Here is a 207367-nt window from a genome sequence, read left to right on the forward strand (position 1 = left end):
TTTTTCCAAGAAGGAAGAATGGCGTAATGCTGCCTGTGTGCTCCAGTTCTTTTTTTTTTTTTAAGTTTTGAATCCTTTCCAGTGAAAATACTTACACACACACACACATACACACACACACACACACACACACACACACACACATGCCTGCAGGTGCTCAGAAAAATCTTTTACAAACCTGAACTCAGGAATTGGAAACGGAATTCCAACCCAAACCAATTTAATTACTCTCTGATGTCATGCTGTCTAAACTCATTTAAGTGCGATATATTTATGTGAAAAAAATCACCGCTGCCCTCTGAGGCCATGGCTCACGGGGGCTCTTGGCACACAGCCCCGAGGGGGGCTTCTAGGCTTGGGGGGGTGCCTCTCAGTCCCACGGAGCAGACTCACGGGTCTTTACCTCCACGTCACGGGGCAGCCCACCCCACCTTCCTGAGGAGAGATGCTGAGGAATGACCTCAAGGATCTTAAGCCCCAGAAGCATGAGGAGTGTGGGTTTTCAGTTAAGTCCTTGGGGTGTTTTTAAAGCAACCTTTGCATCTAGTCTGGGACCTGATTTTTTGTTGGGGGGTGGGCAGTACAGATGGCAGCATTTACCCACAGTTTCTTTTATTTTATTAAACTTGTGGTGACCCAGAGACAGAAAAATATCAGTACCCACTACACCCCTCCCCACAAATGCCGTTGACTGAGCTCAGATTGTTACCTCAGGCTTTGGGGGCGCTGCCGCCCTGAGCCCACTCCTTAGATGGAGGCAGGTCCAGAGTGTACCTCACTGCCACCCCAGCAAAGACAAACTCAGTTTTGTTGGGAGGGACTGGCTGAGTCCAGAGGGGGCAGCCCCAGCCTGGGGCAGCAGCGGCCCCTGCAGGAGGCTGGAAAAATGATTTCCCACACAGTGCTTTTCTGGTAGTTCTGGAAGAAGTCTCAATTCCAGCTGGACTCATGGGGGAACACTGTTCTCTTTACCTGGAATACCCTCCTTTCACTTCCGCAACGGGAGGAAGTCCTCCTCATACTGAGAGCTTCAGCTGAAAATTTACCTCCTCCTTCCCTGGTTAAGAATCCGCCTGCCAATCCAGGGGGCACGGGTTAGAGCCCTGGTCCGGGAGGATCCCACATGCCGCGGAGCAACTAAGCCCGTGCGCCACAGCTACTGAGTCTGCGCTCTAGAGCCCGCGAGCCACAACTACTGAGCCCGCGAGCCACAACTACTGAAGCCCACGCGCCTAGAGCCCGTGCTCTGCAACAAGAGAAGCCACCGCAATGAGAAGCCCGCGCACCGCAACGAAGAGTAGCCCCGCTCGCCGCAACTTGAGAAAGCCCACGTGCAGCAACGAAGACCCAAAGCAGCCAAAAAAAAAAGTTTCACCTCCTCCAGGAAGCCTTCCCAGATCCCCAGACAGAGCCAATTACCCCTTCTTGAACGTTTTGCTACAACACTTGTCACACTGTGAGAGGTATAGCAACAGTAGAAGCACTCAGGTAGGCTTCCTTCTTAATCTGAGATTCTTTGAGCCTGCCCGATAGAGATCTGTTCGTACTCTAAGTTCACCAGATTGGTTTCCCAGCACAACCTGGCACAGAGTAGAAGCTCAGTAAGCATCTGATGAATGAAAGAAGATGAAACTCACAGCTGGGGTGTCCAGGTGCTCGACCAGCCTTTTCATGGTGATACGTCCAGATCCTTGCTGATCTTCAGAGCACAGCTGCATAACTTGGCCATTTCAAGCTTCATCTGGTGCTCCTAGGTCAGAAACCCCAGGAGAGCTCCACCTCCCCATCTCAAAGGATCAATACACCACCAGACACTCTTCAGGGGGAGCTTTAAGGAAGAGCCGAATTCCTTACTATCGCTCCGGTTGCCCAGATTCACAACACTTGGCTTCCCTTTTGACTTGTCCACTTAAGCAGTCATCTCTGGGGTTCCTTCATCCTCTCCATCCCCACCACCTCACTGTCTCAGTCCTCCTCACGGCCTGTCCTAATATAATTCCCTTATAACTGGCTTCTAGGCCTCCCGGATCTCTCTGTTCCAACCCTCCCTCTCTCTAAAAGCTGCCCATTGAAAAGTGCCAACTCATGTGCCCTCTCCTCCATGAAGCCTTCCCTCATTCACCAGAAAATACACACTCCTGATTTGCCATCACACATTTTCTGTGCCCCTTTCCATTTTGGCAGCTCCAAGATTATCCAGTTCTGCCTCTGCCCCCCTGTCTCAGACACAGTTCATTTCTTCTACTCTGTGGACTTTTTTCATATTTAAAAAATCATAACGTAATTCCTTATAGCAGTAATAATTTATTTACATACCTGTCTCCCCCATGAGATTATGACTAGACGGCACCATATTTATCTTTCAATTATTCCCAGGGCTGGGCACAGGGCCCAGCACATAGCGGGTTCTCAGTGTGTCGTATGGATGAATGAATCTCTAACCGGCCCTTATATACAAAAGCCATCATTTTCTACTTTAAGGTATAGTTACTTGCAGACATGTCGTGCCTTCACTGCTGGACTCTGAGTTCCTGAAAGGGAGGGATTCTCGCCTTGCCACGAATTAGGTACTTTGTAAGCCTGAGTGAGTGAATAAATGAAGGGATGAATAAATCAAAAAAATTGGGAATTCTCTGGCGGTCCAGTGGTTAGGACTCCACGCTCTCACTGCCAGGGGCCCAGGTTCAATCCCTGGTCAGGGGAACTAAAATCCTGCGAGCCACATGGCCAAAATAAACAAACAAACAAATGAACAAGAATAAATCAAATAATCAAGATGTCCTTGAGCATGGTTTAATAACGAGTAAGGACTCTTGGAGACAAACAGGCCTGGTTTTGAATTCTAGTTCTGCTATATGGTTTAGTATATTATATGATCTTTGGAAGCCTCTAAACCTCTTTGAAACTCTGAACAGGAATCATGACAGTACCTACCTCTCAGGGTGTTTGTGGGGATTCAATTAAATAAATTATAAAAAGTGATTAGCCTGGGCTTCCCTGGTGGCACAGTGGTTAAGAATCCGCCTGCCAATGCAGGGGACACGGGTTCGAGTCCCGGTCCGGGAAGATCCCACATGCCGCGGAGCAACTAAGCCCGTGCGCTGCAACTACTGAGCCCGCATGCTACAACTACTGAAGCCTGCACACCTAGAGCCCGTGCTCTGCAACAAGAGAAGCCACCGCAATGAGAAGCCCACACACCACAGCGAAGAGTAGCCCCCTCTCGCTGCAACTAGAGAAAGCCTGCACACAGCAACGAAGACCCAATGCAGCCAAAAATAAATAAATAAAATAAATAAATTCATTTAAAAAATAAGTGATTAGCCTGGTACCTGGCAAGTAATAATAGCTGCTATTTATTGAGCATATACTGGAGTAAACTAGACTCTGGCCTTTGTATCGCACTGCATTTTTATCTTATTTATCTTCACAAGAACCCTATGATGAAGGTACTCTCGGTACCCTGATTTTGCAGATGAAGAAACTGAAATTCAGAAAGGTTAAATTACTTTTTAAGCCTAATTCCCACTCTGACACATTTTATACCAAAGAATCCTAACCTAGCTTCTAGAAACACGAAAAGTGAAAGAGTGGTGGGGGCAATTATGGTATTCTTGGCTTTTAGTCAAGGTCTCATCCAGTGGGCTGGGACTTTGGGAACATGGAGGAGTCTACGTGGAGGGCTATTATTTGAGGACCAGAGAACTGCAGAAATGGGGTGGGAGTCGGGGAAGGGGACTCCGGGCTTGCTTAGAAGGCCCTCTCCAGGGAGGAGCCCAGGGGACTGGCCTGGCTCTCACTATAAAGGTGACTAATCACTTCGGTCCCCTCTGGTAATTGCAACCAGATGCTGCCGCTGGCAGCACTTCAGTCCCAACATGTTTAATTACTGGGACGGAGAGTCCCTTGCCCACCCCCCCCATGTCCCCCTACCTCCCCCTCTCCTGTCAGCAATATTAATGTCAAACTCTAGGTAGAAGATGGGAGTCTTGGGAAGCCACTGGCATGGAAACAACCTTTACAGTCCTTTCTACCGTGTAGAGCCTTTAACTTTTTTACATGTTTCCTTATCCATCTCACAGGCATTCCACAAAACATCCTCTTAAAGTCGGCAGGCCAGAGTATTTTTTATACCCATTTCACAGATGAGCACTTAACTGAATCATCAGCAGCAGCAGCAGCAGCAATATCATTTTTCAAGCACTTAGCAATTTTCAAAGTGGCTTCACATTCTTTATGCTATCTGAATCTCCTAATTCTCGGAGTCAGTTCAGCATGGGTTAGAGCTGGCTAAGAGTATGGGTTCCAGGATCAAACAACTTGGTTTGTGTCCTGGCTCTGCCACTAACCAATTGGGTGACCTTGGGTATTCAATCATTTACGTACTTAATTATCCATCAGCTCTACACTGGGTGTCTACCGTGTGTTATATCCTGGGCCTAAGCACTGTATCTAACAGTGGACTACCAAGTCTGTGCTCACATTCTGGTGAAAAAGACAGACAAACAAGCAAACAAATGTATAATTTCAGAGAATTCTAAGTGCCGTGAAGAAAAATTAAGCAGGGTCAAAGGGATGTCTATTTTAGATAGGAATGTCTCTTTGAGGGGGTGATGTTTGAGGAGAGATCTAGATGTAGTGAGGGAATGAGCCGTACAAAGGTCTGGGAGAAGATCATTCCTGGTGGAGGGAACAGCAAATGCAAAGGCCCTGTGGCATGAATGTGCTTGGCATATCTGAGGAACCTGGGAGAAGCTGGTGTGACTGAAGCAGAGTGAGCATGGGGGAGGTGATAGATGAGGTCAGATCATGCCAGGACCACATTGAGTATGGCCTTGGAAACCAGAGAAAGGAAGTTGGATTTTATGTTTAGTGCAGTGGGAATTTTAGTGCAGAGTTTTAAGCAGGAGATTTGTCTAACATAATGATTAAGAGCTGGACTACCTGCCTTCAAGTCCTGGCTCCCTAATTTACCAGCTGTGTAATCTCAGGCCAATTATTTAAACTTTCTGTGCCTCAGTTTCCTCATATACAAAGTGAGGCTAATAATAATATACCTGCCTCAAGGTTGTTACAAATTTTTGTTGTAAGTTCTTAGAACAGTGTTTTATGCAAAGTAAGCGCTACATAAATGTTACCTATTATTGATATCTTTTAAAAAATCACTTCTCTGAACCTGTTTCTTTACCTGTAAAATTAGAATAAAAATATCCTCTTCACAGACTGCTTATAAGAACTAAATGTATTTACATATGTAGAGCACCTTTCTTTCAGTAGCTATCATATAGTAGGTACTCCATAAATTATGGTTTAAAAAAAAAAGTCAATTGTTAATATTGTCCTTGTTCACAAATGAGGAAATTGAGTCTCAGAGGAGTTAAGTGATTGACACAAGGCCACGCAACCAGAAATGATCACGGTAGGACTCAACCCAAACTCATGACTCTGAATCCAGTGCTCTTCCCCACAGCAAGGAAGGATTGATCTTTCCTGGCATCACCTTATATGAAAGGGATTGCCTGGGAGGAGGGCCTGCAGCCCCTGGACCTCCATCTGTGCTTTTTATAATCTGTGGGGCATGGGCCATCCCCATCCAGGGAGCCCAGAGAGCCCCAGCAGGAGCAGAGCCGCCTAATCCTCCCCCCCATCCCCATCATCATTCCGGTTTATGTTGTTTTAAACTTCCCAGGAGCTGCCACTCCTCTGGGATCTTCTCCACCAAGCTCTCAATGGTTCCCCCAGCTGAGCTCCTCGGGAACTGCACCTTATCAGAGCATGTGGGTGCTCCAGCAAGGTCGGTCCATCCCACTCCCTGCAGATACTATAATCTGGAAACTGCATGTGGGTGTATGTGTGTTTCTGCCTGTTGCAGGTGTGGTGCACAAACAAAGCAACCACACATTTTCACTTTTATTCTTTACTTAAAGTATTTTTATTTTAAAACTTCTTAATATTTAAAAAATGTTTTTAAAATATTTAAAAAGTAATGCATATTAGAAAGAAAGGTAATATAAATTCATGATGAAAAAAAGTTCAGACAGTACAAGAGAATACACAGGAAGTCCCCCTCCCACCCCAGACCCCCAGTTTTCCAGACCTTCTCAGAAACAACCACTTCTATCAGTCTCCTGGATGCCTTTCTATGCAATATAAGCTTTGAAAAACACCTTTTTATTGAAGTATGATTTCTATACTGAATATATTTAAATTACAAACTTAAATAATTTTCATTGTAAAAAAAATAAAATTGAAACAATACAGAGGGTGTTAAATTAAAAGAAGCCGCTCCCCAATCTCTCCGCCTAGAGGTAACCACTGTTAATAGTTAGGGACCTGGAAACCTTATTGTCATTCTCGAGCTCAGAAACCTCAGATTCCTGCTGGACTCCTTCCACTCCTCCCTCCATTCATCTACTTTATCTCCCACTTTGCACGTAAAAACTCTAATAGGTAAGTATTATTATCCCCATTTGCAGCGGAGGAATTTGAGGCTCAGAGAGGGGAGGCGGGTTGCTCAAAACACAAGGCAGAGCCAGGAGTTCAAACTCAGGTGAGTGTGTCTGCCTCCAAGCCCGACGTCCTTCCTGCCATGTCCCTCCACCTGGTTCCTGTCCAGATTCTTAGAGTTTAGTTTCTGTGTCACCTGAGGCAGCAGATAGAGTCTCAGGTTAGAATATAATTAAGGGCTTATTTTCTTTTTAACTTTTTTTTTTTTTTTGGCCACACCGCATGGCATGCAGGATCTCAGTTCCCCTACCAGGGATTGAACCTGTGCCCCCTGTAGTGGAAGCCCGGAGTCTTAACCACTGGACCACCAGGGAAGTCTAAGGGCTCATTTTTTGAGGAAAGAGAGGACCCAGTCCTATGGGAGCTGTCCCTATACATCTTTTTACTGCCCAAGCCCTGAACGGTGGTGAGCAAATGGCACCCACCTCAAAGAAATGTCAAGCTTGGGTGAGTGGGTATTTAGAGCTTGACTTGGTCAGTGGGAAGGGGCCAGGACTGGAAAGAGACCTGCCCACTGAGACAGGGTCAGCGCCAGGGGGGGAATACCCAGCTGATGGAGGGGATTGTATTATTACCTAATTATAAATCCAAGGAGACTCATACGATACAACCAAGTGGCAGAATCAGCCAGAGGAGTGCCCAGAGGAAATCCCCGGCATTCCCCAAACATCCATGCTTTTGCACATCACTGTTCCATGAATACTGCTTGGAATGCCCTTCCTGCCTTTGTCTGCTCAGCAGATTAGTCCTTCATAATTAGGTTATATTGTCACCACATCTATGAAGCCAGCCACTGCCTCTTTATAGAATTTACCACCTTGTAAGTGTTTGAAATATACATTACCCACCTGCCTCTACTTGAGTCTGTGGACTGAGGCTCTAGGCAGGGTCCATGTGTTATTGTTCTTTGGGTCTCTCCCAGTGTCTAGCACAGGATTTGACACATAGTAGGTTCTTAATCAATATTTGTTTAATGATAAATAAATGGACTCTGATGGAAAGCAGCGAGTGGTTCACAATCTATTACAAGATGCTATATTGTTTTGGTGCCTCGAGCTCTGCTTCTGGCAGTTAGCTTGCAGTGAGAAAGAGGGGAATGATTGAGGGTTTTTTTTTTTTCCTCAATTTTTCCCCTGTCATCCTCAGCTCACCTTAGTCACTCAGAGTGTTGACATGGAGAGGAAGATGGAGAAAGGGGTGGGAAAAGTCTTCTTTGAATTCGTGTCGTAGCTGGCTTTGTGCTTTCTGGGTTTGGCAGATGTTTATAGCTGTTCCTGTCCATCAACAAAGCATCATGGAGGGCTTTTATGGGCTCTTCAGGGGTTCCCTGTTGGAGCCCTCTCCTGCACTCCTCTTAGCAAAGGCACCTCTATTGCCAATGGTCATTTGTCTTCTCACTTCTGGAGTCCCTTTACCCCTCTAGGAGGCCCTACCGAACAGGACCCAGGAGAGACCTATGCAGCTCTCCTTCTTTTACTTAGTCCCCACCCAGCCTACAGAAAACATTCCCTGACAAATTCTGGGAGAGCAGGACAACCCCAACACAGCAGCACTCTCCTGGGTCTGCCACCAAAGCAGTTAGCAGGCTTGTCTCTTGTTGATAGATTTCCTGAGCAGGAGGTAGATCTGGTCATTATGCTCCCCAGCTGCAGTGGGGTTGGATGTGGTACCTCAAACCCTCCTGGAACTCCCGTCTTCCGATCACTTGGCTGAAGCAGTTACATCTTCCCCAAGAAGGGTGGGGACTCACAGCCAGAAATATCTCCACACAAATTTTCTATCCTCCATTCTCTTGACACCATAGGTAAAGGATTTAAGAACGTTAAAACAGATTTTAGGCTATTAGAAAATATATATATATATATATCTATATATATATTGATATATATGGGTTTTTAGCCCATCACTTTGAAATTTCACATATGTAAGTTTAAAAAGAAAGAAAGTCAGTCAGTCCAGGCAGCCTCTTGGTATGGGGCAGGGGGAATATCTATAAATAATGAGCAAGCCTGGGGTGCGGGATCCACTTTACAGTCCTGGAAAAGGGTTGGGATAAAAAGCATGTTCCCGGAGATGGAATTTAGGGCATAAAGAAAGAGCTCCAGTTCACTTGGAGGGGACCAGGGTTGGTTTTCTTTCAAATGATTCGTTGTCTCTCCCTCCAATCCAGCCTCCTTTGAGGTCTTCTCCCCACTCTAGTTCATCAGACAGGTTTGAACATGGCCAGACTCTAACTGTGGCTGGATTAAGTCTTTCCCTACAGGGCTCTTGGGTCCCAAGCAATTCAAGTGTTGTGTATGAACACCTTTTATTTTTGTCCCGAACGTTCCTGGCGCTTCATAGGATGTTTGAAGGCTGATGTACTCTCAAAGCCTACAGAATCTCTAGGGGGGATGCTATCCACTGTCACACATCAGCTAACTCCACTTTCTCCTCTGGCCCAGATAAAATACCCAGTTGTACTACTTTATTATGTTTTAATACAATTTCCAACTTGCTGTTAATACATTGTATTATTATCCAATACTAGCACATAACAAATATTCCATAAACGTTTGTTGGATGAATGAGTAAATGAATAAGGGAATGAATTAACGAATTCCCTTTTACAAAAATCAAAGATTACTGTTTGTTTTAATCCTCTTTGTTTATTCTTCGTGGTCTTAAACTGTATTATGTAGTTTGTTGATGGATTTTATGTCATTAACCTTTGTAACACTGAGGCTGACTTCATTCATTCATTTCATGGATGCTTATTTAGCACCTACCCTGTGTCAGGCTCTGTGTTAAATGCTAAGAATAAGTCAGACATAGCCTCCTATTCTCATGAAGGTTAAATTTTCAAGGGGGAGAAAGATAATAGGTAAGCCAAAATAAGTAAGTAAAAAGTACTATGAAAAGAGTACTGCAATAGAAAATGATAGGGTATTACTTTACATAGCATGACCAGGGAAGACCTAGCTGAGGAAGTACCATTTAAGTTGAGATCTGAAGGAGGGGAAGTTGTCAGCTAATCCAAGAGTTTGGGGTAAACTGGTTTAGGAGATGGCAAAGTATGCCATCTCCCTGATGTTGCAAATGCCCTGAGGTTGGTGTAACATTGCAAATACTGTAGTGAACATTCTTGCACACAACCTGTTGGGAGAATATTTCCCTGGGGTGGACTCCCACACAACTGAGTCTTTGCATCCTTTTGTCTGTCCAATGTCTGGGATGTTTCTTCTCCCCTCTCAGCATAGTTTGCCTTTAAGAATCACTGTCCTCCCCCGCAACCCCCTCACTTACTTTCTCTTTTTCTCAAGGTAACTATTAAGAACTTGTTTTGTTCTTATAGGAGAAAAATACAAAGATACTCTTATCAAAGTGTTCTTTTCTCAGGTTCCCTTTGGCTGTGAATTGCCTGTTTCACTCCTGCTATCCATTCATCCATCCATCTATTCACTCAGCACTTACTTAGCTCCTATTTTGTACTAAGCCTTGTGCTGGGTGCTAGAGATACACAATCTTATACAGTGTTTCTCAAAATATGTTCCCAACGCATCGGGAATCACCCAAGGTATTTGCTTGAATGCAGATTCCCGGGCTCCACGCCTGGTTTACTGACTCTCTAGTAGGGGAATCCGAGAGACTGCATTTTAAGAAGTTCCCCAGTTTTGTTTTGTTTTTAATCCCAACTAAAACTTTAGAACCACTGAGTGGAGAAGAGAGGCAGGTGAATGAAAGTGCATTGATAATTTATGCACAAAACACTATGGAAAAAACGCCTCTAGAGTCCTCTAGAGAAAATCAGGTTTACGCATAAAATTGGACAAACTGCAGTGCTCCGGACGGATGCAGGACATTCAGGCAAAAAAAACACCCTGTTCAAAGCCATGTGTGTTCAAACGACACTGAGTAACTATTCTGTGAGTGTTGTGTTGCCTGAAGCTGTTTGGGGCTTCGGGGTCTGAAGATGATTGCATCCCGACGAAGCGCCCTTGTTAATTGTACTCGGGTTTGTGGGTGGAACAGCGCGCAGGCGCACCTGGTGACCATACACATGCGCAATGTGTAATCCCGAAGCCAAAAGGGGTATGATTGAGGGCAAGTTTTTTTCTGTTAGTAAAACTCCCCTTGCTCGAATCCAGCAAGCCTGGCTGTTCCCATTTCTGGTGAGGGAATCTTAATATCTCTTAATATTATCCCCTTTTTCCTTCTGGGCCACACTTTTAAGTCGGCTGCCAGTACTCAACATGGCGGAGGCCCCTAGGTGGCGCAGTCCGTCCTTAGGCGTGCTGCACGGAGGGGCGGGGCCCTCCGAAAGGGCGGGAGTTTGAGGGGCGGGGCCTGCGCCCCAGCCCCTTGGTGGGCCCCCGACCCCGGCCGGGCTTTAGCTGCTGCTTAAGCCGCTGCGGCGCTGAGGAGCACCCGACGAATTTGCGGGAGCCGAGCGTGGTGAGGTGGAGCCTCAAGGGCAGGCGGGTGGTGCCCGGGTTAACGGTCTGAGGCCCAGAGGCCGGCCCTCTTAGAGCGCCTTAGGGAATTCCGTTCGGGCAGCGGCCTCCAGTTCCCCGGGAGGAACCCGAGACCCAGAGAGGGGCTGGGACCTGTCCTAGGCGGGTGCGTCCGCGTGCTGCTACCGCCAACACTCTGCGCTCCAGTCCGCGTAAAAAGGGATCTTCCCGAGCCCGGGGTTGTCCGATAAGGCGCTGCGCTCTCCTAAGCGTCCCCGCTCCTGGCTCCCAGAATTTTGCGGCTCCCTCTGCCCTTGGGGCTTTGCATGTGATCTGTCCGAAAGTCCAGTCCTACTCGCCACCCTACTCTGGAACGCTCATTCTTCGGGACCCTCCTTAAATAGCACTTCCTCGGAAACCTTTTCCAACCGCTTTCTGAAGGCGCAGTTAGCTCGCTGCTGGGTTATTGCACTCATTGCACCGAGTTACCTTTCCTGCTTCTCTTTTACAGCCGTGCACTTGTTGGGGCCTTATGCCTTGCCTTTTTCATCTGTATCCCAGGGTCTAGCACGTGATGATCATAATAATAGCTAATATTTATTGAATAGTCACAAAGGTGCTACGAAATGCATTACCTGTAAAGGCCCATTTAATCCTCAGAGCAATTCCATAAGGTGGGTTCTATATCTTCACATTTTGTGCGTGAAGAAGCTAAGGCACTCTTAGATCAATTTACCTAGAGTCCCACAACTAATAAGTGAGTGGAGCTGGGATACGAATTCTAGGCTGTCCGTCCCCAGAGCATGTAATAAATCCTAGATTGCCTTTGGGTTTGGTAAATGTTGAATTGGTGTTTACATTAGGTCCATGCGTTATGGAGGCCAAGATTATGATGCACATGAGAAAGCTTAGAAAGGAGAATTGATGTTCCCAAATGTACAGAGTGAGTTCATGAGGAACTAGAACCTGGTGCTAGCCCTCTGTTCCTTCAGTCACACTCTACCTTTCTTTGGTCCTTTTCCATCAGAGAGCCGAAGACCTAGACCTCATCATTTCACACCCTTTAGAAAGTGTCCCTCCCAGAGCTGTGATTTCATATTTCATGATTTAGGGGGCAGCATTTTCTAATGGAAGGGCATAGAGTTTGGAAGCAGATTGGGGTTCAGTATTTGCTCTGCCGCCGACCAGTTATACCCCTTCCGTGTTTTGAGCCTTAGCTTTCTTGTCCATAAAATGAAGGCAATAATTTCTTCTCAAAGTGTTTTTTATGAAGGTTGCAAATAATTGTGAGAGAGTAAAGTGCTGTACAAACTACATGATCTGTTTCTTTTGGGGTTTTTTGTTTGTTTTTACCTTTTAGAAGGTTATAGAACTGTCAGCATTTTGCAAGACCTTTGATATGGATCATGTTGCCTAATGTTCTTATATCCATTCATTTAGTCAAATATCTAATGAGTACCTGCTATATACCAGGCACTGTTTTAGGAGCTGAGAATACAGCAGTCAACAAAACAATATTCTTGCACTTGGGAAATTTACATTGGGTTAGATATAGTACACATAATACTCAGATAGGGACAGATGAAGCATGGTAAGGTAAGTAGAAAAATACCAGGGACTTCTCTGGCAGCCCTGTAGTTAAGACTCCCCGCTTCCACTGCAGGGGGCACGGGTTCAATGCCTGGTTGGGGAACTAAGAGATCCTGCGTGCCGCATGGTGCGGCCAAAAAAAAAAAAGAAAGAAAAGAAAAGAAAAATACCAGTTTGTGTGGAAGGGTGGTGGTATTTTATATTGGGTGGTTAGGGAACAACTTACTGAGAAGGGGACATTTGAACAGAGAAGGTGGCAAGGGAGCCAATCATGAGAATAACTGGAAGAAGAGGCCCTGGATGAGTGTGTGGCTTGGTGTGTTCCAAGCATGTACAGCAAGGAGGGCTGTGTGGCTGGAGGGATCTGAGCAAAGGGGAGAGGAGTAAGAAATGGAATTAAAACAACTGGAGGCGGGCTTCCTTGGTGGCGCAGTGGTTGAGAGTCTGCCTGCCAATGCAGGGGACGCGGGTTCGAGCCCTGGTCTGGGAGGATCCCACATGCCGCGGAGCAACTCGGCCCGTGAGCCACAATTACTGAGCCTGCGCGTCTGGAGCCTGTGCTCGGCAATGAGAGGCCGAGATAGTGAGAGGCCCGCGCACCGCGATGAAGAGTGGCCCCCGCTTGCCACAACTGGAGAGAGCCCTCGCACAGAAACGAAGACCCAACAAAGCCATACATACATACATACATACATACATAAAAAGAATGTAAGCAGACAACAATAGCAGTAAAAAAAAAAAAAAAAAAAAAAATTTAAAACAACTGGAGGCTGGGATCAAATAATTAGGACCAGGTAAGCCAATACAGTGATTGTGGTTTTTACTCTTGATTGGCCACTGGAAGGTTCTGAGTGGCCAAATCTGTCACTGTTTTAATAGTTATTTATTTATTTATGCCACACCATGTGGGAGGTGGGATCTTAGTTCCCCAACCACGGATCGAACCCATGCCCCCTACAGTAGAAGCTCGGAGTCTTAACCACTGGACGACCCAGGAAGTCCCTGTCACTGTTTTAAAAGGATCACTGACTATTCTGCTGAATTTATTTAAAAAAGCAAATTTTGAAAGCAAGGGTAGAAGCATTGCTGCCACCTAGGAAGCTTTTGCAGTTATCCAGGTGTATTAGTTATCTATTGCTATGCAAGAAATTACCCCAAAATTTAGCAGCTTGAAACAACAGTCATTTATCATCTCATATAGTTGTGGGTCTGAAATCTGGGAGCAGCTCAGCTGGCTGCTTCTGGTTTAGGATCTCTCAGGAGATTGCAGTCAAACTGATGGCTGGTCTGCTCCCAAGATGTGGTTCCTTACCACTGGGCCTCTTCCCAGGGCTGCCTGGGTGTCCTCAGGACACAGCGGAGAGAGTGGGGAGAGAGCAAGAGCTAGAGAGAGGGGAGGCCTTTTATGACCTTGTCTTGGAAGTCATTTCTACTGTATTCAGCTTCATTAACTTTATTCCAGATCACGCTCAAGGGGAGAGAGTTTAGGCTCCACCTCTTGAAGGGAGGAATATCAAAGAATTTGTGGGCATACCTTAAAGCCACCACATCAGGCAAGAGTGGCTTGGGTCGGGATGATGGTGGGGGTGGGTCAGAAGCGATAGCAACTGGTAGAGCCAACAGGATTCGCTGATGGATTGGTTATAGGCTGTGGGAGAATGGAGTCAGTATAACTGTAAGGCTGTTGGGCTTGAGCAACCAGAAGGATGGAATTAGCATTTACCGAAATGGGGAAGGTTGGAGGAGCAGGAGTTCACTTTTGGATGAGTTAACTTTGAGATGCCTGTTAGACATCCATATGGAGAAGTTAAATAAATGTTTGGATTTAGTATAGAGGGTGATGTGCCAGATGGGCTGGCGACGTCACACTGGGAGTCGTGGGTGTATAGGTACAGTTTTAAGCCATGAAACTGGATGAGGTTATCTGGAAAATGAATGTAGGTGGAGAAGAGGTCTGAAGCCTGAGCCCTGGGGCCTCCAACCTTGAGATGGTGGGGCGGTGAGGAGGAGCCAGCAGAGGAGACTAAAGGGAGAGAGGCCTTAGAGGTAGGAGGAGGACGGAGAGAGAGGCCCCACATATGAGATTTATGTAAGGAGCTGTGTGCTAATTTCTTTTTTTCTGGAATAAGAAACAAATTGTCTCTGCAGACAAATATATATATATATATATATATATATATATATATATATATATATATATAGTTTCTTTGCTCAGGAAATAAAATGTCTGTGCCCTCAAGTGTTTTTCCTTTTTTGCTTTAAGTGACAAATTCTGTTTAATAATACCAGTTCTCCCCTTAGTCCTTGTAACATTTACACCTCTACTTCAAGTTTAGGTGGTGTTGCTGCTATTTTAAATTTATTTAAATACTCGTTTTGGAAGAATTTGGACGAGAAGAGACAAAATATATAATTTATGTCACTCTTCTGTCACTCTTCACCCTAGGCTCAGAGGTCACTGCCCTTCCCAGTCTGGTTCCTAGCAAAAGTAGGAAGTCAGTCTTATTCATTTCTGTATCACTGTGGCCAGTTACCTGATGCTAAGCTGAAATTAATGAGTGTTTACAGGATAAATTAACGTATAAAAGAAGTGAATCTTTTTCCTTTTCCTGTGGTAATGATAACATCTATTCAGTGGTTTACAGTTTACAGAGCACACTGACATCCATTATTCTCATTGAATGCAATTCAGTCTGTTACCATTTGCCAACTACTGACCTTTTCCTTTCCTGAGGGGCATTGAAACCTACCTTTCTTTTGGAGCTATGCTAGTTTATTTATTCTCTGGCTGATCCGACAGTGTGTTAATGAAAGGTGCTGAACTATGTCTTGAGGAAACTCAGAACTGAATCTCAATTTCAGAAAAATTCCTGATGTGATTTTTCTCTCTTCCCTCCATCTTTTTATTCCTGTTTTTTTTTTGTGGGGGGGGCGTTAATCATAAAACAATTCAAATCATTTTTAAAATAAACTTTATTTTTTAGAACAATTTTAGATTTACAGAACTTGCATAGTACAGCAAGTTCCTATATACCCTGCACCCAGTTTCCCCTGTTCGTAACATCTTACATTAGTATGGTACATTTGCTACAATTTCACATCATTTTTGAAGTAAATGGGGCGTACCAATAAAATATGAACAAAATGAAGTTACTTCATCTCTGTAAGGCTCAGTTTCCTTATCTGTAAAATGATAGGGTTGGACTAAATTTTTAAATAGCTCTAAAATTTTTAAATTATCTGCTAAAGTAAAATAATCATATAATTCTAATATAATTCCATTTCTTTACTGAAGTGTTATTATCATTTTCTAAAATAATGTCTACACATTAACAACAGCCTTATTCTAAAAGAGGATTTAGAGAATTCCCTGCTGGTCCAGTGGTTAGGACTCTTGAGCTTCCACCGCAGGCGGCGCGGATCAAACTAAGATGTTGCAAGCCATGAGGCGTGGCCAAAAATAAATAAATAAAAAGAATAAAAGAGGATTTAATAGGAGAATTCCAGGAACTATGGGAGGGCTGCTTATATATTAGGTTTGTATAATATATATAAATATATGATTATAAATATATATAATATTATTAGGTTGAATTACATGAAATTATCATTTTATTAGGTTAAAAAAAGGGCAAACATTGGCAATTTCATGGGGTTTAACCTAATGCTTTGGGGGGTAGGGTTCAAAGGAGGGTTAGGGAGCCTCTGGGGCCTCTGAGACTCTGCAAAAGCCTGGCCCATCCCTCACAGTGTTCGGAGAGAAAAGGCTCTTCAAGTCCCTTGAAGCATCTCAGAGCTACTCTCGTTGTTAGTCGTGTTGGCAGTAAGAGCTACTTCCCGGCAGGTTTGTGCCTCCAGCCAGAAGAGAGAGATTGAGCCAGCATTTCACAGCTGTGGTGGAAAGGAAGGGCAGAAAGGGAGGACACTGGAAGTACTAACCCAGTTGGTCAGCTAGGAAGAGGCAGCCTGGGGTGTTGGTGCCACTATGCCTTTATTGGTGCCACTCTACTCTTCCTACTTTATGCCCTTTCCTTACTGTCTAGTACAAGCTCAGCAAACCCGGGTATCTGCAGTTGCCCAGGAGGTGATTAGTAAGCTGAGTTTTCCTCTGTAACTCTGTTATAAGAAAAACAATAGCACAAGTGCAATGACATGACAACTAAAATCTGCTATCAGTGTGAGGGAGAGGCTAGGCCAGGGCGGGGGCCTGAGACTAAGGTGAACTGGAGAGCATATGCCTTATCTAAAGGGGGCAGACACTTTCACTGCAGCCTGTTGTCGCCTTGTGGGAATGTGGGTCAAGGGTCACTAGATATGCTGATTATCCAAAGGAGCCAGAAGTATGAATTTATGTGTATTTTGCCAATGGTAAATGTTGGCACCTAACTTAAATTCTTAAAAACCATTGTATAGGCCACACAGTGATTGAAAAGAACCCGCAGCCTACATTTGTAACCTCTGGCCAAGGGTTTAGATCTGCCAGGAGTGAGGCCCACATGCATTTCTTCATTATGCATTGTTGACAAGCTACTAATGACCGAAATGAATTAGCTCCTGCCTTTGAGGAACTCACAGATTAGTGGAGAAGATAGACAAATAGTAATGATAAGATGTAACACAGACATTCTCTCTATACGTTAAATATAAATTTATATATATTGTATATATGGCTATAAAACTGATAAATTATTCCTGGATACATCTGGGAGGACCTGATAGGAAGTGGCATTTGAGCCAGGATGTAGAAGATCAACAGTTTGGTGCATTAAAGGGACATGGGGCCCCTGAAACTCCCCCTGTATGTGCAAATGTTACGTTTGCATTTGCTGTATATGCCATTTTCTTCAGATTATGAGACTGATGCCAAGAAGGCAGCTCTAATAGACCATTTTCTTGATAGGTAGCTGGAAATACAGATACTCCTCACACCTGCCGATGGGTGTCTCAGGGCTGATAAGATGAGAGAACTCTACCCCCCTCCTCTGCCCCCAGGTTATCGTGTGTTTTAGAGGCCTAAGAAACTCAGAGGTCATGGAGCTGGGCACCCTCATTTTTGGATGAGCAGCCTGAGGAAGTGGCGTGCTGTGCTCGAGGTCCTAGAGCCCATTAGAGACAGAACTTGGACTAGCACCCCAAACTCTTGATCATCTTGCCTCCCCATCTCCTGGGTTTCTCTGAAGTCACTGGTTAGGCTGGCCTCCCTCACCTGCCCCCATTGCCCTGTTCTGGCCCGTCTCCTGGTGGATGAGGAGGGTTTGCCATCCTGCTGAAGCTGGTTCTTTCTTCCCTCTGTTTTTTGGTTCCCCTGCCTGAAATGCCTGCTACTCTCTGTCAGAGAGTCAGATTGCTTGTATTCAAATCCCTAGTCAACCAAATGCCAACTGTATGAACTAGGACAAATTGTTTAACCTTTCTGATTTCTCAACTAAGGCTTAGCCTTTGTAAGCCTCAGTTTCCTCATCCATATATAAAGAGTTAAAATAGTACCAATGCTGAAGTATGATAGGAAAGCACTGGAAGGTTTCAAGATTCTTGTGATGCCAAAATGACATGGTATGTGTAAAGCACTTCAAGTGACTGACCCATAGAAGCACTTAACAAGTATTAATTATGATGATGATGATTCGCACTGTTCACAGCCCCCCAGGTTGGGTTAAATGTCCTTCTGTTGTCTTCCCATACTATCCTGTGATGTCTCTGTTATTACTGCACAGGCCACATTGTATTGTAATTGTGTCCATCTCCCCTGCTAGCCTAAAATCACCTTCAGTGATTCATTCAGCAGATGTTTATTAGGCAGTGTGCCAGGTACTAGGGATGCAATGGTAAACTAGGAGCTCTTGGTCGAGTGCAGAGTTACAAAAGTCATGCCAGGAAACACTAGTCCTGTGAGCTTGTGTCATGGTCCAATAAATTTGGGAAATGATGCTCATCATGTCCCCCCGCCCCTTAGAGATTAGGTCCATCTTAGTATTTGAAAAGCTCTGAGGAGTACTGTACTTTGTCCAACCCAATTTTACCGGACTTAATGAGTATTTGCTGAATAAATTTGAGTCATCTAGGGAGTTCTTTCAACTCCGCTGTGTGCTTTAGTCCCCAGCTCAAGAGGAGGTCCAAGGGACACAGCAATGATTAGAGAGCCTGCTGGGAGCGAACAGCCTCTGGCTGCATAGGGACCTGTGGACTTACTGTCTGGTGCCCCCATGGAGACAGGGGGCCCTGGGTTGAACAATATGAAGCCCCGGTCACTGCAACTGGTGCTGGAGGAGCAAGTGCTGGCGCTACAGCAGCAGATGGCAGAGAACCAAGCAGCCTCCTGGCGGAAGCTGAAGAGCTCCCAGGAGGCTCAGCAGAGGCAAGCAACGCTCGTGAGGAAGCTGCAGGCCAAGGTGAGGCAGCTGCCCTTTCAGGAAGGGGAAAGAGGAGAACACTTGGGGCTGGGGACTGAAGCGGGATGAGGTTTGCAGAAGATGCAGCCACGTGGTGGGAATGTCCTAAACAGCTGTCCTTTGATGTCCACAACTTCTCCACCAGCCATCTACGATGTCCCTTTCAAAGGTGACCTTCATGAGGGTTAAGTTAGTTGTCTAGGTTTGCTCTCCTAGTCTAGAGCTAGGACCTCATCCTAGGTTTTCTGGTTCCAAAGCCCATGAACTTCCTTCTCCAATACAAGAGCTGTAGAGAACATATGATTAAATGACCAAATGGAAACTGTGAGATGTTATGGCCTCACTTCACCGTCATCACCCAGTCCCTCATTCACAGCGCGTTTGCCCACGACCCTCGGGGACCTTTGCTTTGGGCTGTTGGTACCAGCCGTGCCCATTGCCGCATCCTGCTCTGTTTGCTTCAGGTGTTGCAGTACCGGAGCTGGTGCCAAGAGCTGGAGAAGCGGCTGGAAGCCACTGGGGTGAGTGAGGCTGTTCTGTGCTCCTCCTGAGCCCTCAGGGAGTATAGTTAGGCCTCATTTGCTGACTGAGGGAGGCTGGGGTGTGATAAGGCGGTGTTTGGAAGAAGCCTCTCTTTCGTCAGCCCCTGAGAGCTTCATCAGATACCTTCACAGGACCTAGCTATTCCTGCCCCATCGGACTCCAACCCTTGGCTCTCTAAGGACAAAATGAGCTTTAGGAGACTTAATATTACCATATTGGAAGGGGTGTGGAATCCGAGAGAAGAGATGCATTTTTCCTCCAGAAGGTGTCAGTGTTTATCTGTCTTGGAGAGATGTGTGCCTTTGCAGGCCTGAAAAAACCGTGTTTGTGGCAGAGAGATTTCTTTGTGCTGTGGGCTGGGTAGAACTGGCTTTCAAAGACCTGTCTGCCTTTCTTCCAGCTCCCTCTCAGCATCTTCTCACATTACCCTTGGAAGAGTTCTCTCAGAGGAAGGAAAGGACGAAGACTTAACTATGTACCGTTCTGTGTAGGCCAGGCACCCTTAGGCATTGTCATAGAATTACGTCACTTAACCTGCAAAGCAACTTTTTCAGGGGAATGATATCACCTTCATTTTGGAGCTGAAGACTTTGTGGCTTAGAGAAGTTATAACTTCCCAAGGTCCAAAAATTAGTGTAGTAGAAGCCAAGACCATTAGTGAAAGCTGCATTTTATGCTTCATTAGGTCAAAACTTCTTTTCACTACCAAATGCCATCTTTCAGGAGAAGTCACTGGTTTACGTTTGGAGAGAGGGATGCAGTTGGTTTACTTGCAGAATGCAGTGATTGAGAAAAGAGACATATTGCTAACAAAGGGGAGAAAGAATAAAAAGAAAGCTGGGGAATTCCCTGGCAGTCCAGTGGTTAGGACTCTGTGCTTTCACTGCTGGGGGGTGGTGGTGGGGTTATCCCTGGTTGGGAGTGCTAAGATCCCACAAGCTGCTCGGCGTGGCCAAAAATAAAAATAAAAGAAACGGATGAACTTTAAAAAAAATAAGCAGGCTGCTGTAGAAGAGGGCATCAGGGAATTGATCTGCGGGATGTTCTCTTTGGAGGTAAATAAATAAAGCTTGCTTTTGTCTGGCTAAGGGACCGGTCCCTCAGAGGTGGGAAAGTGTGGAGGAGCCAAACCTGGAACAGCTGCTAACCCGATTGGAGGAGGAGCAACAGAGGTGATGGGCCCCAACTTTCTGGCCTGGGTGGTTGGCGGGCGGGTAGAGAAGGTTGATGGAAAACCTCTGTCTCGAGGGCTAACATGGATTAGAACCAAGGACTTCAGCCTTAGCCCTCCAGTTCCTGGCAATGGAAAGTTCCAGTGGTTGTCATCTTACTCCAAGAGGTCCAAGGGTTGGCTCAGACCTTTGTTTAGTACTTGCTCCTACCCCTCCCCAGTGCAGGTGTGAGAGTCTAGCGGAGGTGAACACCCAGCTTCGGCTGCACATGGAAAAAGCTGACGTGGTGAATAAAGCCCTTCGGGAAGATATGGAAAAATTGACAGTAGACTGGAGCCGGGCCCGCGATGAGCTAATGAGGAAGGAGAGCCAGTGGCAGATGGAGCAGGAGGTGAGAGAAACAGTGGGCGGGAATGGTGAGAGGAGGACTTGCAGTCTGGGCATTGCCTGGTCAGTGCTGGAAGGGGTTAACTTCAGGACTCGGATGGAAACTGAGCTGTTGTTAAAGTCTCTGGCCAGCCTTACCACTCATGCTGGCAGCTCTGCCCTGCTTGGGCTGTCACCTTAGTTCTGTCCTTACCTGCCCAGTCGAGGTTTTGCTGGCAGGTAGCATGACACTCAAAGCAACTCTGTTTCTGCATAGGTTTTAGATGGATCTTAAAGTTTACTGACTCCCGTCATCTGAAAGTCTGCAATCTAGATGCTAAGGAGGTAGCTATTGAAATTGAATGGGGAAGAAATTTTCAGATCCCAGTTAAAGGAGACTGATGTTTCCTGGGCCGTTGCTCTGTGTCAGGCATTATGTTAGGTGATTTACATATGTTATATCATTTAATCCTCATTATAAGTCTGTGGTGATGATGGTAATAGCCCCCATTTGTTGAGCAGCTACTGTTTATCCTTTTCTAATCTAGCTCAAAGAAGGCCATATACCATCCTAGGCCCTTTGACCTCTTGAATTCCACTGCTAACTTTATTAAACACTTCAGCATCGCCTGAACATAGACACCCATTCATAAGCTATCTCCTTTAAGTCCCTCCACTTCCCCCCAGTAGTCAGGAGGAATCCAAGACTCCCGTGTTGGCAAAAGATGTCCTCTGCCCTTTGATATGACCTGGGTTTCTGAACACACAGTTCTTCAAGGGCTACCTGAAAGGGGAGCACGGTCGCCTTCTCAGTCTGTGGCGGGAGGTGGTGACCTTCCGTCGCCACTTCCTGGAAATGAAGTCAGCCACTGACAGGTCAGTGTGGAGGTATGACGGGAGGAGGTTTGCCCCTACCGACTCTATTCGCGTGACAGTGGGCTGCTATAGAAGGGAATCAGGTTGTGGGGGAAAGGCAGGGGTGGAAGAGTTGGTGGGGAGGGATGGAATTGTTGGATTGTTGGATTGAGATGACTTTTCCCAGACCTGCTCCTCAGGCTTCCCTGGGCCTGACCTCCACGCTCCCTTTCCTGTTCCTGGTCCCTGTTGGAGTCTGCTCTTTCTTTGCTTGTACTCAGAGACCTGACGGAGCTCAAGGCTGAGCATGTGAGGCTTTCAGGTTCCCTGCTGACCTGTTGTCTGCGCCTGACTGTGGGAACACCACAGTCTCGGGAATCTGATGGATCTGGGAGACTGAATGGGAGCGAGCCATCCCAGTTGATGCTGCTACTAGCCAGGACCCAGGAGCTGGAGAAGGAAGCCCATGAAAGGAGTCAGGAGTTAACACAGCTGAAGAGTCAAGGGCATCTGGAGAAGGCTGAGCTTCAGGATCGGTGAGATGGCCTGGGTCCTAGGAGGGGTTCGCTAAGAGAAAGTTGACTCCTTTAGGGAGTCAAGATGGGCGGGGGAGATGTGAAGAGCATTCCTCCCACAGGAGGGGAAGGAGATGTGCCAGAGGGAGTCCAGTTTGAAACCCAGTGCCGCAGCTGGGGCCGTGTCACTGCCCTCTGCCCTCAGACTCGCTTGCAGCTCAGTTTCTCTCCTGTTGACTTACAGAGCTGGCTGTGACTCTCCTCTATCAACACCAAACTATTTGCCATTCCCAGAACAGCCAAGTTCTTCCATGTTCCCTGCCTTTGTAGATGCTGGCCTTAGCCTGGAATGCCTCTCTCCCTTCTCTCTCTGCCTTATCCTTTAAGGCATAGTTAAATGTCACCTCTTCTATGACCTTGATAGCCTGTTACATTACTGTGCCCCCATATGGTCTTTTTTTTGTTGTTATATACATTTATTTATTTATTTATTTATTTATTTATTTATTTATTTTTGGCTGCGTTGGGTCTTTGTTGCCACGTGCGGGCTTTCTCTAGTTGCGGCGAGTGGGGGCTACTCTTCGTTGCGGTGCACGAGCTTCTCATTGCGGTGGCTTCTCTTGCTGCAGAGCATGGGATCTAGGCGCGTGGGCTTCAGTAGTTGTAGCACGCAGGCTCAGTAGTTGTGGCACGCTGGCTCCAGAGTGCAGGCTCAGTAGCTGTGGTGCACGGGCTTAGTTGCTCTGCGACATGTGGGATCTTCCCAGACCAGGGATCGAACCCGTGTCCCCTGCATTGGCAGGCAGATTCTTAACCACTGCACCACCAGGGAAGTCCCTGAGCCACTTATTTGAAGCTTCACTATCTGTTATCACACAGAACAAGACTAAGGACTAATCTGGCTTTTATGACCCATGCCCAAATCTTCCCTCCACTCCTCTGGGGATGGCAGGGTTTGTTTTTAAATTTCACATTAATTCATTCAACAAACCATTAGTGAGCACTGTTAGTAAGGCACTGTGCTGGAAATGAGGAATCAGAAATCCAACTCAGTCGCAGCTCCAGTCCACCCAGGAAGACGAACACAAATCTGAGACGAGATGAAGGAGCTCTAACAAAGGGCAAGGTGAGGGACAATCACCGCAAAGTCTCAATTTAATTTGACAAATCTACTAAAGAGTAAAAAGGCGTTCAAGACAGAAGCAGGAATTAAAAAGATTACATAAGAAGTACGTTTTTACTTCTCGCATTTAGTTTGTTTTTGTTTTTGGCTTTATTTTATTTATTTATTTATTTTTGGCTGCGTTGGTTCTTCATTGCTGCACACAGGCTTTATCAGGTTGCGGCGAGCGGGGCTACTGTTCGTTGCAGAGCACAGGCTTCTCATTGTGGTGTCTTCTCGTGTTGCAGAGCATGGGCTCTAGGTGCGCGGGCTTCAGTAGTTGTGGCATGTGGGCTCAGTTGTTGTGGCTCACAGGCTCAGTAGTTGTGGCTCACGGGCTCAGTGGTTGTGGCTCACGGGCTCCAGAACGCAGGCTCAGTAGTTGCACACAGGCTTAGTTGCTCCGCGGCATGTGGGATCTTCCCGGACCAGGGCTCGAACCCGTGTCCCCTGCATTGGCAGGCAGATTCTTAACCACTGCACCACCAGGGAAGTCCCCCGTATGGTCTTTTGACGTTCTTACAGCATTGATCTTGTTGATTATTTAGTTTTGTTTTGGGTTTTTTTGGTTAGGCTCTTTTATTTTTTGAATTATAATAAAATAGATTTTTTAAAAATGATGATAAGGGCAGGGACATAAGCAAAGAGCTCCATTTGAATCTTGGGGCAAAGTTCAGTTTATACCCCATGGCTAGGGTTGTGTCACCACCTATTGGTGGAGTGTGTACATTACAGTTTGTTTTGTTTGGGTTGTGAAGGCACTGGGAAGCACAAGGACAGAGACCATGTCTTAGTAATTTTTGTGTTCTAGTGCTTTGCACTTCACCTGCGATATAGTAGACACTTAGTAAATGTTTGTTGAATCATACAATAACTAAATGAATGACAATACAGTGAGTTAAAGCTCTTAAAGATGATACAGAATAAAATTAGGAAGACTTTGAAATAAAAAATTGAGCTCCTTGATAACTTCATTCAAGAAATATGTATTTAGCTACCTATATAACACCAGGTACTGAGCTCCAGGATATGGTGTTAGGTGATAAAGATACCTGGTGATTTCCCTGAACTTTGAAGTTAGTATCAGGGAAGTTGACCATAATCTTTCCCAATTCGCCCCTCCTTTTTCTCTATCAGAGTTAGAACCTTGGGCTTGAGGGACCTTGGGACTATCCCATGTGGCAATTCTGATGTTCTTGTTGGCTTCAGGGTGCTTGACTTCAAGATCAAGCGGGGTCTGGAAGGGCCTGGTCCAGGGCTTTCCTTCAGCTCTCGGGCCCCCAAACACGTGTTCCAGTCTTGAGATGTGGTAAATCCCTGCATGCGTCTGAGTGGCTTTTGGCTCCCCCTCCCCGAGTTCAAGGCTATAGCATCATGTATTCAGGGAGTGCAGGGGCTGGGGGCACCCAAGGGACTCTGGGGGGGTGGCAGTGGGGGTGTCTGGCCTGGGTTGGGGTGTGCTGCATAGCTCTGTCCACATCAGTGGGTGCCCAGGTAACTGTGCTATGCTCTTCTCTTCAGGGTGACCGAGCTCTCTGCTCTACTGACCCAGTCTCAGAAGCAAAATGAAGATTATGAAAAGATGGTAAAGGCTCTGAGAGAGACGATGGAGATCCTGGTACGTGATCCTTTGTTCTGGGAGAGTTGGGAGTGGGCCTGTAGATTCCTGTCCTTTATGGACAGAGAGTGCAGGATACCAGTTAAATGTTCCTTGATGAAATCTCCTAAAGCTAAAAAATTAATTTTGGTTGAATCTGAAAATTAATTAACTCATTCATTTATCCATTTAATAAACATTAGCTGTCTACTATCCCTACTATATTCCTAGGGAAACTATAGCAGTGCATGCATGCAGTGTGTCCTCCTCCAAGAGAGTGGGACACACATGAAGAGGCACACTAGCCAAGTAGGAGGGGGGGATGTCTGGAGAGATTCAAAACCTAGTCACACGGGAAACGCCTGAGGAGTATGAATGTGGTTAGCCTGGAAAAGGAGGGCTTGTGGAAGACATGATGGCTGCCTTCACGTAACTGAAGGACTGACACCAGGGAAGACAGTTGGCTTGTTTAATGTTTGCCAGGGGGGCACAATCACTGCGAGTGACTGGAAGTTACAGGGTGGTAGAGCAGCTAGAGCTGCTCGGTAGTTGAACAGTGTGTCTTGTGAAGGAGTGAGGTTTGTGTCACTGGCTTAACATCTGCCAGGGATGTTATCAAAGGGATTCTCTAAGGTTGGACGTTAGAACCTCTGGCTTGATTGCACGTTTCCTTTCATCTCTAGGAATTTTCAGATCTCTGATTTTAGGCAAATCCTGCACCCCTATCCACATACGTATCCCTAGTCTTCTCATCCAAGCTAGGATCAGCTGGGAGCTAGACATGTTTATGCCTTTTTGGTTTCTTTTTGTTCAGGAATTTGCAAATTCATATGTCCGCAGGGCCCAAGTAATATAAATGAATGAAGTGTGTTCAGCTGTAAGGATTCTGATTTTCCAGTGCTGTCACATTTAGTTTTCAGTGTAACAGGGAACACTTGATCTCAATAGTAAGGAAACAATGAGGAGCAGTGAGGACTGCAGGACCCTGAAGAATATATGTCCCATCTGGAGGAGGCATCCACTATTCAACTTCAGTAAATTGTTGCCATGTAGGGATGGGGGCTGGTGTGGCCCATATGTTAACTTTTTGAGAGAAGCCAGAAATTCAGATTTTTATGAATTTTTATGAATTTCTCAGCTCAGACAAATCTCTCAATTTACAAATGTTGGTTCAAATTTTGTATAGGCCAAAAAAAAAAAAACATAGCTGTAAATCTGCGTCTTTAAGCCTTCACTAGCACAATAAGGTAGGAAGGAGGAGGGGACATTTTGAGAATTCAAATTTATTGCTGGCCTTGGGGCTAGAGGTTCCTCTGGCCTTAAGTCTCAAGTGCCAATTTGCTGTTCAGAGACAGCAGCCATCCTTCATCCAATGATAGCTCACATTTAATGAACATTTGCTTTGTGACAGACACTGTGTTGAGTAATTTACATGCAGTTTTTTCATTCAAGCCTCAAAACAAATCTATGAAGTAGTTGCTGTTAATTATTCCTATTTTATTTTATTTTTTAAGTTTTTCCTTTTTTAAAAAAAATTTTTGGCTGCGTTGGGTCTTCGTTGCTGTGCAAGGGCTTTCTCTAGTTGCAAAGAGTGGGGGCTACTCTTCGTTGTGGTGCACGGGCTTCTCATTGCGGTGGCTTCTCTTGTTGCGGAGCACAGGGTCTAGGTGCGTGGGCTTCAGTAGTTGTGGCGCATGGGCTTAGTTGCTCCACGGCATGTGGGATCTTTCCAGACCAGGGCTCGAACCCGTGTCCCCTGCATTGGCAGGCGGATTCTTAACCACTGCACCACCAGGGAAGTCCCTTATTCCTATTTTAAAGAGAAGGAAGCTCAAAGAAGGAGTTGCCTAAGGTTACCAAGCTAGTAAGTGATAGAGCAAGAACTCTTATCTAGGCAGTCTAATTTGGAGCTCTTAATCCCTTAATCTGAATTCTTAATCACCACATCACATTGTCTTCAGAATCCTGGGACAGTGTTAGCATACACATGTGGTCAGGGGAAACGTGGGGTTGACAGAATAGACAGAATGAGACTCTGGTTAATTTGGGGCCTGGAATGATAAATTCTCTTCTGAGAGTTTGGCTCATAGGCTCTATTTGGTTCCCTGTCCAGGAGGCAAATCACGCAGAATTAATGGAACACGAGGCATCTCTAAGTAGGAATGCCCAAGAGGAGAAACTGTCTTTACAGCAAATGATCAAGGACATAACCCAGGTACTGGTAAGCCTCCGGTTCACAGTAACCGGTCCAGCCTCACCCTCCCCAGACCTCCCCGTCCTCTCAGGTGCACCTAGAGGAGTCTGGACTTAGGGTCTTGTGGGGAGGAATTGTCTGAGTATATTTGAAGACTGGAACCCTAAGGAGTAGCTAAGCTTTTGTGTGTTGGCACTGCCTGCTGAAACGCCCTCTTTCTTACTGCTAGCTGCAGTTCTCAGGCAGCGGCTGGATTCTGGCCTTTGCTACCTCAGCAACCTCTTCTTCCTTCATTTATTCCTTGAGTGTTCAAGGGGTGCTAGTCTTGTTGCTCATTCTAGGTTTGGGTGACCGAAGGGGAAGAGTTGGTTTGAGGAGTTGAAGGAACCAACCTTTTTTGCTCTTAAGATACCCTCCTCCCAGCCCCCAGGGAGAGGACCTGAGAGAGGAAACATCAGGTTTGTCCAGGCTGGCATGGTAGTCCTCTCCATGGATTCTAGGCCTCGGTCAGTAGGATGGTGACCCTGCTGTGTTGGATTTCAGGCCATGGTAGAAGAAGAGGACAATGTGGCCCAAGGCTCTGGTCATGAGAGCTCCTTGGAGTTGGACCCTAGTGGCTTCTCCTCCCAGTTCGATTCGCAGCAGCCAGACAAGGCTCTTTCTCTGGTGCGTTCAGTGCTGACTCAGAGACGCCAGGCTGTGCAGGTGAGAACCCCAGCACTCCTCCTCAGCCACAGGGATGGGTGTCTAAACTGACTTGGGCCCCAGCTACCCTCCTAGCCCAGACTGCCCCTTTTGCTACGTTGACCAGTCACAAGGTGTTTTGTCAGCACCCCGAAGTGCCCATTAGAATCTGTGTGTCTGCCCGGTTGTGCTCGTGGGGAGCAGGCACACTCTCCGTGCCACTGGCACGCTCCACTTTGACGCAGTCTTTACACAGCACTGTGCAAAGTGGAGCCCCAGGGGAGTGTGGGTAAGCGTTCCCCAATTCTAAGGGTCCCAGCCACGCTTACCACCCCCACCATTTTACGTTTGAAAATGATGGACTCTGACACTCTGGGAGCCACAGAACCCAGTCATCTCTGATGCTCTGTCTCCTCGACTGGTCTCATCTCTTTTCTTAGCTTCCCTTTGTTGCACCAGCCCCCAACCCCCTCGCCCAGCCCTACCTTCAGGCTTGTGACATCCCTCCTCTGCCCTGCGCTCTTGTTCACCACCTCACCTCTGCTACTCTCCCTCCGCAGGACCTAAGGCAGCAGCTGTCAGGCTGCCAGGAAGCTGTGAGCTCCTTGCAGCACCAGCATCATCAGTGGGAGGAAGAGGGCGAGGCCCTGAGACAGCGGCTACAGCAGCTCACCGGGGAGCGGGACACCCTGGCAGGGCAGACTGTGGACCTGCAGGGGGAGGTGGACTCTCTCAGCAGGTGAGCGGGGGCTGTTCATCCCCCCCTTCCTCCCGGGCTCAGTCCCCGCCCAGCCCATGTGTTTGGTTGGCTGACCCTGTTCTTCCCTAGACCCAGAGCTGCTCAGGGCTGCCTTGCTTTGTGTTCTGCTGGTTCCTGCTCACTCAGTTTTGGGTCTTTGTGATGATAAGAAAACAGTTTCCTGCTCAAAAGGAAAGATGAGATATTTAAAGGAAACATAAACCTCTCTCCTTTGACCCTGTGCTGTCTGCTTCCAGGAGGGCTTTTAGGTTCCAGGGTTTCTGCTCATGTCTGGTCTCCTTCCAGGGAGCGAGAGCTCCTGCAGAAGACCAGGGGGGAGCTGCAGCAGCAGCTGGAGGTGCTGGAGCAGGAGGCGTGGCGACTGCGGAGGACAAACATGGAGCTGCAGCTGCAGGGCGACTCTGCTCAGGGCGAGAAGGAGGAGCAGCAGGAGGAGCTGCACCTGGCCGTCCGGGAACGGCAGCGCCTGTGCGTGCTTGTGACAGCCCCTCCCCCCCCCACGCCCTCCCCCCTCTTAGAAAGTGGAGTAAATCGAAACCTGGTGTTCGGGGTGGGGGGGGGGGGTTCAGATTAGCTTACTGCTCCGTCCTTTGCAGAAGGATGAAAACAGAAAGTTCATCCAAGCATTGCTGAACACCCAGAAGGGCCGATGCCCCGTGGGGGGTACAGAAATAAATAAGACACAGGCTCTGATCTCAAGCAGTTTGCAGTGTAATGGGGAAGTCAGACAAGTAAACCGTGGCCAGATGAAGTCTGAGCTAAAAAAGAGCTTCAAGCTAGGTCCTCTGGGAGAATAGGAGTAACAGTTAATTATTGAAAGCTTCATGGAGGAGAGGGTAGCCGTTGAGCTGGGCCTTGACATATTTTGATTGGTAGAGAGTGGGACAAGGGCTAAAGGAACAGATTAGCAAAGAAAAGGAGTCAGGAACGGTCATGGCATGTTCAGAGGAGGCCGGGCTGGCCAAAGGGTAGGACTGATCCTGGGAAGTAATGGGAAATGAGCTGGTCAAGGAAGGGAATTCCAGAGTAAAGGGACCCAGCTCATTTGTAAATTCCCCGATACGATGTCATAGGAAAAGCAAGGACTTTAGAGCTGGGCAGAAGCTTGCTTTAAATTATGGCTCTGCCACTTGGACAGATTATTTGTAAAATGGGGCTGATACTATTTCCCTTGAAGGGTCTTCGGGGAGATTAAAGCAGTGTTTTGCAAAATGCCAGCACAGAGCCTGGCATATGATAGGTCTTCAGTACCTGGTAGCAGGGGCTGTATCTTCTTTTTTTTTTTTTTTTTAATGAGCAGAGGTTTGTGGGGTTTTTTTTAATTAATTAATTTATTTTATTTTTGGCTGCATCATGTCTTAGTTGCGGCATGCGGGATCTTCATTGCAGCATGCGGGATCTTTTGTTGTGGCGCCCCGGCTTCTCTTTAGTTGTGGTGTGCAGGTTTTCTCCCTCCAGTTGTGGCACACAGGCTCCAGAGCACGTGGGCTCTATAGTTTGTGGCACACGGGCTCTCTAGTTGAGGCACGCAGGCTCAGTAGTTGTGGCGCACGGGCTTAGTTGACCCATGGCATGTGGGATCTTAGTTCCGTGACCAGGGACCGAACCCACGTCCCCTGCATTAGAAGGTGGATTCTTTACCACTGGACCACCAGGAAAGTCCCTGTGTCTTCTTCATCTTTGATGCATCCCCTCCTCACTGCTTCCCTAGCTCCTTCTGCCTAATAGGCACGAATAATGGAATCTTGAATGACTGCTCTAAGGATCGTGACTTGCACAAGGAGTGGTCTCCCCTCTACTAAGGAAAAGGAGAGACAATCCACAAAGATAGTTTTATGTTTTTAAATTTAATTTGTGTGACTCGATAATACACTTATTAATATTTACATGATTCAGAAGTCAAAACTATTTTAAAAGGTATGCAAAGAGAAAGTACTACTTCCCTCTGCTTCATTCATCCCATATTCCTTCCTCCTGTTTGTAACCATTTAAATTAATTTCTTATTAATATATCTAGTGCTGCTTTATGCAATATATGCATATATCCTTATTTCCCCCAATTTCTTGCATAAAAGATAGTGCACCACATATACTGTTCTGCGCCTTGCTTTTTTCATGTTATGTGTCTTGGAGACCTCTCCTTATCAGTTTTTAGAGACCGCCTTCATTCTTTTGCATCGCAAAAGCAATTACATTCCTGTTATCTTTTGGGGTGTGGCCACTCCCTGAGATTTCCTCTAGCCCCCTTCTGTTTCCCATCTTAGTCAGGAGACGCTGGCGGGCCTGGAAGCCAAACAGTCAGAGTCACTCAGTGAACTGATCACCCTTCGGGAAGCCCTGGAGTCCAGTCGCCTGGAAGGGGAGTTGCTGAGACAAGAGCAGACAGAAGTGACCGCTGCACTGGCGAGGGTGCGTGGGCCTCCCCCTCACTGGCTGGGTGGGGCGGGCGGCTTGGAAAGTTGTGTCTCCAGGAAAAAGGCGCGCAGCCTGCCTCCTCCTTCATCCTGCAAGTCATGGCCCTTCCTGTTTCTTGCCTCAATGCCTAGTTTCTGCTTTTGGGTTCTGTCCTTCCAAACAGACTCTCTGTACTGGAATTAGAATGGTTTTCTAAAGTGTAAATCTGGTCATGTCAGTCTCCTTCCTAAAACCATTCATTGGCTTCCCAGCTCCTTGGTACCACATTCAAAGCCCTCTGCCACCTGCCCCAAACTGTTCCTAGCCTCCTCTTCACTCCAGATCCCTGTCCTAACGCCTCATATACCTTCATTCCTGCCACATAGCACTAATTGCATTCTCAGTTTTACCCGTTCTTTTGTGATTTTAATACTTTGTATGTACTTTTCCCTTTGCCTGGACTGCTTCTTTCCTCCCCTTTTAACCACAAACTGTTCCTCATCTCTCAATACCCAACTTAACTGTCGACTCTTCTACCAAGCATTTTTGATTCTCTCAAATTGAATTAATGCTTTCTTTGAGTTCCCAGAGCACTTTGTGCTTACATTGGCTATGGTGTCATCACAGTTGTAGTTGTTTATACATCCTGATGTCTGTGCCTCTGTAATGTGAGTTCCTCTCTTACTCTTCAACGAATGAATGGGTAAGTGAATGAATAAATGAAGGGAAAAGTTGTTCAGGATGTAAGGGAAGGAATGAAGTGTTAACTGATCTCTGTACAAGGAAAGCAGCAGATGTTGGGGATGTGAGCTGTTCACTGTTGCAGGAAAACTGGAAAATGAAACTCTTTTAACTCTCTGCTTTTAGGCAGAACAGTCTATTGTGGAGCTGTCGAGTTCTGAGAACAGCCTGAAGACTGAGGTAGCTGATCTTCGGGCTGCAGCTGTCAAACTCAGTGCCTTAAATGAGGCTTTGGCCTTAGATAAAGTTGGGCTGAACCAGCAGCTTCTCCAGGTGAGCAAAGATTTCTCTGATCCACAGGGTAGGGCTGGGCCCTGACCGAGGGTAAGGGAGAGATAGACAAAGCTGATGCCTGTAACAAGGAATAGTTCTTAAATGGATCAGCCCAAGACAGATCAGCTCCCAAATGTAGTCCTGGAATGAGCAAAAGGAACATTTAGAGCGCAAAGGAGAGCAAAGATTACAAGGCCCGGGCTCAGCCATTAAAAATAGACCCCTCCCACATCTACAGCAGAACTACCTTTGGGCTTTAGGGTAAAATCATCAGGGCTAGGCCCATGTCCTCTGGAAGGAAGACTGGGTTTTAATCCTGTTGTATGAGATAACAGCAATCACAGAAAAGGATCTGTTGAAGAGCCCAAGTCTCAGAATTTTCTCTAGAGGTTACAGATTTAACACGTCTCTTCACTACCCCATTCCCTTGAGCCCCAGAAATGTTGTATGTTCCCTTATTCTGAACTCTTTAAGAGCAGGATTTTGCCTTTTTTCTCTCTGTCCCCAGCATCAACCCATCTAGTACCTGGAGTAAAGACCCCAGACCAAATGTGTGCATAGTCCTCCTCTCTCGTAAGCACTCCTGTGTTCATCTGTGGAGAACAGATTCATATCTCACTTGGATTTCTGTCTCAGCACTTCATCTCTAAACCGTAACCCTTTGTCTTTGATGTCCTTCCCTTTTTGGCCAGTAGTTAGAACAGGAGAACCAGTCTGTGTGCGGCAGGATGGAAGCAGCAGAGCAGGCAAGAAACACTTTGCAGGTGGGCCTGACAGAGGCCGAGAGGAACAGGGAAGCCCTGTGGGAAAAGAACACCCACCTGGAGACTCAGCTGCAGAAAGCGGAGGAGACCAGGGCTGAGCTGCAGGCAGATCTCAGGGAAATGCAAGACGAGAAGGAAGAAATTCAAGAGAAGCTAAGCGAGGTGAGAAGACAGAACTGCTACCGTCCCATTAAGGATGCTCGCTGTACATGCTCATTGTACATACATGCTCACTGTAAAAAATGAAAACACTACAGAAATGATTCAGGAAGGGAAAATCTCACTTCCTAGAAATGACCAGTGTTACTGGTTTAGGGTATGTCTTCCAGTTTTTTTAAAAGAATTCCTAGAGGAATCCTTCACTGATTCTCCATTGCTTCACATCCATCAGTTTGAATTAGATGCCTCTCCTGTGTTTTCTGATAATACATCGTGTTTATTCAACCACCACACCCTTCATACTATATTATAATTATCTGTTTTTATGTGTCTCCACCATTAGACCAAAAGCCCCTTGAAGGCCAGACTATGTCTTACTTGTTTTTATAACTCCAGCTTTTAGTCCAGTGTGTAACACATAGCAAGGGGCTCAGTGAGTTGTTTCTGAACCAGTGCCCCAACTCAAAGGTCATCTTTCTTCTCTACCAAGCTTCTCATTGCCCTAGTAATTATACATAATCTCCCTTCTCAGAGCCTTTTTCTCAGGGCACTGATCACTTTCTTCCTGGTATTATGTGTGTGTCTTACCTCTCCTTAAGACTAAAAGCTCCTTAGAGGTAGATCTCTTGCAGCCATAGCACAGGGTATTGCTCAAAGGAGAGCATGTTTCCTGGGCTGGGGACTCTGTGGGTTGATCAGGGGAATAGATAAATGGTACTTGGTGTGAGTGGGCAGTGCTCAAGGCTCACAGAGCTGGGTCCAGAATCTGAGGAGCCCATGGCCCTCATCTGGTGATAGCAGCCCTGGGGGGATCCTGCCTCGCTCTTTGTCCCATCAGTTCTTCCCCTCAGGCACATCACCAGCAGGAGGCAACCTTAGCTCAGGTGGAGCAGCTGCATCAGGAGGCAAAGCGACAGGAAGAGGCGCTTGCCCGGGAAGTCCAGGAGAAGGAGGCTCTAGCGCGGGAAAAGGCGGCTCTCGAGGTGCGGCTGCAGGCTGTGGAGCGGGACCGGCAGGACCTCTCTGAACAACTGCTGGGGCTCAGGTAGGGTCCAGACCCGGTTCTGCCAAGGGCAGAGAGAGCTTTGCAAGGCAAGGGGGAGCCAACCTAAGTTCCTTGCCCAAAGTATATGGGGCCTAAATGAGTTATGAATTTGTAATTGCCCCCCCGCCCCCAAATTCTCTCGGTGACCAGTAGTTAGAACCCAGTTCCTCTTAAGGAAGGGGCTTGATGGGTAAGAACTCTCCCGATTCCTGAACCTGACAGCTCATGCAAGGAGCTACTGGAGAGCAGTCTGTTTGAGGCCCAGCAACAAAATTCTCTGATAGAGGTCACCAAGGGGCAGCTGGAGGTCCAGATCCAAACCGTCACTCAAGCCAAGGAAGTAATCCAAGGTGAGAACCCAACTGGGATGGGCACACTTCATTCCACAGGGATGTTGAAAGCTAGGAAGACAGTGGGAAGCTATTAGAGCCAGGCCCAGGGCCTCTGAGATGGGAGTTCCTCATGAGGTCTGGGGAGAGGGGTGAAAGATGGAGGGCAGAGGCTCAGAGACAAGACCCTGTGCCTGGCACCTTAGGGGAAGTGAGGTGCCTGCAGCTGGAACTGGACGCTGAACGGAGCCGGGCAGAGCAGGCACGGGATGCGGCAGCCAGACAGCTGGCCCAGGCTGAGCAAGAGGAGCAGGCTGCCCTGCGGCAGCTGAAGTCAGCCCATGAGGAGGAGGTGAACCGGCTCCAGGAGAAATGGGTAGGTGGTAGTTGTGGCTGGGGGATGGGAGAGACAGACAGCAGCAGACATTCCTGCTTATAAAAGTGAAATCTGAACAGGACTAGCCTGGTTGGTCACCATGGTGCAAAGTCCAGCTTCTAGCTAGTAAATGAGTTAATATATGGAAAACACTAATAATAGTTCCTGGTATACAGTAAGCTCTGTATTTGTGTTAGGTGTTATTGTTGTTGTTGTTTCTGTATGTATAGAGACTTAAGAGTGGATCCTGGGATTTAGGATTGATAAACTGGCCCAGGGTGTAAAGGGAGCAGAGCCTTGGACCTATTCGTGCCCAATTCAGAACAGTGTTTCTTTTGTCTTTTAATTATTTAATTTAGTCCATTTGCTTTTATTGTGATTATAGGCATATTTGGATTTATTTCCACCATCTTATGCTATTTGTCTTACCTTTTTACACCTTTTGGGGAGGGGAATTCACCTTTCTTAACTTCTTTTAGAGGGTTATATCAGATTATTAAATTGTATTCTTTTCTCACCTCTTTTTTTCTCTCTACTACTTTGGATGATATGTACTCTATTTTTTATTCTTTTCATTGTTCTTTAATATTTTTAAATACATACTTAATAAAATCTCAAGTTAATCAGTATATTTACCCTTTTCCTGAATGACACAAGAACCAGAGAACATTTTACCTGCATTCACTCCTTCCAGCCTATCAACTGTATTAGTCATTGTGTTTAGTTATTACTAGTTGTTAACACCATATATTATGTATTTTGATTATTTTATACAGTCAATAATTGTTTAGATACACTGAAAATTTTACGAGGGTTTTTTTGCTCACCATTCCTCCTTGCGTGTCAGGCTTTCTATTTGGATTTGTTTTCCTTGAAGTAGAATTTCCTTTGGTGAGGGTATGTTGGTAGTTAATTGTCTGAAAATGTCTATTTTACTTTTATTCTTTTTTATAGCTTTTTCCTTTTTTTAATTTTATTTTTTATTGAAGTATAGTTGATTTACAATGTTGTGTTAGTTTCAGGTGTACAGCAAAGTGATTCAGTTATACATATATATTATGTCTATTTTTTTTGCAGATTCTTTTCCTGTATAGGTTATTACAAAGTATTGAGTATAGTTTCCTGTGCTATATAATAGGTCTTTGTTATCTCTTTTATATATAGTAGGTATATATGTTAATCCCAAACTCCTAATTTATCCCTCTCACTTTTATTCTTGAAAGACAGTTTCACTGGGTATAAAATTCAGGTACAAATTCTAAGGTAACCATTATTTTCTGTCAGCACACTGATTATTCCGCTGTTGGTATTGAGAAGCCTCTAATTAATTGTATGTTAGAACTTGGTGTAACCTTCAGGTATCTTAACTTTCTCTCTTACATTTTCCATGTGTACTTTTTCTACACTGTATTCTGGGTGGTGTTTTTTCAGATCCCTCTTCTATTCACTAATTTCCCTTTTCAACTGTGTCTAATCTGCTTTATAGTCTATTCACCAAGTTTTAAATTTTATGTATTAAATATTTTATTTCTCAACATTCTGTTTGGTTATTTTTTCAAATCTTCTTGGTCATTTTTTAGTGTCTTCTCCCTAATTTATATTTGCAGTCCCCTCTTTTATTCTTTAAACACGTGAAACATACTTTTATGCTGTCTAATAATTCCAACACCTAAAATCTTTTTGGATCTCTGTTATATGTTGTTTCCCTTGGCTCTCACTGATGACCTTGGCCCCTATGTGTTTTTTGATTCCTGACTCTGAACTCATGTTCTCTGGAAATTTTTCTGTGGGAATCCTTTTAGGCCTGAGGCAAAGGAGATTTTCCTCAGAGATTTGCTTTTGCTTCTCTGAGGAAGCTGAAGGACTAGCATCCCAGGACCACCTTAAAGTACAATTTCTGTTTAAAGTTTTTGGGCCACATTCAGGCCCTGAACCCACATGAAGACCAGCTTATGGTTATGAATTCTCAAGTGATATATATATATATATATATATATATATATATATATATATAAAACCCTTTGTGAAGGTTAAAACAAATTTTCTTGCTATTCCCTTCTATACAGTGTTTTGTTTTCTCTCTCCCCCACTTTTTCTCTCTCCCTTTTTCTTCCCCTTTTCTCCCTCTCTCAGGTTTATCCATTTACTGAGGACTGTAGCCGAGGGATGGGTGGGTGTTTTTCTGAAGAGCCACACTGGGCCTTGCAGACCATACAGTCTCTGTCACACTCACTCTTCTCTGCCCCTCTAGTGCAAAAGCAGCTGTAAATGACATGTATGTAAATGAGCATGGCTGTGTTCCAATAAAACTTTATGTATGGACACTGAAACTGAATTTCATATAATTTTCACATGTTACAAAGTCTTATTCTTCTTTTGACTTCTTATCAACCATTAAAAACATAAAAACCACTCTTAGCTCACGGGGCCAGGTTTGGCCCACATGCCATAGTTTCCTGACCCCAGATAGCCCTTTGTGGGAATCTCCTGTCAGGCTCCCCACCCTTTGTTTTCTGTTTTCTTTGCCCACATAGCCAGAAAATGAATTTCAAGGTTATTACGTATAGTAAATACCTCCAGTGGAAAGCCTGTTCTGTGCTCATTTACCTCTTTAAATCACAAGTCTTGCTTTGATTTTGGCTCCAATGAAATTTTCATTATTTTCCTGCTGGCTCAGTGATACATTAAAATATATACTTAATAGTTAAATTGGCATTTTTTTGTTTGTTTGTTAGTTTGTTTTGCCCTTTTACAGGTGGAGGGTTCAGAGAGCTTGTTTGTCAGATTTCTGGAAATGAAAGTTGACTTGTGCCTTGTGTGTATTTGTGGTTTGATAGTTATTACAAGGCAGACTTGTTGGCAAGATGGTAGCCAGAAGTTTGCCTCTTTTTAGAATTATGTGCCTAGATTATAGTAGGTACTTCAAAATATTTATTGAATGACCAGTGTCCAGAGGCAGTTCAGTTTCCCAGCAAGAATCAGGCATACCACCCACCAAAAACCCTACAAGTAAAAGAAGCTATAAAACTTCTGAATGATGTGTTACCACCTGATGTAGACTTGGTATCCGTGAAGGACTAACCATCTCATGGCCACACCTGAATCATGGGAAAGTCTCTCCATCTTTTCTTTTCTTCTCAGTCAGATAATCCTTCTGACTTCTGATTGTCTGACTTTATGATCTCCCTACTGATTGAAAGGGTTGAAAGCCCTCATAACTCTTGAGAGTCTGTTAGTTTTTTGTTTTTTGGCCACACCACACAGCATGCAGGATCCTAGTTCCCTGACCAGGGATTGAACCCAGGCCCTTGGCGGAGTCCTAACCACTGGACCGCCAGGGAATTCCCAGACAGTCTGTTAGTTTTAACAGTGCCTGCCTTGTCCTGGAATCCTACCAATTAGAAAAACTCTTAGGGGTTATATTCTCCATTCTTCCATCTAGTGTCTGAATCCCCTTTAATAGCAGTGATAGTGGATACTTACTTACTGAGCACTTTCCCATGCCAGGTACCATGCTGAATGCTAGTCACGTTATTTCAGATAGCCTACACAACCACCTAGTGAGGAAACTGAGACTTAGAGAAGTCACTCAGGGTTACCTGGCTGAGAAGTGGTAGAGCAGGGATTAACCATTTCTTAGCATTTATGCTATGTCCACTTCTACAATATCCCTTCCAAGGGTTGCTTAGCTTCTGTTGTATTCCGTCCATTGGAATGCCCATTTATTTTTAGATAGATCTAGTTATTAGAAAATTATTCCTTAAGTTGAGCCAAAATCTATTACCTGAAACAAATCAGCCTTAGACTTGCTTGAAACACCTCACCAGCATGGTTGCTTTCCTCTAGACATGATACACGTCACTCATGAACCAGTGTGCAGAGTATTCTGATCCACAAACTAGGCAGCAACGCTTGACTGCTACTTCCTGGACATCACAGAATTAGCTCTTCTGGTAGCCATAACTCACTTCTAACTCATATTGAGCAAATGGGTCAGTTTTGTTTTGTTTTTTTTAACACTTAACTACTATTAAATTCATCTTTCCCATATTCTTACAGTTGGCTTTTTGAACCAGAGTGTATGATTTGATATTCATAGCTGTTCTGTAACTGTGGTATTATAGATGACTGTTCTTAAGCATCTTAATAGTCCAGTAGCTGAAATGTGATTCATTCAAGCAATGCTGAGTTCTTACTGTCTGCCAGGCACGATGCTGGGCGTTGAGGATACAGCAGAGAGCAAAGTAGACATGGTTCTCCTGATGGAGCTTCAAGTCTTGGGGGAAGATAGGTATTAAATAAATTAATACATAAATGAGTAACTGATGATGGAAGTTCTATGAAGAAAAAGAACTGGGTGATAGAAGAAGAAGAACAAAGGGGGACCATTTTGAGCGTATGGTCTGGGAAGGCATCTATGAGGAAGTGTCATTTAAGCCATGAGTGACGGTGGGGTGGGAAGAGCAGTCCAAGTAGAAGGAAAGCATGAGTCAAGGCCTTAAGGAATGGAGGTGTGTGGTGTCCTCCAGGACCTGAAAGGAGGCCAGTGCAGCCAGAGTGTAGCGAGTGAGGGGAGAGTGCACAAGACGATGTTGGAAAGGGGTGAAACACTAGAGGCCTTCCCGCTAAATGTGGATAACTACAGACTTACAAACATTTTAAAGGAAAGGTGATGAAGATGATGATAGCTATTGTCTACTGAATGCTTTCTGGGTGCTCAGCACCACTTAAAGCTCTTTACACGACTTCACTCGTGAGAACAACCCTATGAGGAACCTGTTGTTATCCTCATTTGTTAAAAGAATTTTTTAAATTTTATTATTATTTTTTACACAATATTTATTTATTTATTTAGACCACACCGTGCAGCTTGCGGGATCTTAGTTCCCGGACCAGGGACCAAACCTGCGCCCTCAGCAGTGAAAAACGCAGAGTTCTAACCACTGGACCGCCAGGGAATTCCCTGTCCCCGTTTTTATAGATGAGGAAACTGAGGCACAGAGATGCGATAGAAATGAACTGAGGTCACACTAGTAGTACTGGGGTAAAGACTGTAACCTAGGCAGCCTGGCTCCAGTGCCCTTCACCACCACCCTGAGATCCTAGTAGAGGGGCTGGATTCGTCTAGGAGATCAGGGAAGGTGTCGGTCACTGATGGACCTCTGGGAGGACCGGGATGCCCCATCCTAGCGCTCTTGTATCGTACAGGAGACAGGCTCGGCCTGGCTTTCTGGGAGGCTAACCCTGTCACCCTGAGCAGGGGAGGGTGGACAGCAGAGAGCAAGTCCGCCACCTCAGTTCGCTGTTACAACCACCAACCATGATGTGCTTGCTTTAAAATAGCAGATATTTGTAGCTTATATGAGGGACAGTTGTGCTTTAGAAAACACTTTTCCATGTATTATATCATTTGATTTTTTTTTTTAATAAATCTCATTTGATCCTCATAAAATTTGGCAAGATGGGCAAGGCAGGATGATTAGCCTCACCTCGCAGATGAGGAAGCAGGCTTGTCACGTGAGGCACCGAGGTCACACAGCTGGTGGGCAGTAGGCTTCTTGCCCTAACCCGGTTCTCCTTCTGCCTCCTCTCCTCACCCCCTCACCTCTAACGGTGCTTCCTTCGTGCGACCAGGAGAGAGAGCGCTCCTGGCACCAGCAGGAACTGGACAAGGCTCTGGAGAGCCTGGAGAGGGAGAAAATGGAGCTGGAAACGAGGCTGAGGGAACAGCAGGCAGAAACGGAGGCCATGCGGACACAGAGGGCAGAAGAACAGGCCGAGGCCGAGAGCGCCCTGTGCCAGGTGGGCAGCTGGGAGGCTGGGCTGCACGTCCACCCTGTGATCCCCCTACCTTGGACCACTTCCTTTCCCACTCCCGAGGGTGGTGCTGCAGGGGCTTCCAGAAGAGGATGTAGCTTCCCGCTCTGCTCCCCATGAGCAGGTGATCGGTACCGTTAGCTGCACGGCCTGGCGGTATGTCCTACTTCCTGGGGGAGGGCTGTTGTTTACCACATCCTGTCAGCTTGCAAACCAGCAGCAATCTTCGTACTTCCTGGCTCTCAGTCAGTGGGTCCAGACCTTCCTTCGCCCTCAGCCCCCACCCCATTTGCTAGAAGAGCCCTAGAGCAGCTGGCGTGTGCTTGTGGCCTAGTGGATGAGCATGGTGACCCCTAACCCAACAAGCCCTCGCCCTCCTGCCCCTCCACAGATGCAGCTTGAAACAGAGAAGGAGAGGGTGTCCCTCCTGGAGACATTGCTGCAGACCCAGAAGGAGCTGGCAGATGCCAGCCAACAACTGGAGCGGCTGAGGCAGGACATGAAGGTTCAGAAGTTAAAGGAGCAGGTATGGAGGGTGGTTCTGGGCAAGGAAGAAGAGGCAGCATTGATTTATTCATTCACATTGACCTGCTCTTTGGCACTTCTTTGCACCGGGTCCTGGCTAGGTGCTGACATTTGACCCACAGAAAGGTGTGGCACAACGGTGAACATGACAGTCATGGAGTTCTAGTGGCAAAGCAGACACAGAATAAGTGAGATAATTACAGGTTGTGACAAGGGCTGTAAAGGAAATAAATAAGATGATGTAATTGAGAGTGATTCAAAGGAGGCCTCTTTGGACAAGGTGGTCATGGAGGGCCTCACTGAGAAAATGACATTTGAGCTGAGCCATTAAGGTAGAAGAGCCAGACCCACAGAACAATAAGGATGAACCTTGAAGGCATTATGCTAAGTGAAAGAAGCCAGTTACAAGAAGCCACACAGTGTATGATTCCACTTGTAGGAAATATCCAAAACAGGCAAATCTACACAGACAGAAAGTAGATGAGTAGTTGGGAGTGAGGATGGGGGATGGGGAGGGTACAGGATTTCTTTCTGGAGGTGATGAAAATGGTAAAAAATGATCATGGTGACAGTTGCACAACTCTGTGAATATACTAAAACCATTGAATTGTATGCTTTAAATGAGTAAATTGTAGGGTCTGTGAACTGAGTCTCAATAAAATCATTAAAAGGAAAAGAAAAGAAGCCAGCCACTTGAAGAACAGTTTAGGCAGAGGAAATAGCTATCATAAGGGCCTAGGACAGGCAGAAAGGGCCTGGGACAGTTCAGGACAGACAGGAGGCAGCATGATAAGCTTGGGGGCAGGAGCCCTTTGTCAGCCGTGGTAGAACCTTGGACTTTGTTCTAAGGGCAGTGGGAACATGTTGGATGGTATTTAAAAAGCAGAGTGGGACATGACTTATTACATATATATTTAAAAAATACTTTAGCTGCTGAGGGGAGAATTTTGTGTGTGTTTGTGTTTGCCTGCTTGCATGTGGGCATGGTGGCATGAAGTGGAAGTAGGGACACCCAGCAGGAGGCTGCTGCAGTGGTCTGGGTAAGGGACCGTGGCCGAGAAAGCCTGGGTGAGCAGTGCACTTGGGGAAGGAGGAGAGGGAATAGGAGGTGAGGACTTGAGGTGACAGGGTATCATGGAAAAAACATGGATAGCTGGGCCCTGCCTCAGCTTTTGGCAACACAAGCAAAAAACCAGTATTTATACAACACGGATTTCTGTAACATGGATTTCAAGACCCAGGAAGCTTCCTTCTACTCCCTGCTGTCTTCTCCCTTTGCAGGAGACCACTGGGATGCTGCAGACCCAGCTCCAGGAGGCGCAGCGGGAGCTGGAGCAGGCAGCCCAGCAGCACAGAGACAGCCTTGCTGCCCTCCAGGAAGAGGGCGGCACCCTGCTGCAGGATAAGATAGACCTGCAGAAGCAGGTCCCTGCCCCTCTCTCCCAGCCCAGCACCCTTCCCCAGCACAGCCAGGCTCTCCCACTCCCCGTGGCAGGACGGGGAAACCTTGGCTGCCTGCGCCTGGGAGGGGGAGGGGAAGCCCCAGTACTGAGTGGAAAAGGGAAGGGTGCTCAGAGCTGCGCATGTGCCTCCCAGATCCCTGGGGTAGTTAGTAACCTCTCTCAGTGGGGACCACAGACCTCATATTTTCTTGGCAGCCCCACAGACCCAGCCTCCCCATAGATCCAGTATTTTTATACCAGATTGCTTTTCCTTCTCAAAATCCTATATCAGATGATGTTCAGATTGTTTATTTAAAAAAAAGTACAGTCACTTGCTCATCACTTGGCCTTTGGACAGAGTTACATTCAGCCAAGGTTTTTGTTTGTGCCTGCCTCTATACAGCATATGTGAGGCTGGGGAGACAGGGGACTAGGCTGAATGGTACTGGCAGAGGGAGGTAGTTAAGAACAGCATGTAAGGGTTGGCAGAACCTCCAGAGCTTTGAAAATGGGCTGGTGACTCTGGTAAACCTTGAAGGACCCTAAAGCCCTAGGTGAGAAGCATCCTCCCACCAACCTTCCTGCCCTTGGTCCTCATGCCCTTGACTTTGCAGGTGGAGGACTTGAAGTCTCAGCTGGTTTCCAAGGAAGACTCCCAGAGGCTGGTGGACCAGGAGGTTCAGGAGAAGCTGAGAGAGGCCCAGGAGTGTAGCCGAATTCAGGAGGAGCTGGAGAGAGAGAAAGCCAGGTAGGCTAGACAGGCCATGGAGTTGGCTTTTGCCTGTCTGGATCCAGGGGTCACTGTGAGGTTGACAGTTTGCTCAGGTCACCTAACCTCTCAGTCTCCAGCTCTGGGTTGTACAGGTAGCTGTGTGGAGAGGGCATGGTCCTTGTCTCCAAAGCTCATGCTTCATTCATTTAGCAGATGTTTAGAGAACACGTAGCACGCACCAGACACTATGCCAGGGGTTGGGGATATATTAAGACAATAGAGTCTCTGCCACAGTAGAATTTATAGTTTTGTGGGGAAGACGTTAATCAAATAACCCCCAAAGGAAAGTATTGCAGATTATGTTACCTGGAGTCTGAGGAGGGAGAAATCCTTTTGTTGATGAAACTAGAGGCAGGAAGACAAGGTAGGAGACTGGTACAGTTGTCCAGATTAAGAGAACCAAAGCTGAACCGAGGTAGGGTCGGAGGGAAGGGGAGGAGGGAAGGGGTTTAAGGGGTGTTAGGGGAGTTGGAATCAGTTATTTGTAGTCTTAGAGTGGACTCAGGTGGGATGAGGGGAGGATGCTGTGATGTGGTCAAGACTTCTCAGGGTGAATGGAGGTACCATTCAGCGCGCTGGGGAACATAGTAGGGGTGGCTGGTGTGAGGGGAGGTGCAGAGGGGCTGGGAGGAATTGGACATGTTGAATTTGAGGTATTGTATAGATATTTCTGGAATTTGCCAGAGAAGAAGAAACTGTGAAGTTGAAATGAAATATTATATGCATGAAGGACCTAGGAGCACTCAGTAGGTGCTCAGTATATGGAGGCTTTTATTGTTATACTGGAATCATTATCATCACTGTTGCTATTAATTATTAATGCTGTGTTAGAACAGTCAGATGAGAAGCTGGTTCTTCATTCCCTGAGAGAATGGCCCAGCCCTCTGAACCCTCTCTTTTTAGCCTGACTCTGTCGCTGGCAGAAAAGGAACAGAGACTCCTTGTTTTACAAGAGGCTGACTCTGTTCGACAGCAAGAGCTGAGCTCCTTGCGCCAGGACATGCAGGAGGCCCAGGCAGGGCAGAAAGAGCTCAGCGCCCAGGTATTTCCCACCCCACTAAGAGCCCTCTTCCTTGGTGGAAACCTGCTTCTGGAGTCGGCAGGTGATTGCTCAGTCACGCTGGGACCTCAGCAGCCCCGGCAGGAGGGGGAAGCCAGGACCGGGCTGGGTGGGGCTTGGGAACCTGACCCAGAGTTGAGAACGGACCCTGTGGGGAACCTGATGGCCCAGAACACAGTGCCCAGAGGGGCAGAGCTCACGCAGGCCTGGTTCAAGCCCAGCCACTGCCAAGTGTGCCTGGTCTGCCTGGCAAGACACAGCAGGGGGAACAAGTATTACTCCAGATTGGGTCAGTGGCAGCCTCTTGCTTCCAGGGACTCGGTCTGCTCACAGCAGGACCCCAGACCTTGTGCACAGAGGAAAGATGGAACCGGGAGGAGAATAATGAGGGAGTAAGAGCTAGACGTAGACTGCGGCAGATGAGGACCCAGGTCTGCTTGTTAGACGGTCCTGGGTGTGACTCCCAGCTCTACAGCTTCCTGGTTGTGCAAACATCACTTTATTCAACCATAAAACAAGGATGATAATTCTTAATCATTATAGGAATATATAAAGTGTCAGGAACACACTAAGCATTCAATAAATGGTAGCCATTATTATCGTGACTGGTCTTTTTAGGCTCAGTGTCAGCGTTTCAGGCAGATTTCTAATCATAGCAGGGAGCTGGCATAGTTGCCAGGGGGACCAGGGCCAAAGCCCATTTGCATAGGCCAGGCCCATGTGTCAGGAGTCTGTAGGTGGGCATGTAGGTCAGACCTAGGGTTACACTCATTCCAGAGCCCTCCCTTCCTGCTGGAGAGCTGAGCCTACTGAAATCCTCCCAGCCCCAGTCAAGGTTTGCACAGGGATTGAGTGGGGTCAGGCCCGGGAGGGTCTGGGGAGAGGCTATCAATTCCCTGCTCAGAGTGACCATACTTCCTCTCTGGCAGGTGGAATTACTGAAGCAGGAGGTGAAGGAAAAGGAGGCTGACTTTCTGGCCCAGGAAGCACAGCTGCTGGAGGAGCTAGAGGCAGCTCGAGTAACAGAACAGCAGCTACGAGCTTCCTTGTGGACCCAGGAAACCAAGGCAGCCCAACTACAGCTGCGACTGCGCAACACGGAGAGCCAGCTGGAGGCCCTGTCAGTGGGACAGCAGCCTGGGCACCAGGCCCAGGTCCAGCTGGCCAGCCTCTGTTCTGTCTTGCAGCAGGCCCTGGGGTCTCCTTATGAGAGTGGGCTTGAGCTGAGTGGTGGGGGAGACTCGGCTTCCTCCCTCTGGGGCCCTGAGCCAGGTGAGGCAGCCACCCAGGAACTCAGTCCTTTGGTCAAAGCCAGGCCTAGCTCCCAGGGGAGAAGGAAAGGGAATGCAGTTCCTTAGGCAATACTCATCAAGGCCAAGGCCACAGACTCTGGGATTAATTCAATCGGAGTTTGAACCCCAGCTCGGCCATTTGCTAGATGTGTGTCCTTGGGCAAGTCACCTCTCCTCTTTGAATTTGATTTTCTCAACTATAAAATGAGGGTGTTAAAAGTACTTACTGGGACTTCCCTGGTGGCGCAGTGGTTAAGAATCCACCTGCCAATGCAGGGGACACGGGTTCGATCCCTGGTCCAGGAAGATCCCACATGCCGCGGAGCAACTAAGCCCGTGCGCCACAACTACTGAGCCTGTGCTCTGGAGCCTGCGAGCCACAACTACTGAGCCCGTGTGCCACAACTACTGAAGCCCACGCGCCTAGAGCCCGTGCTCCGCAACAAGAGAAGCCACCACAATGAGAAGCCCGCACACTGCAACGAAGAGCAGCCCCTTCCATCCGCAACTAGAGAAAGCCCGAGCACAGCAACGAAGACCCAACGCAGCCAAAAATGAATAAATTAATTTTTTTTAGAAAAAGTACTTACCTCTTGGGATATTTTTAAGGAGTTAATGAGATGACAAATAAAATCGTTCACACAGTTCCTGGCACTTATTAAATGCCTAACAAATGATAGCTAGCATTTTCTAGTGCACATCACAGTGCCTGGCACGTAGGTATGCAGACAGGGCATGATGAACAAACTGCTGAGAAGGGGTTCTTTGAGGAGAAGAGGGATGGGTGGGAAGGCCAAGGCCAGGTCTGGGAGGTATGGCTGTTTCTTTTCATAGTGCAGCCAGGTCAGGAGGTGTTTACTCATTTTTTCAGACCAGAATGGAGCTAGGATCCTCTTTAAGAGATGGCCCCTCCAGACGGCTCTCTCAGCCGAGGCAGTGGCATCTGCCCTCCAGGAGCTTCACCAAGACCTGTGGAAGACGCAGCGGGCCCGGGTATGTGTCTCTGTTCTCCTTCCTCAGGCTCTTCACCTACGCCGAAAAAGACTTGTGAAGCACTTTGACCTGTTTTATTTCTGACGTAAAGTTGGGATGAGTTCCACCTCTATCACTTACTACCCGGCAACTGTGAATGAAGCATTTGGCTTCCTGGGCCTTGGTTTCACTAGTAAAGTAGGGCAAATCGTGCCTGCCTCACAGGGCTGTGAGGAATAAATGAGTGAGGGACTCGAGTGAGCCCTGTAAACCGTTGATACTCTGTATAGATCTGTGATACTGTTTTGCATCATTTTCCTCTCAGCCATGAATTGTTCTTGGTGCCAAGACCTCCAAGAAAAACCTGACAAATTGGGGATCACTGAGATTTGAGGTTGCCGTTTATAGAAACATTCTAGGCCTAAGACTGAACTAAATGTCCCCCAAATTCCACCTCACAGTGAACCCCTCAGTCAGTAAAAATTGAGTGTCACCTATATGCCAGCCACTCTGAGCTGGGGATACAAAAAGGAGAAAGACCTGGTCTCTACCCTCAAGAAGGCTTGTGACAGGGCTGAGCAACCAGACTGCATCCTAAGATAAAGCAGAACTGATAGAAATAATTGGATCAATAACAGATGTACATGATAATAATAGGAGGAAGGGACAATTGGGAGGGTCAGAAGGAGGGAAGCAGTGACCTTTGAGCTAAGCTTTGAAGTACGAGTTTGGGGAGAGGAGAGGTGACCCTGGGCTAAGACTTCAGCAGGAGTTCTGTTTCAAAGACAGACGAGTCAGAAGGGGAACCTAGGCTCCATCCAGTTGGAGCAGACAGAGCCTGTCATCCCTTCCAGGAGCCAAATGCACATGAGTTCAGAGGTAAATAACCCAGCAATCTGAGAGTAGGTCCATGATGGCAGACCCTGACAGAGGCTGAGGGAAGAGAGGGCTCGGGCCCTGGACTGGGGCGGCTTTGTGGAAGATGAGGAACTTGAGTTCCACACCCTTTCTTTCCCAGGATGATCTGAGGGATCAGGCCCGGAAGCTGGAACAGCGTCTCACTGATACAGAGGCTGAGAAGAACCAGATCCACACAGAGTTGCAGGCTCTGCAGAGACAGCTCTCCCAGAACCAGGAAGGTGAGAAGCTTAAGGCAGGGGTGGGTTTGGGGGAGAAGAAAGAGGAAAGGCAGGAAGCCCAGAGGGGTGGGATCAGGCCTGGGAGCCACTCCTTACTGCTTACCCACAACTGTGAGATTTACCTAGAGACGTCTCCAAAGGGGCGATGACCCCCGTGAAGTATTTTTTGTACTTTGCTTGGCCTTTGAGAGCCATCCTGGAAGAAGGGATTAGGAGGAACAGATTTCGTGAACTGAGGGAAGTTGCTAGCTAGGCTTCTGTTTTTTCTGTGAAGATTTAAAAACTGGCAACCTAAGGTCAGGTCTATAAGAACACTGTAAAATTCTATGTCTTTCATCATTTATCAGTGTTACTTATTTTATCTCCAACTGTGTTCTCAAATGATTAACCTTTGACAGCAGAAGGATTATGGGCTTGTTTGGGAGATAGGAAGAGGGGGGATTCTGGGGAGAAACTATCTGTGCCACAGCCAAGGGCTAGGAAGGGTGGTGACTACTAGGAAAGGAAAGGAGAGGGGAGGGTCTTGCAACTCAAGGCTCAACTGTAGAAGGGAAGAAGACAACGTGGGGAGTGGGTCTGGGTCTTAAAAGTATCCCGAACAGCTCCCTGAGAGCCACACACATACAGTTGGGTTCCGGTGCATTTTGCAGAAATGGAGGGCACCCAGCAGAGCAACCCTGGTCTCTAGGAACCTCTGCAAAATCATAGAATTAGGGACTGGAAAGGACCTCCAACATCATCTAGCTCAACCCTGTCTGTCTGAATCCAAGGTTGAGAATCTGTGTGATCGGGATGGGAAGTGTTGGGATGATTGTCAGGCACTGCTGGAGCTGGGCAGCAGATGCAGACACGAGTCTGGAAGCAGCAGGGAGCCTAGACAGACAGGAGCAGCTGGCAGATGGGTGATGCCTCTATGAAACGGGATGTAATTCTCTCCTTCTTGGCCTTTTCCTCCTTTGATTCTATTCCCCATCGTCCATCTGCCTCTACATCCCTCTTTTCCTCCAATCATGGTTCTTCCTCCACTACCTCTCTTCCCAAAGAGAAATCCAAGTGGGAAGGAAAACAGAACTCCCTAGAGTCTGAGCTGACGGAGCTACGTGAAACTGTGACATCCTTCCAGAGTCGCCTACGGCAAGCAGAGCTCCAGGGAATAGAAGCCCAGGTAAGGTGTTTCTGGTTTGAGGGAGGGGTTGCTTCAGGAGTAGTCCCTCAGGGCCCAGGATCGAGCCCATCCTGGCCCACGGTCGTACCCCATCCATATGTAGTGCCCGGCTTCCTTCAGCAGTGTCTCTGTTTCTCTGGCTCTCCCCACATCCCTGAGGGCCATTGTTAAGACCCTAGTGAATCCTCCTTTAATTACTTTTTCTGAATTGAGGTTGAGATTTTCATCCCTTGCCCTGAAGGACTAGCGTCTGGGATGACTCATTTGCACCAGGTTTTCCCCGCTGAGCATAGCAGAGCCCGGGGGTGTGGTAGGGATGTTCTTGTACAGGATCAGCCTAAGTGGAACACCCAGTTCCTTTTGCCCAAATCCTTGGCAATGCTGGTGCCACAGAGGAAGGAAAGGAAGGGCCGGTGTTGGAGTGACAGTTTCAGGGAAGTATAGTTTAAGGTGGTTTTGCATCTTGTTTTCCAGAATGAGCGAGAGTTACTGCAGGCAGCCAAGGAGAACCTGACTGCCCAGGTGGAACATCTCCAAGCATCTGTGGCAGAAGCCAGGGCTCAGGCAAGCGCTGCCGGGGTCCTGGAGGAAGACCTGAGAACTGCGCGCTCAGCACTGAAACTGAAAAACAAGGAGGTGGAGAGTGAGCGCGAGCGAGCCCAGGCCCTGCAGGAGCAGGGCAAGCTGAAGGTGGCCCAGGGGAAGGCTTTGCAGGAGAATCTGGCTCGCCTGGCCCAGACCCTGTCTGAAAGAGAAGAGGAGGTGGAGACTCTGCAGGGAAAAATCCAGGCGCTGGAGAAGCAACGGGAAATGCAAAAGGCTGCTTTGGAAGTGCTGTCTCTGGACCTGAAGAAGAGGACCCAAGAGGTGGATGTGCAGCGAGAACAGCTTCGGGAGCTGGAGGAGGGTAGGTCTGTTCTAGAGCATCTGCCCACGGCCGTCCAGGAGCAAGAGCAGAAGCTGACTCTGCAGAGGGAGCAGATCAAGGAGCTTGAGAAGGACCAGGAGGCACAGAGGAACGTCTTGGAGCATCAGCTTCTGGAACTTGAGAAGAAGGCCCAAGTGATTGAGTCCCAGAAAGGACAGATTCAGGACCTGAAGAAGCAGCTGGTTACAATGGAACGCCTGGCCCTGGAGCTAGAGGAAAACCATCACAAAGTGGAATGCCAGCAAAAGGCGATCGAGGAGCTGGAGGGCCAGAGGGAAATGCAGAGGGTGGCTCTGGCCCACCTTACACTGGACCTGGAGGAAAGGAGCCAGGAGCTGCAGGTGCAGGGCAGCCAGATCCAGGAGCTGGAGAACCAGAGCACCCTCCTGGCAAGAGAGCTCCAGGAGAAGGACCAGGAGGTGACGTCCCAGCAAGACCAGGTCAAGGAGCTGCAGAGACAGAAAGAGCATCTGACCCAGGACCTGGAGAGGAGGGAGCAGGAGATGGTGCTGCTGAAGGAAAGGATTCAGGTCCTGGAAGATCAGAGGACCCTGCAGACCAAGATCCTGGAGGAGGACCTGGAGCAAATCAAGCTGTCCCTGAGAGAACGAGGCCGGGAGCTGGCCTCTCAGAGGCAGCTGATGCAGGAGCGGGCAGAGGAAGGGAAGGGCCAGAGTAAAGCTCAGCGAGGGAGCCTGGAGCACATGAAGCTGATTCTGCGTGATAAGGAGAAGGAGTTGGAATGCCAGCAGGAGCGTGTCCAGGAACTTCAGGAGCGCAAGGACCAGCTGGAGCAGCAGCTGCAGGGCCTACACAGGAAGGTGGGTGAGACCAGCCTACTCCTGACCCAGCGGGAGCAGGAGGTAGTGGTCCTGCAGCGGCACCTGCAGGAAGCCAGGGAGCAGGGGCAGCTGAAAGAGCAGGCACTTCAGGGCCAGCTGGACGAGGCCCAGAGGGCGCTGGCCCGGAGTGCCCGGGAGCTCGAGGCCCTGCAGCAGCAGCAGCAGGCCCAGGGCCAGGAGGGGAACGCGAAGGAACAGGCAGGCTCACTGCAGCGAGCTCTGGAGCAGACCCGCGCCACACTGAAGGAGTGCCAGGCTGAGCTTGAGGACCACAAGGAACACGCGCGGAGGCTCCAGCAAGAGCTGGCGGTGGAGGGACAGCGGGTCCAGGCCCTGGAGGAGGTGCTGGGTGACCTAAGGGCTGAGTCTCGGGAGCAGGAGAAGGCTCTGCTGGCCCTCCAGCAGCAGTGCGCCGAGCGGGCCCAGGAGCATGCGGCGGAGGCCAGGACCCTGCGGGACAGCTGGCTGCAGGCAGAGGTGATGCTCCAGGAACGGGACCGGGAGCTGGAGGCCCTACGGGCAGATGGCCAGTCCTCCCAGTGTCGGGAGGAGGCTGCCTGGGGCCAGGCTGAGGCTCTGCAGGAGGCCCTCAGCAAGGCTCAGGCCGCCCTGCAGGAGAAAGAGCAGCATCTCCTTGGGCAGGCGGAGCTGAGCCGCAGCCTGGAGGCCAGCACGGCCACCTTGCAGGCTGCCCTGGACTCCTGCCAGGCACGAGCCCGGCAGCTGGAGGAGGCCCTGAGGAAGCGGGAAGGTGAGATCGAGGACCAGGACCTCCGACACCAGGAGGCCGTGCGGCAGCTCCAGGAGGCACTTGCCCAAAGGGATGAAGAGCTGAGACACCGGAGGAGGCAGGGACAGCTGCTGGAGAAGCCTCTGGCCCAGCAGGGCCGAGAGGATGCGACCCAAGAGAAGCAGGAGCCGAGGCACGAGAGAGAAGAGGAAGAGACGAGGGGCCTTCGTGAGAGCCTGAGGGAGCTACGGTGGGCTCTAGCCCAAAAGGAAGAGGAGATCCTGGAGCTGAGGGAGGCCCAGCCAAGGAAGGGTCTGGAGGACTCGCCCCCCAGCCACACGGCCTCCCCAAGGGAGGAGCCGTCTTCCACACTTGATTCCTCAGGGCCCAGGCTGCAGCGGGAGCTGGAGCGACTACAGGTGGCCCTGAGGCAGACGGAGGCCAGGGAGATCGAGTGGAGGGAGAAGGCCCAGGACCTGGCGCTGTCCCTGGCCCAGAGCAAGGCCAGCGTCAGCAGTCTGCAGGAGGTAGCCCTGTTCCTGCAAGCCTCTGTCCTGGAGCGGGACTCGGAACAGCAGAGGCTGCAGGTGAGTCACCCCGTGGGTGGTAAGGGCTGGGGCAGAGCCGGGTCCGCCTGGGCTCCGGGGCTGTCTGCACCTCAGGGTGTGAGAAAGCTGAGGTCACAAGCACCTCAACACAGTGGAATCCAGGTTACTGTACTAGTGCGGTGGGGGAAGATGTGGCATCCCCAGTCCCTGCCCTCCTAGAGCTGATGATCTAGTGGAAAAGCAATTATAATGCAGTGCCTAATTAGGATTGGTGCCTGACACGTGAAGTTTTGTGTGCTCTGAGCACACCGGAGGGACCACCCCACCTTTCCTGGTAGAAGTGGTGTTTAAGGTTAGATCTAAGGGACCAGTAAGGAAATAGCCAAGCACAGGTTGGGGGAGGGAGAGGAAGAAGGAGGGGAGAGAGCGTGGAGTATCTGTGAGGGAGTTCAGGCTGCCTGGGACAGAGAAGAGGCTCTGGCAAGAGAAGAGAGGAAAGCAGGGGGCCATCATTTAGGGCTTGTCAGCATGTTAAGGACCTGGGTGACCAGTGGGAAGTGGATGAAGGGTTTGGGGCAGGGGAGTGACATGATCAGATATATAGTTCAGAAAGATGGCTCAGGCTGCCGGGGGAGCAACTGTAGACCTGGGGAGACTGACCAGGAGGCTGTAATGGGAGTCGGTGGACAGGTGGTGACCTGAGATAGGAAGTGTGGATGGAGACACGTGGGTGGGCCTAGAGGTTCACAGGATTTCCAGCAGGTGATTGCCCAAGAGATGAAGGGAGTAAAGAAAAGACAGAAAGAAATCAAAGGCAGGGCCCAGGTTTCTGCTCACTGGGATGAAGGCAGGTTTGGGGAAGCAGGGTGGAATAGTGAGTTCAGTTTGGAAACAGAGCGAGGTACCTATGGGGCCAAGCAAGCGGACACGTCAGTGGGCAGATCTGCTAACATAATCCGAAGTTAAAGCGTGAGGTTGAGGCTAGGGGCAGAGCCTCTGGAGTTGTCAGCAGTCAGGAGAAGTGGGCTCCTCTAGGTGGGATGTTGAGTGACAGAGGAAGTGACCTTAGGGTCTAACCTTTAGCCTCAGGTCACGGCCACATCTCAGTCATCTTTGCACCCTGCACTGAGCGCAAGGTCTGCAGAGTGGGCAATCAGGAAAGCTGGGCTGACTACTGGACATAGTATTATCTCTTTTGCCAAGAGGAACCCAGCCCATTTTTCCTGGGAAGTTGACTCTATATCCTGGTCCCTTGACCTGAGGTGAGCCCTAGAGAACCCCCTCCCTCAATTCAGACACACGACCCTGCAGGGACTTGCCTTCTGGGAGCCCCAAAAGCTCTGCTCTGATTAAAAGGCAATATGCAGACAAGGGGTTACATTTATGAGCTTTGGAGTCAAGTTCTTGGATTTGAAATACAGTTCTGCAGGTTATTAGCTGTGTGACCTGAAGTAAGTGCTTTTACTTCTCTGACTCTTGGTTTTCTCATTGATAAAATACAGAATGATAGTACCAGCCCCATAGAGCCATTTTGAGTCCAAAAAGCGATAATGTGAATAAAGTGCACAGGAAAAAGGCATTCAGTAAGTGGGACTCCTTTCCTGTTTCCAGGCCTGTTCTTACGGGCACAGAAAAAGTCAGATACGTAGGTGCGTGGGAAGGTACTTCCTGTCCATACTTGTGAGTTACTGAGCAGTATTTACTCAGTAACGAAGCTCAGGTCAGGGTCCTCCCGTTCCCAGAACACTCAAGGGCACCTTTCAGAAACAGCCCTTCATCACACTAGCATCATTTTGTAAAATCGAAGTATAGTTGATTCAGTTATATATATATAAGGAGATATATTCTTTTTCAGATTCTTTTCCCTTATAGGTTATTACAAAATGTTGAATATAGTTTCCTGTGCTATAAAGTAGGTCCTTGTTGTTTGTCTACTTTATATATAGTAGTGTGTGTATGTTAATCCCAAATTCCTAATTTATCCCTCCTCCCCCTTTTCCCTTTGGTAACTGTAAGTTTGTTTTCTACGTCCATGAGTCTATTTCTGTTTTGTAAATAAATTCGTTGGTATCATTTTTTTTTTTAGATTCCACATATAACTGATATCATATGATATTTGTCTTTGTCTGGCTTACTTCACTTAGTATGATAATCTCTAGGTCCATCCATGTTGCTGCAAATGGCATTATTTCATTCTTTTTTATGGCTGAGTAGCATTCCATTGTTATTTACTGCCTCTTTATCCATTCATCTGTCAATGGACATTTATATAGTAGCATCATTTTTTACTTTAAGCAATTTACATGCCAGGAACTGTTACTCTCACTTTCTTCTACAACAACCCTGAGAAGTAGGAATGGTTATTATCTTCATTTTATAGTTGAGGAACGGCAGTTAAGAGAGGTTAAGTAACCTGTCCAAGGTCATCCAGCTAGTAAAGGGCAGAACTAGGGTTAGACCTAAGCAGGCTGGCCTCGTACAACTAAGGCTCCTTCTCTCTCCCAGACAGCCTCCACCCACACGTGTACCTTCCGTTCCTCTTCTCTGTCTGTCCTCTTGACCTTTACCACTTATGAACCCTAGGGTGCCTAGAAAATATCTAGCACTAGTCTACCCATTTATCTAAAGGGGTTTAATCCCAGAGGCTTAATCTACGCTTCACGTGGTCTTTTTGTGTGTGTGTGTGTGTGTGTGTGTGTGTGTGGCCGCGCCTCCCGGCATGTGCGATCTTAGTTCCCTGACCAGGGATCAAACCCACGCCCCCTGCATTGGGAGTGCGGAGTCTTAACCACTGGACCACCAGGGAAGTCCTCATTGTGGTCATTTTACAAACGAGGTAATTGGGGTTTGGAGAGAGCTCATGTCTTGACCCAAATCATATAGCCAATACGTGGTGACACAATACCCGGCTCTACGTGATTCCTGAGTCCATGCTCTTTCCACAACACCTAGTGCTCCCAATTGTCGCTTAGCTTAGGGGAGATCTAAAACGGGAGTTCCCCGGTGGCCTAGTGGTTAGGGTCTCACTGCTGTGGCCCTGGTTCAACCCTTGGTCGGGGAACTAAGATGCCACAAGCCATGCGGCGCGGCCAAAAAAATAAAAATAAAAATAAAATAAATAAATAAAATGAGACAGGTTTTAGCCCTAGTCCACCATGTATCCTTGGGAAGATCCCTCTCTGCTCCTTTGTTTTATCCACCTGTAAAATGAAAGTTATCCACTAGAATAGCTCAGAGGTGCCAGGAAAAGTAAGACTATAACCTGATGAGAAAATTGTTGAGGACGGAGGGCGGAGTGGGTCTTGATATGAGGTTGTCATGGTGTGACTCACCCCAGGATGAGTTGGAGCTCAGCAGACAAGCTCTGGAGAAGGAGCGACTCCACAACCCAGGCCTGACCAGCCGAGCAGAACGGGGGCCCAGAGGAGACCCCGGCGCCCAACTGGGAGAGGTGAGCTGGGGGCCTGGTGGGAACAGATGGCCCAGGAGGGAGCGCCTGTCCAGGGGCTTGTCCCCTTCCCCTGGGAATTGGGTCCCTGAAGCCCAGACCTGCCAGGTTAGTCCTTTGCCCTCTATCTGTTCCCCACCTGTCTGAGGGGCTGCCCGGGTGAGACTGACAGGTCTCTCCTTCAGGTCTCGGAGGCGAAGACTGAGCCGAGTGCTGAGGTGGAGGAGAAGCAGCTCTGGGAGCAGAGGCTTGAACACCTGCAGCGAGCGGTGGCGCGGCTGGAGGTTGACCGAAGCCGACTGCAGCACCACAATGCCCAGCTGCGGACCACCCTGGAGCAGGTGGGTGACTCCTGTCCTCAGCTCCCTCCCCGGTCCGCTGGGCATGCACCTCCACTTCTCATGCAGCCCCCAGAGGAGGGGTTAGTAAACTATAGCCCAGGGGCCAAATTCGGCCTACTGCCCGTTTCTGAAAATAAAGCTGTTTGGAGACACTGCAGTAGTTGTGACAGAGATCGAATGGCCCACAGCGCCTAATATTATACGGAAAAGGTTTGCTGGCCCTGCTTCAAAGGCTCGGGAGGCCAGCCCCACCTCCTCTGCCACAGCAGCACTTTGCACTCAGGGCTGCCCCAGCAAGTGCTCTCCTCAGCCCAGTTCAGCTTCCCATGGCTGCTGGCCCCTTACACTTGCCCCACCCTCACACCGGCCTCCTCTCTAAAAAGGCGGCTCTGCTCCAGACCCAGAGCCAAGCCCAGCCCTGACTTCTCACTCGCATCTTGGCAGGTGGAGCGAGAGCGGAGGAAACTGAAGAGGGATTCCCTGCGAGCATCGCGGGCGGGCGTCCTGGAGAGCGGTGAAGCCACGGCACCATCACCCACCCAGCAGGTTTGTCTGTTTCATTGACTGCAGCCTCAGGAGAGCCCAAGCCCAGCCACTAGAAACAGCCCTCTGCCGTGCATGTCCCAGGCTCCCCTTGCAAGGGGAGGAGCCACTCCAGCCAGTCCGTAGGGCCCCTCCTGACCGGGCTCTGCCCCACCCAGCACTGTCCCTGACCCAGGAGGGAGGCCCAACATCAGTGGGCGGGGCTGGAGTCAGCCCTGCATTCTGAGGAACCCAGCCTTCACTGATACGCAGTCCACCTGCCCCCCAAACCAGTGCTTCAGGCTCCCAGGAGCAGGCCTCATGGGGCTTCTGGTCTCTCCCTGCATGTAGGTGTTGGGTGGTGCTTGCCAGACCTGGATGTTCCTAGGAGCTTGATAGCAGCTTCATGGACCTCTTAGACTTCCTTGCCCTTTGCAATACTGAATTTACAAGATATGGGTCCAGGGTATTTCCTGGGGCCAGAAGGATCTGGGGGAAGACACCACAAACCAGTACTCTTTTAGCTGAGTTACGCCCGTCAGTAGACAGCCCTGGGGCCTGGCAGGTAGGGACTGTTTCTGGTGGCTGAGCACCTCCTAACCCTCCATCCCCCTTCCTTTAAGGAAAGCTTCCCAAGGGACAGGCCCCTTGTCTTACTTCCCCTCTGCATCCTTAGCTCACGGACCAGGGCTAGCACGAAGCAGGTGTGTGCTGAACTTTAAATGAAGAGGTACCTCAAAGAAGCCAGTCCCATACAAGCCTTTGGGACATTTGGCCTCAGGTCTCCATTGGGTTGGTTTGGGCCCTCTGGGGCTTCTCCTTGCCCCAGAGCCATGGTGCCCCAGAGAGTTCAATCTGAGTTCAGGCACTTCTGGCCCATAGCCCTTGCCCTGGTCCCCAGGATTGTGAGGAGGCCTGCACAAACCCTGGTGGAAGGCCTGTTCCAACAGGAATGGCATTTGTCTTCCACAGGATGGAAGAGGAGGACAGAAGGGCTCCTCAGATGCCAGGCACGTGGCTGAACTGCAGAAAGAGGTACGTTCTGGAAGGATCCGTTTTCTAAGCCCCTTTTCCCTCCCTTGCACTCAGGCAGCAAGGCTTTGGTGTCTGCTATGTGCTTGGCCCTTTGTGCACCTCCAGCAGGGAGAGGGGAAATAGTTCCTGCCTACAGAACTTCAGTCCCCGTGGGAGGCAAGCAGAGCCCCATCTCAACTCCACCTCCCACACTGAGTGGACTTAACCTCCCACGTGCTTAGGGTGGGACTGGGGAAGAAAGTACACTCCAGGCCCCAGACCTCCTACTTAGGAAAGAAAAGGAAAAGGCAGAGGAGCAGATGAAGATTCTAAGACGACAGACTAAAGCAAGCAGAAGCATCCTGGCCTCCTCTGCCCTCACGTGCACCCAGCACACCAGGCAGAGTTGCCTGGCACCAGCGCCAGGATCCATACCCTAGAGCTCAGGTCAAGCTCAGGGAAACTGTATAAAGTGCCTTCTTGCCTCTTAGGCCTCCACTAAAGGTTCACCCTGTCTTTCAAGGCCCAGGAGTAATTAGAACTGTGGAATTTTGATTTCTGAGCCTGTTTCAGAAATCAGTAGTCACTACTGGCAGGGCCTGACTATACAGCTAGACCTAAGCTATTACTTTGAATTCTCTTAAACTCATACAAAGCAATCGCTGAGACAGGGCCCGGACTAGGGGGAGGCAAGACAGGCCTCACTGTTGACCTGGAGCTCCTCCTTAAATCTTGCACCCTAGTCCTAGGAGCATCTGTTGCCCCACCCTAGTCCTGGATGTGCCCTGACCTCCCAATAACTTCACCTCCTGGGGGCCTCAGTATACTCATCTTGAGAAATGGATCAATCAATGATTCTCAACCCTGGCTGCACGTTAGAACCACCTGGGGAGCTTTGAAAAAAATACTGATGCTCAGGCCTCACATCTGTCTAATTAAGTCAGAAAATTTCTTAAAACCTTCCAAAAGGGGCACGATGGAGCTTTCTGCAGGGATTAAAGCATTCTGTATCTTGATTGAGATAGTGGTTATATATGGGTATGTATGTTATGAAATTGGTCAAAATGTACTTAAAATCTGGGCATTTTATTACATGTAAACGTGTGAATAGTCTGGGTTTTGGGGTTTTTTTAAAATTTATTTATTTATTTACTTTTGGCTTCATTGGGTCTTCGTTGGGTTGCGCAGACTTCTCATTGCAGTGGCTTCTCTTGTTGCGGAGCACGGGCTCTAGGCTCGAGGGCTTTAGTAGTTGTGGCTCTCGGGCTCTAGAGCACAGGCTCAGTTGTAGCACACGGGCTTAGTTGCTCCCCAGCATGTGGGATCTTCCCCGACCAGGGCTCGAACCCGTGTCCCCCGCATTGGCAGGTGGATTCTTAACCACTGCGCCACCCGGGAAGCCCTGGTTGGTTTTTTTTAAGCTCTCTCTCTGAGTCTCCTGTGCAGCCAGGGTTGACAATCACTGGATTCTCTGATTCCCAGCAGCCCTTCCCCCAAACGCTGTAAAGCCTGATCCTGAGATTCGTGGGTGAGGTGTTCATTCAAACGCTGGTCTGACAGGAGCCACAGGAGCCAAGCAGGAAGGGTTGGGGCAGCTTCGAGGCCCTCCACTGCTCTCACCCTCTTGGTTTTCCTCTTGGTTTTCCTGCCCCCCAGGTGGCCCTGCTGCGAGCCCAGCTGGCCCTGGAGAGGAAGCAGAAGCAGGACTACATCGCCCGCTCAGTGCAGACGAGCCGCGAGCTGGCGGGCCTGCACCACAGCCTCTCTCACTCCCTCCTCGCCGTGGCCCAGGCCCCCGAGGCCACTGTCCTGGAGGCCGAGACCCGAAAGCTGGATGAGTCCCTGACTCAAAGCCTGACATCCCCTGGGCCGGTCCGGCTGTGCCCCAGCCCCAGCGCTGCTCAAGGCGCCTCCAGGTAGCAGCTGCAGCGAGGGCAGGACACGGGCCAGCCTGGGAGCACACAGACAGACAGATGGCCGTAGAGCAGGTCGTGGCCCCTCCACACAGCTGCTGTTTGCCAAAGAAAATTCTGACTCCGTTACCCAGCCTGGGAGCCCCAGGTCAGCTGGCATTCCCAGGAAGAGGGAGGGAAAGCTGCAAGGCTGGGGGAAGGCCCTGACTCACATGGGAATGAGGCACGTCACACTTGCTGCCGGCCCGCAGTCACCCAGAGAGCGCCTTGCCCTGGCCAAGGGGCGTCTGCTGCCTCTCGCCTAGAACTCATTATCCAGCACTTCACCCTCTCGGACACCTCCCCCTTCAGCAATAAACCCTGGGTCTTTGCATTTGTTCTCTGCTGCTATCTCTACTGGGCAACAACCGTACATCAAGGGCATCTATTAAGGAAGAATTCACTGAAGATTCCTGTCAGGTGGCATGCATTTGTCATCTGCCTGCATTCTGATAGAGAAGGGCTACAGAAGATACACAAGACAAAGCCCCTGCCCACAGGAAGCTTGAGCCCAATTGACAATAACAAGCAGATGAGTCAGAGACAGTTGTGTGTGCTGCCTGGAAGTGCTGTAGAAATTCCAGGGGCTGAGGCAGGAAGGCATGAACTGGCCCTTGGTGGCTGGAGAGGAGTTGGGAGGGTTACTAAGCATACTGCTGAGAAGACTGGTCTGCCTTAGCAGGGTGTGTTTGTGCTGAGGGATGAGTCAGGAGGGAGAGGAGGGAGGGCCTTGGGATCTAGATTTGAACTCATGGATAATGAGGAACCATCATATGTTCTTGACTTAAAACATGTTCTGGGGACTTCAAAAACACTGAGTTGGCTTTTGGCTAAAGTCAGCCTCTTGAGTTCAGAAGTTCTATCTGGCTTCGTTCCCCTTCTGCACTGGGTGAAAGGCCTCGGGGTGTCCCTTTCTGGGCATATCAGCTGCAACCGATTGTGGCCCCCTGTAGTCCAGCCATAGGTCAAGCCAGGAAGGAGGATGGAGTGTGGCAGGACTTGTCACTTATGGCCTGGCCCTGGTTTAGGCAGTGTACAGGCTTAAGACCTATTGTTGGCAACTTCCTCGAAGCCTAAGAGAGAACAGTTTTCTTTAAAGAAGCAGGCATGGGACTTCCCTGGATGTCCAGTGGGTAAGACTCTGCAGTCCCAATGCTGGGGGCCCAGGTTCGATCCCTGGTCAGGGAACTAGATCCCGCATGCATGCCACACCTAAGAAGTCTGCTGCAACTATGAGCCCACATGCTGCAACTATGAGCCCACATGCCGCAACTAAAAAAAAAAAAAATCCCGCATGCCGCAACTAAGACCTGGGGCAGCCTAAATTAATTAATTAATTTAAAAATAGGGACTTCCCTGGTGGTGCAGTGGTTAAGAATCCGCCTGCCAATGCAGGGGACACGGGTTCAAGCCCTGGTCCGGGAGGGTCCCACATGCCACGTAGCAACTAAGCCTGTGCGCCACAACTACTGAGCCCACGTGCCACGACTACTGAAGCCCGCGTGCCTAGAGCCCGTGCTCCAGAACAGGAGAGGCCACCACAATGAGAGGCCCGCGCACCACAACGAAGAGTAGCTCCTGCTCCCGCAACTAGAGAAAAGCCCACGTGCAGCAACGAAGACCCAACACAGCCATAAATAAGTAAATAAATAAATAAATTTAAAAAAAAAATATATATATATATAGGGCTTCCCTGGTGGTGCAGTGGATAAGAATCTGCCTGCCAATGCGGGGGACACGGGTTCAATCCCTGGTCCGGGAAGATCCCACATGCCACGGAGCAGCTAAGCCCGTGTGCCACAACTACTGAGCCTGTGCCCTAGAGCCCGTGAGCCACAACTACCGAAGCCCGCGAGCCACAACTACTGAAGCCTGCGTGCCTAGAGCCCGTGCTCTGCAACAAGAGAAGCCACCGCAATGAGAAGCCCACGCACCACAACTAGACAAAGCCCACGTGCAACAACGAAGACCCAACACAGCCAAAAAATAAATAAAAAATGATAATAAAAATTTAAAAAATAAAATAAAGAAGCAGGCATGACCTTCTTCCAGCCCTCCAACCGTAATCTGTAATTCCTCTTACCTAGGCATGGGGATGGAGCTAAGGCTGGCTAAGAATGTGGGATTTTAGGAGCAGCACCACGGTCCCCCAGACCTACTTACCCGGGGCTCAGGACCCATTATATCCCGTCACACCACACAGAGTGGGAAAGGGGCTGTTCACAACTGCTGGAGCTTGGTTCCAAAGCCCATGCATGGGACTCCACACAGATGTTTAGTAAAAAACAGTTTAAAACCCCCGAGAGCTAAATCGGGCCCCCAAGATGCCAGCTGGTCCCTGCCTCTAGTCACATCCCTGTGGCTCAGAATCCTCACCTGGCCTTTTTGATGCTAGGAGTTCTCAGGGACAAACGAGATTTCTCTGGGTTCCTTACCGTTTTTGGTCCCCCAACTCTGGTTCTGTAGCTTAGAGCCTGACAGAGGGACCCTGTTGTTTACCTTGGAGTTTCTTCTGAGTTCCATTATCTGTAGGTTGTAAGCCAAGGCCTTAAGCCCCACACACCTTCTGGGAGCCGGGAGAGAGCTTTCAGCAGATGAAAGGCGTTTTAGAGGCAGCCGAGCAAGGTTTTCATTCAGTAATAAACTAATCTATATCTGCTCCTCACTCCCCATCCAACCCTCAGTAGCCCCTCACCCCCACTCTAGACCTCAGGCTAGGGCCTCCCCTCCCCACCAGATATTTGGTCAGGGTTAGTCTTCAAGCGTAGACTACGATCTTGCTCTCACATTCTTAGCTTGTGGATGATTTTCTGCTCCAACTTCCTAAAATACACTTTCTTTGACCAATAGTAGGATCATCTGTTTGGAGGGTCCCACCAGTAACGGAGCCAACTGCTCTTCTTATCAGCTCCAAACCCAAAGAGAGAGACCTGACTTGGAGAAGCATGAAGGAAAGAATATGGGTCTTCCAGGCAGGACCCAGCCTTGCCCCAAGGCATCAGGCCAGAGCTCCCTTTCCTTCTCTTTGTCACATGCAACAGGGCATAACCAGAGCAGTGAATCCAGTAGATGGGCACTGTCTCTGACCATCCAGCCAGTTCTCACGGATACAGTAGAGGGTGGTGTGATTGATCTCCAGAACCTGGGGGAAAGGAGGTCAGAGCTGAGCACGCAGGTCTTCTCCATCCACAAATCCTCCCCCTCCCTCCAGCCTTCTCCTTTCCTGCTTTGACAGAGGCTGCTACAGGCCCCAAAGTCCTGAGAACAGAAGGGGGCAAGAGCTGAGTCAGAGTCTGGGCAATGTTCTTGTTCCCAGGGAGCTCTGGGTCTGGTGGGTATGACACCCTGTTCTCTCAACAAGCCTCCATGCTTTGCATGTTAGAGCGACAATCACCACATTGCAACCTAATTACCTTTTCTCATCTGCTTCCTGCATGGGGACTAGCAGGGTGGTCTCTAACTCCATCAGGAGCTGCAGGGCCCATCGGGAGTGCTAGGCAAACCAGGTAGACACCCTGCTGGTGCAGGCAGGCTATGTAGATGCTCTGGGGCCAGCAGCAGAACTTCCAGAAGTACCTGTGGAGGTGGGGAGACCCCACCCACAAAAGCAGCAAGGCATCCTCCAGCCCGAGACTTCACATGCAGGCCTCATCTCAGCCCGTGGGACAGGTCCCTTGGGCAGTGAGTTGGTTCAGTTGTTCGATCTTAGGACAGATGATGCCTTTAGCTGTTACCCCTGCAGTACTTCACCTCCTGCCTCCTGTCCCACGAATCACCTACTCGCACTTGCTCCCGGGGCTGAGGAAGGGACCAGCTGAGCAATATGAAAACGCTGAGCCCTGAAGAACCGGGGGAGTGGTGAGCAGTGGCAGGGAGGAGCAAGGAGCAGGGGCCACCGGTGTGCCCCGAGCCATGAGATCCCTCTCCGCAGTCCTGGCATACAGGCTTCGCTCCACTCACCACACCGAGAAAGGAGGCAAGGGAGAAGGAAGGACAAGAACAAGGGGTCTCGAGGTTCTGGGGCCCTGCAGTTTATTCCCCTGCTCTCCTGAGACCAGGGTTTGCCTAGACCCTGACAGAGGCGAAGGCAAGGAGTGAGGCTTCTCCAGAGAAGAAAGGACTGTGCTCCCGGCCCCGCTGTTCTCACCTGACTCACATCAGTAGCCTGTCACGGAGTGGACATTATGACCTCTTTCTTCTTAGTCCTCTGTCATTAATGCCCCCAGCTCTTTAAATGCCTTCATAGGGCCTGAAGCTTGGCACAGGTGGAAGGGCTTGGAGGCAAGAAGCTGAATGGGTCAGGGGTCAGAGGAGAGCCGTGAGCAAAGGCTGTGAGGCGGCCATCTGAGAGTGGGTGCTTGCTGTTCTCAGCTCACGGTCATTTGTGTGGAGGCAGAAAGGGGTAAGAATGAGTGTTCAAGTTTAGTTCTTCCTTAATTACTACTACTTGTTGGGTGAGGGAATCAGGGAAGGCTTTTTTTCAGTGCCTGATAACCCATACATTGCTTCTGCACCTCCTGTCTTGGTTTCCTGTCATTGCCTCTCCTGTATCTGCATATTCCAACCCTACCAAGAGTCTAAGGCTTGTTGCTGGCCGAGAGTAGGCTCACATCCGAGCTGGCTAACTCCCTTGCCTTCTGCTGTTGCGTGATGCTCGGCAAGTCATGCTGGAGCCTTTAGCTATAACTCTCTTCCCTGCATAGGGGTCATCTCTTCAGCTTGTCCACCTGACCGCAAATAGAGAAACCCTGTGGATGAGATCAGATGGACTCGTTTCTGCCCCCTGCTCCTAATCCAGCTTTTCGTTCATCTGGCAAATACTCGTCAAATCTATGTGTCACAAAGCTCCACGACACGCACTGAAAGGAGGAGCTCGTTTCCAGGGGAGACAGACCCCGGACGTAGAGAAACACTCACAGCATGACCTGGGTGCTGGGAAGAGACTCACTGGCCACTTGTAATGAGGCCAGGGAAAGTGTCACAGAACATCTTGGAGGAAGAGAGGGCTTGAGGGCCCTTTCAAAGTGTTTGTCGAGCCGATTGGTTTCACTGGGTGCATGGCGTCAAGGGCTGCGCCTGTGGGTCCCGGGAGCAGTGGCAGCTCTTGGAGGTGTACCAGCTAGCCCAGTCGGGTGAGACCACTCTGACCAAAGAACAGAAGCATCGGCCACAGGTGAGCATCAAGGCAGCCCACCAGCCTCAAACCCACCATTAAGGCTTCATTCCTGTCCTGTGGGACAACCCACAGGGCAAGTGGCAGGCTGACTCGGACAGCAGGCTCCGGAAAAAAATAGGAAGCTGTGGTCACAGCCTCCACCAGCATCCCACTGCCCTGGTGGCCTCCATCACTTCCTCAACCCTCCTCACCACACCTCCTTATAACACTTCACCTCTCACCTCCCCAGCCACCTGCTAAGCCCTACAGTGTGCTGTGCTGGAGGATGAGGGGAGGGAGGGGAGAAGTGCCTTTTGGTGTGTCCTTTGGCCTCCCTGGAGGAGAAGGGGTTGATGCCCAATGGGGTCCTTCCTGCCAGCCCATTTGTATCAGGGACCCCACCACACAAGTCACATTGTGAGTTCCTGAATGTAGGCTTTGTAGGTAAGATCGCCTTCACCTTGGCATTCAACCCAGGGTCCAGCTGGCGAGGGAGGGCTTGGAAACCAAGGTATGATGGGGACAGGAATGAAAAGGGCAAGACTACGTGCCAAGGCTAGTGTGGTGCATCTCTGAGAGGGATGCCAGCTATTCCCGATGCAGGCTTGTTAAGCATGAGGCAGACAGGCGAAAGGAAGAGCCTTTTGGCCCCTCTTGAGAAAAGAGCCTATGAGAAAACTTTGTGATGTGCTTAAAAGCAAATTTCTATCCAACCAAACTGGGGGGGGGGTAGTTTTTTTTTGTTTTGCTTTGTTTTTAGGCCACATGGCTTGCAGGGATCTTAGTTCCCCGACCAGGGATTGAACCCAGGGCTCGCAGTGAAAGCGCTGCGTCCCAAGCCACTAGACCGCCAGGGAATTCCCTAGATTTTCATTTATTTAAAATGAAACAATTGCATGCACATGGTTAAAAATTAAATAGAATAGAAGGCAGCAGTTTCCCACCCCATTCTTTTATTTATTTATTTTTTGGCCACTCCACGCAGCATGAGGGGTCTTAGTTCCCCAACCAGGGATCTAGCCCACGCCCCCTGCAGTGGAAGCGCAGAGTCTTAACCACTAGAAAGCCAAAAAAGTCCCACCACCCCATTCTTTTTTAACCCCTTTCCAATTTTTTAAACTCTATTTTCGTAGAGGGTAACTTTGTTCCTCTAAATAATGTTTATATAATGCCATATGGGCCCAGCATCTGGAACAAGATGGTGATAGGTAGCTGCACTGCCCACACCTTTGGGGATTCTTGGACTCTGGTTCTGAGCCAGACATCCGGCATCTCAGTGCCCTTAGGGAGGCGGGTAAATGTGCTCTCAGCTGTACCAGGGATATTTACATTTTGTTAGGTTGTGTGTTTGTCAGGCAGCCAAAGTAAAAATGTAGTGGATTTGTTTTGGATACCCAGCAACTGAAAACCCTCATTAACTAAGGCTCTTTGCTTACCTTGAACTACTCTTTCTACCAAGAAGGCAAGAAAAATGCTTTCCCCCTGCCCTCATTTGATGTAATAGTCTTCTCCAACGATTGTTTTTATTTCTCTTTAAGTATCATTATGGACCCAAGGATTTTTATATATTCACTGTGATTCATTCGTGACAGTTGCTATTTTTGATGCTCAAATTCTCCCAAATTTGATGTCCAGTTTTTCCTTGTACTTTTCTTTTTCAGACCTGGAATCTTTTAGTGGGAAAAAATATTTAGAAAATGAAATCTGCATTCCAGAATTGATCATTGCCTCTGGGATGTTACGGTTTTTAGACTAGCAGAAAATGTGTTTTGAAAATTGTGAGTTCAAGATGGTGATGGTTGCACAACAATGTGAGTATACTTAATGCCACTGAAATGTACACCTTCAAATGGCAAATTTTATGTATAACTTACCACAATAAAAATAACATAAAAATTGAGTTCATAATGATATTTGCAGTTTGAATTTAATGTCACAGGGTTTTTACTATACCTGTCTGATTCTGTATTTGGTTCCTAATAATATTAATATAATTACTTACTTACTTTATTCTGATATTTATTATATAGTTTATAATATTATAATAAATTACAATATTATAATATTATAATAAATCTACTGAGTGAAGTTTAAAATTTCTTTGTGGTTCTTTTTGTCCACAGAATCTATCCTACAGAGAATATACAGTATATTGAATTCTAAAGGAACTTGAACTACTTCTTTCCCTGGTGGTTATGTTATCAATCTGATATACAGTTAGGTCCATTTGATGTGTTTTCAACTTTAGGGTTTGCTTTTTCCTCTTTTTCATTTAACTTTATTTTTTGGTCAGGTAAACATATATATGAGTAACAATGAAATGTTCGCTGTTGAGAATCTGGAAGAGGATGTAGCCGTTTAATGCCACAGTGTAGGGTTTTATTCAGTAGCAGAGTGACCTTCATCCAGGGTGTGTTTGAAGCCCCGATTCCTCTCTGACACTCCAAGGTCCCCTTGACTACCTGTCAGCCTCCTGGGGCCTCCAGTGGGCTGAATAGGCTGGGGACCATCTCAGTTGTAAATAACAACCTTCCCCTCACACTGCAGCTTAAGGATGGATGACCTGTTGCTCTTCTTTAAAACTGTGCATGTTGCTCTTGAACCAATATTCTTCATCCCAGTAATGGGACCACCTCCTGAGCCAGTCTGTCCCAAAACCAAACAAGGACACCTGGAAGATGGGGTAAGACAGGAGAGGGCTGTGGGGCAGGAGGCTGGATCCTGCCCTGCTTCCATGCCCCCCGACCATTCCTTCAGCAAACACTCACTTAACATCAAGGGTGACAGGCTGCCTCCTGGAGCTGGGAGGAGAACGGAGCTCACCCTCCCCAGGAGAGACAGACTCTGAACACACAGAGGGACCCCGGAGCCCAGAAAAGACAGCACCAACTAGCTGATTCTCATCATATTGGAGGAAGAGAGAGGATTCCCTAGGGAGACAAGAAGAGGGCATTCCAGGCAGAGGGAACAGCATCTGAAAAGGCATGAAGCAGATGGTGTGTTTGGGGAACGCTGAGAAGCCCATGGTGTGAGCCTGGGAGAGAGGAGGGGTGGGGGGAGGGGTCAGACCATGCCAGGTCTTGGAAGCCAGACAGGAGCTTTTAAACTCTATGCTGAAGGCATAGCAGGGAAAAGTTTTAAGTGAGGAAAGGACAAGAATCTTTAACTGGGTCACAGGTGTGCAAGGCACAGAACAGAGCCACGAGCCCCTGGGATGGATACTGACCCTTTTATCCAGCCTGTTGCCCTGGGTGTACCTGAGGAAGGTGGGGCTGATCACCAGGACCTGGGGAAGAAGGGGGAGAGGGCCAACCTGGGGCCCTTCCCACAGCAGCCCGAAGCTACGTCTTCCTACCTCTCGTCCCCTTACCTGGTCTTTTCTATCTTCCATTCGACTAGGGAACTGGACCATCTTCCGAAATCTAAGGAAGAAGTAGGAGGTGGGGGAGTTTCAGCAGCCCCTGAGACTTGCGAAGGTCCTGCAGGTGCTCCCAGTAAGCCAGCAGAGGGTCTCCCTGGAGCCCCCTCTGTCATCCCCTGCAGTGACCTCTCCTTACCCCCCATACTAAGAATGTCTGGGTTCCCAGACCATCACCTCTTCACTCAGAGCATCTGAAGTCCAAGCCAGAACAAAGAGCTTCAGGAGCAGCAGCACCAACTGGCTCCAGGAGCCCTGGTCCCTATCATTCCTGCGGGAGATGGAGTGTCCCGTGGTTTGGTTCCCCAGCATCTCAAAGCTCTGAACAGAGATCTGGTTCATCCTGGGAAGGAGAGCAGAAACTGACAAAACTCTGGGGGCAGGCCTGGACGTCCAGTCCCCTGCCCCCTCCTCAGTGCCCACCTGGAGACCGCGGTGTGATTGGCGCTCTTGCCGAGGCTGGCGGCCCACAGGATCTTCGAGTTCCCCACCGATGCACAAGTTCCACAGAAGAGATCTAAATGGCTCACCGAGGGCCTGGGAATCCCCTTGAACAGCTTCTCCCACACTCTGCCCAGTTCGCTTGCTGAGTTCATGCCCTAAAAACAGCAGGAGGGAGGAGATTGGGGGTTGAGATCCAGGTATTGGCTCCCGGGGGAAGGAAAGCAGAGCTGGGTGGGTGAGACCTCCATCCGGAGGTCAGGGGTTGAGGCTGTGAAGATAGGAGGCACACGAAGCCAGGGCCGAGGGCAGGAGTTTGGGCCAGGAAGTGGGAGGTGGGCTGGGCCTGGGAAGGACGGGATGGGCTGGCCCAGTGTTGACCACTGACCGACCACGAGAGCACAGCGTCAGGGCTGGTGGGCTCTGCTGCTCCCATGAGGTACCCCATCGTCTCCTCGTAACCTACATCAAACCAGTTCCCTCCGGCCGTGTGGTGGAAGACAGAGTCGTTGAGGGTCCCGGATGGGCAGCCACATTTCCTGAATTTGAACGGAGAGCAGCTGCAACGCCGTGGTACCACCTTCATCCGTTTTTCCTGGGGTGCCGATTCCGCCTTCAGATCCAGGCAGGGGGCCATCAGCCACAAGATGAGCATCAGGAAGATGCACAGGACAAAAATCTGCCAGCAGCGCTTCATGTCTGGCCCAGGCAAAGGCTCCAGTGGTAGGCAGCTGACTGGCTCCTCTACCTGGGACTGGGAGGGGTGAGGAACTGAGGCCACAGATAGTCCCCCAGCCCTCTGTCTTGTTGGCTTCCACGGCTCCCCAGCCCTCCACACCACACCTCCTCCCAACCCCTCATCTCCCACTTCCCTATCCATTTGCTCACCTCCAAAGGGGACTCTGGCTGGGCCTAGGATGGAAGGTGTGAGGGCAGAGAGATAACATATGGTGGGTGCCCTATCCTCCCTGCAGGAGGAAGGCTGAGCTCTCAGTGGGGTCCTCAGTGCCACTGGGTATATCATGGCTCTCATCACAAAGTAACATTGTGACCTCCCTCCTTTAGGCACAAAGCCACCACCCTAGCCTGTCTGTTACACACAAGCTGCCTGCACTGAGTGCAAGATCCACACGGATAGAGACTGACCTTGACTGTCTTCTTTACCTCCGAATCCCTAAGACTGAGAATCATGTAATAAATATTTACAGGAAACAGGAGCAGAGTGGAGAGGGAACCGTAGATACTATTTATGTGTGAAGCCCCCTCTCCAATAGTGTATCTTCGGCTCAGGCCTCTCTTCTCTTCTCTAGACCCCATACCCAGCAGCCTGTCGCACCTCAACTTAGATGTCTCAGAGACCTGTCACCCTGAGCAAGCCTGAGACAGAACTCATGATGCTCCCTTTAAACCAACCCCTTCCCAAGACTTCTCTATCTCAACAGATGTTCCTCCATTTAGCCTGTTGCGGAAGCCAGAAACCCATGCGCTATCCTTGACTCCTCCCTCTCCTATGATTTCCAAATCATTTTTAAAATTTATTTTATTTATTTATTTATTTTTGGCTGCATTGGGTCTTCGTTGCTGCGCGCGGGCTTTCTCTAGTTGTGGTGAGTGGAGGCTTCTCTTTGTTGCGGTGCACGGCCTTCTCATTGCGGTGGCTTCTCTTGTTGTGGAGCACAGGCTCTAGGCGTGCAGGCTTCAGTAGTTGTGGCTCATGGGCTCTAGAGTGCAGGCTCAGTAGTTGTGGCGCACGGGCTTAGTTGCTCCGCGGCATGTGGGATCTTCCCAGACCAGGGCTCAAACCCGTGTCCCCTGCATTCAGAGGGAGATTCTTAACCACTGCAGCACCAGGGAAGCCCTCCAAATCATTTTTAATCTATTTGTTTCTATCTCCAAACCACCTTCTTCATCTCCAGTGTCACTCCCTTAATTCAATCATGGCCTGTGGAAGATGTTAAAAAACAAAATGAAAAACTTAGAGTTGTTTTTAAGGTTTCAGAAGACAAGGAGGGTCAGAAATCATGTAATTTTATTTTTAAATCAAAATGTTTTCTTCCATAGGAGGAGAACAGTAAAACAGTTATCATAACTAGTGAAAATCTGCACTGGGTATTTTATAGATTAAAAAAAATTCACCAAAAATCTGAGTAAGGGACTTCCTTGGTGGCACAGTGGTTAAGAATCTGCCTGCCAATGCAGGGGACACGGGTTCGATCCCTGGTCTGGGAAGATCCCACATGCCGCAGAGCAACTAAGCCCATGCGCCACAACTACTGAAGTCCGGGCGCCCTAGAGCCCGAGCGCAGCACCTACTGAGCCCACGTGCCGCAACTACTGAGCCCGCGCACCGCAACTACTGAAGTCCACGTGCTCTAGGGCCCTCGTGCTGCAACTGCTGAAGCCCAGGCGCCTAGAGCCCGTGCTCTGCAACAAGAGAAGCCACCGTAATGAGAAGCCAGCGGACTGCAACAAAGAGTAGCCCCCGCTCACTGCAACTAGAGAAAGCCTGCACACAGCAACGAAGAACCACCGTAGCCAAAAAAAGAAAAAAGAAAAAAGAAAAAACAATCTGAATAATATCTGTAGACTAATTGTATTGTCTCAATATCAATTTCCTGGTTTGGATAATGTACTGTAAGTACTATAGGGTAAGATGAAACTTGGTGACGGGTACATGGGACCTCTCTTTACTATTTTTGCAATTTCTTATGTGCCTATTCCTATTTCAAAATAAAAACTTTTTAAAAAAATCATCCAGAAAAAGAAGCCTAGTAAGCTCTATTGGTGTTTAATTTATATCAACAAATGTAATATTTTTTTATTGTTGTAAAACACTCAAAAATTTACCATTTTAACCATTTTAAAGTGTACAATAATTCAGTGACATTTAGGACATTCACAGTGTAATGCAACCATCACTACTATCTAATTCCAGAGCATACTCATCAGCCCAAAAGGAAACCCCACACCCATTAATGAATTGTTCCCCATTCCTCTCTTCTCCAGCCCATGGCAAGATACAATCTTTTAAAAACATCTCGAAATATTAGTTTTGCTATTGCTTTTTAGCAACTGTCTTGAGGTACAATCTACATACCATAAGATTCACACATTTTAAATGTATGATTCAATAATTGCCAATAAATATATACAGTTGTGTATCACCACAATCCAGTTTTAGAACATTTCCATCAGAGATCCCCATTCGCATTTGCAGTCAATTCCACTCCTCATTCCAGGCAACCACTAACCCACTTTCACTATAGATTTGCCTTGTTTAGTCATTTCATATAAATGGAATGATGCAGTATGTAGTTTCTCATATCTGACTTCTCTTCCTCAGCATAGTATTTTGGAGTTTTACGTTGTAGCGCGCACCAGTCGTTAACTCATTTTTTGTTGCTGAGTAGTATTCCATTGTGTGGATAGACCATGTTTTGTTTATTCACTCACCAGTTGATGGACATTTGGATTATTTCCACTTTTTGGCTATTATGAATAATGCTGCTATGAACATTTGTTTACAAGTCTTTGTGGGAACATGCTTTTTCATTTCTCTTGGATAGACAGCTGGGAATTGCTGGTTTATATGTACATTTATTTTATTTTAATTTATTTATGTTTGGCTGCATTGGGTCTTCGTTGCTGCGCCCAAGCTGTCTCTAGTTGCGGTGAGCGGGGGTTACTCTTTGTTGCGGTGTGCGGGCTTCTCATTGTGATGGCTTCTCTTGTTGCAGAGCACAGGCTCTAGGCACGCAGGCTTCAGTAGTTGTGGCACACGGGCTCAGTTGTTGTGGCTCGCGAGCTCTAGAGCGCAGGCTCAGTAGTTGTGGCGCACGGGCTTAGTCGCTCCATGGCACGTGGGATCTTCCCAGACCAGGGCTCTAACCCGTGTCCCCTGCATTGGCAGGTGGATTCTTAACCACTGTGCCACCAGGGAAGTCCTGTACATTTATATTTAACTTTAAAAAAAAATATTTCAAAGTATTTTCCAAAGTGGCAGCACCATTTTACAGTCACCAGCAATGCATGAAGGTTGCAATTTTTCCACATTCTCACTAACATTTATTTTTGTCTGTCTTTTTTATTACAGCCATTCTAGTGAGTATAAAGTGGCATCTCACTGTGGTTTTAATTTGCATTTCCCTAATAACTGATGATTCTAAGCATCCTTTCATGTGCTTATTAGCTAGCCATTCATATATCTTCTTTAGTGATATATCTATTCAAATCTTTTGCCCATTTTTAAATTGAGTTGTTCATCATCTTATTATTTTTAAGAGTTCTTTATATATTCTGGATATGTCTGTTATCATATATGATTTGCAAATTTTTCCCCAGTCTGTGGCTTGTATTTTCATATTTTTTTATTTTTTAATTGAATATAGTTAAATTACAATGTTGTGTTAATTACTGCTGTACAGCAAAGTGATACATATATATATATTCTTTTTCATATTCTTTTCCATTGTGGTTTTTCACAGGATATTGAAGATAGTTCCCTGTTCCTAATTAGGCCCTGAGACCCCCTAACACAGCTGTGTCATGATTCTTCCTTCTCAGGGGAAGCAGTGGGGTTTCTACACTGCAACTATTGTTTTCAACCCAGATACACTGAGATCTCTATTCAAGAGAAGGAGAACATGTAACACCTACAAATATACCTATTTCTTTAATGATTCAGGAAAAGTTCATTTATCAGTGTCCCAAACAAGGTGAATGAAGGCTGTGACTGGCAGTATGAACTAATGAAAGGGCCAGAAACCTTCCCCTTCTCTGGTCAGGCTTGGAGGCTACAGCTACAGGTGACCAGTGACCCCCCCTCTTCCTGCAGCCGTGTGTGCAGAGTGAGGCACTCCTGTGCAGCCCCCAGCTGCTCCCAAGGCCAAAGGATCCCACCTTGAGGGAGAGAGCTGAAGCGTTAGGGGGAAGCCTGACATTGTGAGGAGCAAAGTTTCCAACTGGTCAGTACCTTGGTCTCCTGTGACTTCTGTGTCATGGCCAACTAAAAGAACTCCATAAAGGGAAGGACTACCTAATTCTAGAATTCCTAAAGCAGAAAGTGTGCCACCCTTGTTGCCCCTATTACAGTTCTCTGCTTTTTCCTTCACAGTACAAGGCACGTTCTTCTTTATTTAGGTAGTTTATTAATTAATTACTTTATTATTTTTTTCAAAATATTTTTGTTGTGGTAAAATACACATAAAATTTGCCATTTTAACCATTTTTAAGTGTACAGTTCAGTGGTATATATATATTTTTGTTTGTTTTGTTTCGTTTACCTCTCCCTACCCCCACTGAAAGCTCCTCGAGAGTAGGTATAAACCATATCTGTTTCATTCACCATGGTATTCCATAACACAGGGGAGACCTGGGAAATAGGAAGAGCTTGATAAATATGTGTTGAAGGAGTGAGTCACTTAGCATGGCGCCCCACTGAGGAAGGAGGGCTTGGAAGTTAAACATGAATAGGCACAGAATCGACATAGACATATGGCAGAGTGGAGAGGACAATTTCTGTCAACATTGTCCTTGGGCATCCAACTGAGAATAGACTTCTCCTGCACTTGGTGGTGGTAGCTAATGCATGGAAAAGACCCAGGCTCTGGAGTCAGAAAAACCAGGCCTTGAACCCCACCTTTGCCCCATTAACTACCCCTGCAACCTTGGGCAAAGTCAATCCAGCTCTTGGCTTCCTCATCTATAAAATGGGATTTGAAATAGCACCGACTTCCCAGGGTTGTTCTCATGTAGAATGGATGACAGCAGTTGGTATGTTGTCAGTTTTCAGTTAACATGTATTAGTCCTTTCCTTCTCCCCTTCCTAGCAAACTACAGCCTGCGGGCAGAAGCAGGGACTCAGCTTCTCCTGAGTCGGATTGCCAGAATGCACCCAGCTTGTGTCCCATCTCCTTTTCCTGGAAGCCTTCCCTGACCCAACGTGTCAGTCATTTTCTTCTGTGGACTCTGTCCACAGTCCCCTGTACCACCTCTTATCAAAGTTCTGGTCTAATGCCACTGAAATGATTTGAGCCGCGCACCTCCACTAGCCGTGCTCAGGCTGTTTCAGTAAAACCAACCCCAGAGGCCCTGGCTCCCAGAGTACTTTGAGGTCCAGAAGAAATGTGTTGGAATCAGGCCCTGCCATTAATTCCTGTGATCTAGGGCAAGTTACTTAGCTTCTCCAGGCCACAATTTCTCCTTTAGAAAATGGATATAAAAGTCACACCTACTTTACAGAGGTGATTCTCAAGCTGTAACTGCAGGGAATCACCTGGGAGCCATTCCTAGAGTTTCTGATTCATCAGGTTTGTGTCGGGGCACGATAACTTGCATTTCTAACCAATTCCAGGTGATAATGGGGCTGCCACTTGGGGTGACTGAAAACCACTGTTCTAGGAGCTTCCAAGTTGTTCCAAGAGTCTGATGTGAAACCCGAGGCGCAGTTCCTGGCGCAAGGCAAGCGAATGCTGCTATTACTGTGTCTACCTGGCGGAGTCCTCCTCCGGGTACCCTGTTCCGCAGAAGAGCTACCCCCCCACCCCGCCTTCCCCCGCTCCCTTACCGCTGGAGCCCTCCTTAACCGCTGGACAAAAGTGCGAACAGCACGGGTGGGCGGGGCGGCCTGAATGAGAACGCGGGCGAAGGGTGGGGCCAAACGTACGCATTGCTGCGCCTGCGTGCAGGAGGGGGCGTGGCTCAAGCTCTTGGCCGGAAGCGGGAGGCTGCAGGGGCGGGCAGGCTGGCGTCTTCTTTCCGGCTGGTCCCCATGGAGGCGCTGGGGAAGCTGAAGCAGTTCGATGCCTACCCCAAGACTCTGGAGGACTTCCGGGTCAAGACCTGCGGGGGCGCCACGGGTAGGCCGTGGCGGGGTCGGGGTGGCGCGGGGAGTGGGGTGTCCTAGAGGTTGGCTGGGGCGCCTGGAACCTGCCCGGCCTGCCAGGGGCTGAGGGAGAGGAACAGAGGCCATCCTGACCCTCCCTCCCTGCCCTGCAGTGACCATTGTCAGTGGCCTTCTCATGCTGCTACTGTTCCTGTCCGAGCTGCAGTATTACCTCACCACTGAGGTAAGGGACGGGGCCTAGTACGTGGGCGGGTCTTGGCGTTCTAGAGGTAGGCGCTTTAGGGATGGGAATGGGGAAAAAGAGGCTTGGGGCCAAATCTTACTGAGGTCGTCCTGCCCCAGGTGCATCCTGAACTCTACGTGGACAAGTCACGGGGAGATAAACTGAAGATCAACATCAATGTGCTTTTTCCACACATGCCGTGTGCCTGTGAGTACCTCACCATGGGTGTGAGTTGCAAGTCCCAGGGTTCTCAGGTCGGCTTCCAGGTTCACACCTCCTTAGGTTCTGGACAGGACTCCAGGACAACCTCCTTCCCCTAATCCACTGCTGCCCCACGGCAAGCCCAGCATCCCATTACCCTCCAAAACCCAGATTCCCTTGCCCTTAGGTTCCCAGTACCTTACCCTGATTTCCTGCTTCCAGATCTGAGCATCGATGCCATGGATGTGGCTGGGGAGCAGCAGCTGGATGTGGAGCACAACCTGTTCAAAAAACGGCTAGATAAGGATGGCTTTCCCGTGAGCTCAGAGGCGGAGCGTCATGGTAACTGGGGGGAAGAGACAGATCTCAAATCCCAGAGCTGGACAAGCCCAAGCACTACCTTCTGGCAAGTGGGCTGTGACTGGCCCAGTGACAAATGAAACATCTAGGACCCAGAGAAGTCAAGTGGCTTTCCTAGGGTCCCCCAGCTATTAAGAATCAGAGTGGGCTGAAATCTAGTTTTCTAGCCTCTAAATATTGAGAAGAGTACTCTTCACGTCTGTAATTCTCAGAGGTCCCCAATCCCTGCCTGTTGTGGTCTGAGTAACAGAAGTTTGGGGATGGGTCCTATATGCTGTTGCCTTGGCAGAACTCCTCTAGGTGGACCCATGCTTCTCTGGGTGTTGCTTCCCTGTCCCATAGACTGACTTCAGCCCTGAATGCTCTTCTCTCTTGGAATGAAGGATGGCTTAAGGTTGAGCTTGTTCTTGAGTTAGATTGCCTGCGTTCAGATGTAGCTTCGTCTCTTGCCGTCTGTGACCTCAGCTATTAAGTGGTGATAAACAGTTGTACCCACCACGTGGAATTGTAGGATCAAATGAAGTAATATGTGTACAATGCCTAGTACAGAGCATCTGTTCACTTTTAGCTTCCTTTCTTCTCTCTAGGTGTCCTCCCAATGCCTCCATTAAGTCAGTTTCCCTCCATAACAAAACCTTCCTGAAAGCTATGATTTTTCACACCTTAGGGATTGCTCTGTTGGTGAGCTTTATCATTTATTTGTTCAACAAATATATGTTGAACACCAGTAAAACCAATAGAATTGGCTGTAGGATTGGATGTGGGGTCAAGGTTGATTCCAAGGCTTTGGTCTGAGGAAATGAATGACTTGATGACCAGAAAGGAGGAAGAGGATTTGTGTGTGTAGGTGGGAGAGGTGGGGGAATATATATCCACTACTGTGTAACAAGTAACCCCCAAAGTTAGTGACTTAACACAACAAACATTTTTTTTTCAGTTTCTGTGGGTCAGGAATTCAGGAGTGACTTGGTTGGGTTGTTCTGACCATTGCAGTTGGCAACACGGAGGTCACTGGAGACTGAAAGGAATAGTTTTGATACTGTTGGGGATGAAAATCTAACCAAAGAGCAGAAAAGGAAGTGGAGACATCAAGTATAGATGACCCTTCCAGGAGTCTTGCTGTGAGACAGAGCGGAGAAGTGGGGTGGAGGCTGGAAGAGAGTGCGTGCGGGTTAGTAGGTTTGGTGTTGAGATTAAGTGAGGTTCTGTTGCTTCTCTTTTTTTAGTGGAAATTGAAAGCAAGGTCATTAGCTAAGAGTGGAGAAAGGGGAAGGGATTTTGGAAGCCCAAGGAAAGGGGAAAAGATATAAATTAGTCATCGTGGGGAATGGGATAGTGAACTGATTATTGAAAGGAAGTAGGATTGCCAGGCAGTCTTAAGGCAGGCACAGGCAAGAAGTAGGCACAAGGAGTTGAACTCAACTAGGATTTGAGTTTTGCTAGACTTGTACGACAAAGGGAGAGATGAACAAATGACTTGTGATTATGTGCAAGAGAATAATTGCAGCAGTGGACCAGAGAATTTATTTTCCAGCCTTGTAGAGATATAATTGAATTATACCATCTTGTAAATTTAAGGTATACGACATGATGATTTAACATACATATTTGTTGTAAGATGATTAACACAATAGGGTTCGCTAACACATCCATTACCTCACAGTTACCTTTTCTGTGTTTGTGGTGAGAACATTTAAGATGTACTCTCAGCAACTTTCAAGTATACAGTACAATATTGTTAACTGTAGTCACCATGCTGTACATTAGATCCCTAGAACTTATTCATCTTATAAGTGAAAGTCTGTACCCTTTGACCAACATTTCCCCATTTCCCCTACCCCCCCCAGCCCCTGGCAGCCACCTGTCTACTCTCTGTTTCTATGAATTTGTTTTTTTTAGATTCTACATATAAATGAGATCATACAGTATTTGTCTTTCTCTATCTAACTTATTTCCCTTAATATAATGGCCACAAGGTTTATCCATGTTGTTGCAAATGGTAGGATTTCCTTCTTTTTAATGGCTGAATAATATTCCAATATATGTATATGATATATATAAAATATTCTAATATATATGATATATATAATCGTTATATATATACACACCATATACACATACACACACACACACACAAACCACATTTTCCTTATCCATTCATCTGCTGAGGGACACTTAGATTGTTTTCATGTCTTGGTTGTTTTGAATAATGCTGTAATAAACATGGGACTACAGATATCTCTTCAAGATACTGATTTCTTTTCTTTTTTTTTTTTTTTTTTGTGTATATACCCAGAAATGGGAGTGCTGGAACAAATGGTAGTTCTATTTTTAATTTTTTGAGGAACCTCCATATTGTTTTCCATAATGGCTGTACCAATTTACACTCCCACCAACAGTGCACAAGGCTTCCCTTTTCTCCACTTACTCATCAATACTTAACTTCATTTTTGTTTTTGTTTTTTCTAATAATAGATATTCTAACAGGTGTGAGGTGATATCTTGTGATTTTCATTTGCATTTCTCTGATGATTAGTGTTGTTAAGCACCTTTTCATGTTCCTGTTGACCACCTGTATGTCTTCTTTTGAAAAATGTCTATTCAAGTCCTTTGCCCATTTTTAATTGAATAAATTGATTTTTTTGCTGTTGAGTTATATGAGTTCCTTACATGTTTTAGATATTAACCCCTTATCAGATATATCATTTGCAAATATTTCTCCCATTCCATAGGTTGTCTTTTCATTTTGTTAATTGTTTCTTTGCTGTGCAGAAGCTATTTATTTTGATGTAGTTGCACTTATTTCTACTTTTGTTGCCTGTGCTTTTGGTGTCATATCCAAAAAAACATTGCCAAGACCAATATCAAGGAGTTCTTTCCCTATGTTTTCTTCTAGGAGTTTTATGGTATCAAGTCTTACATTTAATTCTTTAATCCATTTTGAGTTAATTTTTGTGAGTGGTGTAAAATAGGGGTATAATTTCAATCTTTTGCATGTGAATATCCTGTTTTCCCGGCACCATTTATTGAAGAGACTGTTCATTCCTCATTCGGACCATAGAATTTAAACACGGAGGGAAGTGAGGATGTGAAGGGGTGATAGTGTCAGTGGTGTCAAAGAATTGGTGGATTCTGGGTACCAGAGAGAGTGATGTGGGAAAATGAGGATAAGATTGAAGATTGGGATACTTGAAGTTGAATTTTGGAAGGTTTGTGGTAACTGGTAATAACTGAGTATGGAAATGGGTGGCTGAGGTTGGATGACAAAAATAGAAAGATTATTGGAGGACAGGAGGTCAGGGTATTGAATATTGGAATCACCAGTTATGTTGAGGTAGTTAAAGGCAGGGAGCCAGGTGCAGATAGAGCAGTCTGAGGACAAGCACCATGGTTAAGGGCTTACACTTTGGATTTAGAGCTGAAATCTGCCACTTACTGTGTTGCATTGGGCGAAATCACTTTTCATCTCTGAGCCTCAGCACCTTCTCAAGTACTATGGGGATAATAACTTCCACCTTCACAGTCATTGTGGGGTTGAAAAGAGACAATATATGTAAAGTACAGTGACCTGTACTCAGCTAATATTTAGTATTCACTGTTATTGTTTTATTACTATTACCATTATTAAAAGAAATAATATATGTGTAGAAATGCTTAGTGCCTGACACATAGTATACATGATGTAAATATTAGCTGTTATAATGTTTATTAACCCAAAGGGCCCATGCAAGGGTTAGGGGTATAGATTTCACTGTGCCTGCCCCCAGCCCGTGCCCCTGCTTCTGCCCTCCCCTTAGAGCTCGGGAAAGTTGAGATGAAGGTGTTTGACCCTGATTCCCTGGACCCTAATCGCTGTGAGAGCTGCTATGGTGCCGAGACGGAAGACATCAAGTGAGCCAGGGTCAGGGGGTCGGGGTGGGGGGGTGGGGAGCAGGGCTCCCATCAGGTGCTTTTTGTCAGTCATCCTCAGCCTTTGTTGGACTCTGTGGGTTAGACCAAGAGTATAGACGGGACGGGACAGGCTGCACGCCTTGGTCCCTGATCCTGGTGCAGGTGACTGAGGCTCTGTGGCCAGGCCCTACCTGGGGGCTGCAGAGCTGGGGACGAGGTTGAAGTGGTCCTTGCTCTGGTTCAGAGGTAGTGTCTGGAGTCCAGCTGCCTGGGTTCTACCCATGGGTCCTTGGGCCAAGCTACATAACCCTCTCTTGTGAAGGGGGACCATAATGGCACCTTTCTCATAAGAGTCACATAAGGAATATGTATGTAAAGCAGTGAGATGGAGGGCCCAGCCCAGGTTATTAATTAAGCCTTCCATATATGGTAACTGCTGGTTTGTTTCTCAGGCCTTGACCCGTGAGAGGCTGATTCACCAGGTCTAGGGCAGGGCCTGGGAATATATATTTTTTTAAAAAAATTTTAGGTAAAATATATATGACATAAAATTTACCATTTGAACCATATTCATATGTGCAAACCAGTGGTATTAACTACATTCATAGCATTGTGCAGCCATCACCACAATCTGGTCTAAAACTTTTCATCACCCCAGAGAAAATGGGAATATGTATTTTTAACAGTCCTGCTGCCGCTGAGGAAACATACTTTGAGAACACTGGATGGTCAGGGATGAGGCTGGCAGAGGCTTCATTAGTGGGCAGAACTGCTTTATTTCCCAAGGTGCCGGCACTGTTTCTGTGCCTCTTTGACATTCTCCCCCTGCATCTCCTCTCCTACAGGTGCTGTAACTCCTGTGAGGATGTGCGGGAGGCATATCGCCGTCGAGGCTGGGCCTTCAAGAACCCAGACACTATTGAGCAGTGCCGGCGAGAGGGCTTCAGCCAGAAGATGCAGGAGCAGAAGAATGAAGGCTGCCAGGTGTACGGCTTCTTGGAAGTCAACAAGGTACAGGAGGAGCTGAGGCAGGACAGGGCCAGCTGGGCTGTGGGTTGGCCCCACTCCACTGTGAATCGAGGGGACAAAGGGAAAGGAGGAAACAGCTGGAGAATGAGAGGGCGTCTCCCCTACAGGTGGCGGGAAACTTCCACTTTGCCCCCGGGAAGAGCTTCCAGCAGTCCCACGTGCACGGTAAGTGACCCGACATCAGCTGGGAGCTTTAGCCTCTGGACACCTGGTGAGTTTGAGTGCCCCTTCGGCTGCCTGCTGCTCTTTTGTCTTTGGCCCAGAGCAGACCCTCAACCCAGGGCAGCAGTTTGGTAAACAGTTAAGAGCACAGTCTGAGGAGCCAGACTGCCTGGCTTCAGATTTCAGTTTTAGACCTTACAGGCTGTCTGAAACTTTGAGAAATTTCCTTAACTTTTTGAGCTTCAGTTTCCTCCTTTTTAAAGTGGGGATGATAGTACTCATCTCCTATGCTGTTTGGGCAGGTTAAAGATGATAGCACAGAGCCTGGCTTGTGGTAGGTACTTGTTTAAATGGTAGCCCCCAGTATCAGATGACCTGTGTATGAGGCTTTGGGGGAAGCAGAGCTGGTCTGGAACCCAGGTTCTGCCTCTCCCAAGCTGTGTCGTATTTAGGACGTATTGAGCTCTACTCAATTTCTTCTTCTATAAAATGGGCCTGAAATAGTGCCTACCTTACAGGGTTGTTCACAAGGATGAATAAATGAGATTTATTCTCATTCATTTATTCATTCATACATTCACTAGATATTTAGTAATCACCTGTTGTGCGCCATGTGCTAGTCTAGGTGCTAAGGATACAGCAGTGATCAAAACAAAGTCCCTGGGACTTCCCTGGTGGCACAGTGGTTAAGAATCCACCTGCCAATGCAGGAGACACGGGTTCGATCCCTGGTCCAGGGAGATCCCACATGCCGCAGAGCAACTAAGCCCACGTGCCACAAATACTGAGCCTGCGCTCTAGAGCCCGTGAGCCACAACTACTGAAGCCCATGCGCCTAGAGCCTGTGCTGCGCAACAAGAGAAGCCACCTCAATGAGAAGCCCATGCACCGCAATGAAGAGTAGCCCCCGCTCACCACAACTAGAGAAAGCCCACACGCAGCAACGAAGACCCAACGCAGCCAAAAAAAATTTTTTTTAATTAAAAAAAAACAAAGTCCCTGCCCTCAGAACATTCTAGTAAAGAAACAGACAATAAACAAGTATGTAAAATATATGGTATATCAGATGCTGTTAAGTAACTCAAACACAAAAAAGACAGGCTAAGGATGATGGGGCCGAGAGGTTGGGTGAGATGGTGTTTGAGTACCATTCCATATCGGGTGATCAGGGGAAGACTCTGATGGATGACATCTGAGTAAAGACCTGAAGAAAGTGAAGGGACCGGCCATGTGGATGACTGGGGCGAGGTGTTTCAAGCAGAGAGAATAGCAAATGCAAATCCCTAAGGCAGGAATGTGCTTGGTGAACTCAGGGTACAGTGAGGAAGTGAGGGTGGCCGGACACAGTGAGCCGAGCTGCTTGATTAGCAGTAAGGTGCGGGAGGTAATGGGGCCCAGGGGGGCACCGCAGGGACTTGGGCTGCTGCTTTGCGTGAGATGGAAGGCTGTCGTGGGGCTCTGAAGACGTGGCGCGTAATCTGACTTAACTTTGAAAAGGCAGGCAGCCCTCTGCTCTGTGGAGAAGACGGTGGGGGCCCCGGGTTGGGGGGTGGCGGAGGAGGACAGAGGCAGAGAGGCCGATCAGGAGGCTGTTAGGGCGATCGGTTCAGGCACCAGGTGGTGGGGGCGGGGCCAGAGTGGTGGTAGATGTGGTGAGAAGTGACTGCGGGTATTTTGAAGGTGGAGTTGCTGATGGATGCGAAGGTGAGGGAAAGAGGAGTCAAGATGACTCCGAAGTTTTCTACTTGAGTAGCGAGAAGGATGAAGTTACCATTTAGTGATGGGGGATGACTCAGAGGAGCAGGTTTAGGTGGTTGGAGTCGGGGGCATAAAGCCGCTTTCAACATGTTCGGACCAATGGGATGTGGGTGTCCTTTTAGACACCTCAGATGTCAAGTAAGAAGTTGGCCATTCAAGTCTGGAGTTTAGGGGAGAGGTCTGGCCTAGAGATACAAATGTTGGCGTCATCAGTGTATTAAAACCATGGGACTGAATGAATCACCTTCTGGGTGGAGGTGAGGGTAGATGGAGAAGAGGAGAGCTCAGGAGCCTAAGCGCCGGGCCCAGCATTAGAGGACAGGGCATCAGGAGGGCGCAGCAGAGGAGACTGCTAAGAAACCCCGAGGAGATGAGAGTGTGAACCAGGCATCCTGAAAGCTAAGGGACGAAAGTGTTTCCAAAACCGTATCAGATGCTTCTGGACATCAAGGAGAACGACCATTGGGTGTATAACGTGGCAGTGGTCATTGTGACCGTAACAGAGCGGTTTGGGTGGAGTGCCAGGGAGCACCACTGAGCGGTTCAGGAGGGAATGGGAGAGGAGTTGGAGCCAGTGAGCAGAGGCAGCTCTTGTGGGGTTTGTTCTAAAGGGAAGGGAGAGAGTGGGCTGTGGCTGGAGGGAAATGTGGAGCCAAGGGGGGTTCTGTAAGATGTGTGATGTAGCAGTGTGTTAATATGCTGTCGGAAGTTACCTGCTGAAGAGAGCAGAAGCGGTGCTCCGGAGATGAGAGAGACGTTTACTGGAGTGAAGTCCTTGAGAAGGAAAAGCAAGACAGAATGTAGTGCCTTAGAGCTGTAGGAAGCCCCAACTTGGCAACAGGAGGAAGGGCAGATCTACACGGGTATGGGTAGGTTGGCAGCTGAGTGATGTGGAAATCACCAGGAATTGTGACAGGACCATCGTATGGGAGAGCGTGACAGTGGCTAAAACTCTTGAGAACCGGCATGGGAGGACTGACCGGCAGTTCTGTGTGGATCTCCAGCAAACAGATGGGGATGGGAGGTGGTATAGTGTGCCAGGAGCTGCGGACCTGGAGACTTTTAGGGAAGATCAAGGGACAGTGATCTGGAAATGGCATTAAGGAGCAAGGAGAACCTCTCTTAAGGCCAAGGAGGAGGACGGGTGTGGGAGAGAAATAGTCACTGCTTGGGGTCTGCAAGGGAAATAGTGCCCTCAAGGGAGAGCTGGGCTGTCGCCAGAGGACAAAGTGGAGGGAAGGTTTGGAGGTTGAAGATGTCGAGGTTTTGCTGATGAGTAACAGGGCACGTGGAAGGGTCTGGGAGGGATGGGAGTCAGGATTATACTAAGGGGATGTACAGAGCTACATGGTGACAAGAGTCCAGGGGATGAGAGATGACCTGGCAGTCCTGAGCTGCCCGGTGACGAAGGACAGCAGGAGTAACAGGCCTGATGGAGATGGCCCTGCTGGTCTTTAAGGCAGTTGGGGATGAGGCTGAGTGTTGGAGAGGAGCAGGCAGGTGGATCTGGAGGGGGCCGGGGAAGGGTGGTCTTACTGGGATTAGGAAGACGATTAGCGTGGAGCTGTGGGCGCAGGGCCTGCGGGCACTCAGTAAGAGGTGGTGCGTCTCTGCTTCTCTGTCTGGGCTGTTGTCATAGTCAGGGAGCCCAGGGCAAAAGGCACTCCATATCCTAGAAGGATGTTCGAAACACAGAACTACAGTTGCCCGAGGCCAGAGGCTGAATTGAGGCCTGGGAGCTAGTTTCTGACATTATGTTGATTGGGGGAGAAAAGGAGAAGACTGTAAAGTTTACCAAGTACTTTCCCATCTTAGATCCTGCCTGGTCCTCAGGACAACCCTGTGCAAAGGGGAACACCAAGGCTCAGAGAGGACAAGTGATTTGCCCAAGGTCACACAGCTAGGAAAGTGACTCTGGGCCCTAGGTCTTTTGTTCTTCCTAGGCCACCATACTTCTGCCCCCAAGCCCCCTTGCCCTCTTCTCTGGCCAGGGAAGGGCTCCTTTGGGGAGGGGACCAGGAGGAGGCTTGTTAGCTGAGTCCAGACCGTGCTGCTGAGGCAGGAATATCCAGTCTTCCCTTCTACCGCATATCTTGGTCCGTAATTCTCGTAGTTCTTGTTGTGAAGCTCTGAATCTTTTTTCTCTTCCTCCCTTCTCTCTTCTTCCCTTCCCCATGCTGCAGTACATGCTGTGGAGAGTAAGTGGCCCTGCCCTCCCAGGGAGGCCAAGCCCCCATTTCTGGGGCAGCCTGCCCTCCCAGGATGGGCGGAGGTGTGGATGGGTGGGATGGCTGCCGGGTGACTATAAAAAGCAGTGGGATGTATCTTTTAGGTGGGGTTCCTTGTAGCAGGAGGGATCAGGGTTAGAGGGCAGGAAGAGCTTGTTCTGGAACAGAGGGTGCAGGTTGCCTGTGAGATTTCCTTTGGTGGGTTGAGGGTGAGGGCAGAGGAGGCAGGGAAAGGGCTTGGACCACATTCTCAGGTCCCACCTCACTCTGGGGTTCAGTGATTGGCCATCGGCTCTCGTTAAACCTGAGTCAGTGGGTTTTCTTTCCTGAGCTGCAGGCAGGGCCTTGGTGGGAGCAAAGGCCTGGAGTGATGCCCGTGAAGGGCTCCCTGTGTATGTGAGGGAGGAAGTGGGGCCTGTGGAGGGCACGGCCTCTCACGCAGGCCTGCGGCGGGCCCTCTGGCTGCCCTCAAGCAGGGCCAGACTGGTGAGTGAGTGAGGGGTAGAGGACGAGCCAGGCGGGCACAGTCCAGAGGGAGGAGTGAGGAGGCCCAAGCGAGGGTGTGGGGAGCCTGCTCCACCTGCTGACATCTTCTCCCTTCTCTCCTAGTCCATGACCTGCAGAGCTTCGGCCTCGACAATGTACGTACCAGGTAGCAACCATGGAGGGCGGGTGGCGGTGGAAGCATGCTGTTGCCTTCATTCTCTGTAGAGACATCCTGGGGTGGGGAGCAGATACAGAAAAATAAACCATGTTCTGACAGGGGGTGCGGTCTGAGGGTACTGGTGGTGACTTTTGAACTGAGATCTGCGTGGGCTGGAGACAAGGGATGGGCTTGGACAAGAGCATCCGGGAAGAGGGAGCCTTGGGGTGAGGTCAGGAGGGTTGGGGCACTTCTAAGGAACAACAGGGCCATGTGGTTGGATGAGGATGAGGCTGGAGGGTTGGCAGGCCAGCCAGGGGGTCTGGACTTTCTCCCAAGCAGTTGGGAAGCTGTTGGCTTACTTTAAGCAGGATTATGACGTAATCAGATTTGCACTTTTTTAAAAGATCCCTCTAGTGGCTAAGTTTGATCTTGACAGGAGCAGGACAGGAGCCGGAGCTGGGAGATCTGGGGCGCCTCCAGGCAAAGCCAGCACCTGCCACCCAGGGCCCATGTCCAGTCTGTGCTTGGCTAATGGGTGGGTGCAGTCCCAGAGCCTCAAACTCTGGAGCCCCAGGAGCCCCCAGACCCTGAGGAAGGAGTTCCTAGGTGGGGGTCGGGGGTACCTGTCTCAAGCAGGTTCTCCTAGGCAGGGCCCAGCCCTTGGCCCATCTCCACACACCCACTCCCCAGACCCAGGTGCCCCTGTCTGCTCCTGTCTGAAGAGCCTTTGAGAGGGAGGGGCCTGTCGGGGCCTCGAGTCCTCCGAGACCCAGGAGCTGGTGTTGCTTGCAGATCAACATGACACACTACATCCAGCACCTGTCATTCGGGGAGGACTACCCGGGCATTGTGAACCCCCTGGACCACACCAACGTCACTGCACCCCAAGGTACCAGCCTGGGAGGTAGCCCCCAGCCACCCAAGCCCTGCCTGCACCCACGCCCAGTGCCCTCTTCTCCCTGCAGCCTCCATGATGTTCCAGTACTTTGTGAAGGTGGTGCCCACGGTGTACATGAAGGTAGATGGGGAGGTGAGTCTGAGGGAGCTCAGACATCCGGGCACCCTCTTGGTGCCAAGCACTTGAGTTCCTTCAAGCTGGGAAGCAAAGTCCTGCTCTTATCCCCATATGATGCGTGACAAGCTGAGGCTCAGAGAGGGTAGGTGATTTGCCCTCACAGCCAGAGCTCAGGCCCCAGGCTGTCAGATTTCAAAGCGCTTTTCCTACTTGCCCAAAGTGCCTCCATCCACTCCTCCCGTGTCCACTCTCTGTCTGCCTCACTGTCCCCCATTATCTGCCCTGAGCCTGGAGCTAGCAAGGTCAACCCTCCCGTGCCCCTTCCTCCCATCTCTGCTGTGGCCTGTGGAGCAGCATCTCCACAGACTGGTAGACTGCATGGGCCTGAGCAGGGAGGAAGTCAGGCCCAGCCTCGCCAGGAGCTTGTGGTGCAGCCTTGGAGAGTTGCTTGTCACCCCTGGACCCCCATTGAGAGGGTCCACCAAACGTAGCTGGGATTGAGAAACTGTAAAGAGCTGGTGACTGGAGGGGAAGCTGGGATGGTCAGGCTGGGAGAGGGCATCTAGGTGGTCCCTAGGCCTTGCAGTGTTTGTTTCCAATGTGGGCCTCGTTTTCTCCTCCATACAGTCAAGGCACTGCAACACCAGGGGTAGGAGCAGGGGTGGGGCGGCAGGGTTGGGAGCCAGGTCATAGACCCGGCCCTGGCCCAGGCTCCCCTCCCGTCCCAGGTGCTAAGGACAAATCAGTTCTCTGTGACCAGACATGAGAAGGTCGCCAATGGGCTGATGGGCGATCAGGGGCTTCCTGGAGTCTTCGTGCTGTACGAGCTCTCGCCCATGATGGTGAAGCTGACAGAGAAGCACAGGTGAGGGCGGGAAAAGGGAGGGGCCTGGGCCGGCAGGGAGCGGGGTGCCTGCTGACCCTCCCCCACCCCTCTTCCAGGTCCTTCACACACTTCCTGACAGGCGTGTGCGCTATCATCGGGGGCATGTTCACAGGTTAGAAGCTCGAGGGTGTCTGTCTGGGGTTCAGGGCGTGGTGGGGAGTGTAAAGCTTGACTCCCCCCACTAGGTTTTGGTCGAGGGAGGAGGGGTACTTCAAGGGCCAAGGGGGGATGCTGGCCTGGCCAGTCAGGTGACAAGGCCCGGAGGTCAAGCCAAGAGCCCACCTGGGCCAGTGCCAGCCCTCGTCTCTCTCCCCAGTGGCCGGACTCATCGACTCTCTCATCTACCACTCGGCTCGAGCCATCCAGAAGAAAATTGATCTAGGGAAGACAACATAGTTGTCTGTCCCTTCCCCCCCAATAAGTCCTTGTTTTTCTTTGGTCTTGTGGTCATTTTCCCAGCCTCTTACCCCACCCACCCCGCACACCCCCTCTGCAAAGAGTCAGTCGCAGCCCCAGGTTGGTAAATCTATTGATTGTGATAGTATTCGCTGGTGTCTGTGTGGTTCTTGGGTCTGGCTGGAGCGTGGGAACAACCCTCATCACAGCCACTTATCGAAGGCAGTCAGGACTGACTGATCAGAGCCAGGTGCCTCTGGGAGCCCCACGTGGACATCCCCTACTTAATAGGACTTGATTCAAACCAGACTGATGTTCACTCCACAGCCCCATCATCAGTCCCTCGGACTGTGGCCTTCAGGCCTTTTGGGTTCAGCCCCAGGGCTAAGATGGACCTGTCCAGGATGAGCTTCCTGGAGTCATCCTGGCCCCCAGCCTTGTGAGTTTTCGACCCCACTGGTAATAGGCCCTGGCTGCAGGCTGGGGATTGCCACCTCAGTGGTGGCTAAAGCTGGGGCCCCTCCCTGCCACCCTGGGCTCAGTCACCTGATCCCCTCCTGCTCACTGACCCTGCGACGTGCCAAGCACCTGCTGGCTCCTGGTGCCCAGAGGGGTACAGCCAGGTCCTTTGCAATTTCCTGGGTGGACACAGAACTGAAAAACGGGGAGGGAAGGTAGCAGTGGCCATTCTGGAGCAGAGCTCACATCAGACTCTGGCTCTGGAGCTAGTCAGGCCTTCCCATTACAGCCCTTAAGATGTGTGGGGGGCTTCCCTGGTGGCGCAGTGGCTGAGAGTCTGCCTGCCGATGCAGGGGACACAGGTTTGAGCCCTGGTCTGGGAGGATCCCACATGCCGCGGAGCAGCTAGGCCCGTGAGCCACAACTGCTGAGCCTGCACGTCTGGAGCCTGTGCTCCGCAACGAGAGGCTGCGATAGTGAGAGGCCCACGCACCGCGATGAAGAGTGGCCCCCGCTTGCCGCAACTGGAGAGAGCCCTCGCACAGAAACGAAGACCCCACACAGCCAAAAATAAATAAATAAATTAATTAAAAAAAAAAAAAAAAAGATGTGTGGGTAACCGGCCCTGAGACCTCACCACTGCACAGCCCAGGGAACCAGGGACATTAGTAGCTGGTCAGTTCAGCCAGTCATTTCTCAGGGAGTTTCAGTGTAAGACAGTAGTGGGGGGAGAAGCGGAGGACAGAAAGCAGAGTGGGGCAATGACAGCAAAACTTCTGGAGGCAGCCGGACATGAGACCCAGCTCTGACACGGCCACTTACGAGCTGTGACCTTGGACGTGTTATTGGTGGGCCCTTGTCTCATTTGTGAATTGCGGGTGATACTGTCAGCTGTAGTGAGCCTTGTTTTTTTGGTCACCCGGGAACCATTCCCCCTTGTTAACGGTATCCTGGGTTTCCTCTGGGAACCTCCCTGCCCACTGTCAGCTTGTGTGATTTGGGAAGAGGGCTGATCTTCCACCCTAAGCTCCAGGGGAGGGCCCCAATCAGCATATCCTATCCCACACCCCAACCCCAGTGACCCAGAGCGAGCTAGGATCCATCAGGCCTAGGAAAGCTTTCTTTCCTTCTGGATGTGAGTATGGGGAGACGCGGGGTTGCTGCAGCCATCCCGCACTTCTGAGGAGAGAACCTGTCTGCAAATGAGCTTCCCCTGAGGACTGCAGCGCCAAGCTCAGGCAGAGAACCAGTCCTGGTGACTTTGTTTGAACCCTGAGACAAACAGCACCTGAAGCCAACCAACTCCTGGGAATTACAGCTGTGTAAGCCAATAAATTCCCTTTTTGCTTAAGCCAGCTTGGGTTGGGATTTCTACCACTTGCAGTCAAGTGTCCTAAGCGATCCGCCTGTTCTCAGGGTTGGTACAAGTTCACGGAGCACGTAAAGGCTTTAGCTGTCATGGAACAGCAGAAGCCACAGCAGATCGGGTGAGAGGGACCCAGCCGCTGGCAGGAGCAGGGGCAGCAGGTGGGCTGCTCGAGGGCCTGACACCTCAGTGGCCAGGGCTCCTCGGCTGTGACCCCCCGCGGGGCCCTATTCTTCCTGGCAGCAGGGCCACGTGGGCAGCCTCCCATCCTGTGTATTCATTAGTGCAGAGAATCTCAGCACCCGAGGGCACCCAAGAACACATCTGTTCTCTGCGCCTAGTGTCATCTATTACCTGCAGCATGGGTTCAGGGGACAGAGTGGATACCCCGTAAGGTTTACACAGAGAAAGCAGGGAATGCCAGGATGGTTCCTGTTGGTGGGAAGGACACCAGGGGCAGGAGTTGAGGAGCTGGCATTATGGGATGAGTGTCCAAGGTCAGTTAGGGGCAGTGGAGGGGGCGGATGGTGACCTGGCTGATCAGGCCAGGCCTGGTGTAGAAGACGAGGAGCAAGACAGGGATCAGCACCGCCAGCAGCTGCAGGATGCACCAGTACCGGCGCCAGATGAAGAAGACGGAGGTCCTCAGCGGGTTCACAAACCAGTTGAAGGAGGTTTTGGGGCGGCTGCGGGGAAGCAGGTGGTGTCGGAATGATGAGGAAGCCCCCCTCCCCCCTCCCCCAGGCTCTAGCCCCGCCTCCTGCACCGCACCGCCCGCACCCTTGGGCTTCTGCCCGCACCCTTGGGCTTCTCCGAGGCCTCCGGCTCCTTGCGCCTTTTTCCCACTGGACGTTTCTCAGCCTCCTCCACCGTCAGCAGCTCAAACTCTGCCTCCACCTTCCCCTGGAAAAGGGGCGACGGAAACCAAGTTCTCAGGCCGGCTCAGGCCTGGCCCCTGCCTGGCCCGGTTCCTGGTCTGGCCGCACCCACCGTGAGGGTGTAGACGTTGCCTCCTGAGCCCGAGAACTCGTAAGTCTTCTGGCCGGCCCTTCCTCCTCTTCCTCCTCTTCTTCTTGCCAGCCTGAGCCTCCCGCTGCTCCCGCTCCTCGTCCTCCAGCGCCCGCAGCTTCACTACAGGCCACCAGCCCCGCAAGCGGCGGCAGCAAAACAGATTACACCTTGGCCCGGCCCCGTCCTGGACCAGCCACATGGAGCAGAGCTCGGGGCCCCGGGCCCCTCACACCATGTCCAGTACCTGCAGCTCCAGGGATCCTGCAGGTCCAGAGCTCTCTGGGTTAGGCAGGAGCTCAAGGTCTATCTGAGCCAACCTCCCGTCCCTGAGAGTGACACCAAGGAAAGCCGAGCCCGGAGGTAGAAAGTGATAAGATGGCTGAGAGCATCTTGGGGGAGGGGCAGCACAGCAGGATTGTAAATCGGGGCATCCAAAGTTAGAATGTGGCGGTCAGGCCACAGCTATGGACCACACACCACAGCCCAAATGTCAGCAGGTTGTCAGACCCTGATGATACAGGGCCCAGGATGGGACCAGACTGCCAAAGCAGGGACTAAAGGCCATGGAGTCAGACTCCAGTGTAACCCGAGCTCAGGTCAAATTAGAGGACTGAGTGGGAGATTTGGGTGGAAATGGAGGTTATGGTGCTCAGAGCTGAATAAGTTCAGTAATTAGGCCAGAAAGCAGACCTAGAGTCTGAAATCCAGGATTGAGGATTGGGTTAGAGTAGGGAGCCCAGGGCAGAGGGGACAGGGCAATGAGGGCAGAAATCGGGGCTAGGGGTTGAGGTAGGAGGGCAGCTAAGCGGTACCAAGGAAGTCGTTGGCGGAGATGCAGTCATAGTCCCAGACCTGCAGGACCAGCACAGACGGCTGCCGGAACTCAGCTTCCTCCAGGGCGAAGGGTCCAGGCCGGCAACGGACGCTCACCTCTCGCTCGGTGGGCAGGTAGTCAAAGCGGAACACGAAGCGCCCGTTGAAGTTCCCCTCCCCTGTCAGAGAGTTGAAGTGAACGTCTGTCTCCTGCCTGTCGTGCTCCAGCCCCTTCACCCAGCTGGAGCCAGGGGAAAGGTGCAGGCGGAGGGGATGGGCATCCGTGCTGGACGGAGCCCAGAAACCGGCTCCTCACCCAGCCTGCCCCTCCACTCACCACCAGATTGGTCCCTCCACCCCGCTCCGGGCGCCATCGAGGGCCTAGGGGACAGGGCTCTGGCTCAGCCCAGGGCCCAAGCCCCTGTTCGAAATCTCACCTCAGTACACAGCCATGTGCCCGCTTGGTCTGTAGGCCTACCTTTTCACATAGATGTCACTCGACATCTCTCCAGTGAGTGGGTTTGCATCATCCAGAACTACATCCTCCGTGTTCCAGATGATGACTCTGAGCTCATAGCTGAGGGATGTATTGGGGGAGGGTTTTCAGACTCTCGAGAGGGGTCCTGGGAGGGGCTGCAGGAAGGACCTGGGCCAGGGCCACTGACACGCATTGAGCACCTGATGTGTGCCCAGCGGGTGATCAGGATGTCTGTGGTCCCTTGAAGGGACAGCCCCAGGTATCACCGACCGCCCCCACCCCCCCAGATGGCACCAGGAATGGTCTGCTGACCCAAGCTGGGCCAATGGGCTTCTCCCTCCCATAAATTTGGAATCAAGACCCTGAAAGGTTGACTCAAAAAGCATCAGATGCAGAGCTGGAGCCACCACAAGCCAAAGTGCTGTGCAAGCAGAGAGGGACAGTCTGCAGAGAGACACCAAGTGGGGATGACAGCACACAGCCCCCGGGGGACAGAAGGAAGGGCTGCAACATTCTTGATCCTACCCCAAATAGCCCTGTCCTTGTCTGTCATGAGGTTTCCTGGATATCTATTGTTTTCTTTTGCCCCGTATCAATTTCCCCTCACTTGTTGACAGCACTCTGATTTTCTTTTGGTGACTCCCACTCCACCCCCACTACTGTCAGTCTGTGTGATCCTGGCGGGGCAGACCAACCCCTCTCTGGCTCCAGAGGTGAGTATATCACCTACGACGTCGCCCAGGACTGGCCAGTCAATGCATTACAGCTCCCTGATCACAAAGATTGGTTCAGGAATCAGCACTTGACCCAAGCTGGTCCAATGAGAGTCAGCTTGAGACTTTTGCTCTAACTGGGAAAGACGTGTTTTTTTTTTCTGCTCTAGTAGTCCAGTTGGTAAGATGTAAGCCTCCACTGTTAAAAGCCACTTTGACCCCAGACTGCGTAAGTCTCCATGAGAATGACACCAAGGAAAGCAGAGCCCAGATGTAGAAAGTGACAGATTGCTGACATCTGAAGTGCACACACCCTCCACTCAGAGTAGCTCAGGTCAAAAGGGGGTTAACTGGTATTTGGACTCTTTCAGTTGCAAGTGACAGACACCCAACTCACAACGGCTTATGAAAAAAATAAAGGGAATTTAATGGCTCACCTACCTGAAGCCTGGATCAGCTCTGCCTGCTTCATGGGGGCCCTTGCACAGGTTTTCAGAGCGCCCTTGTCCAAGATGTGGGCTGTCCAAGATGTGCCCACCCCATGGGAGGAGGGACCAGGACTCTCTCTTACCTGACTGGCTGCCGAGGCTTGATGTCAACTGGAGGTGGGGGAGGCACATCTCGGGGGAAGATGTCAATCCACACATGAAGGGATCCCTGGGGGCACAGGAAGAGGCTAAAGGGTCTTGCTGGGTCCCACCTCCCCTAACGGCCCTGTGGCCAGAGGCTGTGCCTTGCCCCAGTGGAGAGAAGAGCTGGGGTCAAGGGGGCAGATCCTGGGGTATGAGGATGAAGGTGGAGTCTGAACTGGGAATTCCAGGGTTGAGGTTAGCCTGAGGGTTCAGAGATGAGGCCCCAGAAGTGGAAGGTTGAGATCAAAAGTAAGATCTAGTGTTCCCAGGTCCAGATCCTAGGAATCAGGTTGGGAGTGCCAGATCTGAGTCTTGGTGGCCCAGGGGTGGGGATCCTTCAGAACCAGAGTCCAGGGTGTGGGTATGGGGTCCAGGATGGAAGTCCAAGACTGGAGTGGGGATTTTGGGGACCAGGATCAGGAGCCAAAGTCAGAAGTGGCAGTGCCCAGGTGGAGGTCTTGGAGAAAGGGCATCCTGGGGGCCCAGGTCCAGGACCAGGTGGGAGTCCTGGGGTTCCGGGGTTGGGTGCTGAACCCTCCTTCAACTGTAGCAGCCCTGGGCTGCGGCGATGGTAGAGGGGCTGTGTTTCTACATGCTCAGGTACCAGCTGGATCCCAAGCCCAGGCGTCTCCTGCCAGTGCCGCAGCACCAGCAATGCCTGGGCCTCCTCAGGGACCTCACTTGCCACCTTGGAGTCCCCACTACCTGCAACAAGAGGTGTGTGAGCTTGGGTTCCACACAGTTCCCAACTCTCCTCCCTTCCTCCCACTGCCCTCAATAGACGCTCTAGGCTGAGGCAGCTGCTGCATTGGACAAACCCATGGGCTGGGAGGGCAAGTCCATAATGCACAGAAAGCTCTAACAACTTTTGCCAGTGAAAAGCCAGCAGTCATGGGGACAGTGGGACTGGAGGGTTTGTGGCCTTTGTGCAGACCTTGTTTAGAGAACAGACCACTGGCCATTTATGAAGCATGAGCTAAATTCTGCATCCATATTTTATGTTGTATGGGACCCCTGTGTCCCCAATTAGCTATGGCTCTGAGGGGTTCACTAGGGCTCCCTGGAGATCTCACACTCACCAACAAAGACCATTTTCTCTCCACTATCATCCTTACTCAGCCAAAACTCACCTCCTCTGCTTGCAGAGGAAGGCGGGCTCTTTGTGGGGCACACTAGGCTGGGCACCAGGGTCCCCCTGTACCTTGTTCTTCCATCTTGCTCCCTCTGGACTGTGCAGCGGAGAGGGGCTGGTACCTGGGGGCAGGGTCTCTGGCGGTGTCAGAAAGAGTTTGCTGCCCACCTTGACAGCCCCGGCTCAGTATTCAGGTGGGGGGAGGCCACAGGGTAGGCACAGCACCGCCAGGATCTGCGAAGGCCGAAATGTGTCACGCCAGGCACTGTAGCCGTCCCTGCGGCAGAAAAGGAATGTGCCTCAGTTGGATCCAGCATATGAACGTACTTGGGCACAGGGTCAGGGATGGGTGCCCTTGAGGACTTGGGATCCAGGTTTGTAACTCCTCTGGGGGACAGGTTAGTTCTCGCTTACGGTAACGGTGAAAATCAAATATGCATGCCAGGTGCTCCTATGAAGGAGATACTGATATTACCCTTGTCTTTCAGATGAGGAAACTGAAGCTCAGGAAAACCAAGTGACTTATTAGTTACAGGATCCCAACTCCCAAGCCCATTTCTTGACCACTAAGCTATAATGTCTTGGTCGCAGGGGAGTCCCCTTCTATGAAATAAAAGGATCTGGACAGACAGGTGGGATGCGAACTTGAATGTCTTTGGTCAGACTTAGAATGACTCCTGAGGGCCCTGTTGGACTCACACGTCATACTGGGACGCCAGCCCACAGTTCGCCCTGTGGTGGCTATAGAATCGGTTTTCCAGATCAGTGTGGGTCTCTCCAGTGAGGTCATCAGAACCCACAAGGTCATGATCAAACACAGCCACAGTCAGCTCTGGCTCAGCAGGGAGAGAGATGCTGAGCTCTAGGACCCTGGCCAGGAGAGAGCATGATGAGAACACCTCCACACCCTAGGAGGTGGTCTTGTGAGGGGTAGGGGTGTGAGGGGACTCAACAGCTTCTGTCCATTCCCCCACACCACACCAGCTGCCTGAGTGAGAGCCACAGGGCGGGATGGCAAAGTTGCTCCCCATTCCCAAGCCCAGGGCCCAGCCTCACTCTCCAAAGATGGGGTTCAGCTGCTTGGGGATGTAGCGTTCCTTGGTGTCCAGCTGCTCCTGGCCAGCGCTCACCACCACATAGGGGTCTGCTTTGCTGTTGGCGTCCGCAGGAGCCAGGTTGGTAGCCTAGGGAGACAGTATGGGGTGGAAATGAAAGAAATGTCATTGTCATTGTCATAACCCAAGGTGGCTCTTGCTGGACCTAATCTCCGATTGAGTGTAAACAGGAAGTTACCAGGGAGAGATCTTCCACCTCAAGGAGTTAGCTGAGAGGTTGGACAAGATGACTTTTATTTACTTTTAAATTAATTATTGAAATACTTAAGACATACAAATAAGTATAACAAAAGATATAATGAAACAGAAAATATGTGGAAAGATGTATACCCTTATACATCTTACTAGTCAATTTGTAACTTTCCATATTGCTTGACCTTCATTTTTTTACAATGAGCATATTTTACTTTTTAATCCTTTTTTTTTACTTTTTAAATTAAGAATATTTTAACTAAATAAAAAAATAATACAATGAGCATGTGTGTGCCCAGCTTCATAAATTAAACACTACCGACAGGGCTTCCCTGGTGGCGCAGTGGTTGAGAGTCTGCCTGCCAATGCAGGGGACACGGGTTCGAGCCCTGGTCTGCGAAGATCCCACATGCCGCGGAGCAACTGGCCCCGTGAGCCACAATTACTGAGCCTGCGCGTCTGGAGCCTGTGCTCCGCAACAAGAGAGGCTGCGATAGTGAGAGGCCCGCGCACCGCGATGAAGAGTGGCCCCCGCTTGCCACAACTGGAGAAAGCCCTCACACAGAAACGAAGACCCAACACAGCCATAAATAAATAAATAAACAGAAATTTAAAAAAAAAAAACACTACCGACAAATGTCCCCTGAGTCCCCTGAGTCCCCTGACCTGACTTAATTCCCTTTTCATCCCTGAAGTAGCCAGAACCCTTTATTTGGGGTTTCTCACTCACAGGAAAAAAAAAGGAAAAATACTTTTACTACATATACATACGTCCCTAAGCAATATATAGCACTATATTGCACAGTTTAAACTATATGTAGTAAACTTACTTTTTCTGTTTTTGATAACTGTGTAATTAAGTAAATTCATAACTTATGCATAAATTACTGAAGTATAATTTATACACAGCAATATATTTTTAGTCTTTTTACACTCCTACCTGCCATGTATGAGAGTTCCAGTTGCTCCACATCTTTCACAACACTTGATATCGTCAAGTCTTTTTATTTTCGTCAATCTAGCGCTCGTGAAATTGTAGCTCATTGTGGTTTTAATTTGCATTTCCCTGCTGATGAAGCATGTTGAGCATCTTTGCATGCACTTATTGGCCTTATATATATATTTGCTTTTGTGAAGTGACTGTTCAAATTTTTTGCTCCATTATTGAGTTTTAAATTTAAAAATATTACACTTTTAATTTCTCAACATTCTAACTGGGCCTTTAAACTTGCTGTTTATTTTTAATAGTCTCTTGTTCCTTGCTCATTTTAAATTCATTCTTTTATTTCTTTAAACATTTCATATATACTTATTTTACATTCTCTATCTAGTCATTCCAATATCAACAACCTTGGGGGTCTGAATGTGTTGTTATTTTTGCTAATTCTTACTCACGATGGCTTTTTTTTTAAACATCTTTATTGGTGTATAATTGCTTTACAGTGGTGTGTTCGTTTCTGCTTTATAACAAAGTGAATCAGCTATACACATACATATATCCCCATATCTCCTCCCTCTTGCATCTCCCTCCCACCCTCCCATGGTGGCTTTTTTCTTTGTATTTCAGTACTTTTTAATCATGATTCATATTTGGTTTAACTCATGCTGAGGGGCTGTTATGGGTGTTCTCTGCCGGAGAGAGCTTGTTTTCACTCCTGCCAGTTTCCTGGGCAAACTACCAACCTGCAGCCACTTTAAATTAAATCCTCACTTGAGGTTTTGGAGATCACACAGATGGTGGGAACTCAGGCCCTGAACTGTATTAGAGCCACCTTGTGGTCATAGATGCTAGGGGAGACTTTTTCCCCTCTAACCAAAGCCAAGTTTAAGACAGGCAAGTTTCCTTGGTGTCTCCTTCTGCCTTGCAAGTTCCTATTTTTGTTCATCCTTATGCAGAGGGTGTAATTTTGGGGGCTCCATTTTATATAAGGCCGCTCAGTCAAACTCCTCCCCTAGGTAGCCCCAGGACTTCATCTTCTGTCCTCACTGCCTGTCAGCCATCCACGAGGAAGATGAGGTTTCCCAGGTCAGCAGTAAGTGTGGGGTGAAAGCCAGCTTTACCTAGGTCCCTGTTATTAACTATATTTTCTTACTTTCTGTAATCTTGATGCTCTGGTATCTGGAGCCATACTGACCTGGGAGAAACTGCACCTGCCAGGGCTACTAATTCCTAGAGTTAGCAAACAACACACCTCCCAGAGCACCTTTCATATACAAACCAACCAATCCAGAGCCCATACAACGTCCAAACACCTCCACTATCTGGCTCTTATACTGCAGGAAGTAATATTCCTCTGCCCTAATCATCCTCAGGGCCAGGTTCCAGACAACTAGAGATAGTGAGACAGCCCCTGTACCCCAGAGCTCGCAGGAATTATTCAAACTAGCCAATCCAAAGCCTGCTTACACTGCCTTGCCCTGCCTTTTCTGCAGAAACCACAATAAAGGCTCTGGCCCTCACACTTCCCTTCCTCCTTCTGCCTCCGGACTGGCCCTCATGCTTCCCCGTGTGGCCCTGCAGGGTACAGCATGCACCACCACCCACCCCTGCCCCACAGAAAATTGAAACAAACAACAGACTATCTTTTCAATGGCAACCATCTCCTGATCTGTTGGCTTCACCAAACATGGATAAGAACAAAATCCTGGGTACATTTTAAAGCAGTTCCTGCTTTTACTTTGGGTGGTTTTTTTTTTCCACTCTAAAATCTCTTACTTTCTTGGAAGCTCAGCATTGTATTTAAAAGATTTTTTAAAATAAATTTATTTACTTATTTATATTTTATTTTTGGCTGCATTGGGTCTTCGTTGCTGTGCACGGACTTTCTCTAGTTGCGGCGAGCAGGGGCTACTCTTCGTTGTGGTGCATGGGCTTCTCATTGTGGTGGCTTCTCTTGTTGCAGAGCACAGGCTCTAGGCACGTGGGCTTCAGTAGTTGTGGCGCACAGGCTTAGCTGCTCTGCAGCATGTGGGATCTTCCCGGACCAGGGTTCAAACCTGTGTCCCCTGCATTGGCAGGTGGATTCTTAACCACTGAGCCACCTCGGAAGTCCTAAAAGGTGTTTTTAACAGTACGAAGATTCCTCAAAAAACTAAAACTAGAGTTGCCATATGATCCAGCAATCCCACTCCTGGGCATATATCCTGAAAAAACTATAATTCAGAAAGATACAGGGAGGGCTTCCCTGGTGGCACAGTGGTTAAGAATCCGCCTGCCAATGCAGGGGACATGGGTTCAAGCCCTGGTCCGGGATGATCCCACATGCTGTGAAGCAACTAAGCCCGTGTGCCACAACTACTGAGCCTGTGCACCTAGAGCCCATGCTCCACAACAAGAGAAGCCACCGCAATGAGAATCCTGTGCACTACAACGAAGAGTAGCTCCCACTCGCCACAACTAGAGAAAGCCCACGCGCAGCAACGAAGACCCAACGCAGCCAAAAATAAAATAAATAAAATTAATTAATTAAAAAAAAAAGATACAGGGAATTCCCTGGTGGTCCAGTGGTTAGGACTCTGCGCTTCCACTGTAGGGGGTACAGGTTCGATCCCTGGTCAGGGAAATAAGATACTGCACGCCACACAGCGCAGCCAAAAAAATAATAATAACAAGTAAATAAATAAATAAAATATAACCAAAAAAAGATACATGCACCCCTATGTTGATAGCAGCACTACTCATGATAGCCAAGACATGGAAGCAACCTAAATGTCCATCGACAGATGAATGGATAAAGAAGATGTGGTACATATATACAATGGAATAATACTCAGCCATAAAAAAGAATGAAATAATGCTATTTGCAGCAACATGGATGGACCTAGAGATTATCATACTAAGTGAAATAAGTCAGAAAGAGAAAGACAAATACCATATGATATCACTTATATGTGGCATCTAAAATATGACACAGATGAACTTATTTACAAAACAGACCCACAGACATAGAGAACAGACTTGTGGTTGCCAAGGGGGAGGGGGGTTGGGGGAGGGATGGATTGGGAGTTGGGGATTAGCAGATGCAAACTATTATATATAGAATGGATACACAACAAGGTCCTACTTTATAGCACAGGGAACTATATTCAATATCCTGTGATAAACTATAATGGAAAAGAATATGAAAAAGAATATATATATGTATAACTGAGTCACTTTGATATACAGCAGAAATTAACACAACATTGTAAATCAACTACACTTCAGTAAATTAAAAAAAAATTTTTTTTAAAGATGTTTTTAAAATTTTATCCAGCATTTTTAGTTTTTGGTGAGTGATGCAAGCTTTAATCGTCGGGGTGTGCCCTTCCCCCTTGAGACACAGATTCTGCTGAGCCTGAACTCCGCTGAGTGCTGTCCTCTCCCCTTTCCCTCATGCATATGACTCCACCTGCACAGCTCTTGTAAGATCTTCCAGCCTTCCTGGTGGTTTGCAGTTTTTTTTTTTTTTTTTTTTTTTTTTTTAAGTGATAGCAACTTCTTTTTTTTTTTTTTTTTTTAATTTATTTATTTATTTATTTTTGGCTGTGTTGGGTCTTCGTTTCTGTGTGAGGGCTTTCTCCAGTTCTGGCAAGCGGGGACCACTCTTCATCGCGGTGCGCGGGCCTCTCACTGCTGCGGCCCCTCCCATTGCGGAGCACAGGCTCCAGACGCGCAGGCTCAGTAGTTGTGGCTCACAGGCCCAGCCGCTCTGCGGCATGTGGGATCTTCCCAGACCAGGGCTCGAACCCATGTGCCCGGCATTGGCAGGCAGATTCTCAACCACTGCGCCACCAGGGAAGCCCCTGGTTTGCAGTTTTAATGCTCTGATTTCACCATAATTGGAAGCTGGATTTTTTGTTAGTTGTTCTCTTTGTTTTGGGGTGATTTTCAGGAAGAGGAAGGGGAAGCGCCCCACTGGTGCCACTTTCCACAAACTGGGAATCATTGAACTTGCTTACTTCATCCAAATTTCTGTTGGGAGATGTATCCTTGTGGATACATGTTACTGTAGTTTGTTCAATTTAACTGTAGTATCTGTTATATGACCGATACACACACACTCTCTCTTACTTCAGAACACTTTAGGTTATTTCTAAATTTTTTATTATTACAAATAACACTAGAATGAGCTATTCTTATCTGTTTCCTTATACACACATATGAGAATTTCTCTAAGATTATATCTAGAAGTATAATTACTGGTTATTGGTTATGAGAATCTTCCATTTAACTAAATATTGCCAAATTGTTATCTAAAGTTGTTACAGCAATTTATATTCTGTGGCAGGCAGAATAATCCACCCCCACAAGATGTCTAAGTACCCCTGAACCTATGAATATGTTACTTTACATGGTAAAAGGGACTTTCCAGATGTGATTAAATTAAGGATCACAAGGGACTTCCCTTGTGGCACAGTGGTTGAGAATCCACCTGCTGATGCAGGGGACATGGGTTTGATCCCTACTCTGGGAAGATCCCACATGCCATGGAGCAACTAAGCCCATGCACCACAACTACTGAGCCTGTGCTCTAGAGCCCGCGAGCCACAACTACTGAGCCCATGTGCCACAACTACTGAAGCCTGCGCGCCTAGAGCCTGTGCTCCGCAGCAAGAGAAGCCACCGCAATGAGAAGCCCGCGCACCGCAACAAAGAGTAGCCCCCGCTCGCGGCAACTAGAGAAAGCCCGTGCACAGCAACGAAGACCCAATGCAGCCCAAAATTAATTAATTAATTAATTAATTTAAAAAAATTAAGGATCACAAGATGAAGGAAGTAGCCTAGATTATCCAGGTGAGTCCAATATAATCACAAATGTTTTTATAAGTGAAAGAGGCAGACAGGAGAGTCAGAGAGAGTGATTTGAAGGTGCTGCTGCCTTTGAAGATGGAGGAAGAGGCCGTGAGCCAAGATACACAGGCCACCTCTAGAAGGTCAAAAAGACAAAGAAATGATAACTCTTCACAAGAGCCTGTGGAAGGAATGCAGCCCTGCCAACACCTTGACTTCAGTCCAGTAAGACCTATTTTGGACTTCTGCCCTTTAGAACTGTAAGAGAATAGATTTATGTTCTTTAGGTCACCAAGTTTGTGGTAACTGGTCACAGCAGCAATAGAGAACATCTTCCCACCAGCACCGCTGCCCCAGGCCCTGTCTAATCTTGCCAATCAAAGGGAGGGAAATTGGTTTCTCATGGTTTCAATTATTTGCCTGACAGATTACAATTAAGGTGCAGGGTTTTTTTATATGTTTATTGGCCACTGGAGTTTCTTCTTCAGTCAACTGCCTTGTCATATTTTTTCTCAATTTTTCTTTTCTTTTTGTTTTGTCTGCTTCTTACAGATTTGTGGGAGTTACTTATACATACTGCAGACACTAGCCCTTTACTGATTATGCAGAGAGTAAACACCTGAGCCCAGTCTGTGTCCAGTCCATCATTTAATTTAAAGTGTTTATGGATGCTCAGAAGTTTAGTCTGAAGGTAGTTACATGTATCATTTTGTTCCTAATTTAGGAAAACTTACCCCCACACAAGATCATAAAGATATTTTAATATTTCCTTGCGGTTTTCCTTTTCATAATCAAATATTTGATTTAGCTGGATTTCTTGGTGGATGCTGTAAGTTAGAGTTTCATTTTATTTTTTTTTCCACATAGATAATCCATTTTCATGGGACCACTTATAGAACAGTCCCATTTCTCCCCAAAATGATCTGCAGTGCGAACTCTGGTATAAGTTTCTATCTATGTCTGTTTTTTTTTTTCTTTTGGCCGTGCCAGGTGGCTCGCGGGATCTTAGTTCCCCGACCAGGAATCGAACCTGGGCCCCCAGCAGTGGAAGCACGGAATCCAAACCACTGGACCACCAGGGAATTTCCATCTGTGTCTGTTTTTTTAATTTCTACCCTGTTCCACTGGCCTAATCATCTATTCCCATGCCAAAACCACACTGTCTTAATTACCATAGCTATAATAATTCTTGTCTTCCTACATTGTTCTTCAAAATTGTCTTGACTATTCTTGGTGCTTCGTTCTTCCATAGAAATTTTTGAATTAGCTTGTTAATTACAGGGTAGCAACCCTTAGCCTTGTGCCTGGCTTACAGTGGACACTATACTGCTTGAATCCCATTCTCCCTTTCTTTCCACCCCTTAACTGTCCACACTTTTTAGGTAAACCATTCCCTTTAGTTTCTAGTTTATCCTTCCTGTATTTCTGGGGCACAAAGGAACAAATGTGTATTTTCTTGGATCTTCTTCCTTCTTACATGGAGAGTAGCACACTGTAGGTATTCTTTTGTACTCTGATTTTTTTCAGTTTATACCGTGTCCTGGAAATCACTTCGTACCAGTTGACAGAGATCTTCTTCATTTTATTTTACAGCTGCATAGTACTCTGTTGTACGGACATAGCATAGTTTATTCAACCCTTCTGCTATGTATGGGCATTTAATAAGATTTGATTTTTAATGGTCTTCCATCTTTAGAAATTTTATTTTATTATTTTCAAAACTGCCTAATTTTTATAGCCTTTTGTTCTCTGTGTGTGAAATCATTTTAAACTGTTTTAAACTGTGAAGTAATTTTAAGCTGTTTTATATTTCTAATATTTGAAAATTATAACATCCAAAGCCCTTAGAGATCTAATTGTCTTTTGTGTTGTGTCTTTCTGACAAATTTTCCTGAGATTGTTTTCTTATATATCTTATATATTTTATAATATATATTTTATATATATATATTTTTTATATATATTTCTTATATATATAATATATTTTATAATTTGGGATTGTGAACCCAGATTTGGTTATCTAAATCTAGGGAAGTCTGTGAAGCCTGATTTGGCCAATCTCTCAACTTTGAGTTTTGTGGACTAAGCAGATAATAAAAATTCAAGTCTTAAATCAATGTGAGGGCAAAACTCTAATAGTAAATCCTCAGGGAAGACATTTTTTCTATTTCCCCCAATTGGAACAGAGGCTGAGATAGACCATTTACCTTACAGGCTTCTTTCCCAGTGGGTGGGCTTCCTCTTGCCCACATTTCACTGAGAGTAGAGCCCTTCCTGGGTGCTGCTTCGTGCAAGGGTCTTGGTTGTGTCTCCCACCTTGTATAGGCTATTAAATATTAGAACCTAAGGCTTGGGGTCCAGGTACGGACAATTCCTCTCAAGAGAATCTGACTTCAGGGCTTGTTCAGGGATTCCTGCTGTTTCCTCATTTTGGCCCATTGGGAATTCCCTGTCTTATGAGCTTAGCATTTGTTTAAAAGATTGTTTATCTAGCATTTCTAGATCTATTATATCAAGAATTTATTTCAGACCATCTGGTCTGCAATGTTGCTAGAAGTAGAAGGTCCAGATGATGTCTACTATCTAATGTATGCACTAGGATGCTTACATTATGGTAGAAGAGTGCCACAGAATGTTTCTTTAAATTACATCTTAGTCAGAGTGCCTATATTTAAACTAGATAAAAGTACAGCATCTGCTCTGTGCCGGGAGTGAAGGGGTAGCAACCCACTCATTCCCCTCACTCTCTGAGATGCCTTTAAGGAAACTTCAGGGCCCTGTTGAGTGCTGTATGAAAACTGCAGCAATGGGAGGACCGGTACAAAGGTATTTGATGACAGGCCATCACAAAGCTTTACAGAGTTGTGCTCTTCCTGGAATTATACTCCCCATTCTACGAGACTAGAACTACGAATAAGGAATTAGGGGATCTAAGCTCTAAATTCAGGTTCTGCCGTGAGCAAGATGTGTAACCCTGTGAAGTCTCTTAAGTTTGTGCCTAAGATTTCCCATCTGCAAAATGAAAAAGCTGGACTCTGATCCCTTCAGTCTGTAGGTTTTGTGTACATTACCTTTGCCAGAGTTAGAGGCATGCCAGGCCAATGGATGCTCACCTTTACAACATATACTCTGACTAGGAGCTTGATGGGCTGATTCTGTGGGATCCCCCTGGAGATCTGGGGCTCAGAGAAGGACACTGCCTCTGATTCAGGGTAAATGAGGTAGGAGCCCTGGGTGGGACGGGGTTATGGAGCAGAAAAAACACTGGTAAGACAGTCTTCTTCCTGCATCCCCACTTGTGCTCCCTGGTCCCCCATTCCTTCCCCAAACATACCTTGAACTTGCCCACAAGGTTTCCAGACCCTTCTTCCTCTCCATCTCCATCCTGACCCCCTTGCCCTCAATACAGGGGAAACACATTCAGCCAGTCTTCAAAGTGGTTAAACTCTTCTTCCAGGGAGCTGTTGTAAACCTGAAAGGCGAGGGCCTCCGTGACAGCTCAGTGTCCAGAATCCGAGCAGAATCCCCTCTTCCAGCACCCAGTTACCTTCAGAGTGGCAATGGCTTTTTTCTGGGACACAGAGCCTTTGACTTCAGCCTCACCCTGGTCTTGGGCTTCCCCATCCACAGAAAGGAGGTTGCCCCCATCTGGCAACAGCAGAAATGCCCCGTTAGAAATACTGGTGTTGGGGGGAGGGAGGGAGACAGAAAGAGGAAAAACAAGAAAGCCAATCTCTTACCTGCATCCTCAGCATCATCCATTTCATCCTCATCAAAGTTGGTCTGAAATCAAAGCACAGGTCAAAGATTCTTCCCTACCCTTTACCTCCTTCATCTACCTCTTTTCCAGGAAAGGGAGTTGGAAAACTTTAGCTCAAGTTCCAGCTGGGTAAGCCACTTGCATTTTCAAAGCCTTAGTTTATCACATAGCCCTGATATGTAACCACCAGGTACATGTGGCTATTGAGCACTTGAAATGCATCTGGTCCAAACTGAGATGTGCTGGAAATATAAACTACACACCAGATTTTAAAGACTAGTATAAAATAAGACTATAAAATATCTCATTATTGAGCTTCCCTGGTGGCACAGTGGTTAAGAATCCACCTGCCAATGCAGGGAACACTGGTTCGATTACTGGTCTGGGAAGACCCCACGTGCCGTGGAGCAACTAAGCCGTGTGCCACAACTACTGAGCCTGCGAACCTAGAGCCTGTGCTGCGCGACAAGAGAGGCCACCGCAATGAGAAGCCCTCATACCGCAACAAAGAGTAGCCCCCGCTCACCGCAACTAGAGAAAGCCCGCGCGCAGCAACGAAGACCCAACACAGCCATAAATAAATAAATAAATAAATAAATAAATAAATCTATTAATTAAAAAAAAATCTCACTATTAACTGTTTATGATGGTTACTTCTTGAAATGATACTGTAGATATACTAGGTTAAATAAAATATATTATTAAAATCATTTTCATCTGTTTCCTTTTACTTTTTTTTAATGTGGCTACTACAAAAGTTAAAATTACATATGTGGCTCACACGATATTTCTGTTGGACAACACAGCTCTAGATAATGGAGTTAATAATCCCCAGCTTCTCAAATTGTTGTGAAGATGAGAAAAGATGGCTGTAACAAAGAGTTCTGAAAAACTGTAGAGCTCCATGTTTGATGAGATCCTTCTTCTTACCATTTATCCTCCTCTGTCTCCAGCCCCTCCACCCCCAGAACCCTGCTCTGCTCCCACCTGCCCCTGGAGCTCCTGCAGCAGTGCATAGTACTTGGACCACCAGTCGAGCTCTTCAGGATCTGGGATGTCCTCCTCCAGCTCTGGGCCTTGATTCAGGAGGCCTCCCAGAGGGAGCTTCTCCAGAGGAGCCTGAGGGAGCAAGAACTCAGCGCCTCTAACCTAGCACCACCCCAAGCCCCACCAGTCCCTTCTCCACCCATCCCCCATACTCCATCACCTTTAGGAGCCGCCTGGGTATCCCCACTTCAGCCAAGAAGGGATCCCGGGACCTCTGTTCTGAGAGGGGATAAAAGACACCAGGAGAAGGTCAGGTAAGTAGAAGTCAGACTCAAGGCTCCACTGGAGGGTCCCCTGGAGCCATCTCAGCCAGGAACCAGATGGACTTCTGTCTGGTGGCCCCTAAGGGGAAAGCCCCTTACCTTGAGGTGCCTTGGGCACCAGGTCCCCTGTCTCCTCCTCTCCTTCCTCCTCAGGGGGATCCTCCTGACCCCGGAGTGTGAATCTCAGCATATGGGGGACAATGTGGGAACCCACGAGCGCTGTGCGGCCAAAGGCCCGGCGCTCAATCACCAGGATGCTGAGGGGGGCTGCAGATAAGGCTGCTCTGGCAAGTCCTGGGGGTAGGGAGAGAGGACCTGTGTCTCTGCAGACTTCGGGGGGAGGAGAGGCAGCAGCAGAGACAGATGAGAAAACAGTGTAGCTAAATATGCATTCAAAGCCCACAGCCTCACTGAGTCATCTCTGGTGAGTCATTGCCTTCTGAAGCCATTTCCCAGCTAAAAAGGGGACACAATCCTGGACTGGAAAGACTATTGTATCAAATGACATAACAGTACAAAAGTACTTTGGAGCCTACAAAGCACCATCAGAAATATGAGGTTGTTGTTGTTATTATCATTATGTAAAGGACCAATGCTCAGTTTGCTAATGTAGATTTAGCACCATAAAACTATGTATGCCCTTTAATCCAGAAATTCTGTATCTATCAATGGATCCTAAGCGGGAGGTGGGGACAACAGTTATAATACTGTATTGTTGGCTTTATTTTACATATATGTGACAGTTACAGCACAAAAGGGGGGAGGAATGAATGGAGTTATAATGGAGAAAAGTACTTCTATTTTACTGGAACTAAATTAGTATTAATCTGAAATAGATTGTGAAAAATCAGTATGCATACTGTAATCCTTAGAGCAACTACTAAGTAAATATCAACTAAGGAACTAAAGCAGTATACTAACAAATATCTATGTAATACAAAAGAAGGCAGTAAAGGAAGAACGAAAAATATGAGACTTATAGAAAACAAATAGCAAAGTGGCAAATGTAAATCCAACCATATCAATAATAACATCAAATGTGACTGTATTAAACAGTTCAAAGACAGAGATTGTCAACTGGATTAAAAAAAAAGATGCAACTACATGCTGTTTAAGAGATGCTCTTTCGTGAGATACATATAGGTTGAAAGTAAAAGGATGGGGAAACATATGCCATGCAAATACTAACCGTAGAGAACTGGAGTAGCTATATTATCAGACAAATTATCAGACAAATTTAAGACAAAAAAGAGAGACAAACTAGAGACAAACAAGGACATTTTATAATGATAAACAGATCGATTCATAGGAAGCTATAACAATTATAAATATATATGCACCTAACAACAAAAACTGAAAATACAAGTAAAAAAAGACAAAAAAATAAAGGGAGAAACAAACAATTCAACAAAAGTTGGAAACTTCAATACCATATTCTCAATAATGGATAGAACAAATAGACATAAAATTCCCAAGGAGGTTTTTTTTAGGAAGGCTTGAATAATACTATCAAACCAACTTGACCTGATTGGTATCTGATATAGAACACTCCACCCAACAACAGAAGCATTCACATTCTTTTCAGGTGCACAGTGGAGAGAGAGGTGTTTTCCTCAACTTGCACTATGAAATGGGAAATGAGAGGAACACCCACTAGAAGTTCAGTGAGCAAAGTGCTTTCAGTTTCATCATCTTAGAGCACAATGAAGTTTTCAAACTGAAAACTGCTGCATGTGAAAGAGTCATGAAATAGTGTTGGGTTTTTGTTATTGCTGTTGCTGTGCTCCCCCTTGCAGTCGGGAACCTCTGTGCTTTGTCCCAGTCACCCCCTTGCCCCGGCACAGCACTCTTCAGTTTACAAAGCCCTTTCACCAAGATCCTTTCTCTCATTGGCTCCTTATAGCACCTTTTCGTCCCTTTTTCAAACAAACAAACAAACAAACAGAAAAACTAAAGCTCAAATCAGACAAGTGATTTGACAAGCTCCTGAGTGACATTGCCAGAATTTGACTCCAAAGCCCATACTAGAGTACAGTAATTAAAAATTAAACAAAGAATGTATTTGTCTTCATAGCCCCTGGTGTCTCAGATTCCTTTGGACTCACACTTCATGACTTTTGGCTAATCCACTCAATCAATACAGCCAATAGAGCACCACCAGTTCATGAATTAATCCAGGGATCAGCCAATTATTGCCTGTAAACCAAATCTGGCCTGCTGCCAGTTTTTGTAAATAAAGTTTTATTGGAACTGCCATACTTATTAATTTCCTTGTCGCCTATGGATGTTTACATGCTACGATGGCAGAGTTGAGTAATTGCAACTGAGACTGTATGGCCCACAAAGCCTAAAATATTTACTATTTGGCCCTTTATAGAAAGTTTGGTGACCCCTGGGTTAATGTAATATAACCAGCCGGGAATTCACCATCCCACTGCCCTCTTTCATTTCTCAGCCCAGCACTTCTGGCCCCCAGCCCGTGTCCTCACCACTGTCAGATGCCTGACAAGCTCAGTGAAATTGGGTTTCTCACAGTAACTGGTCAGGACCTCGGACTCCACTCGCTGACCGGCTACCTCCAGCACAACCTGGGGCTGCTCCACCTCAAACAGATGCACACGGCCAAGGCCCCTCAGACCCCAGAACAGTACCTGGGGTTGGGAAGTGGGAGATTCAGGGCCCTGTACCTGATTGAAGGACACCCAGGTGTGGGGAAGGAAGGAGGATGAGAATGCCTGGTGCTACCTCAACATGAAACTCCCTAAGCACCGGGCACACGTGCGGTGGCAGGCATAGGTATCTGGAGAGGGGCTCAACCAGGGCGGTCAGGTCCTGGGGCTCCACATCACTGGGCACTGAGGGCTGCAGGGAGCAAGAGATCAGAGGTCAAAGAGGAATCAGGCCAAAGGAGGGAAAGCCTGGGTTTGTGGAAAAGAAATGGAGGACTGCTGGTGAAATATAAATCCAGAGGAACCTGGCAAGGCTGGATTGATGGGAGGGGGGTGTCTCAGAAAACAGCCATGTGCAGGAAGGAGGATGGGTGTCTGAGGCATGAGGATCACCCCGGGCTTGGGTTCTCTGGGGTTGGAGGCCTGGCAAGGTGAACCTAGGGTAGGTCTACTTCAAGTGTTACCTGGAGTCAGGAGGTCCAGTGAGGTGGCCCCAGGACAGACCTGCAGCCTGCATTCTCTGGGGGTAAGGGAATTGGAGGGGTAACCCTGGGACATGCCCACATCCCTGGAGCTGGATGACCTAAACAAATAGCAGAAGCGATCCACGGTGTGTGCCAGCTAGACCACAGCACTCTGACCTCAAGTTGGCTACTGTAGTCCAGTTCAATGAGTTCAAAGGTGGTGATGAGCTCCCCGGCTGCCCGGGGCCCCTTCCTCAGGGGGAAGAACTGCAACTCAGGACGCTGGTAAGGGTCCTCCATCAGCTTTACCCTTGGGGCGGCCAGCGTCCTGCCGGGAACACAGAGGGGCCCTTCGGGGAGCAGGGCAGTGAAGACAAAAGTAGAAGAGGCTCAGGAACCAGGGGAGGGCACATCAAGACAAGAAGAGGGGGTCCTTGGGGGTGGGAACCCAGGTGGAGCCCAGGCCACACTCACAAACTTATTGTGGTCAAAGACATTGACAATCACTAGTGGGGGCTCCTCCTGCAGGTGCTCCCTCTTCCCGTCCACGATTAACTGATCAAACACCACGAGTTCATCCTACAGGGGGCTCAGCGTCTGCTCCAGGACCTTGAGGGCCATGCAGGGAAGGAGGCAACAGCAGTTGTCAGAAGAACTCCTCACCCCTAAGACCCTCTGGTTCTACGCCACCCCCTAAATCAGGGCAGTCTGATCCAATATCCCGTCCTGAAAATCCAAGGCAGGAAGAGAGACTTAGGGCCTTGGAGAAAGCTCAGCCTCCACCCCGCCTTGTCTCCCAGTGCCCCTCCACTAACATCCCAGCCCAGACCTCGCCCGTGTGGTCTGGCACTGGGTAGAGATGAGGACTCGAGCAGAGGTCCGAGAGCCCACTGTCACCTGCTGTCAGCACACCTTGGGCCTGGTACAAGTGAGCCCGGAGCTGGAAGTAGCTGAAGTCTGGGGTGGAGAGAAGGAAGGGGCCATATTAGCTCAGGGACCACTGGAGTCCCTGACCCCAGACCCCTCCGATCCGAACCCCCAGCTGAGCATCTAGCCCCACACCTCGGGCAGATGGAGAACTGGGCCCGCCTGCCCCACGCCCCGCACTCACCGTCCCGGTCCAGGCTGAGGGGCAGCCCAGCCGAGGGCTCAGGCAGCAGGTCCGGGGGGAGCTCTGAGGTGCAGGCCTTCGCTTGCTTGCCCAGCTCCAGCCCCAGGAAGAGCTCCAGCTTGGCTGCCCCAGGTGCCTGCTGCGGGGAGGAAGCATGTTAGGGCCCACCTCTTATTACCCCAGCTAGGCCAACCATCTTGCTCCTCCAAGGCAGGCCCCTACTCTCTGCATCACCAGATCCCTAATCCAAAGAATACTCCTTGTACCCCACTCTCTTCATGCCCTCCATCTGATGCCCCATCACCCTTAAACTCCCTCCCATTCCCTATCCCTCCTGCCCCAACACTGCCAGGTACTATAGCCCAGACCCCAGACCCCAAAACTATGCTCTGAGCTTGCTCTCCGCTACCCCACCCTCACCCATCTGTCCCCTCATCCCCAACACATTTAGATTCCCTGTCCCTTACCCCTGTGGTCACAGCTTCTCACCACTAGGGTCCCCTGCTGGTGTCTCTCCCAGGGACACCTCATTTACAAATCTTTTGCCTCCAGATCAGCTGCACTTACAAGGAACTAATTAGTCACACTCCCATTTTCATAACCCTGCTCATCTGTCAGAGCCTAGTCAGCAAAAGGGCCAGTTCAGGCCCAGAGGTGACAATATTTGGGGTTTTTCTCACGTCAAAGCTCACCTGGGTAAAGGCACAATCTCCTTTTGGCACTTTGGATAATTAAAAAGAGTTTGGTACACTTTAAAAAATAATAATTTTAAAACAGTTTTAAAAGTTAAAAAATTTTTTAATTAAAACATTTTTTTAATTGAAAAAAATTAAAATTTAAAAACTTTTTGACCAGAAACTTAATTTAAGAAAATAGTTTGGAGGGAATTCTCTGGCAGTCCAGTGGTTAGGACTCCGCACTTTCACTGCTGAGGGCACGAGTTCAATGCCTGGTCAGGGGACTAAGATCCCGCATGCAGCATGGCGTGGCCAAAAATTATAAACAAATAAATAAATAGTCTGGGGACCCCTGTTGTGCACCACATGGCTCCACCCCAATGTCTGTGCTGCCCTATGAGCCTCAGCCCATTCTAGTCCCAGCACCCTCGCCCCCGGGACCCCTCACTGTGAGCAGCAGACTCTGGATCTTCCCACAGTCCCGGCCCCGTTCCTCCTCCACCACAGAGAACAGCACATCCTGGGCGGGGATCCGGGCCCAGGCCACATGGCGCCGCCCACTGAGCATCCAGACCAGCACATCCAGGAGGGATTGCTGGGGCTGCAGGCAGAGAACTGGGTTACGGAGGTGAATCTGGAGTTGAGATCACCTGCTCCCACAGCTGCCACTGGATGGACGGACCAAACATCCATCTCCAGCCCTGACCTCCCCCTCAACCCCAGATCCATCTGGCCACCTGCCTCCTGGACATCTCTCCCCTGTGGATGCCCCACAGGCCACATCAGACTCAAAGTCCAACCTGACTTTTATTTTCTGGTCTCTCTCTTTTTTTTAAATTGTGTTAAAATACACATAACGTAAAATTTACCATCTCAACCACTGTTAAGTGTACAGTTCAGTATGACATTCACATTGTTGTGCAACCATCACTACCGCCCACTCCAGAACTTTCTTCACAGCAAAACTGACACTCTGTATCCGTTAAACACAAAGAGACCAAAAAGCCCAGCTGCCACTTTTGAAGAGCCTGGAGCAAAAGCAGGGGGGTCAGGAGCAAAAGCAGGGTACTGCGCATGCCCCCTGCACACCACACCATCTAAGGGGTGGGCAAAACACCTAAGCCACCCCTCCGGCCCGAACCCCTGGACACACCCCTACCCTCACCCCATATAAGGAACAAGCTCGCCCCCATTCGGGGAGTGAGCCAGCAAGGGAAACTGTTATTTGTTCTCACTGCCCCCTGCTGCAGCAGGGGCCCCAATAAAGCCTTGCCTGAAAAAAAAAAAAAAATGAAAAAAAACCCCACTAACTTTCCATTTCCCTCTCCCAGCCCTGACAATCACCACCCTACTTTCTCTCTGTGAATTTGACTACTCTGGGTACCTCATATGAGTGGAATCATTTGTCCTTTTGTGACTGGCTTTTTTTCACTTAGCATAAGGTCTTCAGGGTTCACCATGTTGGAGCCTGTGTCAGCCTGATTTCCTTACTTTTCCCTCCTTCTCAACCTGATCTCTCCCCAGTGATCCCCACTGTGTGCCCATTCACATCAGCTAAGTACCTGAGCTGGTGTCAGCCTTCTCCTCCAACATCTAATCACCAAGTCCTGCCAATGTCCCCCTTCCTCACTCTATTAGATCAAGACAGTCCACTCTTGTCCAGACAACTGAGACAGTCTTCTTGTCTTCAGTCTTCCCTTCCAACTCATTCTCTCATGAATGGCTGGCTTGCTCCCATCCTCTGGGTCTCAGTTTAAATGCTGTCTCTGCAGAGAATTCTTCTCTGACCACCTTATGTAAGCTGGTTCTCCCCTGACCCCTTAGCTTCTATAACATCTTCTTTAGCAATACCTACAGATCATCATTATTTTTCTCATGCATTTGAGATGCATAGTGTATCTCCCTTGCCAGAACATAAGCCCCCAAAGGGCAAGAAACATGACAGGTTATTTATCTCTTGTAAAAATAAAATACAGTGTGTGTGTGTCAAAAAAAAAAAGAAACATGACAGGGGTGGATCCCCAGGGTCTCATACAGAGCCTGGCATAAAATAGGACTTCAAATATCATTGAGTAAGCAAACAAACAGTAGCTAGAACTGATCACTCCAAAGCTGACCCTCTCCTTCCCCTACTTAAAATCATCATGCCAGACCTCCCTGGTGGCCCAGTGGTTGAGAATCCGCCTGCCAATGCAGGGGACAAGGGTTCAAGCCCTGGTCCGGAAAGATCCCACATGCCGTGGAGTAACAAAGCCCGTGCACCACAACTACTGAGCCTGCGCACCTAGAACCTGTGCTCCGCAACAAGAGAAGCCACTGCAGTGAGAAGCCAACTCAATGAGAAGCCAATGCACCGCAATGAAGAGTAGCCCCCGCTTGCCACAACTAGAGAAAGCCCACGTGCAGCAATGAAGACCCAATGAAGCAAAAAATAAATAAATAAAATAAATAAATGTATTAAAAAATAATAATAATAAATAAAATAAAATAAAATAAAATCATCATGCCTTGTAAATCAATGAAGTTACACCACACACAAAAATAAACTCAAAATGGCTTAAAGACTTAAATATAAGACAGGACACCATAAAACTCCTAGAAGAGAACATAGGCAAAACATTCTCTGACATAAATTGTACCAATGTTTTCTTAGGTCAGTCTCCCAAGGAAATAGAAATAAAAGCAAAAATAAACAAATGGTAACTAATCAAACTTACTTACAAGCTTTTGTACAGCAAAGGAAACCATAAACAAAATGAAAAGACAACCAACAGACTGGGAGAAAATATTTGCAAATGATGCGACCAACAAGGGCTTACTTTCCAAAATATATAAACAGACCATACAACTCAACAACAAAAAACAACAAACAACCCAATGGGCAGAAGACCTAAATAGACATTTCTCCAAAAAAGACATACAGATGGCCAACAGGCACATGAAAAAATGCTCAAACATCGCTATTATTAGAGAAATGCAAATCAAAATTACAATGAGGTACCACCTCACACCAGTCAGAATGGCCATCATTAAAAAAATCTACAAATAACAGATGCTGGAGAGGGTGTGGAGAAAAGAGAACCCTCCTATGCTGTTGGTGGGAATGTAAATTGGTGAAGCCACTATGGAGAACAGTATGGAGGTTCCTCAAAAACTAAAAATAGAGTTGCCATATGATCCAGTAATTCCACTCCTGGGCATATATCCTGACAAAACTCTAATTCAAAAGGATACATGTACCCCAATGTTCACAGCAGCACTATTCACAATAGCCAAGACATGGAAGCAACCTAAATGTCCATCAACAGATGAATGGATAAAGAAGATGTTATATACATATACAATGGAATACTACTCAGCCATAAAAAAGAATGAAATAATGCCATTTGCAGCAACACGGATGGACTTAGAGATTACCATACTAAGTGAAGTAAGTCAGAAAGAGAAAGACAAATACCATATGATATCACCTTTACGTGGAATCTAAAATACTGCACAAATAAACTTATTTATGAAACATAAACAGACTCACAGACATAGAGAACAGACTTGTGGTTGCCAAGGGGATTGGGGGGGGGGGTAGGGGAGAGATGGATTGGGAGTTGGGGATTAGCAGATACAAACTATTATATATAGAATGGATACACAACAAGGTCCTACTGTATAGCATGGGGAACTATATTCAGTATCCTGTGATAAACCATAATGGAAAAGAATATGAAAAAGAATATATATATGCACACATCTGAATATATGTATATATATATCTTAATCTCTTTGCTGTACAGCAGAAATTAACACAACATTGTAAATCAATTATACTTCAATAAAATAAATATTTTTTAAAATTATCAAAAAAAAATCATCATGCCTGACTTCCATCTCCAGTAATATCATGAGCTAGGAATTAAGACCTACCTCTCACTAAAACCAACTAAAATGACTTGATAAAATATTTTTAAATATTTATTAAAGGCAGTGGTGAGATAATAAGAATGAAGAATTATCATACCAAGCCCTGAATGAAGATAGGAATCCAGAGAAGTTAACAGAGCATTTCAGCAACTTTTGCCACAAGGGCATTTGCCAAACCTGGCAACCCTGAGCTTTTCATGACCTGGCAGTGAGTAAAATCAATATAAAGAGCTCAGATACCATTCAGAACAGGAGTCTCATAGGAGATATCTCCCCTCCCTAAAAACTAGAACCCCAGAGAATCACGCCTTCAGGATAAAGATAAACCATAACTGAACCTGCCCCACTCTCTCACATCCAGTGATCAACAAAGAGAGTTGTCTGGCTGAGTGTAGTGGAAGTTGGAAATTGTCCCTGAAAAGAATAACCACAAGCCAATTTTTTTCACTGTGCCTGGGTGTTGCTAAACATCAAATTTCAGTTTAAGGTGATCAAGGGCAGAAGCAAAGTCATATGTCTTCTGGAAGAATGTACCTTTATTCCAGGACTCAAAGAAGTCCCACAAATAATTTTTTGAGGAAACTACAATGAATAGCTCACAGTTTAAAGCAACTAAGCACAGAAGGAAACAACCATGAGGAAGTATCAGCAGAAACAGAGAGTGAAAACAAACCCCCCCAAACTGACTATTGTAATCATCTGACATTATAAAAACAGCTCCGCTTACTATTCTTAAATGAAACAAAAGACAAACCTGATAAATACTTACTGGGAATAATAAACGGTGAAAAATAACACAGTGGATTTGAAAAAAATAGAATGTACAGAAATAAAAAGTGCAGGGATATATATATGTAGAACTGAATCACTTTGCTGTGTAGCAGAAGTTAACGCAACGTTGCAAATCAACAATACTTCAATTAAAAATATATTAATTAAAAAAAAATGTGCAGGGACTTCCGTGGTGGTGCAGTGGTTAAGAATCCGCCTGCCAATGCAGGGAACAGGGGTTCGAGCCCTGGTCCAGGAAGATCCCACATGCTGCAGAGCAACTAAGCCCGTGCACCACAGCTACTGAGCCTGCGCTCTAGATCCCGTGAGCCACAACTACTGAGCCTGAGTGCCACAACTACTGAAGCCCGCATGCCTAGAATCCATGCTCATCAATAAGAGAAGCCGCCACAATGAGAAGTCCGCACACCGCAATGAAGTGTAGCACCTGCTCACCACAACTGGAGAAAGCCCATGTGCAGCAACGAAGACCCAACGCAGTCAAAAATAATTAATTAATTAATTTTAAAAAAAGAAAAACAAAACAAAGCAAAAAAAAAGTGCAATGATTGAAATGAAAAATTCAACAGAGGAACTTATACAGCCTCCTGATTTTCAATTAAAAAGCCAAAGCAACTCAACAGGAAAAAGAAATCTTTTCAACATATGGTGCTAGACTATCTCAATGTCCATATTTTAAAAATAGAATTTTGACCCATATGTTACACCACATGCAAAGACTAACTTGAGAACAGTCAGAGACCCAAATGTAAAATCTAAAACCATAAAACTTTTAGGGGACTATCTTTATCTCCTAAAAGCATAGGAGAATATCTTTGTGGCTTGGAGGTAGTAAAATTCTCTTACACAGGTAACAGAAAACAATAAACGTAAAAGAAAAATTAGTTAAAGTAGACTTCATCAAAACTCTCTGGAGATATTTTTTATTTTAGCCTCTACTGTTCTTTTATACAAAACTCCAGACACATAATGAAAAATTATAAGAATAGGAAAAGCAAAAAATGTGACCCATGGTCAAGACAGGAATAATCAATAGAAGTAGACCCACAGATAACCGAAATGTTGGAATTATTAGACAGCAATATTAAAATAACTGTGATAAAAATTCTAAAGGATCTAGTGGGAAAAGTACAGAGTTTAAAATGGATAATTTCAACAAACATAAGAAAACTGGAGCCAGATGGAAATAATTGAATTAAAAAATGTGATTGGAGGCTGCAATATACCACTTTCAATAGTGGATAGAACACCTGTACAGAAGATCATTAAGGAACCAGAGGACTTGAACAACATTATAAACCAACTAGACCTAACAGAGATATATAAACACTGCATCCAACAACAGCAGAATACACATTCTTCTCAAATGCACATAGAACATTCTCCAGGATAGACCATATAGGTCACAGAACAAGTATAATACATAAGATTGAAATCATACAAAGTATCTTTTTTTGACCAAAGTGGAATGAAACTACAGATCAATAATAGAAAGAAAACTAGGAAGTTCACAAATGTGTGGAAATTAAACAACACACTCTTAAACACTGCATCAAAGAAGAAATCACAAAGGAAATTAGAAAATACTTATAGATGAATGAAAATGAAAACGTAACATAGCAAAACTTATGATATGCAGCAAAGATAGGGCTCAGAGGAAAATTTATAGCTATAAATGCCTACATAAGAAGAAGAAAGAGGATCTTCCCTGGTAGCACACTGGTTAAGAATCCGCCTGCCAATGCAGGGGACAGGGGTTCGATCCCTAGCCCAGGAAGATCCCACATGTCGCAGAGCAACTAAGCCCATGCGCCACAACTACTGAGCCTGCGCTCTAGAGCCCATGCCCTGCAACAAGAGAAGCCACGACAAAGAGAAGCCCGCCTACTGCAACAAAGAGTAGCCCCCGCTTGCCTCAACTAGAGAAAGCCCATGCGCAGCAACAAAGACCCAACACAGCCAAAAATAAAAACAAATAAATAAATAAATTTATTAAAAAAAAGATCTCAAGTCAATAACCAAACTATATACCCTGAGGAATTAGAAAAAGAAGAGAAAACTAAACCCAAAGCTAGCAGAAGGAAGTAAATAAAGATTAGAGTGGAGAAAAATAAACTAGAGAATAGAAAAACAAAAGAATCAATGAAACCAGAAGTTGGTTCTTTGGAAAAATCAACAAAATTGATGAGCCTTTAGCTAGACTGACAAAGAATAAAAAAGACAAGATATAAGTACCTAAAATCAGAAATAAACATGAGGGGCTTCCCTGGTGGCGCAGTGGTTAAGAATCCGCCTGCCAACGCAGGGTACACTGGTTCGAGCCCTGATCTGGGAAGATCCCACATGCCACAGAGCAACTAAGCCCATGTGCCACAACTACTGAGCCTGTGTTCTAGAGCCCACGAGCCACAACTACTGAGCCCGTGTGCCACAGCTACTGAAACCCACACACCTAGACCCCGTGCTCAGCAACAAGAGAAGCCTGCACACCACAACGAAGAGTAGCCCCGCTCTCAGCAACTAAAAAGAAAGCCCGCACGCAGCAAGGAAGACCCAACACAGCCAAAAAAAAATTAATTTTTTTAAAAAAAGAAATGAACATGAGAACATTCCTAGAAACATACAATGTATCTAAACTGACTCAAGGAGAAATAGAAATCTCAACAGACAAAACAAGTAAAAAGATTGAATTAGTAATCAAAAACCTCTCAACAAAGAAAAGCTCAGGACCAAATGGCTTCACTGATGAATTCTACCAAACTTTTAAAGAAGAATTAACACCAATACTTCTCAAGCTCTTCCCAAAAACAGAAAAGGAAGGAACGCTTCCTATTTCATTCTGTGAGGCCAGCGTTACCCTGATATGAAAAACACACAAAGACACCATAAGAAAAGGAAATTACAGAATAGTATCCTTTATGAATATAGATATATTCCTTAGGAATAAGTTCTGAACAAAATATTGGTAAACTGAATCCAACAGCATGTAAAAAGGATTATATACCATGACCAAGTGGGATTTATCTCAGGAATGCTAGAGTGGTTCAACCTAAGAAAATCAATCAATGTAATTTACCACAATAATAGAACAAAGGGAAAAAACACAAATGAGTATCTCAACTAATGCAGAAAAGGCATCTGCCAAAATTCAACATCCTTTCATGATTAAAAAAAAAAACCATACTCACTCAGAAAACTAAGAACAGAAGTTAACGTCCTCAACCTGATAAAAGGCATTTATGAAAAACCCACAGCCAACATCATACTTAATAGTGAAAGAATGAAAGCTTTTCCTCCAAGATTAAGAACAAAACAAAATGGAAAATTACAATTTTGGAAAAACTGTATCTCTTGTATCAGCCATTGTAAGCTTGACAGCTTCCCAACACTTAAAGATTTTTCTAATGAGATTGGTGATGATATTAATGAAGGTGATTTCTTAATACTTTATAATGAAATGCATGAACATTTGGAAAGTATGCATAATTCAGGGAATCAAATTTCCAAATGACCTATGTATGATGATTCAAAGTCATTCAAGGATAATAGATCCATTCAAAGGGCAAGACAGACCAATGGATTTTAATATAACAGAGTATAAAAATTCTTTGCCAGATATTTGCAAAAATTGTAAAGCAATGCCATTGTTCTCACTACATTTTTTGTTTTGGAGAATATACTTATTTTTCTAAAAATATATTTATGTTTCCCCACATAAATATACAAAAAAACATGCAATAGGTTTACTATTGTTATTTTAAATGAATTAATAAATAATTTTTTATTTCTCAGGTTTAAAATTTTTTAAGTTTTAATTTATATTATAGGAAATATCAGTAGATACATCTATATAAACAAAAGCTCATTTGGGTCCCCAGTAATTACTAAGGCTGTAAAGGAGTCCTGAGACCAAAAAAGTTTGAGAATCACTGCCCTAGAGAAACTCTTCCACTTACACCCAGGACATGTATAAAAATAGTCTTGGAAACATTGTTTCTAATCACCATCCATTGGAATCAACACACATATCCATCAGTAGTGGGATGGATAAGTGAATTATAGTATAGTCATACGGTGGAATATTATACAGCAATGAAAACGGACAAATTACAGCTACATACAACAAACATAATATTAAGTTAAAAAAAAAGCAAAATAATATAAACAGTATTATACAAAGTTTGAAAAATAGCGAAACTAACCTATATTATTTCAGGAGGCATATTTAAATCAGAAAATGTTTTTAAATGTCAGCTGAGAATGGAAGGTTTTCATTCCAAATAAATAAAGTAATTTTGGGACCTCCCTGGTGGAGAAGTGGTTAAGAATCCTCCTGCCAATGCAGGGGACACGGGTTCAATCCCTGGTCCGGGAAGATCTCACATGCTGTGGAGCAACTAAACCCGTGTGCCACAACTACTGAGCCTGCCCTCTGGAGCCCACGAGCCACAACTACTTGAGCCCGCGTGCCTAGAGCCCGTGCTCCGCAACAAGAGAAGCCACCGCAGTAAGAAGCCCGCACACCGCAACGAAGACCCAATGCAGCCAAAAATAAACAAATTAATTAATTTTTTAAAAAATTAAAAAAAAATAATTTTGCACTAAAATTCACTTTAATAAGGTCTCTATTCTGTATCTCCTTCCACTACTCTGCCTTCCAGCTGCGCCTTTGCACGTGCTCTCCATTCTTTCATACTTGCCAAACTCCAACTTGCCCTTCGAGATCTGAGACCAATATCCAAACTCCTCACTGTTTGACCCTGAGGACATATTGGCCCCAGCAGTCAAAACTTTCTGTGCCTTTGGGAATGACTGAGCTTCAGAGTGGGGCAGAACTGGCTTTGAATTCTAGCTCTGCCACTTAACCAGCTATGACATGGTGGATCAGTCACTTTCCCTCTCTAAGCCTCAGTTTCTGCACCTGTCAAATGGGGTAACATCTTCCCAAGGTTGTTGAGTCACACTAGGTAACACATGCAGATGCTTAGCAAAGGAAGCTTTCTATAAATGTGAACTTCCTTTACCCTTCCCATGTGTTGTGTTCAGAGTTTCAGACCAGGAAAATCATGCCAAGGAAATGTACTCTCAAACCTTCTTCCAAAGAGATCTTACATGTTCCCTGTATCCCTGCTGGGCCCTAGAATGTACATCGTCACCCTTAGCAGCTCCAAATGGAGCTTAGTCTTATGCTCAGAGCAACAGGTCCCATGGCCTGGTATCAATCCACAGGACAAATGTTAGGTCACTCCTGCCCAAAGACCTCTGGTAGGCTTAGGAGAAAGGGTATTCAGGGTGGGGAAATGGGTGGGCGAGGCATTACCTCCTGGGCTAGGAAGCGCAGTTTCACCAGGAGCTTCTTGGCCAGTGCCACCTTCTCTTGCACGTTGCCCTGTCTCAGGCCCCGAAGGAGCCGAAGTCCTTGCTTTGCCAATAGGTTCTGAAAGGGCAGGAAGAGAACATGAGTGGAGGGTCCCTGCTGGGTGCCCCTGATCCCCCTTCTCCAGACTGTGCCAGGCTATACACCAGCTGTTTCCCTCGGCATCTGCATCGATCCAGCGCATTGGGCCGAGTCATTGCCCTGTGCTCAGCACCGTGGCAAAACTGTCTGCAAGAGCAGGAGCGGGCGTGGCAGGTGGGAGTCAAAGGAGGGAACACTGACCCTTAGGGGCCACCTCCCTCAGAGCAGGCCTCCCATGCCCAGCCTCCGTCACAGCTCCTCTCAGTCTTGTTCTCAAGGAGGCATCCTTCCTCAGCCAAGGATGGATTCTATATTTGAACCACTCCCCAACTCATCAAGGCCAGCCTCACTTTGGAGACCCAGAATGTACTAGGATTTAACTATTCACTGCCCTGGCTACTCAAAGTGTGGCCCAGGCCCAACAGCATTGGTATTACCTACTTAGAAACGCAGAATCTCAGCCCCATCCCAGACCTGCTGCGTCAGAAATCTGCATTTTTATACCCTGGAGGATTCAAATGCATGTTAAAGGCTCACATGGGCTGTACTTGACAGTTCCAACATTGACCAAAGATAGTTCAAACATTACATGCTCAAACCAAGTGCGTGAGTTCCAATGACTGCCCCAGGCCCCCACCCTGAAAGCGACCCCTGCTTCACTTCAAAACTTCCAAGTCATCCTTCACTGCTCTTTCTTTCACTCACATTCCACATCGATCCCATCAGCCTATCATTTAGGCTCTACTTTCAAAATATATTCGAAATCCGACCACTTTTCCAGGACCACCCTAGTCCAAGCCACCATCACTTCTCACCAGGATTATTGCAACACCCTCCTAGCTGTTCTCACCACGTCCACTCTTACCCTCTCTCCTACAGAATGTTCTCAATATAGCATCCAGAATAAGCTTTTCAATGCTTTCCAGACCATTTCACTCCTCTCCAGAAGTTTCTCATCTCAGAGTTAAAAATAAAATTCCTTTTTTAAAAAAATTTATTTATTTTATTTTTGGCTGCGTTGAGTCTTCATTGCTGCACGCAGGCTTTCTGTAGTTGCGGAGAGTGGGGGCTACTCTTTGTTGCGGTGCGTGGGCTTCTTTTTGCGGTGGCTTCCCTTGTTGCGGAGCACGGGCTCTATGTGCGCGGGCTTTAGTAGTTGTGGCTCACAGGCTGTAGAGCACAGGCTTAGTAGTTGTGGCTCACGGGCTTACTTGCTCCGCGGCATGTGGGATCTTCCCGGACCAGGGCTTGAACCCGTGTCCCCTGCATTGGCAAGCGGATTCTTAACCACTGTGCCACCAGGGAACCCCCAGAATAAAATTCTTTAAATGGCCTAGAAGGCCCTACATTCTCTGTTTCTCTTTATCTCCCTGTCTTCACCAAATATTACTCTCCCCTCACACACAGCCCTACAGTCACACTGGCCTTTTTGCTGCTCCCTGAATATGCCAAGCCCATTACTACCTCAGCGCCTTTGTATTAGCTGCTCCCTCTGCTGGAATGTCAGGGCCCTAGATCTTTCCATGGCTCACTCTCCCCTTCTTCATTCAGGTCTTTGCTCAAATGTTATCTCTTCACAGATCTTCCCAGGTCATTCCCTCTAAACAGTCCCTGCTACTTTCTCCACCCTCATACTCTGCTTTATCCATCTCTCCAAATAGAAAGTAAGGCATGAGGCTTCCCTGGTGGTGCAGTGGTTAAGAATCCGCCTGCCAGTGCAGGGGACACGGGTTCGAGTCCTAGTCTAGGAAGATCCCACATGCCGCAGAGCAACTAAGCCCATGTGCTACAACTGCTGAGCATGCACTCAAGAGCCCGTGAGCCACAACTACTGAGCCCACGAGCCTAGAGCCCATGCTCCACAATAAGAAGGCCGCACACTGCAACAAAGAGTAGCCCCCACTCGCCGCAACTAGAGAAAGTCTGCACGCAGCAACGAAGACCCAATGCAGCCAAAAATAAAAATAAATACATTTATTTCAAAAAATACGTTAAATAAAAAAAAAAGTAAGGCATGGCGGGGACTTCATTTTGATTACCACTGTAACCTCAGGGCCTGGCACCTAATAGATCCTCAAAGAATATTTGCCAGGTAAAGTAAAATGATTTTTGAAACATGATATTTTGGTCCCTTTTTGACCCCTAATGATGTCTTAACTTTTTATTATGGAAATTTTCAAAAATATATAAAATAAGTGACTCCAAGGATTTTTCACCTAATACTGCTCCCAGAGCTTATCTTTTTAACTTACTAATGCTCTTTGCTCCAAGACTTCTATTGGCAGAAATAATCTGACATAAAATAACACAAAATAAAACTGACAAGAGTCAAAACTGCACCTATTTAAATGTCAATTATACCTCAATTTAAAAAAAACAAAACTGCACTTATTGGGACTTCCCTGGTAGTCCAGTGGTTAAGACTCTGCGCTCCCAATACAGAGGGCCCGGGTTTGATCCCTGGTCAGGGAACTAGATCCCTCATGCTGCAACTAAAGATCCCGCATGCCACAACTAAGACCCAGCTCAGCCAGATACATAAATAAATAAAAAATAAAAACTGCACTTATTAACATTTGCTATTGATTAAAAATTGACAGAAGAAAAAAATCTTCTTGACAAGATTTAGATCCACAAAATTGGATTCAGGGAAATTAGATCCGGTAGAAATAATAGCACCGCCCCCCCCCCCACACACACCCACACACAGATCACACTGGATAAAGCTACAAGAAGTGAAATACAGGGAATTCCCTGGTGATCCAGTGGTTAAGACTCTGCGCTTCCACTGCAGGGGGCACGGGTTCAATCCCTGGTTGGGGAGCTAAGATCCCGCATGCCATGCAACCAAAAGAGAAAAAAAAAAATTTAATAAATAAATAATAATTCTGTTTTTTTTTTTTTTTTTTTTTTTTTTTTTTTTTTTTTAAATTTTATAGCTACTTTATTTATTTATTTATTTATTTTTGGCTGTGTTGGGTCTTCGGTTCGTGCGAGGGCTTTCTCTGGTTACGGCAAGTGGGGGCCACTCTTCATCGCGGTGCGGGGACCGCTCTTCATCGCGGTGCGCGGGCCTTTCACTATCGCGGCCCCTCCCGTTGCGGGGCACAGGCTCCAGACGCGCAGGCTCAGTAGTTGTGGCTCACGGGCCCAGCTGCTCCGTGGCATGTGGGATCTTCCCAGACCAGGGCTCGAACCCGTGTCCCCTGCATTAGCAGGCAGATTCTCAACCACTGCGCCACCAGGGAAGCCCAATAATTCTGTTTTTTTAAAAAATGAAATATGATTTGGACAAATCTTTCATTGAAATTTCCCTGCCAAAGAATAATTTTAGTAATAAAATAATTTCAGTAAAGTGAAAATGGAAAGAGTTTAATTGCACCTTATAGAAAATCAAGCAAGGAATTAAATTGGATTAAAGTTGGTTGCTCTTTTGGAGACATAGAGAATGTAGACAGAGAAGAGAGCCTTACAGTGAAGCCCTAAGACATACCCATATGAACCTCTGGAACATTCAGAGGTAAAGAAGATAGAGAGCGAGCAAAAAAGATGAGAAGGAATGGCCAGGGAAGCCGAAGGAAAATGAGCGGTATGGAAATCAACACCAGATTCTTTCAAGAAGGAGGGTGGGGTCAACTGTGTCCACTGATACTGAAAGGTTGAGTAAGATGAGGACAGAAAAGTGACCAACAACCAAGTCCTTGGCTGAGTCCTCCTCCTTGACCCTCCCTCTAAATGCTGGAGCTTGCCAGGTCCTTAGATTTGTTTGTTTGGGGTTTTTTTGGCCTCACCGTGCAGCATGTGGACCAGGGATCGAATCCAGGCCCCCTGCCTTGGAAGTGCAGAATCTTAGCCATTGGACCACCAAGGAAGGAAGTCCAGATTTTTCCTTCTTTTTTTTTTTTGTTCCCTAGGTGATCTTATCCAATCCCATCTACATATTAACACCCCCCAATTTTACATTTCTAACCCTGAACTCTCTCCAGAGCTCAACTCCTATAGCTAACAGCCTGGCAGACATATCCATTTAGAAGACTAACAGGCATCTATCTCAAAGTTAACATGTCCAGGGACGTCCCTGGTGGCACAGTGGTTAAGAATCCTCCTGCCAGTGCAGGGGACACAGGTTCAAGCCCTGGTCCGGGCAGATCCCACATGCCGCGGAGGAACTAAGCCCATGCACCACAACTACTGAGCCTACGCTCTAGAGCCCCTGAGCCACAAATACTGAGCCTGAGTGTCACAACTACTGAAGCCCACGCACCTAGAGCCCGTGCTCTGCAGCAAAAGAAGCCACCCAATGAGAAGCCCGGGAACTGCAACAAAGAGTAGGTCCCGCTTGCCACAACTAGAGAAAAGCCCACGCGCAGCAACAAAGACCCAAGGCAGCCAAAAATAAAAATAAATAAATAAATTTTTTAAAAAGTTAACATGTCCAAAAAGGGGCTTCTGATATCCCCTCCACTCCCATCAGAACTTCTCCTTCTCTTGTTTTCCATAGCTCAGTAAATAGCACCATCTACATAGCTGTGCAAGTCAAAATCTTGGGAGTCATTCATGACTCTCCTCTGCACATTTTCCTCCTCCCCTAAGCCTATTCATTAGCCAGTCCTGAGGTGTCACCTCCAAAGTCTCAACTACTCTTGAATCCATTCCCATCACCCTGTATCCACTGCAACCACCCTAGATTCATTTCATCATTATTGGTCACCTGAATTATTACAATGCCCTCTTTAGTAATCTCTCTGCTTCCTCTCATATCATCCCTCTCACACTGATCCTTTTTAAGGATAAATTAGAGCATATCCTTTCTCTTTTCAAAACCTTCAGTGGCTCCTCATTTCACTCAAAGAAGAAGCCAAGGCCGCTACAATGGCCTATATGACTCCTACATGCCTCTCCCCACTATCACCCTCCTTTTCCCCCACACGCTCCAGCCTCAGCTACTCTGTTCACTCTGCTGCACTCACACTGGTCCCTTGCTCTTCCTCAAACACACCAGGCATGCTTCACCTCAGGGCCTTTGCACATGCTCTCTTTGCTGCCTGGAACACCCTTACAGACATGGCTTGTTCCTTCATCTTCTTAATATCAACATCACCATGGCCTCCCCTTGCCACCTTTTCTAAAATTGCAACGCCTCTCTGAAATACTTCCTTGCTTTATTTTCTCCCTAACACTATCCTTATCGTACTTCTTATATTTCTGCCTTGTTGTTTACATGTTTATTATCTGTGTCTCCATTCAGCCTCCACCCCCACCATAATGTAAGTTCCAGAAATCTTTGTGGACAAGCATGCTTATTTACTGTTATTCTTGTGCCTAAAACAGTGTCTGGCATAGTCAGTTTCATAAACATTACGGAATAAATGGATAAACAACTCTTTTGAGAAGAGGATCAGAAAAACACTGAAGTACCTGGAGCAGGTTATGGAATCCAGGGTAGTGAAGGTCAAAGATAGAAGTGACTAGAACAAATACATGTGGTTACAGTAATGACCTGGTAACTAGGGACCAGTTGATGCTGCAGGAGAGAAAGTGGACAACTGCAGAGCTAATTCTTCCAGTAGGTGAGAGGAGATGAAATCAGGATCACAGCTGTGGCTTTGGGAGCAGGTCACCTCCTCTGCTGTAGCAGGAAGAGGAGAGCAGATGGTTGCAGAAGCTGGCAAGGCAGTAGACTGGATGGAGGAAGGTGAGGCTTCTATTTTCTCCATGAAGTAGGAAAGGAAGTCACTAGCTGGAAGGAGTGTGGAGGAACAGAGCAGGGGAGATTTGAGGAGAGGGGGAAATGCATAAGCCTATAGGAGCTTGGAAAAGGGAGTTTATTGGAGGGGAGTGGCCTAACCCCCAATAATTTCTATCAAGTTCCCTCAACAATTATCTCCTCATTCTTCTGTACAGTGCTGAGCAAACGCAGTTTCCAGAGCCCTTGGGTCCAGAGAGCCATCATGAGTTTCCCGCACCCTGGAGTTAGCAGCAAGGAGGGGGAGGCTCTCAGCTCCCAGCCACCAGCTCTTCCAGTGCCTGCTTCAGCCGTGTGCAGGCCCCGGAAGTGGGCCTGCGCTGCAGACTCTCAACCTCCTGCAGCCCCCGGTTCTGCGGCACCAGGTGAGAAGGTCAGACTCCGACCTCTTTTACACCACACCCTCATCCCGAGGCCCCACCCACTCACAACTGCACCTCTTGGCCCCACCCTTTGACTCCAACTAGTTCTCTGTTCAGTTTTTCAAGCTCTCTACTGGCTCCGTACCTGTGAGGCCAGGCCCCCAGCAGCTCTACTCTTGTTCTTCCTGGGTCCAACAATTCTGAATTCCGGCCTCCCACAATTTCTGGCCTCCTCAGTTCTCCCAGAAGCTGTGCTCTTTGGCCTTCGGGCCTTGCACCAACGAGGTGGTGAGTAACCCTGGTGCTTTACCCATTAGCCCCCTTCCAGCACTCCCTTCACAGGCCAAGGTTCCCGAAAGCCCCTGTATCCCGGACTCCCCCTGTGGGTACCCGCCTCGCTCTCACCAGCCTCTCAGCCACTTTTCGCGTGCAGTTAGTGCTCTGCAGGCTCCACGAGTGGTCCTCCCAGCGGCTCCACACGTGCACGCAGGGCTTGTGGTGACGCGGGGGCAAGCAGAAGTATGGCCTGGGCGGGATGGAGAGGAGAAGAGTCTGTGAGGGGCAGTCCTGGCCGCTGGGAATCCCCCAGTGCCTTTCTTGCAGCCACGAGAAGCACTCACCCGCTGCCTTCCATGGGCTCAGGCCGCTGCGCAGGGGTCCCCAGCTCCTCCTCCTCCACTGGCCTGACTCCCACTTCCAATTCCAGCAGAGGCTGTGCCTCCCCTTCCGCACCCTCTGCTCCCTCCCCGGCCCTGGACACTCGGCTCAATTGTTCCTTCCGGAGACCTGCGTGACCTGTCAGGAGCAGCAAGGGTCAGCGGGTGCCAGGCTGAGAGTCTGAGGGTCCCCTCCCTCAACCTCCTCTGTCTCAATAGAAGTCAGAGCCCACCCCTTACTGAAGGTCAACTGTTCCTTCCAGGGGCCTAAGTCTGGAACAAGAGTGACCACCCTCAAACCCATGGCCCTTGGGGTTTTGGCTAGGCCACGCACCCATGGAGATCTCGAAGCTGATGGGCTGGGAGGCCATGGCGGGGTCCATCATGGTGGCCTTGAGGAGCACAGTGAAGAGCAACTCATCTTCGCAGGGCACCAGGGCGTTCTGGAAAAGGCGGGTCAGGCTGGAGTCAGCCTCCACCCTCCCAGTTTGCAGCCCAGGCTATGCTTGGCTACAGTGCCCACAGAAAGACATTGCAACCAAGTCCTAGAAGATTCTCTGCTGGTGTCCTCCCTTCCTCTGCCCCTTGTTGTCCCAACCCATTGGACCCGGGGTTTAGTCCTCTCTGGCTCACCTCTGATTTGTCAGCCCTCCTCCTTCCACATGAGCTCTTGTACACAAGAGCACATGTGTACACACACTGCAGTCTTCACCCAGGCCCCCAAGTTGAGACAATCCCTACCCCTGTGTTTTTCATGCTTGGGAGCCGGTTACACACTCCAGAGCTGAGAGTGACCCTGCCCCTTTACGAAACTCCAGCCCCCACCTCTGGCAGCGGCAGCAACTCCTCCACCTCCACCTCCACCTCCATTGCTCTAGGAATCTCAGGCGCATCAGCACTGGAGCTGGCATCCGGGTGCTGCTGAATCCCCGCTGGAGTCTGGCTGCGCCTGGCTTTCTTCTTCTTTCCCATGAGCCGGGACAACCTGGACCCCTGTGGGGCCCGGGGAGGCTCAGGTTCAGCTCTCCCTTCCAACACTTCCATGGACACAGGCACCAGCAGGCGGCCGCAGAACAAAATGCCTTGGCCAACGCCTTCATTGAGACTTTGAGGACCATCCCGGAGCCCCCCGCTGGGGGGTAAGCCATAGAGAAGGACCCAGGCCGGGCCGAAGGTAGGGTTAAACCCCGCTGTGGGGGACACAAAAACAGTGTTTTGGAGGGAAGCATGGAGCAGGTGGGTACTGGGTCAGTGTATGCACCACACCCGTAATTATTTCCTGCAAGGTCAAAGGGGGAGGGGTGTCAGATTGGGCCTCGGCTGCTCTGGAAGGGAAGCCTGCGAACAGCTGCGGACCAACAGCTGTGGACCAAGACCTGGGAGCACGTCTAAACCTGTTCTCTTCCTAAAGGCGCTGCGGACAGGAGAAATGCCCTAGGGGCGGAGCCAGAGTCCTGGAGGTGGAATCAGGACTCGGGTGGAGCTACAGGTGACGCCCTAAGGGTCCGGAGTAAAAGGTTAATGTGGACAGGGCTTGTTTTCGTGCGTGTAAATCTGTAGGGAGAACAGGGCTGGAGTGATTACTGGATATTCAGCTGTAATTAGGATTTTGTCAACGGAGCCAAACCGAGGGTTAGGGTTTGAAGTCTGCGGGCGACAGGTGAGGTTCCGAAGGAAGGAGCCGGCTTGGAGCAAGGTTGTTATGTGGCGTGGACCTGACTTTCTAAGCGGAGCTAGGTCGCGAGGATGGGGTTTGTAGTCGGGGGCGGGACCCAGGGCAGACAGGGCCCAGGCGGAGGCGGCACGCGTCGGCCAGATGCGCTCACCCGCCCGGCCCGGATGCGAGATCTGCCTCAGGTCCAGCACGTGCGTGGCGAGGGCCACATCGACCAGGGGCGCGTAGTCCCGTAGCTGCAGACGAAGGCCGCGCGTCAGCGGCGGCAAGAGCTCCACGAAGCTCAGCAGCTCGTTCCACTCGGGCGCCGTCGCCTCGCCGCGCACCAACGTCTCGCCCTGAGCGCGGCGGCGAAGACAGGCGGAGAGGGGTCAGCGCGGATCAGGGCCTCGGCCTCCGCCGAGTGGGGACGGGAGGGACTTACCTGCTGCCCCAGGAAAGACACCCGCACATAGGGGTCCATGAGGACGCGCTGGTCGTACAGGGCGCGGGCCAGGTTGCCCAGCAGGCCGGGGCGCAGCGCCGGAAGCCCCTCGGCGCGGTACACGCACACTCGCAGCCGCGCCCACGGCCTCTCCGCTGGCAGCTGACGCGGCAGCAGCAGGTTCCTAGGGGAGCCGGGCGCTGAGGGGCCCAGAAGCCCGAGGCTCGGCCCCTCCCCGTCTCCGCATCCCGGAGGCCACGCCCCGGCCTAGTCTCCCCTCCGCATCTCACCCCAGCTCACTTCTCAATGTCCGAACTGTGGCCTGGGCCCGGGGGTGGCAGCGGAGGGGGCAGGTCTCCGCGCGCCCTCACGGACAAAGTGACCTTGACGAAGCCTTTGGTCCCGGCGCGTGTATCCCGGGGGTCGTGCAGAGAAGCCCATTTCTGATAGAAGTGGCCATCTGGGGACGGAGGAGCGGACCAGGGGTCAGGGGAGACCGGCGGGATGCGCAGGGTGGTCGTGGGGCTGCGATCCGAGTGTTGGACAACGGCCGGGGTTCAAGTCCAGCTCAGGAGGGAGGAGCGGGAGTGCGCGGAGGTCAGACGTCGGAAGAGATTGCTGTCTCACAAGTTAGTACACTGGACTCAGGGCCCAGAGGTTCAGCTTCTCTTGTCCGTGCAGAGGAGTCTCAGCGAGGGGAGGGTTCAGTACCTGGCTGGTCGAAGATAATGCCCAGGTCCATCCTGAAGGTGCCTATCCGGGTGGCCATAAAGGGGAGGGTCTGCGAATGGAAAGCCTGGGGAAAGGTGGCGTTAGTCCTGGAGCTTCGGCATCTCCCCTTCTCTGACGGAAACCTCTCACCCCTACCCCCCTCACCGCGATCTCCAGCAGCAAGTCCTGGAGGTGAAACCGCGTCTCATGAAATTCAAACAAGAAGTACTGGGTTGAAGTGGGGAAGCGAGAGAAGTGAGAGAAGGTTATACGTGAAGGGTTCACGCCAGGTGGCCCCCGCCTCTGGCAAAGAGAACACCCTCCTTCCCCACCCTTCCTCACCACCACCGCCCCCAACACGGAGACCACACCTCTTTGCACCCTTTCCCCGCAGAGCCCTTAGCTTCAGACCCGCCAATAGGCTCGCTTCCACCTAGGCCACGCCCCCCCCACAGTTCTTATCCTGGGTCCCGCCCATTCCCTCAGGCTCCCCCTTCCTTGGTTGCACCCACTTCGTTGAAGAAGGGGCAATTTGTCCTGCGCTGCGTGGCGGTCACTCGGCGTTGCTCCCCAACGCCCACGGCCACATAGGGATTAATGTTGACTCCCACCAGCTTCCGGGCCTCGAGCACCGTGACCCCCATCTAAAGGGTGGGGAAGGGGGAGAAAAGGAAGCCAAGCCTGCCTCCGTACGAGGGAAGAACGGGTGTGGAGGGCGGGTGGTATTCCCCAAGGGTTCAGGCCTGGAGGGGGAGTGGTACCTGGAAGTCCTGGGCCTTGGATACCTGGAAGGGATCCCCGCGGGCCAGGCCCCGAGCTTGGCTTCCCCGAGAGGCTTACAGTCAGCTCTCACTTCACTTCTTCCCCCCCACCCCGCCCTCCACACACACCCTTGCTTGGTGCTGGCGATAAGATCTCCTCTCCCTCTGAACTTTTGGATTCTGAGTCCCTCTGGCCTTATCTTGCCTCCATCTCAGCCCTACACTCAGAATTTGACTCATTCCTGGAGCCCTAAAACCATTCATTCATTCAGCAAAGATTGATTGAGCACCTTCTATGTACCAACACTGTTCTAGGCACTGGAACACTGCAGTGAACAAAGGAGGCAAAATTCCTTGCCCTCATCAGGATTTCATCACTTTCATGGGTTCCAGAAGCCATGTGTGAGCCAGTGTAACTGTGTGTGAATGTAGCAGTGTCTATGCCTAGGAGTGAATGACCCTTGACCCCAGGATATCCACTCCCCACCCATACCCTGAGACCATGTGTTTGTGAGGGTGGAGAGGCATGGGCCTGCATGTATGAGTGAGTGAGGTTGACACACTGGTAGGCTATGGGAGCAGGTGTTCAGTGAGTACAAGTTACCTCTTGAGGGGGCTGAACACGACGCCAGAAAGCTCCATATCAGGCTCGTCCTCCAGCTCCAGCTCCAGCTCATTGTCCTCATCGTCCTGCTGACCTACTCCTCGAGCTAGCCTGCGGCCCAACGCCGCTGCCCACCGCTCCAGCGGGGCCTCCCCAGGCCTGACAGGAAAGGCTGTCAAGGAACATGTCTTGGACTTATCACCCATCTCTGGGCACCCATCTCTGACTTCCTTGACTCTAGGACCCACCCCTGCCCCTTGGTCTGACCCCTAACCTGGGAAACCTCTAGTTCCAGAATTGACCCCTGATTCTAGGACTGACTTCTCACCCTGGAATTGGTCCAGTACTGATCTCAGACCCAGGGACTGACCCCACATCACTGGCTCCCAATCCCAAGACTGACCCTGTAATCCCAGGTCATCCCCACATACTTACTCCAGCTCCTGGAAGCCCACATTGGGAATGATCAGCTCCGAGCTGGAAGAAGGAGAAATGACAGGAGAGGGCCAGGCCTGACTACAGAGCTACAACCTGGGCAGCACGGGTCCAAGGGTCACCATATCCAGCAGATCCACAGTGGAATTGGGTACCACTTCTCCCTTACCAAGGCCTGCCTGGGCCTTGGTTAGGTGGGTGGGAGGGTTACCTGTCCCGAATGGGTGCTCCAAAGTCCTCTTCTGCCCAGGCTCCAGTTTCACCCTCTGGGGGCTGGTACTTCAGGTCAGTCTCCACCTGGATCTAAAACCAGATACACAGTAGGCCTTGGGCCCCTCAAACTACCCTGATGCTAAGAAAAGCCCAAAGACAATGCCTTTTACTCCACCTATAAACAGAGACCCTCCTGGCCTGCATCTCTGATGACTTGTGGTTCCTCTATGATCATTAATAATAGTGAGTACTCATAAGCTATCAAGAGCTTAACTGGTGCAAGTAACCTCTTTAAGGGAGCCAACACAATTCCAAAATTCTCTCATCGCTCTTGGAAATCCAATAATGTGGCCTTCACAGCTCTGCATGGTCTGGCCCCTGCCAACATTTCCAGCCCCATCCCTTATGGGGTTTGCTCCTGCCCTGCACCCTGGTTATGCTCTCTCAGGGCGCTGGGCTTTTGCCTATGCTGGTTCTTCCGCTTGGAACATTCTCTCCTCCCACTTATTTATCTCCTATCGTATCCTTCAATTCTAAGCTCAAACATTACTTCCTCAGGGAACCTTTTCTGAACCCCAAATAAGTCACCTCCCTCTGTTATACATTCTCCCAGCTCTTTTGTAACACCCATCAGGGGCAATTTTACATTTATTTGTGTGAATATTTGTTTAATGTTTGTCTCTCTCTTCAGATACGGAGCTCTAAGAGGGCAAGTCCTTATCTGGTTTTGTTCACCACTCAATCATCATTGCTCAGCACTGCACTTGGCTTATAATCAGAGCTCAACGAATGACAACAGACTGAATGAAAAGCTGGATATTTTGTACAACTCCACATAAGGTAAGTGAGGAAACAGCCTAGAGAAGCTGAATAATTTGTCCAAGTTCTCAGCTGGGAAGTGGTGGACTCGAGATTTGAACCCAGGTTCATTTCTACCAGGCTGTACTGCCCCTCCATGAAACACCAGGAAAATCCAGCCAGGTTCATCTTCGTCCCCAACAGGAGCTGCGCCTGGTACAGGGTCAGGGAGCAGCACGGAGCTCCTTATCTTCTCCCCTTGCCACACAACCCTGGCCCTCAGAGCTGAACCCGATTCTTGGCCTGGGGGCTGTAATGAAAGGCGCCCTGGCTCAGGGGCCTTGTTACCACTCCTGTCTGGGTCTGGGTTTTCCCCTCGGAGAAATGGAACCCTCTATCTAGAGGGACTCTCAGGCTTGGGGGTGGCAGGCTGGGGGCTGACGGAACTCACCGAGGACACGAGCAGATTCTCATCCACTAGGGCCTCCTGAAGCACCAAATGCCCTGCAGTCTGTAGCTGCTGCAGGGAGATCACCAGCGTCCCCAGAGACCTGGGGGTGTGGCATGAAGCAGAAGAATGACCCCGGAGAATGGTCGCAAGCTTCCCTCTACCCCTACTTGCATCCTTGGCTCCCCAGGCCTGCTCACCTGGGGCTGAACACACGGCTGCAGTTGACCACCTGTACAGACAGTCACTCCCCAGCCAGTGGAGCCCCATAGTGTGGCCAATGGAACAGCTGGGAATAGGAGGAACCTTGTGACACCCAATGCTCGGCTGACACTGACCCCTAATCCAGAGCCTATTCCCAACCCTGAAATAGGAGCCAACCCTAAAAACTGAGAGCTAACTCTATGACTGATCTCCTAAACCTGGAACCAACCCTCCCAAACTAGGGCTGATCTGGGGCTAACTACCAATCAAGAACTAATCCACCCCAGTCTTGATTCTGACTTGCCCAAACTGAGTCTAACCTCTCTAGCCAGAAACCAATCCCACCTCCTGAGACTATACCTCCCAAAGCCAGGAATAAACCTCCCAAACCCAGGATGGACTCAGATGGGTCACAGATCAGCTTCTCCCCATCCAGAATCCAACCCCACTGACCTCACCAATATCTGCTTCTTGACCACAGTGAATTCTCCTTGTTTTCTGGATAAAACCTGCTCAGAATTGAATCTAGTCATTTATCAGCTCCTCCCCATGCACACAAAAAATCATCCCTCCATTCACCCTTGGCCCAGGGTCTAATCCCCCTGGACTCACCCTTAAAGAGACATAGAAGATAGGGAGGGAGGGAAGCAGAGAGTTGGAGACATTGGGCTTGGGGAGAAAGGCGACAGGCTGTAGACATGCCTAGGGATGGGGTGGGGGGCCTGGGGAATGGAGGAACTGGAGCGCCCCAGTTCCAAAAATTCTCAGAGCACCCCTGCAAACCTCACCTCGAAAGCTGAGTGTCACTTGTCGGTCATGGGTGTCAGTCACCGCACACACACAGTCAGAGCCATTGTCCCAGGGCCACTGGCTCTGCCTCTGCCTGCTTGCCCTCCTGCCCACCTGCCCACCCACCTGAATCACCTCTGACTCACTGGACTCACCCAGCAGGTTCAGCAATCCCTGCCCTTTAGTCAAACACAAAATCAGCAGTCCTGGGGGTCACGGGTAGGGAGGAAGTGGGAGGACAGAGAGATAGGGGTAAGGTCCCTGTGGTCAGCTCAGTCCTCCCTGCCTGCACCAGCTTCAGCCTCCTTCCTGCCTCCTTGTAGGGTGGGAGCTGCGACAGGGTGGGGATGGAGGCAAGGGGAGAGGGCCAGACCCCAGGCTGGTCTCTGCTAGCCTGTGAGGACTCGAGGACATGAGACCTCATGTTGTTCCTTGTTCTCCTCACTGTCCTCAATGCCCAGCTCAGGGTCTGGTACATTGCAAACCCTCAAAACACTGCCCGAATGGATGTATTAATAAATGAATCCCCGAGCTCCCAGTATTAGCATGTAGGCACTCAACACATTTACTGAATTGGTGAGTGATTGAATGTGTGTCCCTACCTTGTACATAGCAGGTGTTCAAAACACTTCTAATCCAAAAGCTAGAGGTCCTTCACTTGGGGTTTACTGGTGGTTTACTGGTGAGTACTGAACTCCAGGGCAGGATTTTGGAATTCTAATCTTTGGTCTCAGGAAAATCCTTTCCCCTTTCTGGACCTATTTGCCTAGCTGTGTGATATGCACAGGATGAACTGCACTGCTTTTCAAAGTATGGTCCCTAATCAGGATCACACATGTGGTTGTTAAAAATGCACATTCTGGGCTTCCCTGGTGGCGTAGTGGTTAAGAATCCTCCTGCCAATGCAGGGGACACGGGTTCGAGCCCTGGTCTGGGAAGATCACATTGCCGCAGAGCAACTAAGCCCGTGCGCCACAACTACTGAGCCTGCGCTCTAGAGCCCCTGAGCCATAACTACTGAAGCCTGTGCACCTAGAGCCCGTGCTCCACAACAAAAGAAGCCACTGCAATGAGAGGCCTGTGCACCGCAACGAAGAGTAGCCCCCGCTCACTGCAACTAGAAAAAAGAAAGCCCGCGTGCAGCAACAAAGACCCAACGCAGCCAAAAATAAATAAATAAATAAATAAATAATGCACATTCTGGGACTTCCCTGGTGGTCCGGTGGTAAAGAATCCACCTTACAATTCAGGGGACGTGGGTTCGATGCCTGGTCGGGGAACTAAGATCCCACATGCCTCCAGGCAATTAAGCCCGCATGCCACAACAACTGAGCTCGCGCGCCTCAACTGGAGAAGAGAAAACCCTTGTGCCACAACTAGAGGGGAGCCTGCGCACCGCAAGGAAGAGCCTGTGTGCCACAACTGAGACCCGACACATCCAAAAATAAATAAAATATATAAATAATAAATAAATCTTTTAAAAAATATACATGAACATTCCTGAGCCCACTCTAGAAATGCTAAAGTAATATCTCAAGGTGTGCCTAGGAACCTGAATTTCTATAAGCTGCACTGGTACTATCCTGTTGCACAGCAGGAGTTTGGGAACATCTGGTCTCTTGGCTGTGATCATGTGTGATTCCTCATTCCCTTCTAGGTGACTCAGATGGTCTGAGTGTGGGTATGGAGATTGGTGGGTACTGAATTCTCACCCCACAGACCCCTGGTGAATATGGGTCTGGGAGAGGAACCCACAGATCCCTGAGGTCAGAGTTCTCTGGCCTAATGACTAGGATGAGAGGAGGGGCCTGAAAGGTTGTAGAGCAAAAGAGACTAAGAAACTAAAAAGACTTTATTGAGAAGCGCTGTGGGTGATCCCTTGCTCCTTAACATTTATTCGTTCACAGATATTTGAGCACCTACCACATGCTAGGCCTATCTAGGCGCTGGAGGATACAGTAGTGAACAAAACAAAAATCCCTGCCTTCATAAAGTTTACTGCTGTACTGAGAGTAACAGGTTATGAAGAAAGAGAGAAAGAGAGAAAGGAAAGAAAAGAGAAAGGAAGGAAGGAAAGAAGGAAGGAAGGAAGGAAGGAAGGAAGGAAGGAAGGAAGAAAGAAAGAAAGAAAGAAAGAAGGAAGAAAGAAAAAGAAAGAAAGAAAGAAAGAAAAAGAAAGAAAGAAAGAAAGAAAGAAAGAAAGAAAGAAAGAAAGAAAGAAAGAAAGAAAGAAAAAGAAAGAAAGGAAAAAGAAAACACATAGCATGTCAGTAATAAGTGCTAAGGAGAAAAACAAAGCAGGAAGGGGGATAGAAATTCTTTTACGCAGAGTGTAGTTTTGGACGGGGTGTTCTGGGAAGTGCTGTGATGTCCTTGCTTGCTTTAACCTGGGAAAGAATAAGAGAGACTGCCAAGGCTCCCCAGTGACGTCACGACTAGCTCTGTGACGCCGCACCAGAGCGTTCGGCGGAGACCGTGGTCTCCTCTATGAAGTCAGCAGGCAGGCCCAGATATAGGGGAGAGGGTTGGGTCAGGCCGCGGGGCCCGCCGGCTGCAGGCAAAGTCCTTGGGGTCCCGGCGGCGCGCACCTGGTGAGGGAGGGCCGAGGGCCTTGGCGGCTGAGGCGGTGACTTTGGCGTCCGTGAGGGGGGCAGCCCGGGGTCAGGATGCGGCGAAGCCCCCGCCCGGGCTCTGCCGTGTTCCCGCACAAGCACACGCCCAACTTCTACAGCGACAACAGCAACAGCTCTGTGAGCGTCACCTCGGGGGACAGCTGCGGGCACCGGTCAGCAGGGCCGGAGCCCGGGGAGCCCGAGGGCAGAAGAGCCCGGGGCTCTAGCTGCGGTGAGCCCGCCTTGAGCGCTGGAGTGCCCGGAAGAACCACAAGGGCTGGAAGCTCTGGGCTGAAGCCGGCACCTCGGAGCCACAACGGGCCGACCGCCTGTGGCGCAGCAACCGTGAGGGGCGGGGCCTCGGGTGCGGGCGGGGTCGAACCCAGTGAGAGGAGGGAGTAGGTGGGGCCTAAGGGGTGGGGCTTGGCGCGGAAGCGGGATAAAACTATCTGGGCACCTCCTAAGGGGCGGGACCTGTAGCGTGAAAAGAGGAGGCACTAGATAAGATGCCCCAAGGTGGGGGGGGCCTCGGTGTGGTGGACGGTCCTGGGGAGGGGCGGGGAAAGTCCTGTGATTGGGCACCACTGAGGAGGCGCGGCCTCGGTGTTAGCATGAGTGGCTACCAGGGAAATGGGGCCGTATCAAGACCTAAGGCTGGGGGCGGGGCCACCGTTTGGGAGGTGGGACCACGGCTGGACTGAGCTTTCCGGGCGCGGGGCCTTAGAGCGCTGCGAGAGAGCCTGGATGGGGCTGCGGTGGAACCAAAGCCTCTGAGGCTGCTCTGCTTCTGGGCTGGGGAACCTGCGGCCAGGTGCCGGGGAAACAGCGGGCCTGCGGTGCGCAAGGCCCCAGTGGAGCCCCTTGGGCTCCCGCAGAACCGGCTGGCTCTCCCGGTGTCCCTGAGGAGCAGCTCGACCTTCTCTCGACTCTGGATCTGAGGCAGGAGATACCTCCCCCGCGAGTGTCCAAGAGCTTCCGGAGTACGGGCCAGGCCAGCCCAGATCCCCTCTGACCCTCTGGCTCTCCTCTCCGAATTCCATTTCTCACCTCTGGGGCCCTATTTTCAGTTCTGAGCCCCCGGCCCGTGTCTGATTCTCCAGCCCTTTCTCTGAGCCCGATCCATCTTCCCTAAGAATGAGAATCCAACTCATTCTCCTTGCCCGCATCTAATTCTCCTAGCCCACACCGCTGTTCCTGAGCCCCTTTCCCCAAGCCCCTTTTGAACCTTGAACACCACGCTCTGTGAGCCCCTCATCTCTCCCCCCTCCCTAAGCCTAGTCCCTTCTCTGAGCCCCCTCTCTTCTCCTCAGGCCTACTCTTCCAGGTGCTGAGCGTGTTGTTATCCCTGGTAGGAGGTGTGCTGGTCAGTGTGTACAGGTCAGAGGGAGGGAAAGGGGAGCCCCAGGGGCTGCTCCTTGAGGGGGTGGGGAGCAGGGCCAGACCCGGCTGAGGCTTGAGCCAATTCACACCTGTGTTCACAGGAGCTGGGTCTAGGACACTGGGGTGGGGTCCGTGGGGTTCGCGAGGGTATCGGGGCCTCAGCCTCCCTCTGGTTCTTCAGGGAGGTCTGTTCCATCCGCTTCCTGCTCACGGCTGTGTCACTGCTGAGCCTCTTTCTGTCAGGTGAGAGGGTGGTGAATTCCCTAGGGCCCCAGCCCTGGATGCTTTGGAGGCAAACCTGGTACCTTTTCTCCTGTATCCTTCAGCGCACTCAGTCTCTTCAGAGGCTCACAGCTCCTCACAGTCCCCTTCAGAGCCTTCTAGTCCCCCCTCAGACTCAGCCCCTTCAAGCCTCTTCTCTCCCCACTGTCCCCTTTATGCCAGGGAAACCCTCTCCCTTCCCTTCCCCTGAGACCAGCCCCCTCTTTCTCCAGCACTCTGGTGGGGGCTCCTGTGCCTGGCCCCTCCTTTGGAGAATGTGAGTTGGGGAGACTGTCCCGGGGTGGGTGGTTGGCAGGCTGTGAACCTGGGGGTTGTGTGGAGTCCCCGGGGCCGCTGGGAGCGGGGCAGTGCTGGAAGCTATAACCCTAAGGAAAGGCTGGATATAAAGAGGAGATTTCTGAGGGATTGTGCCCAGAGGTGCTTGAGGGTCTGTCTCTGAGAGGTCCTGGAAGGTCAGGGCAGGGGGGCAGGGGTTGGCAGTCCTCAGAAGCAAGGCCCTTTGAGTCTGGCCTCCCACACTGAGATGGGAATAGAGGTGGGTGGGAGCTCAGCAACACTGTATTTTGTCTCTCCCTCCTCCCTCCAACAGGAACCTAAGGAGATGCTGACTCTAAGGTGAGAGAGGGCACCTGGGGTGGGGAGTTGGGGGCCTCAAAGGTGCTGAAGTGTCCAGGGGGAACAGGGAGCCAACTGCACCGTGCCAACCTTCTGCCTGCAGCGAATACCACGAGCGCGTGCGCTCCCAGGGGCAGCAGCTGCAGCAGCTCCGGGCTGAGCTGGTTAAACTCCACAAGGAGGTGTCCAGCGTTCGCGCAGCCAACAGCGAGGTGAGCCCCGCAGACTCATCCTGTTCTCAGAACCAGGCCCAGGAGCTCGGGCCCCGGGAGCCTGGCCCCGTGGCTCCACCCATTGCACAGTCCCGGCCCACCTTGCAGCTCCGCTCCCTGGGTCCTGAGCCTTAAGGCCCTGCCTAGAGCCCCGACTTCGGAATTTCTCCCGGGGCCCACAAAGTCTATCCCCAGAGAACTCTGCCCCACTATAAAATCTGCCCACAAGCCCCGCCCCTCCAGGCCCCACCCTCTCTCTTTTCAGAGAGTGGCCAAACTCGTATTCCAGAGGCTGAGTGAGGACTTTGTACGGAAACCCGACTATGCGCTGAGCTCTGTGGGTAAGACCCAGAGACACTGAGAGACTGAGACTCAGAGACACAGACAGAACTATGCACATGACCGGCTCCAGGAGATTGACCTCAGACAGACCCTGCCCCAGCTGTCGGTCAGGCCTAGGAGCCTCTGAATGGTTGCTTCTCCCTGCTCCAGGAGCGTCCATCGACCTAGAGAAGACGTCCCCCGACTACGAGGATGCGAACACTGCCTACTTCTGGAATCGCTTCAGCTTCTGGAACTATGCGCGACCGCCCACGGTTATCCTGGAGGTGGGCCTGGAACCTAGATCCCGGAACGGGACCTGGGGCGGGATTCTGGGGAAAGGACCCCCGGCAGCTCCCCTGGGGTGGGACCTGACTGAACTGAGGGCGTGGCGCCAGGCGGGGGCCTGCTGGGCAGAAGTCCTGGAGGCGGGGCCTGGCTTGTCTGGGGTGAGGCTCTGGGTGAGGCCGAGGACAACGTGATACTGGAGAGATACTGGGCTAGGGGTGGAGGACTGGGCGGGGCCCATGATGGGGTCAACCTGTCCTGTGGTTCTGATGGGCTGTGTGTCTGTCCGCCGGCCTGCAGCCAGATGTGTTCCCTGGGAATTGCTGGGCTTTTGAGGGCGACCAGGGCCAGGTGGTGATCCAGTTGCCGGGTCGTGTGCAGCTGAGCGACATCACTCTGCAGCATCCACCGCCCAGCGTGGCACACACCCGGGGAGCCAAGAGCGCCCCGCGTGACTTCGCAGTCTATGTAAGTGGGGCTGAGGCCAAGGACGTGGGGGATTTTTGCCTAGAGAGCACAACAAGGCAGTCATGAAAACTGAGACTACTGAGTCTTTGCTTGCTCATCCATAAAATGGAGATACTACCGCTTGCCTCTCAAGGCTGCTGTAGGTTATAAATAATTATAACCATATTCAAATATTAGTTACGGTTTATTGAGTGCTTACTCTGTGTGGAGTACTTTACATGGATTATATATCCTTGCATCCACACAACCTACTCTCTCCCTGCTCCACCTGTGCCTCACTGTTCCTCCACTCATTCTTCACTTACTAGGGCCTCCAGGTTGATGATGAGACTGAAGTTTTCTTGGGGAAATTCACCTTCGATGTGGAGAAATCTGAGATTCAGACTTTCCACCTAGAGGTATGTTTGTCTCACAGTGAAGGAAGATTGGGGAGGAAGGCAGCCCTTGGGAGACCAGGCCTTGGCATGATCCATTTGTCTCCCCAGAATGACCCCCCAGCTGCCTTTCCCAAGGTGAAGATCCAGATTCTAAGCAACTGGGGCCACCCCCATTTCACATGCTTGTATCGAGTCCGAGCCCATGGCATTCAAACCTCAGAGGCGGCAGGGGACAGTGCCACGGGGGGGGCCCATTAAACATGATGATTGTTGGAGTAGAGTGGAGGTCTGGGGCCCATTAAACATGATGATTGTTGGAGTAGAGTGGAGGTCTCTTGCAGGAAGGGGGGTGTGTGGCGCTCTAGTTGCCTTTCGTATATAAACATGGTTGGGGGGTCTACCAAAACGCCCTCTTTGAGAAGTCCAGGTCGATATAGTAGCAGGAGTAGATGATGTTTATGGAGTGTTTACCACGTGCACAAGACAGTACTCTGGACATTATATGCCTTACCCTAACTAATCTTCACAACCACAGAGGCGGAAGCCACTCAGGTCAGGAAAGTTGCTCAAGGTCACACAGCTAACGAAGAGCTGAACCACAGCAGGACCCCAAGCCTACCACCCTCTTGCAGAGCTGCCAGTCAGCACAAGCCATGCTTGTGCAACTCAATTCTCACCCCAACTCTTGCTAGGTGCAGGTGGAGGAGGAACTACCCCTTCAGGTAAAAACTAGGGAGACTTGAGAACCTCTAGGAAGCATCTGAGTCAGAGTTGATGCAGGCCTGGTCGCCTTTACTCAGGTTGTCTTTACTGGGACCTGAGTGCCCGACTATGCTAGGCACAGTACAGGTGGTCTAGTATTTACCAGTCCCTGCCCTCAAGGAGCCTGATAGGGGAGAGACGATGCTCCAGAAAATGGGAGAATTCATTGACTGATCCAAGAACTCTTCACTCTAAGGGTCAAAAGTAGAATTGGAGGGAAAAAGAGGGAGGAGACGGACATTAAAGGGTTAATGAGTTCTACCCAGGTCGAGAGGAGAAAAGGGGAACAAGTGTGAACAAAGAAACATGCAACATCTTGACTGTTAGGATCCTTTGTAGTGTGTTCATGTTTTGGAAGAATATATAGACTATTAACAGTGGTTACACCACTAGAAAGTGGAATGCATGAGTATGTGGGGGGAGTGGAACATGCATCCATCTGTTTAAATTTTGGGGTTATTACTCTTAAAGCCTAAGGTTTTCTAACTAATGAACTAATACAGCTTTTCTAGAGGGCAGCTTCATAGTAAGTAACAAAAGCCTTAAATTTTTTTATACTTTTTAATCACTGCAATTCCACTTCAGTGTGGAGTATCTACTACTAAAATAGTATGTAGATATAATCTAAGTTAATACTTTGAGGATGTCCATCATACTGTTGTTTATGAAGGAAAAAACTGGAAATAGTATCTAAGAAGATAAAAGTATACTACAAAAATAATATGGAGACAATAGAAATGGTAATATAAGGGAATGTTTAATGTCATGAAAAGTAAATAATGATACATGGATAATTTCTTAAAAAGCAAGCTAGGTTGGTATACATAAAAATTTTTAATTTCCATATCAAAAGAGTTACATAGACCAAAAATTACTATAACTGAAAAGACAATAGCCTGGGAGGAAATATTTTCAACATGTATTAATAACTGAATAACTGTAACAGAATAAGGGCTATAAAGACAACAACAATCTATAAAAAGGCTGTTCAGAAGAAATACAATCGACAAATAAACATATAAAATGATACCTAGCCTTCATAAGTAAATTCAAACTAAAAATGAGATTTTTTTTGCCTGTCAGATTAACAAAATGGGTAAAAAATTGTTATGAAAGGCAATTTACAATATCTATTAAAATGTTAAATATTCCTATCTTTTGATTGCTCAATCACTTGTAGGAATAAATCCTTCAGAAACATTCCTATAAATGCACAGATAAATGTAGAAGGATATTCCTTACAGCACTGTTATAACAGAAGAAAACTAGAAGGGACCCAAATCTTGATAAATTAGGGATTGGCTAAATAAGCTGTAGTACACTCATACACAGAGTAATATATAAGCATTAGAAAAAATGAGATCAGCAATAAGTTCTAATGTATAAAATACCCAAAATATAATAAAAACAAAGTGCAAACAGTATAATATCTATTTAGGGAAAAATCTGTCTGCCCTAGAAAATACACCCTGCTCCACAATCTATTTTATACAATATTTATATTTGAAATAATTTTGTACTAACTAGCACACATTTTAAAAACATGTAAAGCATATAAAGCATACTAAAATAGTATGTATGGTATGATCCCAATTTTGTAAAACAAAAAACATGTATCACTAAAAATATGCATAAACTATTAAAAAATATGCACCAAATATTTTATTGGGACATGGGAGTTTGGGTGATATTTATTTTTTCCTATAATGAATATATATTTATTTTCTAGTAAGAAAAAAAATTAGCTATTAAAAAATTCAGGCTTATAGCCTATTTTTAGGACTAGAACCACCACTGCTCCATCCTCCAGGAAGTCTAGCATAGCCCCTGCTCCATCCTAAAACTCACCCCTCCCCTAGCACTTTCTACCTTGTCTGTGTTCACAGCTCAGCTCTGCTCTGAGGCAGGGCAGGCTAGGTGTTTGGCTTACATTCAGTCTTTGCATTTTCAAAAACAGAGTCAGTGTCTCTAGGTATGTGGCCAGGAATACCCAATTTCTTTGAGTGGGGCTATTATATCAGATGAATCCTTCACTCAACAATCCCTAAGGTCAACAAATGAGCTCAGAGAGGAGAAGTAAAAGATTCCCACCCAGAAACACAGAGTGGTTTGAAAAGTGTGGTCTTCATTGATCTTTATGGAATGAGAGGCTCCAGGGACAAGCAGGTGAGATCAAGAGTGGCTATAGCAAGTATAAAAGTAAGCATAAAAGTATAAAACATAAAATGCTAGTACTAGGGAATGTGTGTTCAGGGTTGGGGGACCTTAGGAACACAGGACTGAGGACTGGCCACAGTCTACCACTCCAAGGGAATCTAGGCCTGAGGGACCTGTGCAGGGCCCTTGGCTGCAGGTGGAAGTGGTTTGAATGGGGCCCAACCTTGGGCCTTGAAGTAGGAGACCAGTTGCGTGGGTACTTCTGCAAGTACAGTCTGCGCCAGTGCCTCTCGAGGGGCCTGCCAAGGAGAAGAGGGGCAAGTTCAGTGATGACCCATGACAGCTTCCCCAGGTCTACAAAAGGATACAAAATCCAACATCCAACCCTGCCCCAGGCTCAGATGAAAGGGTAAGTGTCCCCACTCACATCAGGGAGAGGTGGAAGGTTGAACTCCCAGATCTATTCTGTCCCCGAGCTTGTCCCTACTCACATTCTGGAAGCGGCGGTAGGGCACAAACTGCACTATGTCACGAGCAGCTGCCTCCCCAGAGCGTGTACGCAGGGGTCCACCATCAGCGTCCAGCTGCTCCATGGCCTCGAAGTCAGCACCACCCACACCCACGATGATCACTGACATGGGCAGGTAGGAGGCACGAACCACAGCCTCACGTGTGGCCTCCACATCTGTCACGGCACCATCGGTCAGCAGCAACAGCACGAAGTATTGCTAAGGGCAAGTCCGTTCATATACTGAGGCAGACCCTCTAAACATCCCAGCCACATATTCCCACACTGACAAGAAGTCTCCTGTTACATAGCCCTCAAGGGAGCCCCTGACCAAGTCCCCCGTCCCCCCCACTACCTCCCATGACCCTCACCGAGGCCGTCCTCTGATGTGCAGCCTGGGCTGCAAACCTAGCCACATGGTTGATGATGGGTGCAAAGTTGGTGGGGCCATAGAGCCGAACTTGGGGCAGGGCCTGGCGGTAAGCATCCACAATGCCCTGGACGCCTAGAGAAGAAAGGCAAAGAATACCATAAAATACTGGGCCTCTCAGGGTTCACCCAGTCCTGGCATCACTCTATACTTGCCAAGGAGATTTAGGAACCTGGGTGCATTTCATTCAATCAGCCCTGTAACCCACAGTTCTTGTGTGTGTGTGTGTGTGTGTGTCAGTTTCTGCTTTATAACAAAGTGAATCAGTTATACATATACGTATGTTCCCATATCTCTTCCCTCTTGCATCTCGCTCCCTCCCACCCTCCCTATCCCACCCCTCTAGGAACCCACAGCTCTTAACCCTCTCCTACAGATGAGAAAATTAAGGCCAAAGAGAGGAAAGGCACATGCCCTAAATCACAGCTTGAATTAAAACCCAGATTAAGGGGAATCCCCTGAACAAATCTAGGAGTGCTGAGAGCATCAGATTATAACCCACTTAATAAAATAAGAATCCACAGAGATATTAAATAATGGGAGAGAAGGAAAAGTTCTTCCTTAATAAATGTAGAAGGAGAAATTATAGAATCATTTGACAATCAGAGAATATTGATTCAGGCAACGATCATAAATGGATTCTAAAACTAGAGGGTAAAAATTGATGAGTGATTGGATATTTATACAGCCTCAAAGTATCCTCCCAAAGAATACTTATTAATTATTAATTAAAAGGAAAAGAAACAGACCCACACACCTATGGTCAATTACCTTTGATAAAGGAGGCAAGAATATACAATGGAGAAAAGACAGTCTCTTCAGTAAGTGCTGTTGGGAAAGCTGGACGGCCGCGTGCAAACCAATGAAGTTAGAACACTCTCTCACACCATACACAAAAATAAACTCAAAACAGCTTAAAGACTTAAATATAAGACATGACACCATAAAACTCCTAAAAGAACATAGGCAAAACATTCTCTGACATAAATTGTACCAATGTTTTCTTAGGTCAGTCTCCCAAGGAAATAGAAATAAAAGCAAAAATAAACAAATGGGACCTAATCAAACTTACAAGCTTCTGTACAGCAAAGGAAACCATAAACAAAACGAAAAGACAACCTACAGACTCCGAGAAAATATTTGGAAATGATGCGAACGACAAGGGATTAATCTCTAAAATATACAAACAGCATATACAACCCAATCGAACAGCATATACAACCCAATCAAACAGCATATACAACCCAATCGAAAAATGGGCAAAAGACCTAAACAGACACTTCTTTAAAGAAGACATACAGGGACTTCCCTGGTGGCACAGTGGTTAAGAATCCGCCTACCAATGCAGGGGATACTGGTTCGAGCCCTGGTCCGGGAAGATCCCACATGCCGTGAAGCAACTAAGCCCATGCACCACAACTACTGAGCCTGTGCTCTAGAGCCCACGAGCCACAACTACTGAAGCCTGCACGCCTAGAGCCCGTGCTCCACAACAAGAGAAGCCACCGCAATGAGAAGCCTGCGCACCGCAACGAAGAGTAGCCCCTGCTTGCCACAACTAGAGAAAGCCCACACGCAGCAACGAAGACCCAATGCAGCCAAAAATAAAAATAGATACATTTATTTAAAAAAAAAAAAAAAAAGAAGACATACAGATGGCCAATAGGCACATGAAAAGATGCTCAACATTGCTAATTATTAGAGAAATGCATGGAATTCCCTGGTGGTCCAGTGGTTAGGACTCTGTGCTTCCACTGCAGGGGGCATGGGTTTGATCCCTGGTCGGGGAACTAAGATCCCGCATGCCACGCAGCACGGCCAAAAAATAAAAATAAATTAAAAAATTAAAAATGATTAAAAATTAGAATTTAAAAAAAAGACGTGATACACACACACATACATGCACATACAGTGGAATACTACTCAGCCATAAAAAGGAGTGAAATATTGCCATTTGCAGCAACATGGATGGACCTAGAGATTATCACACTAAGTCAGTCAGAAAGAGAAAGACAAATATCATATGATACCACTCATATGTGGAATCTAAAATATGATACAGGGACTTCCCTGGTGGCACAGTGGTTAAGACTCTGAGCTCCCAATGCAGGGGGCCTGGGTTCGATCCCTGGTCAGGGAACTAGATCTCACATACATGCCGCAACTAAGAGTTCGCATGCCACAACTAAGGAGCCTGGTGGCCACAATTAAGGAGCCCACGAGCTGCAACTAAGGAGCCCACCTGCCGCAACTAAGACCCAGCGCAACCAAATAAATAAATAAAAAGTGAAATATTTTAAAATATGATACAAATGAACTTATGTACAAAACAGAAACAGACTCACAGACATAGAAAACAAATTTATGGTTAACAAAGGGGAAAGGGGATAGGGGAGGGATCAATTAGAGTTTGGGATTAGCAGATACAAATTACTATACATAAAATAGATAAACAACAAGGTCCTACTGTGTAATATATGTGTGTGTGTGTGTGTGTGTGTGTGTGTGTGTGTATAAACTGTATTTATACATATATATAAACTGAATCACTTTGCTGTACACCGGAAACTAACACAACATTGTAAATCGACTATACTTCATAAAAAGAATTTTTTTTAATTACATATAAAGAAAAAAACAGTACTTGTATAGTAGAGAAACCTGGTAGACTCTACCTTAACCAAGTGATCAAAGTTAATATGACTGGTAAGAGGATAAATCAACAGCATGGCTTCTGTGGTATTCTGCCAAAAATGCATAATTTGAATCTAATTATGAGGAAATATCAGGTAAACCCAAACTGAAGGACATTCTACAAATGATCTGGCCTTTCATCTTAAAAAATGTCAATATCATGAAAGACATGAAGAACTCTGGAAGACAACTGAATGAAATGTGTGATCCAAGATTTTCTTTTGCTATAAAAGAGAGGACAACTGGAAAATTTTGAATAAATTTTACAGATTGGGTAATAGTATTGTATTGATGTTAATTTCCTGATTTTGAGAATTGCACTGTGGTTATGTAAGAGAATGTCTTTGATTTTAGGGAACACTGAAGTATTCAGGGATAAAGGGCCATGAGGATGATGATGAGTGCAAAGTTGATGGGGCCATGGAGGCAAACTTGGGGCAGGGATTATTCACCACAGTTCTCAAACATTTCTGGAAAAAAAATATAGAGAGAGAGAGAGAAAGAGGAGGAAGAGAGAAAATCTGAGTGAGAGAGAGAATGACACAGCAAATGTGGTAAAATGTCCATGTCTGAGGAATCTGGATGAAGGTAAACAACAGCCCCTGTGACCCAGGCCCTGACCCCTGATCCCCAGTGACCTGAATCCCTGTAACTATTCTTGCAACTTTTCTCTAAGTCTGAACCCATGTCAAAAATAAAAACCTAGGTCAGATCAGGTCAGGTCAAGTTTTCCACTTCAGCTTGTTGCTCTTGTGTGGGTGCTAGGGAAACACTGGGTTTGGCCCTCTCTAGACAAAGAGTGTGGGGCAAAAAGTACCCTGAATAGAGCTGCAGGGAGGCACCAAGGCTTCCACTGATGCCCTGTGAGCTTCTAGGCAAAGATAATAATGATAATATAACAGCTATCATAGTTTAGAGAACACTTAGTATGTGCCAGGCTTACTGCTTCAAACTTTATATGCATCTTGTTAAATATTCAATATCCTATAATATTTAGTCTTATTATGAAGCCAAAGCACACAGAAGCTAAGCAACTGGCCCCAAGTCATATGATTAGCAAGTAGCAGGATGAAGATTTGACTCCAGAGGCCTAGCTCTAAAATCCACTCCTCTGGCCAATGGAGTCAGGTGTCTATCTCCCCACCCCCATTCTCCCTTGCCTCTCTAGATATGGACAGATATACCTTACGCTGGAGGATCGGGGACTTACCTGCACAGTAGGGGTTATTAGGGTTGAAGTTCAAGGCAAATTCATGGGAGACCTGAGGGCAAGAAAAAAAAATGAGGTTCTTTCCCCATGACCACTTTTGTGCTAAGAAAAAGGGCATTATGGTATGTACCAACCAACATACAGGAGGTATTTAGTCCTGAGCATTTGTTATATACATGCCTGTAAGGATACATCCCTGCAACTCCTCATAAAGCTGGGTGCCAAGCAGCAAGTTTACCACATCCCCCAAAATCAGGACTCTGAAACTAAAAACAGGAGTAGGGGAGGGGAAGAAAACACTCACCTGCCAGTCAGGGGGTACCTGGGCCCCAAATCCAAATGCTGGGAACAGCTTGTCCCTGTGGGAAGACAGTGAATGGGGGAAGAAGCAGTGAGAGGACCATGAGCCCAGAGGCTAAAGCATCTGCAGGGAGTGGGGACGGGCAAGAGACAAAGTTACTTACGAATCATAGTCCTGAACCACGCTGCCCACACTCCACAGTGCTGTCAGGTACTCGTTGACCCCTGTTGGGCTCAGGTAGTGCAAGGAATCAGGTGAGGAAGGGTCTCCATTGGAGCCCGTGAAGTCCACGCCCACCTGGGAGGAGGGGAGGAGGGGAGCTGAAGGCCACCTTGAGCCCCGGATCTGTTCTCTTGCCCCTGATGAAGCAACTTACAGTGAAGTTGATTTGACAGCCTCCCATCACATAGTCCAAGAATGAATATTCTGTTTCTACCTGTAGATGAAACCAGGGTCATAGCTGGAGTGAAGGGGTTGCGGTCATGGAGCTTAGAAGTTAGAGACTGGGTCACATGGCCTATTGTCTCACCTGACAAATCTTGACACAGATAGTTCCAGAGTTCTTGTAGCTTTTCTTTTTCTGCTGTTTCTCGAGGTGGATGCATTCAAACTCAGCCTGGTAAGGAAAGAAAAATTAGAGTAGGAAACTTCTAGAGCATTAGCCAGGATTGGAGCTGCCCTGCCCTCCCTCTCTTCCTGGAGCTGCAGCCCCTAGGCCCACCTCAATACTGAGCCAGCACTCACTGGGACTGCTTGCAGCTGGGCCAAGCTGGTGTGGAAGGTACCAATGAGGTCATGTGAACCATCACTGTCATAATCTGAGCATCGCACCTAGGAGGGAAGGTGTGTGTATGTATATAAAGACCAGGAGGCAGGTGGCAGGTGAGAATAAATCCCTCCCCAGGCTCTCTGCCCCTGCTCAGTCCACTCAGGAGGCAAGCTCCTCACCTGGATGGGTGTGCTGGGGTCTCCCCCACAGAAATGTTGAAGGGGAACAGAGAAGCGCTTCCAAGTAGGGTTCAGGTTGTTCTTGATGACCTGAAGGTGGAGGGCAAGGCCTCTAGTGAGCTCTGCGTTGGCATGTGGGGAGCTGCCATTCTTCCTACCCATATGCAGACTCTTTAGCCCTGTGCTCCAAACCCTGGTAATCACAAGCCCCAGGAGATTCTCTCCTACCCCATCATACCCAATCCCAGGGGTCTCACACCTCAGATCTGTATGCCAGGTGCCATTTCCCATCACCCTGATGGAAAAACTCCAAGAACGGATCCGATTTTCCCAGGAAGTCCTGTCAATATCACAGAGACCACAGTTAAGACTCAGTCACCTGACAACCACTATGAAAGACCTTCCCACCCTTCCCCCTCCAACACACCATCCCTGTCCGCTTAATTCTTGAACCTCCAGGGCCTCCTTCCACACACACCTTCTTATCTAGGTTTCTGGCCTCCACCTCCATGGTCACTACACGACTATCCTTCAGCTCCTGAGCTGAGACCTAGGTAGGGGAAGAAGCAGGAGACTGTATCATCTCATGAATTCCTCATGGATATAAGTACACAACCACCCACAAACCCCAGCAGAGTTCCTCCTTACCGTGATGGTCCCTCGCCCAGCAGGTTTTCCAGGCTTCAGCATCAAGGGTAGAGTTAGTATCCGACTGGACACAACCTGGGGCAGAGCAGGGGTGGGTGGGGTACCAAGGTCTCAGACAAGGCTAGATTCTGTTTGACCCCAACCTCCAAGTTCCAAGCAGTCTGGTTTATCTGACAGCGCTCTTACTTAACCTGTGTCTGAAGGATTCTAATCCCTGGCTCTGCATACCTGTCCTAGGGAACACTCAGCCCCTCCTAGGAAGTCATCATCCCCCAGCTCAGGTGTCTTGTTGTCTATGTCATAGATGCCAAATCGGAGCTTTTGGACTGTTTCAAAGTGGTACTCAAGCTGCAGAGTCTTGGAGAACTCAGGGCTCGAGCAGTTCCGTACTCGCTCAGTCCGGCCAAGCTGTGGGCAGAAGCCAATAAGCATCACAGTCATGCACCTTCCAACCCAAAACAGTCCTAGCCTCCCTCCACAACTTTATCCCCCATAGTCCTTCTCACCTCAGCCCATTTGCCCCCTCCCACATCCTGTAAAAGGACGCAGAGTGGGTCAGACTTGGAGCTGATATCCTTGTCAATGAGGTGGTCACATGAAATGGACAGCTGAACCAAGGTCACGCAGTGGGCCATCTGGGGGGAAAAAGACCTGAATCAAGCACCTTCCTCACCCTTCCCTGACTGTAGGTCCCAACTTGTAAAGTCAGCTGGCTTCAACCAGGCAGGGCTGAGCCTGTGTCTACCCCCATGACACCCAAGGAAGAGAAGGCCCTATAGCTTCCATACTCCTCCAATCCCCCTGGATAAGCTCAATGGGATGGGAGATGGTGGTTACAACCAACCCTGGTCCAAGAATATGACGGGAAGATGCAGAAAAAGTGTACTGGCCTCCATCAACAACTTTGACCCCAAACTAGTCCTCAGCCCAAAATTGGTCCCAATCCTAATAATGCTCCCCAGACCCAGACTCTAACCCTGATCTTCTCACAAACCAATGAATCTCACTCTGATGCCTTTACTGGCCCCAGACCAGACCCTAATCCAAGTTCCAAGCCCAATATTGCCCCAAATACAACCATGATCCAGATTCTGCTCCCCAAAGTCTCTTCCTCCAATGATTTCCCACTAACCCTGGGGCCCTACATCTTGAGGCAGAGTTATGATCCCCACACTGATTCTCCTAGCCTATAATCAGCTGTTCAGGTCCAACTCCTCACTATTTGCACTACCTAGTCCCAAGCCATCATCATCTCTCACCAGGCTTACTGCATTACCTTCTTTTAACAGGTCTCCCTTATCCTATGCCATCCTCACCTCTACTCCCTCATCCTCACACCAACAGGCTACTCTCAATACAGCAACCAGGGTGATCCTGTTAAAACATAGGTCATGTCATACCTCTACCCAAACCCAATAATGATTTCCCATTGCTTAGAAAAAAATCCAAACTCTGCATTGGCCTACAAGGTTTTGAAAGATCTAGATCTCTCTAACTTGATCTCCTAACACCTTCTTGCTCACTCCATTCTGGCAACACAGGTCTGCTTGTCATTCCTCAAGTATGCTTGTTTCTACCTCAATGCCTAGAATTTTCTTCCCTCATATAACCCACACGGCTTGCTGTTCCCTCACATTCTCTCTAGGTCTCTATTCAAAATCATCTTCTCCAGTTTGAAGGAAAAGGTTCTCCTTTTCTGGACACTCTAAAATTTCAACCCTACTACCACTGATACATCACATACCCATTTCCTGTTTTTTCTCTTTAGCATTTATCACTGTCTAATATACTATATATATTTATGTAATTTGTCTTCCCCACTAGAATGTAAACTCCATGAGGGAAGGGGTATCTGTCTGTTCTATTCACTGCTCTGTCTCAAGCACCTAATAAATATTTGCTGCATGAAATCCGAAAGGCCATCTCCAGCCTCTGCTCCCAGCTTAGCCATCTCCAAACTGACTGGCAATCAAACAGCACCAAGCTTCTCCAATTCATCCATTCCCTTTGCTAGAAACACTATCTTCTTGCATGGATCACCATGACTCCCATATAAACCCCACCTCCTAAGTCACCATAACAGTTATCCTCAGACTCCTCACTAACCCTATGTCCCCCCGACCGATACGCCTGCAGACCATCTGTAACCAAGAGTGCAGACGAGGTCAGATCTCTCACCCGGCTTGACTCAGCATTCCAGGTTTCCCAGCACTATACCCCAGGACGCCTCCAGCCTCAGCCTCCCCTAAACTGACCCTCAGTCAATCCCTCTCCCAACCCAGCCCAGTTAGTGCTATTCCCATCTTAGTGCCTCATGGTCTCTGTCTTGAATGCTGTTATCAACCAAAATTGGAATGATTCTTAGAGTTCAACTTGCTTCACATACTGTCCCCTCCATAGCACCTCAGTCTCTACTTGAATGCATCTAATGATGGAAAACCCACCACTCTTATAATCCAATCATCAGAAAGTCCTGCTCCATAAAGTCCTACCCAAACTAACCCAAGTCTGTTGAATTCTCACTTCTACACATTATTCCTATTTCTTCCCATCTAAAATTCGACAAGAAAGCCTTATTCCGTCTCCCTCTGAGAACCATCTGATACCTGGAAGCAGTGAACCGCAAGCTAAAATCTGGAGAAATAGCCCCAGTTCTTTTGAATATTGCCACTAGAATGTGGCTTTTAGACTTCTGACCAGCCTGATCACTGCTTTGGAGGTTCCCCAAGGACAGATCCAGAGCACAATACGTACTCCTGAGGGAACAGAACCACAACTGCCCCCGTCATAATCTGACTCCATGCTTCTCACCTCACACGTTCTCTCAGGCAGTGTTTGCAAAGTACAGAGACAAATAAAGAAGAATGATCATTTCACCATTGCTCAGAACAGTAAAAATCCTGAGACCACTTAAAGGTCTATCAATTAGGTGGTGACTAAGTAAATTACGGTACTTAGTCAATGGCATGCCAAGTAGCGGGTAAATAAACAATTAAGGCAGAAGTATATTGGTATCATATGAAAAAATAAAGTTGCAAAAAAATGGTAAGAAGAGTATAACCCCATTTTAAACTTCAATTGTATGTGTATATACAATAGATTTAAATACATATACAAAATAAATACACACAAAAAATGGAAGACGCACCAAATAAATGCAACTTTTAGGTACACCTCAGAGGAATGGAATAAAGGTGAGAATTTTACACACTCTTATACACTTCTGTATTGTTTCAATATTTTATACTGTTTGTTTTGTATTTTTTAAAGGGACTCATTAGCTTTTTGCCCTAATCCACACCTCATGTCCTCATGACAGTTCATTCTAACCCCAAAGCCTCTATACCTTCACGTCAACAACTTCTACCTAACTTCAGGCCCCATTGTTTCTTGCCTCCTCCCTGGTTTTTCATCCTTACCAATGCCTTACCTAGTCATCCTTGACGCCAGCTTCCAGAAAATCTCTACTCTAACTAGAAGCCCTGTATAGCTGCTCATGGCCCTTAGGTTCAAAGCCTAACTCCCTAGCATGGCCACCTTGTGGCACAACTCCAGAAGGCCCATCTATAGAGAACTAAGTAAGTGTCTAATACGATGACCCTGCATCTGTAATTCAACCTTCAAAGCCCTTCTTAGACTGTTCTACCTCCTGTTGTTCCACCATCCACCCAACTAACTAGTCATCCAAAGCTATTTCTCGTTTCTCAAACACACACACAACATACGCTGATACCTCTGACTTTTCTGCCTAGCAAATGCCTTGTCATCCATGGTTATGCTGTGACATTATTCTTATATGAAGTCTTGCCCACCTTCCCCAGGTTGGATTTATCTCTCCTCTGGATGACTGCAGTGGTTTCTTCACCAGTCTTTCTGTATGTGTGTGTGTGCACATGCACGTGCATGCGCACGGACACACACACACACACTCACAGCGTTTATTAGCCAAACAGAAACCAGCTCATGCCGCTTCTCTGCTTAAAACTCTGGAATGGCTTCCCAAAACACTCAAAATAAAATCCAAAGTTCTTACCATGGTCTACAAAGCCCTGCAAGACCTGACCCTCACCTAACTAATCATCTAGTCATGCAAGTACGTTCCAGCCAGGTTTCATTTCTGATCCACATACACTCAACATCAATCTCATTCCCCATCTCAGGGGCTCTGCACTGTCTTCCCCCACATACACTCCAGAAAACAAATAAGCTGTATTAGAGTAGGAACTATGTCTGGTTCGCCTACCTCTACATGTACAATACCTACAACAGTACCTATCCTATAGTAGGTACTCAGTAAATATTTAGTGACTTAATGGTGAAACCACTACATCAGAATTTTTACTTTTGTCTGTCTACCCTCATAATCTTGGCTCCTTGGAACTAGGGCTAGGTATTATTTCTGTATCCCTAATACTAGTGCTTAGTTGGTACTCATAACCATTTACTGAATAAATGGTAAATGTGCTTCTGCTCAACTCAAACCTTCATGCCTTTTCCATTTGAACTAATGTCCAGCAGTAATGCAGAAGTTGTACTCTTCTACAACTAAGCTTTAAAATTTAAATGCAGGACTCCTAGAATTCAATGCTAAATGATAGTCAATTAAAAAATGGGCGGGACTTCCCTGGTGGCGCAGTGGTTAAGAATCCGCCTGCCAGTGCAGGGGACATGGGTTCGAGCCCTGGTCCGGGAAGATCCCACATGCCGCGGAGCAGCTGAGCCCGTGCTCCGCAACAAGAGAAGCCACCGCAGTGAGAAGCCCACGCACCACAACGAAGAGCAGCCCCCGCTCGCCACAACTAGAGAAAGCCCGTGTGCAGCAGTGAAGACCCAACACAGCCAAAAATAAAATAAATAAATAAACTTATTTAAAAAAAAAAAAAAAAAAAAAAATGGGCAAAAAACTGATCTGATACTTCATAAAGGAAAACATATGAATTGGAAATAATCAAAGGAAGTGATCAATAGCACTAGTTATCAAGGAAATACAAATTAAAACCACAATGAGATACTACTACATACCCATCACAATGGCTAAAAGTAAAAAACTGACACCATCAAATGTTGGCAAGGATGTGGAATTCTCATACGTTGTTAGTGAAGGCACTAAGTGTACCATTTTGACGGTCTGGCAGCTTATTAGAAAACCAAACGTATACCTAGCCCGAGAGCAATTACACTCTAGATTTTTATCCAAAATAAATAAAAACATTATGTTCACAAAAAGATTTGTACATGAATGTTCATGGCAGCTTTATTCATAATAGCCAAAAATCTGAAACAGCCCAGTTGTCCATCAATATGAGAATGGATAAGCAAAAGAAGAAACAAACTATTAATATCTGCAACATGGATGAACCTGAAGCATAAAATGCATAGTTACACTTTACAAAGTTTTATGACAGGCAAAACTAATCTATGGTGAAAAAATTCAGAACAGTGGTTGTTCTTCCCCTGTTCCCCAGGGGAGGGGGAGGTATTAACTGCAAAGAGGCAGAAGAGAACTCTAGGGAGAATGTGAAAGTCCTTTACCTAGGTAGGAATGTGAGTCACAGGTGAATTTGTCATTTTCATCCAATGGTACACTTAAGGTATATACATCCTACTGCATGTAAATTTTATCAACCCCTTCCCCAAACCCATAAACAAACATTCAGCTCAGGATAAGACATACTGAAATGTTTATGGGTGAAGTGTGCTGATGCTCGCAACTTCTTTGAAATGCACCAAAAATTAAAATGGTTTGCTGAATGGATAGATGTGGTAAAACAAATATAGGAAAATATAAACTGTAGAATCTAAATGGTGGATATATGGGAACTCACTGTATCATTTTTTCAACTTTTCTGTATGTTGAAAGTTTTCATAATAAAATGTTGGGGAAAAATTTAAGTGGAGGACTACAGGTTTATCCCTGATAAAGACTTTGTCGTGGGCCTTCCCTGGTGGTCCAGTGGTTAAGATTCCGAGCTTCCACTGCAGGGGGCACGGGTTTGATCCCTGATCCCACATACTGCGCAGCACGGCCAAAAAGAAAAAAAAAAGTTGTGACCTATGAGAGCATTAGCAGTAATTAACTGTGGTGGTAAGATTACAGGCAACAACTGGAGCTGCTACCCTTCCCCTCACTCCATAACTTCTGAAATATCCCAGAAAGAGATGCTTTTGGTGGGGGCCAAATATATGCAGAGGGTCAGGAGCTTCCTCCTGTGCTAGGCCTCTGTGTCTGATAGACTATTCTTTTCTAGTCTGTTACCATTTCTACCACTTTCTCCACAGCTGGTCCTATTCTATCTTTTTTCAGTTTCTTCTCTGCCCAGACTAAAACCCCAACCAGAATGCTGTGGGCCCACATATGCCTCAGGAGCACATGGGGCTACATTTCATTCTGAGAGGTCAGAGCTTCCTGGATAACTACAGTTTTGTTTTTTCACAAATCTGACTTTTACTTTCTCATTGGAATTAGTGACTCTTATAAGCAAATCTTTATAATGAGTCATATTCCCTTTAAATCATCTAATGCATGGGATTATTAATATCTCCTAAATCCTATTTATCTCCTTTAAAATTTACCTCCAAACCTACCTGTTTGGAAATCTTCTGTAATTAAAACTAGTTCATGGGGCTTCCCTGGTGGCGCAGTGGTTGAGAATCTGCCTGCCAATGCAGGGGACACGGGTTCGAGTCCTGGTCTGGGAAGATCCCACATGCCACGGAGCAACTGGGCCCGTGAGCCACAATTACTGAGCCTGCGCGTCTGGAGCCTGTGCTCCGCAACAAGAGAGGCCGCGATGGTGAGAGGCCCGCGCACCGCGATGAAGAGTGGTCCCCACTTGCCGCAACTAGAGAAAGCCCTCGCACAGAAACGAAGACTCAACACAGTCATAAATAAATAAATAAATAAATAAAAGACCGTGAATTTCTTTAAAAAAAAAAAAAAAAAAACTAGTTCATGTCACTCTTCTGTCCCCTATCCCTTTAACAGTTACATACTTTACACCAGCCTCATTTACCTTTCATCTAGTGTCATTAATCTCATGGAATTTTCGGCATCCTTTATAGGACTGGAGCTTTACAAAAGTTTATTAAATATTACATTTAAGTGACTCAATAAAAGGAGTCTCAGAAATTTTTTTCATTTATTTTTGTAAGAGAGATCTGGCTAATACTCGCCAGGTCTTTGTGCACTCTCTTCTGAATCAGTGTATCTTGCCTGGATGTCTGTAATAGTCTCCTTCTGGTCTCCCCATTTCCACTCTCAGTCCCTTCTGATCTCCTTTCTATGTTGAAGTCAGAGATCTTCCCTGACTCCAAACCAACAAAACCCAGCTTCTCATAAACCTATCAAAATGTAACTTACTTGCTTATTATCTATTTCCCCTACCAGATTATATAAATTCAATAGGGGATGGACCACATCTGTCTTATTTCCATTCCAGTGACTCATACATAGCAGGTGCTTTATAAATAACTGCTGAATTAATACTAAAAGAAAGGAGTGATAATCCAAGGATTCTCAGAAATAACCCAAATCTAGCCCTGGCCTGCTGCAGAAGCCATCAAGAAGTGAGCTTTCCAGGAACATTCAATACAAAAGACTAGCTTGTTATCTCTGTTTGCACCCACAATCCACACCTTTCCATTTGGGAAACTGCAAATGGAAACAACTGAGTATTCAGCACCAACCTTTCCTGCTTTTGCTTTCTACCACTTGGAGTCTCATTCCCTTCACTAGCCCTTGTAGACGGCTTTCTGCTTACCCCCATCGCCAGCCAACCTTAATGCTTCCCAAGCCTCGTACCCTGGCAGGGCACTTTCTCCAGTATTCCTTAAAGAAGCTATACACACTCTCATTTTTATAACTTAAAATTCACAAAATGTCAGAAATTAAAAGGAACTGAGTGATCATCTTATCCAAGTTCCTCAATTCAAGGCACAGAGGGAACAAGTGATTTGGCTAAGGAGACATACATCGTTAAGTAAAATGAGGACCAGAACTCTTATTCTGACTCCCACCTAGTCTTAAGACTTTGGACTGTAGTTAACACCCTTCTCTACTGAAAGAACCTCCCTTCTTATATTTAATAGCAATCTGATATAGTGGGCAAGAGTATGAGTTCTGCAGTGAAGTAACCAGGCTCCAAGTACTGGCTTTACTCCTTTCTAGCCACAATGAGATACTATTACACACCCACCAGAATGATGTCCTAGCTCTGTAATTTGGGCAAAATTTTTACTCAGGTGTAAAGTAGGGGATATTATCTATTTCTAAGGATTGACATAAATAATGTATGCAAGATGCTTAGTACAGAGTCTGATACTATTATTACCAGTAAGTGTTAGCTATTATTATCCTTCAAGCCTAGCTCTCATATGCTCCCCTTTTCATGATCTTTCCAGCACTCAACAACTTCTCATTCTGGACTGCTATACTCAAGCCACACCACAATTGTACCCTGTCAATGTTTCCAGCTCCTGTCAATGAAATAACAAGCTTCTTTAGAAAAGACGCTGCTTCAGTATCTCCTATGTCACACAGCACAGACCTGAGCACATAATGGGAATTCAAAACACCCGAGGGAGGCTTGCAGCAGAGTGCCGGAGCAGGCTTGTACAGTTTGCAAGAGAGAATTGTAAAGGAATTTCGTAAGCAGGTGGCCTTGTTAAGTTTTAAACCATAGAAATTGGGCGAATGCTAAAAATCAGGGCTTCCCTTCGCCCAGCTAGCCAGTTTACTAGCACACGACTGTTGATAGGGAATCTCACTCTCTGCCAATAGGCAGTAACTCACCCTTCATTTTCTTTGGCTTCCCCTCTCCTGCCTCGGGAGATTCTATCTTGGCTCTTCATAAATCCAAGAACAGATCTTTCCTCCTGGATCTAGCTGGATCCAATTCAGTGCCAACTGAGCTGAAACTCTTCAGTCCTTCACGCTCAGGAGTTTCACTGCCTTCCTCCATTCCCAAAAGCCTAACAAGGCAAGGCACCAGACTTCAACCCCATTTCCAGGCTGTGAGGAGGAACAGAGCACCCATCTGTACGGCAGGATCACCCATTCACAAACCAAAGCCACGCTCTCACTCCTGTTGCCTACCTTGGCACACTGGAGCAGCTGAGATGCTGAACCAAATCTTGAAAACCCATCAGGAAATTCTCCATAAGCTCCCAATGGGGAGAACACCACCCAACGGAGTACTCTTTTCTCATAAGATTGAAAAAGACAAACTACGCCCATCACCACCACTCTTCTTTTCCCTCTCTGCCTCAAGGGACATGATGAAGGTAGACGAAGTATTTCTACCCCTGCCTCTCCCTCTATAACTCAGGAATTCCCCAAATTTAAATCAGCAGCCTCAAGGACAGTCCTCTTAGGTCACGAACTGAATCAAATATGCAAATCCTTACTACAAAATTACACATTCTTTATTCATACATCTGACTAAGAGCTACTAAAATTGTGTTTATAAGAGAAAATCTTAAGCAATAATTTGATTTAGATCCATATAATACTACGAAGTCTGGCTGCCATGCAGCATTTGGCAATATTAGAAAGCTTAAAATGTGCATGTTCACACAAAAAGTGAAAAGTGGGAAAATAACGGTATAGTAAATGGTCACAGGGTTTCCCATCCCGCTGTATTCTACAATGGTCAAAAAAGTTTGGAAGCCACTGATCCAACTCCAACATCCCAAAAAGACTTATCCAAAAATGGACAAATCCAACCTGTGTCCAACTCTCCAAAGGGAAGCTAGCTTGAGGGGAGAATCAGATATGGGAAAGGAAGCAAACCAAGAAGGAACACATGGCCTTCCACCAAGATAGAACTGTATCTGAGTGGACATTTTTCCCCTCATGACTTTGAATGTGCTTAAACAAAGCCGCCACCTTCTTACTTCAAAATAAGCATTCGGAGCATCGGCACAAGGCTGGAGCCCCTTCCCCAGCCAGCTCGGGACCCATGACAGAAGAGTGCTGCCACTGGCCTCCCATATATCCCCCCCAAAAGTCAGAGAGAGGAAGGAAACAACTGAGGAAAGGAGGGGCTCTGCCTCTGGAGTCATGCAGACAGATGATGATTGAATAATCTCTGTTCACCCCTTATCAATGAGACTTTGGGCAAGTTATTTTGCTTCTCTTTGCCTGGATTTCTCCATCTGTAAAGTGGGGATAATAATAATGCCAACTTTAGAGGGTTATTTTGAGAATTAAATGGGGCTAACCATGGAAAGTGCCCCCTGCCTGACCCAGTATAAGTGCCCTACATGTGTTAGCTGCTCCTCTCTTCAGTGCTCATAAACGGATCCTTTTACTGTATGGTATCATCATCTACTTGTTGGCTGACAAGACACCCAGGAGGAATGCCTCGGTCTACCTGCTCCAGAGGACCTAAATGGCAGGAAAGGAACAGCCTCCCAAAAGGGAAATGAAGACCCTTCCCTCTTTTCGCTCCTAATGAAATTCTCAAGCTTAAGTGTGGAACTGCTATCACGAGCAGTAGCCAGACCAAAACTTTTAGTTCCATTGGACTCTCTTTTAAGGTTCAAATTAACTACAGATTTCCAGAAAGAAATGAAATAGCTGGGTTCACAGAATCACAGAAATTTAAAACTGAATATAATGAGATTATCTAATTTAACCCCATTTTGTTAATTAATCCCATTATTACAACCGAAGACAGAGAAAGGAAATAACTAGCCCTGAGACACACAGTAACTTGGATGAACCACAACTCACTTCCCTAAGGATGTGATTTCCATCCATTTTACCAACAGCTCACACCTTGTAATCCAGTTCAATCTGAAGTCCACTTGGCCACTAAAAGAGCAGTGAGGCTCATGTGGCCTCTTCCCATGATCTACACTAATCTTGCACACAGATCAAAAATAATTCTGCACCCACCACACATTCTCCCTACTCGTCTGCCAAGGCAAAGGAATCAAAGGAATAAACTTCAAATAACAAGCACAAATACAGCAAATAAAGTAGAAAATGTGACTATACCAAAATTTTCAAAGAACACCTACTGGGCAGCCACCTTTGCCCTCATCCTGCCCTGGTGGAATCTATATATTTAATCTATGTTCTTTAAATGAGACACCTGCCTCTCTATTGCCTGCAGAGTGTCTAAGACAACAGTACTGGACCACCTTCCTTACCATCTCCAGGGCAAGGGCATCAACAAGAACTTGTGCATCTCCAGTGTGCAGTGTGACCAATGGCACAAAAGGTGTTGAGTTAATGAACAAAAGCGGCAGACCAGAGCCCCTGGAAAAGAAACCAACCTACTGCTGATAATGCAAGCCCCCTCACTGGAATAAATTTACTTGGGATACATGGGAGATCTTAAGATGGGTTGATCTTCAGAATTCATTGTTAGGGAAGTTCAGAAATTAAAGACAGAGGATTTCAAAAATAAAGACACTACGTTACAGACACACAATGATTTGCCCACTTGCCACTGTGGATGGGGTACAGGGTGGAGGGGAGAGATTCTAGTTCTGTGGCTGCTTCTAGTGCTGGATTAGTAATTTTACAATATAAAACTGTCACCTAGTTAACCTCCAGTGTTGCCCATAAGAAAGGTAACTGAGGCAAGCTCTCAAAAACAAAACAAAACTAACCTGCAAACACAACAGGAGGGGTAAAGGTTAGGAGGAATGCAACAAAATTTGAATACCCAAAAGTGAAGAAACAGCTGAAAGAGGCAGCAGAACTAGGAGAGAAATGGCAGGGAATAACTTTTCTAATATTCTAAATCTGTGCTGTCCTAAAGGGTAGCCCCTAACCACATGCAGCTACTGAGCACTTGAAATAACGCTTAGTTCGAATCACAATGTGCTGTAAAATATACACTGAATTTTGAAAACTTAATACAAAAAAAAAAAGTAAAATAGCTCAATAATCTTATATTGAGTATAAGCTGAAACTGTAACATTTAAGATCTACTGAGTTAAATTAAATATATATATATTTTAATTTTTATTGGAGTGTAGTTGCTTTACAATGTTGTATTAAGTGTATTCTTAAATTTCATTTGTTCCTTTTAACCTTTTATAAACGTGGCTACTAGAAAATTTTAAATGACGTCAAGTGATTCTTATTTCTATTGGATAGTGCTGCCTAACAAGATCTCCAAAGATCAGACCTGGGAGAGGAAATCTGCTGCTGCATTGTGAATCTACAGTTGTGCTGTTCAATACAGTAGCCACTAGCCACACACAGCTATTCAAATTTAATTACCATATTAGTGCACATGAGAACATTTCCATTGGAGAAAATTCTATTGGACAGTGTTGGCCTAGAAGAACAAGAACCAAAAGGTGGACATTTCATACAGAAAAGCTAAAACTCTGTATCAAATTGATCTAAAACCACAAAGGAATGAATTTCAGGTAGACAACTATGCATATACGTGGTTAAATTGATGGGGAAATTCACTTAATTCTGAGTTGTTTATGAACGTATTAGAGCATTTGTTATCTGGCAGCTAGTCAAAAGATTATTAAAAAGATAAAAGGTTCTATCCCTCTGCTAGGCCAGGACATCCCTAGAACCAACCTTTGCCTTGCCTGCCTACCTGCTCTGTAGACCATTCAGCTCAGTCATACCAGTAAGGCTGCCAGAACCTCAAGCTATGCTGTTATGGGACAACTTTAAGAGCTTTCAGGACAGGCACAACTTTAGATACTGCTACTGTGCTCCCTCACACAATCATTTCATTTTACTAAACTAACAGTATTGTGTCCCCAAGAACCCTGGTTAGAGATCGCACCTTCCCTCAGCTTACACCTAAGGATTCCATTACACTTATTTCTGTCTGACCATTCATCAGCTGGCCAGGAAACCCTTTATCTGGTTCCTGTGGGTCATAAGTATACCCTGAACATGTATAAGTACAACTGAGCACTTACTTGTATCATTTAGGACTTTAAAGTCTTGAAGAACAGGCTTTTTTTTTTTTTTACTTCCTTTTCCAACACAATGTGTTAAGTGCTAGGCGCACAACACCGCTCAAAACATTTAATTAGCATGGGTTACAGCTATCGCTAAGCTGTATAACCATGTGAAATTCTCTTAAAAGTTTGGAGGCAACAGAAGTTTCCAATTCCAACCTGTCAATTCAGTGGTCACAGAAGCAAAGGTAATTAGCATCATCTACTTCAGTAAGAGGTGCATTTGTCTTTCCACCACTTAAGCCAGATTTATAGCCAAGGGATCCTGCTGGGCCCACACCACAGAAAGGAATTATGTATAAAGGACATGACGCTTTCTGTACTGCAACCCAACATGTGGGGAAGTGTGGAACAAAAGAAAAATGAGGAAATTAGCAACAGCACCTGTTAGTACGATTTAAGAGCCCTTAAGTAGCTGTACTTCTTTACCCTTAAGACTTTCCCACTCTTTGAGGACTAGCAAGTGATTTGCAGTACAATGTGGTTGTTAAATTTGATATGTAGCACAAATGCATAAGTGACGAATCTTATTTCACTAATCAAGAGCTGTGAGTGAACTCACACCCACCCCCCACCCCAATTAGGAGGTTAGGGCTACAGAGACAGTAGTGAGGGGGCTTCAGTCTAAGTAAAACTCATAGTGCTGGTTACCAGCAGGCTTACTATACAAGCAGGTAAAAGGGGAAAACTGAGAGCATCAAAATAGAGAGGGAATCAAACACCAAGGAGCAGTCTGTTTGAACATAGCATAGCTTGCTATTTTGTAATATTGGGATGTGTTATGCTTATTCAACATCTTTAACTCTGTCCATATTTAATTATGTTCTCTTGCCGGTCATAGCTCTATTTTCCCCAAATAGTCACCTCCTCCTTCTCTCAACATGAAATGGCAGGCCATCAGTTGACTAGGAAAAATGACATGAAACTATTAAGTCACTGAAATCAGAGTCCAGATGTCCGGAACAGCTAGGGTGCCAACTCCAATGCTCTGCTGTGCTATTTAACCACTTCTCTACAGCTGGTGTTTGTTTTGCTTAGTCTCTGTGACCTAATGGTCAACATTTTTGCTGGGGAGAGGTTCCTGGGACTCTTGACAGAATTCAAGGAATATGGTTAATGAGCACTACTTCCCTGTCCTCAGAGTTTTAGAGTGCTGCCCTCTGTCCCTGGGGCTGGAATGTTTGCATCAGGTGGCTTTTTGCCCCTTCAGTAGTAGAGCAATATGTAGAAAAGCAGTTGCCACCTTAGTTGCTTGTTGCTAGTTATGTTGATCCAGAAAAGGAGCCATACTCTAGGATGCTTGTGAGATCCTCTGGCACAAAATAGCTCAAGGCACCAAGGAATAGCACAGTAAAGAATTAAGATTTACATGAGCAGGCACCAATAAGAGATGAGCTTGCTTATTTGTTGAACAGAAGAGTTTTCCCAGAAAAGTCACTACAGCATCAGAGAACTGTGCCACCACGAGAGTACACTCTTTCCAGAACATTTTACAGTAAGTCAGTGTGATCTAAAGATTTTATGCTAAAAAGACAATACTGATATCAAGCAATTTTTTTAATTAAAAAGGATAGCCATAAGTTTGGATTCTACCATATCCCGTAAAAGCTCTACTTTTGGGGGGTAAGGAGAACGGTGGCGATGCACAAAATTGATAGACTATTACTTGCTGTAAAACAATGGAAAGCAGACAACAATGAATTACAGAAGTTGAGTGATCGCTCCTGAGCAAGAAACGAAGACATATTAGCACACAGTCCACCCCTTTAAGATGGTAAACGCCATTCTGGATATCCTTAGGCAGCCGATTTCACACTGTGATTTTTCAAATGCTTAGTCAAACTGTCGTAATTTTAAAAACAGATCAGCAACTACCTGGAATTAATTATGTCTAGTCTAAACCTCTCTAAAACAAGTTGGGTATTCAAACTCAAATACAGGCTAAAACTTTCATGATAAAGATAAAAGTTAAACATTTTTCAAGAGTTTTGGTTAAAAGGAACAGCGCACTAATTTCTCTGCAAGTCCAATCCAGATTTTTTTTTTTTTTTTTTTAAAGAGACTCTGCGGAGTTTACGGAAACTTTTTATTTGCTAATTTTTTCAGTAGAAGTTGAACCAATGTGGAAGGGACAAAACCAGAGCATCAATGTCGGAAAGCAGCAATATTCTTGATTCCTCTCCCCTCTTCCCCACCTCAAATACCTCACATACTAATGCAAAAACAAATAACAAAAAAGAAAAAGAAAGCTTTAGAGGTATGTGCAACTGACAATGTATTCTGAAAATTTGTTTTCCCATTTCCTAATCAGTTTCTAAAAAACAATTCACAGCCCCCTTTAAAACTCCTTTTGTGAAAAGGAGCATCTGGTTTCCAGTTCTTTCTGAGTCCACATAACAAAGTGACTTGCTAGCAAAACTCACGTAAGTCTGAAAAGGCGGATACCACAGATCTGACCTAGAGTCAAGATTCCTCCCTGCAGTTCCAGGTATCCTCTTCTTTCCACACTTCAGCATTAGCAGACAAGGATAAGCAACAATTGTTACCTCCAAGATCACCAAAGCCACCTTTCCAAAGGCACAAAATATTTTCAGGAGTTTTTTAAAAACCCCAAAATACCTGATGGTATAGCTCAGTAGAGTACTCGTGTACAGTTAAAGCATTAAAAGCATCAGCCTGTTTTATTTCGTGACAAGTTTATTGAACAGTATTCAAGACTTCATCTATATAAACAAAAATCTCTGCCGAATGAAGCCAAGGCAGTATTTGCTGGCACTGTTGTGGCCATATTTGCAATGAGTTATTTTATTGTGTTTGGTTTCTAAAGTTTGGACTACTACAGAACTGCCAGTAAAACAATTTAAATGTTTGCAAGAGTGGGAAATAATTTTTAAAAGTGACCACTGCCAGAAATTCTTTCCAGAAGATTTGACTAGCAGCAATTTTACATTTTCTTTACTCATTTTTAAAGTGTTCTTCAACTGATGAGTGGATTTATTTTTAAACACTTGACCCACACCTGTACACAATGACGGAATCCAATAAAAGGGACTTTGAGTTTGATTAAGGCTTTCGTGCATCCTTATTTTTATCTAAGGTATTTCCACCCAAAATGTATGTTTGCTTACTTCCATACACAGCCCTAGATTTTCATCCAGTGGGTTAAGACTGACCTAATTACACTGTTACCTCTCTGAAATTCTGAATAAAGTTTCCTAATGGAATTTCCACTATCAATGCTTTGACAACTTGGAGCACAAAGCTAGAAACTACATTTCACTTAACAGTGTTGCATTAAAAAAAAAGCCACTAATAATTATACATCCAAACTACAGTGGAAACACAGAACACACCTCCAAATTTTGCTTACGAACTGTTTCACTAAAGTTCAGGAAAAGTTTACAAGTTTGCTTATTTATAAAATACATTTTGTAGATTTCTCTAACCCTTTAAGCTAAAAAAAAAACCAAGCAAACAAAAAAATGGGGGGGGGGGGAAGGTTTAAACCTAATGGAAAAGTTTCTCTTCTATTAATGTCAGAGTCACCAAAAACAGGCAATAAAATTTACACATAAGATTGAAAATATCATGATAGTGTTTACAAATACACACCACTTTGAGCGAAGCTTTACAAATCCTTCATACCATACAAAGCAAATGAGAAAATAATGTAAATTTTCACCCCAAACCTAGTTCTTACGAGAAAATTTGCAGGTAAGAGAGGTATGAATAGTTGCACAGAACATATTTTCAAGAATTTTTTAAAAAGTCAAACTCCAGTGCCCAGAACAAGATGAACAGTATGCTTAGCAGTTAGCACTATGTTAATAAGTCTCAGATACACAAAAATCAAGTACCAGAGGGCAAAGCATTTAATTACATTTCACAACAAGAGAAGCACTGTTGTGATTCAACCAAATATGAAACACAATTCTCTCCAATTTCTACACAAACCACTATTTTCTTAATTTATTTAATTTGATGAACAATGAAATCAAGTTTTCCTTTTCAGCATTAATCTAAAACGTAGAAATAACAAAGTAGTTGCAATAAAGTATATGAAATATTTAATAAGAACGTACGAACACATAACCAAAATAAACTGTGAAAAAAGATAAAAAGACTTTCATCTTCAAACAACCCATTTTTCTAAAATAAAAATAGTCAGCTTTCCAATGGGGAAAATAATCTGCAGTTGAAATAAGACTCCCAAGCAGCGCTGAAGTTTTTTGCACTCTTGTCTTTGGAATGAGAAATGATTACTTAACAGAAAACTTAAATTGAACAGCATATACAAACATCATATTGCTTTTTTAGTTGAGGAGGCAATATCTAGTGATCTGTCAAAGCAAATTTGTATTCGTGAATTAGCAAAAGACCCACAACACAGCCATTTCTTCTTTGAAAGTCTAAATAATCCTTTCCCTAAACAAAATATCCTGTACTGTCAATCCTCTAAGATTGTAGTGATGAAAAAGCTTTCCAAATCTTAGCACACAAATGAAACTGTTGCCACTCTTAACTCTAAATTACACGACGCTGTATTTCAGTGTTCCACTGAATTGCAACACCCAAAAGGCACTATTTTTCTTAAATAGAAAATATTTCTTTTAAAAGGCTGACCCCTTTGTAAGTAAATTGATTTGTAGGAAATGTTGGGGATGTTTCAAACCAAGACAGAGGCCCATGTAAAAGACAAAATTTGTTTTTCATGATTATCTCACCAATCTCCCATTCCATGTTTATAATATAATGTGACACGTCTTTAGAGCATTTTAACTAAGAAGAAAAGTAACCATAAGTAGAGCCTTTTGTGGCAGTGAGCAGGACGTTGTAAGGCAAATGTTTTCATGACAAGGACACTCACCAACCAGAACCCACGTGGTCCTCCTGCCTTAGTCCTGAATGCCAGAGTATGAAAGGGCAAGGAGCCTCAATTCTCTCCCCTCTGGCAGCTGCACTTGTACTCTGTATAAGGAATTTTTGTAACCAGGCTCCTGATCAAACAACTAGACCAAAAAGCCTCCAATTAACAGGATTAAATGTATATCGACCTATGGACCAGCTTATGGATCTTTTATTCTGTTAACACTACTGCTAACAAAGCTAACAATTTCAACTACAATTTTAAAGACCTGTATATAATAATGCTTTCTTATGAATGGACCCTTTTTGTTTAGTTACAGGTCAAAATTTCACAGAAATTTGGGACAGAAGGAAATTGCCAGAACATTAGTACATCTTGGGCAAGACTTCAAATCAGGCATCTTAAACAATGACCATTAAAAGTGGTTTCTGGTTTTCGATGCCATCCAAACAACATGAACAATTTTTAAACTGACTAAACTAAAACTTGGCGGTCAAACCAAAAAGGCTCTGGTAGGTAGAGGACTCCATATTTTATTTTTGTGGCAAACGTCTTATTCCACACAGTTGTAAGTGTGACTGACATCAGAAATCAAAGTTCAAGGTTATAGCACAAACCAAGTGTGGAGTTTTATATTAGAAAAACATCAACAAAACAATTCTGCTCATTTACAAATGAGTCAATTAGGCAAATAAAGCAGCAACTTCAGAAGGACTGTCTATACAGCAAGAACCCTCAAGAAGCAATAAAGGTACATACAGTGAATCTGTATACAGAGATTTTATTCAATTTTAAAAGAAAATGAGGACTTTAGACAAAGCTTTGACCCTATAACAAAGCAAATCTGTCCAGCTTTAAACCAAATTCCAAGAGTAGCCAGCTTCTATTTTTCAGCAGCTGGCAAGAGCACCCTCAATGAGCTCTATTGACATTTCTATTTTCTTCATTCCATATGGTATAAAACAAAACCAATCTAGACTCCTGGATAAGCTTTATGTGGTCATTTGAGTTTTACAAATGGTTTCTCTAATAGTATGCCAAAATCATTTTTGTGTTCTCTCCGGACAGCTTTACTGTAACATACAGCAATGTTTATCCTGGTAGTGAGTCTTCTGTAAACAGTCAACCAATGCTCTATGTTATGGAAACCAATCTATATGCAATTGAAACAATCCACAGGCTCTAACCTGGAAACACTAGGAAAACAATCTGAATGCATTAATCACAGCACTATGAAGACTATATCTACCCTATGAAGAATTGATGTGAACAGCTACCCTAATACGAGTTTTACTTTCCTAGAGCCAATAGGTCTGTCATTTAAGTCAATGACAGCAGCTGTGGCTTCATCCCGAGATTCGAAAGCCACCATAGCTTCACCTGTGGGCATACCTTTTTCATTGTATTTTAAACACACTGAGCCTGGGATCACTTGATAGCCATAAAAGAAATCTAAAATCTCATCAATAGACACAGTGAAGGGCATGTTCTGTACTTTAATTACTGTTGGTCCTGGTTTTCCAGAACTAGATCCAAAGCCAGGAGGACCACCAACATGGACTGGGCCTGGGCCAGGGCCAGGGCCAGGGCCAGGGCCAAAGGCTGGAGGCCCACTCAAATGCCCAGGGGCACTTCCAAGGCCAGGAGGGCCGCTTCCAAAGCCAGGGGGGCCACCTAAGCTACCAGGGCCATTTCCAAAATTCTGAGGGCCCCCTCCAAATCCTGGTCCACTTAAATTATTTGGTCCACCTCCAAAACCTGGAACATCCAGTCCTAGACCAGGCAAACCACTATTTCCAACTGAAGGCATTCCAGGCCTAGCATCACCAAAGGCCCCTCCTAATCCTGGAGGAGGGAGTGGTGGTCCAAAGGCATTTGACCCACCAAAATTACCAGGAAAGTTAAATGGAGGCCCATTGTTGGCCTCCTTAGATCCTACAGTCAAGAAGGCATGCTCTTCACCTCCTGCACTAGGCATTCCTGCACTAGGCATTCCTGCACTGGGTATTCCCACACCGGGCATTCCGGCACCGGGCATTCCTGCAGCAGGTATTCCTGCATTGGGCATTCCTGTATTGTGCATTCCCGCGTTGTGCATTCCCGCATTGGGCAGTCCCGCACTGGGAATTCCTGGAACTGCGGGATTACCTGGCACAGGCATCTTTAACCCCTTTTTTCCTTGGGCAGGAGGATTTTTCTCAATCTCTCTCATATCTTCTAGAGTAACTACATGAACAAAAGCTTCTCTCCCATTAAGTTTTTTACGGTGTAAGCGTTCAGACTTACGTGCATCATCTTCATTTTTAAACTGAACCAATGCCTGTCCTAGACCTTGCCCATTGTTATCAACAAGAACATGTACAGCATTTTCATCCACTGGGATTCCTTCTAGGAATTGGAGAACATCCATCTTGGTAATGCTGAAGGGAATATTTGTTATATGCGCACAGACTTTGGCAGAGGTGACATCCCCCTCCGGATTTAACATCATTTCCCTCTGGTCATAGCTGAAGTTCTGCAATCTTTTTCGAATCATGTCTATCTTTTCTAGCATACCTTTCTTGGTAATTGGATGAACTTGAATAAAGCGATTGCCCATGTATTGTTTATGACGACACAGAGCAGCCTTATAGTCAGCCTCATTCCTGAACTCTACGAAGCCTTCACCCGTTGCTTTCCCATTGGGTCCATAAGCAATATAAATACTATCTTCCACAATATCCAACTTTTTAAAAAAATCAATGACATGTTTGTTTTCTGCTTCAAAGGGTAGCCCTTTCAAGTAAACACAAAAACCAGCCTCGTGTGGTGATCTTGACCTTGACCTTTTCTGCCCACTGGGCGATTTTGACCTGGGAAGTGCCTGAGGAGGGGGATGGGTTTGTCCAGAAGGTCCTATACTTTGCTTAAAAGTGATATGGCCTCCAGCAGCTACCCACTGTCTCTCTGTGGCAGGACTAACTTCCACATAGCGTTGAATCATCAGCATTCTGTTTCGCTTCAAAGCTTCAAATGTATCTTGAGGGGAGAGAAACTTAACCAATCCATTCCCATTATTTCGACCTACATGATCTTTCAACAAATGCACTGCATCAACACGGAGCCCATGGAAAAAATCTCTGACATCATTTTCCATTGCAGAAAAGGGCATTCCATGCACACTGACATACAGATCATCAGGGTTGATGGGAAGTGGTTTCACACTGCTTTGAGAGTTCATCTGGATAGGGTTAACAGGATTCAATGGACCCAGAAACACAGGGTTCAGGTTATTGTTCAGATTCATAGGTGCTCCAGAGCCATTCATTCCAGCAGGTAGAGGTGCCACAGGAGGCGGGTTCAAGGGTGGCATGCCTGACATGGGTGGCAGTGGGGTCATGGGTGGCACAGAAGGGACCGGGGGTATTGGGGGCACAGGAGGCACAGGAGGCAATGTAGGTACCGGGGGAGGAACTGGTATTGGAGGAATGGACGGCATTGGTGGCAAAGATGGCATCGCTGGGATTGGAGGAATTGGTGGAGGTGGGACTGTGTTCATTGGAGAGGCTGTGCTCGGAATGGTTGAGCTAAACGTTGGGCTCCCAAAGGAGGCCCCCATATTTGGAGGAGCCGTTCCTATGCTGGCTGTGGAAAATGTCTGTACGTTTTTGTTGCTTTCATGAACAGAAGTGGCGGCAGTAACTACACTGGGTGAGGGATTATTAAAGTTGGGTACTGTCGTAGGCAAGTTTACCCTGCCACTCATTCCTGAACTAGGTGGAGGTCCTGATCTACTAGCATTTGCTGGTGGTATATCTAAGTTGGCAGTTTCAAAACGCCTACGACTCAGTTCAATCATATTCTGCATTTCCGTTTTACTACTCAACAATAGTGTTACTTTTGACCCTTTAATTGTACCACCAGTGCGCATCATACCAAGCCTTGCATCTTCATCAGTGGCAAAAACGATGAAAGCCTCACCCAGTTCACCCCCTACAATATGCACGCCCCCATCAGGGATGGTCAATCCAGAGAAGAAGTGGCGAATGTCCATGGTCCCCGCCACAATTGGGAGACCTTGCAAACGGATGACCACAGCCATGCTGCGCTGAAACCACACACACCTGCAGATGAGAAAAGGCAACGGCCAGGTCAGACTCCTGTTTATCACACCAAGTTTTCAGCTACAAGAATGACCATCTACCGTATTAGGCCCTCAAGTATTCCCTCAAACTATCACAAGCAATGTCATTTTTTAAATTTGGATATTCTAAAAACTGAATGTTATATGCCATTTACAATGTAAAACCCAATTTCAACATCCAAAAGGCATTAATTCTGAAAACACTTAGAAGTTCAGCCCCAAGACTCAAAAATTTCAGGAAAAAAAACAACCATAGGACAAGAAAATCACCAATTATATCATCATTCAGACCACTAATTACTCAATAAGATTTAAAAGAAATGTGTAAGTCAAATCAGGAAACAAAGTTTAACAATCTACAGGGGAAAAGATACAAAGGATGAATCAAAGTTAATATTTAAAACTGGCTCAGCATCTTCCTTATAAACTTTTACAACTTTGTAGAATTATTGGTATCATTTTATATGGCTTAATCTCAAAACAACAGAAACAAAGCGGGAATAATAATGAATTTCAAATAATACTTAACACTAAAGCAGATTCAAGTCTCAAATGAGAATTGATTTCATATTTCATCCTAGGATGAAACCACTTTATTTATTAAAGAAATAGCTTTATTTATTAAAGAAAATGACATATGGAATTACGTACTACACATAAGGTTAATACGTACTAAGTATCCAGAAGAAATACTGAGTAAGACAGCCAAAATATTAGTTACCTGTAGCATCACTCTAAAAAGTAGAACCTGGTTACAGTGCCATTCACCATGGCTATTTTAATTAAAACCCAGGTCCAAGGACTCATTCTCAAGCCCTCCATTTAATAAAAAGTCTTGTTTATCCCACAGGGGAGGGCTGATAATGAAAAAGAGGGATTTTTTATTTTTGAACTAGTGTACGAACTTTATTCAGTGGCTGTGACTCAACATAACTCCTGTGGAATTTCTGGGTACTCACTAATCTCTGTAGATAATGTCCATTTTGATATAATCAAAAAAGAAAAGTTTCTCCCAGACTTAAATAAAATTTCAGTATTTCAATTCATATGGTTTCTAAGAGTAAATGGAAGGGCAGCCATGTGTAAAGTAATCCAAAACAAACTCTTGCGACTGAAAAAAATATTAATTTGAAATTTATATGGTCAACAACAAAGGGTGTTTTCCAAGCCATTTTTAAAATCAACTTTTAAATATAAACCTATATTAAACTGGCTCTGTGATCTTAGGAAAATTATAAATTATTTGAGCTTTGGTTTCATCACTTCTCAAATGAGAACACTAGAAGAGCAAAGTTTCCTGCTCCAAGCACTAAGAATTCTATAACTCCATGAAAGCAGTTTTTCAATGTCAAATATTACATGAATACTAACTTAAGGCAACAAAATCTGCAATTATATCTCAATATTACAATTGCTGCACACAAAAGAGAAATATATTGTTTGGCTTTTACACTTTTCTCACACACACATACACAAAAACAAAAGCCACCTTCAAACTTAATCCAGAAAGATGGACTGGCAGACAGAAAACGAGACCATATAAAACATTAGAAATTTGGGAAGGGGCAGGGGGAAGCTTTTCATTTTTGGTCTGCAAGCGTCAACAAGAAAAATTAATACTAAAAACGTCACACCAACAGACTCTTTTGCCCTTATTTACTATTTAGCAGTCTTTAAGAAGTTCATCAAGAAGGTTCCGATTCATTAAATCAAATTCTCACTCCTTACTAACTCTAGAATATTGGCTGTACGCAAAGATGAGATAGCATTCCGTTCAACTTCAAAAATCACTTAATCACTAATTGGGGGAAACATCATGGGTAATCTAGATCCCCAAAACTTGAGAAAGAGAGAGAGAGAGATGTTAGTTTGCATTAGGACAATAAAATGGAAATTTGATATGGTCCCAAGAATTAAGCACAGGGCTAAAGTGACATACACAATTAAGTCTTCAAACCATCTGCAGCTGAGGGAAGGGATTTAGTGAAAGTCTGTACAAGGTACATGTGAAAACATGATATTGAAAGTCTGCCCAGATTACCATCTAGAAAAGGGCTGAGTAAACCAAAGCAGTGCACAAGATTTATTCATAAAGTCATCTAAACAGGAAAAGTTTTTAGGTTCTCAAAAACCTGAAGTAAGATCTGCTATTCTGCTACAAAGTACCTGTTTGACAGATGAGTCATTTCAACCTATCTTGCTTGAGCCTATCTTAGTTATTTAACAAGAAGTTAGATTCCAATCACTAAGGTTCCACCTAAAGTCAATTTGTACTCTAAAACATGACCCATTTTCTATACCTATTCCACAAAGGAATATTAAAAAACCGTACCAATAACAAGCACCCATATTTGTAGTTAGTCTAGAATGCTACTGAGGAAAAAAAACAGCTACTTACTGCCTAATAATCAGGAACTCAGCAGGAGAAATGCATCCATAGAAAACTGACTCCCAAAGGAAGCAACAACTGTTCAAGACACCCAGTCCACCCCTCTCCCATCCCTCAAATAAGCTTATTACAAACAAAAAACCACAATTTAGTTATTACACATATTTTCATGTTATTTAATAAGCTATCTCAATTTATTTTGTATAAAAATAAACCCTCTATTCAAAATCTCTTACCTGATAAAACAAGAGATGTATTTTCTTAACAAGAAGTAGAGGCCAAGTCAATCCTGTGGGCAACCAATTAAAACCAACTTTTAGACTGCAATAGAGAATAAATGGAGGCAAAAATCAATGCAGGAAACACAAAACACGCACAGGCCACACTGAACTGTATATTAAAGGGCGAGTCTGAAACCACCGGAGTACATCATTACAATGTATTAGGAAAAAAAAAAAAAAAAAGACATGTACCAAAATCCCACACGTTTATTATTTGGTATTGCTTTCAAATTGCTTTCTCTCAAAGCATTATATATTTACATACATCAAGAATGTGTCACAAATTAGCCCAAGAAAGAATCAATCGAAAACTAAAACAGTCATAAAGATCAGCTTCACAGCTGGTAATTGCTTTCATCACTTGATGATTAAACCAGTCCAGAAAATTCCATAACACAAGTCCAACGGCGACCTATTTCCTCAGGTTCCCACCAAATTTTTGATGAAAAAGCACAAGTTCAATAGCAACAGTTCCTGGACAAATTAAGTCATCAATCAAGGATATTCATGGAAATTACTGCAATTACTCTTTCAACATATTTTCCTTTGCACCAAAATAGCAATCGAACAACAAAAAAAACATAAGTGAAGTGAAAGGTCTGGCCTATAAGGACTAATTCCTGGTTAAAACCACAAGAGTTCAATATATTAAGGAAGAGTGCTTTTTCTTCTAACACCAAAATGGTTCCAAGAAACTTGTTAAAAAAAAAAAAAAAAAAGTCCGGCATATTAAGAGTCCTTCCAAAGTAAAAACAGGTCACTCATCTTTCACTGGAATTTCTCCCAAACTAGTGAAGTTATGAACAATTCACAAGCAATTTATATGACCAAATGATTAGACAACTATATTCAAAAGAGTAGAAGAAAACTGTCACTGTTAGGTACAAGATTACCCATAGACGTCTACTTCGGATGATGATGATTATTTTTAACTATCTTTCAAGATCAAGATACCACCATTGAGCTTAATATTCATCACCAGAAAGACATATTCAAACGTTTTACCATTACTCCAAACTTTTTCTGAAGAACAAGCTAAACATCACCTAGACAACCACTCAAATTACTAAAGAACAGGGAGATTGTTTTGCCACAAAAAGCTATGCTGTATGTCATAAGCAACACCTTCAGAAGCCCAGAGCATTGTGTTAATCTTTTAAATGTTGTACAATCGATCCTAATTAAATCTAGAATTTTAAGTCTTCATTTAAAAACAAGCCACATCTAGTAGTTTATCTAACGGGTCACAAAGGGAAACGTAAAACAGAAAAAAGCTTGCTTTACATAAAGTTTACACTCAACAAGGAAGAGCACGAATTATTGCAATATTTTTTTTTTCTAAATGTACAAGTTTGATTCTATGAGCCTCAGAATCAGGGTAATTTTTTAGTTAAGCACTTGTGATGACTCCTACTGAAGATTCCAATTCAAAAGGTCTGGTGTGGGGCCAGGACACATGGCCTGAAGGTAAGGTAAACAGGTTCCTCAGTCCCTTTCCTTCCAGATCCAAGAAGGTACCATATGTCCACTGGAGAGGAACAAGTTCGGGGTCAGCCAGTTAAGCCCAAAGAGAACATTCTAGGTCTACTCCCAAAAATGTTTACAGGGTTGCCAGAAATTACTAAACAAGGAGAAAAGCTGAAAGGCCCAGCTGAATTCAGCAAATCCCTAGTTCAACTCATTCAATTTAAAGTACAAAATCAATCTAGTCATAAATTTGTTAATCTTTTCTATTTCAGCACAAGGGAAGCTACATCTCACCCCATGCCAAAGGAAAGTACACAGAAAGCTCAGGCTAGCAGCCAGAACTTCACAACTCTTGGTGTTATAGCTCTTCCTTCCAATAGAAATTGAGAACTCAAATACTTTTGTTTTCAACACCTCACTTTGAAAGGGGCACAATAATTAAAATAGAAGTATCACTATTTTCCAGGAACCTACTTATTCCTGCGTTCTAAATGTCAGCCAGCAACTGGATGTAGGATACCAGTCACTCCAGTGACCTTTAAAAATTCACTCCAGTCACCTTTAAACTTTGGTGAATTTTAGAAAGATAAGACTGAAACAATTCTAAGCAACAAAACACCTAAAATGCATGTTTTACCTATTCAGAGAGCATAATGGAAAGGGAAAATGGGCTTGATTTGCCATTAAATCCATTGATGTATTTCAGAAGATCTAAGACAAGAAGCTTTAGTATACTTTTGCACTTTATCTTGAGAATTAAGCCACAGTGGCTTTCTTACAAATTCCAGATATATGCACAATTACAAATATCTACTACAAAAGTTTAGCATATTATTATGACAAGACAGATTTTCTTAAATACTAGCCATTCCAAAAACTTGGAATTTCAGGATAAAATGTCTGACAACAATCCTCTTTACCAGGAAGCCAAGGCAAAAATCAGAACTTGACCATTTCCACTCTTCATTTGGTAATAAACATCCAAAAGTGAATTTTAACTTCGTTCAATAGTAAGTCTTTGATCAACAAGAACCAGGGTACAGCAGACCTAAGTTCTTCAGATGCAAAAGAAACAAAAATCACCCTTCAAATGTTCACCACAGAGATGAGCAACAGAGAACCAATCATAATGGGCACAATGCTACAAGCAGCATAATCACATTATGGTATGCATTATGGAAAAAAACACAGCTTCATCAACTTGATTTTGTCCCCATCCCCAAATGGATCACATTTCAGGTTCTGGGACCATTCTTAATAAAACAATTCTTCTGACACTGAGGGAGATATAAACCTTTGATAGCATGTTACTCAACTTTCCCATTAACCTCCAGTCAGTACTCAAAGGCAGCAGATCAAAAGACATTTCTAAATAAGATATTTATTCTCTTGCCAAAAACACTACAATATTAAGTTATTTTTCAATCCCCCCAAATGCCAACAAAAATGTTCATTATCTTACTTGCTTTAAACTTCAAAGAAACAATATTTCTTCTAACCTAGCCAACCACATTCACCCTCACTACTGGTTTTAAGGCTTTAAACTTAATGAACTAAACTCTATGCAAACCAAAATGTATATGTGTGGTGGTAGTAAAATCTGATAAAACTAAAGATTGAGTGATTTTTCTTAGTTGACCTAAAACACTTAACAATATTCACTTATTCACAAATATTTATCAAGCACTTATGGGCCAGGCAGAAGATTACAGAAATGGATGACAGTCCCTGCATTTTAGGGAGGGATATCTAAAAACATCTTTTGTGCAAGCTTACTGACAGAAGTTCTTCCTATCTCATCTACAGAAGAAAATATTCAACTGAAATGATGGAGTGACTATCTACAAAATGGAATAAAAACAGTATGAACGTTGTCAGTGGATTTCAGCACCTGGAACACACTGGCCCACAAAATCAAGTTTCACATCTACAAATTGTACCAACAACCCCCAAACTCATGCAAAAATCAAGTCATTTGGTATGTCAAAGAAAGTGAAAGAAGCCTGAAGTTTTCTGGTATTAGCACATAACAGTATGTTCCAAGTAACTACCACGATGGTTTCTAAAGCTTCACATTTTTCACCTAACAGATATGAACATAAGAAAAATTGAAATTATGCATCACAATCCATAAACAAAATAATCAATATATAATCAAGCATATAAATGATATAAAAATGCATTCCCTGCATCATTATTTTTCCAGTAATAATACTAAGCACATCCTCAACTTTTATATAAACACGCCAAACATTTTTCTTCAAATATTAATTACCATAAATTTTTTTAACCACCTGTAACAGTTCTTCCCAATTGTTTTAATATTCTTGGAAAATGCCTGAGCACAATTTCCTTCCACTAAATCCACAATCCTCCACGCTACCAAAACTACCAAATTTCAAAAACAAATACAACCAGTCTTGTATTATATTTCTATAATTAAAAAACAAAATCCAACAGGAACGGCCTATACGTCCAGACTTCTAGGATTTTTTTTTTCAACTGCAAAGGCTCTGAAACGCATTAACAATGTAAACTAGGTAACAAACTCCAAGGCAATTCATGTTGCTAGTACTGCATTTTACAAAAATTATATCATTTACAACCATTCACGCGAGAAGCTCTAAGAAATACTCGTCACAAGTCTCTCCTTCAACAAAACCTTCAGTTGCAATCATTTTTGTTAGTAGCTTATATTGACTGGCATCACCCTAGTCTTGAATAATATAAAATGGTTCCTGCCAACTATCCCAATTTACATTAGGTCATCTCTGGGAATCCGGAGTCAAGGAGGGTTTTAGGGTCCAGAAACCTCTCTTACGGAGCCTGCTATTTTCAGTATACAACTCTCGGCAGGTTCACGGCTGAATAACCTAGAGTAACCCTCACCGGAGCTCAAATTTTTCACTATAAAGCACACATTGGAAGCACACATACAGTCCATGCACTTACAATCTACCAGCTAAGCCTCCTGCACTAGTGACCATCCCCGTCATTAACCTGCAGATTCTCAAAGCCCCTCGCACCCACTTCACGTGGCCGCAAACAACCACCTCCAGCCTTCAAAAGAGAAACTCAGTTCACTCTCCATCAAAATCACCCAGCCTCCACGTCCCATTGAACCTCCTCCTTCTTCGATGCTGGAGGCTCTCTCCCAAGGGACGCGTAAAGGTGATGCTCTTAGCAGCCCCCTCCCTACTCGGGGACCAAGAGGCCCGGAGGCGGGCTCATCCCACGCTACCGGGGCTGACTTCTCAAATTAACGACACCCCGGAGGGTAAGCCCCGCCCCAACGCTGGGCTTTGGAAGCTTTTCACTGCAACCGCCTCCACCTTCAGGCCAAGAAGGCGGCCAATTCCGACTTCCTTCCTACACTCACGGGAGAGCACCGACTACAGCTCCCTCCCCCCAGGTGTGCCCAGATTGTAGTCCCCTTTTTCTGGTAGGCCACCGGGGCCTCCTTTCCACTTCCGGTGGAGGGAGTGTCCTCACTACGATTATCTCCTCACTTCGGGACACAGTTATAACCTCTGCCCCACGTGGGGGCATAGAGAATCTTGCTCATTCGGGATGTAGTGTGTTTTCACTGCAGTTCCCGTTCGTTCGCAGGCCGCTGGGCCACCCAGTTCTGGCCTCCTCTCTCTCAGACCACGGGGGCGTCCTCGCTACGGCCTCGTCCCCTCTTCCGTAGGCAGGCTCCTCCTCTCTTGTGTCCTACTTGCAACCTCTCCGGACCGAGAGGCACAAGCGGCGCCCCAGGCCCCCCGCAGCCATGCCCCGACCCTTCAGCGTAGGGCGCTCGCTGCGGCGGGCTCCGAGGCCTCCGAAGGCCCCGCCCCGGGCCATCAAGGGGCGGCTCGAGCCCCGCACAGCCCCGCCCGTTCCGGGGCTGCGGGAGTCTTACCGGGGAGAGCTGCGCGGCACCCGAACCCAGACCCGAGTTACCCCCCGCGCGAGTGCCTCCGCCCCGCGGTCGGTAGCCCCAGCCCGAACGGCTTCCCGGAGCCCAGAGCAGCCACCACCTCTTTCGCCGCTTCACAAGATGGCCGCCAGCCCGCTCAGCAGCCCCGCGTTCCAGAAAGGGCGGGATGGAATGGTTGACGTCACGGGGCGGGGTGGGGCGGTGCAAGCGCGCGGAGGTTCTCGGGTAGCTCCCGGAAGTTGCCCGTGTTTGTGGCAGAGGAGCTCGGCGACTTTTGCTTGGTAGCTCCGCCTTAAGGGAGTGAAGCTGCTTTTGGGATCCGAACAGTATCTGGCGCTGGGCTCCGTGCAATTGCTTCACTTCTTCGAGCCTCTGCGAAAGGAGGGAAATACTGCCTACCTCGCAGAATTGTATTGAGGATTAAATGGACCACAAAATGGTGCCTAGTTCTACTGATGATGCCCTGACAGAAGAACCAAAATCTGATTCTTTTTTTCCCATTAAAAAATTTCAGGGCTTCCCTGGTGGCGCAGTGGTTGAGAATCTGCCTGCCAATGCAGGGGACACGGGTTCGAGCCCTGGTCTGGGAAGATCCCACATGCCGCGGAGCAACTAGGCCCGTGCGCCACAACTACTGAGCCTGCGCGTCTGGAGCCTGTGCTCCGCAACAAGAGAGGCCACGACAGTGAGAGGCCTGCGCACCGCGATGAAGAGTGGCCCCCGCTTGCCACAACTAGAGAAAGCCCTTGCACAGAAACGAAGACTCAACGCAACCAAAAAAATAAAAAAATAAAAAAATTAAATAAATAAATAAATAAATAAATAAATAAATAAATAAATTTCAATCCAGGACTTCCCTGGTGGGGCATTGGTTAAGAATCCGCCCGCCAATTCAGGGGACACGGGTTCGATCCCTGGTCCGGGAAGATCCCACATGCTGAGGAGCAACTAAGCCTGTGTGCCACAACTACTTTGTATCCTCACTTCTGGCTCAGTAAATTCCTTTTTTTTTTTTTTTTGCCACACCACGGCATGCAGGGTCTTAGTTCCCCCATCAGGGATCGAACCCCTGCACCCTGCAGTGGAAGCGCGGAGTCCTAACCACTGGACTGCCAGGGAAGTCCCTGGCTCAGTAAATTCTTGTACTGCCCGCGTTGCCATCCCCATCGCCACACTCCGCGGCATTTTGGTGGCGGGTAGGGTGCTCTCTCTGCCCTTTCCGATCCAGCTTCCACCACGTAGCGATCAGCCTACTGACTCCAGGCAACTGAAGGTCCCCCGCCGGGGCTACTCCTCGGCGGGAGGTGAAGGCCTGCGGGACGGGACTCCGACTTGCTGTCGACCTAAGGGGTACGTTCTGGAAACGGTCTTTTCGCCTCTTCAACACTGCCTATGGTCTGAGGTCCCTGGAGCCCGGGGATTAAAGCGTCCTAGCCGAGGCGACTCTTCCGAAGACCTAAAACCCGATCCTATACTGAGCGACCATTCCTGCCCGATGGGGTGGCAGTGTCCTTTGGCCCTAGCCTTGGGACTCCTCACTTCCAACGGCTGGCGCAGTCGGCAGCGGCAGCTTGTTGGGGCGAATCCAGGCACGCTGTGAGATCCCCTTTCTCTTTCCATCCTCCCTTGACGACCGTCCATCCTGATCCGCCAACATCTCCAGGTACTTCAAACGAGTCGCCACAAAACCAGTGAGTTTCCCCCTCTGGGTTGGCCCGAGACCCGCTTCCCTTCCTGGTCTTGGGGTGATCGGCCGGGCATCAGGAGGCCTCTGTCAGACAGAGCGCGCCTCAAGAGGTCCTCTATTCGGGGGATGCCCCAGTCTAGAGCGCAACCTCAGGTCCCTCGCGGACAGGGCAGAGGCCTGTTTCCCTCTAGGGATGCCTTTTGTTGTTTGTTTGGTTTTGTTTTGTTAATATTTATTTATTTATTTATTTATTTATTTATTTATTTGGTTGTGCCGGGTCTTAGTTGCAGCAGGCAGGCTCCTTAGTTGCGGCTCGCTGGCTCCTTAGTTGTAGCACGTGGGCTCCTTAGTTGCCGCTGGAACCTGGGTCCCCGGCACTGGGAGCACGGAGTCTTATCCACTGCCCTACCGGGAAGTCTCTAGAGATGCCTTTTCGGTAGACGCTGTGCCTGGTTAAGGTCCAATATGGGTCTAACACCCTCTATTCTTGCTGACTCGCCTTTGGGATGTATTCTTAAAAACTGGACTTGGAAGTTCCCTGGCAGTCCAGTGGTTAGGACTTCGCACTTTCACTGCTGTGGCCCCGGGTTCAATCCCTGGTCTGGGAACAAAGATCCCAAAGCCTCCCACAAGCCGCACAGTGTGGCCAAAAAAAAAAAAAAAAAATTGGACTAAATTTGATTTCCAAACTCTCTCCAACATTTGGTTCCGGATCAGGAGGTCTGGCCTCTCAACAGGTCCCTAAACTATAATACCATCCTGCAGCTTGATCTCTTTTGTCAAAACTTGGGAAGGACTCTGAGGTCCCCTACATTCAGGCCTTCATGGCCCTGTCACAAAACCCCAAATTACACCAAACCTGTCGCATATGCCTCTCCAAATTCTGCCCTCCAAGCCTGACACCGATATTCCCCAACATCCCTCCTTTAATCTCCCACGCACTCCTCTTAACCCGCTCCCCCTCCTACCGCTCCTCCTCCCTATCCCGACACCCTCTCACCTTCCCACCCCCGTTCAGGTGCCTCATATCTGAACACCCTCAACCCCCTGAAAATCTTTTGCCTCTCCATGAGGTGGCCAATGGAGAAAAGGGCACTATTAAAGTTCACGTCCCCTTGCCTATGTCTGACTTGTCACAAATCAAAACTAAATTGGGATCTTTTAGTCAGGACCCCACCAATTTTATTCGGGAATTCAGAGGAACTCACGGTGGCTTTCGATCTGACCTGACAGGACATCTATGTCGTCTTGACCACCTGTTGTACCCTAGAGGAAAAATCCCATATTTGGTCCCTAGGGTGGGCTTGGGCAGATGAAGCACATGACTGCACCCCTGACAATGCCCATCTACCTGGGGCTGTCCCTGACACAGAACCAAATTGGACATATCAGGCCACCGACACAGGGCCTACATGAGGACGAGGCCGCTGATTACATGATTACCTGCCTAATTGAGGGGATGAAAAAGGCTGTCATCAAGCCAGTAACTTACAACAAACTTCTTGAAATAACCCAGGACTTCTCTGAAAACCCTACCTTATTTCAAGCCCGCTTAGCCGAAACTATGCATAAATACACAAACCTAAACCCTAAGAGTCCAGAGGGACTAGCTATTCTGGCTGTTCACCTTACCAGCCAAGCTTCACCTGATATCAGACACAACTCCAAAACCTTGAACAGGGACCCCAAATTCCCTTTGCTGTCCTATTAGATACAGCCTTCAAGGTCTTTAATAACCGGGAGGACGCCTCGAGAGCCCAGAGGGCTAAACGGGAAGATGAAAGAGGTAAACAAACGGCAGGCCCAATATATGGCAACCGCAATTGTTAGCTTGCTGTCCATTTCGGGCACCCCCATGGCTTGTCCCAGCCAACCAACGGGGACAGCTGCCCTGGCCCATTCCTGCTTCCACTGCAGCCAACCAGGGCTCTTCAGCTGGGAATGTTCCAAGCCTCCAGGGCCTTGTCTCAACTTCAAGCAACGTGGCCACTGGAAACGGGACTGTCCCTCTCTCCCTCAAGGGGGAGGGCCATCCCCCACTCAAAGGCCCCATGTGCCACAGGGAGGACCCCAAGCCCCCAGAGCCCCTTCCCAGGGACAAATGCCCTTGACGCCCAAGGGTGACCAGAAGAGACCATAAAAGAAGCCGTTTCTCTCCCCCAGCAGACCCCCTCTTGGTCTCGCCTGCTGCTCCCTTGCAGTGTATTCAATAAATCTCGCTTTCTACCCTCACTTTTTTTTTAAAATAAATTTATTTATTTTATTTATTTATTTTTGACTGCATTGGGTCTTTTGTTGCGGTGCACAGGCTTTCTCTAGTTGCGGTGAGCTGGGGCGACTCGTTGTTGCGGTGCACGGCCTTCTCATCGCGGTGGCTTCTCTCCTTGCAGAGCACTGGCTCTAGGCACGCGGGCTTCAGTAGTTGTGGCTTGTGGGCTCTAGAGCGCAGGCTCAGTAGTTGTGGCACACGGGCTTAGTTGCTCCGCAGCATGTGGGATCTTCCCGGACAAGGGCTTGAACCTGTATCCCCTGCATTAACAGGCGTGTTCTTAACCACTGCGCCACCAGGGAAGTCCTACCCTCACTTCTGACCCAGTAAATTCTTTTATCACCCACGTTGCCAGCACCATCGCCGCACTCCACAGCAATAATGCCATCAGCAGCAACATGGATGGACCTAGAGATTATCATACTAAGCAAAGTAAGTCAGAAAGAGAAAGACAAATACCATATGATATTACTTATATGTGGAATCTAAAATATGACACAAATGAACATATCTATGAAACAGAAACAGACTTACAGACATAGAGAACAGACTTGTGGTTGCCAAGGGTGGGGGGGCGAGGACTGGGAGTTTGGGATTAGCAGATGCAAACTAGTATGTATAGGATGGATAAACAACAAGGTCCTACTGTATAGCACAGGGAACTATATTCAATAGCCTGTGATAAACCATAATGGAAAAGAATATGAGAAAGAGTATATATATGTTTAACTGAGTAACTTTGCTGTACAGCAGAAATTAACACAGCATTGTAAATCAACTATACTTCAATAAAATTTTTAAAAATATCTGTGTGATGTACTCTAAAATTTTTTCTCTCACCCTTTTTAGTGCTGGTAACATCCCACCTGTGGTTTCAGACCCACAAATGGAAAAACTCTACTCTATTTTGGCCTTCTCTCAATTTCTCAAACACACCATGTTTTTTCATGCCTCAGGCCCTTTGCTCTTGCTGTTCCTTCTTATTCCTCACTCATCCCTAGCTCTTTCAATGGCTAGAAATCATGTTTTTGCTTAATTAACACCTGCTCAAAAAAACTTTCCTAGTACACCCAGCATGGTAGGTTTTCTCCATTACTTCCCCTTACCACTCTATTTCTGCCATAGCACTCATCACAATCTATAATAGCCTTTTTGTTTAATTCTTACTTTCTGTCTACTAGAATGAAAGCTCAATGAGGGTCCTTTTTGGTCCTGTTAACCAGTTTATCCCCAATATCCAGAATAATGTCAGGCACCTGAGAGGCATGCAAATAATTGTTGACTGAAGAGATAGACAAGCAGACTCAGCTATGGAGATAAACTGAAGTGGTAGTCTTACTACACGATTCCCAAGTACAGCTTGGAATTCTCCCTGAGCCTCTCATAAAGTCACAGAATAAATAGAGGAAGGTGATTTTATTTCTCTAATTTGCAAATTAACAATTTTTTAAAAAGAAACATAAATTAGTACAATAATAGGTAGAGTTATACACATATTTCTGGCTCCATTAGGTCAAAAGAAAAGAAGGACAAGAACACCAAGGAGACAAGCCTTCTAAGAAACTTGCTGTTCAGTCTATAGTCAATATGAAAAGGTAGCCTTTGGAGCCACAAAAAAGATGAAATTGTAGATGATTATGCTTGATTCTGAAGGAGTCAATCTCTCTGAGCAGCAGCAAGCAACAACTCAAATGTCCAAGTAGAGCATCAGGGTCCCTGAACAAAGAGCCTTCTTCTGGTTCCTCGGGCTCCCCCCACCAAGGGTATGGGCTCCCCACGCAGTAGCAATATCATTCATAGCAAATGTCCCTCCTGTTTCAGGATGAGAACATCCACTCACTGTAAGACCACAGAAGGACTCCTGGAGAGAAATGGGTAGTGGTCCCCACTAAAGGAGCTGAGGCTGGAGAAAGACAGTTTTCTCATGTTTCTGTCTTGGAAGCAGGCCAATGCTGAAGTCAGCTGGGCTATACCAATTCTGGTTTGAACATGGAGCAGCCACTGGGGGTAACAAAATACCTGGCTGTGCATGGGTTGATGAGGCAGGAGAAGCCAGGCCAGCACAAAGTCAGAGGCCCACTCTTCTAGTGTTGGGTCCACTTGATGCTCTTGAGGTCAATGCCATCCTGCACCATCTCCCAGAGAGGGCTGCCAAAGAGAAGAGGTATTTGGATGAGTGAAGGCTTAGGAAGCAGGCAGCACTGGCTCCTGGGCTGTAAGCCTTGACTTGCTCCATCTGCTCTTGTCTCTCCTCTACCTCCTTGCCCTGAAAGACCCCAACACAAGAGGTTATCAAGTCTTTCTCAGCTATATGTAAGTGCTTGTCAGCTCTAGCCTCTCCCCAGCTGCCAACATTAATAACTAGGTACCCCAGGCTCAGCTCCAATGGGGCCAAGCCAACAGCGTCAAGTGTGGTTATGTTCATGAAGCTCTCATCCCAGTCATGAGAGGCTATGGACAGTTTCCCTGGGGGAATCAAGACCCTTGGAAGGTGTGTAAGCAGCGAGTTTCAGCCTCTCTACTAACCCCCACCCCCACCCCACACACACAAATGGACTTTTCAGCACTTGTTTCTCGGTTTGTTTGGGTTTTTAAAAAAATTTATTTATTTGGCTGCGCTGGGTCTTAGTTGTGGCATGTGGGATCTTCATTGCTGCGTGCAGGATCTTTAGTTGTGGCACGTGGGACCCTAGTTCCCTGACCAGGGATCAAACCGGGGCCCCCTGCATTGGGAGAGTGGAGTCTCAACCACTGGACCACCAGGTAAGTCCCCTTGTTTCTTGGTTTTGCTCTAGTTCTCAGAGATAGAACTTAGCCCTAAATCACCTGAATATGTAGCACCCTTATCCAGTTCTCACCAGATTCATCTCCCCAGAGTTCACTATGCTTCCAACATCCCTGGCTCCAATTCAAAAGGATCTTTTGGATCTTAGACCTGGGCATCCCATCTCATACAGGAACTGCTGCTGAGATATCTCTGCTAAGCTCTGATCCCCTTCAGCTTGAATGCCTTAGATAATGTTCCCAGACCAGATATTACTTCAATGTGTTATGACCATGGGATTTTGGTTTGGATTTCTCCAGTTAACTTTCTTCTACCCAATTTCATTCTATTCTTGGTTTCTCTCTCTCCATTACACTATGCATTCCCAGCATGCCTTTCTTTCTTTCTTTTTAATTTATTTTTGGCCGTGCCCCATGGCATGCAGGGATCTTAGTTCCCCGACTAGGGATCAAACCCGTTCCCCCTGCAGTGGAAGCGCAGAGTCTTAACCACTGGACCGTCAGGGAAGTCCCCCAGCACACCTTTCTATTTGACATTTTCCAAGTCTCCTTAAAGTTAGCCATCTCCTTCCTGTCCCTTCTTTTTAGGGAAGGTCAGTTAATATCATAGGCTCACAAAATAAAACTCTGGCTGAGGGTAATGAGACCAGGTTGAATTCAGTTTCTAAAGGATCAGAAGGAATAGGGTGAAAATGCTGAAACCACACGGATAGGAAGAATAAGTCTTTCCTGGCAGCACAGTCAGTAGAAATGCGCTCTGAGTGTGCCAGAGAGTACCAGAAAGCCAAGCCAAGGAAGAATCTAAGCAAGCTATAGATATTTAAGCAATACAATTAGACCCTGCAAAGGAAAATCCAGAGCCCAGAAAGGCCTGGGAGAGCTCACAAAGGGAAGCAGGTATATATATACCTGAACTTCCTCACGCTCACCAACTAGACCAAGAGAATCTTGAAAGTCAAATTGAGCCAAAACAGAGCTCTGAAAAAGTCCAGAGGCCTTGATGTTCCCATAAGGAAGCAGAGCTCTATGGCTACTAGGGGAACCCCTGGTAGCAGCTGGCTGGTAAAGCATCTCTTGACCTTTATAAGCATCTTTACAAAGAAAACTCTGAGTAATGGTTCTTTTTTTTTTTTTTTAATAAATTTATTTATTTTTAATTTTTTTGGCTGCATTGGGTCTGTTGCTGCGTGCGGGCTTTTTCTCTAGTTGCACCGAGTGGGGGCTTCTCTTTGTTGCGGTGCATGGGCTTCTCATTGCGGTGGCTTCTCTTGTTGCGGAGCATGGGCTCTAGAGCGCAGGCTCAGAAGTTGTAGCGCACGGGCTTAGCTGCTCCGCGGCATGTGGAATCTTCCCGGACCAGGGCTTGAACCCGTGTCTCCTGCATTGGCAGGCGGATTCTTAACCACTGTGCCACCAGGGAAGTCCTTAGTAATGGTTCTTAACCTTTTGAGTATCTTATGAAAACTATGGACTGTCTTCCAAAGAAAATGCACAACTGTAAAACACTTAGCATACAATTTCAGGGCTATCATGTACCTCCTGAAGTCCAGCCATAGAACGCAAATTAAGTTCCCTACCTTAAAAAAAAAAGAATCCCTATCTTAAAGAGAGTTTTCCTAAACTTAGTCTACAAATCACGAATTTTGTATTGATATTGCCGCAATGACAACTATTAATACTATCAATAAAATAATGGGGGGGCTTCCCTGGTGGCGCAGTGGTTAAGAATCCACCTGCCAATGCAGGGGACACGGGTTCAAGCCCTGGTCCGGGAAGATCCCACATGCCGCGGAGCAACTAAGCCCGTGCACCACAACTACTGAGCCTGCGCTCTAGAGCCCGCGAGCCACAACTACTGAAGCCTGAGCGCCTAGAGCCTGTGCTCTGCAACAAGAGAAGCCACCGCAGTGAGAAGCCCGCGCACCACAAGAGAGCCCCACTCGCCACAACTAGAGAAAGCCCTCATGCAGCAACGAAGACCCAACACAGCCAAAAATAAAAATAAATTTTAAAAATTTTAAATAAATAAATAAAATAAAATAACGGGGAATTCCCTGACAGTCCAGTGGTTAAGACTCTGCACTTCCACTGCAGGGAGCACGGGTTCAATCCCTGGTCAGGGAACTAAGATCCTACAAGCTATGTAGCCAAATAAATAAAATTTAATTAAATAATGAAAAACATCTGAATTTATTCAGTTCTTTAGTTTTTGTTTTTTTTTTTTCGCCGCGTGGGGTCTTCTTTGCTGCGTGTGGGCTTTCTCTAGCAGCGGCGAGCAGGGGCTACTCTTCGTTGCGGTGCACGGGCTTCTCATTGCGGTGGCTCCTCTTGTTGCGGAGCACAGGCTCTAGGTGCACGGGCTTCAGTAGTTGTTGCTTGCGGGCTCTAGAGTGCAGGCTCAGTAGTTGTGGCGCTCGGGCTTAGTTGCTCCGCGGCATGTGGGATCTTCCCAGACCAGGGCTCGAACCCATGTCCCCTGCCTTGGCAGGCGGATTCTTAACCACTGCGCCACCAGGAAAGTCCAGTTCTTTAGTTTTTAAAGACACCTTTTCATACTCTGAAAACAAGTAGCCAAGAGGATCCACTTTCCTGCTTTGTGGTATCTCTAAATCCTAAAATTCAAGGATTCTCAAACTTTGGTTTCTGGCAGTGTGAATACACAGCCTAAGGATAAGAGAGGAGCCAGCACAGCAATTTCTTCCAAAGGGTCTCTGGTACGATGATGCATACCTCATTTCTCGAAGACGCTTCACATGGTAAATGCACTTCTCCACTGTGTAGTCCACTTCCTCCTCTGTAGTGAAACGGCCGATGCCAAACCTGAAAAAGACACAGAGAGGAGCTCTGCATCAGACCTGTGGCACCAGGGTAAATTCATTCAGCAAATACTCAATGAGGATCTACTCCACAAAAGACATGGAGAGAACATGGTCCTTCCCCTAGAAGGCAGAGTTTCTCCGAACATGGTCTGTGCGCCACCTGAGAATCACTCTAGAAGGAAGTTTCCTACTCCTCCTCCAAACCTAATGCATCAGAATCTCTAGTGTGGCACTCAGACCTCTTCATCTTTCACAAACTTCCCAGGTGACAGTTGATGAGGTCTGCGAACCACTGCTCGAGAAACTTTCATGAAGAATGAAGAAGGGATAAGTTAAACTAAATTGAGGAAGACTCTAACAGGAGAAGAATAATACAAAAGAGGATGCCTTTCATAAATGCTGCAGCTCAAATGACTGACCTGATAGAAGAGTGAGCTAAATCCTCATCAGTGCCAATTGCTCGAAGGACGTAAGAGGGCTCCAGGGATGCAGAGGTGCAGGCACTGAGGAGAAAGACACAGAGCCTTGCTCAGTTCAGCATTAAATCTGCTTTTGGCCACAAACTTCCAATCTTGCTCCCACCCCCAGACCCCTGAAGTCATACCATGGAGACAAAAGAGACATTCTAATCTGACAGAGCGAAAGGGCCAGATGCTGCTAGCTGCTCTGGCCCCTGTGGAGGATAACCTCCTTGAGAAGGACACTGCCAAAGCATGATACCACGTGAGCTAGGTGTGACACCAAGAGGCAACAGAGCACCAGGTGCCCCCTCCCCTACAACCGAATGCATTATCTATACAGGCCTGGACAGCAGCTAAACCCTTGGTGGCCTCTGAAGCACCCTTGAATTCTGGAGGCCTGTAACAGAACTACCAGAATAACACTAGAACAGATACACGCATCTCCTGGGACCACAAAAGGCACAAAACTCTACCACAGGAGGCCCTCCTAGGGTGGCAAACGTTAGCCTGTGCCCAGCCAGCTAAAAATAGGTGCTTACAAAAATGACTTTTACCCTCAACTAAGAGCTCTTGTGCCTGTCGTCTCCACAATGGGAAGCTTATTAACCTAACACTTAAAGCCACACTAATTGGTCCTGCCACAGTCCCTGTCTATCCAATCCAACTCACCTCCCCGAGGATAAGGCAACATCCTTCAGTGCCATGAGCAGACTCTCCCCTTCCACATATGCAAAGGAGAGGTTGATACAGCCTGGAAGAGTGAATTACTATGAGAGAAGGCTTAGAGTGTCCAGCTCTTCCAGATGGGGACAGAATGGGCACGTCTGTACCGGGGTAATGGTGCTCAGGGTCCCCATTCATCACCACGTCTGGAAGGCTCTTCATTATCTTCCGTGTCAGTCGTTCTGCTAACTTGGAGATCCGCTTGTGGTCATACTGAGGAGCAGGCAAGGGAGGACTAAGCATAGTGACCATTAACAGCTCAGAAACACACAGGACGAGGAGCCCTGCCCGGTGCCCAGAAGTGACTGTGCATCTGACCCACCTATTGCCCTGTGTTGCTCATGGAGACCACTGTATCCCCAGCACTGAGCACAGAGGTGCTCAATAACTGGACAGATGGTTTCAATAACCCAGAATAAATGAGCTGGTAACTACTGAAGGGCCTGGATTTTGGAGCCCATAACACCTCCCTCAATAAGATGCCAGCAGCACTGGGACAAAGATGGTTTTCTTAAACCACCTCTTCTGGCAAAGATCTGACCCAGTCATGCCAAGAAGCCTCAACACAGGAGACCCAGCACAGGGGAAGAATTTGTGGGAGGGAACTGCTCTCCCCATACCTCCATCTCTTGCCGTGCCACCTCACACGCAGCCCCCAGCCCCACCACCAAGGGTGTGGGGACGGTCCCAGACCGCATACCCCGCTCCTGCCCCCCTCCACTCTGCAGGGCCTCCACACGCACACGGGGCCGGCGGCGAATGTAGATGGCACCAACCCCTGGGAAACAAAGTTTGTTACAAAAAAAAGAGAAAAAGGAAAATGCAGATGAAACAAAATATCACTTTTCAAAGGGGTCAAAATATTCTTTCAACTTTTCTGTAAGCTTGACATCTTTCAAAAAAAAAAGATTGGGGGAAAAGAAGAAACAGCAGCAAAAGCATAATATTTATCAAAATTATTTTATACCAGAAGGAGTGATAGCCAAAATGGTTTAAAGTAGCTCCCTATGCATGTATAAAATGACATCATGCAACGCAGCATTATTCATAATAACAAAAAATTGGAAACAACTTAGATGTCCACAATCAGGAAAATGGGCAAATAAATTATGGTACATCCATGCCTGAAATTCAAAGGAGATGTGTAAAAGAATGAGGAAGCTCCTTCTGTACTACCACTATAAAATCTCCAAGATACATTGTTGGAACACTGGTGAAATGTGAATAATGTCTGTACTTTAGTTAAAAAAAATAAAAGATGCATTGCTAGGTGAAGATGCAATGAGTGTAGTATGCTACTGTTTGAGTAAAAAAGAGGAAGGGGGGGAAGTATATATGTGATTATAAATGTATTTATTTATTTATTTTTGGCTACGTTGGGTCTTGGTTGCCGCGCATGGGCTTTCTCTAGTTGCGGTGAGCGGGGCCTACTCTTCATTGTGGTGCGCGGGCTTCTCATTGCGGTGGCTTCTCTTGTTGCGGAGCACAGGCTCTAGGTGGCGCAGGCTTCAGTAGTTGTGGCACGCGGGCTCAGCAGTTGTGGTTCGTGGGCTCTAGAGCGCAGGCTCAGTAGTTGCAGTGCACGGGCTTAGTTGCTCCACGGCATGTGGGATCTTCCCAGACCAGGGCTCGAACCTGTGTCCCCTGCACTGGCAGGCAGATTCTTAAACACTGTGCCACCAGGGAAGTCCCATATATGTGATTATAAATGCATAAAATAGTTCTAGAAAAATACTCAAGAAACTGTCTCCCTAGGGGGAACTGCATGGCTTAGAGACAGAGGTGAGAAACTTTCCACAGTGTACTTTTTTTGCAGCTTTTGAATTTTGAACCATATTACCTTGTCTAAATAGAATAAAAATTTTTAATTTTTTAAAAAATTAAAACCTTGAGGGAAAAAAAGGGGAGAAGTCAGAATGGAAGTAAAAATTAGCATAATCTCCTAGGGTCTATCAAAACTTAAAAATGTATACAACTTGTGACTCAGCACATCTGTTTATAGGAATTTCATACCAAAATATGAGCATCAATGTACAAAGATATTCACTAAGTAGCCAAGGGTTTTGAATAGAGTGAGCACTTGCTGAGGGTCACCTTCTCCCTCACAGAACAACTACTGACTATTGAGGCAGAGACTACAGATACCATAGCAAGTGAGGCAATGGTTCCCAAATTTATTATGAAGGACCCTAGTTTTAAAATAATTTATGTGCCACACTGCATTTATTAAGAAATATTTCAGGGCTTCCCTGGTGGCACAGTGGTTAAGAATCCGCCTGCCAAGGCAGGGGACACGGGTTCGAGCCCTGGTCCGGGAAGATCCCACATGCCGCGGACCAACTAAGCCCCTGCGCCACAACTACTGAAGCCTGCGCACCTGGAGCCTGTGCTCCGCAACAAGAGAAGCCACCGCAATGAGAAACCCATGCGCTGCAACGAAGAGCAGCCCCCGCTCGCCTCAACTAGAGAAAGCCCACGTGCAACAAGGAAGACCCAACGCAGCCAAAAATAAATAATAAATAAATAAATTTATTTAAAAAAAAAGAAATATTTCATTTCCCCATTAAAATAAAATCAAATTCAAGTATCCTACACTGTCTGAATCTCTGCAGTTCCCAAGTTCAGAGAGTCAGTGCTCAGATACTACATCTGGATAGTGAAGGATACCATGTTATCTAAATCTATTTAGATCCTGAGTTCAAAAAGCAAGAGTTTGGATAGTGAGGGATACCTGTACACATTTAAGTGCTGATCAGAGCTTCTGCTCAATATGAGTTAATTTTATCAAAACAGATTTATCTACAAAAAAAGCCAATAAGCCAATTTTAGTTAAAGATAGAACACCTGTTGGGCTTACAAAAACACTCTTTACAACCTCTGGGAGCCTTTAGAATAAGCCCCTCTTATATACTTCCAGGAGTTATCACACCTTTTTCCACAGGGTGTACATCCAGATGACACACCCCGCAGACACAGCAAGCGTACTGGCATAACCAACCACCACAGGCCCTCACCCAAGAGACAGAGGAGGAGTCGTTCATTTTGGATGGCTACCTCCATAAAATAGAGGACAATAGTCTCTTCCCAAAGATTGGGGTGCAGAGGCAGAATTCCAGCTAGAAAACATTCCTAGGCCAATAGGACCATAGGAAACAGACAAGTATCCTTGAGAGATTAATAGAAGCAAAGACTACTAAAACTAGGAACAAACACCAAGAAACATAAAAGCCCATACAATCTTCCCCTAAGGCTAAAGCAAGACACGAGGGAATGAAGAACTCAAAGAATATTGATCTGCAAATCACAATGGGGTAGACAAGATAACTGGACTTATCCAGCTAATTTGATACGACAAAACCTTTGTTCCTCAACCAAATTAACATCTACATGAAAGTATTTTCTAAAGAAACCAGTGAAGAATGGTCTGCTATATAGTAACTCCTAGAATCTATTAATAAGCACATGTTCCTAGCTGTTGCTAAATGACACTTGCATTCTGCAGGGCACTCTGAATATACAATTTCCTCTGAAAGCAGTGATAGTCCCAAATGAGTCCCAGGAACACCTGTCAAAGAATTTGCCGGGAGGTCCAGAGAGGAGGAACTCTAGGAGGGGCTAGTACCTTTCGGACCATAGATTTTGTGACCACTGATGCTCATGAGATCAATTTTCATGTCGTTGACGTCGAGTGGGATTTTTCCAACAGCCTGGGCTGCATCAGTATGGAAATACACCTTTCTGGAACTGCAAATGTGCCCTGAGAAAACAACAAAGGGGAAGAACCACAGCACAATGTTAGGAAGTAACCTGGCAGTGGTCCCACAATGTACCATGAGTTCTAAGGCAAAATTATACATGGCATTGGCCACTAGCCACATAGTAAATCACTTCTCTCTCCTTCTCTCTTTCTGTCTCTGTCTCTCTCTCATTCTCAGCTCTAGTGTCCTTGACTAGAATAAACAAGAGCAAGTGCAAAACACCCAATCAAAACACTCCCAATATTCTGATTCATAAGACTCTTCCTACCTCATTAACACTGGCCTTTCAATATATCAGATTAACTTTTAGATCCTTTTGATTTAAAAGAAGCAAAGATTAACAGATCTATTTGCTAATGTACCTAAGAGGTTACAGGGTGAGTGTCTCTGGCTCTATGAGCATAGTAAAGAGATGTTCTAAAACAAAAAAGGTAAAAGAGGAAGAGAAAAAAGGTGGAGGTTTTTTGTTTTGTTTTCTGCACCAAATGCAGTGAAATGAAAACAACATAAAGGGTACTACACCTGGATTCAAATACTAGCTATGCCATTTACAATATGTCCTTGAACAAGGAACTGAAGCTCTCTTTCTCTTAGTTTCCTTACCTAATTTTATAAAGTGTTACAGCTCCTAGTCCAGTCCTGCTCCTTAGATGGATCCCAGGGGTGGGCAAGCGTCAGGGTCCACCCACGATACTCACCTATTTCTGCAATGGGCTGCTTCACTCCAATCTCATTGTTCACAGTCATGACTGAGACCAGACTGGTATCCGGCTGGATGGCAGCCTCTAGTTCCTAAGAATATCAGGAGTAAGGAAACTATATGGTACCAACAAAGTCCTCCCTAACTCAGAATGTACGCAAGCTTAGTCTTGAAAAGGGGCCTTTCACTACACACCTACCGGAGTGGGTAAAATTAAAATAGTGACAACACAAAATGCTGGCGAGGATGCAAAGAAACTGGATCACTCACATACTACTGGTGGGAACCTAAAATGGTACAACCACACTGAAAAACAGTTTGGTAGTTTTTGTTTCTTATAAAACTAAACATGAAATTACCATATGACCCAGTAATTGCACTCTTGGGCATTACCTCAGGGAAATGTAAACTTAAATTCACACCAAAAAACCGATACATAAATGTTCATGGTAGCTTTATTCATAATAGCCAAAACCTAAAAACAACCCAGATGTCCCTCAACAGGTAAATGGTTAAAGAAACTGTGTACTTCCATTACATGGAATACTATTCATTAATAAAAAGGTACAGACTACTGAGACGTGCAACAACTTAAATGACTCGCCAAAGACTTATGCTAAATTAAAAGAGCCAATCCCAAAAGGTTACATACTATATTATTCCATTTACATAACATTATTGAAAAGACAAAATTAAAGAAATGGAGATCAAATTAGTGGTTTTAAAAGAAGACCATGGGACTTCCCTGGTGGTCCAGTGGTAAAGAATCCACCTTACAATGCAGGCGGATCTGATCTGGGTTTGATCCCTGGTCAGGGAACTAAGATCCCACATGCCGCAGGGCAACTAAGCCCATGTGCCACAACTACTGAGCTCGCGCGCCCTGGAGCCTGCATGCCACAACTAGAGAAGAGAAAACCCGCAGGCCGCAACTAAAGAGAAGCCCGCGCACCACAATGAACAGCCTGCGCACTGCAACAAAAGATCCTGCATGCCTCAACAAAGATCCTGCGTGCCACAACTAAGGCCCGACGCAGCCAAAAATAAAATTAAATAAATAAAAATAAATAAATAAATCTTAAAAAAAAAGACCATGAAGCATCATTGTGGTGATAGTTACATGAAACTACACATGTGATGAAACTGCATAGAGCTAAACACACACACAAGTGAGTACAAGTAAAACTGGGGAAATCAGAGCAAGATGGATAGATTCTATCAACATCAATATTCTGGTTGTAATATTATACTATACTTCTGTAAGATGTTATCATTAAGGGAAACTGATAGAGGGGATATGAGATCTCTCTGTATTACTTCTGACAACTGCATGAGAATCTATAATTATTTAAAAATTAAAAGTTTAATAAAAAAAAGAGGGGGAGCCTTTCCTACATAAGATTGTCAGAGTAAAAAGCAGCAAAGAACAAAGTAAGTAGTAAAAAACAAGGCTACTATTTGCAACACTGAGGTAGGGACCACATTTGACTGAAATATTTATCTTAAAGAAACTAGGGCTTCCCTGGTGGCGCAGTGGTTGAGAATCTGCCTGCCAATGCAGGGGACATGGGTTCGAGCCCTGGTCTGGGAGGATCCCACATGCTGCGGAGCAGCTGGACCCGTGAGCCACAACTACTGAGCCTGTGCGTCTGGAGCCTGTGCTCCGCAACAAGAGAGGCCCCGATAGTGAGAGGCCCGCGCACTGCGATGAAGAGTGGCCCCCGCTTGCCGCAACTAGAGAAAGCCCTCGCACAGAAATGAAGACCCAACACAGCCAAAAATAAATAATAAATAAAAATAAATAAAAAAAAAAAAAAAAAAAAAGAAACTAGTAATCAACCTCCCAACATCTATTATGCTTTCCCTGACACTGGTCTAATGTAGGTTCTCAATGTTATGTTTCTCTCAGCTTCTTGTTTACTTCCTTTATTGCATATATCCCAATTCATAATTATTTCATTTATGTGTTTGTTTACATGTTAACTGTCCCCTCCACTAGAATATAAGCTCCTTGAAGGCAGGGACTAACATCCTACTTAATGGTGAAAGCTTTCATCTAAGATCAGGAAGAAAACAAGGGTATCTGCTCTCACCACTTTTATTCAACTTTGTACTAGAAGTTCTTGCCTGGGTAACTGGGCAAGAAAAAGAAATAAAAGCCCTCCAGGTTGCGAAGAAAATAGTAAAATTATCTCTATTTGCACATCACAGGGATCTGTCCACAAATTATATATTAGGATTTGTCTAGGGATGCTGATATCCAAAATTTGGTGGAGAAGATACTTGGACCCAAAATTGACATATAAAGATATGGGCCAAAAAGGGAAATATTCTTCACAAAAACTACACCTACTCTTTTGAAGGATGAGAAACATCAGTGCAGGGAGAAGGAGGCCAGAGCTTTCCCGTGGTGGCTCTCACGCAGACCAGGAAGCACCAACAAAGCTGAGAAACAAATCTTCCACAGAAAAGGAGGATGGTACACACTCAAGGGGAACATACTCTGAGTCACACTGCAAGGCCTATTTCTCTAAACCCCTCCCTCACCATTAGATCTAGTCCTTCAAGCTCCAGCTGAGGCTGAAGAGATAGATTTATAGGCTGAAGCCAGGCTCCTCCTATTTTATCCCTCTTACCTTCAGGTCGATGATCCCACTCTTCTTCACTGGGAGGTAGGTGACCTGAAAGCCCTCAGCTTCCAGTGAACGGCAGGAGTCCAAGACACATTTGTGTTCTGTCTGCGTGGTTATCAAGTGCTTTTTCCGTGATCTGTAGAACCTGGCCACCCCCTAGAAATTGGTAGTGGTGAAAGGAAGAAGAATATACTCAGAGAGACAGCAATGAGTTCCATCCTAGTTGTAAGGAGTAAGTGGACAAAGGCAGTATGCTCCAATATCAATTCTCTGACACCAACTGCATGTCCTATAATTCAATTTAATTCTGATACTAACTATCCCAAATTAGCGCAAATCCCACAGGTTAAGGGCCTCAGTCCCACAAGACTGCCTCCACTTCAGATGCCAGCCGTAAGGCCTAGGTGTCACAAGTCACCCACCCATACTTCCCCAGCTGGCTACAAATACAGGGCTTCCCACAGTCCCCTAAGGTTCAATAATTCTCTATGATTCACAGAACTCAATGAAAACACTATATTACTATCATAGCTTTATCACAAAGGATACAACCCAGGAACAGCCAAATGGAAGAGATGCACAGGGTGAGTTCTGGGGCAGGGAGGAGCACAGAGTTTCCATGCCCTCTCCCTGTGAATCTAAGAATGCCACCTTCCAGTACATCTATGAGTTTGCCAACCTGGAAGCTCCTCTGAGTTTTGTTTTCCAGAGTTTTTATGGGGGTTTCATAACACAGGCACAACTGATTAAATCACTGGTCATATGACTGGACTCAATCTCCAGCCCCCCTCTCTTCCCCAGATGAAAGTTACAACTCTCTAATCCCATTCTTGGTCCTTCTGGAGTGGCCAGCATGTCCCTTGAAACTATCTAAGGGCCCACCATGAATCACTTCATCACCAGAAAGTCAGGTATGGTACAAAGGGGCTTGTTATGAATAACAAAACACATTCCTAGCATTCAGGAAACTGCAAGGTTTTAGAAGCCCTGTGCCAGGAACACAGGACAAAGACCAAATATATTTTTTATTGTACCATAGGTGGAAAATGGGGAACATTGCTATCCTTGCATCCCAGGAAAAGTCTGTCTCTTTTATTTCTATTTAAATACAAAACATGCAAATATGGTGATACCCAAAGCTGGCAGTGCAGAAGTGAAACCCATAGACGCATTCCTCGCTGATGGCATTATTTACACTATAATCTCTTCAGAAATCATTTATAAAGATGTTTTAAAAGCTGAATTCACACTCTTTACTGTGATTCCTCTTTTGGGAATTTACCTTAGGGCAGCGGTCCCCAACCTTTTTGGCACCAGGGACCGGTTTCATGGAAGACAGTTCTTCCATGAATGGGGGGGTGGGGCGCGGGGTTCAGGCAGTAATGCGAGCGATGGGGAGCGGCAGATGAAGCTTCAATCGCTCGCCCGTCTGCCGCTCACCTCCTGCTGTGCGGCCTGGTTCATAGACTGGTAGCGGTCCATGGCCCGGGGGTTGGGGACCCCTGCCTTAGGGAAATATTTCAAAGGATAGATGAAGCTTTAGAGACAAAATATGCTTTAGTTATATTTACAATCCTTAAAAAAATAGAAAGATTAAACACATCCAACAACAGAGAAATGAACAGTAAACTGCAGTAACACAACTCCATGAAAAAGAATATAGTTATATTAAAAACTATGGAGTTTGAAATGGAAAAACAGGATATGTTATTAACGGTTACAGAAGAATAAATGTGGCATGCTACAATATGTGAAAATATTAAAAGCAAATTCATATGTATGTATAATTTGTTTTCTAGGACAATACTAAACAGACTTGAGGTCAGAATAGGGGAGGAAGAAGTAGAAGACCTACACTTTATTTTAAACCTTTCCATAGGGTTAAAAAAAAAAAATCTCACCACATATGCATGAATTCCTTTTAAAAAATTAAAATAAAAAAAATGTGCAACCCAGTCCCTCCCAGAGCTTATAAGAATATTACTTTAAAAGCAGAACATGAAACTAATTAGGCCAAAATTATAACTACATAAAAACTGTATGTTCTTGAGGACAAGGAACATAAAAACGAAAACATTAGAAGTTCCCTCCCCACCTCCTATCTCACCCAAAGTGTTGAATCCACTAATAGCAGACAGATATTTACTCTACCCGTCCAGGAGACTAGGGGAAAGCTGTTGCAACTACTCTAGCAATCGTTGGCCTCTAGGTTTGGGAATCTGCGGAAACCTTCAAAGCAAACATTTTCAAAGTTCTGAAAATGCTCCCCATTCCAGAAACCATTCTCATCTTTGGAGAGACCACACCCCTGGCTCTGTGGCCTCTGCAGTCCCAAGGAAGGATACCTTCCTTCTAAAGGGATCGGCAGAGTACTGATGACTCTGGAACCTGGCCCAGGTCTAGGCCTCCTTCACTCAGTCCAAGGTCAGAAAAAGCAATACTAGCAACACCGGTGACAGACAGTGGTGAGAGGGGGTAGAGCCAGAGTTGAACTTACAGCAGCCCACAATTTACCAGAGCCTTGGTATTTAAACAAGTGACCCTGGCAACCAGACCCAGTCAGACGTGATTATGTTCTGTGAAACACCGACATGACTACTGAGACTGGAATTTTACTTTTGATAGCACCGAAGATCTGTAGGTCCTAAGGATAGAGTGACTAATTTCAGAATGGGTGATCAAGTGAATGTCTGCAGAAGGCACCACAGCAACCAGTACAAAACGGGGACATCTAAAGAAAACAGGAGGAACTTGCTGCAAACAGATCTCATCAGAAAGAAAGGGAAGGCTGAGAGGAAGGCAGCCCTGAAATCACAGATATAAGTGTGAAGCTGGTAACAAGAAGCAGAGAAATACATCCAATTACAAGTGTATTCTGGACTTCACTGTGACTAGATCAAAAGGATGGGGAAAAGGGTTGAGTCACCATTATTTACCCTTTGAAGTAGCTGCCATCCAAAACACCACATGGTTGATGGTCCAAGAGCCACCTCCTTTCCTATCCAACTACCTCACTGAACTCAGTTCAACAGGAGCAAAGACTTAAGATAGAGTAGACTGCAAAGGGCTGAAGGAAGCAACAAATCAGAAAGAGTATGTGTCTGTCTTTTCTTCACAATAGGGTGAAAGTGGGTGGCTGGGAAATATATACGAGCCTAAATGATGGCAGGACACCACCTCCCAGGTCAGGAAAGCCCAGATATGCCCTTTGGTTCCCTTCTCTTACCTTAATTGCTATGTTGTTGGATTCAGTAGCGCCACTAGTGAAGATAATCTCACGAGGATCAGCCCCAATCAGAGATGCTACTTGCTGCAAGCCAAGAAACAAAAATAAGTAGCATCAGTTCCCTAGGCAGGAATGCAGCTGCAGAGACAACTAAGACAAAGGTCTGGAGCAAGAAGAGCTCCACTGCATTCTATCAACTGCTCAAGAAGCAGCTCTGTACCCACTAGAATCAGACAAGGGGACATATTCAGCTACATCCCAGATCCCAGGCTCTTTTCCAGCCCAATACAAAATAATAACTTTGGTGTTTTTGAAAAAGCACTTACTGAGTTCTTAGCATGTATAGGCATCACGTTAATAAACACATCACCAGAATTGTCTGATTTAATACACCCAGTAACCCTAAGAAGTAGGAACTACTACAATCTCTATTTTCTTTTTCTTTCTTTCTTTCTTTTTTTGGCCATGTTGGGCAGCTTGCAGGATCTTAGTTCCCCAACCAGGGATCGAACCCAGGCCCTTCCCAATCTCCATTTTCAATGTGAGGAAACTGAGGCTTCGAGAAATCAGATAACTTGCCAAAGGTCATTTAGCTAGGAAATGTGGGAACTAATCAAATGCCTTCAGAGGGACTCCAAAGGCTTGTTCTTTGGATCTCTTCCTGAGAGAGCCCCAAGCCATTTCCACCTCCACCCACAGCTACAAAAAAAGAAATGCCTCCCACAGGCCACTGACCCTCTGACATCAGAACTCCTAGAGTACTCTGTACTAACCTGGCGAGCACGTTCCATGGCTGCCTCACTCTCCCAGCCATAAGCATGTGTCCGGGAATGTGGGTTCCCATAGTAGTTGACTAGGTAAGGGAGCATGGCATCAAGCACCCGAGGGTCCTGAGCATAACAGAATAGATCAGTCTCCTTGAGCCCATAGTTAACTCGGGCCCCACTCCATCCCCTGAGACCTGCCCAACCTGCCTCAGCACACTCCCAACCCTTCAGACCCTGCCTAGATTAGGCCTCAAACATTCTTCCATGCCCTCAGGTACTAACCAAATGTTAGCCTAATATACTCCCCTACCAACCCATCTTAAATCAGATTATCCTACCATCTGCTCAGATAATTTACAAATATTGCCCTGTCCTGAGAGCTGTGTCTGCAGGTGTTTCCACTCCTGCCAAGAAATGTGATCTACGAGAGCACAGGACATGACAGAGTCCACATGTTGATGAAAACGTGCATTAATATTCAAGTGTTTATCATGCGCCAGGCGCTGTTCTAAGGGCTGCTTTATGTCTTTTAACCTATTTAATTCTTGCCCAAATTCACGTAGTAAGTAGCAGTCCGGCTAATTCCAGAGCCTATGCTTTTAAGTACTACCAGAGTGCCTGCACTGAGTGATGTGTCCAAGATCAATAGCTAGTAAGTAGTAAAGCCATTTCTAGAGGATTACAACTTAAGCCTCCTGACTCCTGGCTCATTGCTTTTCCCAACACACAGTTCTCAATGGCTCTTACTTCTACAGTGATTCAGGCATTTCTGTGCATTGCCACTTCTACAATATAATTCCTAAAAACAGCTTGGGGAAAGCTGCCCCTCGATCCTTACCAGAGGAGTTGTAGCTTGCACATCCATATACAGAGGTCGCAGCACTGATTCCGCCTCCGGAGCAGTGGCTGCATCTGAGGGAACAGCAGACTGGGGAGCATGGTCTACAACTGACAAAAAATAGAACGGAGTGGCCACGTGAGAGGATGCAACTATGCACACAGGGCATCCAAGACAGCAGCAGGTAAAAGCTGGATGGAGGTGAGATAAATTCAAGGGATACTGAGGTCGAATCTCAGTGGAAAAGGAAATTAAACATCAGAAAACTTGAGCCAACTGTAAAAAGAGGTAAGGGAGAGAGACAGGGTTCTTGGAGGGGGTTGCGGAGACAACATTCAAATTACATCGTTGGGAGTGAGGAGACCTCTGAAAGGGCAAAGCCACTGAGAAGGAATGTGGAGACGGTATGTAAGATCGCCTTCAAAGGTTACTGGCTGGACGACTGGCATCTCTAAAATTTGGCCAGGAGAGGTCCGAAGGCCGAGCATCAAGGGCTCTGAGGGCCTGCAGGGAAGGATCTGAAGTGCGGCAGCGGGGCGCGCGGCGAAGTCAACCGTTCGGAGGGCAGGCATGAGAAAGTTTGAGGGGTGCAGCCAAGAGGAAGGGTCAGAGGGTCTGGGTAGCGGGCGGAAGAGGGAGGCTCCTGAATATGCAGGTGCGTCCCCGCGCCCAAGGGAAATATCCTCGCCTCCGCGGAGGTGGCAGCGAGCGGGCCCCGGAGCGTACCGCGCAGGCGCAGCCCCCGAGTGGGTGCCTTCGCCCTCGGCCAGGGAGCGGCGGGGGCGGCCGCGGCCACCAGCCTCCAAGAGGTTCTCAGTAGCATCATCTCGGTGGCAGCCCTGCGCCCGAAATGGCTGCTGTCCCCTGCCACAGGCTCCCGGAAGTACTACTCCGCGCCCCGGAAGCGGTTCCTCCGGCCGCGAGTGCGCTCCGCCTCGCGTTCCGTGTGAGACGTAGAGCTGAGCGACCGAGGCCGCGAGCAAGGTAAGGTGGGGGCACCGCGGCGCGGGGACTCGAACGCTCAGAGGGTGATGGAGCCGGGCTACGCCCTTCTTTTCCTTCCCGGATTTCTCCGAACCCCTGGGCCCGCTCCCTACCCCACCTCCTACGCCCCCTGCCCGACTCGGGCTGGCGACTAGGCCCGCACTCCGCAAACCTTCGAACCCCGCAGATGCCGGTGGCCGTGGGCCCCTATGGACAGTCACAGCCAAGCTGCTTCGACCGCGTGAAGATGGGCTTTGTGATGGGTTGCGCCGTGGGCATGGCAGCTGGGGCGCTCTTCGGCACCTTTTCCTGTCTCAGGTGAGGGGCGCGGGCCGTGATCTCTGGGCGGGACTACCGGACTTTCCCTCCCCACACCACTCGGCCTGCCGCTGGAATAGAGCCTACTTCTTTCCAATTCCCTCGCTGCCCTCTAACAAGCGAGACTGATTTCCTAACCACCTTAAGTCTGGGAGGACAGGTTGGAAGCCTAAATGGTTGAGAATATGAGCTCTGACTCAAACCGCTCTCTGGCCCCTTACTCATTTTGTAACCTTAGGCAAGTTGGAGCCTGGGTTTCAAGTGTAAAATGAGGTCAGTAACCTCTACATCGTATAGAGTTATAAGGCTCAAATCAGACCACACTTAGCACACAATCTGGCACATATTAAGTGCTCAATAAAAGGCTATTCTTACTGTCTTACTGCTGTTACATTTATTTCCAATTGCGCATAGTGAAACAAACTTGATTAAATTTACTGGGAACAGGATGTAGAAACTAAGCAGATAAACTCTACACCCTGTCATTTTCACACGTAAAAGAGACTATTCCCATTTTTCCAGATTGTAAATTATCATTTACTGAGCACTTACTGTCAGTCACGGTGCTAAATGCCGTTATCACAACAGTGCCATGAATGCTGTGATCCTCATTTTACACTTGACACAGCCTGTAAATTGCATTCTTAGTTCTTGAACCCAGGTCTGACACCCCTATCATTGTTTTAACACTAGGAAACCGTCTAAAAGACAGATGTTTTATTGGATCATAAACCAGCACAAAAAAATGGTTTCCCTGTCCACGTACTTTATACTGCTTCTGCTGCCTCCCACAAACAGAAGTCAGTTGATACATTCATCAGAATCCACCTAGAGACCCTAATGGACCCTTTTCCTTGGCATTACACAACCCATGTGGGAAGAGATAATGTCCTGCCAGACTTCAGCAGTGCCCATTATCAACACAAATTGGAAAAGGGCAGTTAATGTTCCTCCCTGTATTTTTGTTCCCAATTGGCCCCATCTTGGTTTCCTCCTCTCAGGATCGGAATGCGGGGTCGGGAGCTGATGGGCGGCATCGGGAAAACCATGATGCAGAGTGGCGGCACCTTTGGCACATTCATGGCCATTGGGATGGGCATCCGGTGCTAATCAGGGCAGTGGTTGCCCACAACATCCACCCCCTCCCATCATTCCCAGCCCATGTACTATAATAAAACAAGTCTGAGTATTCTGAGTTTCTGTTAGAAGCATTTTTTCTCTCAGCCTGTTACCCAGCTTGGTTAGAGATCTCTGGAGGTGAGCTAATGAGGTTTGGTGTCGTTTCACAAGACCTTTCTCTGTTAATCCAAGGTTGGAGGGACTTCCCTGACGGTGCAGCGGCTAAGACTAGGTGCTCCCAATACAGGGGACCCGGGTTTGATCCCTGCTCAGGGAACTAGATCCCACATGCCACAACGAAGACCCAGCGCAGCCAAATAAGTACTTTTTAAAAAAAGTTTAGAATGATTCTTCATGCCTGGGACTTTTCATAGATTCTAGTAAATCCT

At 47.0% G+C, this 207367-nt stretch overlaps 8 protein-coding genes across 35 annotated transcripts; 4 read left to right on the forward strand and 4 right to left on the reverse strand.

The window, feature by feature from the left end:
* Window positions 1-10810: 10810 nt before the first annotated feature.
* CEP250 (centrosomal protein 250) lies at window positions 10811-66480 on the forward strand. Of its 12 annotated transcripts, none has more exons than XR_009005337.1 (34): window positions 10811-10941; window positions 18624-18919; window positions 19384-19440; window positions 20552-20634; window positions 20860-21025; window positions 21770-21876; window positions 22137-22391; window positions 25054-25150; window positions 27243-27350; window positions 27867-28028; window positions 28568-28746; window positions 29053-29235; window positions 31032-31176; window positions 32029-32175; window positions 32871-33101; window positions 33950-34143; window positions 34366-34493; window positions 34679-34848; window positions 40483-40650; window positions 41057-41191; window positions 42472-42615; window positions 43247-43380; window positions 44308-44446; window positions 45394-45736; window positions 46628-46749; window positions 47747-47867; window positions 48911-49032; window positions 49507-52119; window positions 55418-55531; window positions 55714-55869; window positions 56314-56415; window positions 57364-57426; window positions 62593-64530; window positions 66174-66480. XR_009005337.1 is itself a non-coding variant. In XM_057528671.1 (33 exons), exons 2-33 carry the CDS (start codon window positions 18734-18736, stop codon window positions 62617-62619), a joined length of 7101 nt encoding a protein of 2366 aa, XP_057384654.1. In that variant the 5' UTR covers window positions 10811-10941; window positions 18624-18733; the 3' UTR covers window positions 62620-66480. The 12 variants fall into 12 exon arrangements, 10 of the variants coding, with proteins under 10 accessions (XP_057384654.1, XP_057384652.1, XP_007193281.2 ...); XR_009005338.1 differs by having other exon boundaries at window positions 62593-62688; window positions 64061-66480; XM_057528671.1 differs by having other exon boundaries at window positions 62593-66480.
* A 1597-nt stretch (window positions 66481-68077) lies between these two features.
* Window positions 68078-69417, reverse strand: C15H20orf173 (chromosome 15 C20orf173 homolog). Its single transcript, XM_028169354.1, is given in 4 exon segments — window positions 68078-68273; window positions 68354-68529; window positions 68760-69350; window positions 69352-69417. Coding segments are annotated over 4 exon segments (1029 nt in total).
* A 5653-nt stretch (window positions 69418-75070) lies between these two features.
* Window positions 75071-88158, forward strand: ERGIC3 (ERGIC and golgi 3). 3 transcript variants are annotated; one of them, XM_007193216.2, is made up of 14 exons: window positions 75071-75228; window positions 75368-75438; window positions 75558-75645; window positions 75862-75981; window positions 79797-79890; window positions 80736-80901; window positions 81027-81084; window positions 85023-85037; window positions 85677-85708; window positions 86506-86602; window positions 86679-86743; window positions 87457-87593; window positions 87671-87726; window positions 87931-88158. In XM_007193216.2, the coding sequence occupies exons 1-14, from the start codon at window positions 75141-75143 to the stop codon at window positions 88008-88010; spliced, it is 1167 nt and encodes a 388-aa protein (XP_007193278.1). In that variant the 5' UTR covers window positions 75071-75140; the 3' UTR covers window positions 88011-88158. The 3 variants fall into 3 exon arrangements, with proteins under 3 accessions (XP_007193278.1, XP_007193279.1, XP_007193280.1); XM_007193217.3 differs by lacking the exon at window positions 85023-85037; XM_007193218.2 differs by lacking the exon at window positions 75368-75438 and having other exon boundaries at window positions 75078-75228.
* Window positions 88159-89543: 1385 nt separating this feature from the next.
* LOC103014165 (fer-1-like protein 4) lies at window positions 89544-135420 on the reverse strand. The gene is given in 49 exon segments (XM_057529716.1): window positions 89544-90524; window positions 90641-90738; window positions 90826-90864; window positions 90866-91107; window positions 91659-91900; window positions 92138-92236; window positions 93422-93526; window positions 94028-94146; window positions 94613-94617; window positions 94737-94891; window positions 95290-95484; window positions 95671-95798; window positions 104808-104924; window positions 105029-105166; window positions 105242-105342; window positions 105435-105477; window positions 106442-106573; window positions 106662-106720; window positions 106864-107025; window positions 107028-107079; window positions 109254-109415; window positions 109510-109626; window positions 110075-110232; window positions 110235-110247; window positions 110372-110506; window positions 110732-110774; window positions 110776-110854; window positions 111009-111144; window positions 112134-112319; window positions 121713-121829; window positions 121904-122001; window positions 127853-127949; window positions 128364-128484; window positions 128579-128753; window positions 128949-129057; window positions 129440-129804; window positions 130441-130627; window positions 130714-130897; window positions 131014-131173; window positions 131407-131517; window positions 131520-131652; window positions 131937-132068; window positions 132186-132246; window positions 132790-132948; window positions 133225-133266; window positions 133436-133527; window positions 134687-134786; window positions 134884-134972; window positions 135337-135420. Coding segments are annotated over 49 exon segments (6063 nt in total). The 3' UTR covers window positions 89544-90337.
* A 2808-nt stretch (window positions 135421-138228) lies between these two features.
* Window positions 138229-142511, forward strand: SPAG4 (sperm associated antigen 4). Its single transcript, XM_007193208.2, has 12 exons — window positions 138229-138652; window positions 139164-139268; window positions 139599-139665; window positions 139850-139911; window positions 140163-140206; window positions 140540-140565; window positions 140669-140777; window positions 141043-141118; window positions 141270-141385; window positions 141687-141854; window positions 142163-142252; window positions 142340-142511. Exons 1-12 carry the CDS (start codon window positions 138343-138345, stop codon window positions 142487-142489), a joined length of 1323 nt encoding a protein of 440 aa, XP_007193270.1. The 5' UTR covers window positions 138229-138342; the 3' UTR covers window positions 142490-142511.
* Window positions 142512-143729: 1218 nt separating this feature from the next.
* Window positions 143730-182057, reverse strand: LOC103016306 (RNA-binding protein 12). Of its 15 annotated transcripts, none has more exons than XM_057529768.1 (17): window positions 181993-182032; window positions 176459-176543; window positions 152396-152524; window positions 152118-152297; window positions 151890-151964; window positions 151669-151791; window positions 151501-151581; window positions 151242-151331; window positions 151038-151124; window positions 150823-150909; window positions 150670-150729; window positions 150457-150590; window positions 150297-150351; window positions 149993-150044; window positions 146030-146163; window positions 145642-145878; window positions 143730-145449 (listed from the first exon to the last, which is right to left on the reverse strand). In XM_057529768.1, exons 3-17 carry the CDS (start codon window positions 152522-152524, stop codon window positions 145309-145311), a joined length of 1665 nt encoding a protein of 554 aa, XP_057385751.1. In that variant the 5' UTR covers window positions 176459-176543; window positions 181993-182032; the 3' UTR covers window positions 143730-145308. The 15 variants fall into 15 exon arrangements, with proteins under 15 accessions (XP_057385751.1, XP_057385754.1, XP_057385750.1 ...); XM_057529771.1 differs by having other exon boundaries at window positions 181916-182020; XM_057529767.1 differs by having other exon boundaries at window positions 176459-176511; window positions 181875-182020.
* A 5192-nt stretch (window positions 182058-187249) lies between these two features.
* NFS1 (NFS1 cysteine desulfurase) lies at window positions 187250-205419 on the reverse strand. Its single transcript, XM_007193207.3, has 13 exons — window positions 205284-205419; window positions 204558-204667; window positions 203726-203842; window positions 202953-203036; window positions 199730-199882; window positions 197092-197185; window positions 196258-196392; window positions 193256-193413; window positions 192743-192848; window positions 192582-192663; window positions 191871-191954; window positions 191363-191452; window positions 187250-187996 (listed from the first exon to the last, which is right to left on the reverse strand). Exons 1-13 carry the CDS (start codon window positions 205381-205383, stop codon window positions 187933-187935), a joined length of 1377 nt encoding a protein of 458 aa, XP_007193269.1. The 5' UTR covers window positions 205384-205419; the 3' UTR covers window positions 187250-187932.
* Window positions 205420-205424: 5 nt separating this feature from the next.
* On the forward strand, window positions 205425-207054 carry ROMO1 (reactive oxygen species modulator 1). Its single transcript, XM_007193206.3, has 3 exons — window positions 205425-205541; window positions 205729-205859; window positions 206861-207054. The coding sequence occupies exons 2-3, from the start codon at window positions 205729-205731 to the stop codon at window positions 206967-206969; spliced, it is 240 nt and encodes a 79-aa protein (XP_007193268.1). The 5' UTR covers window positions 205425-205541; the 3' UTR covers window positions 206970-207054.
* The last annotated feature ends 313 nt before the right edge of the window (window positions 207055-207367 follow it).

The sequence above is a fragment of the Balaenoptera acutorostrata genome, chromosome 15 (assembly GCF_949987535.1).
Source record: "Balaenoptera acutorostrata chromosome 15, mBalAcu1.1, whole genome shotgun sequence".
In the NCBI taxonomy this organism is placed as follows: domain Eukaryota; kingdom Metazoa; phylum Chordata; class Mammalia; order Artiodactyla; family Balaenopteridae; genus Balaenoptera; species Balaenoptera acutorostrata.

Bases quoted from the DNA above. Each gene is read 5' to 3' on its own strand.
- CEP250 (XM_057528669.1), top strand. From the start codon at position 18,734: ATGGAGACAGGGGGCCCTGGGTTGAACAATATGAAGCCCCGGTCACTG. The intron at 29,236-31,031 runs GTGCGTGCTTGT...TTCCCATCTTAG, and splicing joins GTCCGGGAACGGCAGCGCCT to TCAGGAGACGCTGGCGGGCC. The intron at 47,868-48,910 runs GTGAGAAGCTTA...CTCTTCCCAAAG, and splicing joins GCTCTCCCAGAACCAGGAAG to AGAAATCCAAGTGGGAAGGA.
- ERGIC3 (XM_007193216.2), top strand. From the start codon at position 75,141: ATGGAGGCGCTGGGGAAGCTGAAGCAGTTCGATGCCTACCCCAAGACT. The intron at 79,891-80,735 runs GTGAGCCAGGGT...CCTCTCCTACAG, and splicing joins GCCGAGACGGAAGACATCAA to GTGCTGTAACTCCTGTGAGG. The intron at 85,709-86,505 runs GTACGTACCAGG...TGTTGCTTGCAG, and splicing joins AGAGCTTCGGCCTCGACAAT to ATCAACATGACACACTACAT.
- SPAG4 (XM_007193208.2), top strand. From the start codon at position 138,343: ATGCGGCGAAGCCCCCGCCCGGGCTCTGCCGTGTTCCCGCACAAGCAC. The intron at 138,653-139,163 runs GTGCGGGCGGGG...GGGCTCCCGCAG, and splicing joins CGTGAGGGGCGGGGCCTCGG to AACCGGCTGGCTCTCCCGGT. The intron at 141,386-141,686 runs GTGGGCCTGGAA...GCCGGCCTGCAG, and splicing joins CGCCCACGGTTATCCTGGAG to CCAGATGTGTTCCCTGGGAA.
- LOC103016306 (XM_028169303.2), bottom strand. From the start codon at position 173,791: ATGGCTGTGGTCATCCGTTTGCAAGGTCTCCCAATTGTGGCGGGGACC.
- NFS1 (XM_007193207.3), bottom strand. From the start codon at position 205,383: ATGATGCTACTGAGAACCTCTTGGAGGCTGGTGGCCGCGGCCGCCCCC. The intron at 204,668-205,283 runs GTACGCTCCGGG...ATTTTTTGTCAG, and splicing joins TCGGGGGCTGCGCCTGCGCG to TTGTAGACCATGCTCCCCAG. The intron at 192,849-193,255 runs GTATGGGGAGAG...CCTGCTCCTCAG, and splicing joins TGGCACGGCAAGAGATGGAG to TATGACCACAAGCGGATCTC.
- ROMO1 (XM_007193206.3), top strand. From the start codon at position 205,729: ATGCCGGTGGCCGTGGGCCCCTATGGACAGTCACAGCCAAGCTGCTTC. The intron at 205,860-206,860 runs GTGAGGGGCGCG...TCCTCCTCTCAG, and splicing joins GGCACCTTTTCCTGTCTCAG to GATCGGAATGCGGGGTCGGG.